The sequence below is a fragment of the Syngnathus leptorhynchus genome, chromosome 2 (genome assembly GCF_054491065.1).
Source record: "Syngnathus leptorhynchus isolate UIUO chromosome 2, UIUO_Slep, whole genome shotgun sequence".
Classification (NCBI taxonomy): Eukaryota; Metazoa; Chordata; class Actinopteri; order Syngnathiformes; family Syngnathidae; genus Syngnathus; species Syngnathus leptorhynchus.
Genome location: NC_141196.1, coordinates 10,086,176 through 10,374,533, shown reverse-complemented (window position 1 = coordinate 10,374,533; position 288,358 = coordinate 10,086,176). Strand labels below are relative to the sequence as shown.

General features: G+C 40.3%; 12 protein-coding genes and 2 long non-coding RNA genes across 20 annotated transcripts in view; 5 read left to right on the top strand and 9 right to left on the bottom strand.

Annotated features, from left to right (window-relative positions):
- LOC147060679 (uncharacterized) overlaps positions 1–17,855 on the top strand; it is a 64,382-nt gene extending 46,527 nt beyond the window's left edge. For both annotated transcript variants that reach the window (XR_015065484.1, XR_015065483.1), the window contains one exon: positions 17,442–17,855. This is a non-coding gene — a long non-coding RNA (uncharacterized LOC147060679). The remainder of the gene's footprint in view (positions 1–17,441) is intronic.
- Positions 17,856–67,629: 49,774 nt separating this feature from the next.
- Positions 67,630–82,259, top strand: LOC147060678 (uncharacterized). Its single transcript, XR_015065559.1, has 3 exons — positions 67,630–67,912; positions 80,728–80,772; positions 82,129–82,259. It is a non-coding gene; the product is annotated as an uncharacterized LOC147060678 (long non-coding RNA).
- Positions 82,260–107,868: 25,609 nt separating this feature from the next.
- Positions 107,869–111,019, bottom strand: slitrk4 (SLIT and NTRK-like family, member 4). The gene is made up of 2 exons (XM_085904860.1): positions 108,538–111,019; positions 107,869–108,293 (listed from the first exon to the last, which is right to left on the bottom strand). Exons 1-2 carry the CDS (start codon positions 111,017–111,019, stop codon positions 108,142–108,144), a joined length of 2,634 nt encoding a protein of 877 aa, XP_085760986.1. The 3' UTR covers positions 107,869–108,141.
- A 4,908-nt stretch (positions 111,020–115,927) lies between these two features.
- On the top strand, positions 115,928–195,741 carry LOC147060676 (gastrotropin-like). Its single transcript, XM_085902934.1, has 6 exons — positions 115,928–116,185; positions 120,443–120,491; positions 194,372–194,577; positions 194,668–194,828; positions 194,949–195,038; positions 195,126–195,741. Exons 3-6 carry the CDS (start codon positions 194,511–194,513, stop codon positions 195,207–195,209), a joined length of 402 nt encoding a protein of 133 aa, XP_085759060.1. The 5' UTR covers positions 115,928–116,185; positions 120,443–120,491; positions 194,372–194,510; the 3' UTR covers positions 195,210–195,741.
- A 7,309-nt stretch (positions 195,742–203,050) lies between these two features.
- Positions 203,051–203,797, bottom strand: LOC147060675 (gastrotropin-like). Its single transcript, XM_085906466.1, has 4 exons — positions 203,635–203,797; positions 203,403–203,563; positions 203,247–203,336; positions 203,051–203,163 (listed from the first exon to the last, which is right to left on the bottom strand). The coding sequence occupies exons 1-4, from the start codon at positions 203,699–203,701 to the stop codon at positions 203,104–203,106; spliced, it is 378 nt and encodes a 125-aa protein (XP_085762592.1). The 5' UTR covers positions 203,702–203,797; the 3' UTR covers positions 203,051–203,103.
- Positions 203,798–204,211: 414 nt separating this feature from the next.
- Positions 204,212–219,570, bottom strand: ccnjl (cyclin J-like). The gene is made up of 6 exons (XM_085936708.1): positions 219,273–219,570; positions 218,659–218,767; positions 214,013–214,223; positions 207,413–207,712; positions 207,185–207,344; positions 204,212–206,898 (listed from the first exon to the last, which is right to left on the bottom strand). Exons 2-6 carry the CDS (start codon positions 218,725–218,727, stop codon positions 206,382–206,384), a joined length of 1,257 nt encoding a protein of 418 aa, XP_085792834.1. The 5' UTR covers positions 218,728–218,767; positions 219,273–219,570; the 3' UTR covers positions 204,212–206,381.
- A 501-nt stretch (positions 219,571–220,071) lies between these two features.
- On the bottom strand, positions 220,072–222,449 carry c1qtnf2 (C1q and TNF related 2). The gene is made up of 3 exons (XM_085936718.1): positions 222,315–222,449; positions 221,926–222,183; positions 220,072–221,359 (listed from the first exon to the last, which is right to left on the bottom strand). Coding segments are annotated over exons 1-3 (885 nt in total). The 5' UTR covers positions 222,316–222,449; the 3' UTR covers positions 220,072–220,733.
- An 853-nt stretch (positions 222,450–223,302) lies between these two features.
- Positions 223,303–228,022, bottom strand: slu7 (SLU7 homolog, splicing factor). The gene is made up of 15 exons (XM_085906374.1): positions 227,880–228,022; positions 227,561–227,723; positions 227,166–227,319; positions 227,015–227,095; positions 226,761–226,925; positions 226,099–226,164; positions 225,889–226,020; positions 225,718–225,815; positions 225,545–225,612; positions 225,275–225,414; positions 224,756–224,917; positions 224,578–224,679; positions 224,409–224,486; positions 223,827–223,967; positions 223,303–223,757 (listed from the first exon to the last, which is right to left on the bottom strand). The coding sequence occupies exons 2-15, from the start codon at positions 227,713–227,715 to the stop codon at positions 223,578–223,580; spliced, it is 1,722 nt and encodes a 573-aa protein (XP_085762500.1). The 5' UTR covers positions 227,716–227,723; positions 227,880–228,022; the 3' UTR covers positions 223,303–223,577.
- A 231-nt stretch (positions 228,023–228,253) lies between these two features.
- LOC147060671 (histone-lysine N-methyltransferase, H3 lysine-36 specific-like) lies at positions 228,254–242,924 on the bottom strand. Of its 3 annotated transcripts, none has more exons than XM_085936676.1 (24): positions 242,495–242,924; positions 241,610–241,763; positions 239,786–240,543; positions 238,273–238,414; positions 238,016–238,188; positions 236,256–237,852; positions 236,054–236,178; positions 235,010–235,238; positions 234,844–234,935; positions 234,274–234,366; positions 234,045–234,203; positions 233,871–233,963; positions 233,555–233,678; positions 233,274–233,474; positions 232,757–232,936; positions 232,409–232,565; positions 232,004–232,209; positions 231,818–231,930; positions 231,480–231,749; positions 231,275–231,391; positions 230,580–230,721; positions 230,413–230,519; positions 229,926–230,124; positions 228,254–229,458 (listed from the first exon to the last, which is right to left on the bottom strand). In XM_085936676.1, the coding sequence occupies exons 3-24, from the start codon at positions 240,524–240,526 to the stop codon at positions 228,719–228,721; spliced, it is 6,000 nt and encodes a 1,999-aa protein (XP_085792802.1). In that variant the 5' UTR covers positions 240,527–240,543; positions 241,610–241,763; positions 242,495–242,924; the 3' UTR covers positions 228,254–228,718. The 3 variants fall into 3 exon arrangements, with proteins under 3 accessions (XP_085792802.1, XP_085792811.1, XP_085792821.1); XM_085936685.1 differs by lacking the exon at positions 242,495–242,924 and adding an exon at positions 242,325–242,472; XM_085936695.1 differs by lacking the exon at positions 242,495–242,924 and adding an exon at positions 242,382–242,450.
- A 150-nt stretch (positions 242,925–243,074) lies between these two features.
- LOC147060670 (uncharacterized) lies at positions 243,075–244,687 on the bottom strand. Its single transcript, XM_085936731.1, has 2 exons — positions 244,488–244,687; positions 243,075–244,312 (listed from the first exon to the last, which is right to left on the bottom strand). Exon 2 carries the CDS (start codon positions 244,307–244,309, stop codon positions 243,641–243,643), a length of 669 nt encoding a protein of 222 aa, XP_085792857.1. The 5' UTR covers positions 244,310–244,312; positions 244,488–244,687; the 3' UTR covers positions 243,075–243,640.
- Positions 244,688–245,100: 413 nt separating this feature from the next.
- atp5po (ATP synthase peripheral stalk subunit OSCP) lies at positions 245,101–247,479 on the bottom strand. Its single transcript, XM_085938245.1, has 7 exons — positions 247,388–247,479; positions 247,062–247,112; positions 246,852–246,962; positions 246,653–246,782; positions 246,425–246,537; positions 246,250–246,336; positions 245,101–245,368 (listed from the first exon to the last, which is right to left on the bottom strand). Exons 1-7 carry the CDS (start codon positions 247,454–247,456, stop codon positions 245,258–245,260), a joined length of 672 nt encoding a protein of 223 aa, XP_085794371.1. The 5' UTR covers positions 247,457–247,479; the 3' UTR covers positions 245,101–245,257.
- A 709-nt stretch (positions 247,480–248,188) lies between these two features.
- Positions 248,189–259,866, bottom strand: LOC147060668 (UDP-N-acetylglucosamine--peptide N-acetylglucosaminyltransferase 110 kDa subunit). 3 transcript variants are annotated; one of them, XM_085938218.1, is made up of 22 exons: positions 259,482–259,866; positions 258,567–258,747; positions 257,295–257,538; positions 257,109–257,177; positions 253,732–253,848; positions 253,570–253,649; positions 253,291–253,486; positions 253,052–253,192; positions 252,865–252,965; positions 252,588–252,741; positions 252,252–252,353; positions 251,969–252,148; positions 251,584–251,742; positions 251,361–251,450; positions 251,136–251,261; positions 250,855–251,025; positions 250,641–250,757; positions 250,297–250,467; positions 249,871–250,023; positions 249,529–249,781; positions 249,304–249,427; positions 248,189–249,204 (listed from the first exon to the last, which is right to left on the bottom strand). In XM_085938218.1, exons 1-22 carry the CDS (start codon positions 259,516–259,518, stop codon positions 249,024–249,026), a joined length of 3,147 nt encoding a protein of 1,048 aa, XP_085794344.1. In that variant the 5' UTR covers positions 259,519–259,866; the 3' UTR covers positions 248,189–249,023. The 3 variants fall into 3 exon arrangements, with proteins under 3 accessions (XP_085794344.1, XP_085794349.1, XP_085794357.1); XM_085938223.1 differs by having other exon boundaries at positions 258,567–258,717; XM_085938231.1 differs by lacking the exons at positions 257,109–257,177; positions 257,295–257,538; positions 258,567–258,747; positions 259,482–259,866 and adding an exon at positions 255,174–257,102.
- A 15,097-nt stretch (positions 259,867–274,963) lies between these two features.
- Positions 274,964–283,098, top strand: fhdc2 (FH2 domain containing 2). The gene is made up of 12 exons (XM_085905049.1): positions 274,964–275,077; positions 275,949–276,430; positions 276,871–276,932; positions 278,548–278,650; positions 278,848–278,933; positions 279,181–279,281; positions 279,498–279,568; positions 279,655–279,762; positions 280,075–280,145; positions 280,326–280,443; positions 280,519–280,683; positions 280,757–283,098. The coding sequence occupies exons 2-12, from the start codon at positions 275,993–275,995 to the stop codon at positions 282,626–282,628; spliced, it is 3,195 nt and encodes a 1,064-aa protein (XP_085761175.1). The 5' UTR covers positions 274,964–275,077; positions 275,949–275,992; the 3' UTR covers positions 282,629–283,098.
- A 1,181-nt stretch (positions 283,099–284,279) lies between these two features.
- Positions 284,280–288,028, top strand: rhogd (ras homolog gene family, member Gd). Of its 2 annotated transcripts, XM_085901979.1 has the most exons (3): positions 284,280–284,367; positions 284,938–285,154; positions 285,224–288,028. In XM_085901979.1, exons 2-3 carry the CDS (start codon positions 284,967–284,969, stop codon positions 285,540–285,542), a joined length of 507 nt encoding a protein of 168 aa, XP_085758105.1. In that variant the 5' UTR covers positions 284,280–284,367; positions 284,938–284,966; the 3' UTR covers positions 285,543–288,028. The 2 variants fall into 2 exon arrangements, with proteins under 2 accessions (XP_085758105.1, XP_085758101.1); XM_085901975.1 differs by having other exon boundaries at positions 284,938–288,028.
- Positions 288,029–288,358: the final 330 nt, after the last annotated feature.

The window sequence follows — 288,358 nt, the reverse complement described above, 5'->3', positions numbered from 1 at the left end:
CACTGGCTCATGTCCCTCTCTGTTTTCTTCATTTGCCCCTCTCTTTCTTTTTTTTTTGTCTCCATTGCTATTTTTGTCTTTTATTGCCGTTTCCCCTCAATTCCTAGTCTGTCTACTGCCTCCCTTACTTCTTTGCCCCCCGTGACTCATTTTCTTTTATTTTCTCCCAATGTTTATTTGATTGAAACCATGAGACTAATATTAGCACCACCCAATAACAGTTACGCTCAGCTGCACTTTGAAAGATACACACACATACACACCAACACAAAATACTAGAGGAAAAGGGACATACGTCTTTTCCCTCTGATCTTAGAGTCAGATCAGAATAAAACATCAGACAGAATTGCAGACCTTCCCAATTTAACTTATTCCCCACATTCATTCTTAATCAGCATTAGAATAAAATCCTTCATGTCATTCCGATTCATTTGCAAATATGGACCCCACTCACTGACTCAAAATGCAAACTGAAAACTTCAGTGCTTTTTTTTCTCATGTTAATTCCATTCTGCTTTTGCCCTTTTCTCTCAAACCGCAAATGCTTTCCTGAAGTATGTTCCTTTCATGTATTGTTTATTATTGTGTTGGCATATACACGCCTCGAGTGGCTAAGATAAATAGAATTCTTTTGTTCTTTCCAAGAAGTAAAACAATAATTTCTAGAATTGTGATACAAACAAGTAACACTTAAAAGCTTGAAAATGGGCAATTTAGCCTTCAGGAAAGATGTAGTACACAGGTTTACAAAGGAAGGTACCGATAACAGAAAGACCAGTTTCTTTATAATTGGCCAATTTGCTGTCTAAAAAACATGTGCTAATGAATTAAAATATAAACTGTTGACATCCAAAGGTTTGAGCTTCCTTCTCTACTTCAAAACACAATGTATCATCCATTTTGATATTGCTGGCGGAAGCACAAAACATTGACGGCAGACACTGTGCTAAACACAAATCAACATGATTTTTTTTAAAGAAAAAGAAGAGCCAATTTCATGACGCCTGCCCACAAAATTGGATGATCAGAGGCATGATGACCCACCGACCATTGACAAAAACCTTAACAGTTTTCAAAGCTCCATCATTATTATGGCAAGCGTGAGAAAATAGAAAAATAGAAAAATTCATGCAAAAATGGACATGACATCAAAAGCAATGTCTAAAATAACGTGTCAGATTCAAAAGCATGGTCACATACTTAGAAAAAAAAAGGAAAAAAAGCCTTCAACATAATGAAACATTTAGATATTCCCAACTAAAACCTGCTGCGCTGTTTAAATGACGAGGCAATATGTTTTAAGTCACATCGGCCTCTCCCCATCTGACAGGACGGATTTGTCTTTAAAAAGAATGAGGCTGACAAACCTCTCTTGCGTTGCAATTTGTTATCATCCAAGTCCGGATTGAAGGTTTCTCAGTAGTTAAAACCAGGACAGTGTTTTTTGCTGGATGCCTTGTTGCTTCCCTTTTATTTTGCTGACCTTTTGCTCTTATTGTTGCATTTTCCTCATTTTTAGAACAAATAACAGAGTAAAACTCATCCCCAGTTTGATAAATATGCAGAAAAGAACAGCGGGATAAACAAAGCATGATGAGTTGCCAGCTCAATTAATTAGTACACACTGCTGTACTGCAGTCTTGCTAAATTGCTGGATGTTAAAAGCATGATAAACCGTGAGGGTTGTCTTACACATGGGGCATAACCCGCACAACTATGGAAAACAACACGACACATTAGCAATTAATGCGTATCAGGTAATAGGAATTTAAATGAGCTGTGTTTCCCCATCAAGACGCTACCTGAGAACTGAGGTCACACACACACACACACCATAAACGGTATTTGTCTGTCTCTTTCCTCTCCTTTCCTCTCCATTTGTTTTACAACTCATGTTGTTACCGTGACTTGCAACGTCAAATCGAACATAATTAGGACTAACCTTGGCGTGAACCAAATCAAATGAATAAAAGCTGAACCCAATAGCCCAAATCCCACTAAGAAGCAGCACACGACTCAGCACTTTGACCCAAAGAGCAGCAGCACTTTGGGCATTCACACAATTTTATTTTCACGTTAACGTCTTGCCTATGAAGTGTTCCGCTTAATTGACCAAAGCTTATCTGCATGTGCAGCACTTGACGTCCTGAAGTCACGATAGACTTCAAAAATAAATCTCCCTCTTCAGCTCTAATGAGTTTATTTCCAGGAATCTCCTTTGACAATTTCTCTGGGACAAATATATCAAAGTGCAAGTGCAGAGCCGTTGTCTCCATATGAGCTAGGCGAGGATAAAGGCCAAACTTTTATTACTTTATAGTACATATACACTTTTTTTCTTTCATGCAAAGTTTTTGTTTGCAGCAAAATCCATTTTCCACCATTGGAAGAGAGCTTCTGTGCCTCACAAAACTACATGAAACGTTTCATTCCTGAAATATAAATATATAATGTAAATAAATAAAAAAATGGCATCCATCGATCCTTACCCAAGCACAAGCAAGCTATTTTTTTGTATCGAAAGTAAAACGCATCCCGCAAACTGACAACTCTACAGGCCTTTTCAAACTACTCCCTCAGTTGAAGCTGGTTTCAGATTTTCACTCAAGTTTGCCTTTACTTAGCTCAAGGGAGAAAAACAAATAATGTCCGTTACTACTGAAAATATAATAACAATAAGAAAAAAATCTTTACATATTTTGCAGGTTATCATTTGAAAACTTTTCACCATGACTCAGAATCAATACTTGAGATTGCTTGAATAAATTCTTTATGTGCTTTTAGCATACTGGGTCAATAAAGATATTACTGACAATTCCAAACTTGATTTTCTTCAATTTTGGCTTCCTATTTATTGACTTAATATAAAAAAAATAGTTTTTTTTCTAGATGTTGCTGTTGTAAACAGGCAGGCATAATGGCTAGCTAGCAAGCTCGCTAGCTCGAGAGACAGATACTATACTGTATACATACTATAAAAATATTCACAAAGCTATTTGTGAGCAAAATGGTTGCGCTGTATTTCAATAACCAGTATTAAAATACTGAATGATCTGCATTTTTCTTTCCTTGCCTTGACCTCAAATCCACTGGGAAAAAAGCAATTCTATTCCTCGCTGGTAACATGTACAATATTCATGTCAATGCTCGAAGCCCAGTTGCAGACAGGTTGAACCATCTGTTAAGTGAGACACGTGTCAAAGTGTTTATGTCTCTGACTTTGAAATTCACCCCCCCCCCCACCTCATAGATGACAAGCGACAAGCATTTCTTCAATATTTAAATCCAGGTTATTAAATATATTTGAATGCTCTTCGCTGGGTGGCGATTCGTATCGTTCGCTCACATTGTTCAACGATAGAAACAGTGGAGCGTTTCAAATATGAACAGGGAAGATAAAAGTCTTTTTTCAATTCGTCATGGCTGATAAGGCTGAGTGTGACGTACCGGGAACAGATCAGCTTTTCTTTATCAGCTCTCTCTCTTTTTTTCCTTTTCCTTCCTCACCACCTCCGCCATTCATCTCCCGTCATCTCCTATCTACTTGAGCTCACCTCCACCCACCCCTACGTGCACTGTGTGAGAATATACACACATTTGATGTGCTCCTTTTCCCTTAACCCTTACCCCAGTGAGATTATGTATCCTCTAGCCTACAAACCATGCGTGTGTGGAATTTGAACATTGAGTATCTGTTTCTACTTTTTGCTGTGTTTGTTTCTTTGGCTGCCGCAAGCATTTCCTTTTGACTATATATACCAAAAATTGTTTTGGCAGCTTCTTTCCCCTCGTCCTCTCTGCACCGTTTCCACTCTCGTCTACTTTTTCCTTTCATCCTTGTTTTTTTGCTCCTTGGTTTTCATTTCCTAACCTTTCTTTCCTTTTCCTTCTCGGGCGGTCGTTTCTCAATGGGTCTATCTTCAAGACCCGCCATCATGCCTAATAGACAAGCTGCGGCACAAATCAAAGAAGACGCTAACTACCAAGATCCTAAAGCACCCCCCCAGGAAACCATCATTGAAAACAGGTCACGACCCATTTTTTGGTCACGATCCACTATTTGAGAATCACTGCTCTCAGAGCTCTCTGCTCTCTTGGGGGTACTGGTTGAAAAATGTTCTTTTCTTGACTAGAGCATTTTGCTTGTTTGTCTTAGTCCCCGCTGTTTCCATTCAGCCAACATGTAAGTTGGAAAATATTTGGAAAGAGTCTCATTTTTGTTCAGCAAAGTTTTTGCCTCATTTTCCTTCTTTGTTTTCATGTCCTCTCCTTCCCCAGCGTCATACCTCTTTGATTTGCTTGCTCACGTCGTCGGTGTTGTGTAATAATTAAATTCTGTTGCCACTTCAAAGTGCCCTGTTAGCTTATTGAAGCTGGTCAAGGGGGGGAAAAAAACAAGCAGGGGGAATTCATAAATGGTTGCCACGTTCATTAGGAAGGAGTCATGAAGGATGGATTGGTGTGTGGGCAATCACAAATATGGAGGAACTGTTTCTTTGTGTTTATTTGGTCGCTGTTTATTTTGTCCTACTTTAACGCATGTCTGGATTCACATTGCATGCGTCCATGTGTTTTCATCCCTCAGATGTTGAACAGCTCGGACTAAAAAGGTCAATACACTCACAGAGTTCTTGAATTTCTTACAGCTTTCATCTTTCAATGCCAAGAGTCAATATCAAATCATTTTCGAATAAGAAGCAAGTTTGGGTACTATTGTTATTTCCATTTCGAGTGAGCCAATTCCACTTTGGGTTTAGGTGAGTTCATTCAGGTTTGCGCATAAAGGCTCAATCAAGCAGCTGTCCACATCTAGCACAGAGAGAACACTTCATACTTGAGGGCCGGAGATGACATTTGAACACACAGTTTCTTAGCTCTGAGACATGCGAACCACTATTCCAATGTGTTTTCTGAAACTGCCAAAGCATTTATCTCAAGAGATTTTTTTTAATTTTACACGAATATCTAACATCATAGAATTTTGAAAGAATGTTTAGTTATTTTTTCATGTAACAGTTCTATGTGGTGTGTTGAAAATATAATGGAAAACTTTGAAAGGACTGACTGAAATTGAGCAAGATCATTAAAAACAACAACAGTAAGACAGTAATCAGCCAAAATGCACATTATCATTTGTTTCCTAGGGCAAGCCCGGGTCTCACAACAAAGCATCCTTAAGTAATTTACCTTACAATCAATCAATAAAAAATGAAGACATTTACAGATAATGTACTGGTCCCAGAGGTACAGTAGTTCATAGACCAGAGGGGGCAGAAAAAACCCGGCTAAAAGGCGTGGTTTAAAAAACACTTGGTTGCCCTCGTAATCTTGAAATTCCAATTCAGTGAGCTGTACAAAATAGCCTCCTGGCCATAACTGTAGGAAAAAACAGTTGCAGGTACAGAAGCCTAGGTGGTGCACGACACAAAACTATGGACTTTTGGGCAAATGAGCATTTGAGAAAGATGCTGACCGACAGAAACACCAGTATGACCTCAGGGGCTCTTTAGCTTGCACAACAGCATAACAAGAAGCCAAAAGAAACATGACAATCCTATGGGAGAATGCTCCTAATTGATGGGGGATGGGACCACAAACTCTGGACAAGCACTTTAGTCAAATAACTAGAGCGATACAGACCCTGACTTGGACTTGTCGCAAGACAAAAAAATAAATAAATAAATAAATAAATAAATACATAAATAAATAAATAAATAAATAAATAAATAAATAAATAATATATATGTATATATAAATAAACATATAAATAAAGGCCTTTTTGTAAGCGTGGCCTGAGAGGTACCAAGAGGATGGAGGACTGAGCATGTAGGAGGTTGCAAATAAGGGCTGCCAACAGCTCTCCAAAGAGAAACAGATTGACAACTGGACGAGAGTGAGGTAAGATGAGGCAAACAATGGCGTCGAGCCTGCAACATAAAAGTCCAGCACCAATTTGAGAATTCATGACCTTGAATTAATTGTGCAGAAAATCTCTGTCCTGGAAGTGTCTTTACCACAATTCCTTTGCTGAAAGTAAAGGAAGATATTCACAGAATTATTCACCTCATTAATTTCCTTGATGAGGGCTTCTGCTTTTGTTGGATCCAATGCTAATCTTGGGATCACAGACTCAAATTCTCATAATCCTGAACCTTGCATTAGTCACTTCCTGTGGCACACAGTTTCTTTTAAAATAACACTCATTATGAGGCTTTGTAACAGGATACAACCTCTTACAGCAGGCTGACTTCAATCCCGAGACAGAAATGTAAGAAAAATCTTGAACTGACTTGACATGATAACAGTTGTATCTGTACGGGGGAGGCATTTGGTGTTTCACTGCGACATTGTGGACATCAGGCAACGTGAACAAACCAAAGGCTTTGGCTCTTAGATCTTCATTTGTGAAGAGCTATTAGGAGCAGTGCCACTGCTTTGATATGTTGCGTGGGGGGATTCAGATAATGGAAAGTTTGTACCCTTACACCAAAAAAAAAAAGAAACCTTTTAGAATGATATGGTCTGTGCATCACACATTCTAAAGCAAAATAGTGAAAACAAAAGCATCTTACCCATTTTGCTGAAAGAATGAAGCTTGAAAACATTTAAACACCTCATCAAAAGACATTACAAAAAATACTACAAGAATTACTAAAATGCCATACTTCAAAAAATGGTTTAGAAATGCTAAAAAAAACTTAATGGTATAAGAACTCCCCCCCGCCCCCCCCCCCCCCTACACACTTTTTTTTTTTTTTAAACTGGATTTAAAAGTGTTTACACTCATGGCTAACTTCAATTTTGTTTGTGTGCAGCATAGCAGCTCAATGCTACTCCACCATGTTTGCTTTGAACTTCACAATTGGAACAAGTCTGCTGACCTCAAAGCCCAACTAGGGTTATTGTCAATCAGCATTTATTAAGATATTACTGATATTATTCATCCACCCATCCATTTTCTGTCATGCCTGTGCCAGATTGCGCTCGGCTGACAATTACCCTCAGCCACACCCCTTCATCACCATAATGTCTGTCACCTCCTTGCTCGTTGTTGCATGTATTTAAACCCTGCCCGTGTGTTCCTTCTTGTCGCTTTCTACTGTTGTGTCCATTCCTGGCTGTGCCCAGTGGTCTTGTTCTTGTCGTCTGTGTTTCTCTCGGTCTGTCTGGAAGTTCACGGTCAGAATTTTAACCTTGTCATGTCGGTCGGTTGGTCTATCTGTTTGCTGGCCGTGAGTCTCTGTCCCGTCTGTGTCTTCGTTTCCCCACCTGACTCCCTTCCAACTCTCTTTCCCGTCAATAATTCCTGGTTCAAGCTACATTTGGTCGCCAACTCATTCCTGACATTTCTCTACCATCACTGCTGTTCATCTTTTCTGACAATATAGCCTGAATCTGATGCAAATTGTTCACAATGCACAAATCAATTCACAATCCCATTCACAACATCACTGTGTGGGAACTGAAGTCCAACTTTCATTATTATTACTTAAAGTCAACCCTGAAGAAAACACAATTATTTTGGATGGTTTGTCCAATATGTTGTTTACATTTCTGTAGCGTGTGTCTGCTTTTCCTTTTCATTAAAGGAAGTGGCAGTGGCGCAGCCCCAAAGGACTCCATCTGAGGAAGAACCGAGGTAGTTCTGTTGGAGGCTCAAAGCGACTAAACAGAATAAACAATTGATTGATCCATTTTCCACTTGCCGAACATTACACAGATGACACGGTTCATTTTTTGGGTGAGGGAACTCCGCTTTCTAAGAAGAAAAAAGTAGACAGTAATAATATCATGTATATTATTTTAGTTTCATAACAGATGGGGAAATTGGCATTTTTGCCTTTTGAAGTGTTGATTGCTTTTCCTTCTTAAGACTGATTAATTTTTTTTCTCCTATGCTTTCTCATCTGCTCGTGATTTTTATTTTTTTCTGTAATTCCCCCAAACACATCTCCTTCCTTAATCACTCATCCAAATAGGAAATGAGCAATGCAAAATGTGTTTCATATCCTCAGTTGGTTTATTTTTAATAGCCATGAATATGAATATATTTTTGCTCCCTACGGGTCCACACACAGTAGAAAATTAATTAAATTGTAATTATTCCCGTGTCTTTGCACAGGTAAAATATAAAAGATAAGGAAGCTAAATGACGAGATAAGAAATGCAAAGTGTTTTTTTCCCCCCATCTCTGTGACATTTGGAGGTTAGCCTTCAGTTGTTTACTTATTAAGTCATTATAAAAAAATGTCTTCATTTTTTTTTCAATTGCAAGAATATGCAGTCTATCAGTGGAAAATCCATCTGAGCTGTTTTAGTCCACGTTTTGCGCTGCCAAAAGCAGGCAGGTGCTGCATAGGCAGCATTGGTTGTGTGAAAGAAGAGCAAAGAACAGCACTATTCACTCTTTTCCAAACTGGCTTCAACCAAAAAGCAATTGTTCTTTACTCTTTGCTGGCTGATACATGTGGAACTCATTGGAACTTTGATAAATGTACTGTAGCAGCATTTTTTTTAAGTGCCTTTATTTTTCAAACAGTTTGTACCAGACTCTGGCTCAATCTAAATGTGAAACAAACCTTTTAATGTTATTATTATGGACATGTCTACATAAAGTGTGGCCACCCCTGCCCAAAGTTTTTCTTACAAGGGACGCTGACGAAAAAAAATAAAGGATGCAATGAACATTTTAATTTATTCAACATGGTAAAACTCATCCATTTGTATTTGGAAATAGTGCTATATCACAGCTTTCTGTTAACAGTGAGAAGGGAAATAAAGTAGGATTTTTTCTGGATTATGGGATGCCCCGTGGACCTGCATCCCACAAGAGATCTGTCCCTGCACTGAGCACAACCTGAATCACGTCTCCACATTCAGAGCCAAAAAGAATTATGATAATCTGTACTGCAATGTTATTTGAAAATTGATAATATACAGTCACTAAATAGATTTAATTATTTAAGAATGGTAAATAGAAATCCCAAATATGAAGGGTATGGTCCTACATCAGTGTGGCTTGATATTTGTTTTTTAGATTTGTAATAATATGCAGATCAAACAAAGTACCTCAAATATACTAACATTTTGAGTAAATTGATTTTTGGAGAAAAAAAAATGGACAATGTGAGTTCTTGCACTTTGAAACTACAACATGTTTGCTTTAAACTCGTTTTTGCCAGAGTGTATCTTTTATACCTGCATTGAAAATATACTAAATACATTAAGCAGATGTATGCACATATTTTGTCCATTCATTCAAGGTGGAAAGTTTGTCATACATCTGGATGCACGTTCTTCTATGTGCTCCCCCCCAGTAGCACGGATGAAAAATGATGACCCCCCTGCAGCATTTAAGTTTTCCGTCCCTTCTCTGGATGATGCAGTATCATACACCACAAACTCCACTATGCTGTAGCTGTTTGTTTTCTGACTGTCATTGGTCTCCTCAATGATAAAATGCATCCCCCTTATGGTGACCTTCAGCCATATTGAGAAATTAAAACAGGAGCCCTTGACTCAACTCCATTATTGAGTTCTGGCTGATGCCATCAACGAAGCGTACTCGCTTTCCAATGTCTGCTGAAGCAATACAGTTTTGAAAGCAGTGTAGGTAAAGAAGTGGAATGGCGGTGAAAGTGAATGAGGCTCAATATTTAATTCGAAGACCAGACAAACATGTTTAATTAAAGCTTTTAATGTCTTGCAATACACCGTACGTGAAGGACAGGAAGAAACCCCAAATTTTACATCCAATTTTTTATAGTTCTAAATCCATTCTGACACTCTCAGATGGTGTGTGTGTGTTTTTTCTTTGCAGATAACAACACCATGCTGCCCTTTGATTGTACGGTACCTCTCATTTAAAAATAACACAAAACGAACCCCCCCCCCCCCTCCAATGATGAACCACTGTACAATAGCAGAAAGTGTATTAACAATGACTTGGGATTGGAAATAGTGATATACAGAATGTGAGGCTGGTGCGGCGACTATGCATATTGCCGATTTGAATATTTCTAGGTAAATGCATTTGAATGGGTTAGCTTTGGTATATTGTGTATGTGACTAACAAGTATTGTGAATTGCACTTGTAAAGGATTCGGTTTGAGAATGATGCAGTACACAATGAGGCAGAGAAGCCTTTGAATATATGCATACACACATTTATAGAAATAATATCCAGACCTGCAGCAGACTCGAGTCAATTCACCTTCTATTTCCTCTTGTCCACTGTAAGTCAAAGAGGTTCTGCATTCAAGCAGTCTAATGCCACTTTATTTAAGAGGGGCCTATCTAAACACACAATTTCCAATGGTGTGAGTGTGTGTGTGTGCTGATGTGTGTCCAAGTTGGTATGTAGCGAGTTCCAAAGTCTGAGCTTGTTCTGGCACCATAAACTAGATTGTACTTATGGCATAAATGAATTATCTCAAGAAGCTCGGAATGCATGCAGAGTGGCGGCAGCGTTTCCATAGCAAGGAAGATTCCCAGAAACCCTCGGTGACCTTGGAATAAATAAAACAAGCTCTACCGCCCTTTAATAAGAAATACAGTCAACTCACCTGCATTAAAACGTTTCTAGCCTGTAGCTGGATTTAATTAGCTGTCAAAACATGGGGTTGACTCCACAGTCTGTCACCATGCAGTGCTTAATGTCATCTGACATGTAATTTGAGAGAACCGAGTCAGCTTAGACGTGACGTGCAGACTCAAAATCAATCTGCAGGATTAAATTGATGCAACGTTACACTGAGCAGAATTATATATGTTTTATTGACTTTATCACGGGCGCCCACACACCTGTGCCTGTAATTGGGAGCCTTTGGGAATTTACCATACATCTTGTGTCGGTTTGTTGCCATGAAGTCAACGTGAAGGGCTACTGAAATAAGATGGTTTCTGTTTATCACACCTGAGGATTTGAATATGCTCTCAGAATGTCGCTAGACTCCGCAAGAACAGTGCCACATACTGTACATCATGAATACATTTTTATTCTCAATTTAAATGATTTCAATGGGGATATGCTCGTCTGCTTTTTCTCATTTTATGCTTTTGATAGATACGTATGTTGCCTGCAAAAGTCATGTTAATGATGGATGCAATGAAAATAGCAAATAACTGTGGTTCATGATACAGGAGTTGTTTGGCAAAATCTCCAAAGTTTCCGACAGGAGAGTTCACCAAAGGGATGCAAGAATTTCAACCTGGTATCCACAGCTGTTTTTTTTTTTTTGTGGAGGTATTTTTAAAGATCAGTGTCTGTATACCTTCTTCCCAAGTGGCTTTTTTGACTACTGTACTATCTTGTCTGTGAGAAGGAAGTCTGGGCCTATCTTGTTGTCGCTGCTGCCCTAGTTGATTGATTTATTGATGGATTCATCATATACCACTCGTTGGGGAAACACCAATAGTTTTGTAATGCTGCCTGATGGATGGATGGATGGATGGATGAGAAGAGCCGCCACAGCCAGAATGTGCAAATCAATAAACAAGATTAAAAGAGCAGCAGTGAGGGTGTTTAAACCCCTAAAGAAAGTTATGATAATATATATTTTTGAAAACAATTTATGAAAGCACATCAAGCACTAGAATAGCCTTGGATAATGGATCTGCTCATGTTTAAACAAAGCCCTTTTGTCTGAGCGAGACGAAGGCGCTACTCTCTGAGCATACAGTATGTTTGTCTGCCCATCTGATTACATAAAGATCATGCTGTAGCTCATCTGTCTAATAATCTGTACAGAAGCCTACGATAATTAATTTTCATTTCTAATTTCCTTTTTCATTTTGTTCCGTGAACAAAATATTGCTCAGGTGATTGAAAGACCAAGAGTGGGAAGCGTTTGGAAAGGTCACTCTGCATGTATGAGCACACACACACACACACACACACACACACACACACACACACACACACACACACACACACACACACACACACACACACACACACACACACACACACACACACACACACACACACACACACACACACACACACACACACACACAAAATGGGGTACACACACACTCACACATGCACGCACAAGCGCACACACGCGGGTATTGTATTCTCTACTTACAGCAGCTCGGTCATTAGAGTAGGCATATATTCAATGTATGGGAGCGCAACAGCGTGTGCAAAACAAGAAAAGTCAATTGGACCAAAAGGGATTACAACAAAAGCAGTAAATAAGAGCACATATGGAAATAAACATAAGCAACAGAAAAAAATTGAGCAAGGGACAACAGATTATATCTTAAATTACAAAGGTTACATTTAAATAAAAGTACTGGTTTATTTTTAAAACAACATTCACTGCAGTAAATATGTATCGACAGTTTTTAACAAAACATTCAAATAATGAACGCCATTTTTACCTGGTGAATTTACCCTAGATGACAAAATGATGAGGTTTTTACAGTGTTTAGGATAAACATACAAAGCAACTCATTGGAATGTTTGGCCCCACCTTGGTCCTAGCTTTTGCACTCGAGAGGGGCAACGATGAAGTCAAACTTTTAACAAGAGTCAACAGATATCATCATCAATAACAATATTCTTATATCAAGTGAATCAAGCTTTCAACTTTTTTTGACTGTTCTAAGCCACACACATAATGTCTCGCATTAACTTTCAGCACTTTCCTTGCTCTCAAAAGCATTGCCCAAAAGTTTGAAGTCAATGCAGTTTAACTAAATACTTAGCCCCATGAGGGATGATACGTTTTAAATTAAAAATCTGTGCAAATATTATCTCCAATTTACCACAGGGGTTTACTATCTGTAATTGGTTGGCTGTTTCTGCCATCCAACAGTGTGTTATTCATTACAGATGTTTCTTCATGTCTCTGGATGTGTCTACAAGGGCCCAGTTCTCTGAGGTCACATCTCCGTGTGCCGTCTGACTGCAAATGTGTGTATTTGCAAGTATGTGTGTATGTTCCAAGCAAAGCTTAATTGAATAGGAGGTTAAGGCCATAGCGATCCCTTGTGGTACTGCCTCTAAATGGAGCGGTGCTGGTGAGCAACTGAGGGGAAATTGGGCTTAGAGACAGAGAGAGCAAAAAAAAAAAAGAGGGCAATGTGTCTATAAATTTGACATTCCTCTGAGATTTTCAATAGAAAGGAAGACGAAGAAAGAATAACTAAATGTGGGCTCACTAATGAGACACTACTTGTACATGCTATAGAGGAAAAAGAAACTGGGAGGAACACAAAGGGAGAAAGAGACTCTAAATGTGCCTCTCTCCAGAGAGCCACTGCGACCGAGGGAGCTGTCCTTGGTGCTGAATAAGCCCGCTGGCAGAAAACGAAGCTGAGCAGCAGGCATTGAGAACAGATAAATAATCACCTCGTCATGTCTGCTCACGTTCATCACGGTGTGTGATTGTCTTGAAGCCATACCAAGCTCTATCTTCATTTTTTTTATCCTGACATTTATTTTTGTTTACTACCTCCACCAAGTGTGAGTGCAGGAGTTGCTTTGATCACTCTTTATTAGTATTTATTTATTTTATTTGAGCATGATTGCACAAAAAACTTCCACATTCCGGTCTATTTTGTTTTCAGCACTGAATTCAGAACTTCTCTGCGGTACCACTCAGCCCTCCGTGCAGGAACCCACTCTGTTCTTCCTGTGGGGACCACACGGCATTCCCAGCAGATACATCAATAGCAGCTCTCACACAGATTTCATTCGCTCCTGTGGGGAGTGGACCGATGTTTAGCAGGAGCTACGTCTCCTCACATCCCCAAAGCACCTCTGACACGATAGCCGAAGGGATACAGTTGTGTCCCATGATATTAGCCGAGCCATTGTTTTCGGTACGGGATATATAATCATTCATCTGTCCCTGTCAAAAAAATATATCTACCTTTCCAGCATACAGTTCAGCATACAGGCCGTGTTTTTTTTTTTGCTACAATACACGTCAGCCCATTGTACAACTGTTTGGACCTGACCTTTTTCAAACCAGCAGTACATATTATACTAGCACAATAACGCAGCATGCCAATAGACTGCAAATGAGAAGAGCAGGGCACAAATAATTTGTATGTCTTTCATGGCCATTGCTCCCCCGCAAAAAAAAAAAAAAAAAAAAAAAAAAGCACCAACCTCCCTCTCCTCCTTGTCCGTGCCTCTCACCCAAAGCCAAATTCTAGTATAGTATAGTATAGGATAGGATAGGATAGGATAAAAAAACTTTGTTCATGGAAAGAAAAAAATTTCTTTCCATGAACTCTGGCAAGAACATACACATTTGTGTAGTCAAGGGTGATTCATGAACCAGTTATATTTTTGACTCATATAGAGGGCACTGTTAGTTTAAGAAATAGCAACTAGTGTGTGCTTTCAGCCATGTGGTAAACATCTAGTGAGCTGAATAAACACAACTGCTTCATAAATCATCTTGAAGTTTCATTTTACCATCACTAACATTCTCACTCATTTTTTTCCCAGCCATTCTTTTTTGGTTCAAAATTCTTTATTCCTTTCCTTTCCCTTTGTTTATAAACACACGTGCACAAACACAGTAGGATAGTGTATAACACGCCTCACATCTGAAAAGGTTCGGGTTTGAATCTCAGCTCAAGCTGAACCATCCGTAACCCTACTGAAGATTAGTTGAATTAAAAATGGATGGATGATGGTTTTTGAAACACATTTAAATATCTGACATTACTAAAAAAGGCATTTTCATTTTACTGTAATGAATTACTGTAATTATATAATTAATTCAACTGGCCACAGAACCGATGGCATTAATCAAGTCAGTACCCTATACGTGACAGAGTGGACTACAAAACTTTTTCATTATTTGTAGTTGTTCCATTTTTCTTAGGTGCACTGGGCCGGCTATCATGAATAGTTGGCAAAAAGAGCAATCACATTAATTACATGATAGTACATTGCATGCTCAGTCACGTACCTGTCGTTTTTTTCTATATCATATAAGGCTGTTATCATTAATAATAATCAAGGACCTATCGCGTTGCAGTAATATCGTGACTCCTACGTTGTCTGTGCTCACGTGCGTGTGCATGCCCCAACTTTAATTTGAAACCCCAACCCAACCCAAACCACTAGCCCCTGACCCTATCCCTTAACCTTAAACCCTAACCCATACTCCACATTCCTAACCCCCACCTCCTGGCCCCTAAATCTAACACTAACCCTACTTTGAAAGCCTAACCTTAATTTGAAACCTTAATCCTAGTTTTAAACCTTATTACAAACCCTAGTTTAAAATTGTATTTAGGGGTTAGGAATATTGGTTAAGTGTTATAGTATGGACAGGCATACGTGGTGGCCTGTAAATCCGTATGAAATGGAGTACCGAAATTCCGTGGTATATTAGGGCGCATTTTCCCCTGCAGAGCAGACCAAACGGTTTCATATTTTGCCGTGTACCGTTGCACCCCAAATCAATAGTGAGCATGTGCTAATCGTTTTCACGGTTTCTGACACATTTCAGCAGTTCTGTTGTTTTTAGTGATAGTACATAACAACAGCATTGCAATGTTGTGTTCAATCATTTGAGCACACATACAATGACAGTGTAAGCAGGCCAAGACATTTATTGGGTTGAGAAAGCCCCGCATCTTGTAGACAGTTTTGATAAGACACGCCATTACCTCGACTTTCCAAATGTCGTACGTTGTATTATTCCGCTGCTCTCTTATCAGACTTAACAAAATGTAGCCCACTTAGTAGAACAGTAATGGACTGTATGATAACATTTGCAGGGGTACTTGTGGGAAATGAGCTTCTGCATATAAACATATTCTTGGATGATCAATCAATACAACCAAGTTGAGTTCCACAGACGATTTGTGGTGCCGATTACAATTGATCTGATCTCAGCACAACCCGTTGACATCAGTTGCGGTTACCTTGAGCTGGAAAACAGAATAAACAGCTCCTTTTAATTGAGGAGGTATTTCAACCTGCCGGTCTAACTTCTTGCCATCTCGGAGAGCTTTTAACCTGATATCTAAAGTTTTTTTTAACCACTGTGACTGAGTGCTGGCTAGATGGGCTTTTGGTGCTAGTGGAAGTAGTCTCATGTAGACGTAAATTCCGCTGATGGTTCCATTAAAAAAGATTTGTTTAGTTTGTCCTTCAATTCATGATTTAGCACTGGGATTCGCTTTCACACACCTGTAATGATTAATTATGGAAGAACGATGGGTATGTTGAGCCTCCTTTTGTAGAGAAGCGACTAGTTTGGTGATCTGAATTCTGTACATACATACAATACATAAATTGAAAAGCAATTCTTGATTTTTACTTTCTCTTATTTGCTCACATCCATTGCTGTTCCTCGTGGCTAATCATTGCCACAAAAAGCCAAAGAAAAGGAACATACATGAACATGAATACTTTGAAGCTAGCGCTGTCAATAACTTTCGTAGCTATGTGGTTTGAACTCGAACATTTCCTGACACTTTTGGATTTAAATTTTTACCAGGGAACTTGGACAACTTCAAAATCGCAGCCGGGATCCGCCCATTTGACTGAGGGCTCAAAAAAGATCGTGTTGTAAATACTGCTTTTCTATTTTGTTGAGTACATTGAATTTGAAGATGAACACAAAAAACAACCCAAAACTTACAGTATGTGACCCCTCCAAATCGATCCACTACACAGCAGGTGGATTTCCTCCAGTAATGAGCACTCTCCCATGGCTGCAAAGTGACCGGACAGGACATCATCAAAATAAGCCACACAATCTCTACATCCGTTAATGGCGGCAAGTCAGAGAGAGGGCAGCCTGCATGACTCTTCAGAGCCTTGCAAATAGACCCAAAGGAAGCAAAAGACTGACTTTTGTTGTCATTATTTGTATGTATGAGGAGAACAAGGCCTGTTTTTCTACCATATTTACATAACAGATCGTACCATGCAAAGGTCTTCAGCAGTTTTATCTATGTTATGACAGTCAGATGTAACTAAAAATGGAGCATGAAACAATATATTTTTATTTGTCCATCTGTTTGATAGTTATTGTTTCACATATGCGTCATTTGCCTTTTAAACAAATAGAAAGTCAAATATGATGCCTTTCCGAGCACAGAAAAACTGCTGTCAATGTTGTTGAAATGGTTATGTGGCCCTAAGAGAGAGAAAACAAAACTGCATTTGCATGGAGTTTCCTATATATCCAGTTTAAAGACAAGATAAAACCTATTTTCTCAGAGCTGCACAAAAGTGTTCCATCTTGAACACTCGCCAAAACGTTAATGGATATGGCAAGGTGAATAGCAAGGCCAGCCCAAGTGAGGGATTCATGGTTATGGCCTAGTGAAGTGGTTGAAGCCAATCTTTTCAGCGCAAAGGCAAACAGGCACTAGGAGATAGTCTGAACTGTCATCCATCCAGTGGAGAATATCATTAATTAAAAAGACTCTTGTTTTTTTTTTTCCCCCAGAAACTTCAGGAAACGCTGGCAAACAAGATGTAGTGACCAAACAAAATGACCTTGAGGATTACCAGCTAAAAGAAAATGAGCAGCACTTTCAAAGTAAACACAATACAGCCAGACTACAGCATATGCAGGAACAACAATAAAAAGGAAAGACACAAGGAATACACTGAGATGGATTCATAGCAAGGAATATGAGGGTCAATCACGATCCCACGCAATAAAAGGAATTTGACACATTCACAGAGCAAAAAAGAACATTGGAAAGTGAATGCGGGCTAACTGACAGCCAACGGTAGCCAAAGTAATTGAGATTAAAAAAAATAAAAAAAAAGACAAAATTCACACATTTGTACATTTTATAGTCTGACACGGTCATAGTATGACGCACATTGTGAATATTCAAGAAAACTAGACATCTTTTATGCACTTTGTATCATGTGTCTATCAGGCAATTATATTATTGGTTGTATATTACATTTTAAAAGTCACACAAGATGCTGGCATTGATGGTGTCATTTATCTGAATATGTTGAATTACTAATAAAAAAATCGAAAAAAATCTGAATATTATTGAACTATTGCTTTCCTCTTTTCACCCCGTTACCTCCCTATCGGGTTCTCTTTCGATCTACCAAGAGGCAATATGCTTCCCACAGCAAAATCACCAGAGCAGCAGTCCCAAAGTGATTTAGGGCAGCCACCACAGCACTTAAAATCGAGGCTCCAGGCCTTCGTTGCCATCTGTGCTGTGGTACCTCCCTAACTATGTTCAAAGTGGTGACTCTACTTTTAGTATGCAGTCAATCAATATGTCTGCTTTGGTGTTGTCTTAGTCTGGTTAATATAAGAGAGGTTAAGCAAAGAATGACTGAACACGAGGATATTCTCCAGCTTCATGTTTGGCTTCATGATGGATCAATTTTCGACGAATCGGGATAAATATTATTTGTATGAATTATTGAACATTCTCTTCACAGCAGATAACGTTTGTATGTGTGGAAAGCTTGCTCTCATTTCTTGGTGTCATCGCTTCCTCAACCCTGACTCCATATCAGATGCCAATTATTAATGTAGGATCTTCACAAAATGGGCAGAGAGAGGTTTGTTTGCAAATATGTGGAATATGCTTTAATTTCAAATCTTTATACATGGCCGACTGACTTAATTGGAGTTGTATTATGAAATGACTATGCCTTGTGCAAATAGTAAACAACATGGAGTCATTGGTGTCATCTTGAAAAATGGATTGCCAAATTGGCTCATTAATGCTCTCTGAGCGGCACCAGCAAATTTGACAAATATTATTGTCGGCCTGTTCCCAAAATGACCAGATTTTTTCCTGCGAGCAAAACTGTCGGGCACACCTTCACCTCTCCCACTCTCCGGTGCAGTAAGTTTGTGTTCACGCAGCCAAGGCCATCTCCATGGCAACAGGACAATATGTGGCATGCATGGAAGAGGGGGGCATCGACACACAACTCACTACTCCTACACATCTCTGACAGTTCACTGTCTCGGTTGGCTTTATCACACCCCTCCCCGTGATGGCGCATGCGTCGCTCGGGATACGCTAGCCTAAAGTGGCTTTGACTGCTACACGGGGAGGGATCGTGCCAGCTTAATTTCGACCTAGACAGCAGCTGATCTCAAGAGAGTCACCGCCCATAGTATTGTTTATACTGTATAAAGTTAAGGAGCATAAATGTTAAGTTCCAATTTGGCATGACCTGTGTTCAGAATATCATCATCAAATAAGAAGGCCAACATGGCAGAAGAGACAGCCAATCCTGAACCTCCACCAAAGAGTAACAAACAGGACACGGGGTTATGGTAATGGGATGGCTGATTGAAATTTCAGTACAATAATTGGGCCTCGGGAGAGGGCCGAGCTAAGTAGATGCTTTAGAAAGTGAGCTCAGCAAGAGACAGGCGTGTGGGTTAGAAGCTGAGGGTGATGAGTGGGTCGCTGCACCAACTAAAAAACAAAGAGAGGCTAAAATGAGCAAGGATGTGCTGGGTATGGATGAGGGAGGGCTGGCGGGTTTGGTGAAAGGGTGAATATGTGAGGGCACAAAACAGCGACAACCAGGATTTGATGCGGAGAGTTCATCCGAGTGGAACGAAATCGAGCACGAGAAAAAGATTGAAGGAACTTTCATCCTACCGGGCAACAGCGACGGCGAACCAAAAGACGAGATATCCGTAAAGAATTAGAATTAGATCTCAGTTATATAGTAAAGTACATGACTTTAAAACCAAGGCCGAATGTGCCTTTTTTTTTTGTAATCCACGAACGAAAGCACGTCACTTTCGAGAGTCACTGCACGGAGAGGAGATGCAGACAGAAAGATAAGTGTGGGCGAAGTTCAAAAAGTGGGAAGACAGAAACTGCTCGGGTCTCTATGGAAATGTCATACTTTCACTTTCACATAATGACCTGTGAATCACCAACAAGTCAGTCCAGAGTATGAAAAACCGCCTGCTGACTAAATCATCCGTAGGCAGATTGGCCTGTGGCTCTAGCACAAAAAAGATTTGAGATCAAAAAGCGAGGCTGTCTGAAGGAGCAAACTCTGTGATGGGGTTGCCCTAGAGAAACAAGGACATGCTTCATTGTCTTAGAAAAGAACTAGGATGAAAATATAAGGACCAAAATGATCACAGTTTGGTCATTTATGAAGTCTCGATGCGATTGGCTGGCAACCGGTTAAGGGTGTCCCCCGCCTACTGCCCGATGACGGCTGGGATAGGCTCCAGCACGCCCGCGACCCCCGTGGGGACAAAGCGGTTCAGAAAATGGATGGATGGATGGATGGATGGAGGAAATAGACCTTGTGAGATTACAAAACACAACTCCATTAAGTAAAAAGACAGTTATGAAACTGCAGCTTGATAGGGCAAGAACACTTAAAAAAACTTAAAAAAAATAAATAAAAAATGAGACATTTATAAGAGCAGTGAATGGTTACTGAAACAAAAATAAGATGATTAAAAACAACACAATTATGGTATTCACTTTTTAACCACTGCAATGTCTATTCGACTTGTCGACCTATACAAGGTTTGCGACCCCCACAAATATTCCTTCGGCCTTGAGAAATATTGCATTTTCTTTTTTCTTAAATAATATAATAATATCGCTGCAAATGAAAGACTATTTACACTCATAAATGATCAATTTGTAGTCTTGCAGTGAAGGCTGTGTTTACAATATATTTCTGGCGGCCACAGAAATCACTTTTCTGACCACGGTGTACAAAGTGAGATGGATGTAGACATTAAAAAATAACTATCTATGTGATCGGCATCTTCAGTCATCATGTAGCTTTACATATTTCTAATATTCCTGCATGTTTGTTGATTTTTGTGTGTTTTTCTACTCTAATACACGTTAAACAGTTTGCAATCTTCAAAGTGTCTCAGGGCATCATTGTGATTTGATATTTTACTCAAACATTTATTACATTCATGCCTTGCAGTAAACACGAGCTCTATTATGTACGAGCCATTGATCAGCAAACCTTCTCCACGTCGGGGACTCACCAAGTGGAATTCAGGGAATGACTCAGAGCGAAACTCCCAAGTTGACTATGATAGGATCAATTGTGGAGGAAGCAGATGGAACATTATGATTATTACATTTGCTTTCATGGCACAGTATGGTCGCAATGCAATTAAAATAGCTCATTCTATGGAGATCAAAGATTCTTCAGAGTTCCTATTTTTGGATGTGAGATACTCATGAATATGAAGTGCTAAGATCAGACAAATGACACGTGTGGAATCTGTTTTAAGAAAATATGGTTTTCCCCGCAGTTAACGAAGCTTTGGCATGCGTCTCGTTGTGTAAATATTCCATATAGATGTTTATGAAGAAATCTCCCACTCAGTTGAAGTCAGCGATGGATGAGTTGTGGATCATTTCTACTGATGATGTGCCAACTGGAAATAAATAAATAATGAAATGAATGAGTTTTCATTTCATTATTGTAACGGCAAGCGGTTCCAAGAAACAGGCTTACTGGAAGCTCTAAATGACATACATTGTAATATAATTGAGTCATATGAGAGGTGCTGCAAAATGTTTAAGTAGGAAAAAAGACTGACTGATGAATGTTGGCATGAAGTTGGCTTTCAGGTAAAATGTAATCATGAACTATTAAGGTTGGGTAATACATCAAAACATATCATAGCATCCTTAATATGTGGCAAGTATTGATTAGCAATTTTATAGTTCAGTGAGGGGATATTTCTTAGATGTCATGAGCATTATCCTTTAATAGCCTTGATAGAAGAGAAAGTATATATAATAAAAGCTAAATCTCCATTCACCCCGTTGTGTCTTATAATCACAAACACAACAAACAATAGTTTTATGGATCACTACTTCAATTTTGGGGATTTACGAATCATTTTGAGTGGGATTAGACCATCTGGCCACTTGCTGATCTTGTGTCCTCTGAATGTTAAGTTGTCTCATGTCACGTATTTTAGTGTTAGCCTACCCCATGCAATTTCATCCAGATGAGAGGTGTGGCCAAATTGTGCAGATGTTTAGATACGGCTGCTGCTTGAGTGTCCATTCATTTTTGCTAGATTGCATACCAGAGCAGATAAATAGTCTCTACACAGTTAAAGTTCCTTCTGGCACCTTTACAGTGGCAGCCATTAATCGGCCATTGTCTGCTGACAGGCTCAGCAGAGTAGTATCACTATATTAATTAGGATGTACAATGCTTGCGTAGAATGCAAATTGACTCAATTAGTTCCCATATTCACTATAGCCTGAAGTTCAAATGCCCTTTTGAATAAAAGGAGTGGACATATTTGATTTCATACATCTCTCCATTAGCCCCCTTTCCCATACTCAGTTCTTTTTCCTCTGGTGATTGTTGAGAATAAAGATTCTGTTATAAGGATGTCAACTACACCTGTTGGAGCCAATTGAGTTTCCATGGCTTAAATTCTTTTTTTTTTTTTTTTAAGATTTGCTGGCCTTGGGCCATGGACTTGTATTTGACAAAGCCTTTGGTCACCTGGTTAGTCACCTGATCGGTCACCTGATCAGGTAAAGACGGCTGCTCACATTTAATAGTCAGTCTCAGCCAGTCGCAGTTGAAAAAAGAAAGAAGAGAGTAGTGATATAGTTATTTTACCGCTCAAAGGCTGCTTCAAACTACTTTAAGCCTGCTCCAAGCTTGTAATTTTTTGGAACTTGAAACTTTGAACTTAGAAAACAAACTTTAGTTTACTTCTTGGAACCCTTTATGTTGAAACCTTCGTTGGATTACAAACAATTTGGATTTTCATCTGTGTGCCACCAGTTTGCCTGCCTGCCTGCCTGCCTGCCTGCCTGCCATTCCCCCTGCTTGCCTCCATTTTGGACATTCTACCTCCATCTTCAAAAGGGTATGAGCAACAGCTGTACACAGTGTTTTAAGATAAGCGTGTGACAAGAACTATACAACATCTAACCTTCAAACTGAACTGAAAGTGACACAACACCATCTCCTCATCCGCACAATGAAAATGTACGTAAATGTTAAGGCTAACATTCACTTTACAAATGATTCAATTCATAAGTCTCTGAAATTCTTACAAAATAAATGTAAAAGTCTGTCATGAAATTGTCTTTTATGATTGCGGCCTGTTGAGTGACATCACTAGCTTGCTCGGACGATTTCATACATGTCGAGATGTGACTTTTGGTCAAATGTAGTGCTTTGCCGGGAGTCTCATTTTTTTCTAATCTTTTGTTTGACTACTTGACAATTTCAATAAAATGCCAAAAGTGCATGAGTGAAGTTTTTCAACAAACGTATTTCACATTTTAGCCTCACCTTCCAACCTTTATTCCCTTTTTAATTTTCCAACTTCAAACCTTTTTCCATTACGGTTTCTCTTTTGAACACCTCATCACCTCAGCTCAAGGATGCCCTGGATTTGTAGCTCCAGCATTGCCATGGGGACTGCTGCCAAGGAGATAATAAGCCAGAGTGATGGAAAGACAGACGAGTGAAACGGTGGTGGAGGCGGTCTCGTCTGGGGTTTCAGCTGGCCGTCTTTGGCTCGATAGGACAAGAGTGTGGGAAAGTGATGTAGACAAATAAGCTTGATAGATTGACCTGTTGGTAAAGAGCCGTAGACAGATGAAAGGGAATGATTGAGCGAGGAAACAGGCTATAGGGAAAGGAATGGACTGTTTTGACAAAAGAAAGAGTTAATTAAGAAAGAGAAGGGGTAGGCAGGTAATGAAGCCAGAGCTTTGTTTTGAAGCCTTGATGATATAAGAGGACTGAAAGACGCGATTATTGACTGATGAGAGAAACATATGAGAGGTGGATAAAAGGAAATAGAAGACGACTAAGATTCTATGATAAGGAGAGCAGACGTGGCAAATGATGAAAAGGAAATGAATGAATAATTAGGAGAGAAAAGAAGAGGAGAGGGTTTGCGTTTTCAGGGAGTTTGTATGCTCACACTTCTGAGGTGTTAATAACTATTCTTACAAAAGCTTCAGATGATTTGTAAGGCCTGATACTGATGAAACTAACATACCCAACTTATTTGCTAGAAAAAAAAATCAAATAGCCCATTTTCATATAAAAAAAAAAGGTGTACACTGGAGAATGGTAATAATTGAACAGACAAGGTAAATATTGCTCTGAGGAACACAAGCGTTAACTGGGTTTCCATAAAGGCAATGGGGAATCTTCCACATCGGGGACTATCATTGCAATAAAAATAAGACAAAGAGTGCACTAAATTCACTTGTGGAAGACATGATTGCCTGCACTTTACGACCGAGCTGTGAAGCAAAGCTCCGCAATGCCTGGACTTTTCTATTTTCACCCTCAACTGATATGACAAACAACCATGACATGGATATGGGCACAGGCTTGTTCAGCTCGCGACAGCTTTACGAGTACAGTGAGCTGGAAAGGTCAGGAATTATGTATGGTGCCCCACTGGTCCATGTTAACAGAAAAGAACCATTTTTAATTTTGGGGTTATTATTCTTTAGATTAATTTCAAATATTCAAGGACTTTTATAGTCACACCACATAAATATAGCATATCAGAGTTATGGAGCACTGTTCGAAATTCACAGTCTAACACAGCGCAATTTAATAAGCGCTCCGTGGGCCACATGCAGCCCAGAACCAACTCCCGAGTAGCCCAGTCTGTAGTCCACTGCGACTACATTTCTTGATTTGATAATGTGCCCTTTTGTTTTCAGTTCGTGGAAAGATGTATTTTGTGTGCAGTAACAGAAGTAGAGTCTTGAAAAGACAATGTTGAAATATAAATGTAATTTAACGTGCAAACTCCAATTTGAAATACGGCAAGGTGGACACTTTGATAAATATTTTAGCATTCAGGAAACTTGGCTGTCAACATTAATGCACTGAGAAGGAACATCTGGGTGGCTCTTGTGGGACCCAAGGGAGGCAGGTGTTTTGTTTTGATGCTGAGTATGAATATTAACAAATGTGACTCCGTCGCACAGACAGCATATGGCCACTTAAAAACGATTTTCTATCTTTACCATCAGAAAAGCATATTGCAAAGTTTTGCGTGTCAAAATGATGGTCTGGTGAATTTCTGATTAATATAAAGAATAATGAGATCCCCACAAAATTTATCAACAGTATTGTAAGTCATCTCATGTCACACACCATGATGATTATGTTTCTGATTAAGGAGTAAATGGATCTCAGGCTATGCTTCCGTCTTCATTGCTGTTTGATGAACTGTCAGTCACATACTCCTGCTCCAATATTTGATTTAAAATATGATCTAAAAATCACACCACAAATGAATATTATTAGTCAGTTTTAACACCAGGAAAATGATTATTTTTATAGCCATCACTGTGCGTCGTACATGTTTGCTAAATATGTTAAAAGGGACCTGTCCCTGACACTGCCTTGCCATGAGAAATTATGAGCGGTTTGTGTTCCTTTCTTCGTAATACAATGGTGTGGGGGGGGGGGAATATTAATGAAATGTTCTCACAGCGCTAAGTGTCATCCAAACATTTCACTATTGGATTTTGCAATCAAAATAAATTATAGTGTAATGAGGAGGTTTTCACCCATATTTGATTCAGTAAAAATATTACCTTTGTTTTAAAATGCCTAATTGCTTAAATTATTACGTTCGCTTGGATTAGCAAAAATTGACAGAATCTGAATCAGCTTTCAGGTCCACTCATCTTCAAAATAATAATTTGGGGATATGTGGGAGCAGTACATTTGAATGTTAGTTTTGGCTGTCATGCAAATATGGATTATCAGTTTAAGAATATTGTTTTTTTTTAGTTGCACATATTCAAGAGAACATCTGGGAGAACAATAATAAGAATAATATTGACAAAATCATGATTACCTAGAGATAAAAAAATCACTCTTATGATTTGATCTTTGAAAACTTATTTCAGCTGTGCACACCCAACACAGATTTATTAATGTGAATAATATTGAAAAAAAGATAACTTAAAAAAAAAAAGTGGAAAAGATTGTAACAACAAAACCAAATTTACACGTAAAACTGCAGCAATAGCTTTGTCTAGTTGATGTAGTTGAAAAAAGGCTACAGTTGAAAACTGAGCTCATCTGACCATCGAGTTGTAGATGAGTGGCCAACTTCACTCGCAGTTTGGTTGGTGTGGGCTTCAAGTATTGTGTTGGAGTGCGCAGGTGAACCATTATATGTGAGGATGACGATAAATATAAGAGTTTCAAGAATGGAACCTTGAGGCAGTGGAGTATTCAGAGGCCCCCCAACATGAACACTATTTGTTTTTTTTTCCAATATAGGACGGAATCCACTCTAAAGCACTCCCCTGAATCCCAACAGAGTTCTTCATCAGTGCTACCACGACAATTTGCCAAAAAGTCTTTGGTACCATACTATTTGCCAGACTTATAGTCTGAGGCATATTTCGATCAAGAGATGTAAAGACCTCTTCAAATTGGTGGGGTAGAAGTGGATCGTAACGAGATTCAGAAGGTTTAGTGTGAGCAAAAAGATTCTCACAGAATTGTCAACCTAACCAGACCAAACCGGTCGAATCAAAAGCACCAGAGCATGTAATTAAAATTGATGAGTCGAACATGGAGGGCCTAATTAGGACCCTGGTGGTCTCACCCTTACTAAAATAAATAAATAAATAAATAAATAAATAAATAAATAAATAAATAAACAAACAAACAAATCCCAACCAAAAACACACACTCATCGTCTACATCCTTCAGGCAAGCCAGTCATGGGTTATTAAGGACATGATATACTGAACACAACGCAGGGTTTGTCATCATTTTATCAAGAAACTGCTTCAATTTGGCAGCTTCCACTGTCTCCTGATAAAAACACCAACGGTCTTCCAGATATGTCATAAGACACTTGAAGTTTGTCAATTTTCACTCCCAACACTGGGAGAGAAGAATGTAGCGCAAACAAGTTTAATTCAAAGCTGCAATATTAAGGTGAGCAATGGAACAGCACTTATCCACTTTTTTATTTAATTTTTTTATAAAAGTGTGTTTCGTTAATCATATACAAGCAGAGGATTCACGTTAAGAGTGGCTGACTGAAACAGCACATAATCAAAGTTTGGTGATGCATATGCCCAGGCACACGCTATTACCATCAGTCTCAAGCTGTCTTGCAGAAGAAATGATTCAAATGGAATTGGATCTCTGATAAATAACACAAATGTGTCCTTACAGTTTGAAGATCAGTTTAGAGCGAGTAGAAAAACACAGGTAAAACAAAATCGGTTTCACAGGGCTTGCAATGTTCTTTTATGCAATGTCTGATTTGAAAGATGCAATGTTGTACGTGTTTTCACAATTTAAAACAGTTTCCACACATCTCAATAAAAATGGGGCCGGCCACTGTTTATTTATCCTCGTTTGACTGGTCCAGTGGGATTATGCTGGCAAGCAGTGGGGGTGGATCAGAAAAAGAAATCATTTAACAGTGGTCAATGTTGGATTTGAGCATTTTAACATTCAGCATTCCACCATCTTGTTCAGTCATTGAGCAGCAGGATTGATCAAATTCTGCTTTTTCCAACAGAAGAATTGAAGCCAACTTGAGGTAATACAGTGGTTGACTGAAGACAAGCACAGCAAGGGAACTGGGCAGCAATAAATCAAAGTAGAAACCCATTTCGACGCCAAACTAAATTGGGTTAGACATTTTTAGGATATCCTTCTCACGTGACCCGCATTGCAACACAAAATTATTTGCTCTAATTTCAAAGAGATTTTATGCACAGATTCAGGTTTATCCCCAATGTTTACCTGTGTGTGTGCGCGCGTGTGTGTGTGTGTGCGTGCGTGTTGTACTTCTGGGGTGACAGAATGAGGACAAATAGCAGATTGGGTTTCTTAGTGCACACACGCATGCACAAACACGCACACACACACACACACACAAAAGGTGCGAGTCTGACACCTTCTGAACGTGCTTTTGTGATATTTCAAAATCATTTAAATGCTGACATTTTTCTTTATAGTCAATTGTCAGGCTTTAAATATCAACACGGGCCAAATTTCACTCATTTGATCTCAACACGGTGAAGATTCTTTGAAGTTATGTGATCTGCAATACTAATCTGGCACTGAATTCAGTTCTTCTTACCTCCAAAATTATTAAGATTCATGAATAAAACATGTATTTCACTTTATATTTACAAAGCAACAAATGATTAAATTTGAGTATTTACTACATCAAAAAGCCGTAGTGTATTTTTCACAACAAAATTTTCTTTGAACGTAGGAACAAAGCAAAACAAAAAGACATTTTGGATCAAAGTCTACTTTTGTCATACAAATTAAATACAATGTGAATTTTTTAAATGCTGCCTGAAAGATTTAGATGCAGGTGCATGTATCTTAATAAGGTCACCAAAATAGTAGTATTAATATTTTCAGTAAATGCTGTGCTGTGTTACTGCAGATGCTGTCACTGCAAAAATGAAAAATGAAATAAAAAAATAATAAAATGAAAACACCACCGAGGCAGTGCAAGCTGAAATGCCAGTTATTTTGGATTCCATCACATGTAGGTTGATCTAAAATTCGAGATGTCTCCATACTTTCACTACACAAGTGTATACAGTGTTTTCCCAGGTGAAAAAGGTAAAGTATTAAAAAGTCAAGCCAACACTCCAACCAATCGCAAACAGTCAAGTAAAAACTAATAGTCGTTTTCATTGCTGAAATCCTTCGGACAGCTTTCTCAGGCTGTCCAGATGTTCCAATCCAAATAAGAAGTGCTGACTTGATCAAAATCACAATAGACTGTCCGAGATTGCCTTTAGTTATTACTGTGGGCTCAGAGCAATAACACATTTTATGAGCAACACTAAGTACTTTTGCTCTCTTCTTCACCTGCCAGGTTACATTCCACACTGCTTTATTGGTGAAGGTCACCGGTTCTCTGGGAAGGATGAGTCTGGAATAAAAATCCAACGTACTCAGTCTTTACAGTTGGAAGATGCACCAAGTATTTTACTATGGCAGTAGTTTAAAAAAACACCACCTTGCAGAAAAGATATTCAGTAAACCACTCTCTTGAATTTCCTACTTGTTGCTTTCAGTTGAACACAAACCATCAGAAGGACAGACATATTGATTTGCCATGATGTCTTTTTATTTCTAAAATGCCATATCTGATTCTCCAATAATGGATGGATAGATAAATGGATGAAAGTATGTGTGAGATCACACATTTGACAAACTTTAAGCATGTGTCTATTGGGACACTCTAAACTTCTGGGATGATGCCCAGTTGCTAATCCATCTTTTGCTCATAAAACCTGCCATTGTTCTCAAACGGAATCTTGTTTTAAATGCGAGTTTACGGCATCGACTCTAATTTAGTACGGGGGTCACGATAATTTGTCTCATCACATTGGAAAATTACGATAATGCTCAGTCATAAAACAGAACAGTCGGGTAGGTTACAGTTAAGATTGTAAAATGAACAAGGAATTTAAGGCTGCTCCCCAATGGCCTTGGCTTTATTTCAGAACTTCATTACTTGAGAATAAAGTGCCCTGAGGTCAACTACATTTTGAATTTGTCTCTGCTTGTCAGTGATAAGAAAGTTGAACTATCCCTAATGCTTCCAGTTTGCTGCCCATGCCAAAATGTTATTTTGTTTCATCTGAATACACTGCCACGAGGCTCACGCACTGTCAAAAACTTTTCTACTGCAATGACAACAACACACATTAATTATACCCACTATTTACTAAATAAATAAAAAACTATTTTGAATCAGTTAAGACAGAAAAGTCACTACTTACAGACGTCACTGATCATGACTGTTTTCTCAAGGCAGAAAATTATGATAAGAGCATTGCAGTCTGTGGAGGGCTTGATGACAAACTACATGACAATGCACTATGGCAACTGGACCGTGGCGGACAGCGGGAGTCTGCAGAGAGTTGTAAAGGCAGCTTAAGGGGATCATCATCGGCTGCCCCCTCCCATCCTTGAAGGACATTTTCACCACACGCTGCCTCAGCAGGGCAAACATGATCAAGGCTGTCCTCTTATCCTGGCAGTGACTTCTTTGGCCTGTTGCACTTAGGAAGGCCCAACAGGTATACTGGACAAGACAAAGACAAACAGACTCAAAAGCAGCGCCCCCCCTACCAAAAAAAAGCCATTACCACTTAACCTGTGCTGACTATCTTGCATTTGTGTGCACCCGAAAGCTCTTTGCTGAAAACACCAGAAAATTGTAATGCTTGCATTACAATTTATCTTCCATTGTTATTTATTTTTTGGCAGAATTTGATTTTCCACTTTACATTCATGTTTTCATTAGGTAAGGAGCTGCTTATCTTATTTTAAATGTATACGGCAACATTAAAGGCAATGTTTTCTGTTCAAGCACCTGCAAGACAGAGACAGTGGCAAGAAGTAATAAGAGTAGCTGGCACAAGGTGACAATTACTGACAAGGGATAAACGTAATAATTTTGTATCATAGACATAGGCGTCTCATCTGTTCCATTGCATAGATGACCCAGGGTTAAATGAACATAGAAGACCCCAGAAGTAAATGAACCAGAATATCAGGCAGGGCTGTGGTGTAGGGAGGGAGGGATTTGGCGATGAAATGAGATGTGTCTTTTGGGGGAATACTTGCTCATTTTGTTATTCCCATGAAGCAAACCGCAGAAGACGGTGCCTATCACGTCCCAGTGGTGGTGTACTGTGTAGTGGAGAAAAGTGGGTTAACCCCAATTCTGTGAGAGGTGTCAAGTGACAAAAGGCAAGTAAGCTTTGTGACATTTGTACCATGATTATTGTAGAAACTAATCTTAAACTACACACATTTGAAACGTCAGGGCTGTAAATATCACACGACCAACTTGAGTTGAGCTTTGTGGCTTTTTTTGGGGTGATACTTTAAATGTATGACCTTTAACATGGCAGCATTGTGTTTAGTGCTTAGAAAATCTAGATCACAATTCTAAAAGTGGCCTTTCTGTGCACACTTTGCATGTTCTCCTCATGCTTTTCTCAGATGAGGCTGAGAGATCTGCAAGAAGGAGTTCAGCACCATTGTGGGAGTGGTCACAGCCAACTTTTATGTATGAATTATGTTGTATTATGTATTTTTGTTTGACACACAACTATATCTCACTCACAGAATAGACACCAGGTGGTCCTCAATAATGACAACAACCAATACAGAAATTGGATGGACAGTCGGTCACCATTTTCAAATTTACAAGTACTTTGAACAAAACGGCGGGTTATAGGAAATGCCACCAAAAGCTGCACATACTCATACAGTCAGTGCCAGATCTCAAGTCATTCATTTTTAAGTGGACACTGACTGCTGGCAGCAACGTATGACCCAACTAATTTAACCCAGAGGATCACTCGCATTCTAAACATTCCCCTACAATGTTCGACACTTTCAGTGACACAGACACATTTTCTTCTGCCAAAAAACCATGACAAAAGTCTTTTTTTTTTTTTTTTTTTTGCAAAGACACCAAATAATGTGGACTTTCCTCGTAAGTAATCCTTTGCAAGTAATCCTTTTTATCAAAAACATTCTTCAAGGTGGCAACAGAAACAAAAAAAAAGACATAATATGATTCACAATATTATCCATAATGACAACATTTAAAAAATCTATTTGTAAGATAAGAATCGAAATACTAAATAAGACTATTGCCATGACATCACTAGACCTTTTCCTGCGATAATGAAGGCAATATCATGATGTCATCAATGACATCTTTGCACATTGGGCTTTTAAAATATGATAAGAGAAAAACTGATTCCAAAACTATTCACATAATCACACAATCATATTTATGGCATTCTCCGGTTGACTGATTCTCTCAATGGGGTAGAACTCATCATAACATCAAAAATACATAATTCATAGGATTCATAAATACACTCATAATTAGGGTAAAAGTCATCAATTTTATTTATCTTAGCAATAAGGGCCAGCCAGCTGTACTTTGTCTTTTAAGAACAGACTGGGAGGCTCACTGACACTAAACTAAATCACATGAATAAGGTACGTGATAATACAGTTGAACGCTTCACCCATAACTAACCCAGAGCTACTCAAAATATAGAGTAAACAAGGTGAATGTTTTTATAGCATCAATGGCTGAATATAATAAGTGGAATCCTTCAAAGGCAACCAAATATATCAGACAAAAACAAGTGTCAGGGCTTTGAAATGTTTGAGTGGCTGTTATTTTAAGTTTAAATAATGTCACCCTGTGGAGTGATTAAAACACTGTACATAATAAATGCAATTCTGTGGCCAGAAACCAAGCACTGTTGATTCAAGCACATGGGAATCGTCAGCACTTTCTCGGCATTATGGCGTCCCTGAATTTCCATGCACAAGACATTGGTAAGCGTGCAATGTCATGAAATTGACCACAGGCAATGATCTCAAATGACACTCATTCAAAAGGTCATGTGAAATGTCACTTGGTGCAAACATAGCCCAAGGCTATTATCCAATTGCTGCCATTGAAGAGAATTTTGGATTTGTCAAATGGACTACAAAATAAAGCAAAAAAAAATCACAATTGTTTACCTTAAATTAAAAAATAGGTACACTGGAAACACCAATAATCCTTTGAGTTGTTTGCAAAAAGGCTCGTGTTCAACCAACCTCCTTAAAAAAAAAATAATAATAATATCTCAGCAATTCATCACACTGCTGTCGCCACCATCGCACGCTATTATTGCTCTCACTGCTACTTCGTTCAGATTTGCTGGCTTCGACTCCAGTCAATTTAAAAATGAAACGACTGCACGTTTGCTTTGATAATTTAGAAAAGCTTGTGTTTCACGCCATCATGGCAAGGTAGCAGGGGACCCTAAATTCTTGCACATCCGTAGCGTATAATGGAAACAATGCTGTCAAAAAGGAATTGGAATTCATGGGCTCTTTGCCGTCTGATTTAACTGTTAGGCAACATTCGAAATGATGCTTTGTTCTTAGCTCATGTCATTAGGTCACCATCCAAAGTATGGACTGATGGGACAGTAAAAAGGAGAGTGGCTCTTTGTCAACAATGTCAATTCTGATGGTGGCGAATACAATTTGCCAATCGGAAGTAATAGAATAGGAAGGAATCTGTTCCAGAGTTAACCTAGTAACTTTAAAAATTTGAACCAACATTGTAACGCTAGTAACTGCTAATAGCCCTCAGGTAGTGGAGAAGATTTTGAGTGGATCTCATTTCTCCCAATTGCAAAAATTCCTGGCTCCTCAATACTTGGAGTGCCAAGACGCCGCTAAATTCTCTTAAATTCGCTTCGAGATAAGTCATCTTCTGTGCATCCCGTTGTAGCCCCCCCCCCCTCTTCACCCGCCTTTAAAACCTTGCGACGCCCGTGGGTGATCATAATAATTCAGCCATGGGAGGATTGATTATGACATGCGTCAATGACGTGACGTCATGGAATAACGATTGCCTCCTTCCTCCTTTGTTGTCCTCTAGGGGCTCGCTGATGGGATGAGACAATATGATGACATATGAGTGGGAATCAAAGACCTAGAAAGTTGCCAATAAAGAAATGAGATTTGGCCATAGAGGAGTGGTGAGAACACTCCCTCTATGTGCTACTCTTCAGTATATATGCCAAAAAAGGTGGCATGGGTGAACACAATAACATAAGGAGAGACTGGAAAACATGGCAAAACTAAAACAAACCAAAAAATGTCAATTGATATATACCCAATGACACTTGGACAGTTCACATTGCTCAAGCATGCTACAATCATTTTAAAATTGTAATAAAATATGTGGCCTTTGCTTTTATGATCTGTGTTTACAGGGAAAGGTCAGATAGCATCCATGGATTTTGATGAAGTCCAAAATCTGCTGTACTGAGAGATTACGAGTTGGTGCCTGAGGCATAGCAACAAAATCTTTTGTGAGTTAACTTATATCGAGTTTAGCGCTGAAAAGGAAATCCTATTTGATCGCTGGTGTCAGTCTAAAAATGGTACAGATTTTCACAACTTGCCTAAAGAAATACTTTTTGAAGAATTTAAAAGTTTTTGCTAAATAGACTTGCAATCCATACTAATGAGTTGAAGGTAACCACAGTGTACGGCAAAGCTGTTTTAACTGACAATTTGACTTTTACCTAACTTTCATTCCCATCAGTAAAGACATTGATGCGAAAGCTTAAACAGTTCGCTTTTTAGTGTAAAGCACCAACATAAAATCAACAACTGAGTAAAAAGAACAAGTCTTCCAAAGATTTTAACTTGCTGGCAACTGAAATCACCACTGATGGAGAAACAATGCCCATTCCAAAACGGAGACACATAGGCAAGGTTTTGTGTCCCTGGCAGATGAGAGATCCCAAAGTGCCTGTAAGATGTGCGCAAGGTTATTGCAACACAATCAAATGATCCCTCCGGATCCTCCTTACCTAATCTTCACTTTGAAGTCAATGTGGACTGTGTGAGAACGTTTCTCAAAACAAAGGCTGAAAATTAGTTCATTTTGATAATTTTATGATCTGCAACTCAGTTTCTGGACTGATTCACTTTCATAGCATTGAGGTCAAGGAAAATAACGGGTGTGTTAATGTCTTGGCCGATACGTTGTCGCTGCATTGACAGATTTTGAACAGCCGTGGCTCTCTCGATTCACACTCCAGTTGCTTGTGAACTGAATGAGGACAAGCAGTATAGAAAATGAATTGCAAACAATATGATTGTATGATTATTGCTTTATTTGATGCTTATTTGTTTTCAAAGTACTCAATGTGGATGGGACACTGATGGCAAAGATATTTCTCGTGTATCCTTCTTGGACAAACTCAAGCTTTTAATTCAATGGTACAAAAATTACTGAAGTTAAATCCAGATGGATTAAATCTGTGTTGATCAAATTAAAGGACACTGGCAGTTGCGCTTTACAGACTTTGTCTAAGAACTAAATTCCAATATTTGAGGTCCAGTATTAAGCTGGAGCGAAATATTGCTCCTTTGGAAAATAAATGAAGCAGAATGTGTTGGTGTGTTAGATAGGGCCAGATATTACTTTGAAATTGTCCTGGGACAATTGCAACTGCACAGTGATGAAAACTGGACTGAATCCATCAATGGTCCAGAATGTGTTGTTGTTGATGTCGGATGGTTGCATTTCAAAAGAGGCCCATATTGCTGAAAATACTGACAATAATCTTATACTTAACATTGTTAAAATATGTGTGTTATTAGAATTCACACCACTAATAAGCCCGTCTGTCTGGTAGGCTGTACATTTACCGAGTACACGTGTACACATTTGGCAGTTCATTTAATCTCGAAGTTCATCAAATCTTATTTTTCGAGGGAGGCTTTCAGATGGATGGACATCGCATGCTATGCAATTTCCGTAAAAGCTAATGAAGAGCACATAGCACACACTAGACTTTCATGTGAACTCTTCAGTTTTACAGCAAGACACTGTTATGCACCTTAAAATATCCATCATCCTTTTAAGATACCATCTGTCTGTATCTGGCAGTCAATATAAATTCAATAAATAAACAACTAGGTGGGTGAATGCACGTAACAATCAATCAATCAATCAATCAATCAATCAATCAATCAATCAATCAATATATATATATATATATATATATATATATATATATATATATATATATATATATATATATATATATATACATACACTATAAAGACAATGAATACATTCATGAATACCACCTTTTCTTTTAACTGTCAATTTATTTCTGCTTCCTATCTAGTCTACAGTTTCTACTCCAAGTTGGCATCCGAGCTCTGATTAGAAAACCTAATTATATTAAATTGTTTTTGTATCAACACCTTTGATTTCAGGATTCCTCTTATCAAAAAATCCATTACGAGTTGTTGGTTGATGTTGCTGAAAGGCCTTTTTTTCCCCCACCCCATTTTGAATAATTAGTGTTGATAACGTACGGTATAATTACAATTTGCTTGGTAATCTTTGAATAAACTCGAGATGAAATCTCTCAAAGTGAAAATTGTAAAATTACAATGTGGAGTTACTTGTTGCCTTACCAAAGCAAATCAATCTTCATTGTAGTGATACCAAGGCTTAATTTACACTGCAAATCCAAGTCCTTACATTCATTTTTTGGACTGTACACTTCAAGCAACGGAACTAATGACACAACCTGTTTGCTAATATGACCAGTTGAATCATTGCACAAGAACCAAAACTGGGCAGTGATAACAAAGAAGGGAACAAGAAAGAATAGATATCATTAAATGCTATATCATAATTAGTTGGCCTGGACTTACTGTATCATATTCAAACCATATTTATCAGCCTAACTTACTTACAGTGATTTAGTTAAGAGCCGGTTGGTTTTGTGTGTTTTGTGCAATTGACGACAACAACCTCACGTTGATGGCTAGATGAATGAATTCCCAAGATGACCGTATCACATCCCCCTGTGGCTTTCTTATGTTGTAATGGAACACAGGAAATTGTCTTCTCTTCAGACCAGAACTTAAGACTTGCGCCACTTGAACCATGCCGTGTAAATCCAACCCCATGAAACAAGTTCCTGTCACACCCCGTACACAATTTGTTTCAGTGGACTTTGTAATGAAGCTGTCATCACCTGGCTCGCCCTGCTGTGACTGCTGCAGTCACTCGCTGCGACACTCCACGATGTTTCATGAACCCCGCCACCGCCGCCACAACACGCACCTGTGGTTTTAAAGTCCCAAGGAGCACCCACCAGGGAGCAACTTGTATTATCACCGTACTTCAATCCTTGCTCCGCTGAGCTCAGTGCGTTCCAAGGTCAGAGCCTCCATGCTTTGAGATTCAGTGATTTTCTGAATGTAAAATGAAAAGCAGGATGCCAGAAAAGCTCCAGCTTATCCTGGTTCACTGACAAAAAGTGCAGCGTGCAGACGGTGGGGAAGATATTGTAAAATTCAAAGCCTTATTTGCAATGTTGTTATACTTTTATGTAAACCTTGATTTTGCCTTTGCTACTCTCATTTTTACCGGACATATGAAATTATCACACTTCGGTGCACCCATACAACAAAAAAGAAAAACACTATGCCTCTTGGTCTCATATTTCTATGCCAGGCTTCCTCTTGAGGTTTTTTCTTAAAATAGTATTTGGATGTATAGTCTTGTCAGATTCAAGATGAATTGGATTTCCTTGATGGAATTATTTGTGTCAATCTCATCTCACGTGATCAACACTCAATTTTTATCACTTTAATATTTGTCATTATTTGTCTTACATTTGACTTTCTTGTGCTGCTTTTTTATCGCTCTCTCAAGCATGCTCCTTGCATAGAATTCATTCGACCACTCCCAATGGATCAAAAAGGCCGTATAATTTGTTTGAAATAAGCTTTACTCGTCAACTTCATACCGTTTGCAATAATCTGTTCTTTGCTATAACTAAAGTGAGAGCAAGGAGGATGAGAAATTGTTTATTTGCTATAATTTGCTGGACTTCAGCATGCCGTGGTACAAAACAGATGTCCCCAACCCCCGGTCCATGGACCCATACCGGTCCGTAGGTCACTTGGTACCAGGCCGCCAAGCTGCACAGGAAAAGAAATAAATATTTTTTTTATCGACGATCAAATAATTTAGGTCAAGACGCTCGTCCGGGTCACGTGACATGTTCCCTCAGTCGAGCCCGCAAAGCTAGCAAAAGTGAGTAAAAATTAAATGGTTGAATTTTATACCAGTGGTCCTCAACCTTTATTTATATATATAAAGGTTGGGGACCACTGTTATAAAATTTAACCATTCTGCTATTTGTGGTCAATTGGATATAATTCTCAGGTCTTGAAGTGAATCATCAGGCTGCGTTAACATACGCTTCAATTTGTTCGGATTGGTCTGAAACCTGACTGCAGGTACTACACTTCCATTTTAGCAGCTCACTCCTGCTCTCCATCTCATCAACATATTTTCTTTTATTCTCCTTTCTCCACACATTAAAGTCTCTTTCAGACCGTTTCCCTGTACACCGAAGCCAGTCATAATAAATATATAATTCAAAATGACTTCCGACGGGCTATCTCAATATGCTTTGGGCCTCACACTTTACTGTCTCTGTTGGCTACTGATATGCAATTCACATGCAGATTGGAAGCACGGGGCTTATATGAGAAAGATGAGTGGCAAAGGCAGCGCGGAATTTGCCTACCCGACAAAATGAATCACCACTTTGAATTGCTACACAGACTTTTCTTTCGAGGTTTTCACAAAACTGGCTTCAAGGCTTGTGAATACTGTCATCGAGCCAATTCTCTGCTGCCATTATTATAAATCCCAAAATAACACTATAGAGTAGGGGTAACCATATTTAATCCCACAAGTTGGTGACATCTGAATCATAGTTGATAATAGATGGTATTAGCAACAGGAAAAGTGTGTTTACAGTGTGTGTGTGGATTTGTGTGCATACACTTTGAGTATCCCTTAATAAGGACTCATCCATTTTGCTTTTGATAAAGTTCATGATGGTGAATGATTGCGATAATGTCGGTAAATATAGCGTAATGTTATTAAAGTTGGCATTGAGGCTCCTGCTGTTAAAATTGAAAATTGATGATTTGCTCTAATGATTGCTCTGGTGGAACTGCTCATGATTGTAGTAAAAACAATTGTTAATGGATTGGGAAAATATCGTCAGGGTCTATTTTCCATTCTAATTGCTTTGAATTGTGTTCAATGAATTCAAAAGTTCTCTATTTCAGAGGCTCATGGACTGCTAGCCTCTCAGTTAAGTTCATAACATAGTTTCCAAATGAAGATGAATGTGCTCTGCCGTCTTGTTTGTGTGGGGATGTTTGTTACCTCGTAATCCAGTTCATTCATCCTCCTGATAATCAGAACCTCATCTTGTGGCCTTGTTTAACTTCATGAATATTTCATAGCTGGTCGTCAATGTGTTCATTCTTTCTCGGAAAGCATGTTTTTTTTTTTTGCGCGGCTGGTGCTGTCTCAACCTTGCAGTGAGTGAGATTGCTCATGAAGCCATTTGTTGGCTTTTAGTTTTCTCAATAGGGCAACTTTGTGCTTTCTACGAACAAACTTTATATTGATGGGTCGTTTCTGAGTGGCGCTTTTCCTGGCCTGAAGGTGACATTCATTGATGGTGTTGCAGTCCCGTTAGATCCATTTTGACTCCATGAAATCAGCTACTTTTTGCTTTGCCGTTTTGACATCAACAGTTCTGCTTGAGTGCTGCTAACGAGCATATATTGGGGATTTGACCGGGAACCTGGTGCCGATCACATCATGTATTCCCGTGTACTGCTGTGACCTTTCTCTCCACTTCTCAGCAACGTGGAAGCCAAGCATTTTCACTTCCCCGTCCGTCCGTGTGCTGCAGCCTGACACCAGTGATCACGTCCGCGAGGAACTTGAGTGACATTTTAATGTCATCGATCTCAGCCATCGAAGGCTTCTTTCCTCCCTTGTAGCCTACTTTTCATAAATGGGTTCTTTCCCATTTTCACCTCAAATCTATGTTAATTTGTTCAAATTCAAATTGGTGTGAGTTTGTGCTAAAGACTCAATAACTCAGCTACAGAGTCAATAACACATTTGGATTGATTGGATTTGTTAATGAACTCATCCCCAAAAGGACTTGCATTTAACCAAGAGTTTCACTGTGCCACAGGGACACGGTTTCATTTTTTTTCTTCTTTGTCTCAGCCACATATTGATGGAAACACAGGTCTAATCACTTAGTGGAAAAGGCTGGCCGCTAAATCACATCATTGACAAGTCATGAGAAGCCAGTTGTTTTTAAATTATATGAACCCTTGAGATTATCTTTGCCTGTTTTTATATGTCTGGGAAAATGTTGACAAGTAATAGTCGGTCGTGGAAAGAAAAAGAAAAAGAGGTTCACTGATCTCTTATAGAAAAGCATTGTAAGTGAACAAATCAGCTTCTTCTCCGACATCACTTTAAAAAAAATAAAAGTGAAAAATGGTTACATTTTCAAAATTATGTGTACGTGCTTGCGTGTTTGCTTCTAAACATTATTTCACTGTCAAAATAGAAGTAGCAGTAACTTTCTCATCATGTGTATGTCGTCATATGCATGTATTTAGTTTAATCTTAAAAATTGGCTGATTTGTATCCCATGGGTTGGCTTTTTCCATGTACAGTATTATTTACAGTACCCAAATGAACTCTTGAAATTCATCAAGTAATTCATCAATTCTCACAATATATATATAATTATATATATTTTTTCTATTGAAATACTTTCTGTTCTATACTTTGTTTATTTCAACAGTTACTTCCAATAGAAGATGTAATAAATGCTTATTTTTCAACAAATGGATGTAGCTTAGTTACCCTGTGGGCTTGTATGTGAGCATCTAAAACATTTGTAGTACAAGACATTATTGCACTGTTGTGGTCAGAGCCTGTGCAGTATATTGCTCAGTGTGTAATGATGCCAGCAGTCAAAAGCCTACAGAGGTTTGGACTTTTTTTTCCCCCCCATCGCTGCACTTGTAAGACCCTCTCAGTTATGTTGCTTATCAATTGCATCAGTATCCCTCCCACTCCTCTGTGCCATCCTTTTCCCTTGTGATCAGACTCTCCCCCCCCCCCCCCCCCCCCAACACACACACACACACATTGTCCTTCTAGTCAGTCAATGCTGATATGCTAACAGATGTGATGTGGTTGAATTGTTTTCAACAGATTCCAACGAATTCATTTGTGGCGTAGACACACCTCAAAAGGCTTATGCCTCAGTGTAATTAGTAGCACTAGCCAATTAGCAAATGTGCCCTGAAGATCACTGAGCAGCGAATGAAGGAGGAGGGGAACTTGCCAAGGCTGAGCTAGAAAACAAATATCTACCCAAAACAGGAAAAAAAAAAAGATATCCAATGTTTCTGGTTGCTTCTTTGCCAACATGACAAATGAATTAGAAAGTATTTTTGTAAGTAGTTGGCCAGTTTGGGAACTGTGGGGAGAGAAGATACATTTTTATGTAATCAACCTACCTGTATAAACAAATACCAAGGACCTTATTATCAAGGTCTAGCACCAAGGCCACTCTAAGTGTCTAAAAGTGCCCAAGCAAGCAAAAGCTTGAGCTTTATGCCCCATCAAAAACGGATGGACCAATATAAAAAGGCTTTGAAAATACTTGTTCAAATATACATCAACAAGCAATATTTCTCAAGGACATGCATGAATGCTCACAATCTCCAGCAATCTATGGAAAGGTCTCCAAGAGCCACTTTGAGACTTGAAAGACTCATCCAAGGCAAAAGGCAATACCCACCCCATAGTAGAATCTTCTGATTACCATACTAATTATCTTCAGTGCTGCTCAAACTATGTTCTTACGATTTTTCTCTGCAGCAGCCTATGTATCGACATTGTCAGGTAATCTATTTCAGTTACAGAGTACAGGTACTGTGTTTGAGTTGTCTGCACTGTTAATAGTAAAAGTAACCTAAAAAATGGATCCAATACCCATAATGATGTTTAACTCATTCATGGGTCTTTCATAATTATATAGTTGACCATTTGTACTCAAAAGACATCCATTAGCAGTTGATTACTATTTTTGGTTGATTGACTGATTGATTGAAACATTCAGTACTATTTGGTATTAGAGAACCATTAGCCTTTGGAGAAGGTACTGTTCACCTAATCCAGCTTTTCCTATCCTTGGCCTCACAAAATGCAGTCTTGTTGCCTAGCAACCTTAACTGCTGCAGTTTACAAGCAAAGCCGCAACAGATTCCCTGCTTTGCACATCCATCATTTCACATCTCACTTATTTTATTTACGGAAAAAGAGATACATATTAAATGTTATTTAGTCTGTATTGCAGTAACTATTCAAGTATGAAGAACTTAAATAAAAATTGAATTTAAATGGCTGGGGTTTTCAATGGCCGTGAATTCACATTGACTTAAAGTATGACATCAAGAAAGCCTTGAAAATGTGTTTTGTAGGAAAAAAGCATTATACTTAATATTTTGGATATTTGTGAACAATCTTAATTGACTGATGGTTGGTTTGACGCACAAAGCCATCACAGGGACTAGGTCAAAATGACCCGGGCCAGTTCAAATATCAAATAACATATACTTTATTGTCCAGCAATAATTTTAATAACCAGTACAAATATAATGGGGTGATAGAATAATAGTAAGGACAGCATTTTAGAAAAAGGGCTTTTTCACCAAGGTGGGTAGGGACTAGTAATGTGGAAATGAAACGTCCAATTTGCTTCATGAACCAGTTGTATTTTTTTTACTCCTCTAAATGGCACTGTTGGTTTTAAGAAGAGTTTAAGAAATGGCAATTCGGTATGATTTCAGCCGTATGCTAAACAGAGTCTCGTATTGAGGGCTCAATAAACACGTCACCGGGTTCATGTTGGAGCTTCATTTTTCCACCACTAATAGAACTTTTTAAGTTACAAGCAGAAGTTTAAAAATGATCCACATATTGATGGGGAGCCAAGGAATGTGTATAAGGAGCAGGGTGATATACTCCATAGACTCTGACCATTTAGGAACTCTAGCAGTTCTGAATTTACTGAAGCCTCTCCAAGACCTTGCTAGGCACTATGTGTGTACTGCAAAAAGTCGGTTGCAGTGGTACACATGAGAAGTTATTGGGGCATTGACATTGGTCTCGGAGAGAGTCAGTGAGTGATGGGCAAAGTCTGGAGACCTTTTTGAGAATTGAGTGCAGAGGTGGTTGCCTTTGCTTCAATGAGCAATTGCTGTCGCAGATGCCATCAATTTTCTATATGCTTGTCCTCATTAGGGTCGTGGGAAGCTTTTGTTTTATTTATTTCTGTTTTTCCTGACATTCACAAAACTGTGACTCATTGGGGTTTCAGCGATCTACTTTCTTTCTCTCTCTCTCTCAGTAAGAACACAAGGTCATGCTTTATATGTGGATTAGGAACACATAACAGGGATTGTGAATAGGACATTGGATGAATCACATCAAGATTTCTGGTTAACTATCTCCTAGCATCATTGTACATCCAAGTTAGTTCACATAATGGTCTATAAGAGAATATCTTGGTTGTATCATGAGTCATGACGCCTTGATTGTTTTCACCTCACAGATGTTTTTTTTTTTTCTTTTTTCCACCAATCCTTCCTTATTGCCTCTGAAAGCAACACTGACCACTTCAGCTGTAGATTGATTTGCAATATGCCTGTGGGACAGTAAAGGCAACAGAAGACAGATGATTCAATCTCCCTAATGGTTAGGCCTGGTTTAATTTGGTCTCAGTTCAATCAGTTTCTTCATTTCAGAATCAATGTTTTTCTTTTTTTTAAAAATCCAAAACACCTTTATGGCTGAAGAGATTACTTGGCAACGATGATTGACTGCTGTACTAAAAAAAAGGAATTTGAAAGTCAAATAAACTAATATTTCTTAATTTCATTTCTAAAAGTTCTTTCAAATGAAAAAAAAATACTGTGGTACATGGACATGAGTGACCCTTACCTGTAACGTTTTTCTTTTTATTGCCATTCTCAGCTAAAGATAATTATCAAGCACCCAGTACCCTCCATTACCCTAACGCTAACACACATACAATTGGAAACTCTATAGTGTCACAGGCTAAAAATTAGCATCAAAGTGTTGGTGTTGTCAACAAAAACTAAAATCATTACAAGAATGTTAGGTATCAATGATGGAGAACCGTATACTTCAGCACAACAGCAAAATATAAGAAAAGAGGGCAACCATCTTTCTGATTTGGCCTGGGTAATAATGACAGGCGTTGACCCATTTTTGTAGTAGTGCAGCGGAATTGGAGCCCCTTTCACATCTGAACATGGGAGGAGCCCAGACTACTGCTCAGGCGCTGATGTTGAGGAAAGCAATTGAAAATAGTTACATAATTACAATCGTTAAAATAAAAAAATAAAAATATATATATACGTTCACACTGAATAACTGGACTGGGAGATATCAGTGGCTCTTCTTCTTGCATTCTCTTTGGAGTAAGTGGATTCGAATATTGACTGAAGGACAAAGTCAGCATGGAACAAATTACCTGCATCGATCACAATGACCTTCAGGGTTGAACCACTGAACCCAGAAGAGAAGAACAGGCATCCCCATTTCTCATTTGGAGCTGGAAAGACTCCTGACTTTAGGTCCCAGGTCATACTACAGAAGTTAAGTGGGGCAAAGCAGACTGGCTGATCATGGCTGTTGCTTTCAAACCTCTGAACTATTGATTTTTTTTTTTTAAGCCTGAGGGAACAGAGGAGACTGTAATAAAAGACCTCAGAATAAATCATGTCTTTCTATCAGCTATCCCTGATCGGGCAAGGACAACAGCGTTTCAAACAAATACATTTACCCATGTGTTGGAGGGATTTTCTTTCAGTTTATTCAAACCAATGTTGAACTTTTTGGCCATAATTCCAAAAGGTTTGTTCAACGCAAACACTTGCGTATAAAGTTGGGTCGTCATGTTGTACGAGCATAACCCCATCATGTATTGTGTATACGAATTTGAAAGGAACTGAGAAAAAATTGCAGATTTCTGTAATTTTGAGCGTGACCTTACCAATTTTAAAATGAGAGCTTAGCCTTTGACCCCAGCTAACCAACATGATAGATTAAGTGGCCATTTAACAAGGACTCAGAAATATAGCAGAAGTTTAAAAACATCAGTATTGAACTTGTGTATTGATTTCGATATACAAACACTGCTCAGCAAACATTTCTCCTATGATACCCGATAAAGCTCCCAAATGCCTTTCCAGATTTTCTACATTAACCCCAGCCCAACCCTACTCTGCTTGCAATCACTTTCCACAACGGGAAGAAGACAGAGGCCAGCCAATAAGCTCTTCCTCTCTCTGCCTGTATTATGAAAGGATGGAGCCCCAGCGCTAATTGGTTTTCATTTTGATCTTAGGCAGCCTTTGAATATGTCTCGATCCCCGGGGTGTAATAGAATGGCCCTGACCACTATAATTACCGACCACTGTGGAGAGAGAGAGGGAGCTAGAGAGGTCGAGCGATGGACTGGAGAAAGAAGAGTGCTGAGTGATGAGAGAAAAAGTAGCTGGAGGCAGTGAGCAACAGAGAGAGACAGAGAATCCATGGGAATTGACACGACATGTCAAACTTTAAAAAACAGTGCTGATACGGGTATAATGTTTTGAATAATGTCAAGATTGGCAGAAAGGGACATTCAACCAATTTGTTCCAATCAAAATTATAGGCATTCTTCCAACGTCCTTATTTTGGAAGAAAGTTTCTCTATAGAACATGTCCATGTTGGATAAGCCAGACCAATAGGCCTAGGTATCAAGGTGACATGTGTGTGGTAAAAATATATTGTTATTAAGAACATAACTGAACAAACTGACTTGCAAATCTTGCAGTTCCCCTTATTGTAAATGTGCCTCTATCTGCGTTGAATTTAAAGTGAATAAGCTACAAGCCGCTTCGATTGCAATTTTTGAACTCCTTTGTAAAATTGATGCCAAGCTGCAGTGCACCCCTGTGAGAACTGACCACAAATTTGGCTACTTGGAATAAAGGCAGAGAGCAATTTTGATTCCGTCTGACCCCAAAAGTTATCTTCATTGGCACACGGCGAATCTCTTGGATTTTATACAGACAAGATTCTCAGCCCACGTCTTTCTCATCCCGTGTAGATTTGCTTCTGTATTAGAGTTGGCCATAGTCGTTTTCACAGCAACGTGTTTACGTCATCTGATGGCAGAGAAGATGGGTTAGAAGTGGAGTGAGAAACAAGGCCACTGGCTTACAAATAAAAGACTTATTTTCTCTCCAACGCAACACCTTCTTAGCCCCCGCTCCCCTCTGCTTACTTTGGTCACAGTGCGGTATGCTGGTGATGATGCAGGGCGCTTAAGTGTGGCTGCGGGCATGCATCCCCTCAAGCGTGTGCAAGTCTTTCAGTTTTGTTGGAATGTGTTTTATTATTAGCTTGAATAAGAGCTGATGTATTTTTTCCCAACTCCCATACAATAGATTGGGAGGGTTTTTTTTTCCTTCCTCCTCCTTTATTCTCATTTAAAGAATCAAGGTGACCTGTCAGTTCATGTCCCCCCCCCCCCCCCCCTGTTAGGTGTCACTGTTTTTTTGTGTTCCCTACGTGGGTTGAAAGTAAAAAAATATTTTGTTTACTTATGGCACACGCAATGATAATAAAATAAAATTTCTATTTCCATTATTTCACTTCCATAATACATGATTGTAAAACATTTAAGGTTTTGAAGTGCTTGTGAAAATGTAGCATCTGGGAAGGTTCTTCCTTAAATATCTTCCAATCACTAAGATCGTTTTACTTTCAAAGTCACATTTTTTTAAGCTATTCTCTCGCTACCTCTCCCCCTCTGGTGTGTCCTATTTGTAGAGGTCCGCTGGATTAAACTACCTCTGCGGCATCAATGTGTGTGCGCAAAGGAGTGTCTATAGCTTGAAGTGAAAGTAGGGAAAAATATCTGCAAGCCTCCTGACCTTAGAATCTCATTGTATTTGTACCAGGTACACACATACACACTCCCCCGCTCTGTCAAACCCAGTCACCGTCTTCTTTTCATACATATATGTGCATTTACTCTTCATACTACTTTTTATGTGTGCCGCGTTTGTTTATGCCATGAGCGTTTTCATAGTTTTGTGCGTCGATGCATGACTTTATAGTTTTTGTACATGTGATATTTTTGTTGGTGATTCGGGATTATTTTTTTCATTAAAGTATATTTTACAATGTGGACAGCTACACTAGCAGCATCCTTCCTTCTGAGGATTAAAAAAAAAAACACCATAGCGTCCTTTTCCATTTGATTCAACAACTGCCAATCAACAATGGTTTCATGTTGTGCAAAACATTTGGAGCTCACCCTGCTCAGGGTCATTGTGCCTATTCCAACTGACTTTGGGCAAGAGAAAGAGTTTGTTGTTTTTTTAATATGTGCCCTGACATTGGGTTGCGACTGCTCTGTTGTTTATCTATATGTGCCTTGACATTGGCCACAGAGGGGACCGATAAATCCGACGAGGCACAAAGTGCATTTTAAATTGAACTCTCTGGTCTCCACCAAAATACCGGCTACTGTTTTTGATCCACATGTGTTGGACATAGGTTTGAGCAAGTCTTGGATTTCCAGCGGTTTGCCTGAATAGTTGATCAAAACGTCACCATAGCCGGTTTTGGTGTCGGATAAATAATGCAGGAACCTCTTCATGGTCTACTGCCATGGAGTTGGCACATTTCATTAGCTTTGCTCTCTAATATTTGTTATAAAGTCAACTCTTTGTCAGCCTCCCTTGGAGAAATAATGTCTTTTCATTGCGTAATTCGTTCTCCCTCACAGGAGGGCTCGCTGTTTATTACAGCACAGGTCTGTTAAGGCAGGGTAAGGGGGGGGGGGGGACACTATTGTGTTAGTGTCTGGAACGGGAGCGGCTGGAAAAAAAAAAAAAAAAAGTGCACCACCTTTCTTAGTTCCAGTCAAGCAATACTTGATACCTTGAGCCCAAACCACCCCCCCAAAAAATCAAGTACACAATTACCATACCTTCTGGACTATAAGGCACACCAGGTTATAAAGCACATTACTGCACATTCAAGTAAAGAAGCCAGTGAAATTAAGTAGGATTAAGACTCTTTTATTCAACAGTTCTAGATTATTATTGAGATTGTAATTTTGCCAATATGTAATTATTCGAGGTGAAGAACAATATTTTTTGGACCATAACACGATAGTAAATAAAGTTAGTAATTAGAGATAATGAAAACCAACATTCATAGGCAAACCTGATTATAGTGCACTGTCGATTTTTGAGAAAATTAAAAGATTTCAGGTGTGTCTTTTAATTTGAAGAAGAAAAAAAAAACCCCAATTGTGACTCAATAGTTATTTATTCTTCTACAAAAAGTGAAAAGTCAATATTAGGCTGTTGAAAACAAAAGGCACTGTCTCCATTTTCTTTCCAAACCGTATGAACAAGCTACCATTTTGCTTTCCTGTGACTCAATGAACTAAAATTGTTATTTACTTGTATTGCAAGAGGAACTCAAAACAATAATTAGTTACCATTTATAAAGTAAAGTAGGCAACATTACTTTTCAATTCTTCTTCTCCTTTTCAATAGGTTACAAGTGAAAAGCCCAGACAAAAGCAACAGTCCTTCAACTTGATTAATCAATTGAATGATAATAGGCTACATAGAAATCCCATTGCACTTGCATTGGCAATAAGAATGAATGACCCAGCCGAACCCCACCGTCTCACATACCACCTTCATTAGTGAACACACAGGAGTATTGACTTGGTCTAGACAGCAACCATTCAATCACTATGAATGGCAGATACGCACTTTGACTTTGATTATTGTCAGCTTCAAGGAAAGGGCAGATGCTATCTTGATTTTGACCATGTCTGAAGTTAACAGGGAGCTGCCCATATCTCACTCAGCTTGAGTCCAGGACAGGCGGGATGAATGTCTTGGGCTGTTATTGTACAACGTCTTCAACAGGTGAAATTGATTAATGATTGAATCACTCCATGTTTCATCGTGACTATTCATTTCCTGCATCAGTGAGTTATTCTGTCTTCGCTCACATTGACAGCCTATGTTATTATGTTACCCATTAACTTTCCTATTTTTTCCAACAGCCTTGCCGCGTTGCCCCCCTCTCACCGACACTTCCACTGTTAATAAATGGAGATCTTTCTAGGACAATAAACCTGTCACATTATAAAGTAAATATATAGTGGCGCCTCGACTTTAATTCAGACCCTGACTATGGTTGTGTCGCAAAACCTTTTTAGTACAAGCATGTCTCACCATTGAACTAAATAGAAATGCCATTCCTGTATTTTCTGCACCATAGGGTGTACTAAAAAGCCTTTTATTTTCTCAAAAATCAGCAGGGCGCCTTATAATGGGTTGTGCAGACGCAATTCGTAAAATGACAGATTAGAGAACACTACGCAAGATGCAAAATACGTAAAATGACAGCGATGAACCAGAGAACATTACGTAATACGCAATACGCTGAACCCAGTTTTCTGAACATCGAGTTCCTGGGCAAATATCCAGGAATCCTTCATCTGCTATCATTTCGCCAGACGTTTTCAAATAATTCTGCGTAGATTTCATCTCTGCACTTCCTGCTTCACCATGCGGCGTAAAGGCCGGTCCTCCTTTTTAAAGCAACTTTTAAACAACTCGACTGGTACCTCCTCTGTTGAAGTGCCTGCGGTCTGCTGCAGCAAATCAGCGCAAATGGCTCGTGCCTTCTCACAGATTAGACTCTATGTCATCGTATCTCCCCCGAGCTGCTTCTTTGTCTTTTCATGGACCTGTCTACAGCTTAGAAATTATTTGAACACCCTTGGCTGGCGTTAGTCTTTATTGACTCATTCTGCTTCAGTATAGTACATATTGTAGAAGAGCTACTTTCACACTATTGTACCATTTTTACTATATGCACTCCTCATTCATATTTCAAAGACTGTAAAGTGAATTCAGAAATTAATTTTTCAAATGCATTTTTTTTACACAGTTCTGGCATTACTGTTAAACTGTTTTGCAACTGTTTTGTTTTTGTTGGTTTTCTTCAAATATAAAAACTGTTCATACATGGAGAGCTGTAATTGTGTTCTCTTAAAATAAATAAATTGGCCCCAAATGCACGTTGCTGTCAGCGTTGAGTAAACCCTAATATAATGATGCCACAATCTAATCTACTTTGTACAAAAAGACTCTTTTGTCTTCGTATATGGATCTAAAACTGTTTGATGGGAACATTTAAAAGAACTCAAACTCACCTAACAAAATACTCTTCTGAAATGCTTTTATGCTTTTATAGCCAAGGGCAATAGAAGGAAAGTTTGTGATTATGTTGAATCCTGATAAGCTTAAAATGGCTTGCTTGAAACATTAGTCCAATAAAAGCACAGCATTTTTATGCCGTGAGACAAAATTAAACTCACACTGTTTGTAAAAGACTTCACTTGTATTTACCACTGGTAATATAATGCATTCAAGTAGATATTCTACACCCTTGACCTAGTTGTTTCCTCACTAGAATTACCACTCGCCTTTGTTTACAACTGTTCCATGTTCTTAGAACATTAGTTTTTACCCATTTTGTGTACAAATCTCTTACAACTTGTATGCCCAAATTAGTCTCTTTCTCATTGCCTGTGCTGGCACATTAGTGAAGCCATCCATCTATCCATTTTCTGAACCGCTTATCCTCAAGGGTCCTGGGCGTGCTGGAGCTTATCCCAGCTGATTTTGGGCAGTAGCATTCTGAACCAGTTGCCAGCCAATCACAGACTACACAGAGCCAAACGACCATCCGCACTCAAACTCGCAGCTACAGGACATTTGGAGTGCTCAATCGGCCTACCATGCATGTTTTGGGAATGGGGCCACGGGGAGAACATGCAAACTCCACAGGGAGGGCCGGACGGGGAATCCAACCCATACCCTCCGAACTGTGAGGCGGACATGCTAACCAGTGCGCCACCTTGCCATTTTGCTAAAGTCATTGCAATAAATATTTGAATTAAAAACCCTTTCCAAGAAAGTAAAAGACTCACCGAATAAAGAGAAAAAAAAAAAATAATAATTTTCAAATAATGAAAAAGGTGCAAGCTAGTTCACTAAACAGCGTAGGTCGAAAACTCTACATGCTTGTGCACTACTAATACTCATGATGCCCACGTCCCCACTAGGATTCCATCTTGACCCATCTGTTCATTTATTGTCAACACCTCCCTTGTTTATGTCTCATCTATCACAGTTAGTGAACCTCTGCTCTCAAAAGACAGTTCAGTCAATTTGTAACCATTCTCTTCACTGCTAATAAGTCCTCTCGTGATTTTCCTTCTGCTTGTTCTTAAAATAATCTTTTCCAATTTGTTCATCATCTATTATCCATATTTCTACCCTTATCCATTCTCTTGCAACCTTGTATGTTTCTATACAGTGGTTTGAGAAGCTGCATTCTACTGTATAGTAGGCAGTCACGGGAACATCAAGCAGTGTAAATAGAGCTTCCGATAGGGCTTTTATCACAGGGGGGCGGGCCATCGCTTGTTCTAATAACTGTCCTTTTGTAGGCTCTCCAAGGTGAAGAACGTGTTTAGCTAAAAGCATCAAATTACCTAAATCACCCTTCTTGCTTTTACAATAAAGAGCACTACTCTTTATCACTTCATAAATATTTATATCTTGTATCACTGTAAATCTTTAGGTCGGTAACATTCCCGCGAGGGGCTGTTGTGCTCAAGAAGGAACTGCTCATTTCAACCAGTGATGGATATGCCCTGACACGAGGGAAGCTTAATGATTTAAAGTTGTTGCATATGAATAATGACTATCTCACAAAGCTCGACATTCTGCACTCCTCCGTATTCTCCTATAATGGATAATGATACTGACATGCTGCTCGATGTCTACTCGCTTGCATTCAAGCTTGCAGGATGGTTGCTGTTGTACACAAATAAATGATAGACACCGCTGTTCTCTGATTCGCAACATTCCCTAAGGCATTTATGCTTCTGATGGAAATGCTGCCCTGACAGCACTTTATTTGTTGTTGTTTAATAAAGACTTATAGTTGTGCATGGTTGCCTGGGTCCCTCTCCATCTTCAAACGTAGTCATTTACCATCCAAAGAGATACTGTGAGATAGGCTGTTATTTTAGAAACACTGAAGGCTCGAAAATGAATGTCTTGGCAGCGTCACATGATTCAATTTCGATGGCTGGTACCAAACCATCCATCCATCCATTTTCTGAACCGCTTTGTCCCCACATGCGTCGCGGGCGTGCTGGAGCCTATCCCAGCAGTCATCGGGCAGTCGGCGGGGGACACCCTGAACCGGTTGCCAGCCAATCGCAGGGCACACAGACACGAACAACCATCCGCACTCGCACTCATACCTAGAGTCTTCAATTGGCCTACCAAGCATGTTTTTTGGGATGTGGGAGGAAACCGGCGAAAACCCACGCGGACACGGGGAGAACATGCAAACATACTCAGGGCAAATTTATTGCATTTTTTTGTGTGCATAATATTCTACTTTAAGTAGCATTTTAGGCTAATGCTCTTAATTTAATTCTATTTATTTTCTCTTATTTAATTTGCTTTTTGCACCAAAGGGAGCAGCGCTCAAATTTTGATGTACTGTCTACAATGACAATAAAGGCGATTCTGATTCTAATTATGTTCTGTTTTAGTGTTATTACCGTGTGTATATGGTACTTTAAAATAACTTTTTTGGGGGGGGGGGGGGCTGACTGGAATGGATTAATTGTGTTTCAATTCATTTCAATGGGGAATGTTTTGAGATACGAGCTTGGTCACAAAACTCATTAAATCTTTGCCACAGTATGGGCATATTTTAGTAAAAAATAGGTCATTGTTATAACCCTTACTTTTGATGATGCCTGATAGAGACAGGATTAAGAATAAACTGTCTACTTACCCCTAACAATAAACATTCAATTTAATTCACTCATTAAGTTTTATCTTTTTCTAATTTATTTATAAATTATATTTACTTAAGAGCCAAAACAGGTAAGAGTTCTTATATGTACACATTGTTTATTCCCTTCCTGTTATCATCCGTGTAACACATAGCCCAAGAAAAGCATAAGACTCCAAGTTAAACCTCCGGAGATGTGCTATGGTCTCTTGTCACTTCAAATATGACGGTTGTTTGACATCTGTATGTACAATATCGGGGTTAACAAGTTCTAGCGCTATCAGCACCGACCAGTAAGGCCTATGTCCTCAGGTCAAAAGAGGAAAGGGCAGAGGATTACAAATGTTATAGATTTTCTTCAGCTGTCACCTTGCTCAGTGTCAGCAGGGGATGTTTCAGGCTAACCACGACCCTGTACAGGTCAAACGTCGCAGATGAATTGGGTCCATCGTCTCGGGAGCAAGGCTGTTGCTATTGACATATGGTTATAAGATGACCGGAGGGGTTCGTTCAAGAACAATTCATTTTATGGAATTTATCAGGGCCTTTACCTAAATGCTACTGTAATGTGTTCACTTTTTCAGCGCCAACAAGGTCATCTCTGTATATTAGACGGAACAAAGCATATGCAGAACATAAAACAAGGGGATGATGGGGGATGTATTCACTAAGTAAAAAAATCTTTTTTTTTTTTTCCCATCAGGACTCTTTATGTTTATCCCATTCTTTGGTAAGGTACTCTCACATTTCAAGACCATATGCGTTATCAAATGTGAGGGTGAATCTTGCCTCTTGCTCATAGTGAACTCTAGCTTATCTGTCCCCTTAAAAGGATGATCAGTCATAAATAGAAATGGAAAATAGTATTACAATAGCTTTGCATTAGCAGTCCAATGTCACACAACCTTTGCTAAATACACTCTAAGTGCTCTTGACAAGTAAATTATCATCCACATCTAACAGAAGCGGGAATGGCAATTAACAGATATAGGGCTGAATGAGGGAAAAGATCACAATTTGACTCCGTTTATCAAGCTCGAGGTCAAAACCAAGAATGCAGGAATCATTTCATAACATATCAGTAATAGTAGTGCATTATGTGCAGCGTAAATGCTTCATTGAGATGATTTGCATTCACGCTAGATCAAATGAAACAGTGGAATGACACCACTTTTAGTTTTAACCAAAACAAAAGGAAATGCAAAAGAGTCCGAAAGATATTTGAAAATATGCCTTCCCACCCAATGTCATTTGGGATAGGCTCAGCCTTGATCCTAATAAGGAAATGTGGATTACAATTTATTCCTTGAAAAATAAAATTCTACTCTGGTCAGAATCCAATGTGTTGGCTTGTGTTTTGATTTAACTCTTTTCATTTTAAGACAAATATGAAAAGTGTTTTGGGTGAGGTTAACCAAGCGATCACTAAGATTCATGTACGTTTTTACTTTAAATAAATTCCTGACTAAAATGGACGATAGGGAAAAGAACAAAACACTTTGAGGCAGGATGTGAATTTTAACTTGTAGATTTACACGTTTCAGCCAAATAAATACGCACAACTCCGGTGTGGCTCTACCTCTTTAGGGAAATGTTAGCACACAAGGTGGCTCTTCATAGACTATGTTTTTTTTTTTCCCCCATTCATTTTTCAACATAGGTCCTCATAAATTCAAACAGAGACGGTTGTAACTCTTTAAAACACGTTTTACTACTCACCTGAAGCAAGCCTCTAATGTTCACACGGTATTACAACACGCACTCACACTAAACAATGTCAGCACAAAATACTCATTCAAACAAAAGCAAAATTTACATTCCTCTAAACTGCACACACAAACTCTCCCTGACAGTATGTATTAAACATAGTCAAGCCACCAGAAGCAGATTTGTGAAGACACTTGACATCTGAATGTTCAGGTCATGTGGTACATTAGGAAGAAATGCCAGTAGAATACACACATTAACACTGCATCCACTATTTGTAAGAGGCACTGAAAAGTGGTGCTGATGCAATACATTGACAATACATCCCATTCCAAACACATGCTCACAGAAAGCTCCCAATTGCTAAAGCAGCACAAAAGCATAGTCACCCTCAGGCCAGCTGAAGAGCAGGATGCTATTTGGGCATTTTTTTCTCTTGTCCTTTCAGCTCCTGAATGAGAAAGTGCCAGGATGGAGTTTGCAGTGCGTGCTTCATGACGTTGTACATGTCATATGAGATAATAACCTCAGGGAGATCAATGTGGATCCATCATGACCATCTGAGAGGAAGTATGAGGGACAAATAATCACAGGCAACTTGTGTTCAATGTGACCAGACAGGGCATTGTAAAAATTGGAATATTGAAATCCTTTATTAAAACAACAATTATTAAATAATCACAATGACATTTGTATGATTTTTTTTCCCCAATGTATTTGCTTTAACCTTTATTTATACAGGTCGTGTAATTGAAAGCAGATTCCCATTTACAATGCCAATCGGACTGCAGACAGCATGTACAACGAAACAAATCTTTGAACATGTACACAGAACAAAATATTAAAGAATGCGAAATATTATATTGACCCTTTTTCTCAGAGCCCTCATCGTCTTATTCAAAGTAATTGAAGATTTTCCACGTCACTATTTTACTATCTGATAAATTAGAGTGGCCCTTCCCTCCCGAGGCAGGTGTGTAGCGTCATACTCCCTTCAGAAATGCAAGATAACCTTCACTTTTCAATTTCACATCACAGCGAGACGATGTTAGCTCAAAAAGATGATATTCATTGTGCCGCTGACATATTTTTTTTCAAACCATCATACTTCGCAAAAGTGTGTGAAGCCAGATTTAGGTTACGAGGTAGCCGATAGGTGCTTGAGCACGCTATTTTGTAATGCGCGCCCATACACCAGAATATTCGCAATTCACAATTCAAAGTTGGCAGAATTATGTTCCTCCTGAGAGCAACACGAGTTTAAAAAGAAGGAATTGGACAGCTCTTGCCCAAAACACAACACTCCATCATGAATAAGACATGTGACAGCATTTGCTTGTTTACCGTGCACATTCATTGCACGTCTTGTGCAATTTCACATTGTTGAGGGGGCGTGGCTTTGGCTCAAGAGAGGGAGGGAAGCGTGAAGAGGGTCTACACCCAAATCTTGCAAACTGTTTGAAAACTACAAACTCCCCCTTTAAGAGCCGCGTCGTGAACACGAAAAGGCGTAACTCGAGAACGCCGTAAACCGAAGACCCCCCCCCCCGTACACAGTAATGTGTTTATCAATATCCCCGGAAAGCAACCGTCCGTCATGGTTCATTTTGAGGATTCAGATAAAAGGGTGTGAAAACCTCTTTTCTTCGTGGGTGACATTGTTCTCGGTTTTCTTTTCGGTGCAGTGGTTCAGAGCAAGTCAGTCAGTGCGGCAAAGGGAAATCTTCAAAATAATCCCACTGTGTCGATGGGACACACCGTTTCCTCTGTGAGCTGCCGCGATGCTCAACACGCTTCAACAGAAACACCTGCCTGACTGATTCTGCCTCTGGGCCCTTTAATTATGCTCACAGCTATCGTATCACTGTGTGTTTGTGCACGTGTGTGTACGTGCATGTGTGCTTGTTGGGGGATTGATGGAGCGCAGGGGGATTCAGAATCACTGTTGGATTTCAAATCGTCCCTGTTGTCTTTTCTTGCCTCTCACACGTCACAATTGAGTAGGCAGTAATTAGAAAGCCCACACTTTGGAGCATCTTCTATTTTTGTCCTCCTCCTAGCCTTGAGCTACTAATTCCCATGCTTTGTACTAACATTTTTATTCCGTCGCCTAAAAGAAAGGAATGGTGTTTCTCTTGTGTGCTCCAGGGCACTCTGAACAGAGGTCAAATCAGGTTTACACAGAAGCCCCCATGGGAAATACAAATTGACAAGAGTACATTTGTGTGTTACCCAAAAGTGATGGTAAAAGAACACAGCATGTGCTAAACTGTTATATAAAGTCAAGAGTCAAAACGAAAGAACATTCAATGCCCATATTAGTCAAACTCTGACTCTGAGAGTGATGCTACACGTCAATGTTTTTGTTTATCCTGGTCTCTGTTTGTATTCTGTTGATTTCTATTTTCCATACTTGTCCATAGCGCTTTGTTGATTAGGCTTTTCTTTTCTACTTTGTATTTACTGTCATTATTTTCCCTTCTCATCAGTAGAACTTTATTGATTCCTTCATTTTGGTACATTAAATATGTGTGAGCATTTGTTTACCAGTTTTCTTATTTACCGCTTTTCGAAAAGTGTATTGGGCAGTTTCCACAATGTCAAGCATGCTTACTGCCTTGATTTGAACGTAAATGAGGGACTCGCCTACGATCTGTCCCACAACTGAGCACTCAAACGCCTGGTTACTTCCAATTCTAACTGTCCAAATCCCAGCAAAATATCAAAAGAAAGAAATATCCACTCAAGCGTATAGTTCACGTTGTGTGCTAGACTTGTGCTGCAAACAAAAATAGAGCCCTAGTTACTTCTATGCTCATTGCAAAGCCCATCATTTTCAAGCTGTTGTATGCTTCAACATGACAAAGCCCATCTCTATTACTGGTATTGTTCGTCTATCGTCTCCATTTGCTCACCTTCCTGCCCTCAATATTCCATTTTTTCTGCTTTTTCTCATTAGTGAGCAGCAGAGTGTTCAGCTTGTTGTGAGAGCTGTGTAATTTATCAACACATGGGAAATTACCACCTTTTGTTGTTTAGGAATGAACAGGGGTGGAGGTGTAAAATAGGTTTAAGCATGTAAATGAATCATCATGCCAAGCCTTCTAAATCTTCCTTTCCCCGGATTTCGATTTCCTTTTGTGTTTTGGTGCGTTGCTCTCCATGTGTGTCTCGTGTGCTAATGTTTATTCCTTTTCAAATCTGATCTCTGTGTGGAATGGGACAATTGAGGACTTGATTGGGAACTTTGACCTTCCTAGTCTCTTCTTTTGCTCTGTCACGTTGGACATACAGCACATAAAGATTTCTATTATTAAATACAAAGGGGGATTTATTTATTTTTTATTTTTTGGAGGATTCGTTGGAATTGATCACAGCCTCAGCAAAAAGTCAAAACTAGAATTAAACATGGTTCATTTATATTTATTTCACTCTGCCTTTGTGTCCCGGCCTCAAGGGGGTATTTACAATTCAATGTAAAATTTAAATGTGCCTGAATAATATGTGTGCTATATGCTGCAAGGGATGCTGAAATGGAGAAATAGCAGTTACATTAGCGGGACACTAAAATAGTCTCTTTTCAGAGGCATCATCGGGTTTTTTGCAGTTTTATATATTTGTAAAATGTCCTTTTGACTTTGAACACCCTGGTAAAAAAGTATCAAGCAAATACTACAGTGCCTATTTTAATCTCCATTTGAATCAGGATGTGCTAGAAACATTGAGACCATATTGTGACCAACATTTATGACCCATAAAAAACAACTTGGCTATTTATGGGTATCCCGGCTGCATAATACTTTTCAGTGTAAAAATGTCAGGATATGGAATGATATAACTCATCAGTACAGAAAAATATTTTAAAACATGAAGTAAATGAATATTTGTAATAATGCAGTTCATTAATATATTGTATTCTAAGCACAAAGCGCTTGTTCTATTCTGAACATCATAATCTGCCCGGGGGGTGCGGGGCCACCCAATGTCTGTGATGAGTAGCACGGGGCTGGGACCATGAGGGACGAGACCGTTGGAACAATATGTTACCCGTCTGCTTCTCAACACTTTGTCTTGCTTTGGTCTCTATCTGCCCCCCCCCACTCCCACACTCACTTCCAATAGCCCCACCGAACGATCTTTATCAGAGGAGACAGATTGAAGCTGCAAAGTGAAGGCCTATTTAATCTTCTCAAGCCTTTGACACGAAGTGTGGATGGGTGGGCATGGGTGTGACAGAGAGGAGCGGAGTATCTCTCTGCATAATAAAATGATACATTTGCCTTTTTTTTTTTTCTGGAATAAAACCGATAAAAACGTTTTGATTGTATACTTTCTATACATTATACGAATATAATATAAACTGTACATACATACTATGAGGTAGCTGACACACAAACAGCCGAAGCAGTGCAAACCCCAGTAGTGTAACAGCTTTTGAGCAATTATTAGCTTGGAAATACAAATCCCATCTGGTCTTATTGATGTTGTGGGCTCTTGCAAGATTTCAGCGTAATAGTAAACGCATGAGCTGGAGGGAGAGCAGGCAATCTACTGCACAGTAGTCAACCGCTCAAATATACTGTATGCTGGGATTACCACAAAAACAACAACCACACAGTAATTAGAAAAAAACTATTACAGTGGACCGTGTACTCCACTAATGTGCTTTTACTCTCACACACTTGCCACACTCAGTTCAGTTCACTGGAGACTCTAAATTACTTGAGTGCGAACTTGAGTTGCTGCCTCTCTTCATTAGGTATTTCCTACTCTTTGCTTTGGAGGAGTGATTTGCATTTCAATTTAACCATTGCTTTTCAAGGTGGGTAATACTATCATTAATATCTCATTTGCAGGTTTTAAAAAAAACTCTGTAAGATAAGGCAATGTTATCCAGCATTTCTATTTGCCGCCATGTTTTTACTATTTGCATGCAAAAGGAAATTCAGCAAAATCATTCCCTTGCAAACAAAGTAAGCTGAGGTCCAATTCAAGGGTGTCTAGAAAAGATTATGTTTGTGACAATTTAAAATGTGTTTAACAAAGTAGGATAGAATTTGCCCTTGTCTTTGGATGAGGGGATGAAGAATGAAAATATATTGCTGCCGCCAGTGGCGACTGGCTAGTGGGGGGGTGGGTGGGGGAATTAAAATGACTGCAGGTAAACAGTGTGCTCCTAACTGACTGCATTTGTGTGTGTGCTGGCTGAGGGGTGTAGGCGTGTGCTCGTGCCACAAGAGTCCCAGCCAACCCCCTCACTCACTCACTTAGTTTACCTTGCTTCTCCAGATTAAAAATAAACGCAAGTAATTAGTATTTTGGGTACCAGCACAATTATTTCACACTAAGCACACACATTCAAATGTCAATCTTTCCAATTTAGTAAAAGATTAAATCAGGATTGAGGATTAATCGGGGCAGAACTAAAAATACGGGCGTAAGAAAATGTGATCAAGACAGTATATTTTCTGTGTTCTTTGTTCCTTGTTAATCGCATTTTGCTGTGGTGTGTTCATTTGAGTGAAAGACTAGCAGAGCGCAAAAAAAAAGGTAGCGCTGCAGCACTAACGCTTTCTGCGTGGGTGGCACACAAGAGAGCTGCAACATGGCACCAGTCACGCTCTGGCGACGGGGATATCTGATAATAGGCAATCAGATGCAGTTAGCCCTTTGAGCCCAAACAGCCTCATTGCCATCTTAATACTCACTTCAGAGACACATTACACTGAGTGTGCAACTTTGAAAGGAAATGCATTCAACCAGCAGTTATGTTATCTGCACATTTGGAAATCAAAATCTTAAGAACATTTCACATACTGATGTGATATTACATTTCTAAACATTCTCAATGTTCATCATGGTAATCCATAGAAATTCATATATAACTTCAAAATTCAATGTTCACATCCTGCTAAATTCTTTCTGTACCTAAATCCATTTTATTTACTGCTTGTCCTCCATTGTTACTCACGGTGCAAGGAATTAAAGATTAAATTGTTTATTTGGGCTCAGTCTAGGTAGTGAGAAATCCTTCGACACGTAATTATCCAGATAAGAAGGACGACTGACAGATTTTCTAACACAAAGCAAATGTGTGAGTGTTACTTTTGATTTGGTTCAAAACCAAATAGAATGAAGGGACGCAACAGTCTGTATTGCGAGATGGTCAAAGCTTCTGTGTTACTGACAATATAAACATGTTTGGGTCAGGAAAGCAAAGCTAGTTGTTTCTTTTAGTATAAGTTACATACAAGTAGCAGATCATCTTTTAATATTGAAAATGAAAGGAGAAAAAGAGGCATTTAATTTAGACTTTTTCAAACCCTGTGGGAACGTTGGCATAATTCAGAGAACAGTGCGTAACAAGGCCAAATGGACTCTGCATCGTGAATCTACATAAAATATGCTCAATGATAGCAGCCATTTATCATTATAAAACACATTCATTTTTTTGGGTACAACACAAATATCTAAAATGTGCTAAAAAAAAAAGTTCTGTGTTTGTTCTCTATTTTAGTTCTTGCAGCAACAATCTTCATTTAAATTCAGGAAATGTGTCACCTATGGAGGTTTAATTAAACACTATCTCTTTTCTTTAGGGCCCACCCAAGACAATCTCAAAAGCACATGAGTAACTGCTTAAGATAGTAGGATCTTTTTAATTCAGTTATTTTCTTCAAAGGGGGAGAAATCGATTTAGTGTCTGTCCATGGGTCACAGGAAGCCCATCCAAACCGGCTTCTCGTAAAACTGAATTGTCGATCACTGACACCTGTTAAATTTTAGTTCACCATTAAATGTGCTTGTGAGTGAATGCATGCCCCAATCGAGTTTCCAATCAGGAAAATGGTTAAAACCCAATAGGAATTCAGGTTTGAGAAGAAAGCTTAAACCAATGCAACAAGTCTACTGCCAATACATAAATGATCAATGCTTCCATGACAATGAGAGTGTGACGCACAGAGCTTGAATAATCCTTATTTTTCCAGTTTGGTGTCACGTTGCCCCTCCTTTTTCCTGTTCTCATCTCTTCTTCTATTTATAATGTCTTTTCTTGGCCTGATTAATGAGTAGAGCCCCAAATGAGCCTATTAAAAATATGTAATAGCAGTCGGACTGTAAATAGCTTGCAGTGTCCAGACCTACTTCTCAAGGTAGCACTGACCTATTAGGCAAGTATTCTGACATATTATCTCTTGCCAGGTTGCCGTTTTTGTAACTTGCCCCTCTTTCCTTCTCTGTGCCTTGCTCGTCTTTCCACTATGCTGAAACATCAGTGCAAGCAATGGGCGGTGGTGGAAAAAATTTAATAAAATAGTCAGAAAGAAAGAGAGAGCGCAAAAAAAAATCAACATATTCTGTTACTTTTGATGGAGACAAGACCTTTTATCTAAGTCAGCTATTCATCGGTGTGCATTTTGATCATTACACACAGAATCAAGGATTTATGTACTAAACGACCCGCCCCGCCCCGTTTAACAAATTCTCATTGGTTAATGTTATACAGTCTTTTTTAGAACCAAATATGAAATAGAATTACAATTATTCAGCCATTTATTATTTATCTTCTCGTCTTGCAATGCTGAACATTGGCCTCTAAACATGTTTCTTTAAAAAAAAAAAAAAGGAATCTGTACTGTTGTTGGTTTTTTTTTTTTTTTCTTTTTCTTCTCCAGCTCACAGCCAAGAGGAGCAGTCAGGAACCGGTTTTAATGTTTCTTTACGCAAGCTGACACTTGCTCTTCCTCTGGCTGTGCAAACTCTATGGGAGACGAGAAACAGAGAGAAAAGCTTGTAGCAAAGAAAACAGGGCCAAAACAATAGGATGAAATAACTTCTTTGACTTTTAATATATGGTGCATATAATGGGAAAAACACATTGGACTCTGGCAGAAAAGGAAACAAATGAGGTGGAAGTCTGGAAAGCGGCAAAAGCAGCAAAAAGTTAACCAAAGCCTTTGAGATTACATGAAAATAAACAAACAAAGAATGTGATACTTTGTTTTGCATTGAATTATAATCTCACTTTTGAGATGGTCTGATCCGGGAAATTTGAGTTTTGGACAAAGTGACACTTTGACAGTAGCCTGGGGTGAGCCACACTTTGTCATAGTTTTTTTCCCCCACATCGAACAAAGGCAGACCTGAAGACCTGTCATATAGTCTAGTGGCACCCAATGAAAGTCAGACAAAGAATGCAGTGGCAAAAAAAGGAGACAAAATTGGACAGGAAAACTGTCTCGTAGCATTCATCTGCTCACTTCTCATCTTTGTAAGGCACTTCCACACAAGTCTGTTCAATGGAGTAAACTTGGATACGGTCAGCCCATTTGCTACATTTTGCACTTGATTATATGTGGAGATGTTACATAACATTTCAGTCTATCTTTACAGACATACAATGCCCATGAACATCACTCTGCTGTAACTTATAACTGTCATCGTTCCTATTTTCGTTCTTTTATATCTTTTGTAACATCGCTTTTAAAATTCTGCAGTATAGCAGTAACCTACTCTAACAGCAGCTTCTCAAATATGCCAAAATCATGTCCCTCTCGTATAGAGTTAAGCAAGCATGCTGCAGCAAAGCATTACAAAGTAAAACGGATGTGAAGGTATGTTTTATTAAGACAGACATGAAAGGACGCACAAGAAACAAAATCACTGTAATAATAATAATCGACTGGATAATTAAATACAACATACACTCTTGTTAGAGAAGATAGGAAGAACAATTGGACGGGCCAGGAATCGACTGGCTGAAATAGAAGAGGCAGTGTAGCATTAGGAACAAACAGACATGCCTACTGACAGAGAAAGTTAGCAAAGAAAGAGACGCAAATGAATGGACAGAGTTACTTAAACGTGTTTGTTTGGTCTCTTCTGCCTAATGAATGTTTATGCAGGCATCTGGAACCCAAACCCAGAACCTCAGTACATTTTTCTATTCTAATTAATTAATTCTAATCCCATTGAATTAGCAGGACACACTTGCATTCAGTCATTCAACCTCAGAGTGACATATTTGCATAGATGTCAGTGACTGCGCATATGAGGATGCAAACACTTGTAAGTCAGTGCATGCCTCTGTTGCTTGCTTGAAACTGTTCCATTAATTCTTTACATATTATAGGCAGCAGCCTTTGTGTTCAGGCTAGAGTCATTTGGTCAGATCGTGCTCACCAAAGTGAACCAATTAACGCTTGACATTTCAACACAGTAGATGGCTGACTGGATTATTCTTGTATGCGTTTCCATTTAGCTAAAGTGTTACCATTATTGTCATATCCGTGTGTCTCTGAATTTAGTAATTGATGTTTTTATTCTCAACATTTTAAATGTAACACATGGCAGAGGAACTCAGATTATATTTAAAATATGAATCATAGGCCCGACCCGATTTCATTTTCCATCAGTCTCCACAATTTTGCGTCATATTTGTCAAGACCTCGCAGAAAAAAGGAATTGTTCAGTTTGGTTTTCTGATATATGATATTAAAGCAACACTGGGGATGCTGATCTGTCGTTGAGAAGAGGAGAAAAAGTTCAATTTTATGTTGCGCACCGGCTCACGAGGGCTGCTGGCAACGCAGTATTTGACAATTACGCATTGCTAACTGGAGGACATGCTTGATTTGTTGAATTACTCGAGTTAAAAATAATTTAGATTTGACATAGCCCGACCGCATGTGTCCCAGTTACTGCATATTTTCTTTTCTTTCCTGTCATTTTAAGTTTTAATTGAAAATATGGAATTGGCCGACTTTCTAATTGTAGCTATTCAATTACCATCGGCGGCGTGCGGGTATGTGTGTCCTCGTCAAGACCTTTCATATAATCAGTAGGTTTACACTGAAATGAGCCTCATTTATCCATTTAATTCTGCATTAGATACTTGAACCATGCATAAACTGGATTAAACGTGAAATCCAAGTCAAAAATTCATGGATGGTGGAAATGGGGGACAGGGGGGGGGGGGCTCATATAACTAACGTGTACTGATTATCAAGCAACTACATTGAATCAAGGATTGCTCTCGAAGTGCCAAGTACGTGTGTGTGTGTGACATTTTGACAGGTGTATGCACCGAGGGTCTTCAGAAGACATTGCCTTATAATCAGACACATTCTCCCCAATGTAAACTTCATGCTGAAAGGTGATTGCAAAGTTTTTATCTGAAGACATTTTCAAACAGTTGAGTGAGAAAGAAAGACGACACTAAGAGAAATGATTACGAATCACTCAAGCAATGTTATGAATAGGCTATCTTACATGATCTTATTTTAGCTCAGTTTCTTTTATTTTAGCTGTGCTTAGGTTAAAATAGTTTAGCTTAACCCTAAAAAAAATTTGTGTTACTAATGACTCCCCAGTTTCCTCAGGCTACAAAATCTCCACCGCTTTGGCTTACACTTTGAAACCCGTCTGAAATATATTCCAGAGAGAGGTCAATTAAGGTCAGACTTCTCTGAATTGAGTCTGTAATTTTATCATCAAGAAAACTGACAAAAGTCGCAACATAGTACATGTCATATAGTTACACATATATAGATGTTGACGCTCTAGTTTTGACCCCTGCTGAGGGATTCAACACTCATCACACGGGGTTCAATGGTTCACTGACAACTCTCCACAGTTGAAAGAGGAGACAAAATGCTACACTGACCTTCACCGCCTCTCAACTATGATCAACACATCATCATCCGCAAGCTAAGAGCACATCCATTTCTGCTGTTTTCACATCAACAAAATAACACATTTACAACACCAACGCAACCTGCTGCATTAACTTGTTTTGGAAAATCTCCTAATGCTTCTTCTTAATGCCATTCTTCCATAAAGGCTAGATTTGTGGAGTGCATAACTACTAACTTCCTTCAATCTGCAAGCTGAACTCAAGTTATAATGAGCGCAGTGGATGCGGTCCTCGCTCTAGGTGCCAGTTGATGTACATGGCTTTTTTTTTTTTTTTTTTTTTTCGTACACTTGTAGCATTGCTATGCGAATCACAGATGAAAACTTATTCTATCATTCTCCTTCTCTTTTACCTTGACTTGTAGTGGCCTGCTATTTCCGTTTGACAATTCTACACAAGCGAGTGACCTGGCTGCCGAGTCACTTTGAAAGTTTGAAGCAGATAAGAGCAGAGAGACTGAAAGTGCAGGAAGAAGATTTGAGAGTGATAGAGCGGCATTGAAACAAACAGATAAGAGGCAAGTGGCAAAAGAAATGAGAAAGTTGAAGAGTTGCATGAGAGAAGATGAAAAGTGATTCCGCAGTTCAGAGGTTCTAGTGGCCTCTATGGCAGCGAGAAAACTGATTTATGTTGGTAATAGTGTGAGTGCGCGTGTGTGCGCACTATTTGAGAATGCAGATGTTTGTGTGTACCGATCCATATTTATGTGCTACTTGGTTTCTCTATTTGTGCTTACATATTTAGATGCAGCACTAATTAGGTCTGTGGTGACTTTAAAATGTTTAATATGGGTAAAACTTTACTATCTTTTTAAAAGTAAAAAGGAACCAATTCACAATTGGACTAAAATGATTCATGGGAATTCATCAGCCTCATTTATTTTTAGGAAATGTCGAGTGGTAGTCATTGCCTTGTGTGTCAAAGCCACTTTGTAAGGCAAAATAGCAATTTATAGGAACTATTGTCGAAAGCAGGGATTGGCAATTTAAATGCTGGAAGTGGCCACAACATTTTATCAATGCAACTGGGGGTTCACACAGGACCACACACTTTGTAACCCCAAACAAAAATTGAAATATGGCCAATATACATGCTTAATATAATTTTCTCAACATTTTCTGATGAATCACAGCAAGCCCTCTATTGTTAATCACTGCCCAAACATTGAACAACCTAATTACTGTGGACACACAACATGCCTTATCACTTGTTCTGCATTATCTCAGGTGGCCAGATTAACATTTTGTACAGAATTTGTGCACTGCATTTTTGCTAATCCCTTTTATTAAACTCATGTCTGCTTGTAAAGCAAAGCTGTTATGTAGTATATAGCTAATGATGGGTCAGACCATAACGGCTTAAAAGTGCAATCGTGAATAATTATACTTTGACATTGCGGTCTGGTAAAAGTTTGATGTGGCAGAATGTTGGATGGTGTTCTGGGTAATGTAACCATATAAAACTATTTTTTCCCTTCCCGATCATGAAGAGGGTAAAAATCACAAAACCATTGAAATTGCTTAAAATTGTGGACGAATTGATGAGAGGTAACAGTAACAATCTATGTTTTGATTTCATGCCTTGCAAGCAATGGTGGCCCTCCAATTAAATTGAAAACCTCACTCCAACCCTCGCCCTAACCCCAACCCTAGCCCTAACCCTATCTCCAACCCGAACCCTAACTCCAGCACTAAGCCTAACCCCTAACCCCAACCGTCGCCCTAACCCTAACCCCAACCCTATCCCCAACCCTAACCTTAGATCTAACGCTGGCCCTAACCCCAACCCTAGCTTTAACCCTAACCCTAACTCCAGCACTAACCCTAACCCCTAACCCCAATCCTAGCTCTAACCCTATCCCCAACCCTAAGCCTAGCTCTAACCCTAACTCAAGCACTAACCCTAACCCCAACCCTCGCTTCAACCCCAACCCTAGCCCTAACCCTACCTCCAGCACTAACCCTAACCCTAACCCTATCCCCAACCCTATCCCCAACCCTAGCTCTAACCCTAACCCTAACCCTATCCCCAACCCTATCCCCAACCCTAGCTCTAACCCAACCCTAACCCCAACCTTAGATCTAACCCTAGCCCTTACCCTGGCCCTAACCCCAACCCTAGCCCCAGCACTAACCCCAACCCTAGCCCAAGCCCTAACCCTAGCCTAACCTTAACTCCAGCACTAACCCAAACCCCTAATCCCAACCCTAGCTCTAACCCTAACCCTCACTCTAGCCCCAACCCTAGTTCTAACCCCAACCCTAGCCCTAACCATATCCCTAACCCTAGCTTCAAACCTAACCTCTAACCCTGTGTTGCAAATTTTCCCATGATAAAACATTTATTTGGTCCCACCGGGATTTGAACTCGGGGCGTTGGGGTGAGAGTCCAGAGCACTAACCACTATGAAAGCTTGGCTTGTATTACCTGGAAGGTACGTACTCTATATGGTTTAATGTCATGTCATTTCTGTTATGTCCTTTGTTGATTTGGTCTTGATTTTGACTTTGATTTGTTTTCCTTGTCCCTGTTGGTCAATGTCATGTTTTACGTATGTTCTTTTAACGTCTGTCGTGTCAGGTCATTGTTTCGACCTGGTTTTGTTTGCCCCGCCCCTTGTGTCTCCCAATCAGCTCCCTCGGCTACTTGTGTCTTGTCCAGGTGTTCCTTGTTGTCTCGGCAGGGTGTCTATTTATTTCCTGCTTTCTGGTCAGTTCTTATTGGGTCATTGTGCTCTGTGTTGTGTGGTGTGCTACGAATGACATGCCATGACAAGGTGGTGTCCTATTTTCTAGTGTTTATTTTGATCCTGAAGTCCTGTTTATTTAGTTTTTCATCTCCATTTGTGCCCTTTTCCCTCTTTGTTTCATATTATACCATTTTGAATGAGCCCCATCACCTCTACCTTGCTTCTCTACACTTGGGTCCTCTTTCCAAGCTTACCCTGACAGCTTCTAACAGCTAGCGCCTTCCTTGAGGATTCCAAGGAGTGACGTTTAACTATTTGAACAGCGTGACCAGGTAAACAAACATTGGCCTGTGCAATGGTCTGAGAAGTACGAGTGGAATGTGTCAATTTACCATTATTTCATCTGTCACATTGATATATTGTCTAACTACATCTTTAGGTAAGCACCAAACATTCAGTCTATGGAAGCTAACGTGCTGTCTGTTATACAGGCACGTGCACACACAGACTTTTAGGATTGCTCAAGCATCTGAACCTTTGCCACAAATAAGAAAATCCCCTTTATGTTGGAGCCCTTTTTTTTTTTATTCCTCAATATTTAACATTTTCTGTCATCAGTTGTCCCTTAAGTGTTTTTATATGTGATGGATATCCATGAGTTCTCCTCCTCCATTGAACTTTCATGCAATACCTTAGGCCAAATTGCTGCAGCTTGCTGCTGTTATCTGACAGGCAGCAGTTGACAGACAGGTAGATAATGATGGTGTTGGTGCGCCACTGGCATTGCTTAAGTGTTTAGCAATATCGCAGTGATGAAAATATTAGGTGACTACTGGCCTAGCTTGGTGTTCCCCGAGCACACTAAAAAACGTGGGGACAATAGAGTAAGCAATAAAACCCGTGGGCTACTGAGAAAGCAAATGCGAGTGTGAGTATGAGTGATTAAAGATGGAAGACGGCGCATTCCACACAGAAAAAAAAAAAAAATCAAGATTGAGGGAGAAAATGAGCAATGCTCTTTATGTGTCCCCACTGTGACATAGCAGAGTCCCTAGTCTTTCATTTATGTCGACCAGCATTTTAGCTACTGTCTTTTCCCTTCTCCTTGCCTTCCCTTTCCCAGCCTCCGCTGTCTCGTCACTCCACCGTTTGTTTGCCGTGTCTGTCAACCTGCCGTATCTCTCTTATCTCTTTACCTCCAACCACGTTATTCCTCCGCCACAGTCTGCTATCGGATCCATTCTTATCACTCTCTTTCTCTCTCTCTCTCGCTCTCTCTCGCTCTCTCAAACGGCATCCCTCTTCTGGAGCTCGCCAATAGAAGTGGCTAATCTAAGATTATGCTGATATCAAAACAAAGCAGATCGCCGCTGAGCTCCTTCATGCACATGAACACACAAACAACATTAAATGTTCCAAAACAAGTATTTCAGGGTGTTCATTGAATCTGCGTGGCCACCGTGGCACCTGTTTCATAAGACCTGCATTCCAGCGGTGGTTACTATTCAATAGAGTTGAATTGAATGGAGAGAAAGAAACCCGGAAAGCAAATAAACGCAAATGGGGAATCTAGCCACTTTACAGTATGCCTGTTGTCTCCCAAGCAAAATTGGCCAGAGCTCCATTACCACACTTGCTGGCTTGAATTATTGCCCTTGGAGAGAATGTTCAATATGTGCAAAATGAAGAGCAGATTGGTTGCACACGCTCCGACGGTCTCTCTCCTCTTCTGAACAATGTAGTGCAGATATTCTCATAATCAAACATTTTGAGTAATCTGAAAATCTGCTTACCATGCAACATGGTATCAGTTCCCCAGACTCTGGACATTTTAATATCTCATATTTATGATGAACAACCTTATAGGTGACATCAGAGCATCTTACAGCAAAACACGGATTTGCTTACCAATCTAACAGGAGAATCAATGTAATCTACATACATGAATGTGTTGCTAATCAACAATTGTTTTTTCATTGTTCTGCTGTCCTGTTTTATTCATGGGAAAAAAGAAAAAGCCAACAGTTTGTATTTGCCTCAAAATATATACTGTATAATGTGCTGTGCCGCCACTAACGTTTTAATTATCATGGCTAACAACCACTTGAATATCGCTAATGAATATTTGCTTTCAAAATTTGATTACATTTTAATTTGCTTCTTTTTGTTAGTTCAATATAATTATTGCTTTGTGTCTCGCCACATCCTCACCCTGGACACAAAGCATTGCAGTATGCATATGTGCATGTTTTAAAGAAGTCTGCACTTTTTTTTTTTTTTCATTGTTACAAATTAGCAAAGTAAATTTAGAACAAGTATCCCAAGGTTCCAGACCACTGAACTCCATTCATGAGATTCACAACTATATGAATGAAGTATAAGTTTTCAAGGTTGAATTCTCTCAAATAAAGGCCCTAGCTAATTCTCTCTTTTTTTTACTTCCAATATTTTTGACAAAATAGTAGCACAAAAGATAATGCATTTTTTTTTATCTATTTGAAATATTTCAGCATGGATTTAGGGCAGATTGCCAGAATTAAGTGGTATACAAATAAACAGAACTTATGAAGCATTGTCGGCCTCAGGCGCATCTGGCATTGCTCGTCGTAGTCTGAGAAATGTTCAGGGATATTGTGTGGATGCTCAGACACATGAAAAATTAGAAGGAACAAGCATGAACCCCACACAGGACTTGACACAGATTCTGACCTGGAACGTTATTGCTGTGAGGCAATAACGTTAATCGTGCTAGTGCTAAACTGAATTCATTGGCAACACTTACAGTTATTTCATCTTTGTTTCCTTAGGGCCTGCGTGTTGAAATCAAAGCCAGCAAATATAATCTGCATAATATAAGAACCAATTTCTATACCGCTTGCCCAAATTTGGTTGGTGAGCTGGATATGAACCGAATTGACTGTTGCATGGAAATGATGGAACACTGTTGTGACACACGTGTTGCTCAAGATTATCAAATGGGTATTGTTTCTCTGGAGAGCTTGTCCCAAATAATGTTCCATTAGACCTACCAGTTTCCTGTGAAAGTGGTAAAACAGACATAAAATGTCAGTCCTTGGAATGCTTTCAAGAGAGTCCATGTGTCATATCTTAAATGCTTGCGTCTTTAAGCATCTCTGTGGCCTTCTCTTCCCCCTCGGCTCCTTTAATAAAAACTCACACTCTAAACTTAACCTCCCAGACTTCTAATTCACAGTCCTTTTTGTCTCCCTGACTATTCCTGCCTTCACTTGACCTCCCTTCCTCCCTTGACTCTCGGTTTTTAAGTGATTCCCTCCTCTTGGGTCTCTCAATGTCATTATTCGAGTCCTGGATTCAAAATGTCATTAACGGCATTGCTTTAGTCAGAATTTATTTCAATTAGGCCCAGTCACACTGGGACTCCCAATCCCCCTTTCTGCTCCTCTCACTTTCCTTAGTTTGTCCTTGCCTTTCTAAAACCTTTATCACCCCGAGAGCGGTTTTAGAGGGACGGTGACATCGATGCTGGCACGAGATTGTCCCCTGTGCTGAAGTACTCCGTGCCCACTCAATACCACTTCTTATGCAATCTGTTTCTTTCAAAGCTGACATCATAGATATTAATCATAGTATCTATTCTCTCTTCACTTCTCGATATGTGATTCACTACTGAGAAGGCTATAGGGGACTGTCAGTCCTATAGTCAGTCGGGACAGGCTCCACAACACTGTTACCCTTAGCAGGATAAACATTATAGAAAATGAATAGTACCAGCACTACTAATAACTCATTTTAATAATGTTGGGGATTTTGACCTCCTAAAAATTATCCAACAGTGCAACAAAAATGACATTGTGGCAGTTAAGCAATAAATCAATTTTTTAAACAATGCTTTTTACTTTATTTAGTACTTACAAATACAATTTGAAATTAGAAAAAAAAAACTACAAATTTAATGATTTAATGCATGTCAAGATGTGCTCAGGATTAATTTGTAAAGACACATAAGATGTGTCCCATTTCTGCATCCGCTGAATGATTGAGAATACGTGGCCCACCGAGGCCACACTTTTAAAAGGCAACTCTAAAACCTGTCAAACCTTGAATGAGAGTTTAGCCTTCAGAAAACTTTCTCTTTGTGTTACATGATCACATACAAAAGCATAACTTGATGTCGCAATAGAGGAAAACAAACAACGGGAAGGAAACATACAGAACCAACTTGAAAATGTTCCAATGTCTGTTTACCTGGAAGAGGTCCATTGTGATTCATTCTCCATCCAGGCCATCACTGATATGACCTTTTTTTTTTTTAAACATTTTTTTTACCAAATACATTACTTTTTTAAGGGTTACCTAACACTTTATGAAATACTGTATGTTGTTTCTTAAGACTATAATGTGTTATTTTGTTTAAGTTGTGTTTCATTCTTATCACTTTGTTCTAACATCCTTATTTGCTTTCACAATTTGGAATAATGTGAACTCAGTACATGTTCAAAACAGAAAAGCAGTTAATACCATAGTCAATAAAAAAAACATTAATTTCACTGCATCTACATTAACTGTTCAATCAAACAGTCCCAAAGGGAGACTGAGCAATCCCATCTAAATCACTTTAATCTATTGCATTTTAATTAAATCTTCAGAATCAAAATATGTTGTCCTGTTAGAACATAAATATCACTTGCATATTGTTTGTGTTTATTTTTGTTATCTACATTTCATGTGGATGCATATGCAACTTAATTTTAAAGAAGTCCAGTCATTCTTACTAAATGGTGAAGCCTTGATTTGAAAAAAAAAAAAAAATAAATAAATAAATAAATAAAAAAAAAAAAATACAAATTTGAAGGAAGGGTCTCTTGGTTATCTTCTCTAGTGCGAGCAAGCGAAACTTGTACCATCAATACTGCCAATTAGCAACAAAGTTGCTATATTTATGTATATCATCACAACACCCTGCCCACCACCTAGCGGAGTTCTCTCCTTAACATAAAGACATGAAATAAATACTGAACACAATTGAGGGCGGCACGTTGGTGTGCCCCTTGACAACCATTCCGGTTTCTCACATGGACCTTTTGGAAAATTAACTGCCTACTCCTGGTCCAACCCCAAGACATCTTAATGTTATCCTGAGTCAGCCCGGTTGATAAGCTTAATCAAAGAGGAAGGTGATAAGTCTGCTCTGCAATGGGGTGAGTGTTTGCCTCCCATAACGATTCTGGCAAATGGTTTCAGAGGAGAGGAGACTGATAAGTGAAGGTCCTGCATCCCATTGTTCTTGTAAAGATTCTGGGACCCACAAGAAAAATGTACATTTGGGAGCACAGTGCTCTGGTAAGTTCATAATGCACAACACACTCTTCAAAGCGCAACGGGTCTTGACAGTTTATAGGTGAGGTGAAAGACGGATTCAAAATAGTAAATTTTACAGTGAGCCAATGCAGTGGACGTCACACTGGAGAAATATGATCTCTTCGCCTCAATATATTCACTACTTGGGCCATTTTGGACCAGCAGGTGATTTTTTTAGAAGCTTACTTCAGCAGCCTTCTGAAGTCACTAAGCCAATAAGTCACAATAGCCACAGTTTTTAGAAAGATTCAATTTTAATGTGAACCCAGTAGATTTAGTTCAATTCCCAAAAGATTTTACAAGTGTGCATGACTTAAGGGGAAGAACAAATTTATGAGCGCCAAATTGAGATGTTTGATGCATTCTGGTGTCAATGTCATTTTGAATGAAGAATTCTGGGAAAAAATGACAGGTAGCACAAAGAGAACATCCCTCTACAGTATTTACAGGCTAGCTGTCTTTGAATGGGTGCCGACTGAAGATGAGGCCCCCCATTGAGATGGTAATTGCTCACAATTAATCATTGGTACGTCCGTATCATGAGACTGTTCAGATTTGGCTTTGGGGGAAATTAGAGTGTGATTGTAAAACAGCGGTGTCACTGAAGTCACGCGTCAAATTAAAGATTAGATAAAGTAGTGTGGGGATTTTTATTGCACAGGATTCATTAGATTTCAGAGTTTGACACAGAAACCCAGACATCTGGGGAATACATTTTTTAAGATACTTGGTTGAAGGGGAATTCCATCTAATTTCTTTATTCCCACATGGTCAATAGCTTCCATTTCCCCTCCTTCCGCTATTTAATCGATATCAAATAATTTTACTGCATCTGAATGAAGATGACAAACATTTCGGTTGGGGATATCAGATGGTTATCATTATTCTAGTAAATCCATCATGTAACAGCACTGCATTTTTTAGCAAATTATTTTACATATATTTATTTATGTTTGGCCTAACATTTTTTTATTTTTTTTCACGTTTGCTGAAATGATGACTTTACCAATGCACTAGTGTAGATTGGAGATAGACGAGGCGGCTTTTGACTTCAAATTTGCTTAGATGAGAAACTACCAAGAACCTTTTTGCCATTACTCCATATTCATTTGCAGCTTGTCAGAGATGGCTTGTAGCTAACAAGCTAACCTTCAGGGACCCCTGTCCCAATGTTCACCAATTATAACCGGCTGCTGAAGAGGCGCATAACATCAAACACAGGTGGAAGGGTTACCTTAGTGATAAGTCACATCTTCCAAAATGTGTCTCCCGTAGAGGTTCTTGAATAATTAAGCTTTCAATGGTGCCTTGTTCAACTGATTCTTGTGATGTAGTTGCTGAATGTTGAGGTGATGGTTTTTCTTTGTTGAGGTCTCTGTACTAGTCTGCAAATGAATTTGTATTCTTGAGCAGAAAAATGGATGACCAGATAGTATTGTCGTCTTAAATAAATACGTTGTACATGTAAAAGAAGTGTAACTCTTCTGCTGGTCTTATGAGTTAGGATCTCGTCCTTGGCTGAACCATTTTTTTTTGTGATGTGTTGGTTTGACCGTCTCACATTTTTGTTTGTGACATTAGCGCTCTTTCTTTGGGTTGCTTTGGCTTTGGAGTTTTGAGAAACTTCTTTCCTCCTCCGTGAGCACAGTCACTCGGGTTCTGTTATTTCTGTGCATAAAAAGTTTTGGAGGTTGGGTTTTCTGATATTGACAAATGACACTTGCATTTTTGCATCAACTATGTCCAAATATCTGTTGTTGACATCTTTACAACTAAAGCAACCTCAATGTTTGTCTTGTTAGCCTGTCTGTGGCATTTTGAATTATATGTTGCGTTAGCCTTACGCTAAATGTTTTTTTTACGAGACAAAGTTTTGTGGTCTGATTGTATACATAACAAAACTGATTTGCTTGATATCTATTTTTGCTGAAAGATTCCACTTTATAATAAAAAAATCAACAGCTTTAAGCAAGCACAGTTGTTTCTTTTGTTTTAGAACTTTACATATCTGTACAATTGCTGCCCTAAGGTGTGAAGTTAAGAAGCGGAATGTCTGACGCACACATATACAGCAAATTATTGCACACAGCACAAAAAAAAAAAAAGTTTGACCACTCGAAAGTTGAGTTACCATTGTAATGATTGTGGAATGCAGAGGACACACACACACACACACACTCTCAAATTGACTGTTGTGCATTCAGGATTCCTAAAGGCCAAACCAAGACAACAGATAGAATACAAATACTATCACTATTTCAACACCGACTCGAGGAAGGAATAAGCGTTGTGGGTTCTCCACAGAATCTTCATTATAAAGTTGGTACAATACCTTAACAAACACACTGACCATGACAACCTTGTTTGTTGTCGCTGTGCAACCTGAGTATGCGTTCATGCTCGTAAGACTGTATACACACCCACATCACTAAGTTCCATTTTGATTTTCACCCGAGAGCCGCAGCATGAGTTATGAGTCATTCAAAGCTTTATATTCATTATTGTAGTTGCTATAGACCTGTTTTGCACCCTGGCATCAGATTGATCAACTTTGTGATAGGAAATTCCATACGCAGATCTTATATTTGATCAAATTAGATTGCACAGGTATTTCAAGCGTTTTGTCTTCTCAGTTTACCCATTTGTAGCGAAGGAAAAGCGTGTGCTGTGAAATTGGATGGGCTGTTTAATTTGTACATTCACTTTCACACTTAGACAACAGGTGTATGTTTTTACTTGGGTTGTTGTGACAGATGTAATAAATCTTGGATTCAGATGGTCAATGGACATCAACTGCTGCTGTTTTGTGCATAATTTAAAAAACAAAATGCATAGATAATACACAAATTAAAACATTCCCGCTCGGTGCACAGGAGAGAAATGAAAGATTTTCACAGATTTTGCCTCCCTGGTGGTGTGTTCATTTTGCAGGTCAGACCTCACAATGTTAAAGCCCATTCCACAGCTGTTTATGTAACCTTACCATCTGTGTGGCGTGTCTATTTGTTTTGTTTCAAATCACTTAAATATTTGCCATGTTGCTGTCTCCAGTGGCTGGGAAACAAGTCAGCTGTGTTCACTGCTACCACGGCGCAAACGCCCATTTCTCATTGATGACTCGGCTTCTTTGAATAAGCCCCCTTTAAACAGGCATTTAAACTATAAATATCAGGCAGAAAACACTTGACAAGAATAATATTCATACCCACTGTAGCAGTTTCATTCACTTTTTTCTAACATCTGAGCTTTAATGAGCCACTTGAGCTCACGCATAGCATAGCTTTTGTGATATTTTTGTCTCCCAGGGCAACATGTTTCTTGACAGGCTTATGAAATGACCGACTATACAATATAATATAAATGATTAAATATGTCCATGTACCCGCTTGCAATGTGCTCATACTCTAATGTATGAAGTTAAGTGGGGATCTGAGGTAAACATTTCACCTCGCCAAGGAATCTTTGGCTCGAAAATGATTTGCGAACCTATTGTATAGCTTCTATTGGGTTGAAATGTATTAAAAGTAGAATACATGCTTGATACTGTAAGTTTACACATTTAATATTTATGTTTGTTGAAATTGCACATAATGATGTGAAATATGTCAAATTTCTCCTTTACGGCATTTATTGCTTCATGACGCTAATGAGCAGAATGTTAAATTTCAGGTCAATGAGCCATAACTACTGTTGATAAGCATTAACTGATGCATCAGTGGCTTTTTTTTGCTCAACAGCCCTTGAAACACTTGCCTGTGGTCACTCCAGAGGGTAAAATGTGACTCCAAAGGTCAAATGTTAATCACAGACTCACCAAATTGACCTGAGTGATAAATCAGTCTTTGCCATCACATCCGTTGCTCTCGGCAGAGGTGAGGGAAAGTGCAGCTTGACCGTTAGATTTATCACTCTAGTAGAATTGAGGTAACGGTTGTAACATTGGGGAAACAGTTTCATTACTAATATATTCTCATCAAGACTTTCAGTTCCTTCTGTGTTTCCTTGAGCCAGAGCTATGTACCGCCACTTGCTTCCCATCTGAAGTCCGCCGGGTATTGGGATTATAATGTATCGATTGTACTCCAGGTCAGTCCGATGTTGTTGACCCTTTTGCCAGCCTAAAGTCTTTCACGTAAAGACAGATCACCTGACTCCATCTTGACATGTAGTATAAAGCTGCAGACTGAGCCAGATATGTGTTAATAATGCTAATTACACTAGGATTTTAATATAAAAAAATCACACCAAGGAAGGAAACAACTCAATTAAAAGAAACTAAAAGCTTACTGCGAAAGCACTGAGATAGATCCATGTAGAAACTATTTTAGCTAGGCAATGAAAAAAAGATTAAAAAAATTAGATAAACGATCAACCAACAACACAACCTAACATTGTTGGTTTGCTGTTGCTTCATTACTGTCATTATGGCAATGCATTTGTGTGACATAGCACACCTCACTAAATGTCTTCAAAACTTTCTTTTGTTTTTAATATCTTTCATGTTAAAAGCTTTGTGGTTTTAGTTTTGTTTACGAACATGTTGCCTTCACTGTGATTCCCTTCTTGGTGGGATTGAAACTCATTTACTTGTAATTATTTTGCAGTCAGTAAGCTGTCAATTTATTTCAGTTGCAATATCTCATGTTGTAAATTGCCTGTATGAATTGTCATTTTTAATGGGCTGCTGAGGTCCAGATTAAAAATGGCCGTAATATAGTTCTGAACTCATCACACATACACACACAGCATATCTATTTTTTATATATATATATATTTTTTATTTTATTTTTTTATTTTTTATTTTTTTTAAACCCCGTGTTGAGTAGCAGCATCATCGGCCAAATTCTATACACTTGCTACACACAATCTTCTTAAAGTATGTCTCTGTTACGGCAGGCTATCTAATTTGCATAAAATTAGATCTACATTCTATGGGGTATTTTATGCGCAACCGAGAACCAGATGGCTCCTGAATTGTCTGGCCTTTCCACTAAGGGTTTCATTAATTGATGGGAACTAATCTTGCAGCCATGCCTCGTGTGATGATCACTTTTCTTTTAAGGAGTAAAACGAGGTTTGGGCTGATTAGCCCACTGTAAGCTGTCTGCCTGAGACAATGACCTCATGTTACTTGGCTCACACTCAGCTTCATACTTCAGTGAAGTAATTGGCCCTGTAAATCTTTTCCGATTTCAACGGTGACAGTCAGCCTCCTTCCGGCTCATGAAGCAAGGCGTCATCATGAAAACAACAGCCATCGCTAACTTGTAACTGACTCACCATGTTATATCGAGATCATAAATAAATAAAGAAAAACTACGTTATCACAAGGTCTTAAAAAGTAATAACGTCACTAAATATATCATTTTAAGTCATTCATTTTTTAAACTGTGGATTTTACATGATTTCCCTGAGCATGACTGAGCTTAAAAAGAGAAGGGGAAACAATAGAAGCAACTTTCATAAATGTGTCTGCTTTTTATTGCATAAAATGCTTTTTTAAAATTTATTTTGTGTAATGGAATAGACTGTACTGTACTGTACTGTTCCCTAACAATAATTTTGGTCATCACTCCTTTGCTGTGACCATTAGAAGGTTAAACTTGTAACATACAGGCAGGACGCTCCATCAAAAATTGTATGTAGCATTCCAACAATCTCTGTGCAGCTCATAATTACGTAATCGTGCAGGTCCCCAGGAGTTTATGATCTTATTACAATGAAAGTTGACCGACTTCGAATGAAAAAAAGGGTTTACAGTGTCTACTTAGTTTCATTTTTTTTGTGAGATAATTTCACATTAATTAATGTTAGGTAGTACATTTCAATCAATAATTACACCAGATTGAATGCGACCAACAACCACATCATCATTTTTAACTAACAGTTTCACAATGTATATTCAGCAAATGGCTCTCAAAGACGAAGCAGAGAAGGAAATATTCATATGCAGAAAAAGAAATGGGAAATCAGACTGAAACTGAATGTTGGAACTTTGAAAATAAAGGCTAGAGAGACGGTTTACATGGTGATAGAAAAAAGCCGAGTGAATAATAATTATTTATTTATTTATGTATTTATTTATTTATTTATTTATTTATTTATCCATTTTCTATACAGCTTGTCCCCACGTACTGGAGCCCAGCAATATATTAAGAACACTTAATCACGTGCCTCACGTTAAATGCTCGAGAAGTGTTATATTTCAGGACCTCCTCGTAAATGCCTCTCGCTATAGCTGTGCTTTCAATGTATTTACATCTATATTCAAATTAGTATAATAAAATGTTAATATCTGTACAGGTCTGACGGCTACAGTAATGAGATACTTTTTGCATGGAAGGAGGTTAGGACTAGCAAGAAAACATTGCCTGTGCCAAAGAAAAGCAACGACACATTTATTTTGTTTGTTTGTATTCGCAAATGAATGTTCTAATGTTGAAGCTCACTAATGAAGCACCAGTGATGACCCGCGACCAGCAGTGGTGTACATCACACATATTGCATCGCTTCAACCACTTGGAACCTCAACTGACCAAATACTATAAATTATATTGAGAATTAAGCTTTCAAATAGTTTCACAGTTAAGTCATTCCAATGCACCAAAGTGTATTTTAAAACCTCACAAAATAATTGCCTTTACGACTGTGCCGACACTTGCCAGTCAATACGTAAGCACATTTAGTATTTCCTGTTCTCCTCTCTCCCGTCACCGTCGTCTCTTATGTGCACACCACTCATCAATATCCAAACCGTCACAAACTGCGCCTCCTCTCGGCTTTCCTCCCTGTCTCATTTGGCAAGATCTAGAAATCTTCCCCTCCATCTTTCCTCTTCTGTTAGCCACTAAGAAAAACTTTCAGTGGGGGCAACAAGCCCGTCTCTTTCCTCCTTATCCGTCATACATCTCCTGTCTTGCTTCCTTTAATGTTGCTAGTTCTTTCTGTCATTCTATCTGTAAGTCAGTGTAGTGTGTGTGTGTGGGTGGGTGGGGTGGAGGAATTATACAGACGGTAATTCATGTACCAGTTCCCATAGCGACTGCAGTGTTGCATTGAAGGAGAAGTCAAAATGGCTGACAAGCAAATGCGGTTCCCTAACTTAACAAGGAGGTGGGAAAAAAAAAAGGCTAGTTCCAATAGATGGATTCTAACAAGGCATGAGACTGCATGGTGCTTTTTATACTTGGTTTGCACTTTCATGATGTGAATTTGCTGGTTCACCTGTAAAGTTTTTTCGTGTTTCGCTTTATGAAGCATAACAGGAACATGAAAAGATACGGGCACAGCTTCAAAGCACAGATGCTAAATTGATACTTAGGCAAGGCTCGTCTTCACCAAAAGACTCAATGTGTTCAGGGGGCATCTTGAATTTTTATTTTTTTCAATTTATATTGATTTTTTTTACATAGAGTTTTCCGTCTTTATAGCTAATTAACTGAACTGCTACAATTACAGTAAGCCCCGCAGCATTGGCTAGTGAGCAGTTGATAATAGGCCTTTAGTAATGTAATCCTATAATGTGATATTTAAATACTAAACAGGAAAAATTCCATAATAGGCCCAAGTAAATCCAAATTTATTCATATAATAAACATACTCCACACAGTCAGTCATGGCATAAATTGGCATGCTCCTCTGCTTTGGCAAAAAAAAAAAAAATCTCTGGCATGAGAATACTGGATTACACCAGTCAGAAAATTTTGATTCCATTGACAGGTCTCTTAATATAGTATAATATAGTTGACTCTTACCATTGGAATGGAGCGCTTTCAATTATTGATACATCCATCCATGTTTGTTTCAGCTTATCCTGTTTGGAGTCACAGGGGAGGAGTGCACAACACTTCAGGTAAAAAAAAAAAAAAGGCAAAGTACACCTTAAACAGCTGTGTTTTCTGTCAGCCTTATTTCTGTTTGTAAGTTTGATAAAGCCTCTGCTCACAATTGCCGGGAGACCCCTTGCCCTATACCATACAGGATAACAGAAAAGTTGACAGTCGCTTGCTTGCAGTGTACAAACAAGAAAATGTTGTTTGATAAAAAAAAGAAAGAAAATAATAATACCTGGGTAGATTCTGTGAACAGTGAGACAAAGAAGCTGTCAATAGAACCAATGAAACAATTAAGAACCTGAAGCAGAGCTGACAAGCGCTCCATCAGAGAAAAATGTACGAGAATGACAAATCTGTTGGAGCAATAATGTTTTAGACAGCCATATGTCACACGCAATCACTTTCTTGCCCTTCAAATTCATATTTATTTTGGGTTCTATCATCTGTCAGTAAATATCTCGTTTAAAACTCTTGTGCAGACCTAAAGGCACTTCATGTCTTAGCGTTAACCATTCAGTCACAACAAGGGACTACCTTGAGGAAAATTTATTGCAAGGCTTGCCATGCATGATGTTATAAAAAAAAAAAAAAAAAAAAAAAACTAAAAGTCATAATGAACCCCATTGTGGTTTGTATTTTCACCTTGAAAAGCGATTTCAGAATTGGCATAGTGCTCATACATGCCATACGTTTTGACATTAAAATGCAAACAGCTGTTTGACAACCAGTCAACCAATCAAATTCAAAATTAAAGCATTCATAAAATCAACAGCTGTCTAACAAAGCAATGTACAAAATAAATTAAGATTTTTGCAAGTAAGATGGGAAATAAAATCCAAACAGCATTATGAACACATATTGTACAAGGACAGACAAGACAATAAATATCAACATCCCATTCTTGATGAAATACAAATTTTTCATTGAGACTTAAAAACATGAATTGCCAGGGCATTTCTGTTTTATTGAGGTAATTTATTCCACAATTTCAAAATGGCAATTAAGAAGGTGGCAGCATTTGGTCAGCTGACCAGAACAAAGGAAACAAAATGCATGAGTGGAGCACATCTGTGATATAAGCCGCAACACCAAGTAAAGGCTTCAAACCCATGAAACGATTGTCAAATTAACATGGGAATAAACAAGAAGCCAATTAAGGGAAGTCAGATATGGAGTAAAGTGCTCTCTTCTAAGGGGAGCAGTTGAAACTTGGGCAGTCTCATTTTGGATGAACTGAAATAGATAAAGGCAAGCCTGGCACACAAAGCAGCATTGCAGCAGCCAAACTGACTTGTGACAAAAAGCAAAGGATTACTGTTTCATAACATATTCATAACATACTGTATTTGTTTCCTTTTTGTGTGGATTGCAAGTCAGCGAATGATGAATTGCAAAGTCAAACTGCCTTCTGGAAAGGACAGTCATCATTCTGCAAGTTCACTCACACAGCGAGGTACTGACAACATTTCTATGGTAACCAGCCAGGTACAACACTTTTTAAAACACATTTTGATTCATACTGATACCTCTCCTCTTTCTCTACCTTGTTCTTTTCTTTCTCTGTGCTTTCCTGGATGGACTGACCATATTTATCCTTTGAGTTGATGCATTATTATACAAGGTTCAGTAGTTGACACGTTTCGTCATCCTTCAGCCTTATTTACGTCACTCTCCCTTCATGCTCTGTCCGATTCTGCCATGAACGTCAACAGAACATCACTGTCATGCTGTGCTGTGATATATTCAGTCATTAGGAAGGGTGTACTCTCCATTTTCTGTAGTGAAGCATGTTGACAAACATCATGTTCATTTCTGCCATTTCATTTTAACGCTTCGATCAAACGCTTTGTTGTCTTTGCTTTTCCCTCCTGTCGGATATTGAAAGTTGGGAGTCTCCTCTCGGGGCTGGGAATATGAGGGGGGCAATTAAATATTTATGGATCAACATCCATTCCAATGTTTGATGATGGAGAAAGCCCTTGACCGGAAACGTGATGTGACTTGTTTGTGCACAACACGCAGCAGGGGATTGTTCAGAGCTTGTCATCTGCCTGTGTGTGTGTGTGCATGTGTGTGTTTGTGTGTGTGCGGTGTGCATGTGTGTGTTGAAGCGGCAGACGTTATTCTGATGGACATATTTTTAGCTGGTGGGATTTTCTTACACAGTATTGACATACCGAGGGAAATATCACATATCTTTTGTGTCAGTGAAATAAGATACACAATAAAGACAAAATCTTATTGTGTATCTTCTTTTCTCTACCGTTCAGAAATATTTTTACTTTTTGTGTTTTTGAAATGCTTTTAATGATGTAAACGGAATGTGTTGTGTGTATGAAATACACTGTAGGCTATAAATAAAAGCTGCGCTACCTACATTTATATTTTTATCTTTCCGTGAAGCTCCTCCCCAAACCTGTGACTCATCAAACTACTCAGCCAGAGATAACCCAGCTACACATACAGTACACATGCCAAATCCGAATCGTTCCAGAGGCAGGTGTAGCCGAAAGGCACACAGATGGCTGGCATTTATTTGCAACCATCCAATGTTCCTTTGGGAATATATTAGCCGCAACTATTAGAGGTTGGGGAATGCAATTACTCGTCTGATGTTGTCTTCAGCGCTAACTAATGGGCCTCTCTTTTTACTCAAAGGACTCACAGCCTGACCTCAACTTCCTGAATACTGAACATCATTTCTACGTGCCCCAATGAGGCTGAAAGTGTTTTATGTTGTTTGTTTTTATTTCAGCCAAGCATGACAGCAGTTGGTCCCACTGTTTACCGTAACGGGCAAGTTGAGCGGCGACATAAGCCGCCACACTCATCCTGCAAATGTGCAGCCTGGATATCTTGTCATGATTGAGAAGGGCTCCAAATTTCAGTGGGGAAATGCAAACGCAAGAATTTATGCTTCAATCAAGGCAGACGTATTAACTATGTACCATTCAGCAAGATGCGCAGACGAACCTCCAAAATATATATATATATATATATATATATATATATATATATATATATATATATATATATATATATATATATATATATATAATTATTTTTGTCAGACTACAATTTGGAAACTAAACAGGTCATTTTTTTCAAATTTCAATGTGGGTATTCAATGAAAATAGCGATATAGTTTTATCTGAATCAAACACACTCGATGAAACTTAAAAAATATATCTTCTTATTATGTGTCAAAATTCAGTCACAGTCTGAATCACAGAGCCAGAGAGTCTCCTGTGGGGGAAAACAACATGACGGGTGGAGGCTGTCCTTGTTCCTTTTCCTTGTGACTCTTTGCACAGCAATTTGAAGGCCATTGTGACAAGTCCAACGTGAATTGGAAAACATTCGTCTCAGTGTTGCAAATCCTTTGAGCCTCTGAAAACACTCTAATTATCCTAGCAAGGAGAAACTGTGAATAAACCTGTTCATTGGATTCTTCCCGAGATTCCGAGACGCTTTGCGTTAGAACGCTGGTTGTCACATCAAGTGTTGTTCTTACAGGTGAATCTATAAATTAAGAAGGGCTGTCAGCACAAGAGACAGAACACTAAAGTGCAATTGGATAAGCGTTGCTCAAGGTTTAGTGACTCATGATAATGCATCAGATTGGGAACTACTTTGTCCTTCAGCCCACGTTAGGCTATTGCTCGTGACACAAGCCACTCTCTTCAGGCAGATGAGACTTCCATGTTGGCATGGGGAACATGGCAGTCATTATTATTATCACTGTCATCAGTCGCGTGAGAGGGCTCCGCTCTGTAAACTGTCTGTTCTAATGTTAGGTGACAGTCTTCCTGTCATGTTATGAATTCCGTTTTCCAATCAGACACAAAACCTTCTCCTCACTCCAGGGGTCGCAAAAGCAGGCTTTTCTTACCAGCATGAAAAGAGTTTGGTCAATTTAAAGTATGATGCGGTATGGATACATCAGTCAATATCATCAAAACAACAAAACATGGAGGCAAAAGGAATATACCAAATATTCTGTAAATGAAGACTTTTTGTTTGTAACAAAAACGAATTACACAAATGTGGTAATGTGATGCAAAGCATCAAGTAAATACTGTATATATCGCACAAATGAGTCATATAGGAGGCAACATTTTGATATAACTTTAAGCAGCATTTATCAATTAAATATATAATATAAAATGTAATATTTCACATTGAAATATGTGTATATAGATGACATGGGAGACATAAGGTCAGTATACCCACGGCTTCCAGGATTCCTGTGTGGAGTCCTTGTTCTTGTTCCCACATTGTCCTTTTTTGTTGCGGTTTTTAAATGTCTGAGTTATTTTGTTAGTTTTCCTACCTGCCATTAACCTGGTTTATACATGTACTGTCTGTGATAGTGGCATTTGCAACGCGCCATTTTCTGAACCCATCATCCAATATAGACAACAGTTAAGCTATGTGTTAAGTCAAAGTATATGGTATAAAGCATATGGTACTTTCATATAGTATAAGCTTTGTTGTGAGTGATACTTCTGCACGGCTGAACTGGAAGAAAATGACACATATGACAATAATTATAAACATGTGAAGCTCCACCATACTTTCAAGTGGAGCCCCACTAATGAAAATTACATGACCCATACATTACTTAGCAGCATGAATGAGATACCACATTCTTTTGCAAAAGAAAACTAATATTTAATGTCTTTCCTCAAGCTTGATCCCCAAGCTTCTGACACCGCAATATTGAATCACTGAATGCATTATATATATACTTTCAGTGTTTCAAGGGTAGAGTGGCTATACACATGACATGGTTCAGACAACATCATTATATTTTTCTTTTCCCACAAGGCCCAGTTTAAATATGACTGGCTGAAAGCCCCCTAGCTTTAAAAGCAGAAACATGCAAGTGATCAGATAGCTTGGAATATAATAACATATGAATTGGAAATATGATAATAATCAGGCCAGGTTTTACCCTGCCTCTCGCCCAAAGTCAGCTTGGATAGACTCCAGTACACCTGTGACTGAGATTGACTAGATGGGTGGATGAATGTCCTTGCTTCAAGTTGTTTATTTTCCAGTAGAAGTTTGTCAAACAAAACAAAGAGTATTACGCATTGTATATTATATTTAAAATGGCATACACTAAAGTCCACTAGACTAAAGCTAACACACAATACAAACACGACAGACAAGCTAACAAAATTAGCATCACCATTGCTGTGTTCTATCCGTTGCAGTATGTACCCTAAATTTTAATGAAACTTAATCAAATCAAGGTATTGTTAATTACTTTGGTGATGTAATGATTGGAATGAAAAATGGAATGAAAACATAATACTCATAAAATGCTACTGTCATTCTTCCTTGACAATAACATCATCTCTCCTCAATGTTTATTATCAAAATCCATAAAAAACCCTTATAATGACTCCACAAGGGGGTGCAAATCCCTTAGACAAATGTTAGTGATTTATATCTCATGATGCCAATGGAAAAACATTTCAAGAAGCTTTTTCTGCTTGGTATGGTCACATTCAGAGTGAAGCCTGCCTGTTACTTTTGTATGTGTGTATCTGATGGATTAGAATTACAATATTATACAGGGTGGTTATTTTCTTTTGCTGAGCACAGACATTTAAAAACCGCAACAAAAATTTATAGCACTGCTCATAAATCAAATGCATGGCTACAAAAACAATGGTATTCTATTATTAGGGGCTATTAGGAAAGGCATACAAATACAGCTGTAGTGTTGCTCAGCCATGCACTGTTTGTGTAAACACCACAGTCAAGCAAATCGCAGCAGTTAAGCGTCGGCGCCATTAGGCGTGCTCGCAGGTAGGCAGTATGGTCCAGACGTGGCTCCTACACACAGATGGCCCCCTTGCTGTGCTTGCTCTGTGTGACATGAATACTAATATGGATTTACAGTAAGCAAATCACTTGTGGTTGCTTTACACAGGTCTATGACATACGAGGGTGGGAAAAAGCAAAGGCTTTTTTTTATAGGCAGTGAAGACAGTAAGTTCCTATTACATTAAGTTACTAAACTAGTGTAGCACGATGCCAACTTGACAATAGTTTTTTTTTTTAATCAAACAAAAAATATACATTTATCTTGAAAAAACAAAGTACGTGGGGTGTGATGGGAGAATGAAGCTTCAAAAGGTTTCATGAACCAGTTGTATTTATTTAGACCTCCAGATGGCAGTCTGTTCACCAGAGGGCTGAAAGATCGCTGACTTGCCATTTCTTAAGTGCCTTTCTTTAAACCTATAGTGGCATCTTGAGGAGTCAAAAATACAGAAACTGGTTTATGAATCAGATTTGAAGCTTCATTTTCTCATCACCAGTACATGACACACAATGACACACTTTTCCTCATATACTCTATTTTAGATGTTATATTTTACTATTTCATAGCAGTATTACCTCTATGAACGAGGTAAAAGTATCTTTACCTTGACATAATTAAAGTGTTCTTCACAGTGCTACATGGATGGCACAGTGGATGAATGGTTAGCACAGCCGCCTCACAGTCCTAAGGATGTGGGCTTGAATCTGGGCCTTCCGGTGTGGTGTTTACATGTTCTGCAAGTTTGTTGAACACTCAAAAATCATCTTTAGATATAAACGTGAGTTGTCTAGTGACCTCTCCTGCGTGGAGAGTAGGCTACAGTTTTAATCACCATATTGGTCGTGATTGCAGTAATAGAACCAGACACGATAACTCCTGTCTATTGAGGATAGGACACGTCATATCACTCTTTATTTCATTTATTAATAAGTATTTCTGATGAGACAGAAAAGCAACACCATATCACCATTTTTCATTTATTAATAAGTCTTTCTGTCGAGCATCTTGAGCAAATAGTCCTTTTGATCTCAACAAAATATACTGACAAGGTACCAGTGTGTGTGTGAGTGTGTGCTGAGCTGTTTTATTGTGTGCACTGTGCCTCAAGATGCCTCCAAATAACATTAAATAGGGCAACCCACAAGACCCTAAAATACTTCCTCTTTTCAGCTCTTTCTGATTCCTTTCATCTCCCCTGACATATTTCTAGCTATCTCAACAACATCCATGGGGCATTTTGGTACATGCACACTCATGGACCAGCACATAATCAACACCCGATGCTTCGGGCTAACTAGCTTAGCACAGTTTACCTCAGTTAAGAAAAGGTGGCTATGTTGCAGACTATTGTAGGAATCATCAAAATGATCATCACTTCTATTCGTCGTCATTGCCAATGTCAGTGGTCCTGTTTTCAGTAAAGTATTATTTGTCCCAAGTAAGAGCGTCTATCCCGAAACGACTTTGTTGTCATATCCCCATTCCTCCTACCAGCACTTTGGTTGTGACCTATTTATCCAGGCCATGTTGGCTGGCTTCCGGTCGTTATCTGAAACGATGGTCCCGAGCTGGTAGCGCTGATGAGATGATCCGGTCACATTTACTGCAAAGCCAGATTTGGTCAAAGCTATCAGCAGGTTCCCATGTGAGGCTTGGATCCTGTTACATGATTAACCCACAATCCACATGATGAATACGAACGGTACCCAAAAGACACTCTGGGTACTAAAGATTTGGTACAGTTACTATTATGTGTAATATTCATTTTACGGTTGAGCTACAACATGAAGAGAATATGTTCTCCATTGCACGTGATGCCATTTTCCTTAAATCCTCATATTTGCCGAGATAAAATCAGATCGTTGGCTGCAGGATTTGAAACATTTGACAGCACTGCCAATGAGTCAAACGGAAAAGGAAAGACTAGCATACGCTTTCCTTCAATATTCTGCATGGCTCTTCAATCATATATTGAATTGGAAAAGAAGTCCTCAAAGGTTTGAGCCAAGGGACTACAAAACTGAGTTGTGGATGGTCTTTGAAATAAACCCAGATGAATGTGACACATTATATTCATATGGAAGTATTGAAAACTTACTGTAACCTCATTGATTTCAAACAAGAAACAAAGACATTAAAAACAGCACATCTCTTTGACGTGGTGGATAGGGAGTTAGACACTGGTGTTTTAAAGAAATACAAATATGTTGGGAATGGGCAACTTTAATGATGGAGGAGGCAACAATTTGTCAAAAGCTCTACTGGGGGGGGGGGGGCACATAGGACCACATGACTGCTCATAAAAAAAGACAATTTTTTCAGTCCTAATTAACATGCAAGGATTGTATAAAACTGGCATTGAGAGAAATATGTCATTTTGTGAATCTTTCAGTCCTTACATGCAAGGATGGTATAAAACAAGCATTGAGTGCAAGACGTCTTTTCCCGAATCTTTTGTCACGAATCAACTTACTCAAATTTTATTACTGAGGTGTTGCCTGTCCTGCATATAATTCCAAATCTACCCAAAATGATTAGGCCTACTCAAGTTATAGTAAAGAGGAGGACCATATCTGCCATCTAGTGGTGGATGGTGATATTACAGCTTAAAACTACGTGTGAGAGATAGGAAATGGAAAATATTGAAAATCCCAAAATAATTGTTGCCTACTGAAATGGATTACCTTTTTTTGGTACAAACCTTTGCACACGAGTAGTTTATAATCTTCAATAAACCAGCTGTGAACACTAGGAGGGCCTGAGCCACCTCATTCTGATTTGAACTCGGGACCTCTCAAGTCAGAGGCAGAAGTCCTAAACACTTTTCTTGTGCCGCCCTTACCAACAGTATAATGTCAAAAATACCCATGTTTAGAAGGCTGCATCTCCATTTTCAAACACATTCATCACTTCCACTTTTCATCCCTATACACTACGTTTTTTCCAATCCTGAATCCGCCAATGCCAAATATGTTATTACTTGATATTATGCTATTCATTTCACCTTTCAACCTGGACCATCTGTCTTCTTTATCTGTCTTCGTTTTGCATAATCTACTTTGCTTGGGTATATGTTTCCCCTTCGCTGCCTCTTGTACCACAAGTAGCATCTGACTACTCTTTTCTCATTAGCTTCCCCAGGGTTGCTCACCGATTGAATTCCTCTTTTCGTATTGCTCCTGATTGTCTCACATTTCACTTCCTCAATACTATGTTCTTGCACTTTCCCGCAGTGCCTTAGTCCCTCTTCATCAAACAAAAAGCTACATTATTCAGGAAGGGAATGACAGAGTCAAGCGGAGCAAAAGCATCATTTTATCTACCAATCAGAGCCCTGCCACAAGCGTACCTCTGTGACCCGGTTGGGCGGACAGGCCGTCAGTCAGATTAAATGGGGGTCTGTCTGATTGTGTATGCAGACGAGCACCCCTGCAACACCCTTTCCATCTCAATCACGCGGGCTTGCCAAGTGCATGCGCCCACTCGCAAAGGCAAACGCACACAGTCATACACACAAACTGGCATGTACGCACAGCCCTGACAAATGCATACACACACACTTGGAAAAGGATTTGGGAAGCTAACAAGTGTGTGACTTTGAGAAGGGTGAACATCCACACAAAAGCGCACACACACCGACTACATCTGTATGCATAAATCAATAGGTGTTCTGTGGCTGCATTTACTAAGGTCAAATGCAGCTCGGGTGGCTAGAAAACAGGGAGGACAGTGCGTGAGGCGTGGAGCCGGCCGGGGTGGGGCTGACGGCGTAGGGAAGCTTGAGGAGAGCAATGAAAACGCCTCTCAACGAGACTGAGGGGAAAGTAGAGAGGAGAAGAGGGATGGGGGACTGATGGATGAAGTGATAAAGAGGAGGAGACAAGGCAAAAACGTGACGCTGGAGGAGACGGGGGTGGGGGGGGGGTCGGAGCCAATGATGAGAGCAGTTAAAAGAAGGCTGCTTTGAGTTGAGGTCAAAGGGGGAGCTGACAGAAGGATGAGTAGGAGGATAGAAGGAAGGACACAAGAAGGCAAGAAAAGAGGCCACGAACCCATTTGCTGAGCTAGGTGTTTTTGCCGACACTCTTGTCTGTATAACAACTGACTTTTTGATTTCTCAGGTGCAGTGACAGGTCGGCTTGGGGCACACGGTGTGACTTGCATGGATATATTTTTCTCAGCTGTTTGCTGCAAAGAACAAACATGTAAAGACAAGCCAGAGCAGGTGCTCAAATCCCTTCAATAGAGCATCTTTTTGCCAAACGTATTCAAACCATTAAGAAACAAACGCTCTGTATTTGACTCAGGGATTTATTTCCATCAACGCCATCGACACAGTCAGCAAGGGATGCTAGCGTGGATATTTAAAGTCTACACACCCCGGTTCAAATGGTAGGGTTATGTACTAAACTGATACCAAGATAAATCATTACAAAAATAATGATCACTATTATTATATTGAAATAAATATATAAATTAACGAGGGGAATTACAATTAGATACGGATGAATGAAGAAACAAAGGGCCCTTTTTCAAACAGCTGGGTAAATGTGCAGGTGCTTGAGCACAAACTTGCAGTTATGTGTGTACGTGTAGAGATTCCAGTCAATACAATTAATTAAAATACAATTAAAATCTTGACTTTCACTCTGCAGTAGAGTCAATTATGCAGGTTGTGCATGATTATCCTAACAAACAAAAGTACGTCAAAAGATCAACTTTCCTGTTCATGAGTCCTCTCTAGTTCAATTGAGATGCCCGGAGATCGAAATATCGAAATATAGGCTGCAACTCACTGGCTGAACAGGAGAAGTGGTAGAAAATGGATCCATGGATGGATGTAATAACTTTCAATTATATTTCTTATGAGCCATAGCTGACATCAGCTGTTAGTGATTTGTTGTTGAAATCTTACAGCACATAATCTAAAGCCTATAAATAATTAACAAAGGCAGAAACATCAATGACATATAGGCGTCCAAACCAGCTTGTACTGATTCGAGCAAGATATGTCGCTTCATGTGAAAGGAATGAAGGGAAGCTGTGGTCGCATATCCTTCCAAGAAACTATTTGAAGATTCTCGGTGTTGGATTTTTTATTTAGTTATTGATTGGCTGAAAGACAACATAAGATAACATAAGTTCCCCGAAATGTCACACCAAAAATGCATTTATTGTTTTTGCTTAAAACTCAGCGTAAGAAAGACAACAAACAACAAATGGCATTGATTTTTAATAGGACTCCTCTTTGTTCCTGTTTTAAAACTTTTTTTTTTTCCTCCCATGATTATGATTTTGTCAACAGTCACTCAAGTGCAAAAGGAAATTTGGTTGTTTTTATCCACTAAAACAATATATTATGATGGCCATAGCTGCAACTTTGCCAGCTTCCTTGCCTAATGTAGTCTGGCAGCCTGACGGAAACCCAGTAGTTATTTTCCAAGCACTTTAAATAATGAAACTTTTTAACTGTGGCTGATGCGGTACCAGAGACTCCATGCACCAGTGACATAAAGATGGTTACAATATTTTCCTCTACAAAATGCACTGGTTATGGTTACTACCGGACCTTTATATATTGTGCAATTTATTCCATAGCCAATTTATTGGGTTGGCCTAGATGAGATTGCTGCACTTTTCTTTCAACAGGTTAGCTATGAAGCAACCTTTCATGAGGATTGTAATGTTTTATTGAAGATCTTTGAGCGAGATTTTGATATATTGAGGTCATAACGTAGGCTGCCGTAGTGTATTATGTTGTGATGTGTACCAAAAGGTAAACCAGAGATTCATGTTTCTAAGGCAACCATAGACTTCTTTTGACACTGCAATGCAGCACTCTGTAACTATGATGCATCTGCAAGATAGGAAAAGGCAAAGGGGGCATGTGCAGCTTTTCCACAATTATTGCTAGAGCATTTACACATGAGGGTTGTGAAATCTAAATGTATTTGGTCCACTTTGAGGGTTATAATTTCACATGTAGCACTGCTGCAAATGCGTGAACCAAAGGCGGGTGAGAGGCACTTGGCAGAGGAGAATTAGGATTTCAACATGGTCTACAATTATGGTCTCTACAATTTATTTATTTATTTATTTATGTGCTTTTGGAGTCCATTCGATACAAATGTTTGACTTCAATTGCCTGTGCACTTTCCCATTGCAAGGTCTGTTTTTACCTTTGGATTAAAACTGGAGCTTGCTGTTATCTTGTAGTTGTTAGTCTATTATAATGAGAACAGTCCTTGTACTAATTTGCAAAGAGATACACAGCGCAGATGGTGTCACAAAGACATTTCCCAAAAGCTTCTCCTACACGGTGAATAATATAATAACAGCTTGGAATTGGACTGCATTCGCTGAGGCTTTATTATAGGCATTGGAGGAATCAAGACGCCTTGACTTGAGAAAGATTGAAAGCACCTTGATGTTGGCAGCATGTACTTATCTGAAGGACTAATCAAACCAGAAAGAATAGACAAATGATAAGATCACTTACTGGCGAACCTTTACTCAATTTATCCCTGACTTCCATGGGCCCTCACTCACAGCTGATGGATGGGAGCAGAGGTGAGCGTTCTGTCCCAGGGATGGAACTGTCCATCTGTCTGGGACAATTTTGCGGATGAAGGATGAAAATATATATTTTTTAAGTGACAGATTGAGGACTGGGACAAGTGGGTTTTCGTTCGTCCCTCTCGCTTTTCAGGTCTAGTGCCAACTAAACTCTAAAGGCAGTGGAAGGCCGTCTCTAAGTGGCCACTTTAAAGAGGCCAACTTTACGTCATCTTGCAGTTCTATTTCAGTTATGCAAGTAAACACACTCTACGCGCACTGATCTCCTGCTTGGATTCTCTTCCACCATGTGAATCAAGTCAGCTGTGTTAACTCCCACAATGGCGCCAACACCCATTTCTACCAGAGCGCATCTGTGAATATACAAACAGAAAGAAAATTCCTTCCACACATACAGTTTTGCACAAGACTTGAGATGGGCTTAAAAACAGGGACCTACCCACGTCATTGATTTGTTATTCATGAGACTTGACCGGATTTTGACTCAAATTGCTTTGCATGTCTTGACAATGGTTGGTTATGTTTGCTTGGCTTGTTATTTCTAAAGTGGAACAGAAGAGAGTTTCTGTGTAAGTGATGACCAGATGTGCTCAACAGGTGTACTTTCCCAAAAGGGGTGGAATTAAGTGTCTAGAGGGTTTTTAGTGCAGATTGAGAAAAAAAACTAATTTAACTGGTTACTTGTTACAGATCTGTGGCCAGCCGGTAGTAGCACTGTAACAGTCAGCAGAAGATTATGCCTTTTCATTTCAATTTATTAAAACACATTTTTACATCCGATTTGAATACGTGTTGAAGGTTTTAAATTCAATTTTGTTGCCATGTGCTGAAACGGAGAGGAATTTTGTTAATCTCCTGGTCAGGATTATGACAGATTGGAGAGACCCTGCAGTGTTAACTGAAATTCCGTGGCTTCCAGATTTTTCCGCCAGGCAGATAAAGAAAATGCGATTATCAGGTTTTTGAAACGGCTGTGATGTTTGAGGCTTGTGCTGATAAACGGGAGGTCTGAAAGTTTGATTCTATTCGTCTGATATAAAGATGTATTGTCTATGATCATAGTCTTGAGGACATTTGAATGGTGGGGGTCCTTCGAACAGCAATCGCATTCTTCAGATCTCACATTCACAATATGCACTTATTCCATTCGAGATATCCACTTCACATGGGTAAAACATAAGAAAAGCATTCCTGGATGTTGCTGCAAAGAAATTGTTCTTTATTTGAAATAAGAAGGATTGCTTCTTCCCTAATCATAGCAATGCCGAGTTAGCACAATGTTGTTCATCCTTCTACTCAATATTTTAGTCTGAGCTAGCAATAATAGTAATGAAAAGTAATGAGAATTTGCTGAAGCACCTTTCTTTCTTTTTTGAATGGGTCAGCCCTTTTCCAGTCAGCTTTTATGGGCTCATTCCAAGACAGATTTGTGAAAGTATAAACATCTGGAGTGTGGGTGTTATCACTGACGAAGAGCGAAAGCTTTATTGTTCTTTGCATTTTTTTTTCCAGTAAGGGAAGATATCCTGTAAAATCTAGTTAGGAAATGTCGTCATTATTTTGTGAATTAAAAAAGTTAAATTCAGTGATGGAACAGAACAGTCAATGGCATACAGTCACTCATCTGCCTCGCAAAGAAAGCTTTGAGTTAAAAATTATAAAAGCTCAGTGTTAGGGTTGATCGATAAGTTAGAGTGAGCACCACTCTAATACTCAATATAACTAAACATCATGATGCTTTGAAAAGGCCTTATTATAAAATAATTAGCACATGTAAATAAATGTTAGTAGTGTATAATAGTATAATAGTGTGTAATCTATTTACAACAGCACCAAAAATGTCGGTACATTTAGCTACATTTATCAATGCAAGTAAAATATTTGAAGACATTTGAAGGCCAATTTGAATGATATTGTCTGTGAAAGACGACAGAAACCACATGCTGAGAGAAGTTAGCACCATACAAAGACTCAATAGTGGCACAATACATCACTGTGACTACTGACTTTCAGGCTGAGCACATAACAGTAATTTATATGGAAATTTGTCATTTACTGTTGATTGTTGTCTCGACTGTAGAGTGCACCTGAATGCAAACCATTATTTTTGCTATAAGTAATGCAAAGAAAACAAATGCAAATTCTTCCTCTCACTCGCCACTCGTGTCACATGTTGTCACCTGCACACTATACACATATTTTTGTAGGTAGGTAGGTAGGTAGGTAGGTAGGTAGGTAGGTAGGTAGGTAGGTAGGTAGGTTAGAACTACCCAAATGTTAAAACAACCAAACAACCTCAGTTGTCTTAATGGCGTGTCAGTGAGTTTTTAATCATTTGTTTGAATTTGCTTTTGTGCCGTTAGTCAAAATATGTCTGCGTGATAAAGTGACAGACCTGGTACAACAAGCTGTTTAAGCACTGCGGAACAGCAAGCGCACCACCTTTTTAGTACCCTCACAATTACCATCAAACATGCATTCAATCACAAGCTCTATTATTTTTCAATATTTTACTTTTATTAGATTTAGTTCCTACAGAAGTAAAAAGAAAATAATGAAAAAAAAGCATACTTTTCTTCAAAGGGTTAGTGTGTTAGCCCTGGCCAGCGACACATCCACTTTGTGCTGTAAGGTACTTTAATATTTAAAATGTGCTATTTTTTAACTCACGGATTTCAAATACATTCACGTCTTAGGGAAACTCCATGCGCCATGATTTACAGCCATCGTCAGACTTCAATGAATCACACTTCATTAGTATTTGCACACTCATTCTTAATTTACATGCGGCGGTAATTCTAGAAGGGAGAAGACCAGACGCCTACAAAAATGCCATGCAAACAAGAACATATAGACATTCTTAAATAATGAAATGATGACCAATAAACTGTCATAGCTTATGGACTTAAAGGAAGGAAAAAAACTTCACCCCTGATTGGGAACCCCTGACTTGAAAGAATGAAAAATGACTGACCGCTCCTGACGTCAGTGTGGACTATTTGCATTTGGCACACAAGATGAAGAATAGTCAACAACTCAATTAAGTTGAGGCAATAAAAGGGTTTTGGCTTGAACAGTAACAGCAAATGTAAAGCAGCCATAAAAAAAATATTCAGTGATGCCATTATGGCTTCTAGGCAATATAAACACACTGCAGTCATTAGTGGCTCCTTGCAAGTATAATGATCCAGACTTGTGTGTGAATGTATCAACACCCAGGCAGATAAGAGGCGGTAGGATGTATTGCACTCCCCTGAGTGTGTGTGAGCGTGTCGTAAAGCGACAATACATTAAAAGTCTTCATTATGCAACACATGGAGGATGATCCTGTGCAAGAGAACAACGGATGGGTAATACATTCACATGTAAGAAATCCTGATGAAGGATACCGAGGCTACTATGGTAAAGCTGTACTTTCTATATACACTGACAGAAACAAACAAAACAAAAAAATGCTCACGAGAGACCCTGCTTATCTGTGTTCATTGGTGCTATACGCACACGTAGATGAAATTTTTTTTGCAATTTGAGTGGAAGAGCATTTGGAAGCATGAATAATTCTCCCTGTGGGTGTCAATTAAATCTCTCTGTTCTGTCAACATGCAAACACACACACACACACACACACACACACACACTCACACACGTCTCCAGCTAATGCATCGTCAACACCGTCTGACTTGGCAAGGATCGCAGAGAGTGAGAGGGAGAGCGATGGAGGCATGAATACACTGCAGGTAAAGAGGCACTGCAGTTGTCACGATCTCGCCAACACGCAAACATTTCGTCTCAGTCCACGTTGTCGCTGAAGAGGTCAGCATTAGTATTGCAAAAATGCTTTGATGTAGCTCACCTTGTTTTATTTTCTGAACCGTCGATGCTAATTATTATCTATCGTGTATTAGTTGGTGGTATTAGGAATAATAAATTGTGTAACGACTAATACCAAGGATTCATCGCTGGTATATGACACAAAAATACAATACGTAAGAACGATGTGTCATTAACTGCAATCTAACGACTCGGTGACCAACTCAGCAGGTCGACAGAGGTCTCCTTGTCAGTATTCCAAAGTACATCAAGAAATGAGTGGAATCGCACACTGCAGCGCTCCGAGGCAGCTTGCACACGCTCCACACACACACACACACCCGCACGTTAAACTCGATCGACGAGTGACAGTTGACATTTCTGAGGCACACCACATGAAGCTCCAAAAATGCAAAACGGATCTTGTGACAGAAAAAGCAAACGCTGTGGCGGAACATTGCCTGTACTGGGCCAAATGCCTTGAGGGGAAGACCAAGTGCAGTACAAAATGGAACTTAAAGCTGCCAGTACGCTCCCTTGTGAAGTGTCTCGGTATGGACGGAACTCAGATTGACTTTATTTACCTGATTAGGACAAAATGGACTCTTTTAGGCTTTTAATGAGGCTTTACTGTGACTTGCATATATTTGCCAGAGTAGGTTTTGTTCTGTATACAAGAGATCTATCTTGGTAACGTTTTAACATTTTTTACCCATTATATGAGATGGGGGGGCATATTTATGTATAGAACATAAATATGAAGAATCAATGACACAATAGAAACAGACAGAAAAGGTGATTTATATTACAAGAACAGGAAAGGAGACAGAAAGTAGCCAGAGTTAGATTTTTTTTTTAGGATATCTCATATATTTTTCTTTACAAAACCCCATAATTCTTCAAAAGATGTTGACAAACATTAATTATTTGTTCACTACTAAGGATGAGGTCATGTGAAAAAGATATCAGAAAGAAATGGACAATACTAAATGATTTGGCCGAGGACCTGGGATGTCCAAACATATTTCCAGTGCCCCTGCGGCTCCACCTCTAGCACCGCCAGTGAAGACAGGGAAAAAAAAAATGTTTGAGGGATATTTTTTTTTTAATCGTTCTTAAATCACAATGTTCAACCCACTGCAATGAACAAAACAAACAAAACATCAAGAACATTTTTTATATAAGCTTTTCCAATTGGAAAGTCCATTGGTAGTTTCTTTTCTAAAACAACAAAGAACATTTGGCTACATTTGAAACAAAGCAATCATTTCAACATTTGAAGTAGGAAGACTCTGTGGTTGGAGTCCAGTTGATCACAATATAGTCCCTGTAGAATTTATATACGTACTATAAAAATACCACAGTAGTTTTTATCTGCTATTAGTGCTTCCTGTTTATTATTAGTGTAGCTGTTTATAAATCATTTATTAATGAAAGAGTGTAACACAGCCACACACCTGGCATCTTCCTATTTATGTCTTGCCAATCCATTAAGTTTTCATCACCACAAGTACTCGTCAACCCTGCTCCTTGTGTCAACCCATCAACTCCCTCCAGACATTTGTGTATTATCCAGGTGTGCCGCAGTGTCTCGGCTGTTTGCTTGCATTTACTTCCCTGGATTTAGTTTTTGCCTTTATTGTTTCTGAAAATAAACTCTTTGGAGATCTCCTTCCTTACTTTTCCTTTCCTGCATTTGAGTTCAAGTTTTGCCTTCACACCACAAGATTGTAAAATGAGTGAACAGCATTACAACACGTTCAATTTGTATTATAATTTTGTATTAATAACTGTAATGTAAGTTATATTTAATTAAGAGGTGCTGGCTTTGCTGTATTGTGTGATATGTTAAAATATTTGTTCTGCTCTATGAAGGAGTTCTGAAATTTATTTTGGTGGTACAATGCATAGTTGAGACCTAATAATGTGGCTTTGTGGGGGGAAAAAAGCTGTTTCAAACTATTCAATGAAAAGTTACAATTAGATTTTGAGACAAGAAAACATTGAGTGATTAAAGGATAAACTACAAATTCCTGGGTGTTCGCCTTAACAACAAACTGAACCGGAGTGATCACACTCACGCCCTGTACAAGAAGGGCCAGAGTTGCCACCACCTGCTGAGGAGACTGAGGTCCTTTGGTGTGTGCAGGGCTCTCCTCAGGACCTTCTATGACTCTGTGGTGGCCTCAGCCATCCTCTACGCTTTGGTCTGCTGAGGTGGGGGCAATACAGACCGGGGCAGGGAGAGACTAAATAAGATGGTCAGGAGAGCGAGCTCTGTCCTGGGCTGTCCCCTGGACTCAATAGAGGTTGTGGGTGAGAGGACGACGTTAATTAAGCTGAAATCCATCACGGACAACACCTCTCACCCCCTCCATGACACTGTGCGGTCCCTGAGCAGTTCCTTCAGCAGCAGATTATTACACCCACGGTGTAGGAGGCAAGATTCCGCAGGTCCTTCATTCCTCCTGCTGTCAGACTTTACAACATGCGTGGCACCTGATCATGTGGTTCGTCTCTACCGCTACTAGCGGCACTTGTTCTTGTCTTTGTCCATTTTTACTTTTTTACATTTGGCACTTGTCTCTATTCTGTTCTATTCTAGCACTCTTGTACGCTGCTGTGACAAGTAAATTTCCCCGCTGTGGGATGAATAAAGTTCTATCATCATCATCAAAATGGGTTCCAGTGATACTCAATGCAGTTATTTTTCATCAGTTTGCACTACTTTAGAAATAGATGATTTATGATAACCAATCAAAGTTAATCAAATTCTAAACAGTTTTGACCAGGATATTCAATATCCACCATCCACCTAATTGGTATAGTCTTTCCAACATCAGGTGAGATTGGGCATTCTTCTTTTCGTATTATCGCAGGCCAAACTTCATCTTGTCCCGCTCACTGTGCATTTGACCATTGTGCAGCTTTCAATGACCGGTGCCTACTGCGTGCTAGGGGTCCAATAAATGAAAAATGTTTGGCTTCACTTTGTGTTTTGCTTGGGTCAGCATTTGGATCAGCCTTTGCAGGATGTCGCTTCATCCTAATAATACAAAGAGAGCATGTAGATACAGGCCCATATTCATTCGTTGGTAGTTTTGTTTTTGTTTTTTAGGATTTGTATTTTACTACCCCTGGTATAGACAAACCATACACATCTATTGACAATTTAGGCTTTTCAAATAACATATGTGGGAACAAACCATGCAGAGCATCTCCTCAACTCTTCAAACTTCTCACAAAAAGGGCTTTTGTTCATGATCCTCCCCCACCAGCTTTAAGTCTAATTAACTTTTAATTATAATTCATTTTTGATGTATTAATTGAGAGCCATAAGCATAGAATAAGGAAGCCAACCAAGTAGTTTCCACAAGTGTGCCATCTAAATGATTATCTGATATTTTATTGAGTAAATTCCTTCAAATTCTTTTCTGCAAGCCCTTGAAATAAAAGATGATAATATAAGTGAAAAGTATCTGTGTGAGGAAAATCAATACAATAAAAAACACACTCACTGTTTCGAATGTTTTCTCCCTAAACTTGTCCAACTTTAATGCAAACGATCATTTCTTTGGAGCATTTTACCGTGAGATAAAGCCTGAAGCTATCTGTAATGGCTCCCACCAAATCCAAATAATCACGGTAAGCACAAAATCTGCGGTGTCAGTAGTCTATAAGCTGTCTTCATCCACATTACCACCAAAGCTGGTCCGCCCATGTCCTTCAGGGGCTTATTCATTAGTTAGCAAGAAAACTTAATCAATCACAATAAAACATCAGGGAAACTACAGTTTATAATTCAGTGCAGGGGGACCAAAAAGAAAAGACAACAGAAAGACAAGAAAAGGACGAGAAACATGGTGTTGCATGACAAACAAGGCCGCTAAGCAAAACGTGGTTCGTGGACTGTCTTATTGAATTTGTATCATTATGTGTATCATATCGACTATTATCCCTCAAGACAAGATTCTACTATGCTGCTTTCAGGCATTCATTGTGTACACCTAAGAAATATAATACTAACATATTCAACACAAAGGAATAGCATGGTGCAACTATATGCCCTTGGTTCATAATCAGCAAACCGTTTCAAATTCTAGTTTGCATTTAGAAAGCTATAATCTAGAAATTTAAATCCAATCCAGGCAGGAGATGAGTTGTATTTTCTGGATTAATGTTTCCTGTTGACAATAAATATATTGATTAGAGAGAGCAAAAAGGGAATTGCCTCACTGCTCAGGGATCATCACACTTACAACACGTGTTCATGTAAAAAAACATACATGCCCGAAGACATACAGTACGCAAAGACATAAAGCAAGTAACCTCTAAAGACACTCCCAGAGCTTTTACGTTGTCTCCTTGACTCATCTGCAAGTGTGTCCCTTGACTTTATTGATCCCTCCTAGATTAATGCAGCACCCAGAGGAAATACATACACGTTAATCAGCAGCCGTAATGAAAGCTGCTTTTAAGTTCAAATGAATGGTGTAACTGCCACAGTGACTTTCAAATCATCTGACGAATCATCTGACGTTTCAATCGCTTTCAAATATTCAGAAATGAAAATGACAATGACGATCCACACATTGATAGTCCAAGTTTTTTTTGTTTTCTGATTAAGATTATCACACTTGACAGGTCACCAATTGAAGAACTAAAAATGGATTCTTCCTTCTTTTTATATTCACACATCTGCACTAAATTTGTCTTCTGAATTTAAAGCAGACTCCGGAGCATTTTATGTTTTGATGCTTTGGTCCAGGACACTCAAGGTAATTGACAGAGCACAACATAAGTGAGTGGATGTCGTATATTGGCGCTGGTTTCGTGGAATAGAAACACATTGTAAAGTTGTCACTTTATTCCGCATCAAATTCACCTGTCCATCGATTTTCTATACCGTTAATGCTGGGAGTCAGGACAGAGGCTCTAGAATAGTCCACAATGATTTAGGAAGGGTTGCACGTTGATGAATGTGAAGAATGAATTGATTGGAAAGGGATCCCATGCCGGCTGCATGAGCCATTTTGTCAGCAAGGGTTGGTTTCATTTTTGCTTCACACATGCAAAAAGGTTGAGATGAATGGTTTGGCTTCCCTGTCCTTTGGTATTCGGCACCTGCACCACCACACATCAGAATGCATTTTTCAATAAAGGAATAATAATAATAATGGAGGTTTTTCAACAAATATGTTGGGATGATGTAACTACGACTGTTTTCAACCCTGTCCCAGGTTTTAACTTTTCCTTCAGCAACATTGAATGAATTCATTTTTAAACTATTTTGAATGAATAATTCATAGTCAGCCTTTCAACAAACCGAGGCATGTTATGTTAAAAAAAATGATATCGGGGAAAAAACAGAAGAGGAAAAAAAACTCTTTGCACAGTAATTCATGAGTCAGATGATGATACTGTTATGGAAAAACGAGTTTTACTCACCCAATTATCTTCTTTAAGAGGTTTTGGCACTTGATAATATGGATGTCAGGAGCTCATCCTTTCAGACCAAGCTGTTGCAATGTAGTGGAATATGAATCTGAACTTGTATTTTTTTTTTAATAATAATGAAATGGTCTCATCATAAAAGCCATAATACCCACTAAAGAGGATGTAAAAACCATTTGAAATGAAACGAGCATAGTGAATTTCAAAACAATGAGAGACTTCAAGTTATATTTGGGAAAAACAAGCAATTGAGGAAATTAGAATGACAAAAAAATATATTTTCTCCACATGAATTTTTAGAATATGTTGAAAAGGTTTACTTTTTGTGCCTTGAGGCTTGTACTCAGGGCTAACAACAGTAAATAACTGAGGCATAACACTTGCTTCACGGTCAGCCTTGTCTCTTTTGACACCACCAACTTTATCAAAAGTAAAGTTTTGAACGGCCATCATCTTTAAAAAATAACAGAAAATATCTGAAGGGCAAACTGTGTTTTTCACTTCTATCCACACACGCTTTCAATTTCAAACGGCAGATTTAAAAAGTATATCCAAGAGTCCAGTCAGCTCAAAAACTTTTTAGACAGTATCGGGGTTTGTATGATGCAAGCGAATCAGCTCAAGTGTCGACTTTCAGCTTTGTCATTTAGGAATTACAGTCATATGGCGTCCTGTTGGTCAACTTCAGTTTTTAGGGAGTATTTGGAGAGTCTCAAAGAGATCAGTTGGCCAGGTGAAATGTTTTCCCTTGTTAGTTGAGAGGAATGAATCATGTACAAGTCTGAAGTCGATAGCGGTTATCCGGTCGGAACTTGGAAATAAAATCTAGGCGAGGCAACTAAAACAGAATTGTTTCCTGGGTTGAGGGAGAAAAAATCTAAACCAAAGTCAAGAATAGTAAAGCAAAGGCATAGTGGTATTGCTTCCATAATTTACACTCAAGAACCAAAATAAAAGTACATATAAAGTAAAATGGTGGTAACGTTCAAAAATAGGAAAAGCCAGAAAGTGGCGTTGTCAGAAAATAATTTAAAAAAATTAAATATAAATGCTCTTGAGTCAGATTTATTAGACCAACTAAATTGAAGAGAATGATGGGGAGAGGGAAAACCAAAAGCAACAGCTGGTGTTGCGTGCAGCCTGGCTGGAAGTGGGACTGCGTCAGTGGTGTTAATTGATGATGTGGCTGCTGATGCAAAGTGAAGGCCTGGCAACATCTCCAGGGAGGAGATGGAAAATGAAACATGGGACTAGTATGTCTGCATCACAATTCAAAAAAAAAAAAAGGTTCAAATCCCGACTCGGGCCTCTTTGTATGATGTGACTTTCGCTCTTCCCCTATCAATTTGCCGCACCTCCCACCCCCCCGCTCTTTGCCCTCTTGCTCCCAAAGGTGCAGCCAATGATGCCATTACATCTGCAGTAATTATTATTAGTAGCAGTAATATCAATCTGAAATTACATCACACATTTTCATACATGCACCGCTGCTCTCCACAAAACCGGAGACACTGGAGTCGTACACGCACGCACCCTCTCCATGACTTACTGGGTCTCATTCGCTAATACAAATGCAAGCAGCATGCAAACTCCTCACTGAATGTCCACGAGCTAAAATTTAAACCATTAAGCAACACTGTGTGTGGCAGGTGCGTGCGCTAACCACATAAGCGACATTAGTAGCAAGGGACCTGGAGAATATGCCAACTGACTGTCTGGAAAGGGCAGAATGTTCCCTGAACTGCTCCACCCTCAATCACAGGGCAGAGATCGAAAGACACTCATTTACATTCATCTGACTCTGAATTCATATTTCATAGACAGAAATATTTTCGGCACAATAAAAAGAGTTGAAAGAACCGAAGAGTAACACATAAAACTTTGGTTCATTCAACTAGCAAATAATTTGGGGTTTTTTTCCTGCAATAACCAATTTTCATTTAAATAACGGGACTATAGGGCCTGAATAGCTTCCGTCTGAACCAAAAAGTTTCTATGATAAAACTTTATCTGCACAAAAGACCAAAGTCAGAAAAATCTTGAATCATCTCGCCTCTGGCTTGTGACATGTTCTCACCAAAGTTACATATTGTCGCCTCATGCTCAAGGGCTTCATAAACTAAGAATAACAGTCAACTGAAATAATACACGCTCACTTGACTCTTTAAGAAAAATTACAACTTATCAAGCAAGGTGATTTATTTTCATCAATGTCACAAAATACGCTGGCAAAATGTCAGCCTGGTATCTACAAGTGAGCAATGCCACCGCATTTAATGAGGCAGCTGGTGAGAAGGTGAGGTATTGTTTCCCTCTTTGGGGATACACTGAGTAATTAGCAATAACCGGGGAGATGCCAACCTCTTTCATCCCTCTTCAAACATCCACCTGACCACAACAGATGCCAAAAGCACGACTGTAACATTCCCCAGCACATTGCAGGCTGACAATAATGTACCATTGCTGTTACAATTGTTACCCCACAGCTTAACAAAGGGTTTAGGAGGAAATTAGCTCACAATTACACTAAATGCCACAGGAGAACACTGAAAAATATTGTGGAGACGTGACGCCAAAGAAAATACAATAGGAAATACGATTGAAAAAATACGTGTTGGTTACATTCAACAAAGCTGTCCAAAATTTCAGGCATTTCAAACATTAACACTGCCAACTTATTCACGCAGTCCAGATCTTCTTTTATTCATATTTTTGTCTCATCCGGAATTGTGTAGCTCACAGCGCCCCTTGTGGACAATGTCACAGCTCAAACGTGTGCCCTTCAGTCGCCAGTGATTTCCGACCAGAGCGTGGCATGGGAAATGATCCAATTTCAATTGGTCAGAAAATGATTTGTTAGTCATAAATATTTCTTCTTTCCATTTATTTCTTGTAGCGATGAAGTGATATGCTGAATGAATACATGCTTTTCCATCAGATGGAAGAAGGTACATTAAAACTGTTGCCCTTCATATAACAGAATAAGTCACAGCTCTCCTGCGAGTACATTAAGTTTTTGTTCAACTTGACAGGACCAAATTTCACATTAAAGAAGTCCATTTATTTTGTATTCTTACTTTCTTGTCACCTTTTTGCTCCATAATGTGCCGTGAGATTCTACTGTGACATGCGTGTATCGCCTCAATTAAATGTGAAAACTACTGCCATGCGGTTCCCTTGCAATTTGCCTGTAATTAGAAATAAATATCCCCAAGCATACCGGTTGAGAAGGCTCTCATCCAGAACAGGGATGACATTTACTTTTGGATTTAAGCAAATAATTGCACCATACTGTCAAAGTCACATCAAATATAACAACTGAAAAGCAGCTATCAGACAATCCGACTGCAATAAGATAAATATATTAGTTCAAGTCACTGCAGTAAAATGGCGACCTGAGACGACGCACATTTGCAGCAGATAAAGTTAACAATATGATCACAAAAAGGATCTATCGGGCAAAGGGGGACAGAACAGTAAGCATTATGTGGGGGAGAACTTATCTAAATTTTCTACCCTTTCCCACGTCCTTTTTTCGTGCATTGCTGCCAAAGTATTAATAATTAATGAGGAAAATTCTTTGCCGTCTGGATGAGTCATACTTTTAGCTACTTGGTTCCCCAAAAGCCCCATAGGTTGGATTAACACTGACGGAAATCCGGATTTTCTTTTTTTTTATATCCTGAAATGGAACAAGCATGAATGTTTGATTGGTGCCTAAAACAGGAGAAACCTTTATACCTGTTGGATAAAAGATTTGTGGCACATAAAGCATTAGTCAAAGAGGCATTGCTGTTAAAGCTTCCACAAAACACTCTCCAATTACCGCATTTGTAATCTCGCCAGGGGAAATATTGAACATTTTTGCACTTCCTTTAATTTCATTCACCATCAATAGGAGTGTGATCAAAATAAAATGTGGGGACACATTGCAAATGGGTGCTTCTGTTAATACGTTCATATTGACATGATCATACAAGAGAAAATTAACCTTTTATACAGGAGATTTATGACCGATAGAAAAAAATGTATTTATTATACTTTCCAAGTTACATTCTACTCATTTGCAATGGCAACAAACAGTTGAATGTCATCAGTTTAAATTAATAACACGTTTGAATAAAAAAACAAAACGCATAGTTAAATCAATTGTTTTTAAACTGCATCGTTTCTTTCAACACTATTCCCTCAAACATTAAGAAAAACAAACAGAATTTGAAGCCATTCCCTACTTGAGTATTCCCTAATATTGCACATTGTCTGAAGATATGACTCTGTCCTTATCTTAAGTGCGTACATTTTTAGAATATCACCACTGCGATATCAATCATCCAGAACCTTATTAAGTTTAATGCACATTTATTTTGGTTGCATAAGTTCATAAGAAACCTTTTACAAGATGCTGTGGTGGGAGGGGGGGGGGGGTGTAAGAATGAGGAACCCGACGGAGCTTTCACAGACTTCGCCGGGCTTGTCGTGCGTAACAACACAGATCACATTTCACCATAGTTCATCATGTTAACTTGTTAAGCAAACAGAAAACAAAAACATTGAACCAAATCAACAGTCACTTCTACCTGTGACTTGTATTAGCTCTGATGTAAGTTAGTTCCTCTCAGGGCACTATCCTTTGTTTGATAATACCATAATCTCTTTAAATAACCCCGCGTAGAAAAATAAACTAACTATGTTTTTAAATTCTTTTTTACTAGGAATTGAGAACTGACAAAAGGTGAGAGGCTCATCATTGATTGAGTCATATTAATGATCCATCCCTTTGACATTTCTGGGCCGCAGTCTCTTGATGATAATGTTCCGCCAAGCAGCATGTGTTTGTGTGTGTGTGTGTGTGTGTGTGTGCATATGCAGATGTTTTTCAGTGTATTTTACAAACCAGTCCCACAGATACAAATAATGTAAGACTTACAAAATAAATTCCAAGTTACGCTTACATGGCAAGCAGCTTTTTACTCTTTTATCCTTGGGTTTTCATTTTAGGAAACGTCTCTTGACAGTGGAATTGCCCATTCGTTTTCACCCAAAAACATACATTTGGAGAAATAGTAACTTGAAGGGGGTGGGGGACACAACTCCATTCAGAATACACCGATATAGATAAACATGGCTCTTTACACAAAGAAAACAAGTCATGAAATCAACGTCTTGAGAGTTTTGCAGTTGCCTTGGGATGAACGCAAAACCGGAGCCATTTTGAGGAGGTATCCTGCCATGAGTGTATAATCATGACAAAATGGCATTGAGTCTGCAAACAGCCCCAGAGAGTTTCCCTCATGAACAAACAAATAGCCTTACAAAATGGAAAAAAAAAAGCAAGGTACGTATAATCTGCTGAGTCATTCTTTGTAACTAATCCCAGAAATTAGTGTTGTCAGAAATCTGTACATTTAGGAGCCAAGAAGGATACGTCTGAGGTGCCCTCTTTTTTTTTCTTTTTTTTTCCTGTTTCCACCCTTCTGTTATAAAAAGAGAGAAAGGAGCCTCCGAGGTATTTTCTCAAGCACTGTTTCCACGGTCATTTGAGTTGATAGGGCCAAAAAAAAAATTCAAATGAAATAACACTAGAAATAAAAAGTCACCATTTCCATAGCAGCAAAAAATACTAAGACCGTCGGGTTGTTTGTAGGCTGTCTCGTGGTGTCTAAGTACGATTCATACATGTGGCCATGGATGATCCGAATGTCTTTCACTGTAACGTGTATCCCCGTCGATCCATGTAAAAGCTTTGTAGTACGGAGGAGCCATTTTGTCCATCTAAGCACTGGTCATTACCATTTTCCAGAAGGCACTTTTTTGTTGAATATGTGTGTGTGCGAGGGAGTGTATGCGCACAGCTGGCTGCAAAGAGAAAAGGGAAGACAGAAAAGAAAAGGGTTGGGGGTTACATGATGCGTGCAACTAGAGGGGGAGAAAGCAAAAACAAAAGCCGATCTGTGTAGCCGACTCTGCCGTGTTTGTACGTAATCACGGCACTGAATCAAACGTGACCGTTTCTACATTTGAGTCAGTGCGGTCTGCTCCTCAAGCACCTGAAGGTAATCAGGTGTTCCTTGGAGCTTGGCTTTCAGCTCGTAATACTCACTTTTTCTTTGCTCCACCACAATCTTACTGTGGTTCCCACCTATCAGCGACGATTTCTTCATCTTTCTATCAAGTGTTTTCTCTGGGTAGCGGATTTCGTAGGCGCCCATGCCTATGCTGTTGAAATCTCTCTTGCCGTCCAGGAAGTTCTGGATGAACATGCTGGGCTCTCGATTCGGGAGGAATTCCTCAAGCTCGTCGATTGTGCTGAGCCGCTTGTTGCGCTCCAAGGTGGATAGTGCGTCTTTATCCTTTTCGGCGCAACTTCGAAGGATAATTTTCTGCCTTTGGGAGTCGGCAAACTTGAACCCCGCGTCCATATCCGACGAACGGCCGATGCCGCACGTGTGGCTCTTGCCAATGTGTTCAATGGTTTGGGGGATAAAGGTTTCGCCTCCCAATTCGTCGCCCGGGACGGAGCCTTTTTTGCCTGACTTGTGGCCGTGGCGGTGGAGCTGCAGCGACATGGAGCCGCACTCCTGATTCCCCAGCTCCTGCCGACCGGCTGGTTTTCTATTCCTTCTGAGGACAAAGACGAGAAGGCAGAAGGCCACAAACACCGTCAGTATCAGCACGACGAGGATACTCAGGATCATGATCGAGAGAGGTACGGGACCTCCCGGCGGGGCTTTGCCAACTCCTGCGGGGGATACTGACGTCAAAACCGGGGTGGCGCTGGTGAAAATAAACGGAGGCCGAGCAATCAGTTTTGGGCACAGGATCTCGTTTTTTAGCAGGCGCAGTTCAATGTTGGAGAATTGCACGGGGGAGGCACATCTCACCTCTTTAGCTGCCACTCCGTCACTAAGCTTGTCTAGCCATAGTTTGAAAGCAACCAAATCGCAGGAGCACTCCCACGGGTTGCCCTCAAGGTCTATCTGGGTCAAAGAGCGCAGCTGGTCCAGGACACCGCTTACTGGCAGGGTCATGAAGTGGTTGTTTTTCAAATTAAGTTTGGCTAAAGAGACGCCTGCAAACACATAGGCGGGGAGACTCCGTAACACGTTATTGTTGAGATACAGCAATTGCAAGTTTGGCATGGAATCAAACGTGCCCGCCAGAACTTCTTTAATGGCATTGTACTCCAAATACAGGTACTGTAGATTGGTGAGACCCAAGAACATCTCGGGGTGTAACTGCTCAATCTGATTTCCATTCAGATACAGTCGTCTTAGATTAGTCAGGTTAGCAAACACACCTCTCTGGATGCTGACAATTTGGTTGCTGCCGAGGTGAAGCAGATCTAAACCTTCGAATCCTTGGAAATCAATTGGGTTTATGTCCCGAATGTAATTCCCGCTCAAGTGAAGTTTCTTGGCATTTGGCGGTTTCGGGAGGAGATCGGCTAGATTTTTGATATTTCTTTCCTGGCAACTGACGCTAATGCCAAAATCTGATGGGTGGGTTTTACAGCTACACGGCTGTGGGCATAACATCGGGGGGCTCCGTGTCTGAAAGGAAACAATCTGGCTATTTCTTCCAAAAGGGGGTAAACCGGCTACAATTCCATTTCCGTAAATTTTCGACGAGTCTGTGGTTTTTGGCGATTTTGTGGTAATGGCCACCGCAGAAGTGGGGGAGGATGCCTGACCCGTGTCGGGGAAAGCGGGCGGCATTCTAACGTCAAAGTCACTTCCCGTGCCCATGGGGCAAAGTTCTTGCTTATTTGTTTCTTTCAGCAGCCTCCCATACAAATCACTTGGCGTTTCACAGATGGCCTCTCCGATGAAAATATTGTAGGGCATGTTTTCAAGCCATGCCTTGAGAGGCGCTAAGTCACACGTACAATTCCAGGGGTTATCATCCAACTGCAGCTCGACAATCCGTCCGATGTGCTCCAGAACACCCAAATACGGAAGCTTCTGGATCCTGTTTCCTCTTATATCCAGGTGTGTGAGGGAGGCGAAGCGAAAGATATTGTCAGGAAGTGCCTGTATAAGATTGTCATTCAGAATCACCACTTTTAACTTGTGCAGTTTGTTGAACGCTCCTTTTTCGATGTACTTGATCAAGTTGTAGTCAGCTTGAAGGTACTCCAAATTTTCGATGCCGAGGAAAGTGTCGGCTTGCAGCACCTTCAACTCGTTGTTGTTGAGATGAAGCTGTTTCAAGGCGCTCATCCCCATGAACGCGCCACCTTCAATGTTCTGCAGTTGATTATTCCCCAGCTGCAGAGATACAGCATGGGTGAAGTTGAGGAACGAGTTTGGGTAAAGAATTATTAAGAGGTTATTTTGGAAGTTGAGGTGGTATAATGACGACACGGGCGGAATGAGTTGCGTCGGTCGATAGACGGTGATCTTTTCACAGTTGACGTACAGCACATTTTCCACCGACAAGCAGGAGCAGGCGCTGCAAGTCTCAGACATCAAGTCAGGAGCAGAAGGGTCTGCCATTGGGAGTCCATCTGACATGGAGGGGGGTGAAGGGGAGGAGCTTGAGATTGAAGAGCAAAAGGCTGCCAGCAGGAGAACGAGCATCATCTCGCCGATTAAAAATCCTCCCACAGAAAATCATTTAGTAGCCTTTGGAAAGAAAACAAAAAAAGTCAGGTGCATGCACAAGCCTACATGTACTGTCAAGGACATTTAAAATTTTACAGCCATATGCGCTCTTGATTGTAACATCCATTAATAAACGTTATTCCCCCAAAATATCAAATGAATAAAAATCGAATCAGATATTTATTTTTTCATTAATTTACCTTTTTATTTTTCAATTCAATTACCCACTGGCCACACAAATGCTTAACGCAAAAAAATTCAACATATGCTCAGGAAATGGAGAACACACCGGCTGTTGCACATAGGCACAGTTTTTTTATTTGTTTATTTTAAAAAAAGGAAAAAAAATTGGACGACAGACCTTAAACGTTGTTCCCTCCCTGCCTATCCATCATAATCAAAGTCAAACGACGCAGTTCTATAACGGTCTGGTTTAATGCCAGCCGCAGCTGCACATTGAGGTTATTTAGGAAACCATCTGACAGTATGCAGAAGAGTTAAGACGGTGTCTATTAATAATACTTTCCAAATGTTTTTAGAAATCTACGTTCCTTTTAAATCGTAGATTACCTGGGAATTGTTTCAGATGAACCGAATATTACAAAAAATGCATAAAAACAAATCAATACTCACCTAAAGCTGCTGTGGCAAACTCCTTTAGGAGACTCGGGCGGCATTGGTGGGACAAGGATGAAGCGCTCCCAGCCGCGAAGAAAAGACACATTTCAAGGAAGCAACAAGGCTTCCCCGCTCCTTCATTTCCATACAGACTGCTGCGCATCAACGGAAAGCCAAGCGCGCTGGCCTGGATGGAGGGGGGGCGGGGGGTCTGCTAAGGAGACAGGAAAGCAGGGTGGGCTTCTATTTCACCCGATGCGTCTCTTGCCGACGGGATGCGCGTGCTTGTAAAAAATCACCTTCTGCTTGCTTGAGTCCCAAGGTTGTCCCACCTCCATGAGAATGAAGGAACATTTACTCGGCTCAAAAGGATAGAGCCAAATGGATTGCAGTCAGGCTGGTGAAATGCAACGCAAGGGAGGTAGGCAGATTCTAGAGATCTTGATGGCGCGTCCAGCGACTCCTAGGCGTGGGAAGGTGCACAAGGTTGGTGATGCTATGCCACAAGTCAGCCATCCTTGTAATCGGATTATTTTGACAACTGGAAAGGTAATAACAGGACTGTCAATGTGGTGCGTCCGGTTCAGCCACCACCGATCATCCCCTTAATAAACAGTGGTATGTTTGACAGGATCCGGAGTGCTGAAGTTGCGCACAAGGATATTTTTTCACGACTCAAATGACAACGCACTGCCATTCTCATGAGTAGATAGTTCTCCTGTGTGTATTTGAAGATTCATTTTTCCATTCTCTGCAAAAATCCCAGTTGTACTCATCCTTGAATAATGTCAATTTGCCAGTTGCAGCAGGAAAAAAAAAAAGGTTTTGAGCCGCACAAAACGATGAATGTAAAAAGTGTTGAGTTTTAATGATGGCAACTCTGGAACCAAAAAATAGTGGGCAAACAAGAGCGACAGCACAACCAGCTGCGTAAAAAAATGAATAATGCAGTTATTCGACCGCTAGTCCAATGCGGTGCAGGTGGCCAGCAGCAAACTCTGCGCTTTCCATCATAAAAAAAAAAAGGTAAAAATCAACTCAGGGCAGAAAAGTTACGATCTATACAGCTAGTAGATGCAGAGATCGAAAAAAAAAAGGATTTTGCGTGTGTGTGGGAAAGAGGACAGAATCTTGTAGTTCCCCCTCCTGTAAAACAGCGCAGTATCCGTGTCAGGCGGGTGCTCGCTCCTTTCTCAGCCGCATTCACTGAGCCTCCGACACCACCGGAGGAGGATACAGAGACTGGATGGGGAGGGGAGGGGTGAGGGAAGGAAGGAGGGAGAGAGAGAGAGGGAGGGAGAGAGAGAGGGAGGGAGGGAGAGAGGGGGAGAGAGAGAGAGACAGAGAGGGAGGGAGAGAGAGAGACAGAGAGAGAGAGACAGAGAGAGAGAGAAAAAGAAAGAGAGAGAAAGAGAGAAAGAGAGAGAGAGAGACACAGAGAGAGAGACAGAGAGAGCACACTAATCTTTACTGTAATCATTTATTACAGTTTTAATCCAAAAATGTCTTATATAGGCTCACATGTCTCGTTTGTCCTTGTGTTTGAGTTAATCAACTGTCACCAAGCAGAAGGTGCAGGATTTGAAACAATTCGCCTGCCAAATTGCCCGCTTGGGTTTGAGTTGCGTAGTCCGGCCGCGCCGTATCATTTTTGGCATCCAATCGAAGGAGTGAGGGTGGAAAGGGAGGAGGGGGTACTGTTGGTGTGTGTGCAGGGGCGGGGAGGAAAAAAAAAAAAGGATACCAACGCGACTGTGAGCCGCATTTTAAATGGGAGAGTTGGGGAGGAGGAGAGAGCGCTATTGTTCAAGAGTGCTGCAGTCAGACGGACAGAGAGGAGGTGGGACATCAGTCAGTCAGAGGCCTGCTCTTCTCTTATTACAAGAGATCGAAGAGGAGCTGGATGGAGTGGTGCAAGAAGAGCCTGGAGCATCAAGACGTCTGCTTTAAATTTGCCCCAAAGTATGCAAATCTATTCATTTAATGATCATTGATTTTCAGCGGTACAGTACAAAAGTCGACGATACATTTGTTGTTTCGATTCTTACCAAGAACACTTCGATCCATCCATTTACATCCATCTGTTTCTTTTATTTTGCATATTTGGGTAGTTCTTAGAATGTGTGGTAGAATTTGGTCAAACACTGACTCACTTCAAGAGTGATTCTTTTCTCCCTTCCACAATGAATCGCAAATCTTTAACTGCAGGGATAAATTAAACAACTTGACTTACATTTATGCTGTTGTGTGTGAATGTGTCTTGAGTGGTGGAAAGATAGTCATGACAACCATTTTCACTTCATGACGTGACAACACACCCCATTCAATTGAGACATTTTTGACCCAGCTTCAGAATTAGTTGTTACCAATAAATTGGCAGAATATCAATGCAACACAAAACTTTTTAAATAAGCGCCACATCATTGATGATATTTGCATATGGTCAGAATTGCTCAGGCAGAAAATCCAGTGGTGCCTATCAACCTGAGCCGGTTCTGTTTACAACAGAACAGGTTGTCAAGTTACCACAACACCATGTTCACACCCCTGACACTCATGAGTGAAATAAAGAACCGATAAAGACATTCACCTAAAAAGCACCATTTTTCTTCAAGTTTTGTCGATTAGTGGGCCCATCAGAAATCGTGTGGTCATAATTTGACTTGACACGGTTTGTGAAGGATGATGAACAAACAGCTAATTCTGTTCTGTATTCTGTATCTGGCCATCAATTTATTGCTGTACAGTCTCAAATGACTACTATGAAAATGTCATGAAAACACAATATGAATTCAAAATGATGCCCGAATGCCTGAAGGCACAAAGGGCAAACAATATGTATTTTCACAATGCAGTTTGCAAGTTTTCATAGTTCTGTAAAGCACTAGGAAGCAAAGAAAACTTGGCTAATTAAAATTTTACATGCATTGTAGGTTTACTGTAATGAGGAATGTAAAAATAAAAATCACTTAATTGCATTAAATAATTCATTCGTTGACCAAGAGATGCTTATAGGAAGCAACCTCTGCGGCTAAAAGCAATAAAAAAATAAAAATAAAAGAGCCAACCGCCTTGTCTGTGTGCAAATTATAATGTAAGAGTCCATGAGAATGTTGAAATTTGAGAGTCTTGGACATGTTCCTGTTCTCTGGCTGTGAGTGGCCGGAGGGAAGCAGGCCTACTACAAAATGAGCCAGACATTTGGCAAAGACTCTGCTTCCATCTCAGTTGCCGTTGACAGTCTTGCCATGTGGCTGCGACACCACAGGAAACCCCAAAAAAATACCCCCCCCCAAAAAAAAAAATCAAATGTGTGCTAAATTGCATTCATTGAAATCTAACGAAGCATTCCACATGCATTACAAGGATTCTAGAGACTTGCTTTGTCATCAGTCACCTTAAATGTTGGGAATATTTGTTCCTTTGGTGAGAATTTGGATCCCATTTGTTGCCCCCATCTGGTGAGAAAACTAAATGCATCACTTTTGTAAAATAGCTTTGTATTTCTGCACAGGTCTGCAGAACCAACCATGAGTCTGCTGTTATATTAGTGTGCTTTGGTTACATCTTATTTGAATTGACATCCTTTGTTTTGCTTAGAATGTATATAATAACCACAAATGATATAAAATAATATAAATCATGTGCTTGCTAACAGATGTAAAAAAAAAAATCCAAACCTTTGTGTGTGCTTTAACTACACTTTACTTCAGTGAACTACATCCTTTGTTTTGCCTATGATGTATATAATGGTCACAAATTATATAAAATAATGTATTTGTTAACAGATGTAAAAAAAAATCAAAACCTTTGTGGAAAAAAATTGCATTACTCGTGAATGCCTCGGCAATAAATCCAATGTTTATAGACATGATGAGTCAAACCGCAACATCTCAGTTGGAATTTTGTGGGGTGTTTTTTTTTTTTGACTTGCCCACCTGAAAGTCTTCATATTGTCTTTTTTCATTATTCAGGTTGGTGGACTTGCTGGTGTGTTTCCAGATGTTGTCCTGCTGATTATGAGGACACAAACTGATGGCTTTTTACCTGTGGAATTTTCTGACAATCATTGTTGGATTAATCACAGCAAGTCATTCAAGTCCTGAAAGAGCAAAGAAGAAAAAGGGACCATCACACCATATTTTTCTGCTGGCATCAGAGGCGTGTTGGCCATTGGGAATTCCGGGGTGCTCCCCCCCCCCCTCTCGGTTATGACTGGATGCATGATTGAACAAGTTGGTAGGCGGAGCCATGACACAAAAGCAGCAAAAGGAATCCAACCAAAATACAAAATCAGACCTACTCATTGTAGAAATAACAAAACACAGATGTATTTACTCAAAACAGTACACAAACTTGAAGATAAAAAGGGGAAACATATTCCCAATACTTGTGACAACATCCAATAGTTGAAGCAAACAAAATTTCCTTTCTACCAGCTACACCAATGATTGACCAATGGAACGCAGGTGCAAAACAAGCAGACTCTGCACACCAATGCATACCTCAAGAGGAACATCACTAAAGGTAAATAACTGATTTCTTCCATGTAATAGTTTGTCCTTATTCTGCAAGGGATGCGTGTGATTTCAGTTTTCCATGCATGAATAATAGTTGTTAGCATGAGGTTCAATCTTAAATTGGTTCACAACACTGTCTGTGATACGGTAAAGCACTTATTTAAAATATTTGAACAACTAATTAACCTCACGCCCTGCCTGTCCTGATATCTTCATCATCCACAAACACCGCCATCCTTTCCGCATGACGAGCCACAGTTTCTCAGCTGACTAAAGATACTCCACATAATCCTGTTTTCATTCTAACATTCATAATGATGTGGAAAATGGTTTCAGCGAAAGCATGACCCAATTTTAGATTGCGCCGGTCCTGGCTGAATTATTGTTGTTATCAGCTCGCCGTGACAGCTTTAACCCTGATAGTGTCAACCTGTTTTTGGGCAGAGTGCGGCCCATTACGCTCTCAAATGGTGATGAAAGGAAAATAAATGCTTGCGATGCTGGGGTAGTTGTACATAAATCGGCACTGTTTGATAGCTCATTATTAATTTAACAGCATGCACCGCAGTGTGAGGTGCTCGCCTATTTATTACAGCCAAGTGTAAAGAGTCTGCGGGGTCTTGCGCATGGAGCCAGAGTGTGTTGCATGGAGACAGCAGATAAACATCTGGATGTATGACAGCATCATTTCCCTACTGCTTACCACTTTCGAGAATGTATCAGCAGTCTGGAGTAGCTCGTCGAGGTACGGTACCGCGATGTGGGCCAGGATTCAGGGCCAAGTTCATCGTATTCATCTGTAGGGACGTATTAAAAAAAAAAAACCAGACAGAGGTTAATTGGGCACAGGTACACCTCCCCGTCTCAAAGGGCTGGACCCGGCTGCTTAGCATTGACTCAAGAAAGAAGAGCTCAGTTGTTTTCGTGAGTGTGAACGCGCTTTTTTTGTATTGTGTATGTACTGGGCATATTTGTTAAAACCGTGGTCCGTGCAAATCCCATTCTTGAGAGACTTTGTTCAAATTAGATATCAATATTTGTGATAATTGATTAGTAATCATTGCGCTTTGACAGTTGACGAAATTTTACGTCACTAAAGGTAGTTTGGAGAGTTCACGAAATTGACTAAAAGTAGTGTTTGTAATTTGTCGACACCTGTTTTAGCTTTAGAAAATTTATTTGTTTACTGCTACTGCTGCCTAACTTTTTGAATTTTTGGATTTTCTTTTGAAACACGATTTGTATACGCAAGGCTCTCTGTGATAACTATTGTCGTCTTTCGCAATATGGCATCCAAAACAAAAGAATACTCTATGGACCTGCTTGAAAAAACTCAGTGTGAGCATGAAGTGAATATCAAAATTATAGCTTGTATACAAATTTTTAGCACATTTCTTAAATATGTAAAGTATCTCAAATACTGAGGCACTGTCATTCAAGATTGGGTGTCATCAAATTTCAACACCTGCTACTTTCTTGGCAACAAAAACTTTGTTGACCCCTGTTACACATTACAGCACAATTGAAGCCTGCCTCAAAGATGGAATTGCATTTCTGCCATTGCTAGGAGCGTATGGCCTTCTTGCAGGATGGCTATGATTCACCACACGGATGCATGAGTCAAAGCAAGAACCCTTGGCTTGCCAAAAGAAAATGTTCACTCTAACCAGAGCCAAAATTACAGCAACAACATGTAGGAGGAAGATTTGGCACATGGCAGACATGGACACCTTTGAACATCAAGGATCCCAACCTGGAATGCAGTCAGTGCCGTCGTACGCAATAGCTCAGTCCCAGGGCTGTGACGTATCATACATAATGTATAAGGATCTCCTGAGACTCCTGGAGAGACTCATTATGTGAAAAGGGAAGGTGGCCAAGAAAACATAAGGAGGATGCCTAGAGAGAAAATGTAAATGCAAGTGGCATCATGTGGTGCCATACAATTTCCCTGCCTCACATAGCAGCAAAGTCTACTCTAGAATTTATCTTAAGTTCAAAATTAGCGTCTGTTGGCAGAGTCAAAGAAACAGATGAAGCTCATGAAAAAGTAATTTTTTTTTTCATCTGCTTGTACTCCGAATCAGTGACATTGTCATATTTAAAAAAAGATGCAACTCAGGAAAACATCACTCTTGCATAATGTCTTACAGTTGTGCAGCCATCTGTAGTGTTGCATTAAATAAAACACACGAGACTAAGACTTGTCCAATACCAGGAAAAGACCAAGGCTACTAAAGATGACATCACGCCATTGCCGTGTTTCAGCAAGACAAGACATAAAGTGTGTAAAGTGTCCTGTATTTCTTCATTCTTGGTGACTTTGTATTGTTAGTAAAACACCTGAGAAGCATTTTTAAAAAGTTGCAATCCTGGCAAAAAAACACCTTCATTTAGACACCCAATAAGGAAAGAAACATCTTGGGAAATAAGGAAACTTTTTTTGAAGACCAAAAAAAAAAAAACCCCAGCAATCATGTTCAAGTGCCTTTTTCATTCTACAGTTGAGCACTTTGTCCTTTTTGGTTCACTGCATGTAGTCCACCCCAAGCATGTAGTTTATCTTTCATCATTATCAACATTCAAATTATGTTTGTTTAGAATCGTATTTATTTTCCTTATAATCTTGCTTTCCTGGTTAGCCACTACTGCAATAAATCCGAACCCCTCGCCCCCATAATCTTTTTAGCCATAGACTGATTATGCTGTGTGCAAGCAAGTGTACGGCATGAAATTTGCCGTAGGGAAAGATATATTACTATGACAACAGTGATATTAAGGATGCAGTAATTGATTTGATCTGGTGACTTTTTTTCCACCCCAACCTCAAAAGAAATGATGTCTTAACCCCACAATAAATAAATCTCTGTGGTCTTCTGCCAGCCAATCAGTCAGGTCATTTGTAGCAAAGGTCAAATTCTTTTAATTTGCTTTCCTTTAGCGTTGAACAAGGAAATGGCTCATGTTATACATAAAGCACAATAATATTCATCCTAATTATGTTGTCAAATTTGACTAAAGGCTGTTTGTTAATGAAAAATAATTAGGCATGTAGATTCAGATCCATTTTGAGTTTATCAAAATACTAATTGGCCGAAGGTGCGATTAAAACCGAAAGATTAACAAACGGTTTGCGTAGCAGTCCAAGGGCCAATGAACTGGTGCTAAATTGTAGTTCACCCTGTGAGTGGGCATGTCTACAAAAAAAATGCCTACTTTTAATGAGATCTCAGTCTCCTATTATAGAGCAAGAGACAAACCAACACACTGCTGAGTTCTCCTCCAGAACAGAATTCGGACAACTGTTGCATTCCATTGACGTAGACTGGATGAACGCCATAAAGAAAAGAGACAGGCATGATTAACCCGCTAGTCAGTCATGTGATTTTTAAAAAGAATGAACTAAACTCCGCCATGCTCCCGTTTCCATTTGATGTATTCTTCAGGGTGGCACTACTGAGTGGGAGAATTCACAACTGTGCCGTCACATTTTTTCCTCTTCTCATTCCCTCTTGTCAAACGCATGTCACTACTGTCTTTCATTCGTGTGTTCTGATCCCAATGGTGTTGACAACTGGTCCCAGTCATCAGTGGGCGTCTCCACATGCTGTCATTTCACTGGAACGCCATTTATTTCCCCCCTGTGACAAGTGTCTTTTCTTTAGACCACCCCCTCAAACCGAGCTCCTATTCGCTGAGTTGGTTTTTTCTTTTTTTTTTTTTTTAATGGTGGTGCTTACACTATGTTAACTGGGCACATAAATTTTTTCAAGGTTAAGTCTTAAACCAAAAAAGCCCCAAGACTATTAAGGCACTTGAAATCAATTAAAAGAACTACAAATAGTCAGGTGACAGTTAAAGTCAAAGTCCGTTGAATATTTTCTATATAATAATAATGATTATTATTAATACCAGTTTAAAAATGATTAATGGTATTAAAAAAGCATTATATTTTATTGAGTTATCTTTGTCTGGTACAATTATTTGATTATCTTCAAAAAGTGGGGGAACTATGTCAAAAAGTATTTGAGAAGATGGAAAATACTTTCCCACGACAGTTTATTTGTATCACAAAAGTTGTTTTGTTTAGATATGCATTGCCAAATCTGAAATAATCTCTCAATTTACTGATATTCAAACTCACTGATATTTTGTTTTTCCATCCAAGGACCTTTTGTTCTTGTGCTCATACATTCTATTTCACGCTCCTTAGGGAAATGTTTCTACTATGCTTCTATTTTGTTTGCTTATTTGTTTCTTTCAGGTATGCCCTTGACAAAGACGATGTGATTTTCTGAGGATTCATCTACAAGGTATCATCCAAACAAAGTCTCTTGTCAACAATTTGAAGGAACAAATTGCTTTTATTTGACATGCATCTGCTTGTTAGTATGAGTGAGAGTCAAAGTGATAGACAAGTAGCATAGTTTGAAAGAAAAAAGGGATGATGCCACTCTCGCTCCTTCCTCAACCGCCTCGACATTTAATGAATATATTTTGTCAGACTGCATCAATATGACGTATGACCAACCAATAATTTAACCAGATTTGAGAACACATTTTGGAGATTTACAGTAGCTGAGAAGCATTTTTTACGCTCATAAATCCAATTTAAAAACTTCTTCCCTCTGAGCTGCTGATGCCTTCTCAATTACTTTTGGTGGATTTTTTGAATGTGTTGTTAAGGAAGCACACAGTTTTTGACTTTAATTCAAGAATAACGTTAGAACTTTAAAAAAAAAAAGTATATATATATATATATATATATATATATATATATATATATATATATATAGAGAGAGAGAGAGAGAGAGAGAGAGAGTTTATGTTTTGATCTGTGGTTTTGTAGTTTTTGTTGTTTGGTCAAGTTTACAAAAATCAACTTCACGTCAGCCAAGCCAACCCTATTCGTAACTTATCAAAGTTTTGATTTCAAGAGAATATTTAATATAAATCACTTTTATGTGGTAAACCGCCAGCCTTATGTATTATTCCATTTTCATCTATTCAGCGCTGCTTTTATTCATCTGTATTTGGCAGGCTCATGTAAAACACTTGTCTGTGCACTATGTAATTTAGAGACTTCCTCGATAATGCTGGAAGATGAGTTGGATGTATCACGGGTTTAAACTAAAATAAGCAATTTTAAAAAATGTTTAGGACTTTTGCTTTTTATTTCACATTTTCATGGCCAAAACACATCAAAAAGCACTGGTGCACTGTTGTACTTTTTTTCTCATTGTTCTTTTCTGTCTATCCTAATGTTCATACTAGCATAGCATATTTATATTTAATGCCAAAGATGAAGAGGCGTGCGTCCAATGCTAAGGAGAGAACACTAAAACATTTGGCTTTCACAGATGAGATGCACAGCCTTATCCCAAATAAATGAATACATTTGCTGTTTTGATTCAGCTGCTCATTGATTTCACACAGAATATCATTGACACTTGCAAAAGCAATTGGCTTGTGCAACAATGATTCAACCAGAGAAACCTTTTTTTTTTTTTTTTTCTTTTTTTCCATTGCTGTGACACACAACCCAAAGTGGACATGCACACGCAGACACTAATATTTGCATATGTTATGGGCTTGTCACCTAAGTTGATGGATGGCTTCCTCGAGGCTCCCAATGGCTTTCAAAAGTATCATTGCTTCAATCAGACCCTTATTAGTGACTGTGTCAGCTTGAATGCATCTGCATGTACACGTGCAACAAGCCTCTCGAGTTTGTGCACGTGGTGACATTAAAGAATGATTGAAACTGTGTGCAATGTGGTGTAAATAAGTGTCTTTGAAGAGACTCCGTATTGTGCGCGCACTCCATATAGCTTGTTAACTGGCAAAGCTTTGAAGACGAGGTTATTTAACTTCCAAGCGAGTGCATACTTGCGCTCAAACATACATACTGCACAGTACGTGACTGAATTCATGATAACAACGACACACTCATAACTGATAGGCTGCTGGTATGTGAGTCGGATTTATCATATCGCCATTAAATTAGCAGCCTGACAGTAAAAATGCTGTTGAGTTGTATTTTCTGACCTCATATTAAAAGCTGATCGTCAATTTTTTTTTTTTTTTCATTTGTTCATACTTTCCACCTTTGTGTGACTTCAGGCTGTTCATTGTGGTGTGGGTGAAGCTAGAACTTTTTCAGTGGGGTGACGACTCGATAATTGGGTGAATATTGTTTTATTTCTTAAAGCAATGTGTAAGAAATGAGCAGTGTTCCAGCATTTCTCCTCAAGCCTCCCAAGAAAGGAAGGTGCTTTGTATCTGATCATTTCCAAACCTTTTACCTTATACTTGTTTACAAAATTTTAAAATCCAAGACATGAGTGAAACGAAAAGTAAAGTGTTTTTGATGTAAAAACGATCAAAGGAGCCTTTTTTCTTTACAACAGGGCTGATTAGGAAAACAAAACAACGATGATTTATGAGGCGCTCTATTAAAGTTTAATAGCTGTCTAAGCTGTCCAGTTTTATAAACAATGCGTTTATAAGTGACAGGTTGACAGATTCTTTTGTTCATGTCATTCATCATTGTTTGGTGCTCAAGACAAATGATAAAATGACAGTGGTCAGATCAACATGGCAGAAACAAAGCTACACTTGTTTGTATGTTCACACAAACATTATTCCCAAAACAAAAACCACACACGTTTAACCATCGGCATATAAAATACTTCTTTAATTTTCTAAATCAAAATATGACTCTTTTAACCTCTAGCATTCTTTCTTTGATGTGATTTACTCATATACTGTCTCGGCTCACTTCAATCAAATGTGGTTGGCAAAGAAACATTTCACCATCCTCTGTAGAAGATAAACATTTCATTCTTATCACGATACTTTCGCCAATATCTGAGTCATAGACATGCGAAGCAACCATTAGTCTAACTCTAATGCCGAGGAGGACCATGGAGGTCATAAAGTCTGTCAGCTGTCATCATCCCACTTTGCAGATACGACTGAGTGAGCAGCAACGCGTTGTTGATTTTCTTTTTAGATTGGTAAGAAGTCAACAGGTGAATGCTCACAGCGAAGGTTACGCTGCTCGTTTATACTCAACCTTTTGCTCATCTCAGCCTACGGCCCAGGCTTAATTAGAATGCGTTTTAAATATTGATGAGACTCCTTTTTCCCTAGCTGTAGACCACACATTGAAATTGGAGAAGAGGAGAGGAAATTTGATGACAGCAAACACACACACTCCGACAGCTCCGAATTGGCTTATTCATTAATTAAAGTCGGATGGATATCGGAAAAGAAACCAGAAATGCGCAAAGCTCGAGCTTCTTCGCTTTTCACAATTATTGGAACTGTAAATATGTCCATATAAATGTGTGCTTCAAATCATTTTGTCAATATTCCTGTCGATATCTTGTAGAAAGCAGCAGCACACTGCATATTCTGAAAGACACATTTAGGTTCACAACAATTTTGTTGTATGATTTCAAATAATATCAATTTAAAATATGTATATATTATATGTAAATGCTGACATTTGATGTATGCATCTATTAGGAAGCGTTTGGGAATTAGCCATTGGTCCTGAAGGGTTGCAGGCGAGTTTGCCCCAACCAATCTACTTGTGGACAGCAAAAGCACTCTCCCGTGTTCCTCAAGTTGTCCTGTCTTCTGGGAGTGTGGGGTACTGGACCCACTGACACGGGCTGTCTGGTCCCTGTAGTTTCGGGTTTTGCATTGACATCTGTCACTTATTGGGTTCGATACCTTCATGGACAAAATTTCTAGACTCAGCCAAGAGGGGCCATATTGGTGTCCTCAGCATTAAGTTTCTGTCCAAATTAGATTGTTCTGCTAGCTTCATCAAGGTATGACCTTCAGATCTGACCAGAGAGACTTGCAACCTATTGTGATGTGGTTGGAATAACAAAATGCACCTTCAAACATGAGAGGCCATCACAAATCTAAGTGGCCAAAATGGGTTTCCTATGCATAATGTCTTGAGGGTGAAATAGGGTGAGAAGCTCGGTCATCCAGGAGGGCCTACTAAAACCGCTTCACCTCTGCATCAAGAGTGGCCTGATAAGGAGTTAGGATGCCTTCTAAATGGTTGAAACCGTCTTTATATGTTTCACAAGGATGAGGCACCGAGGACGACCAGGTCTGGTTTGAGAGAGAATTTTCTCTGGCTGGCCTGTAAATGCCTACAGATTAACACCCCCCTTTCCCCAATAGCTGGATGTCGTTTAGTCGGAGATTCCACTATATCAGGGTTGTCAAACATTTTGTTGCAGGCCACATTGTAGTTTTCTTTGGAGGGCATCAATGACTGTCAAAGCCTAATACTATACGTAGGTATACAGTTAAAGCTACAAAAATCAACAAACTGATGAATAACTACTTTTGAAAGCAGAGTATAATAAAAACAAAATCAAACGTTTAAAAACAAGAATGTAATAGAAATCGCAAGCAATACCTCATTTTTAAAAATGAAGACAATTTTAAATTTTAGTATTGACACGTGAAGTCGATGCACAATTTGTCTTCGGGGGCCACATAAAATAATGCGTTGGGCCCTATCTGGCCCCCGGGCCTTGAGTTTAACACCTATGCACACTTGAAGGACAGATGGTGACCAAGTGGTTAGCACACCTCCTTTCCTCTTCTGAAGTCTGGAGTTTGATTCCTGGCTACAACCTTCCCGCGTGGTGTTTGATCTCTGTGTGCTTTGGTGGGTTTTCTCTCCTGGTTTCCAAAATGATGGCTGGATGAATGATTTTTTTTTTTTTTTCAAATATGCAACAACAATACAATGACCATACAACCTCATCTACTGCCTTTTTTTTTTTTTTAGGTTAAATGATAGATTTACATACATTGGTATCAAAGTGTGCTTGAAATTTCACTTGAAACAATCGCTGCAGTCAAGACCCTTTGAGTCTTATCGATTGAAGAGTGGAACAGGGAACGATGCACGTATCTTTCTGTGGCTTGTTTCTTTGCCACAAATCCCAAAAGAGCTCTAACAACATACACTACCAGCCCTTTGAACAATGTCATCCAGGAAGCTTCCTTTTTTCATTAGTCTGTGAAACAATGGGACAGAGAAAAGGGTTACCAATAAGCTACAAAAATAATATCCATCTGTGTTTTCTAGACAAATCTTATTTTTCTAGGTTCCATTTGAGTGACCGTTCAAACAAACCCATTTTCATCTTGTAAAATGTCTGCAGGTGCCAACAAATGTAAAAGCAACAGGCCACAGCGAAGCAAGTCGAGCACCACCTGCAATTGTCAACCAGTCAATCAAATCACGAAATAAGACAAATGGAAAGAGTACAAAGAAAAACGAGATATGTAAAATAGTGTGACTGAGTAATGATGAAGATAACATGACATAGATTGCCATTGCAAAATGACAAATACTATCAAAGGTATGGTCCAAAACAAAGCAGGGAATATGTAAGAGTAAACACTCACACGCAGTATTACTGGAGCTCGTATCCCAAGCTATCAGAAGGAAAAAAAAAAAGAGAGAAGTCAAATGTCAACTGTCAAAACAGAGATGGGTCGATTTTTGAATAATTACAGTACTGCTTTGAGCAAAGAATTTACAAATAATGTTAAATCTGTGTACATTGATTCCCATCAAACAATTTCAATTTGCTTTCCCTACTTTCTAACCTTCCAAATTTCAGTAATGCTGCATGAGATCCCTTTTTAAATCTCACCTCAGGGCCTTTCTATGAGAAATATCAATGTTGTCTCCATGCTCGCATTGGGTTTTCATCCAACAGGCTAAATGCAGAAAACCAATCACACTTAGGTGGTTATAAAATATAGTCTTTCTAAAAATGCCGTGATTATCTTCAAACAGACTACCCTCAATGAACTAAAGCACAGAAGAAGTAAGAATGGATTCGATTTTTTTTCTCTTTTGCAAAAAAAAACAGCGTAAAAAGGATTATGCAATGAATTTTTTTTGTCCCTGTATCCGGGTAAGGTCAGATACTGATGTTTGATGATGTATTTATCCTCATTCATTCCATGTCACATATGCGTGTCACACACTCATTCCAATCTTGTAATTGGATGACTGACATGAATCTGGGCCACCCTTTTTGTTATTATGCCAGTGTCATGCTCCTATTGATACAAAATTACACGATGTTAAGCCATAATTGAATGTAATGAAAATCCAGATGATGTTGAATTTGTCAGGCAGCATTCATTCCTGCATAGAGAAGATGGTTTGGCTTCATAACCGAGCACTAAAACCAAAGATTTTTGTTAATGTGACGCATCATCATTTGCATAAAACAACATGATAGAAGCCAGGTCATTTCTACAGGCCCAAGTAGTGCAGAGAGTGTAGTTTAGATGGAAAGGAAAAGTGTTGCCAAATCACTTCAATGTGCAGGTGCATGATTCAGACTCGCGTAGGTGTTTGAAATAAACAGAGCCAAACAAACACTAACTGGAGAAGCCAGAGCAATTTTAAAGAGGAACACTAAAATGTTTGATGCATATCTGCCATTTGCAAAACTGCTGTCTCGCGACTCTTTCGTGATCTGGCTTTAGCATAATATTTTCCAGCCCTGGCTGGGAAGAAAGTTGCTTTGGAGACTGATGAGACAGATCATGGAAGGACACACACATTTTAAGTGCAGAACGCTTTACAGCATGAGAAAAATCCAGAGGAGGAATAAACCTGCTGTACTTAGTCCAGGTGGGAGAAATGATATATTCTTAGGTAGTAATCAATTATTAAATATTGTAAATCTAGCAGGGGAAAAAAGTGTAAGCGCTCCTCGACAGCCAGTGTGGTGCACATAAGATGAAGTGAGAGATAGGCCTGTGCCATATCATCACCTCACATCACGGAGCAAGTGTCTCAGCTTTCTGCGATTAGACTAAGTGTGCGATCCCTTTGGTCTTGATGTAAGTGATCTGTGAATCGACTCTCATTGATACATTTACCCTGAAATTTAACACAGAAGAGAAAAAAAGACTTCAAATGTTGAACTTATACAGTCACTCTTCCATTTATTATAATTTTTGGATATATTATAAAATGTATCTGTTATAATTATTTTATCATTAAAATCATAGTCGAATAAAACCACACAGTCAACGATTTCTGATATGCAACAACGATATAGTATGTACGATGCATCATTCGTAGTGGTGGCAGCTGGTTATTCAACTGAGGGGAAGCTCAGTTCCACCTCAGACTGATCATCCTAGCCGAGCGAGCCCACTGCCAAGAGACGCTGAGGATACAGCCCAATTATCCAATGAGCATCCAGATCCGCGCAGTGCACCAACAAAGCAGTATCCATACTCTGTTATCAAATCAAATCGTAGTTCTCTGAACCTTTAGTGTATCCAATTGTGAGGTGGGTGAGAAAATTCCAACCCTAGTAGTGTAAAAAGTGAAAAAGGAGGAGAATTTGGTCATTTTAAAGTGACACTAAAAACAAAATAACAAAACTTTTAAAAAGGGCAACGGAAATTAATGCAAGGTGAAGGTTGTGGTCTTGACTAATCGGCCATAAGGCAAAGTGGCAGCAGAGCCACAGGGAGCCACTCATTGTAACTGTGTGTGCAAAAGAAAGAGAGAGAGAGAGAGAGAGAGAGAGAAAGAGATTCTGTAAATATGCATTATTTTGCTGTCAAATGCCAGGCTGCCAGCAGCTTGCCGGCTTTTCTCTTAATAGCCAGGGAACGCAAGGATCATGCATGCATGATTGCACAAAGTATAAGCATATTCATTCAGTTGTTGTTGTTTTTTTTTTGTACCCTTATCAGGGACTGTAAGCATATACATAGAATCCATCATTTCAAATAGCGTGAGCAGCAGCAACATAATCCAAATCTTGGAAGACAGCCATTGCAAATACTGTCCATAGAAATGATTTCTCTAAATTGGTTGGCCAGCGTCTCTTGTCCAAAATTAGCTGCCTCCTGACCATGGAAAGTATATAGTTACTATCATTCGATGCAAAATGTCTTTATTATAGACTGTACAGTAGGAGTTTCTACAGCAGGCCTGGCCCATAAGACTCGATGAATAACATGAACTCAGTTAGATGTGCTACGGTTACCATAAACAGAGCAGAGAATAAGTCAAGTTGACATAACCAAATCATTCACATCTAAAGGCTGATTTATTTATTTTATTTTTTTTAATCTGTGCTGAACATTTTCTGAAGGCCCCAAAATGTTAACCTAACTGGACACCGGCAAATGTATGCTCATTTTTCGCGAGGGGGCATTACGAAATGCAGTTACATTGAGCGAGCTGCCTGAAAACAACTCTGTGTCTTATTGCATTGCTGTTTGTAAACCTTAATGGACATTTTATGGATCTATCTGTCATGTATCCAATCTAAGAGAGGACCAAGGCTGCCTACTGAAAATAGACCACTTTGGTCTAATGTCTGCATAGCATTGAAATGATGGCATTTACCTTTGAAAGGCTGTCTTGTGCGATGCCGTGTTTGCCATCAGAGCTTTTTAGTCAGACCAAATAAAACGCTGGAGGTCTGTGTACATATGTTTTACAGTCAGGCCAGGCCAGGGCAGAATGAGCAATAATGTATCACTCGATCTCCTGCTCTTGTTCATTATGTATTCATTTATTCATCAATCCCGGTCTCCGAAATTTCAGCGACTCCTACAACGCAAAGACCTGCCAATAGAAACACGTCATAGCACCGACATATCCTAAACTGAAGAAAACTATCGGTCTATATGTCCATCAGTTTGTCATCCGTATATATATATATATATATATATATATATATATATATATATATATATATATATATATATATATATATATATGTATATATATATGTATACGTGTGTGTGTTTTTTATCTATCTATCTATCTATCTATCTATCTATCTATCTCTCTCTTTCTCTCTTTCTCTCTTTCTCTCTTTCTCTCTCTAGATCTCTAGATCTCTAGATATATATAAAACATACACACAGGTGGGGGAGAAAAAAAAAGACATGTATATGTTCGGCACAGTGGAACGCATCCACACCCAGTAGGCCTCTTGGAATGTCACTGTTTAATACGATTTGACTGCTGAAATCCATAAGAAAGAAAGAAACATAAAGAGAGTGAACGGGGAATTGAAGCAGGCAGTTTTTGTGCGAGGAGAATGGATAATCTATAGGCATGGATTTACACTCATCTACTCTTCTGTGGCGCTTACTTGGCACTGAAAACAGAAGACTTCATCAGTTATGCTGCTTTTATTCTGCTCAGAGTCGGAGCTTCCTCAGTGTGTGTCTTTAGAAAAGCAACAATACAAAGATATCATACATCCAAGCAAAGGAAACCATAGCAACTGATTTGAAATGAAAATGAGAATGTCCGAGGTTAAACAACCTGTTTCACTTGTATGAATTTTGTTTGATATTTTGTCATATTTTGTCAGTCAGGGAAGCAGACTATGACTGTTGAGTACAAGTCGTGCAATTCTCACATGGATTTCATATAACAGTGTTGATGGATTTGTAAATGAGCTTTGCATATTGATGACAATGAAATAGAGATTATGCTTGCTTAACTTTTGTGCCATAGATTAGAGAACAATTTCCATCTCAATCCCCCCCCTTTGCAGAGTCGAAAGCTTTTGAACTCTGCAGCTGTGAGCGGTCAGGTCTTTGTAATGCGCTTACACGTGTGCGGCTAATATTTCTCAAAATATGACTCGGTCAGAATCTTGTTTTAATGCCGCTCTGCTTTGGTTTTTGTTTTCTATCTGTTGCAGTCTCCATCGAGTTGTCGGGTTTTTGTTTTTTTTTAATCACTGTTGCTGTAGCATTTTGGTTGTAATTTGTAGCGATTGCCTTTCTTTAGTGGAATTTCGTCCACTTCCTTTTCACATCAACCTTCTGTCACACAGCATTTTCTTATTTCCCCTCATGCTCGGGTGCTCTTTTTTTTTTGTAGATAAATCAGGTGTGTCCTCAAGGGCCACTGCCATCTTTACATGTCTCTCATATCCCAGCAGACCTGATTCAAATGATCAAGATCATTCATCAGACTTCTTGAGCACTTGCTGATAAACTGACTGTTTGAATCAAGTGTGTTGAAGGAGGCAGTCATGTAAAACAGGCAAGACAGCAGTTGATTGTCAAAAGAAAAAGAAGCTATGGGCCTGTGACAAAAACACAAGTGCAGCCCAATGACGATAACTTTTAGGTGATACACAGTCAGAGAACAACATTACCCAAATGACCGTTTCAACATCTGCCAATGGCACCGTCATTCCCACTGGCCACTTGTATTTATATCATACATGACCCTTTGCACAAAAAGAGAAATTAATTCAATTTTACCTTACTCAGATTAGACTCAAGATGATGAGGATCTTATTGTACCACAGCTGCAGTGACCACACAGAGAAATATAAAAAAGTAGATGAACTCTTTCCTGGTTAGTTCCCACCCTCTCCTCTGGTTACAAATGACTCGTATTAACTGGTCACGTTTTGCTGGAAGATAAAAGGCTGAGTTACTCCATCCGTCTTGCATATCCCAATTACTGGAAATGTGCTAGTGAATAATAATGCCAACATTGCATCAATAAAGAGCCAGAGGCATGAATTTATCAAGCAGTGCATTCTGCTAGCCGTCATTTAGAGGTGCGATAAGTTCACCCCTGCTGCTCCTGTGATGTCAGTAGGGATTGGTTTCAGCTTCTAGCAATCTTGCATAGGATCAACTGTATGGGAATTAGATGGGTGGATGAATTTTATATATGTGTCAAGATTCTTCATGTTTTATATATTACTGTTCCACACGCATGCATTGGCAAGGAGTACAACTCTAAATAATGTATCATATTGATCTTGGTTCTGAACATTTGTTGCTCATGTTGTAAATGACAAAAACTGTTGTGACCCAATGTAACTGACAAAATGTTTTTCTTGATATTTAAAGTTTCACAATTTAACACATTCATTTGTGTACTTCTTAGCGTCAAGCCTGTCTGCCACATTCACTCGACGAAACCTCAACATTTATGAAAGTCCACATTTTATTCACACCTTCGAATGGCGCACTATAATGTTGAATTTTTTTGACAGCCTCACATGGCGCAGTCACACTGAATGTAGAACCAACTGCAAACGGTTCATTCCAGGGCTAACCAGTAAGTAGCCGAGTGCAAGGACATTAATCAGAGAGGACAATTGGACCTGCTGTAATCTCTTTGTTCAGGAGATAGACGCACAGTGACCCTACAGGGGGACAAGAGGATTACTATTTAGCCTGTGTGTGCATGTGTGTGTGCACGTGAGGGAGTGTCGGGGTTTTTTTTTTTTCCTGGAATGTCTATTATACTGAAATCCAGTTTAGGTCAACATAAATAATAAAACACGACAGGACTGGGGGGGGGGGGGGGGGGATTCTAGTTAGTGTTTGCTTAGTTGTGGCTGTGATTTTGGTAGTATTGGGCATTGACTGTCACTCCACAACAACCCTGTGATTGACACAAAACAGGCCGCACAGTCCAGAAAATTGATTTATAGACTTCATAATTACTATATGCATGTGTGTTCGAAGGATAAGGATGGATTCGATGTTGGGCTGACTGCATACTTGTATTATGTTTTGAATGTAAGCAACTCACGTACATTTGAAATACTGTTTAATTTAAAGTACAATAGGAGGGCCATGAAATTATAGACATCAACGTCATAAATTCCTAACTGGATGACCAACCAAAGTTCAAATCGTGATTCAGTAAATTATTTCTCCATAGTGGGAAAAGCAAGCTTTAATTAAGCGGGAGAGAATCAATATGAATTCATAATTAATCAGTCCCTACAGCAATCCATTTCAATGTGTCTGGGCTTGTGTCGCAGGGGCATCAGTCTAAGCAAATAAAGTGGGAGTCTCCTCTCCCCTTGTTGAGAGATTCTCAGTGTGGAGGAGTTATGGCTCCACACTGAACCACTGAACTGAAGACGACCAAGCTTATAAGCCTCTCTAAGCATGCTCCCAATCATCCCGTTGTGTAAACTCGGCCTGACTCGTGTCTCTGTGGCCTTGGCCTGTTGGTCGCCACACAGCATTCTTGAACATGGTGAACAAAGTATAATGGTGGCTCTCTCTTCAGCGCAACCACAGCTCCACTACAGATGTCAAATCAATCAAAGAAAACTTTACTAACTTGAGTACCAGTAGTGATGGGAAAATGAAGCTTCAAATTGCTTTATGAAAACATTCAAACTTCCACATTTGGTGGAAAATGGCTAACAAATTGACCATGAAGAAAGGAAGAATTCATCTGACGGGACCAAAAACTATTTTCATCTTTTGCACCATCCACCATTTAAATGGGGTAGCATTGAATCAGTCAAAAAATGTGATCAATTCATTTAGTTTGGATTTTTTTTTTTTTTTAGGAACCTATTCATATACTTTTGATTCTGGTTGTAAATCATCTTATGAGCTATATGTCACGGGTGTATAGTGTTGCTATGCTGTGCAAAGATTCATGTCTTTGTTGTCATTGTCCTAATTAAAAAGTCACGTTGCCGCATATTGAAGGTGCTTACTGCAAACAATGTCAATTTTCTTATTTGCATAAGTTATTAAATGAGGAAATTGAGTTGGGTGGTTCTTTTGACCTTGGGTTCCTTAAAATTAATTTTCAAGCGCAGACTTTTTTTTTTCTAAGTATGAAATGAGCAAAAACTTTTCTAACCTAAGAAAACTAATTCCACCTGTATTTGTGTTTGAATGTATCTAACACATTGAAATGAAATGCTAACTTCCGAGTTCCAAATAGTGTCTAATTAATTCATTTGACCTTAACTTTTCATTATCTGTGTAAATTGGTTCAATTTCAAGAAGAAAAAGTCACTGAAAGGAAATTGCAGTCATAGATTCGGCAACAATAGCTCTCACTGCTGTCACACCAAACCGCAACTCAAGCTTGAAATGTTTTGTTCGACTTTTATCTACTTTACTTACTAAATTTACAAAGGTGAAACCTTAGAACTATTTGAACTTCAGTCATGCTGATGCTTTCTTAGCCTGACAGCCCAAGAATTGAACCTCCTCTGTGTCAGCCCCCTCGAGAGGCCCATACTTTGAACACCTCCGCTTCAGAGATTCTGCTCAGTCCGTTCTTACTTCTTGTCTGACTTAAAAGCCTGGTTCCTCTTGTAGCAGAGTGACGATGTCTCCAAAATTCTGTTTTGATTCCCCATTATTGTCAGCGTTAACTACACGTCCAAATTAGAATTATAAATATTGCAATAAATGCTCAGTTAGTCTGTCACGTTTGATAACATTATTTGAAGTGTAAGATGCAGACAAGTAGCACTGTCAAATTGTCACTTTGCAAATGTCTACAGGCTTAGGCTTTAATACCAGTCAACATTTTGACATTTTCAACACATTTCAGAACATCTGTGGCAATGCAAACTTTCTGAATGGTAGCCGATGCATCCTATCCCTGTTTCATACCACTTAATATCCTGCTTAACCTGAAATTGTACATGTACGTAAAAAATACCTGTGACCCTCGTGAAGACAAGTGGTTCAGAAAATGGATGGATGTGAGAAACCACCAAATAGTCATTCCAAGAGTAGACGCTGACACTTCGGTGCTTGTGGATGCACAAACAGTACCTGTACATTCTCTCCCCGTGTCTCACACTCTGCTTGTATCCCCCCCCCCCCTCTCCCTTTAGTGCTATGCCCACCCATGGTAAACTAGTGTCTACCAAGTCCTTTGACTCTCTTTGTGTGGCACTCTAACTTGCTTCACTTCAGCTCTCTCAAAAACATCCTCTGGATCTGCCTCATTGTTATTCAATTTGATTGTTAAGAAATAATGCCCTATTTTCTCTTCAATTTGAAATATAGACAGAAAGAAATGCTGAAAAATACCCAGCAACCTATTCTATAAATAACATGTATAGTAATGTTGCAGGCGCGCTTGGTTTTGTGTTGTGGTCAGGGACATACAACCCTCTTGCTATGATGCTATTTAGCCTCACTGACAAAACCCCTGGCCGGATCCAGGTCACTTCAGTAAAACTAGTCAAGGATTCTAGAACTGCCACCGATTTAATTACTGTCGAGGGGCTGACACTACAGCACTTGGACAAAGTTGAAAAAAAATTCTCATAATAACTTGACAATTAAGATAGTTGTCAAATAATTTGATAATCGATTCCTTGTTGATTTATCAATTAATTTGACAGCTCTACCTGTAAGGAGTCCACGGACTCAAAATGCCACCACTTATTTCCTGAGATTATATAAAGTAAAATCCCAGTGTCCACATCATCATCATCATCATCATCATCATGATAAATATGACCACAATTCTCTATCCACAGTTAAAGTCTGAATTGCAGTGAAGCCACTTGTTATAGAGGCAATTGAACTGAGAGCATTCCACGCACCCATGCCTCAGCAGTGTTTTTTTTTTTTTTTTTTAATTCCAGAAGCAAAGGCGACAGGGTTCTGGTTGCACGGGACTATGAGTGAAGTGTGTGAGAGTGTGTTCATGCGCTATCCAATTGCTTCCTGCCAAGCCAGGGTCAGTGCATCAATAAACATGTTACAACACGAACAAACATTTGATGAGGGAATTTGAGTCTGTGAAAGGGACAACGCTTGCTGTATCAGATTGCAGCGCACTTGAGCTCAAGCTGTTTGTGGGTGTATGTAAATCTTTTACTGTGGTACATGTACAAGTGCTGTATTTTCATACCAAAATTAACACCAACTGATAATAATAAAATAGAGCTGCTTGTTTTTAAGAGTTTGTGCTTAAACACGCTGAACAGTAATTGAGAGTGAGTTTTAGTCATCAACATTTATATTGTTATTGAACAAAATCACCATGACTACATCATTTTGTTGTTATTTTTTGGGAAGGTTACTCAAAGTACAGGACTCTATATTTGCAATTGACAAGCTAAATCTTGTGACACCGTCAGCTAATCTGTGCAAACAATGCAGCCGTGCATACCTTTTGGCTTTGACGTAGTTGCGCTTTGACTCCGTCAGTGTTTTATTGCGTTCAAACCTCATCCTTGCTGTCGTTGTCTGAGAAATTTGTTGTAGGATCTGCAATTTTGTGTTTCAAAATTAGGTAAGCATTGGGCCAACATATTGATGAACAGATACAGTGTATCTAGAATAGTTTACCATTCCCTCCAAAGATGATGTAGTATTTGATAAAAAAAAGATCCCCATTTCATTAAGAGATCACCTTTATTGTTTATTTGAACAAATATGAGAATATAAATTTAAAATCACCAAAATGATCAAAAGGGACCAAAAGAAAAGTGTTTATAGAACAGTCTAAGACAGTCATTGGGAGACACATTTTTTGATAGTACAATAAATTCAGTTTTTGTTTTTAGACGCGTAGTGTTTTCATTCCTTTTGCAAGTTATTAGACAAGTCCCTGCTTTTCCTCAGAAGATTGGCATTTTTTTAACTCTCATTTATTTCGCCAACATGGGATACAAACATGCCCAAGATTTGTGTCAGTGATCTAAATAAACAGCAGACCCTCCATAAAAAATTGTCAAAATAAAACATAATAGTTTGGAACATTTGGTGTATGTGTATTATATACCTTATGTATATATGTATATACATTCATATTAATTGGAACACACATCATGTTTGCATCTCCAAATTACGTATATACTCTACATCTGGCATAAATAAGACATAGTTCACATTGTGATTTTAAGAACCAATTTGTCGAGTCTATCTCTAGTCCAATAATTGTAGGTAAAGGTAGAGATCATCATCATCAGTACAAAATTTAGATTGACACATCAGTCCTGGACATAATCACGTCTCACTCCTCGCTCAGCAGTTTCACAAGCTCACACAGGATAAAGTCGAGATAATAGGTGAATGGGTGGATTGATCTCAAAGCATGCGCTAAAACGCCGGTTAGGTTTCCGCTCCAATGAAGATAAAAATCTCATTATTCCATCTGAGTTCCCCAAGCATTTAATATATGAATGGTAATCCACTGATGGTTTCATGTTGCTATGGTGTCTAAATCAGAGAAGTGATACTGCGGGCTCACTTTTCATAGACATTGAACATGCACTTGGGCATAAAAACTGCCGATTTTGATAATCGTGCAGGTGCAAGCCTCATTTAGTGCTGAATTTAAAGTGAATGAGAGGAGCCGTTTTTATTGGTCGGTAAGCAAGTCGGCAATCCCACAACAGCGCAAGCACTCGTTTCTAATGTTTCTAAAACTCCACACGCATAGTTAGGCTGCGCTTTGCGCTACACTGGCACTGTGGAAGAAAATAAGGCCAGGGTTAGTTTGCAAAGTCTGATCACTACTATTGTCAGTATGTTCCCCATAGGGTCAAAGAAACTATCCCCCACTTCCAATTCTTGATCCTGCAAGTCAAAGTAGCGTTAAGTATCCACAACTGCACAAGAGGCTGTTTATGGCTCATACATGTTGAGTAATAGGATGTAATTAACTTTCCTTTTCTGTAGCTCTTTGCCCAGTGACAGAGTCACTGCAGCAATGAGGCCCAGACACCCTCGAGAAAACTTGTCATCTACTTGTGACTCTGATCATATTCATTCTGTCACCACCCACGGCTTATGATCATAGATTAGTGTTGAAATGTAAAATGAGTCATAAATTACATTTCAGCAGTTTGACTTTGCTGTTTGCCACATTGTCGGAAAATGCAGTCATGTATGTTGGCGTACTTTACAGATGAACATAATTGTGTTGTTCAGAAATACATGTAAACAACTATTTTGCACATTGTTTTTTTCTTTGCCTGTTTACTAAAATCCTTTGTCAAACAACCATGGTTGATTTAAACGGGTAATACTGTATGTATGGAAAGCATTGGACTGAGAAGAACTGCTCAATCTCCTTCAATTGCATGACAATCATGTAAAAATTACTCAAATGTCTTTTTATAACCGCATTAAAATAGTAATTCTACATGCTCTTTGCTCCATTTGTCCGTATGATACCCAAAGGAAGTCATTTGCCACACATGGTGAAATAATATTGCACACAGCATGAAAGTAATGTCATTGTACCATTTTGGGCAGTTGTAATAGCCTGCATATTTTTTTAAACTATTGCAAAAAATAAGAAAGAAGTAAAGAAAATGCTCTCTATTGTAACCAGAAGAACAACAAAGCCGATACCCCCCATCCCAATAAAATCAATGAGGTTGTATGTTGAAAAGACCACAATGTGTCTCAACATTGACATCATCATAGCGCCACAACCTAGAAAAATAAAAACTGTAATGGTAAAAAAAAAAAAAAAGAAATTGCACAATTGAGAATGTAGTTAGAAAGAATACTCTGAATTCACCCGAAAAAGTTTGTGACAAATTAAAACGGGATTTTAGGTCACATGTTATCTTTTAATTTGACCTTTGTTTCAAGACCTTGTTACTTCACGCTGACTAACATAATGAACCTCAGGAGGTTTGCAGCATGCTTTGCTGTGATAAAAAAAAATTGGCAAGTCTAAAAAAGATGTGCCCACCATAGAGAAAGCACAGCAGTGGCTCCATGCCATCAAACTGCTAATAAGAAGACCTATGGAGGGTCAATTGAAAGCCTTCGTCCCAGTGGCGTCATGCTACGGTTGGTTAACTCCACCCGGGTTTACAGTCATCCAAACTGCACAGACTCATGTACTCATCTTTGACCTCCCCAATGAATTTTGCAGGGTGAAGCACAGTATGACCGCAGGCACACAAGAAAAAAAACATGCAGCTCATGTTCTTTTCAGGTGGAGTGGATAATAAAAGCAATACATTACAGGACATAGAACATCTCTACTTGCATAGCATGTGTTGATAGTAGCTCTCTCAGACTGGAAAATGATATCATACCATATCCCCAGCCCTTATTACTTATTGTTGTTATTTTTCTATGCCACCCATCAGAAAGAAAGAAGCAATTTTAGAATGCAGTTTGAACATTTGGACATTTGAAATAGACATACACTTTTTAGTGTGGTCAGTAGAGAAATAAAATAATAAAAGGAGGAGCACAATTGCCCATTTGCTCAAATCCTTGCACGATATCCTTCACAAATTGATGTTGGGATTAAAACCTGTTCACATAACACTGTTGTCTGTGGAAAAAAAAATGATATGAAGCAACCAGGGACATGAGATTCTTCCGAGGATAAGAATATGTGATTATCATATGTAATATCCTGCCTGGATGCTCAACCACTGCATCCTCACCAGCATTAGTTCTTGTGGACCTGGATAAGGTTCCTATAGACTAGAGCGTCATAAATCAATTCCATGAATGATTTATATATTTATTTTTTCAACAGGAAAAAAACGATTTTCAATCGCCAGAAGCAAACACATTTGTTTAATTTATTGAGCAACCTAATTATTCTCTGGTATTAGGCTCCATGACACGTTCATTAAGAAAAGCATATCATGACTTCTGCTGATTTGCTCGAGCACGTACTTTAGGGTTGGAGAAAATAACAATAACAGTATACATTTGTAATTTAATGATTCAATATAGAGACAGAAAACCAGTTAAAACTGACAAAATATGGCAAATTCATCTGCTTTATTTCTTTGGACAAAAATGTATTCTTATAATAAATTTCCAATGGTACATTCACCTACAATAGTGCATTTTGTAACCCTTGCGTGTTGTAACTTCCCCTTTGTTGTCTCCTTGATACATGCATGCATTTTTCCCTTAGATCAGAGGTGTGAAACTCATTTTCATCGCTGGCCGCATCGTAGTCATTGTTTCCTTTGGAGGGCCATTATGACTGTCAGCATCTTCTATATATATATTATAGGCTACACAACAAACTGATGAATAACTAGTTTTTGAATAAGAGACGAGTAAAAACTCTTTTGATATTTTAGAAAGACAAATTCGTAAGACAAATCGTAATTTTAGTATTGACATGTGACGATGATGCACAATTTGTCTTTCCGGACCACTTAAAATGATGTGGTGGGCCTTATCTGGCCCCAGGGCCTTATGTTTGACACCTATGCCTTAGATGATCATTTTTGTTGCTGATCATCAAGATTTCTCTTCAATTGGTGTCTGTATATCTCCCTCATATATTGCTTCTCTAGCTCTTTTTGCTTGAGAGAGAATTGGCTGCACAAATCGAATTGGAGCATTTGTCTCCGATGTTTGTAAGATAACAAACAGGTCATGTTCTGGACATTCTTCCATTATCTTGATAAAAGCATTTGAATGATGTTGCATATTTCGCTGCAAGAAAGTGTGAGGTGGTGAATGACAAACAGTGAGTGAGAGAGATGGACAGGACTTTGTAAATGTTTTTATGGATGAACTTTCTGCCACCTCAAATAAGCATAAATGATTCGCCATGTTGGCTGACATTGAAGGAATCTTGGACAAAAGCTACTGTGAGTGCAAGAGACGAACAGGAAAAAAAGACTGGAGTGAACATAAAAGACTGAAAGTCAGAGAAATGTTGAAGGCAGCTGCAAGGAAGATAGATTGTTGATGCAAATGAAACCAATTTGATGTGCTGTATGCATCTAATAACAAATTATGAATAGGTGTCAGTCTAGAGGACATTTGAAGGTATGTTAGCCATAATTGTCTCTTTTTCTCGAGCCTAATGAAGCAGTCATCGGGAGGTAAACGCTAGATGACATTGCCTCCATTGTCATTTTGAATTCTTTTAAGGCATCAAATACTTGGCTCATCTCAAAAACTATGAGATTTTTTGTTTCTTTATTTTGACCTATAGAAGCTTGCGGAATACAGATTTTACCATGCCCCATAAATCCTCCATGTGGCTAAACCTAACACTTAACTTGTAAATAAATCTAAGGGAGGCTAAACAATTGTTTTACAATTGTAGTGCCTTTCTTTTATAGAAATGCTGTATTTTAAATGAAAAACTAAAGCTCCTATAAACCAAACAAAACTATGCATTAAAAAAAAAAAAAAATGTGCCATAAAAAAACAAATCCTATTATAACCCTGACTAAAATTTGACTGTAAATACAATTGTTGCTGTTTTTTTTTGTGCAGTCAGTGTTTTTGCACTTTAAAGCAAACACTGTGTTTGTTTTGACAGCTTGGGCAGTTTCTGGACCGCAGACTGTTAAGTTAAAAGCCGTAGTTTGGCTTGTTTATCTCTTAGGAATACTCAGCTAAACCTGCCTTCTACAGACAGATGCTACAATTTATGTATTTCATTGCTGTAGTGCGTAGTAGGGTGGCAGTTGTAAATCTCTCAGTTAGAAGGTTATATATTTTCCTTGCCAGTTTATACTGGACTTATAAATCCAGCTCAGTGAGGAGGATAAAATACAAGTGTGGATATTATTGTCTTTTGAATGAATCCTCATTTTAGTGATCACCTAAACATGCTGCATCATCCATGCATGTGTGTAGCGTGTGCATTTCTGTCATCTCATGGTTCTTTAGATTTTTACCATTTATCAGGTTTGTGACTCTCCTTTCTCATTCCAAATGGTGATGTCCGATCTACTTAGTGTCTATTTCATGTCTTCCTCTGAATAGTTCAGAGAGCTTCACGTCTCAGTAGAATGCATCCTGCTGGTGGACATAATCAGCATCACTCTGATCGTTCAGCTTTTTTCTGGCATTCCGTTTCATCTTTTTGGAATCCAAGTCCTCCCCTGCTGTCCATCTCTTCAATTTAACTCCTTTTCTTTTCCATTTTATGCCCCACGGAGGGCGCTGAATGCATGCCTTTGAAAAGCCATATCCCAGAATGCACTTCAATTCTCTTTAAATGAAATAAACCAGTAAATAACATGTCAGATCAACTGTTGTTTGGGGGAATGCTTGGAACTAATGGTGTGCAAAATATAAAAGATGCAGCAATGAAAAGCCCATAGACCAACGTGATTGATAGTCACAAAGGTATTGAGAGAAAGAGGCTGGAACACATGCTCATGTGTAGGAAAAGAGATAAGCATTCCCATGGTTAGAAACCATCTGGTTGTTGTGGCAAATGTACTGTTAATGTTATTTCCTCCACAGAGATTGTAGGAGTTGTTTTCATTTCTGTCACACCACTGGGCTTTCGATTCCTGTCACTCTGAATTCTTGTTCTATACCAAAATACTATCCCAAATAAAATCCGTGGCCTTGTCTGGTGAGCATTTGATCTGAAACGCACCTCGATTGAAGAGCGGATTAGCCCAGTGCAATGACATTCGGTAAGAAAGCTGGACATAAGATGACACACAAGATATGCAAATTCAAGTGCACAAAAGTGTAATCTCACGTCATGAACTGTGAAGTCTTCCTTGGCCACACAACTCAGGTGACCAGGAAGTCATTGTTTATTGTAACGTCCACAGTCGGGCTTTTAAGAAATGAACACGTATACACAACCCACACACATAAAAGCAGAGAGAATGTCTTAAAGCTACATTTTGCTGAGCATAATTAATAAAATAATTGCGTACGTGTGGGGAGTAGATAAAGGATCCCAAAGCAGATAAACCAACCGTAAGAATACAGTTTTTCGATAACAAAAAGGGCACAAACACGGATAAAAAAAAAAAAAAACAACACCAAAAGGAATATCATAATATAAAAAGTATACCACCCAAAAAACTGGCATCATAAGACCAAATGAGCATGGAAATCAACACAGTAAGCTCACTGAAGTTTATTTGACAGCTTAAAACACATCTCTACTAGCGTGTGTGAAAACATGCTGACAGAAAACAATAAACAAGACGACTGTACTGGAATAATCATCAGGAAGAACAATCCACGAGAGAAACGTGCAGGCCTGTAAAAGATAAAGAGAACATCTACATGAAGACAAGTTGGAACAAAGGCTGCAGGAAGCAAAGTATTGCACGCAACATAACAAATCATACGCAAAAAAACAAGAGAGAAAGCACAAGAAGTAGGTAGATGATTAGCTTTAGCTAGCTGTGATGATGCTTAACAAATTGCTTTACTGCATCCTGTCACTTTCAAGGGGATCATTTTCTCTCATGGGAGGATCTTAGGCATCTATAATAGCTACATGCATGACACACTTGTTCACTTGAAAGATTTAGTGACAGTACAAATAAGAGTAAACCACCCAAGTTGCATGTTATAAATAGCTAAGCTCCTATAAGTCACTTTGAAATTAGAGAGCATCCTGTTGTACAGTCGTGACAGGGCTTTGGTCGCCTCCCTCAGTTTAATATCCTAAGGTGATGAGCAGCTCCATTAAACATTGTCAAAGCATGATGTCTTTCAAATCAGCTTGCGCTTGACAGAGAGGCTAAAAACATGGCATGTCTCGCCTGCAATGCTATCAACCCCGGCTTGTGTTTGATTCTTTTCAGTCTCTTCAAAGTTAAGTAAACAACTTAATCGTCTGGCACGGCCATGCTCGTATTTTAACATCTGAGGATTCCTATGCGCCAATTCAGCCTTGGCATTGCTACACTGATGTATATGGATGAAAAACCTGAGGCAACAATTTGCTGTGGTACAAGCGGATTCAGTAAAGACTCTGCTGTATTCGGATGCCTCCTGTGTGGGATCGCAAATTCCGGGTTTTTCTCCAAATTGGCATAAATGGCTAGTCTTTAATTTATGATTATATAAAAGAACAATGACTTTAGAAAGTATGCAAAAGAATGTATCACGCTTCAAAATAGGGATGAGAGAATACTGAAACCAGCCGTATGTATCTGTACAGACACCAGTATCGGCCGCCGCCTTGTGACCATTTTACAATCAAGAACTAGAAATTAGAAGAATTGTAAATTGCCATTAAAATCATGTCATTTTAAAGGAAATTGTTGCATTGGCATATATGGGTCTTTCTTCAAAATACTACGTGTCCCTTTTTGGGGTGGGTGTTTTATGTATCGCTGTTTGGTGTCGGTGACTACACAAAATGGAGAACTCACATTAGTATCGTCTGAAAAATCGTGCAAATGAACATGCCTACTTAAAATTACTCAAATGCACCAAAATCATGTTGTTTTTGTTATCAGTAGCACCAAGTCTGCTCTTTCACTCTGGCAGTGGGAGTGTTGACTTCATATCAACTGTGGGAAAACACCAAATATCTACAACTCTCCAGTTTAGTTAGATTGTCAAGTAGAATTTACAGGAGACTAAACGGTGTTGACATGCAAAGCCATCACACAATGTTATAAAACAAGAATCCCTCCGTGGATGACACAATGTCAGCGTTATTTAGGTACTGCTGTCTTGACAGCTCGCCAGTGCGATAAAACTGACAGCATCTTCATAATTGCTTTGATAAACACAGCAGGGTTTTCTTGAGGAAAAAAAAAAGTAATCACTTTACACTATCAATCAACCGTTTTTAATTTTCATAATCACGGGACTCTAGGAGTTGGTGTTGAGTACAAGCTCTGGCAGAAAAGATTCAGTTGGGTTATTGTCAAGCTTTTGTCTTTATCCTGCCCAGATTCCAAGTTTAATGAGCATTATACTTTGTGGTCTAAAGACTCAAGCTCAATAATGTACATCATTTTCACAGATAGAAGAACAACCTCTTAAACGCAAAATGGTGTTAGATCAGTATGTGTTGAGGCTGCTGGCAGGAAGACATATTATGACTCATTTAGTACCTCACGTTAAGTTGCCCAGTTTAACAGTTCTTTTTTGGCATGAAAAGGATTTCTTGAGAAAAGCACAAGTGACCTTAAAATGACAGGAAAAGTTGTTTTATATCAGCAAGATATTAAATGACACATACTAATCTCATAATACATAGACTAGAGGAAGCAGATAATATATAATAAGCATCATATGCTAATTTAATTACGGTTTAATGTAGCACACCACAAGCTTGCAAATCATTTACACTATAACAGATTTCAAAGATTGTGCAAGTTGGGGGTTTTTTCTGCGCCGCTACATGATAAAGCCTCAAAGCAGTATCAATAAACAAATATAAATCTGTGTATGCTCATATCTACTGATTATCCCAACAACAAAATACCCAAAATAGTATGAAGACACTAGATTACCTGCACTAGCAATTTGTTGCGGGTCCTCTTCATTCTGTTTCAATCAAAATAATTGGGTGCAGTCTCACTTAGATACCACTTAGACGTTTGCAGCTGTTAACTGCAGTTTGCCCACCACCAAACACTGAAATTGTTGTAATGGATGTGACTCATCGGTTAGTGCGCTGCGCTCCCAAGCCGGCGGTACTCCAAGTTGGGTGCATTTCTTTTTCTGTAAGGCACAGTGCACTTGGGTGTGCCTGAGGATCGACCTGAGTTTGATGCAATTGAGGGATGCCACAATGAAAGTTTTACTTCCATCCCACAATGGCAGCGCAAATGCCCCATTGCGCTTAATTCTACTAGTGCAGAAAATTGTGCAAAGAAATAGAGAAAAAATGCGTGACAATTATTTATTTTATTTATTTTATTTGTTATATTTATTGTATTTATTTTTTTATTTCCCTCCCCAGCGCCGGTCACCAGACTATTTGGTATCAGACTGGTAGTTCGGGAGCCTATTGTCAGTCTTAAATGAGGCCAAATGTGTCTCATTGAGAAACTCTGAATCATAAGCATTGGAATCATAAGCATTGGTATTAGACCAAGCATTGAAGTCTTGATTTCTTTAGAAGGCTGTTGGAAAACACAGTATATTTTTTTTGTTTTAGTGGGAACATTGTTTCTAAAGTTTTTACTGCAACCCCATAACAACAAAAGTATGCTTGTCCACAGAGGAATTGAAAAAACAAACTGTTCCACAGTGCAAAACAATATTTGGGAGCCAAATGTACATTAAAACTCTACTGTTGTGCAGTTGCTTGAGTACGGATCTAAAATACACTAGAGAACAAAGGAAAATAGGGAGAGAGCATTTTGGAAACTGAAAATTGTTGCCATCAATTTATTTAAAGCAAATTATGATTCCATTACAATACTACCCTAAAGCCATCTCACTAAATTCACTATATTCATGAGACAAAACTTAATGAAACCTCTGCAAATTTTACCATGACCCTCCCCAAATTCCTTATCTTTATATAAAATTAGAGTTCAACAAGATGTCATGAACATTTTATGCACGCTCGCACGACTTTCAAGCTTTGGGTTTGAAAGATCAAAATTCTCCCCTGCTTCTAATGAACTCTGCGAAAAGTTGTAGAATTAAACCTCTCCAGACAGAAACAACAAGGATCAGACTTGCAGAGCTCTTTGAACGATTTCTATGAAACAACACCCCCTCCTCCATTTTGTGTTTTATCCTATTCCCTTAATGCTGTGGGTGGGAATAATTTCACATTGGCAGTTCCACATTCCTCAGTGCCCCGGGTTTTAATTGCTGTGATGTCTACACCGTTGCGGATGTATAATTAAAGTCCTAATTGCAAACATTTGTTTTGTGGATATTGTGTAAATGCTAAATGTATCAACACTGACATCTTTATGTTTTCTAGTATTTGCTTTATTATTTTGTATCGCTTGTCTTTCACATCTTGTTGCAGGCTGACTGGGTTATACTGTATATGGCACGCCTGTATTCATGAAGTCATTCCGTACCTGTTTCATTGTCACCTTGTTCTGTGCCCATGTCTTCATGCCGTTCCACATCTGCCTTGACACGCGTGCCTCTTGCTCACCTTGTGCCATGCCCGTCACTTCACCTCTCATGGTACAAAATCGTCCGTCCACCTGTTCCAGCTGGCTCCCAATGCCTACCCACTCTGCCTCCCTTGTTTCTCGTGTACCCGAACCTCCAGGGTAGCATGCTATCCAGGCCAAGGCAGCCCAAAGTACCATCTTTTCAGCAGCTCAATGCGCCAGTTCTGGCTGAGCAGCACCTCGAGGTCTCGGTTCTGGCTTTGTGGCTGCTCAAGGATCCATTACCGTTTGTGCTATTCATTTGTGCACCTTTTGGACAGAGCAGCCACAACTGCCATTTGTTTCTCAAAACCATTGCAATAATCTACCTTGCATTTAGTAGATACGATGATGGCATTGTCCTGTGATAATTAGCATTGTTGACAATGGCTATGTAGTGCTGTCATTACATTCAAGAACCACAAGAGTCAGCACTCGTATTCCAATTCCAATCAGCCATGTTTCATTTTCATAGCAGTGTGAGACTCTTGTATGTGACCTTGTGGTGGATGTGGGGGGAAAAAAAAATAGAACTGTAGTGAAAAATATGATATATCTTTGCTCTACCAGGTTGCACCCCTTGTCTGCATGATTTGCCCCACTCCCATCTCATGTTATCTCTCATTCTGTTTGCCGTGCCCTTTGCCTCGCTCTCCCTTGACTGAAATAAGTAAAATGCCTGAGAGGGTTACTTTAATCTGCCTCTTTGTCTTTCTAGTCTGTCTTGTGCGTCAAGCCTTGACTGGTAAGCGGCCGATGCATGTTTGCTCCTATGTTTTCTTGACTGGTTAATGTATTGCCGGTAGAGTGTGAGCTCAAAGTTGGATAGAAACACTCAAGTGCTGAATAGGCTAAAAGAGCAAGAAAGAAAACCCGATTCCCTCAAGGAGCACATGGTTCACACAAAGGCCAATGTTGTCATGTCTGAAAGTCATGTTTTGTTCTCATATTTAGGTATGAATGACATCAGGAACCAACCAGCCTATTTTTCTCTCTCTACATAGAAACTTTGTAGCTGTAGATGGCATTTACTACCACTCACCGTTATAGGAGTCACGTTTGTAAATGTGGGTGGAAAGTTGTACCTGTGAGTAATTGTGTGAATGTGTGGTGGAATATGTTAATTATAGAAATATCTTTCGAGTGTTTGCTTCAAGTACAGTGCAGATGATTCATTTGTTGCCACGGTGAAAGTCTGGCCAAATATTAAATATACAGTTGATGCAAAACAGCAATTTTATGATTTGAGTCTTCTCCTATTCATGTGATTGGAGCAGGATGAGCGCTCAGTTTGACTCTCGTGCCCCTTTTTTTATATTTAACGCCTACAGTACATTTTAAAGATCACCTCCTACCTACCTGTCACGTTAGCATGCTGCGAACACGTAAGAGACGGTCGAAAAAGAAGATGCTGTTGCACTCAGTTGTTGCCTCCTTTGATCCGCAGTGACATACTGCAGTCAGGAGCAAGAAAATGTTTTTACGATGCAAATTAGCATCAACTTCTGACATGGTTAGCCCAAAGCTAGAGACAGTTATGAAGGAAGTGTCATGACGTAACGCTGAAAAAGCAGAGTGACATCAAGCACCACTCACCAAAGCTGAAACTGTGAAGTTAATTTATGTCCAAATTTTTGGTTGTCAAAATTGCACAGTGCAAAATATTGAATGACGCTTTATGATAGATAGTTACGCCTATGCAGCAAAGGTCTTCTGATGAAAGTCATTAAACAAAAATATTCCGTTCAATTAAATTAAGTTGGGTTTTTTTCCAAGTATTTTCTTCTAAATTGAAATGCTATAGTATATAGGGCTCATCAAAATTTTGGTTTTAAAATTTGTTCTACATATTTGGACTGTAAAAAAAATGTAAGAATTGACATTCTGAAAAGTAGTTTGCAAATGTTTATTGTGAATTTCAGTTTAGTCACAATATGTTTTGCAAAGGCACCATTGAACTTCTGCGACTCACCTGCCCACCCCCCTCCCGTCTGTCACGAGTACCATGAGAGACCATGAGATAACATAACGTGACTTGAATACAGAGGGGGGAAAAAAAACAGCCAAAATCCTGCGACCCACTCTTTTGGGCACACACGGCTACCGTGACTGCCGGGAGCAGAATGTAAACGGAGGATATCATTACTTAGTGTTCCTTAGATATTTGTGTGCATGGCATGACTGGACATTAATTCTATCCTATAACCCTTTAAGCAGAGAGTCTGTTTGGGCACGAAACCTTCAAGATGTCTGTACGCATATGACAGATAAGACTGACAGCTGGGATGAGTGAGTCAGTGCGCTGCACGCAGCTCCACCATACGGCAATGTTTGTGCTTATTTTTCTTTTAAAGACGACAACAAGTAAGATGAAGCACAACAGCTACATGCCGTCATCCTGCCACCACATATTGTACATCACCAGCTGAATATATGGCCAACGCTTTGGCACCAGGAATAAGCCGCCAAGTTGTAGTTTGGTCAAGTGTGACAATGACTGACTAGCCCTCATGCAATAATGCATTTAATAATTACGTTAGTATCTTGTTTGCAGATCCTATTTTTTCTAAATTTCTTGAGATTTATTCAGTTCACATTTCCAGCCAAAACATTGCATATGATCATTTTGAGCTGACTGGACTTGACAGTAAAATTCCTTGTTGTTAGAGCTCATGGCCCATTGGGTTGTCCCTCCACAGTTAACCCGCCTTACTCCCTCTGTCAAGAAACTGGCATGTCAAGGAGCTGAAAAGGCATGATGGAGGATGCATACAGAGGGTGGAGTCATACGCGCACCGATTCAAAGAATGTCACACACAAATAAATCCGCAAATAGCAGCAAGGCTGAGTCCACGAGTCTCACGGTGCTGCCATCAACCTATTGAATTCCCCCCTTAAGAGACCATAATGTGCATTCAAAGGAAGAAAATATTCTTGAAATCGATGCTCAATGTCATCATGGCCTATTGTGTTTTTGCCTTGTAGGCTGTAGCTGTCGTGATGGGGTCAAACAAGATGGGAATAGTCAGTCCAATTCCCCCTCAAAGCGAGAGGGAGAGTGTTTGTGGATGGGAAGCTGGAAAGTGACCTCCATATCTCATCAGCCCTTGTCTTTTGGTGAGGACGAGTAGTGTGTGTAAATGATAGCAAATATAACCATAAATGAAAACTAGAAGAGCGGTTAATATCAATTTCTAGCTATAGAGTCGGAGAGGTGAAGATGGATTGAATGAGGTGAAAGACTTGAAGGACAAAAGGAAATAGTCTCCATGTTTGGATTGAATGAGTTTATAATTCCCTCAGCAGTGGGTATATGAACAGATGGGGGCTAAAAATCAAAAGAATAAGAGTTTAATAGTCATGTTTGGCCATGCTAGTGCATCGGTGAAAAGGTGCTGTACGGAAGATTGACGTTAATCTTAACAAGGTCATTGAGTAAAATGAGGCCACTTGGTGCGTGGTGTAGTACAGTAGCAAGATATTCAGAAGCGCCGGTTGCCTGGTTGAGAAGAATTACTAAGACATCAATGAGTAAAAAAATCCATCTATATAGTAGCATATAAAAGCATGCGGGAAAAAAAAGTTGAGGTCACGGTTATATACGCCAGCTCAATATTAAAGGGGAAAACGCATAGTGTGTAATTGTTTGTACATTTTATGACAAACCTCATTTATGTTCGTTGGGTTTGTAAGTCTTTTTGGATACTACTGTCAAGGTGTTACTGCATCAACATGCATGAATGGATTTAGGAGGCAAGTTGTAAAAACCTCTGGATGAAAAACTAAGGGAAGGGTACTCTCGACTTGTGAATAGACAACAATATGCATAAAATTATTTTATTCCAAAAGGAAAGGTAACACCATTTTTAAACAATTGCATCAGTAAGACTTTTCAATGTTTACACCAATTGCACCGTTGGCACCCCGACGATTGCCAAAGGCAGTAACAGACACCTACTGAGGGGTAAGACCCAGATCCAGCACGCCCTGCCCAGCAAGGCAGATCGGAACTTCTGTCAAAACAGCAGTGTGGCCACAAACCCCGAGCTCAGCTGGCCTTGTCTGAATAGCAACAAATGGCAGCTGAAGGTCAACTTGGAAAGGCTACTCCAATTCACAAAAAGCATCCACAGTCTTGAGTAATCCAAGGCCAGCAGTAAAGCCCTGATCAACAGGCGAGCCCTGTTGGCTGACTTCCCCCTAATCTGCTTCATCTTCCCATGCCAACAACTAATCCTTTTTATGTGTACTGTTGTGAAACAGAAACGGGATCATCCAGCTTTCTGTCAGCTACTTCGATCAATTGATTGCCTTGCTTAGTGTGGTTAACGTTGCACGCTTTTAACAACAATAGTTTCTTTCCTCACATTAGTTTAGTTAGCCTTAGTCTAAGCAAAAGGATAACAGTTTGCATTTCCTGCCCATACCTTGAGCTCACCAACACCAGTCCGACTCGAGCCACGCACGCTATCTGTCATCTGCACCATACAAACCGTGAAAACCGAAATTCAGCACCCAGAGAACAGCAAAAGTCTTGTCAGATCCAAACGACACCAATTTTTCCCCTAACACAAATGACTTTGCAATTGAATTGAAAACACACCAAGTTTGATTTTTTTCTCCCCTTTTTGTTGCAGTTTCATTGTCAATCTGCTTTCTCGATATCCTTTACAGCACTTCTTGATATTACTTTAGCAAAGCATGAATGGGGATGAGAGGTACACGTTACAAGGCCTAGATTCTCATCTTCCTCCCTGAATAGAGATGGAGAAAAGGATCCCTTAATCACTACTTAACAATTGATGCAGATTCAACAGAGGAATCTGCCGGAGGGGAAGGTGCCAGGGAGGTGCAATTTCATCCCCTCTCACAGGAATAGTCTTCAGATTAGTGATACATTTTCTGGGAAATCTTTGCTGATTCAAAAAAGTATAGCGAGCAGATGATGGAGGGAAAATATGGACTGATGTGTTCATACAACAATTTCCTTGCCTGCAGATGAAAATCAAAAAGTACTTTTTGGTTGGAAAGCATCAAAAATAGTTCAAAGTATCTAAAGGAAACGAAGCAGGAGAAGAACAATGTAAGATTTTGTACACATATTAAATCCATACGTTTGGTTTTCATACTCAACCCACCCTGGAGTTCTTGCTTTTTGTCATAATTTTCACACAAAAGTAATAGATGGATAGACAGACTGACAGAGGCTCCAATCAGATGGCAGAACTCAGTTAGATACCACATCATGGGAGAACTGATAGATCCTGACACTCTTAGATGAGAACTTCTGCAGTCTCTTCATTAGAAGGAAGCTTGAGCAACAGATTGGAGTGGGACATCCAGGAAAAAAGGCTGATCTGTGGTCAAGATAACAGTGTTACCCTCTGAAGGAGGCAGTCTCTTAAGAAATTTGAAAGATTTCCCACCAGAAGCAACAGGCTATTAGAAATGTCTCACCTGGTCAGCCAGTCTAGTGAGTGTTTTTATTTTTATTTTTTTGTTACGGCACTGGCTAGATGGAAAGCCATTAACTCCTTCATATCCTTGCCTCGCCACAAACTTGGTCCTTGTGCCCCCCTGGGTGGCATGTGTGAGCCCAGTGGATGACATAGCAGTGTTCTTTCTTTAATGCAGTCCTCTTTGAGAAACATTAGGAGCTGTGGACCATTCACTATAAACCACGCAATTTCAAACTGCCCTATCAAAAAGTGCACTGTGCAGCAGTGTATCACTTACAAGGCTGTAAATGTTTGATATGGTTCTTGTCAGGTTGTATTAATCGTCCCGGGTGCTGTAGATGGGCTCCCTTCGCAGACCATATGGCCAAGTGCAGAGTGCCCAATCGCAAGACTGATTTATTTATCATTGTCTTATGTCTTCAAGGCAGAGGAGCATGGCCTAAATCTGTTCTCGCAGCTCTGCAACCTATTAGCTCCAGTGGCGTGTTAAGAGCGACTCACATGTATGACATTGGATCAATATTAGTCAATCTGAGATTTATTTCCAATCATCAAAAAAGCTTTCATAAACCTGCAGTGCAGTACAGTTGCGGTTCAGGGAAGATGCAATTTAGCGCCAATCAATCAGGCCAGTGATTCTAAGAGGAATGATTTGATTGCATTATTTGAGTTGGAGTGAAAGAAGCTCACAATGAGTCCAAAATGTTTCTCAACAAGTCTGGAGTTCTTCACATTCAAGGAATGCCCTTCCCAGTCGCAAAAAAAAAAAAAACACTTTGGGCCTAATGCCTCCTTTGTGTGTTGTTGTTATTTGTGTCTAATTAGTGCCACAATCTAGTTTAACCGCCGTGGGAATTAACTGTTAACGATACTGTTCTCAATACGTGTTTTTACTGTTGTATAAATAGGCACAGATCTGTCACCTGTACAGATTCTAATCTTCGTGGACGAATCTCACTTAACGGGCAATATGTCCAAAAACCTCTGTAGTGTATAGTTATAATCTTATGACTCTCATTTTTATCGGCCCACTGAATCAGTGCAAGTCACTGCGAGTCCCGTTTGGATGACTCTTAACATGCTAATGCTGTTTCTGAAAGAGCTAAGTAGCCACCAGAGTGCAAGATACACTTCAAGGTTTATTGATTAGTGTAAGACAATTTATACTTCATTATCCCACTCAAATCTCAAAAGAATCATTGCTCATTTGCTTCTTTCAGTGCTGTCGGAACATCCTCCTGATTTTATTTTGTTTTCCTCCTCTTCACGTAATCAAAGCAATTGTTGCAGTCAGGCCCCCCTCACACTGAGTTTTGGATCTGCACAGAATTTCTTCCTCTGGCTTACTTTTTTTTTTTTTTCTTTACCACAGTTAGCAAAGCACGTGAGATCAATGAATTGGGAGCATGTTTCTCAACTATCTCATAAAACGTCATATTCCTATAATGTTCTATATCACTTAAATTGTCACAGATCATCAGGACCTGGAACAAATCCCAGCTGACTTCAGGCAAGAAATGGACTAAACTCTGAACTTGGTTGGCACTCAATTTAGGATAACAATCAGATAACAGTTCGCACCTTCATTCAAACTATTGATTGTGAGAATAATAGCCATGCTGCCATAAGGAAGTCAGGCGAGTGAACCACTTGGCTGTCAGTGACTTGGCTTTGTAATCTTTGTAAAATGGATCATATGGAATGGTAACAGCAGTTATTAATTCTCCCTCCTTGTTTGTAACATGACATCATCCATACAGCCAATGTCAATCTATTTGTAACATGATGATATTCCTGTCTTGCCAATATAAATGTTGCACCTAGAATAATACTAAAGAGCAGCCAGATCATTTCATGTATTCTGTGATTCTTGCAAGGTGTCCCACATTTCTAAACTTTTTTGTCCTATGAATTTTGGCATGGAAAATCCTCCAGGGATCTTCCGATGGAGATTAATTGATGTCTTCTCTTTTGTCCTTGCCCATAAATCACTAATTTTGTCAATCTCATGATGTGAATGGAATCACATAAGGGACACAGAGTAAGGGAACAGTTCCATAAATAGCCAAGTATGAAGCAAAAAACATCCTCTGCGATACGTGTAAAAGACATCGCCACTAAAACCCTATATCTCGATTTTTTTTTTTTCATGTCTGTTCATTTTGAAAGATTCATTAAGTAAATTGTCACATTTAAATGATGAAATTTTGAATTCAAACAATGCTTCATTGGCTGTACAGGCACTTTTTTGCTATTTTTTATAAGAGTTGCTAAGCCTGTGCTGTCATTTGTTACTTCTGCTGCTCAAGTATTGCAGTTAACCTAATGTAGCAGTGTCAGAAAGGCTCAAGCAAAAATAGAAACATTTTAGTTACAAAAGACCTCAAAGGATAAAGTGTATTTTTTCTTCCATATATATATTTATTTTTTTTATTCCTGAATGCAATTTTTTGGTGTGCGTGTGGATGTGTTCCTTAATTATCATGTCAACATTTGCTGTTCCTTTATGAGCCTGTGTGGGTGTTAAGTGTTGTTTATGTCTGATATAACCTCCTGTTTTTCCAGTGAGTTCCAGTAATAATACCATCAGTGCGGCTGACACATTAGGGCTCTTTTTTACTCCACTGTTCCATTTCTTTCCATCACCCACAGCGCTTCATTTAAAAACAGCAACACTGTTAATGTTGATTATGGTTTCTTTATGATAAGGCCAGCATTAGATAGAGATAGGATGAGTCATACAATGTAACTGAATATGATGTTTACAAGGGAAATATGACGATGTACACAACTAATTATATTTGGAATAGCATTTCTTTTCACACCCTAAACAGATTCACTCAACTCGGTTACAAAGCTGGCACATGAAGAAGGGCAATTCTTTTATTCGAATTTATTCATACCTACAAGTAATTCAAAGCTTTCAGAAATCTGACATCATGTTTTTGACCTTGCAAGGGAACAGTAGTACAGGCAAAGTCTTTGCAAACACTTGCAAAGTGCATAAAGGCCATGCTGAAATTTGAACCTGCCTGTTTTAAAAACTGACGCAGACATTTGCCAGTCAACTCTGCTAATTAGTGAATGTGGGTGAGGTTACAATTCAAATGTTGGATTCTATTGACCCTATTTGTTGCTCCCACAGTTTCAATCAACCACTGACCATAAGAAGTGTTTGGTCCTTGACATCAGTTCATCCTAACAAGTGGAACATACTGTGCAGTTCATATCTTTGCACTTTCTTTCCTTAGTGTGATTTCTCCCCTCCATAGTCCCGTACTTCATATTTTAGCCACAAACACAGTCATAAATTAAGATCTTTATTAAAGCCAGCAATGAAGTGATTTGTGTTGTCAGAAAGAGTCAGCTTCTTGTTGCTACAGATAAAAAGTGAAAGGGAACATATCCATGCGTATTTTCAACTAATTGTTAGCAGCAGGCTGTTGTCATGGTGACCTTGCAACATAAAATCAAACAACAACCCAAGCAAGTTTGACAGATTGATGGGAGACAAGTTGTTAATTTTCAAACTTTTATTTTTCAGGGATATTACACATACATCTGACGCACGACCAAAAAGAAAATCTTATTACAAAATACCAAAATTTGAATTGAAGAAATAAATGGGAAACAATTCGTATTCATTCATTTAGTTGCAGATCTTTTGCCAGTAATAACTGTATGAAGCCTGTGACTGACCCAATGAGATCACCAAGTTGTTTTGCTCTTCTTTTGTAAACCTTTTCCACGCATTTTTTTTTTACTCCTGTTTCCTCTTTGGCAGCTGACCTTCATGCTAAATGCATTAGTAAATTCTACTTGGCTGCTTGGCAGTGTAATTTGTGACATTATCTTGCTGCATGATGACAAGTCTTATTTAGTTTCATTTGTCGTTGAATTGTTAAAGCAAATGTTTATGTATATTTCTTCAATGTTATATCCATCCATCCATCTTCTTCCGCTTATCCGGGGTCGGGAATATTATAAGTTTATTGAAAACAAACTAATGACAAGCGAGCATGGTGGCCCAACTAAAAACTAAAACCCGAAAGAAACTTGCCCACATGCTTTTGATGGTGCACACGTTTGAGGCAATCACTGCAATCAAACCATTTCTTAGTTATAACTCATCAAGATGTCTGCAACTTATCTTCAGAACAGTCTCATGTTATGTCATTCGCTTTTCTTGGGTGCTTTAAGCTGTGTGTTGTACAACTTTATCATGTTGACGCATCATGACTAGCGGCTGACACCAATAAATCTCATAGCAGCTTTTCAAACTGTTGTATTGGCTAAAAGCAATGTTTTCTGTTTTGTTTATTCAACTCGTCCTGTTTAGCAGCTGAGTCATGCAGTATGATGGATTGCTATGCATTATCATGCTGGAACAGTTTTGCTGTGAAACACGAAAGTTTAATATACTCCCTATGTAGGAGTTTGTGAGATGTATTGGAAATCCAGTCGGACCGAACGAGTTTTGTGAGTGGACAGACAGACAGATAACTGAAAAGTCGAGCAAAAAAACAGTGAATGACATAAATAACAATACACAGGAGTTGGAAAGCTGCGCCACACACTGTGAGGGAGGGATGCGACGAGGAGTAAATAAGACAAGACTTGTGGTGGGAGTGGCTATATGATGCCAATCATCACTGTCACATAATCACGAGTACCTACTTTAATATGTCTTACAGTCAACATATCCCACTGGCAATAACATACGATTAAAATGACCTTTTCTAAGATATGGGGGGAGTCAGAGCAAAAAGTTTCCAGTCATGTTCTCACTGTTCCAGAGTTACAATTCCACTTTTCGGTATGCAAACTTCTTAATTAAATCCATAATCTTTTTTTCTGCTAAACTCATAACCCTCTGTGCATAATTCATACCAATTACAGGTATGGTGAAAAGATTTTGTACGGATGGATGGATGGATGGATGGATGGATGGATGGATGGATGGATGGATGGATGGATGGATGGATGGATGGATGGATGGATGGATGGATGGATGGATGGATGGATGGATGGATGGATGGATGGATGGACGGATGGATGGATGGATGGATGGACGGATGGACAGATGGATGCTTTCAATGATATAACTCTAGAGAGACAGCACTTATAAGCACTTAGAAATGTGTTCTGATTGAAGGGGTTACATAAAAAAGCATTTACAGGTACCTTTTAATGATATTCTTTACCATGATTATATATCAGATACTTTGAGCATGTGGCTTTCTGTCTAAAATAATGATGGCGCTTGGAACAGAAGTGTGGTTATGTCATTATGGCAAAACAGTATGAATGTGTCTCAGTCCGACTGGGCCTCCTGTCACGAGACAAATGTGCGGCTGTACAGCAACAAAAAAGAAAGTTTTCATCCATTGAAATATGAGATGTTTTTGGTTTGCTAACCTGTCATTCTATTGGCTGTAAATGGCCATTTAAATACTGTCAGCAATAACGGTGAAGCATATCTCCAAGCAGCTCACGAGTGTGGTTATGTTGGATATTTTTCAAGAACACTTACAATGAAACAGAAAATCGTTTGAAAAGTATGACAGACCAAGGTGAAAAGAAGATCGATTTGACCTTTGATCGGCGCAAATGAATAGGGTTTGTTCTTTTTATGGAGAACAATATTCCCTGAATAGCCCAAAAGCAGCATGTACCTACCAATCTTCCCCTTGAGCCCGGCAACAGCAGCAGGTTATTAATCCTTTGAAATCAGTGTGGCTCCTGCGTTCACACTTTTAGTGACCACAGACCAGGGACAATCTAATGCAGACTTTTTGTCCCCTTGTGAAACAAAAACCGTTGTAATTTGATAATTTTGTAAAGCAGAAAAAAAACCTTCAGATTTACATTCCTAAATCTGTTCATGTGTGGGATGGAAAATGAACAGACATCAAATGTAAGCGTGTGGGAGAGTGTGCACGTGTTTTATGTCACTCTGATGGGAACTGCAGATTTAAGTATAGTCTCATTCATCTTGAGGGATTAAAAATCAAAAGCTTCTTTGGCAAAAAGAATCAGTGTGTGTGTGAGCACCGATGTAATATTATCCGGATACTATAATTACGGTTGATTTGCTCTCAAGACGTCATTGCTAGGTGTCCGTGACAAATGTCCACTACATTTTTGATATTGCACTCTTTAAGTCTTGCAGTAGAAAAAAGAAGCTTCCTTAAAAATAATACTAACATGACTGCATTGTAATTCCACAGCAAATTCTTGTGGCATTTTAAACAAAGGTCACAGACAAACTATAAGCAATTTTAATCAACCTAATGTGCATTTGGGGGTAATTTGAAGGAGGAAGACGGACTTTTTAGAGGCTGTGAGGTGGATGCACTCACTACACGCATCACAGCGCTGTCCCATTATTTATTTGACAAACATGCATTTGGCCCAGTGGGACAAACAGCACCATGGTGAATAGGACAGCAGCGTAACTGGAGATTTACACCAGCGAGTGTGGAAGCTGTCACTTTGTCCCTTCACTGCTGCCAGTGTGAGCCTGTCAAAGAGGCCCCGGTGGTCCTGTCTGCCTCTTTACAAGGGATTTCACACAGTGTGCCACACTGTTTCTCACGTTGTCTCTTTGGCCTTTAAATGTGGAAGATGAAGGACACTTACACAAAACGGGGTTCTTCTATAACCCCCTTCTGAAGCACCAGGCACAGAAAATGGACACAAGCCTAATAAATGCGGAGAACTGCCAATTTTGATAGACCTGAATATTCCGTCGTGAGCCACATAATGGAGTGTTTTGGCCCATGTTTCAATGCAATGACCTTGGCTTTTCATTTCTGACCCGTGTCTGCTTCTTGGGTGTCCAAGGGCTCTCTGGGGGGGGGGGGGAAAACTAACAATGAAAAGAAGGCCTATCAACAATGACAAAGAGTTGCCCGTGCATACGCCATCTCAATTACGTAGTGACGCTGTAGTGGACATCCACATAGGAGAAAGGAATAAAGTTTGAGAACCGAGTAAACCATCTCCAAAACCCAAAGGTTTCACTTTTCATTTGTAGTGTTAGCACTTTTATCGTTCAGTTGTGCGCTAGCTAAGAATTTCAGAATAGGCCATGTCCCAGATAATACAGTGTAGACGTTGGTGACAGAAATTTTGCAACATTTCATTATATTAAGTAGTACTTTGTATCGACTTATTCTTATTTCTTTTGTTTATTTATTGTTTGCGATCATAATAAGTTGAGTGAAAGTTGTAGTCAAATTTTATCCCGTAACTTTTGGAAGCAATCACATTAGCAATAAACAACAGTCATGCACATATTTGTGTTGAAATTACCTTTTGGCATCCTGGAGGCATCCATTTTTTTTTTTTTCCATCTTGTCTATTGTCATTCCCAACTTTGAATTCCGACTTGGGACCTAAATTGAATATGACATTAATCTAGTATTTGATGCCTTGAAGTCACGAATCAGCTCCTTCTCGCCATTGCACTGTTAGCACGTAATACATATTTGCCTGTCGTGTTTCACTTCCATTCCTATTCCTCAAGGTGTACCCAGCAGTCCTCAATATTATTTTCCTTTCTCGCCACATGTCAGCTTGTTATCAAGTCCCTTGCGTGTGTGCAAGAGTTCCCGGCTGCAGATAAGTTGAAAGCACCGGGCCAAGGCTCATTAAGCGATGTCACAAACTTCTGGAAGTGTTTCTGTCAATGTGAAACAGCATCAATAATTTATCCCAAGTCAGTTTGAGAGCGTTCCAGAAGTTCTCAGAAATTGAATGTTGTGGAAGGACATACAGATGCAGCAAAGTAAAGAAAGCAATACAACATCAACATTTTTGAATACGTGGGTTGTTTTAGCGATTGGTTTTTTTATGATGGACAATGCTAAGTAAGTAACCTTGTTTTCGTACATACACGATGTTCAGCTCTAGCAACGGAGCCCCCATTTGAACACCAATTCCTTGAACTTTTGATAAATCATTGGTAATGCCCCTCGCTCCTCCGTGAGATTAAACGACATTATCAGACCACAAATTAGATTTATGCCACCGCCGCCCTCCTTTAACATCGTGGGTAGTTGATTATCAAACGCTTTATGTTTCTGTAGCGGTTAATAGACCAAAATAAAAAAAATGCTTAATTCTTAAATCAAATATATTAAAAACAACAGAAACAAAATGTTTTAGTGGTTGAATGGTTTTCTTTTTGTCACTCATAAAAGCCCAGTGAGTAGTCTCACATTTGGTTTACAGTATCCTGGAAGGAATCTCGTTTTGATGACAGGTGCTCTCATAAAATAAAGCAATAAAATAAATTAAGCACTATATTATTTTCTCTGTAATATTTTCTGGGGATCACAAAGCACTGTGAGTAAAATAAATGTATTTTAGTGCTTGCATTCCGTTTTACTAGGGATACAAATTTTGCCTAAATTACCATAAAAATAAGTTGAGGAACAAAAGATGTGCATTCATGAGCAGGAAAGGATCATTTGAAACTGATAAAGCTTCTGTTCCCTGGCTCCATGCTGTCTACCTTCTAGAGTTTTATTATTCAGTGCTGCCTATAAATCCATAAATCTGTATGACAGCATCTCCCAAAACTGGAAAATAGTAAAGAAAGATGACCTACCAAAATGCGGAATGCAGAAATGTGTCGCAGAAAGTTTCTCCAGTGATCTTGTTATGCTTGTTAAGTTTTATGCGTGTTAAGTTTTATGGATCGTTTTGTTACAGATCACATTAATCCACAATAAATTTGATTGTGTGGTATTTCTGGTATTTCTGTTTTACCCAGATAAGCTCATTAAGATCAGATTCTTATTTACAGTGCAAGCTTAGAGGCAAAAAGAAAAAAAATCTTCAGAGGTGCCAAATCCAGCTCCTTAACTAAATGTCCAACACGTTACAGGTTGATAAACTAACAAGGATCATTAATTTCAACATTACATGGCCAGTTATCCCATCAGTCATAATGACCATAGTTTTAAGAAAAAGAAGGAAAGCTGTCTCTAACGTAAATTGCCAGCTTTTGTATGGTTGTAAACACTATTCGTGTTGCTTGTCAATTTCAGTTTCAATCAGCTGTTCTTTTAATCTGGAAATTTTGTGCAGATAAGCAAATGAAGGCTTTTAAGAGCATTTCTATCCCTCCTTAAATTCCAGTCGCAATGATTGAAGTAAAACAAAAGCGAGTTGGCCCAGTAATAATTCTGTCTGGCCTGTCAAGTCGTGTCTCAAAGAGATAAGACCTTCTGATGGCATTTTGTCCGTGCTGTCTGTTGACGTGAAAGTTTCCAAGGTCGCAGCTTCCTGGAATTCAGTTTACTCCATCAGAGAAAAGTTGTAAATATTTCTGTCGCCATCACTTTTCATCTATCTCATATCGTTCTTCACTTCAACCTTTCCTCTCTTACAACCAGATCTGCTGTTGCTTCGCCACACACACACACACACACACACACACACACATCTTTGCAATCACTTCTTCTGTTTGTGTCTTTCTTTGAGGGTGCACAATTCAAGATGACTTCTTTGAAGATTTGTAGCAAATGCGGAGCAATGTGCAATTGACTGGAGCTTAACTTACTTTACATAATTGTTGCCTACCAATGCATTGGCAACGTCACAGGGTTTAAGCCCCTGATATGCTTAAGGGGAAGAGAAAGCAGTAAGAGGATGACAGAGATGAAGAGGCAATCACAGGTTTCTTGGGAAGACAGAGGAAGAGAAATTAGAGGGCAAGAGTCCGTTTGCATTAACGCCTTTGATGCTCGTAAATTATTACATTATAATTATTATTATCCATCATTTTAAAGCCTTGAAAATAAATTTTGTCTCTTTAACAATGTAATGGCAAGACATATTTTTTTTGTTTACTTCTTTGGAGATTCTAGGATTCTGACCTTCGCCATGAAGATATACAACAGTATATATCAGAAATACTAAGTGTGCTTTCTATAGCACAGGTGTCAAAGGGCGGCCAGATACAGTCCGCCACATCATTTTAGGTGGCCCACGAAGACAAATTGTGCATCGAATACATGTCAATTCCAAAATGTCTAATTGTTTTCACTTTTAAAAAACAGAGATATTGTTAACTATTTTTATTACCATTTTTTTAGATAATTCTTATTTGTAAATATTTGATTTGATTTCAGCATTTCATTTTAAATATTTGAACAGTTTTTATTCGTCTGTTTTGAAAACTAGTTATCAGTTTGTTGTGTAGCCTATACTATATATGTAAAATGAGACAATTTTAATGGCCCTTTGAAGCAAACTATGATGCGGTCTGCGACAAAAATAAGTTTGACACTCCTACACTATGGAAATGGATTAGCTAGAACTAAAACTTTTTCAAAAGCAATTTACCAGCGTTTTTTTCTATTCTTAGTTGATATCAGACTGTTCCCTGCAAAATAATCTCTTCCAAACCAAGAAGTGCATCAGCCATTAATTTAGTAAAATGACCCATTTTGGGTCTCAGCTACAGGTTTGGGAAAGGCTATTTCAAAGCGGTGTTGGAAAGGCTAAGCAGGTCCAATCATCTGTTGCTATTACCTCCTCTGTAGAAGATCCAGCCGTGAAGTGTAGGTATGCTTTAATAGATCCACTTTTGGCTCTCCATTGTAACACCATGACATTAGCACATAATTCGTGTCGACTAGCACAATTATGACATGACCCCTGGCTCCAAGGATCACAATAAAACACGTAGGGCTAATATAACAGATGGTTCACCGATCACATGGGAACCTGGATCCAGTGCCGATAGCAACAGTTTTAAACCCCAAGGTGCAACAGGCCAAGGTACCCCAAATGACCCCTTTAACCCCTGAATGGCCGAGGTCCATCACAGCCGTAAAAGCTGAACCACTTAGCATTCCCATGGTGCCTAATGCTGGTTGATTGGTGCGAAATGAGTCTCTCACATTGAGATGGATTCTGTTGCAGTGAGGCAAGTGAACTTATGTTGACCTTTGAGGAATGCCATGCGGACCAATATATGAGCAGACTTAATAGAGATGCCCGCCTGCTCCCCGCACCTCCCACAATGATCGGGTGTCAATTGTGAACGAGCTGTTTGCACAGCCCAAGCTTCTCAATGTGCCTCAATGCCTAAGCCGTTCCCGCACTTTGCATTCTCTCGGGTTGTTTCAGATCGCTGCTTGGTTCTCGTCCAGAGCTGACTGCTTTGTTGGCCAACTGTAAACTCATCAGTACAAGCAGCATTTCCTCCTCTGGCTGTTGGCCTTGTCCAAATCCCGACTGCTGCCTTGCTCCTGGCCTCGGTGCCGGCCAGATAAGAGGATTTTCTCAAAGCGCGTTTTTGTACCTCAGACGCCAGCTGCTGACATTGCTGAGCCGGTTAAACATAGTTTCTCCACAGTGTCATGTCTCATTAGGGGGTGTCACTTCTGCCGTGCAGTTTCTCCATTTTTATTTTATTTTGTGCCTTAAAATCTTTTTGATGTTGTCTAGTCAGACCAGAATCACTAAGCAACTTGCTGTTTTTATTCTTTCAAGAGCAAAAGATATGATGGAGATGAGTTTTGACGCTCGAAAACAATATGTTCCAATAAACTTCACACTTGGAAACTTAATCTATTGTTTTGAGCAAGTGATTGGCAATATATGCTGGATAGGTGGCAAAACTAGTCATTAAAGTATGAATCATGATTCCATGTAAACATGCTAATACAAATACAATGCTTGGATGACATTGTGTGCTGTGTGCAAAAATCTTTTTTTGCATTGCTATGCATTTATAACCTGACAAGAGCATGACAATTAAATGGAAAAGGAAAACATTGTTCATTTCCACATGCACCCTGAACCCAAGATTGTATGTGGATGTTTTGGAAAAGTTGTCAAACATTTCAAAATGTTAACATACAACATAAAGCTCAAGTGGCGATCAGCAACGAGCGGTAGGCTTCAAACAATCGCTGGCTTGCCTCAGCATTATGTCCAATTTTCTTTGTGCATCTGCCACCCTAAGTGTTTCTGCTTCTTTTCATGGATGCGGGCTTTTACTGTACCTCTTTTGTTACGCGTGGCTTTGTATTGTTTGGGTAGTAAACAACAAGCGTTTTGGGAACAATGCTGGTGACACAAAAATGTATGCACTCTGTCATAGGCTCTGTAGACTCATTTATTTCCAAGTGAACAAAGCTACTCCAGTCTACAGATGAGAAACAACCTCTCAACACTTGCCAAATTTTAAACATGCAGCAAATACTGTCAAGATTTTAATGTATAGGAGAATATGAAAATTCTGACCCAAGTGACGTTTGGAGATGTACAAAACAGATGAATTGCTTTCTACTAGTAATATGCTTGGCAAATTTAAAAAAATGGAAAGATACCAACAGTCTTAGCAGTACTGCAGTAAGTGAGAAAGTCCAAGCACAGCAGGAGTCATGACAGTTCATGAATTAGTGTGATTTCACAAAATGTTCCTCAGAGGCACATACTGTAGCCAAGTGAAAATGTTGCTCTCTTGCACTATACTTGGAGAGAACATGTTCAGCAGCCCACTACTAGTTGCTATACAGAATGGACAATTTATATATACTTGGAAATGTTGAATTGAAAATGCAAAGAATCATAGCCAAGGTTAATGTTTCTTTCTGTCTTGATTTAATTTTTCCAACCGTCCATTTATTCTAAGTATCACTTGTCCTAGTAAAAGTTGGAACCTATCTCTTTTAAAAAAAATATATATATATAATAATATAAAATATATATATATATATATATATATATTAATCAAACAAATAGCTCATCAAAATAAATATGCTAAAAATGGGCTTGGAAACAAATATTCAGAAATGCAGATGCCAGAGCTGTTCAAACACTGAATAGCACTGTGGCAAGCACTTCTACAGCAATGCTGGAAGGATTATCAGAGTTCGATGGATGATCGACACGTAATCGATAAGTAACTTGAAAAAAACTGAGGCCATAACCATGGGCGATGTGGTGAGTTGAAAATTAATGGTTTTATCATTGAACTATTATCTATCTATGATTATTTTATAGTGTTTGTGCCCGGTGGGCCGATGTCTTTTAATTCTTATTTTTCTTCATATCACCCCAATTTAGAGGACACAGCCCATTAACAATATCAATATCAGTCTCAGTGCTACATGATAGCCAGTCTAGCCTTAACTGCACTGTAAATATTTTTTATAACTACAATAAATATGGACAGTAAAACGGCTGCTTATGTACTTTTATTGTTTTGCCTGCATTCCAGTGTGGCTTAATATCATTTTTCACCAAACATGTTTGGTAACAATTCTTTTTTTCTTTACTACACAACTTTTGTATTCACGCCTTGGCAAAAAGACACACGCTAATCCACAAAGTAATTAAAAGACAATCAACACTCTATATAATCACCCACTTGATTTGAATCCCATTTGAAGCAGATGCTTTGAGGGCATTATGTTTTCCTGCGGTTCAAGACTATTACATTTTTCACACCCTACTTCTCGCGCATCTCACTCTGCCCAACACTTACCACAACTATGGTAAATTACAGCAAGTAGTGTTTTAAGTGTGGTTCTTATTTTTCGCCCAACAATGAATTATTATCCCTTCTGCTCTTCCATCCCTTACCACTTTGGAGTGTTGCAGCACTTTGCCAGCCATTATTTAGCATCGCAACTACTGTTTTACTGCAATCACGATTGGGCCGACATCCAAAATTAATGGTGTTACATTTGTGCAGACTGTGTGTGAAGGCAGCTAAAACATTCATCATTCCAACTTGTATGGTAAAACGTCTTTGCTGTGTTTAGCAAGTTGCATCACCGCAGAGTGCCTAAATCATTCACTGACCATCTCATCTATTATCTTTGAGGTGTCATTTCAATGCATATTTCCTTTCATTTTCATTTTGTTTGGTCCAAACTTACCTCCATGATGCTCTTCCCGTCCAGTCCTTACATCCTCCACTTTCTTTTCTTTTATCCAGCCATCATTGAATGATTCAGCGAGCCGTAGGGAGTCTGGCAGTCTGTCTACCCCTTCGTCACTGACCTTCCTCTTTCATTTTGCCGTCCTCCTACACTGTCTTCTTCCCTTCTGCATTGCTGTGCTCCGTTCGCTTATTTGCCAGCTCTCTCCTTTTAACCTCATGTCTTCTTTTCCTCCCCCTCTTTTTGTCATTTGTATTTATTTTTCTGTATCCGTTACCTCTCCATCTGCTTGATGGTAGTCTCTGTCCTCCTCCTCCCACTCTCTTTGTAGGATTGTGGATGAATATTGTTTATTTGCCAGCAAACGCTTGCGTACAAATGTGCTTAAGCTTGGAAAAAAAGAGTATTGGACGATTATGAACATTGTACAATTTTGATTGCAAATATCAGTAAAACCTCCAACATAGAAATCTGCTCTGTGCTACTGGCTAACACACTGACATAAATAAATCCACATTGATTTAAATTGTCATTTAAAAACTGAAAAGACAATGGTCTAAGTTACATTATCTGTCATGCAAGTCTTATAAGATGTTAAATGCTGTGATCATTTAAAAGGACATCAATTTACAGTGTGTCCAAGCTGGAGAGAAGTCTTGCTAAAGGAAGTTGGTTTCATACATTTTGCTTTCAGTGGTTATCTTACATACTTGTGGATTGGAGCCGAATCGGTGACAATAGGGAGCTTCGGTGAGCCAAACCTCACTTTACAAGAATTCGTATTATTGCGAGTAATGCAGAACACAGTCTGACAGCAGTCATACAGTGACTGAACATTCTGTATTAAGCATTCTGGTCCCTCATACTCCTGGAGCACCTCACATATACCCACAGGACAAGGTCAAACACCTTCTCCAAGTCCACAAAGCATGTCCAGAGCTTTTAGGAACTCCAGATGGATCTCATCCAAAACCAGGGTCTTGCCATCCAGGACCGTTCGAACCACCTGGGCGATGTTAAGCCCAGAAATAGGAGAGTTCTGCATACTTTCCCCTCTTGAGAATTTCCTCCAAGTTACCCGGTGGCCTTTATTAGTGACCTCACCAACTTCCTCCCACGTCGCTTTTTATTTTTTTTTGCTTCTGTAACTACCAGAGGCCAGGACAGATTAGTACAAATCTTAGTAATGATTGTGATGAGATTTCTTGCTCTCAGAAGAACATTTTCGAGTTGAGTCAAGCACTAAATTACATTTAAACTTCGCTATTTTCTGCAAACATGAGCATGACGGTGTGAGGTTTGTGAGCTCAAACCAAGTAGAAACACTGTGAGTCCCTTACGAAACGTGTGTTGAATTTATGCTTACTTCTAATTGTAGGGCATTTCTTGTTCAAAACAACTAGCTCAAGATGCAAATCGGCTGAGTCATCTTTGCTCAGTTTCATTCAAATTCCCCTCTTGTACAACTCTCAGCATACAAAGTAAAAAAAAAAAAAAAAGCACTAAAATGCAGAGAGCTGCCTGCGCCTTCCTATGAATCGCAGGCCTTATGGAGTGTAGAGGGAACGTCTGAAGATCTTTTAATGACATTGTAGAGGGATGAGTCATTCTTTGTGGAGTGGTCCACTCGAGTCACAATGACTTGTCAGCGAGCAGGAAAATCTTGAACGAAATGATTAAGGAGGACATTTCTGGGCTGGGGTGTGCCCTCAGACCTGTGAAAGTGGAGTGAGAATAGTGGTTGAAGAATCATCTCTGCTAAATGCCACACCAACTTCAGTGACACATCACATCCAATTTTGGGGAGAGAAATATTGCAGGTTCATCCTGACTTATGCGCTGCACCCAGTAGATCATAATGCACTTTTATAATGATCAGCTAAACGTTTACTTTAATTACACTTGTGCAGAATAAGTAGAGGACGTGTCCATATTAAACCACTTTGAATAATGTGTATACAGTATCATAAATATCGGGTGTTTATTGTCATCGTTACTTTGTAAACACAGCTCTTTTTTTTATATTTATTTTTACTTTTACCACCATCCCTTAAAAGTCAGATACAAATAAAATTCAACCCCTGAGAAAACAGTATTAAACGTGTCTGTTATTATTTTTTACTCTCTTAAATAGCTTGTGATTTAAGAATATAAACTTGAGTGGGTGACTTTTGTTCCCCTTTGTTGCGAAATGTTAGCAAAAAGTCCTTTTAAAACGTCATACTGCAATCATGTCACATCGACAAACACAAAAAGTTATTATAATCAAATCAGCTTTCGAAACCACTTTCTGAATGTCTGTGACCATTTAAGATTTGTGTTTTCACAGATTTGCATCTAACCATGGATGAAAATTTCTGAAGGACATTGATGCTATCCAATTTCTCAGTTTATTTCTCATTTATTTTTATTTTTTCCAATCATTTATTTGACAATAATAAATAATAATTATAATAATATAATAATGAGTCATGACCTATTTTAGGAATATATGAATTTTTACATCCTTTGTTCCAAACAATATCTTAATTATTAAGAAAACAGGTTCAGCATCAAGCCACGCTGCCAGATTCTGGTCAGAAAGGTGAAATGACAGTCGTGCGTGCATGCGTGCGTGCGTGCGTGCGCGCGCGCGCGCTTGCATCTGTGAGAGAGCGATAGGTTTTCTGAGTCCCGTAATCCTTTTCTATGGATTTTGGAGAAGTTCTCATATCTGACAGAAAAGTTCCAATGGGGGGGAGAGTATTAAACACTATAATCTTTCAGGCCACCCTCCTCATTGTTCTATCAGTGGTTTCAACTCAGCAAAAATCAAGATACTTAAATCTATGCTGAAAATACACACCCCGCCTGTCTTCTTTCTTACTCTCGTTTCTCATTTTAAAAAAAAAAAGAAGAAAGTGCATGCAGGGGTTATCTTTGCAGAAAGGGTGTATGGAGTGTGTGGTTATCTACTGAGTGGTATTTGTTTACCGCTACTCGAGCAAAAATGATGTCATCCCTCCTCCAGAAATGGGGTCTGAGTCCTCAGAAATGACAGGAACCAATTTATACAGGCAAATTCTGACTTTTCTGGAACACAGTTGCTAGTAACCTGCTGTAACACAAAGACCAATTGCATTTTGGGGGCTAAAAGTTGGAAAAGCTTTCAAATGTAATGATTTACATTTGTGGCAATAATGTTTGTTAGCACAACAACGCAAACTAGTTCTTTGAGATCACCAAGTTATTCTTGTTGTTTAGTTGTTTTTACTATACGTTTAAGTTGGGAACAATACATGAAAAAAAAACCACTGTAATTATCATTGAAAATACGAGAAAGCCAATTTTCACATGAATGTAAAAAATATTTTAAGACAATGTTCAACTGCCAAACTTTTATCTGTTTGTTCACTTTTTAAGTGGACTGAATACTGTAAACTTGAATTACAGTAACTTGCTGTAAAAAAATCCTTTTGAAATATCTAACATTATTATTCAATTATTGAGGTACATCCAAGGTGACCAAAATGCAAGCAGATTTCATCAAACATTGCAAAACAATCGACTCATCTAACTGTTATTGTATCATCTAACTCAGATTATTTTGTTATGTTATTGTGAACTCTATCAATAAATATCGTAGCCTGTTTTTCAGGATTTGAAATCACCACAGAATGCTTGAATTAAAAAAATAAATGAACAAACAAGGCTGGTTGATATTCTATAGTCCTGTGGCTAATGGTGGCTGGAAGAGGACTGTTTTGGATTGTTTTTATTGAAGCCGCAGGGATTCTGCAAGATGCCAGATCGCTACACTTGTCCAGATTATGGGGTTTTGTAAACAGAGGTTTGCTACTCTCAAGTGAAACCCAAAACATTTATGGACATGATGCTACTTTATCATGTCCTTGGCTATGCTGCCTCCCCACTGCAAAACTGACTGATGAAGCCTTTTCCCGGCAATGGATAAGTTTCACACGGGCAGCTTTTGCCCAAGCAGAAAACCAGCGAGGTTGTTGGCAATACAATTGGCAGACTAGAGGGCAGATGGAGGTCCATATTAAAATGTAATGACTCCGATATCGAGAGGTTCAAATCTCTGGTGATAATGTGCAGTGTTTTTGCACAACCTCTGTGAAATGAATGGTGATGGGTTCCGAGTGGAATGAAGTTCCATTCCTTTAACTCAGCCTGAGGGGCCGCCCGATGTGTTCATGTGATGTTGTCCCTCCATACGTATCTGCATAATGTGGTCTTAGAGCTTATGACTGGCGTGCTGTGCACATTTGTGTCTCGCGTCCATTTTCCCAAGAGAGTTGACAAAGTGATTTCTCTTTCCTTAAAAATAAGGCAAGGCGCCACAACAAATTTTATTTTATAGCATGCCATTTGTGGAGGATGGGCCGAGAATGTTTGTTCATGTACTGTCGCTAAACTCTTAAAAGTTAGCATTAGCATGTACATTAAAAATACTAGCACGGTGAATAGTAGACTTAACACAAATAAATTGTATTGTTACATTAAAAAAAAGTTGTAAGAACATGTATGTTTTAAATAATGGGTGGTTTGGAGTTTATTTTGACACAGTTTGTATATCTTTTCTCCAGTCCACGCTACAGCGGTGTCTCTCTCATCCTCCCTTTGTCCGTCTGCCCCCTTTCTCAACCACACTTGATTAGAGTAGCTTGGGAATGGCTCCCACATTCTTCCTCCGACGACTTTGATACTGCAATTCTTTCATCATAATATTGCGTCTTCTTTGTCTAATTAGAATATATGATTTCACTTTGTTTTGTCATTTACCTTTTATCCACAAAGAAAGGGCAAAAAGAGGGTAGTTTGTCAAATAATTGACAATGACAGTAAAAAGCTTCTTTCATTAATCATTAGCCCGACCTAAGCTACACTGTAACGAGGGGGACTGTGAAACCACAACTGATGTCTTGCATTTATTTCTTTTCAATTAATTGATGCAATTAAAAGCAGGTAGATGTCCAAATTGTTTTTACTTGCTCTCTTGTTGCATCTTTAAAAATCAAGATCTTTATTCCTGAGCGCCCATTAAGACAGTAAAGTCCAATACCACATTTACATACTTACATATAATTGTTAGATTATTTTATCTGTCTAAAAATATTCTTATCCTGAAAAATTCATGTTTTGTTGTCCCTTTGCAATAATTGTTGGAGATATTTGTTTTTTTTATTGCTTTTGTAATAATTGTCTCAGTCCGTCTTTCCAAAAATTTTACACATTCATTTCCAGTTGACTATGACCATTATGACAGCTGATGGCTTGTTTTTATTTGATTTGAGTCATATTTTAGGAGAGTGACGCATTTTCTCTTGGGCAGATAATAGTCACGCATTTTAAAGGCAAAACATAAACAGTGTCTCATTTAGATAAAATATCAAATTTCCCTTCAAAGAAGTATGACTAAGCCGAAACATGCACTTGTCATGCAACTTCAAATGTCCCTTATTTAGTCATTGTGTGCACGTCAAAGAGTGTTTAGATTACTTAACTGAAGAAATAAAAAATGCCACATTGCATGTAATGTCAAAGTCTGGAGTGTCAAAGCCATCTTTTTCCTGTGCCATTTCAGTAATACGGTTGCCCTGAGAAGGTTGTGTGCAAATGCATACATTAAGCCCTCTATTACACAAATGCAGCTGCCATCAATCATAAGATTATCATGAAATGAATGTTAAAACAAGAACAAAGAATAAAATGGAGATTAACTGAATATAAAATCTTGTAAAATTCCATTTCTAAATTTTGTAATCTGTGTTGAAATTGCATTGAGCCACAGGGGATAGGTTGCAAGGCCCAACCAACCAACTCATAGCTCATCCCTATTTTTGCAAAGAGGCGCACCTTTCAGCTGTGTTTCCTCCCACAACGGCGCAAACCCTCCTTTCTACCAGTCTGTCTATCAAAATACCAAAAGAAAGAAAACACTTTCCATGTCCACAGTTAGACTGAACTTTGTATTAGATTTGCACTGGGCATGAAAATAGGGCCAAAAGTGTGTAATTTGGGTTTCAAACATATTTTGTGACACCTTTTTGGGGACTCACCTTTGGGTATTTCCACACAAAAATATGTGTTTGGGAATACAGGCAAGCTGTGGCAGCAACTTAGGAGCTGCATTAGGGGCAAAGCAAAAATACATCAACCTATTTCACTTTGGCTTTGTACAAGGTGCATTCAAGGACCACTAAAATAAAAAGTCAGGTAGAGAGAAAAATAACACCGTCAATGAATTCAATCTTACAAAACCACAAAGAATCCACAACATGGTCCAAAAGAAATGTTATTAGTGCTTTTCCCTGAAAGCAAAAGGGAAAATACTGTAAAACAAGTTTGTGAGCAAATCGTGGTGGATAGATCTCCAACAAGAAAAATCGGCAAATATGTCTGCATACCAAACCACAAATATGTAATATCATACTCTAAAAACTGCCACTTTTTTTTTTAACAAATTAGACACCGTCCATACCACACACTTGATTCAAACTGACTGGCCCCAGTGGCTGAAAGCATCATTGCAAAGATAAACTTTATTGACTTGGGATATGCAGTTTAAGAACACTGTTGTCTGTAAAGTGGTAAATACTTTTTGTTCAAGCTATCACTGGCCATAATAGGGAATTGCTGACCTTGCATTTGAGTGGTCTGATTGGTTTAGCACTGAGCTTTTTCATTGACGATTGGATTCATGGTTGTCAGCTCGACTCATTTTCCATGTAAATGACATCATGCAGGTTTAAAATGTTCACTGTCAAGGAATACTGGAGTGAAGCAAGTATGAGCTACGGTCTGTTTGTGACCTATGAGAACAGAACATATCAGTCATCCAGTGTTGGGTTGCTTTGCCATCTGAGAGATCTTTCGCCTCATTGCCTCTCGGTGCAGAGGGGCAGCAGGCCAGTGGTTTGTCGGCACATCATCCCTCTCCTGTGACTTGCATTTATTTCTTCTGCTGTCCCACCCCCACCCAACACAGATTATCTCCAAGAAATAAACGCTTTGATTGTCTACTGGTACATGTTGAAGGTCAGCCTTTATTTCCGCTGGTTGAGGTTATATAATGGAGAGCTCTGCAAGTTGCCTGGTGACAAACAAGTGTGATTGACTAGGAGTGGATATGTGCATATAATAGAAAATAGTGACGAACAAGAATATCTTCCTATAGCTTTTGCCTTTTTCTTTGTGCAATCCGTTGCACATTTAATCAGTTATACAGAATTTGACGGTAAAATGTTTTTGTCTTTCCATCACTGTGGACTCGGATTCACCCGCTGTTTGACAAGTGTAAAGGGTTGTCATTCACAAGGGAAATAGTTTCTCCTCCTTATTGTGGGGTTAAAAGTAACTCCCAACTTTACACGAGTCTTTGCGATCGGCATCCTTGATTGTTATTTCGATTGTGACGTTGGAACATTGGTCAGAGTGAAATAGTACGTTGGAACAGAAAGACGCTTACTCTTTTGATTTCCTTACCATCTTCAAAATGAATGTCACAAAAAGCCAAAGGAAGAGCATAATACATGCACGGTTAGTGCTTGGATCCTGGTTGATTTTTTTTTTTTTCTAGCTCCCTTTATTGAAGGCAAAATATGCTGTCATCAATTTACACAGCCCGGATCGCCAGATCCAAATTTACAGTTTATGTGATTTGATATTTCAAATTTGTGGTCCATATTTGTGTATGTCATTTGCACAGTTATCTTTCAATAGATTGCACTTTGTTCCTATTTTTTAATGTAAATATAGTTTTTCTGAAATACACATATTGGGTTTGCTCGGCAGATCAATTTCTAGGTCCGTCAAAGTTCCACTCTCGCTTGCAGTCACAAGCACTGGGCTGTGAATAAACGTACAAGGTCACTAATCCAAGCAGTAGAAATAAGTTTCCTCCGCAGGGTATCTGGCCTGACACTTTGAGATAGGCTAAGGAGCACACTCATTCGGGAGGGATACTTCTTTTCCAGCCTAGTGGACTTAAGTGTGCGCGCCGGCCTAGTGCAGGAGTTGAGCTGAAGCCGCTCAAAGCCGGTTAGCCACAAACTTACTTTACAAAATCTTGTAGTCGATTATTCCTTGGAGGCGTTGCCAATTAGGAAGCAACACCAGGAGATGAGTCATTTTCTCCACACAAAAAAAAAAAAACCTGTCAGACTGGAATTATCAATACTGTTTTCCTTGCAGTTGATGCTTTTCATGCATCTTGATCTGTTTTTTTTTTTTTTAATACATAACAAGGAGGTTCATTATTTGGCTGCATGGGCACACCAACATGATTCATTCTGTTGCCTCCTTCACACCTCTCTTACTGAAGTCAAGCCTGTTTTCGTGTGTGTGTGTGTGTGTGTGTGTGTGTGTGTGTGTGTGTGTGTGTGTGTGTGTGTGTGTGTGTGTGTGTGTGTGTGTGTGTGTGTGTGTCTTTGCGCGTCATGATGATATATGGGTGTACAGAGTCAGCAATCCCTGTAATTTGTCTTAGTTGTCTGTATCTTGATTACCTGGCATGTTCACAACAAGTCTGATGTTGGAAAGCATCATAAAGGCTCTCTGATCCTTCTGCTTGTCACCTGTCCTCCGTGTCCTATGTCCACGTCCCTTCTGAGAAGCATCATTTTTCATGTCTGAGTCTGTACGCGTTTAAAAGACTGTATAAATGGACCTAAATGGGTATACATGCTTTGTTCCTAATGGGTGATGTCAGCAAAAAGGCAATACCGCAAATGTGACCATTCATCAATCCATTTTCTATATCGCTTGTCCTAGGTACAGCGGCTAGAATGCTTGCCAGCCATTCACAGAGCACACACAATAGTCTCTTGGGATACAAGTTTAATTATTTCCGTGACCATACTAATAACCCTGAACATTTGTACTTTGGATCAGCTTTGTTCAGTTACATGAATGGTAATGACATTTATCTGTTCTAGGCTTCCACATGAAAAAAAAATCGAATTGTTTATTGTGTTCAATAAAAAAAAAAAAAAATAGCACTCTATAATATGACTAGATAATAGTCATACAGATACTCTCTGGGATTTTGTCAGTTGCAATAAAAGGTGATTTTCACAGAGGATAATATATTTGTTAATATTGTGATCCTGTCTGTCTACATGTATTGCTCCATCCTTTGTGTTCAAATAGTTAAGTGTCGAGTGCTGCTGCAGCAAATGGGAAAGTTTAGACACAGAAGTTAGAATGAAGCTCAACTCCATGCATATTATTTTTCATAAAAATAAGATTGTCAATTAAGATGAATATGAATTTGCATGCATGGTCCTGGAGTGCCCAAGAAAGGTTGCGATCAAAAAAAAAATTCAGTTGGCCGCACTAGTGTCGCCAATGAAAAAGTCAATGTAAAGCCTCGTGCAATGTTTTGGATCTGTATCCATGGGAATTTTTTTTCATTCATCCATAAGAGACATTTTTGAAATTGGGAATTGATGTTGAGTGAGAGCTCCTGCCTCACAATCTATTCCAGAAGTGTTTCGTGTTTGAGAGGGAGGATCATGTATTCAGTCTGTGCACAATGTTGTCAAACCCTGCAATGGATTATACAGTTTGAAATTCTGACTCCAATGTAGTGCATACCGATGGACTGTCATTCAGAGCAATGAGTGCAGATGCAGGTCTGGTGAAGGACTGGTCACAGAGTGATACTGAATGACAACGTTGGGGAGATTGAGACAGAACTGCAACATTTGACAGCATACAAATGAGGCCAGCAACAGCGATATTGTGACTGGAAGAAATAAGCAGAAATCAGTGGAGCTGAAATTGTGCCGTTCAGCTGTGTTGGTAACTCAAAGCGCATAAAGCGAGACCCTTTTTGAGAGAATCTTTTCCAAGCTACAGTAGCTGCACATTCAAGGTGAACATTGAGAAAGCCATTATTAGTTAGCTATAATAATTGCTAAGCAAATATGCTGTGTATTGAGGACATTCTACTGAAAAGGAAAATACACCAAAAAAAAGTGAAAATGGTGGTCGCCAGAGGTGTGCGCCAAAAACGGATTTAATCTTCAGCGCTGTGATTATAATTGCATAACATCATGAGGTTCATATAAGTTAGTCAGATATTTGGTTATTCTTTTGTTTGATTTTCTTCCTGCACATCGGCCTTCTAAAATCAAGTCCAAAACAGTGTGAACTTGCAGACACCAACATTACACAATTCATTCTTGGTTATTGTGTAGAGCTAAAAGCTCTGAGCAAAGTGGCAAAATATAAATGCTTCTTATTTGTCTCGACTACCAATTACCATCATTGTTCCGACCTCTTAGTCTCCTTGGCTACGGAATGAAAATCCCAGTTACTGATGGCATTTACTTCTGGAGGTGACTTGCATGTCAAAGCAAAATACTGTTTTGCAATGTGTCAGAGGTTTTGCCGCTTTGAAATGGGTTCCAATTAGGAATTCTTTTTAAGACAAAATGTCAAACTGGGTTAAGTTTGCAGCAAACAAAAGCTTTCAAACACCCAACTGTACAATCTTTATATTTTATTGGACTTCATGTCTAGAATGTTTGGACATGACAGAGAACGTGAAATTCATTCCGAGAAATTAAGTCGAAAAGTATGTCGTCATATGCAATGAACGGAAATGCCAAACGTTTTTCTGCTACTTTAGGCTTCTGTTAAAGGAGCTTGCAAGACAATCAAGGAGGGTTTGACATCCGACTTTATAGTAACACCAATTGGTTGTGATTATACTTTGTATGCGTATATCAATTCTGTTGTAAGATGAACTTCCGCTCAAACCAAATCGATGACGTTGCTGGCACAGGAGTACTTAAGACTTTATGATTGCATTTTAATTTGTGGCTGTACAAAAATGGCTAGAGTTAGTCAAAACATACATAAGTATGCCTGTTAAGACATTGTTTTTTTTTTATGTATAATTTGTTGCTACCTTGTGGTGCTAATGGTTATGAGGCTCATTCATTTCGGAACAATATTGATTGTCAATTTCAGAGAATGTTCCTTTAAGTTCTCCTCCTTAGCGTTTAACTAATCACCACCCTCGAGTGGGGAAGCACATTTAACTAATTACTTCCAGCAAATGGGAAAGCGCAAAGGCAAGATGATTGTTTTCACCCCATTTAGTAGGTTTGTGTTCATTTGTTAGTTAGCTGGATTGTGCACAGCTGCTTGAAATGCTGTTTTCCTTCTCTATCTTCATAAACAACGGCGTGTCTGACGTTTGCATCCAGCACTTGGAGATGTATTACAGCAACGCCTCAGTGATATATTCATCTGCCCCAGATGACATTGCTTTGTAAATGGATTGAGGTAGCAAGTTTGCATCGTTGAGGGATGTTCTACTTTTAACTTTGGAGCTGTCAACCTTCTGTTACCTTGGTAACTGTGGTTGCACTGCATTTGTTTACAGTTGCACAACAGGCACAGTGATCGATGTAACCGATCCCATCAAAAGTACATGATAACCTTTCTCCGGGTGCATCTCACTGATGTGATTGAGAATTTTGTGATTGCGAAGAGTTGCGTTTGGAACAAGCACAGCTTCTCATCAAGCAATAACGCCATCTTATAATTAAAAAGATGCAAACATTCCTGTTCCAAAGAAAACAGATGATGTTTGGTAACGGCAATGGTGAGGACACCCAATGATACATAATGACGTTTATTCTTCCGAGCCTGTGTCTTTGTGTTATTGCACTGATGATGATTGTGTGCTGCATTGTTTAGTATGCAGCTGTGATTCCCCCCCTAATTTTGTTGCCAGGTTCTCACACCGCATTCAAAATTTGTGTAATGGACACGTTGGTGAATAATATGTCGGAGAATATTTGGGGATTGTTGTCTGCTCTCTGTTTGGATTTTACCTGTCATAAACCAGACTACTTATTTATCCACTTGATGATCAACTTTCTCAATAATTCTATGCAGATCTCCTCGTTGTCTTAAAAGGATTTCACCTCATATTTTACTGGTAATGGATGTGAAAAGAAGAAGTTATTCACCTACCAACTCTTTCATCATTATTATAGTTTCAGACTTTTTCCATTTATTGCTTTACTTAATAAGACATTGAGTATAAATGAACACGTTCAGAATAAAAATCAAACATAGTCCCCAACAAATGACATCACCCCCACTATAGTGTAAGTAACCATGATCCACTTTCAACATTAACTACCACTGTTTACCAGTTTAAAAAAAATAAAAATACCTACCAAAAATCTGTTAGAAAGCACATGTGCTTATATTATGACGTCAACATTGCCAGAATATGTTCTGCTGTTGTCAAAGATTATTTTGCCAGTAATTATGCCAAATTTAATTTTGTCAGCATCCAACTAAATTATAATGTACGTAAAAAGATAATAGTGTTCTATTTTAAGACTAATATTCAATGAACCGTTGATCAAACACATTTCATTTCCGATGTTCCAGGTAGGTTCACTGATTAGGTTTGTTCTGCCTCTGTTAATGCCATGAATTGTTGCAGAGTGAGATCAGTCTAAGACAGATGTTGATTATATGCATAAACAAAACAACTTCAAACCAATTACCTCTCCACACACCTGCCCAGAAAATCATTTTTATATATGGACACATAAAATATTATCCATATGCTGCTAACAAATTGTATATTTTGATTTGACTGCTCCAGGGCTGGGGTTTTCAACTGGTTTTGTTCAAGGGACCACCATTATAAGAAAGAAGTAACTTGGGGACCACTGCTTTGGCGGAATATTATTTCATTTTGCACCGAAAGAGGATAGACCTATACAGGCTATTTATTTGCATCTGTATATTTATTATGGGGATATAATTTGGATGGGTAAATGATTCACAATCTTAGCTGGAAAACTCGAAATGATAAATCAACTCTCTTTTTAAAAATGTTATAATTATTTTACTTTTTCAATTTCGGGGACCACCTGCAATTCCACCACGAACCACTGGAGGGCTGCGGCCCACCGGTTGACAATCCCTCCTCTCTGGGTATTTGCTAATAAAAACAATAATGTAAAGATAATAGTAAAATAAACAGACTGAAACAACTCTAAACACAAAACTACTGCAAAGGGAATTTAGATTAATAGTGCAATGCATTTGGCAGTTGGCACTTTTCAAAATCTCAAACATTGTGAGTCTGACACTGTGGAGCAATTATTTGATTTACAATCAAACAACATCTGCTGGATGGCTCTTGAGGGGCATTATGAAGAAGGAAAAATGATGGGTCAGACAGTAAAGGATTGAGTAATAAAACGAGAAGGGATGTCTAGTCTCTTCAAAAAATTCGGAATGGGTTCAGTCATCATCGCATTAGGGTGGGAGTTTTGAGAATAGTACAGAGGAAAAATGCACAGTCATTGCTCCAAAGTGTCTTGTTATCCTTTCAGGACTTCCTAGTGCAAGTCGTATTTTCAAACAACGGTTAGCGTGAGTGGCAAGATTGCATAAAAACAGACTCAAGAACGACTGCAGCTTCATTATTAATGAAGAATTGAAGAAATGTTTGTCATTGTCATACTGCGCACAACAAACTAGCAAGAGGCACAGTGAACTTAAATAATCTCACTTGCCAGTCTTTGTTTTGGAACAAGCCAATTATGAAAATAAGGAGCACAGTTATTGGAAAAAAGAACATGAACAAAAAAATAAGCAACTCTTGCACCAAACTTGCATGCTCCGAGACTAACATACTGTCCATTACCAGAACTCTTCTTCCGGGTCAAAAGACTGACACACAGAGCTGATCGTTAACACCTATAAATGTTTTTGGCCTACCAGATGAACCCCCATAACCACAGAGAGAATGTTTCCAAGTAATACCCTCCAACGAAGTTTCCCCCCCCCCTCCAAATGTGTTGTCAGACTCTTTTTCTCAAAATGGGCCCCCTGTTGGGCTCACCGGAAGGTTTGTCAGGCAGGTGAAAGCGTTAAGTCCCAGGGTCAAACAAACTATTTAACTAACAATGTGACCCCGGTTTGTTGACCATACGGTTTTCACGTCGGTTGGTTGTCACCTGTCAGGGAATGGCGCACCTGCTAAGGTAGCATCTGGCTCTGCGACACGCAAGCACGCACACCACAGCGGGATGCCATTACACTGCCACATGAATACATGACTAATTCATATTCTCAGTCCTTATAATGGGGCGGCTGTTTAAAAAAGGGGGATAACATACATCCCAACCTAAGAAAGGGAAGGAAAGAGACAGTTAAAACAAACTTTTAAAGAACTTCGTTCTTGTTATAACCTTGGAAAAAGGTACTTTCACACCTTTTTGAAAGACATTATGGTGTGCAAGTAACCATTTTCAGGAGCCAGTCTTGTAAGATAATGCATGATAATAACCATGAGAAACTGTGATGGTCAACAATACCCGGAACGAATCATATATAATATATCCTTGACCTTGCAAGGCCTTGGGGATGACTGATTTGCAAAAAAAAAAAAAAAAAAAACTGATGACGCCATTCAAGATAACCTCCAACCGATAGATGAATTAGGCCTCCTCTTATGCTGAAAAGACAACTACAAAGCACGGTCTAATTAGATAAGAAGGTAGTTAATGTCTGATACCTGCTAATCACTGTGGCAATACCGTCAATTCCTGAAATGCCCTCCTAAGACATAATGACCATCAAATTTGGCCATTTATTAAAATATATCACATCAAATTGAATTAATTCAATTTTATCAAGAGTTTTTTATCAAGAGTCATAGTCCAGTTTAGCCTCTAAATGTTCATTACAAAAACAATACTACCAATAATAATAATAGTAACTGGGGGCTCAAAGCCTCTATCATTGCAAACTAATATTGTTGTTATTATTATGATTATGATTATTATTATTATTATGATTATTATTATTAACGTGAATCCATAGTTGTTGTTTTTTTTTTACCAATATTGAATGACAGCCTATGCAATGCGGTTCGCCACCAAGTATGACACTCTTACATTTATCAACGAATCAGTTTTGAAGGCGTCATTGACTCATTGGAGAGCCGCTCGACGCAAATTGTGCAGAGAAGCTTTGCTCACCTGTGGGAATCACCTGTTGCCATAAATGCATATTTCAAGTCCTCAGTGCCATCTGTGGAGTTTCCTACTCATCTTCAGTAAAGTGCAGTTCTGTGATTCACTTTTTTCCCCTTCTATCAAAAGGGATTAAAAGACTGGCAACAAGGTGGGGGGGGGGAGAAGGTGAGTATATTCCTCAATTTAAATTCTGGTTTGGAACAGTACTCAGGTCAGAGTGATGACACCAGACATTTATTTGAATCTTAGTAGGTAGTGTGGTGACTGGAGGGATTTGAAGCCCTATCTTTGCAAACGCTGATGAAGACACAGCAGGATTGTGAATTGCGCGAAGAGGCATGCTGGCTCTACGAGAAAAGCAATTCTCCAGCTGAAATTATATGATCTGACAGCTTAAGTTTTGCCAAGTAATAGAGTGAACACAATAGGGTACCGAGTTAGGGAGACAAGTCAAATTGGGCCCATTTCACTCTGGGTGGGCTAGCAATAGAACTGAATGTCAATGTCAGAAAGTGTGAAGGAGTAAGAAAAAAAAAAAACATTTTTGTTGGGCTGTGACAGGGAAAGGGCACATTTTTGGGAGCGTTAAAAGCATCTTTTCACCACAGCCACAGTTATAGTTTGGTCCAAAGTCCGTTACAGTCATTCATGATGCCTAAACTGTTTCCAAAAATGCTTAAAGGTAAAACGACTTTCACACATATCTGATGAGAATATTTCATCCCTCGACTGGCTTCAGCATATCAAGACAACTGTATAAAGTTGACTCTTGTACTTATTAAACTTGAGTACCTGCCCATTCTTTGTCTTGACTCTTAAAGTTGATTATAGGGCACATTGAAATGCTACTTTCAAAATAATAGTTATTTTGATTTAAGGAGGAATAGTAGTCAAATTTTCAGAGGAAAAATATAAAATATTTATAATATATAAATATGAAAGCATACCTGGCGTTGAATACTGGATACTTAAAAGATCCCTTGGCATTGAATGATTTTTTTGAATTTTTCCTTGCCCTTTTGGGAGCTCAAGATCAGGGGATACTTTGAGAATAATTGTCAATTGTTTGTCTATGTGAAGCCCTTTGAGACTGCTTGTGATTTAGGGCTATACAAATAAACTTGACTTGACTTGACTTGACTTGAATGTTTTTTGAGATATCAGCACCTTATTCGCACTTACCTGTACCTATTTTCTCATTACACAATATATTGACAGAAAAATTGGAACAGCATGTTTTCTCAGACCTTGACCACATAGCACAACCATAACATAAAAAGAAAAGATAATGTACATCGCAAAGTGAAGGGCCAGTAGTCTACCACTATTATCTAAGACATTAAATCAGCACCTAATGCCTGAGCCGTCTCCGTGTTCACCAAAAGGACTCCCACAAAAGGAAGCTCCTTTTCATTCAACCAATCCATCTTTATGCCTTTCACATCTCGATGTACTTATTACCCACCATCATTTTATAAATCAGATGGAATTATGCTCACACACTTCCCTTCTGGATTCTAAGCCATTAAAACTATTAAAAGAAGCCAACTTCGTCAACTAGGTGCCTCTCCCCCTCCCATCTGTCACGCTCTTGTCTAGGTCTAAATCTTGTTCGAATTTCCCCTTTTTACAAAATCCCTCATCTGCCTCGTGCACTCGTGACTTGTCTGCACACCGAGCTGAATCTGACCTCTAACGCTGCGACTCACAGATAGAGAGAAGGATCTCCACTTTTGACAAAGACATCAGTGTTAGTTGAGAGGATATTGCCTTGAGCTTAGCCATGACAAGATATAGCTTCTCTTCCTCCAAGGTAAACTTATCCCTGTATACATCTCTGCTGACAAGACCCCAATCCTAACTTGTGAGGGTGCCAAGAGCCTTGACTCCAGCAAGCCATTTATCCTTTTCTGCACTGCTCACAATGTTCTCTGCAGCGGCTGTGAAACTTGGCCATTTTTCACAAGAGAAGCTGCCCATCTCATGTCACGCCTCCTTCATGACATCGTCCAACTTCTTTTGGCAAGCCTCTTTCGTCACAACTGTCACATCTTTCCGCCAAACGTATTTCTCTTTTGGCTTTGTTTTTTTATATTGATGACATTGGGGGCTTTTTTTTTTTGTGACAATGGTGGCACACAAATCCCCTTTTCTAAACAGTCATGGGCCTTATTTAGTGTTTTACACATTTTAATTACTGAGGTCCCTTGATTTATTATTCATTCATTTTCAACTTGCAAAACAAAGATTTCCACCGCTCCCAATACAAACATCGTTGCTATGAGTGCTAGCCAAAGGCATCGCCGTGCTGCCCGCATTCAAAGTCAAAGTAATTAAACTGAACCTGATTCGTAAAAGCAATGAATAAAAACATGAAGCATGAACGTGAAAAATGTCTCCACTGTGACCAATCTCCCGACCACAAAGCCTTTGAGAAAATGCAAAAAAAGCAAGTAGACCATGCAGGCAGGCAGTCAGCGTGCCAATAGTGAATCTATACAATCCATTGGCCAAATCCAAAGATGCTTATACACGGCTGAATGAGCAGAGGCTACGCCATGACCATGAAACTGTATTCATTCACTAAGCTAAGGCTGTGAGTCAGTGCCGTTAAGGGGTCACATAAAGCATGACAACGTTTCGGGGTTATCGGCAGTGATAAAAGGTTTTCTCCACAGTTTGTAAAATCTGAAGGGTGTAACCAGGGGGGCATTTTCTCTCTTGCTCTTTCTAAAACCCAACTAGAGAGCAATGAGAAATTTTTGCATGCTGGATATTGACAAATTTGAAAGCAAAACATTATAGGGTGTCGGGTGTCCACTTCTTGACTATGAAGACGTGCTAAACTGTTGAATAGCAATTATAGTCTGCTTGAATTCAAATTTACAGGAGCCCGTTTTAATTTCAGCATAGAAATTGCGGGATATACTTTTTCAACTCAATGCTTTGCATAAACACACAGTTGAAGCATTGCAGGTAGAAGCACTGATCTAAGTTGGTCCCAAAATGGAGCACTTAGAATGTAGCTCCACATCATTTAAAACATCACATTTTTCTAGATTCACCTTTGTGACTAAAACTAATGATTTGTACTTTTGTCTGCTGAACTCTTTTCAGCTCATTTTTAAGTGGAAAACCTTTTTGAAGGGCTCTGACTGAGAGGCAAGGCCTGAGCAAGACGTTTTATTTTTATTTTCGACCAATGCCGATTCCAATATTTGGCAGAATGAAATAAAAATACCTATTCAATCGTCCAATTAATTTTTAAACGATAGAAGGATTAAAAAACGTAATTTCCTGGTGAATGTCTGACTTTGAAAAGAAGGTCTCACATTCAGTTGAATATATTGTTACAGTTATCAAAACATAAACACAGACAGGTCAGAGGTCAACCTGTGGAAACTCCCAGAAGAATTCTTTTGAAAGTTGGTGATGGCAGAGAAAGTGGAACCCACTCCGGGGGATCGCTTGGAAGTTGGTGATGCAGAAGTCTTGGTATTTTCCTGACGCAATTCGTATTTTAATTGTGTGCATGGGCATCGGGGCACCTGCTAGGTCTCGAATATCGTTATCACATGAAGTATTGTTTAACAGGACCAAGATAAGATGACTCATGCAAGTTCTACGTGGCATGCATGTGATGACTGCAGGAATGAGGCAATATTGTAAAAACGCTTTCAGTACCTTAAAGGTAGTACGGAGCCAATTTAATCTTCTTAAAGCGCGATTAAAGCCTTACATTGTGTTCAGAAAATAGAGCTGGGTCAGAATAGTTAATGTAAGGTCATTCTCTCTCTATGCATATAAGCTCAGGGATTTGTCTTGGAAAAGATGACACAAGGTCAATGTTTTGTTTTTTACGCCCTCTGCAACTTTTAAACCAAATTTCGCCCAAATCATCCAGGATTGAATGACAACTCTTCAATGAGGTAGTCCTACCTGAAAACGCTCCCGTCCTTACAATTCAGTCGCTGCGGCTTTGCCAGAAGGAAAACAGATGGCATATCAAAAACAGAATGAAGTTAAGTATTAATTTTAAGCATGAACACACAGATGTTATCTACCAAGGACCACATCAATATAAATGAAACATGTTTGTTTGTGTGTGTGTGTGTGTGTGTGCGTTTGTGAATGTTTGTGTTTGTGTATATACAGCCCATCTATCTCTCTCTCTCAGGCTAATCTAATCCATACATCTTTCCCCTCTCTCCTTGTCAGCCATTTGATACGGACGCCAGCCGCTACGGTTCTCGCCAATCTCCGTGTCATTAAAACGTAGAAGTTTGAAAAGAAATTCCAATCGGTGGTACTTGTTTATTTCTAGATATACACAAGTAGAATAATATTTGAATGCAATTTTTATTTTTTGCGCTCTGATTTTTAATGGACTATTTATTAATGTCACACTTTAAAAATGCTGATATGATTTGACGCTGCTATGGTCTTGTTCACTCTGCTTTTTATCTGACCCATATCGTTCCTCATCTTGGTTGTTCGAGAGAATCCAATACCCCAATCAGTGATTATGCATTTCTCCTCTACATGTTCAAACTGGTATAAATCATTTTTATTCCCATCTTACATTCCAGCAACTCAGATTTTTTGTTTTGTTTTGTTTAAGATCCCAGCACTCATAGGGTGATTTCATCCTTCAGTGGTCCATGAAAGCTTTTTTTATACGTACATCGCCACCGCCAGCGCATTAATCGTCTCAGATATATTGATTTGGCTGTTCTGTTGTGCAAGGCGGCGTATGCAAGGGGAGACAGGAAGAGACAAAAGGACAGCTATACTGGGAAAGGGCAATCGAGTGTGGGGGGGGGGGGGGGGGGAGTAGAATCTGGTAATTAGACTTCTATAAAGAGGTAGTTTGAATCTCACTCATGCATAGCGTTGTCTTGGAATAAAGCAGGTAATATATAACAGATATGAATTAATCCAAGAAAGTGCTTTTTTTAATGCAAGACTGCAGCAAGAAAAGAAGTTCATGAATTGGACACCAAGCATTTATCACTGTCAGCTATCACAAGGTGCAGAGAAAAAACAGGTGGTGAAAATGAAATGTGCGCTAACAAATCCCGATTCATTTATACGGGGCCAGTGGGACTAAATGGTTCAACGCACCAACGACTGAAGAACACAGTTGATTGATGGAAAGCAAAGCTTACTTCCAACAAGGTTGAACAGCGGGGTACAGACATTACGATAATTTGGCCAGATTTAATCATCCCGGGAGTCGGTCGCTAGATAATGCGTACATTCTCGCGAACAAATGTAATTGGAAGTAGAGAAAAATGTTGTGTCCAGAAAGTCATTTCACGGCACCTCTTAAGTCTAAAAAAAACACAAAAATCAATTGGTTTTCAAATTGTTAGACTCGTGTACGATTTTATCAATAGTAGCATGGATTGTGTGTCTAATGGCTTTTTAACAGGTTCTCTCCAAGAAGACCATTAAACCATCATGGCTCATTTAGCTTCACCTGTTGTTAAGACCAATCACATTACCGCACACCGACTCCTTTTAAATACTTGAGAAAATTGCTGTTTCACCTGTAATTTTAGGAGTAGTTAGTAAACAATTCAAACGAGGCATATTCACAGAATTATTCAGAAGTCTGGACAATAAGATGCAGGATTTTTCTTTCATATTTATCGTTTTTAGCACGTCGTCCTTGTCTGACCTCAATTACCTGTCCTGACTCTAGCATTTGACTAAGAGGGGTAACCCACCTCTCACAAAGACTTCAGCTTGCCCTGTGACCCTGAAAAAAAAAAAAGACGTACAATACAGAAAATGAACGGATGGTCTTTCTAGTTTTGTTTTATCCTGTCATCATTCAACTACACTTTCGGATGTTTAGAAATGCATTTACTGGCCTCAAAAACCTTGGGAGTATACGTTTGACTCGGTGGGAAAAGGAATGGGCAAACGGATCGATTCAAATGATGTAACCCTTACTGCATATTTCAAGGCGTTGCAGCAGAGTGGAAATTAGAGTTCACGTACTTCGCAAGAACAAATCTTCTTGACGTAAAGGTGCCTGCCTTTACAATGCAGTATTGGGGATCTGACGAGTGAATTTAACAGCAGCTGTCAAAAAAAAAATCGATATATCAGAAAGCAAGTCGACTGTGAGGTTTAGCTGTTTTTTGTTGTTGTTTGTTTGTTTGTTTGTTTGTTTGTTTGTTTGTTTGTTTGTTTGTTTGTTTGTTTGTCAGTTTTGCTCACGGGGCAGGAAAAACAATGAATTATCCATAAAGGAAAATTTAATGAAATGGATTTATGGTTATTTACAAGTATGATGTCCCTTTATCGGCTTCTGCACTGTCCTTCACAGAGTCAGATGGTAGCTTTTGAACTAGCAACCTTTTATGGCAGCAGAAAAGAAAATGGGGAGGCCAAGCAATCCTGGCTTCAATCAGGGATTTCAGCAGCAATTCAAATGCAATGTGATATGAGGTGATGGAGGTCTAAGACGAGGCAGGTTTAATATCTTTGACTAAAGTCCTCCAGGAAGCTTCGCAGTCAACACTGTCTCAACAACCGTGGCGCTGCTTGAGGAGGTGAAGTTCAATAATGTTGCATCAATTCTGCATCAGCAAATCTATACTGTCCCACACGACATCACTTATACGTATGTGACAGTGCACCGCATGGCAGAGCTGATAAAAAGAAGATTGTTGGAGCATTGCCCTGGTGGCAAGTCAGGATGAAACACGTCTAACTCGCGCAAACATAATTCATGATTTTGTTATGAAAGAAATTCATCAGCAAATAAAACTGCCATGCCCAGAGTCTTTTACAATTGTTTTAGAGGAGGTGCTTGGAATTCTAAAGAGAACAGGAGGTTTAAAAAAAACGTTTTTAACTTTCATTTTTCTTCAGCTAAACATAAAATGAAATCAAACTTTATTTTTAATGCATCTTTCAGACATAAAATACATAAATAAAGCATGGGCATCGATCATATGCGGGCCGGCCCGGTCCTTATCCCCACAAATAATGGTTCAACTCGACCCTACTTTTTTAAACCACGGAAAAAAAGGTGAACCCTTTGGAACTTCATAGATTTCTGCATAAAATGGTCATAAAATGTGATCAATGACAATATTTTGAATTTGATTTGATTACTTCTTTTTCTACTTGCTGTAGACTTAAAGGGTTCAGGTAACGACAAATCACAGCCCACATGTTTCCTTGGTGTGGTCATGTGACATTTGCAAGCTGAACCATGATAGTTGTTACCTAAGCCCTCAACATGTAATAATGCTTATCAAATGAATTATTTTAATAATAAATAATATATAATATAAATTATATATATATATATATATATATATATATATATATATATATATATATATATATATATATATATATATATATATATATATATATATAAAAAATAAAAATAATTAATTTACTGCAGAAATTGGCTAAATAAGTGTGCTATTCCTTTAACTACTGAAAATGTGCTAAAGTACACACATGCGTATACACACACACACACACACCTCCTAAAGTTTCAATCGATGTTACCTTCTTTTTAACTTTTACAATGATTTCTGGTCAATTCAACCACAGGTGTCCGGCTAATAACGCAAAACAGTGAGGAGCCCAACCTTTCCTTGACAAGTGTATGTACCGGAAACACTAATTAATGAAGAATATATTATCACAGGTTCGGTTTAGTGGGTTCATTTGAATATTTGTAACGGCAACGTAAGGTAATTGCATGCTAATGTAGGCAAAGGTGCCTGGAGGCTAAATGAGTACACGGGAGTGTCAGGAGGTGAGTTGAGGAGTCAGCTCCCATCTGTGCATCACTTCAGGCCGTTGGACTTTACTGTTGTGGACAAGAAAGGACAGGTGCTGGAGGTTAGACTGGAGGGGGGGACAAAGCATCAGTTTTGTCTCGATAGAATATCTGTGTATGTGTGTACGTGTGTGTCAAATAGACAGATGCTCGCCCGGCAGGTGCACCATCCCCATGACAGGTGACCGCTTAAACTGCTTGGAAAGCCTTATGGCCAACAGACCAGGGTCACATTGTTGGCTAAGTACTTTTTGATTCTTCCGGGGCGCCCTGCTTTGACCTGTCTGACATGAGGACACAGTTAATTAGGTTCTTTGGAAAATACTGGCCGCATTTGGGCTCCTTCTGTGATGAGCACACACAATTTTAAGGCTTAATTGCAGTTAGCAGCTAAATAAGTATGTCAAATGTCTTCAAATCAAAGCTTTTCTTCTTTTATCTGATATAAGCGGTTTTAAAACCCAGCAGGTCAAACAATGAGCTAACTGATTTCTGGTCTCACATACAGATTTTCTTTTTTTTTTTTTTATTTTAATGTGCGTTTGTCTTTGACCTAAGCAAACGGTTGTTTGTTGCTCTTAAAGGGGCTGTCCAGAGATACAATAGGAACTGATGGTAAGTGCACACAATCAAATGAAAAGTAATTATACAACACAAAGTGCTGAACGCTTAGTTTAGTTTGCGGTTTGAATAATGTTTGAAAATAAGAGAAACATTTGCATTAAATGACTACTTCACAGTGTTTTTCAAGGTTTGTCTTTCACAGGAGTAAATTGTGTTGGAGCTTATTTCACAGACGGATGAGCAGGACAGACTAACATTATTGGCTTTTAATCATTCTGTAAGATTTGGTGCAAGTCAAGAAGTCGTCTCAAAATAAATTCCTTACCATATTTCTTTTAAAGGTCTTGTGGTGCTTCCTTGCTTGCTCTGTCAGCACACGATAATTTTTTCATGGAACTCAAAATTCTTCTTTTTGCGCTAAATTCTAGGATTTTTGTCATAAAAATACAAAATAGTGCCACAGTAATCTGTTATCATTTGTAATGAAAATAATTGATAAATGATAGACATCTGTAGAATCTCTAATGCCCTGCTTTTCATACCATTACTTTGGCTGAAACTATTTCTTAGCAAAAACCGCAAAGAAATTGTGCTGGGTCAGAGATGACCGGCCCTTATTTTTTTCCCTTTCCTGACAAGAGTTTGAGGTTAGTTCAAATCTGGAATTTCAGACCACTTTGCTGTGTGGGTTAGATGTCAAGTGTCTGGTGTGAAAGGCTGAACCATAACTTTAGATTGCATTCTTTGCCATATGATTGGTCTGAGAAAGAACATTCATTTCTAATATAGTCCCACAATTTAAATGTAGTGAAACTTTGGCAAAATGGACTAATGGGGCCAAGAGTTGCCTGTTATAAATAAATGAATGAATAAATAAATAAACAAATAAATAAATAAATAATGCCTGTTATAAATAAATGAATGAATAAATAAACAAATAAATAAATAAATAAATAAATAAATAAATAAATAAATAAATAAATAAATAAATGTGTCCTTTTTTCAAACTTTGAAGTCTATGTAAAAGCTATTTTAAAAGTATACTTAATACCATTAAAAAGAGACTGGTTTGAAAATGATACTGGGCAGCAGTCAATTTACACTCACATTCAGGCACCTATGGGCAATTATCACAACAGTTGTAACTATAATCTTGGCAATCCGATTTACATAAAATGCAAAACTGTATACATTGGTCAAAAAAATGTTCTAAACAATCATGGATTTAACATAAAACAAGCTATTTTGACAGTAGCAGTTTTATTAGAATCTTACTGAGATCAGTTATTTCTGAAGTCACCAGAAAATAATTTGCTTTAGTTTAAGGCTTGAAACAAAACAGATGGGGGCAATAAGTGTCATTACAAAGATAAAAATGATGTATTTCTTGAATATTCTTTCAGTACCAATCTGGTTGCATTTGAAAAGGTTCATGCATCTCAGATTTGTGTTAATTTCCCAGCTGGCTGTCAGACTTCATGTGGGGATGGCTTCCTTTCCTTACAACAACACACCACTTGACCATTAGCCTTTTTTTACAACAAAGAGCGGCACCTCAAAGTGAACCAATTTAAGAGCAAATCTTTTTTTTTTTGACAGGATAGACACAAAAGTCACCATAAATAGTGAGCACAAATGAATCCCAAAATAAAAATGCTCGAGAATGATCTTGTTTTTATTATTGCCAATGATGGGAAGAAAAAAACTATTACATGCAATGTTTCTTATGCAATTGCACAACAACCAAATTCAGATTGGATCTTCAGGAAACCATTATCTATTTTCTATCCTGCTTATTATCTTGATCAGGGTCACAGAGAAGCTGGTTTTGATCTCAGCTATCTCAAGGCGAGTGGCAGGCTACATCTCACACTGATTAATCGCAACGCTGACACAGAGTGCAATCACAATTACCCTTTGCGGCAATTCCGTCTAACACCTTCAGTTATATCCAGTACATGTGGGGAGTGGAAGATTCTGAGTTAGAGGAGAGAGCCCACACAAGCCAGGGAAAATAAAGGCCTCATAAGATACTCAAATCTTTATGGTAACCTTCCTAGTGTAAGGCGCCACACAGTTTATTTTCCCTCAGTTTACAAACAAAAAACAACAAATTTTCCGAGCTACATATCTTCCTTTGTAACCACAAAGTGCTTGAACAACATCGCTCAGCAACTCTAGTTACATTCTGTTCTCTGTTCGTGAGCTCACATTAAAGTCAGATAAAAGTCCAAATAAATAGCCTTTAGTTTATCTGTTTGCATAACTTACCCCAAGGGTACATGTTTCTGTATTTTGTGCATGGATTGCTTGAAATTGTGCGGAAGGAACGGAAAATGATTTCTATTGGGTTACACTTAGAACATAAATGCAATATTGAAATTAAAAATGATGTGCTAAATTAGTCATAATTAACCAACCACTAGGGCACCGTGCTGTCCGTTTTACCAAATAATTCTGGAAAAAAAAAAAAAAGCGAGGATGGAAGGCTGAAGTCCATAAACAGTGTATAATTTGGGTGGAAAAGGTCAAAGCAGCTGATGGCTCCATCCATCTAAGATAGCAGCTGACCTAATAGTGGACTGGACTGGCTGCCAGGCTTGATTAAACAGAGCTAGAGATGCATGACAGCTTTGAAACAAGATGCATAAAGTCCAACCAACAAGTGGAGCTAGTGGTCACAGTTGCTTCCAATGTTCTATTTCTGCCAGTAACAAGAACAAAAAACGAAAAATAGTTTTTACAAGGACAAAGTAGGGATGAAAGTCTGTCGTTTGACGTGTTGATTTCACATTTTCTTGTTGTGAACCTTCATCATAAGTAACACCAGTGTCAACCACAGCCTGTCTGCTGATGGCCTCATCCATCTAATGTGACAAGCAGCCTCTGAGAACTGCTTTGGGAGCATGATGGGTCAAAGCTAGAGAGACAATGCACAGAGAAAGTCAAAAAAAAAAAAGAATGTTACAGTATCAATCTGTTCCTTTTTGACCCAGTTCTGGTGAACAATGTAATAATATCATGATTGACAAGATGTCCTAATAAAATGGTAAAAGGTACTATTCATTTTTGACTATGGATTTTCATTTCCTTAGCAAAATAAAGAATAAGAATAAAAATGGGCCACTCATTTTTTTTTTTTTTTTTTAATTCACCACAACCAAACAGCCAACTGTTTTTTAGGACTACTGACAGGTGTCACTCATCGAGATGTCAGCCGACTTGAGGTCACCGTAGTGCGGGCACCGTTTGCTCATCTCTTTGCCTGTCTCACATCTCAGAGATTGTAGGTCCGTCCTCCTCTGTCAGACGAGACCTTTCGTGTCATACCTCTTCTTGCTTCGTTTGGTGCCGTCTTGACAAGGAGATAAATCTTGGAAAGCACTTGCAGGTCATTTTTACACATCCAAATATTTCCAGCTGAGTGGGGCTGATTGAATCAACTTATGGATCGTGGAGATGATCACATTTCAGAGCATCAGTTCTGGTAGCGGTTTGGTGTATGTCAATGACTGAACTGGTTCATGTATTCATATTTAGTACGTGTAACATATTGAGTTCCCACACCAAACACAGCATAGGAATAAGAGAACGGTGTCAAGATATGTTATACAACATGAATTTGTTTATTTGAGGAATCGGGAAATTTTATTTGTAGCAATAAGTCTTTTTGTTGTTTTCCATTTCTCTTGCTCTCTGTGATGGCGGCAGGTCAGGTGGTGCATCTGTTCAAGTCATTTTCAAAATGTCTCATTATTTTTTCCAAGTTTCTTCCACTCTTTAATAAATGAACTTTTTGACACTGTAACTTAACAAGAATGCTGATGTATAAGTTGCAATGATAAATGCCCTGAACCTTAAAATCACCTCCAGGGCATGTGAGGTCTCACACTGTGAAAGAAAATTAGTTTTGTTTTTTTTTTTCTTCAATTAGCATATGAGTACAATAATCACGTTACCCTTTATCCCTCTATTAGGGAAGTTTTATGAAAAAAGGCTAATCAAAGGTAATCTGCCTTTTAATAAAAACAACCTAATAAAAACAACCAAGAAACAAAAAAGACACATTTTAAAATTTCTCATTCCATTCAATGAATCAAGGACAAAGCATTTCAAGACAGAAGAAATATCACAGAAAAGGTCATCAGGTTAAGCCCACATCCCACATTAGAATAAGAATTATAAAATTGGTCCATGTAAAAGCTGAAACAGTTTCTGGTTATTTATGAACTGATTCAATTAGCTTTCAAATGATCTAGAATGTCGTCTAAGCTCCAATATCTGTTATGAAGCCGCAATACATCTTGTATAAGTATTTAGATTGAAATTGTGATGTTGAGATGCACAGTACTATGCAAAATATTTCTTTGCACCACAAAAAAAGACACAATTGGAGGCTCGTAGGCTGGCAACTTTGAACATGAAATATGATTGTTAGGAGTGCTGCCTAAATTATGGGAATACTTGACGACGTTATGGGTTGGTCGGTCTGTCTGACTGTCTGTCGCATCAGGGATCATTATGGCAGCCTATAGGATTTCTCACATTGTAAAGCGCTTTGGCAACCACATGGTGTAGATAAAGCACAATATAAATCCAGTCTATTCACCATTTAGCATTTTGGGGTTTTTGTGTGGTCTGGTATACGCATAGGATGAGTGGAGAATGCTGCTAAAGCCGCTTGCCATCTCAAAGAAAAGCCAACAGCGCCTTCCTGTGTATCAACTGGGCAAGACAGCTTTTAGATACGTACACTTGAGCGCAATGCTGTTCTGGCCTGTAGATTCAAAATACAATGAAGTGAAAATGACGCTCATGTGTTTGTGAGAGAAATTGTACATGCATTGCAATGGGTCAATTTCAGCTCTACTTTCGTTCTCAGAATCACTCGAAGATCGAGGCGCTGATAGGCGTTTGACCGAAGACAGCCCCAACTGCTGGTGAAGGTGTTGCTCCCTGATGATCATCTATGATCATCAGTCGAGAAGCCAGCTGTCCTTTCTTCCTTATCTGGTCGATCAGTACACGTGCTCTTTGGGTGGATGTCATCTGCACCTCTTTGATATCTTCGTACTCACCCTGATTCAAGATTTCTGATTCGAGAAGATCATCCAACAACTGATTTATAACTTCCGCACTGACCCTCTTCACAAAGTTACGCCTCACTCTGAGAAGCTCATCAGACAATGATATTAAAGAACTTAAAAGCAGATTATCCACCACTTTAGTATTGTATTGATAATGTTTTTAACAACCTTTCTAAAAAGATCACCTTCTCGAATTTCGCATGTCCACACTAGGCCGGTTTCATTTTTAAGTTCAAGAGTGAATTTTTCTCCTGGTTGTCAGATGAACACCTCAAAGACGTTCGGGTCCCACTCTTCATATGTGAGCGTAAAATTCTGTGAAAGAAATACAAATGCGCATGGTGGTATGCGTTTTGAGCAGGGAGTGAAGATATGGGGGGGGGGGCTTGACAAAGGGAATTTCATAGACAAACATACATCAGTGAATTTATCTATGGAAATGAAAAGTCCCCCCCCCCCCCAAAAAAAAAAAAACAGGAAGTACAGTTCACAGTGACAAAATGGAGTTTTGGTTAAGAGACCAACTAATTGTGTCAGCCATACTTTTGGGTTTATTTTCGCATGGTCAGCATCCATTCTGAGGTTGAAATGGTCATTTATCTGCAAGGCACCCTGCGGATAATCCTTTTGGATCCTTTCGTAACCTGACTTATTGCTCTCTTTTTTAGGCGCTGCGATTGGGAAACATTACAGTCACATGTCATGTCTTGTGAGAGCGAGAGAGAACATGAGCATTTCTCTAGAAGGCCACTCCTGTTTTGATTTGTCTCGTGGACTTCCTCGTGACACCTCTTTTCTTTCACCATCATGTCTTTCACTGGCAAATACGAGCTGGAGAGTCAAGAAAACTACGAAGAATTCCTCAAAGCGATCGGTATTTGTTTTTTTGTTTTCTCACTCATCTACAGATGTTCGTGACGTCAGACAGTCATTTCTAGTAAATGTCCGTATTTTTCTGCCAAAGGACTTCTCAGTGCAAAGACTGACAGCAAAGTCCTTACAGAAGTTCTTCAGAATGGGAATGACTTCACGTGGACTCAAACCACCCCCAACTGGACTTGGTCTAACAAGTTCACCATTGGTCAGGAATGTGAGCTACAGACGATGACAAGGTCCACTTTCAAGGTGAGTCCAGATCCTTTGTGGGAGGTGGAAGGGTGAGTGAGAGAGAGGGAGTCAGGAAAATCTCTTTTCTTCTTTAAGGACTTTATATTTGTATGGTAACAGCTTCAGTGGTTATTACAGGCCCTTGTCAGTATGGAAGGTGGGAAGATTTCGGTACATTTTCCACAATACCTCTTCACAGCTGAGATGGTGAACGATAAGTTGGTCATGGTGAGTGTGTCATTCACTTTCTGCCTTCAGGCAGCAAAATCTATCCCAATCCTGAAACTAATATTGCTCACCCAATGTGCTTTATAGAATTGCATCACCCCGGGAGAGAAGGGTGTGACTTTCACAAGAGTGAGTAAGAAGACATCCGACTGCAAGACCCTGCATGCTTGACTGGACGGTGCACAAATGTAGTTTGACATTTCAGGACAACGCAAGACTGTAACATCAGCTTTTGTTTCAATTAAAAATACTTCACTCCTTTTGACTTTCAATGGAGAAAAATGATGTCATCTTTGTTTACACGCACATGATGAAGCCGTTAACTGCTGTCTACAAGCCTACTGCTAGCATTTTTATACTCCACCGTCATGAGGTTCATGAACCTTCATGCAAACCACCGGGTTGGTCCTAACTGCTACACCCAAATACATGAAAATCTTCCAATTGCCTGTTGGCAGTTTTTGATCTTCCAAAGCAAATTCTGGATGTTCCAAAGTCCTTTGCATTCTCTGTGATGTCATTGCGGTCTCTCCACGCATACATTGCATTTGTCTCTCAGAGTTATCAAATGTAATGAAACGTGGGTCTTCTGTGAAACCCATTCGTTTTATGCATGTCATTCCTTAAAGGAGCACTTGACAGGATTTGGACCTTCATTAAATGTTTTCATAACTCTTATGATGAAACATCGATTTACAACTAATGGTACCGTTGTGATGCCTTGGTGCTGTTTGTATTCCTTTTACTGACACATAAAATCGTTGAGGAGGGTGGCAAGGAACCAAAAATAAAAGTACAAATATTGCATGTCACTTTCCCCTTCCCTTGCAAAGACAAAAGTCGATGCAATCGCCTATGTGCGATTACTGATGGCATAAACTCCAAAACAGCCAATGAAACAGCTGCAAGATGTTATAAACATAATAAAATTAACATTAACAATAAAGTTGGAGAGCGAGAAGGTTAAATAGAGGCAGGCCGCACATGCGTTTGTTGCAGAATTTGTCACTCAAGCGATTCACGGCAACGCAAGGTGGGGGGGGTTACTGCTCACTCTCCTCAGGAGACAGTGATACAGGAGAGTCTGTCACTGTCTTTCGAATGCTTCACGGCAAAATAAGGTGAGGAGTATTACACTGTCACTCCCACAATCTGTCAAAATATCCACAAGGTTTAAAGTTTACTAACCATGATCCGACTATTATTATGACAGCGTGCATGTGACTGACTGCTGATGAGTTAATGCGCAATGTAGTGATGTGCATTACAGTTCTTTTAAGTGAACTGAATCTTTAGAATCAGTTCTCTCAAAAGATTCGTTCAAATGAATCGTTCAACATACACACAGCACAGAGCAGTGGGACACCATGGAAAAATATTTAACGGGGTTGAAAAGAACGACGGAGAGAGACAGATAAGAGAATTGAGAGTTACACGAAAGCTAAGACAAGGAAATATGACGAAACGTACGTAGCGCTCGGCTTTAGTGTGACTACGATGGGAGACGAGAAAAGGCCGGTCGGTGTGTTTACTGACCCTTACAATGTTGGCAGTGGACAGTATGAAGCCCAAAAAATTAAGGCGGCACTTATAAAGTCATTGTACCCCAATCACGACTATAAAATGCCAAAGGTTTTTCAGCGAAAACGGGCAGAATATTGTGTCTTGTTGCCTCATTTTGATAAAAAAAAAAAAAAAACTGCACAAATTGTTTTATTCATTTTTTGTTTTGTAAGTTAAAAAGTTTTATGTATTGTGCTCCTGAGTTAATGTTGCTGATTACTTTGAATTTGATATTATTTATTGCTGTTATTTAATGTAATATTGTGTATGTTTATTATTGTTTTATTGTATTTTTTCAGCATATAATTTTTATAGAATAAATTATGATTTATTTTTTTATTTCAAGCAAAGTGATGCACTTTGAATCTGTTCTGTTACAGAATAAACAATGTTATTAACAAAGTTGTTCTTTATTTACTTATACTCAGGTGACTTGTGAAAGGTCAAAACTGCCATATAGTGTACACGTTTTCCTTTCTTTACAAGTGAGGGTTCTGTAGTGTAGTGGTTAGTGCTCTGCACTCTCACCCCAGCAATCCGAGTTCAAATCACGGTGACACCAAACATTTAATGAAGATTTAATTTAAGTTAAGGTTAGGGGTTGGGGTGAGAGTTAGAAGTAGTGTACCTAATAACAGGCCACTCTATTAGGGAAAAATCATGGCCAAAGCTTAAATGAAAGTGAAAAGTGCCACACCCGCCCTCACCCCGACTTTCTCATTGGCTCTTTGATCTGTGACGTCAAACGGTCACTCCATTAGGTACACCGCCATTTTCAGGTGTACCTCATAACAGGCCACATCATTAGGGAAAAATCATGGTCAAAGCTTAACGGAAAGTGAAAAGTGCCACACCCGCCCTCACCCCCACTTTCTGATTGGCTGTTTAATCTGTGACGTCACATGGACACTCCATTAGGTACACCGCCATTTTCAGGTGTACCTAAACAGGCCACTTCATTAGGGAAAAATCAGGGCCAAAGCTTAAATGAAAGTGAAAAGTGCCACACCCGCCCTCACCCCCACTTTCTGATTGGCTGTTTGATCTGTGACGTCACACGGACATTCCATTAGGTACACCGCCATTTTCAGGTGTACCTAATAACAGGCCACTTCATTAGGGAAAAATCATGGCCAAAGCTTAAATGAAAGTGAAAAGTGCCACACCCGCCCTCACCCCCACTTTCTGATTGGCTGGTTGGTCTGTGACGTCACACGGTCATTCCATTAGGTACACCGCCATTTTCAGGTGTACCTAATAACAGGCCACATCATTAGGGAAAAATCATGGTCAAAGCTTAACGGAAAGTGAAAAGTGCCACACCCGCCCTCACCCCCACGTTCTGATTGGCTGTTTAATCTGTGACGTCACATGGACACTTCATTAGGTACACCGCCATTTTCAGGTGTACCTAATAAGAGGCCACTTCATTAGGGAAAAATTATGGACAAAGCGTAACAGAAAGTGAAAAGTGCCACACCCGCCCTCACCCCCACTTTCTGATTGGCTGTTTAATCTGTGACGTCACATGGACACTCCATTAGGTACACCACCATTTTCAGGTGTACCTAAACAGGCCACTTCATTAGGGAAAAATCGGGGCCAAAGCTTAAATGAAAGTGAAAAGTGCCACACCCGCCCTTACCCCCACTTTCTGATTGGCTGTTTGATCTGTGACGTCACACGGACATTCCATTAGGTACACCGCCATTTTCAGGTGTACCTAATAACAGGCCACTTCATTAGGGAAAAATCATGGCCAAAGCTTAAATGAAAGTGAAAAGTGCCACACCCGCCCTCACCCCCACTTTCTCATTGGCTGTGTGATCTGTGACGTCACACGGTCACTCCATTAGGTACACCGCCATTTTCAGGTGTACCTCATAACAGGCCACATCATTAGGGAAAAATCATGGTCAAAGCTTAACGGAAAGTGAAAAGTGCCACACCCGCCCTCACCCCCACTTTCTGATTGGCTGTTTAATCTGTGACGTCACACGGACACTCCATTAGGTACACCGCCATTTTTAGGTGTACCTAATAAGAGGCCACTTCATTAGGGAAAAATCATGGACAAAGCGTAACGGAAAGTGAAAAGTGCCACACCCGCCCTCACCCCCACTTTCTGATTGGCTGTTTGATCTGTGACGTCAAACGGTCACTCCATTAGGTACACCGCCATTTTCAGGTGTACCTCATAACAGGCCACATCATTAGGGAAAAATCATGGTCAAAGCTTAACGGAAAGTGAAAAGTGCCACACCCGCCCTCACCCCCACTTTCTGATTGGCTGGTTGGTCTGTGACGTCACACGGTCACTCCATTAGGTACACCGCCATTTTCAGGTGTACTTAATAACAGGCCACATCATTAGGGAAAAATCATGGTCAAAGCTTAACGGAAAGTGAAAAGTGCCACACCCGCCCTCACCCCCACTTTCTGATTGGCTGTTTAATCTGTGACGTCACATGGACACTCCATTAGGTACACCGCCATTTTCAGGTGTACCTAATAAGAGGCCACTTCATTAGGGAAAAATTATGGACAAAGCGTAACAGAAAGTGAAAAGTGCCACACCCGCCCTCACCCCCACTTTCTGATTGGCTGTTTAATCTGTGACGTCACATGGACACTCCATTAGGTACACCGCCATTTTCAGGTGTACCTAAACAGGCCACTTCATTAGGGAAAAATCGGGGCCAAAGCTTAAATGAAAGTGAAAAGTGCCACACCCGCCCTCACCCCCACTTTCTGATTGGCTGTTTGATCTGTGACGTCACACGGACATTCCATTAGGTACACCGCCATTTTCAGGTGTACCTAATAACAGGCCACTTCATTAGGGAAAAATCATGGCCAAAGCTTAAATGAAAGTGAAAAGTGCCACACCCGCCCTGACCCCCACTTTCTGATTGGCTGGTTGGTCTGTGACGTCACACGGTCACTCCATTAGGTACACCGCCATTTTCAGGTGTACCTAATAACAGGCCACATCATCAGGGAAAAATCATGGTCAAAGCTTAACGGAAAGTGACAAGTGCCACACCCGCCCTCACCCCCACTTTCTGATTGGCTGTTTAATCTGTGACGTCACATGGACACTCCATTAGGTACACCGCCATTTTCAGGTGTACCTAAACAGGCCACTTCATTAGGGAAAAATCAGGGCCAAAGCTTAAATGAAAGTGAAAAGTGCCACACCCGCCCTCACCCCCACTTTCTGATTGGCTGTTTGATCTGTGACGTCACACGGACATTCCATTAGGTACACCGCCATTTTCAGGTGTACCTAATAACAGGCCACTTCATTAGGGAAAAATCATGGCCAAAGCTTAAATGAAAGTGAAAAGTGCCACACCCGCCCTGACCCCCACTTTCTGATTGGCTGGTTGGTCTGTGACGTCACACGGTCACTCCATTAGGTACACCGCCATTTTCAGGTGTACCTAATAACAGGCCACATCATCAGGGAAAAATCATGGTCAAAGCTTAACGGAAAGTGACAAGTGCCACACCCGCCCTCACCCCCACTTTCTGATTGGCTGTTTAATCTGTGACGTCACATGGACACTCCATTAGGTACACCGCCATTTTCAGGTGTACCTAAACAGGCCACTTCATTAGGGAAAAATCAGGGCCAAAGCTTAAATGAAAGTGAAAAGTGCCACACCCGCCCTCACCCCCACTTTCTGATTGGCTGTTTGATCTGTGACGTCACACGGACATTCCATTAGGTACACCGCCATTTTCAGGTGTACCTAATAACAGGCCACTTCATTAGGGAAAAATCATGGCCAAAGCTTAAATGAAAGTGAAAAGTGCCACACCCGCCCTGACCCCCACTTTCTGATTGGCTGGTTGGTCTGTGACGTCACACGGTCACTCCATTAGGTACACCGCCATTTTCAGGTGTACCTAATAACAGGCCACATCATCAGGGAAAAATCATGGTCAAAGCTTAACGGAAAGTGACAAGTGCCACACCCGCCCTCACCCCCACTTTCTGATTGGCTGTTTAATCTGTGACGTCACATGGACACTCCATTAGGTACACCGCCATTTTCAGGTGTACCTAAACAGGCCACTTCATTAGGGAAAAATCGGGGCCAAAGCTTAAATGAAAGTGAAAAGTGCCACACCCGCCCTCACCCCCACTTTCTGATTGGCTGTTTGATCTGTGACGTCACACGGACATTCCATTAGGTACACCGCCATTTTCAGGTGTACCTAATAACAGGCCACTTCATTAGGGAAAAATCATGGCCAAAGCTTAAATGAAAGTGAAAAGTGCCACACCCGCCCTCACCCCCACTTTCTCATTGGCTGTTTGATCTGTGACGTCACACGGTCACTCCATTAGGTACACCGCTATTTTCAGGTGTACCTAATAACAGGCCACATCATTAGGGAAAAATCATGAACAAAGCGTAACGGTTAAGTGAAAAGTGCCACACCCGCCCTCACCCCCACTTTCTGATTGGCTGTTTGATCTGTGACGTCACATGGACACTCCATTAGGTACACCACCATTTTCAGGTGTACCTAATACAGTGGAGCCTTGGTTTTCGAACGTCCCGGTTCTCGAACAATTCGGTATTCGAACAAAAAATTTGAGATTTTTTTTGCTTCGGACGTCGGACGAAATTCGGTTGTCGAACCTCGCGAGATGAGCCGAGAGGACCCGCATGGCAATTGGTCGTTATTACATTCTCGTTACTCTGAGGATTGCATCAACTCTAATCATGCCTCCAAAAGAAGCAAATGGGACCAGTAAAGCCATCCTAAAACACAAAGAAGCTCCTCAAGCAATGCGACAGTGAATAATTTCAAAATTTCAGCGACGGCTCTGTCATAATAATGCGACCAGCGCGGTGCAGTTGAGCGGTCAGTGGCGCGCTACGGTTGCGCGTTCGGCGCTGGGCTGCTGATGGACAGAAATGCGCAAATGAAAAAATGCTTTAAAAAGGCGGGGGGGTTTTCTTGGAACGGATAAATTTTTTCCCATTATTTGTAATGGGAAAACACGATTCGGAGTTCGAACGATTCAACCAAATGTCAGATTTTTGTTTTCATGCCCAAAAAAATTAAAACAAGGACACCAGACAAGTTTTAACATAAATGTTTATTAAAATAATAATATTAAAAGTACATTTCAAACCAGCAATCTAATGTAAAATTGCAGTAGCTATATTGGATAAGAATTCACGTTATTTAAAAACTACTGTAAGTGTTATAAAATAAAGATGACCCAAAGAGAAGCATAATCTCCCGGCTGTTGCATAACGGCACATTCTTTCATGGAATATAGTTAGCCGTTAGCTTGGAAAAAAACGTGCATAAAAGAAGTGGTGTTTCAGTGAGTGGTTCTTTCTTTCCTTGGCAAATCGTAAATCTACATTCTACCTTACATAGTTCACGCCAGGAGACGCAACACGTTCACTGACTGATCCGTTGATGCACGAGAAGGAAGGCAGTTCAACAATTGACTCGTTCGCGAACAAGAAAGTCAGGATTCGTTCCCTCACTGATCCGTTCTCGCGATGAACTGGAAATGCAAATCACTGAGTCGTTCGCTCACACATCTGTTCGGTTAGTGAACAGGAAATGCAATTCACGACTTGTTCGTGAACCGGAAGTTACGTCATTTTCGTCCTCGTTTTGTTTTACAGCGAGGTGGCACAAGCTTCAATGTGCATTACCGACACCTACTGGTTGAAGTCATATGAACTGAAAAAAATAAAGTGATTCGTTCACTCTCGTTCACTGAAAAGATTCGGTCTTTTGAACGAATCGTTCACTCACGAGCCAACACTAGCGCATGCGTGAGGAGTTTGCTTGAGGAAGATTGTTGGACCGGACGACCGAGGGGCAATTATATTCCTCCATTGAGTCCTATTGGATGCATCCCTCACAGTCACTGGAGGAAACAGAAAAATGTTGGGGTTTTTACACACACACGCGTACACACGCAACACACGCTTCATGGCACTGCGCCCTGGCACTCATGGGAAATGTGGTCGTCTTCATGCAAAACACTACCGCTTCTGTCCAAAGGCGCCGCCATAATCAATAAAAACTGAATCCTGTCTGGTGATCCTGTTTGTACTTTCTACGACTTTAGTCAATAATGTGTATGTGTGTATCGTGTATGTGTGTATTTTTAGTAGTCTGTCTCTCTGTCTGTCTGTCTGTCTGTCTGTCTGTCTGTCTGTCTGCCTGTCTGTCTTTTAAAATTTCATGTTTTATGTTTATGAAAGAAAGATTAATGATTGTGTGAAGAAACAAAGTTTCATTCATCAATGGAGCTACATTACCCGGTCAATACCACTAAGAGGCGCTCTTGCTTTCTGCTGATTCACAACGGGATCTACGCGATCTACGCGCCTCGATATACATTGAGGCAAGGAGGAGGGGGGAGAGAGAGAGAGAGACACACAGCAGAGAAATATGTTGAATGCTTGTTTATTAGGTTTAAAGGCAGTTTGCAAGACCTCTTTCCAGATTACTCTGGTAGCCTCTTGCTAACCATCTTGTTGGTAATCCCACCCGGAATGGAATTGACCTGGAGGAAAGAACAGACATTAAGGTCCGGTCTGCAATAAAAAAAAAATAAAAAAATACTGTCATGTAACCGTGCATGCTCACCTCGATGAGTTGGTCACCAGATATCTCAGCAGTGTACACATATTTGGGGAACTGGATCTTGATTTTATTTCCCTCCTTACTAACGGTAGTCTAACAATGACAGAGAACAAGTTAGGGTGTAGAAGGCAAAGGAAATAATAGGTGATGAAATCTTACCATGAAGGTTGTGCCATCCAGATCTTCCAGTTCGCCCTCCCTGCTGAGCAAGAATGTGTTGCTCAGAGTTTCACTCCCAAAATACTTGGTAATCCTGTAGTAAGCACCCTCATAGAAGTCTGTTATCATGTCTTCATTGGGTATCTCCATCTGGGACACCCCTGCACAGAAAGATACATGAGGATTCAGCTTTTTTTTCTTTTCTTTAAGTCTGCATTCGCTTGCTCCTTACCAATAGCCTGCAGGAACTCTTTGTAGTTCTCCTGACTCGCCAGCACATATTTGCCTGTGAAAGACATGATGAAGACTAGCGCACCGTTGACTGCTGTTCACAAGCCTACTGCTAGCATTTTTATACTCCACCGTCGTGAGATTCATCAACCTTCATGCAAACAATTGGGTTGGTCCTAACTGCTACACCCAAATACATGAAAATCATCCAAGTACGGTTATGTTAATCACTTGTGTTCAGTTAGTGCTTCATTAGGCAAATAAATCGCAAGCTGGTTTTCTCACTATCACATGAAACATCAAAAGAATAAAGGCAAATTTTGTGCCAGCTTTCTGTAGAACTTTAACTTTGGGATGGAATATTCCAACATAGCTACCAAGCAAGAGTATGAAAAAAATCATTATCTGAGAGGCAGATTTCTATTTACACGCCACAGTAATAGATACAACTGCACAATCTAATGCATATTTATATTTTCTCCTATTGGTTTTCTGCCGTTAAATGTAATTGTGACAAATCATTAACATGATCAATGTCTTCTTTTAGATGAATAATTACTCACAAATAGCTCAAGATATTTTGAGCAAACTTTATTTCAGACGTGTGTATCAAACGGGAAGACCTCATTCTTCAGTACATACAGTAAGAGGCTCTTTTCAAAATGGTTACTGACCCCTGTTCTAATGTAATCAAATAAAAGGGAAATAAAAAGAGAAGAAAAGAGAAAAAAAAATCAGTTAACATGTTTATTTTTTTCATGGTGCATGACAAAAAAAAATTCACCATTTTACCATTCAGTGTAACAAAGCAAAACTATTAGTTGGAACTTGGTAAATAAAAATAAAACGTAAAAAAATCAACTTGGAAATTTGTGGTTTGTCAGTGTACTCCCGCGTGAGTCAAATCAGCATGGGAGGAAAATAAAACGCGTGGTAAAGCGCTAATCTAAAGACAAATGCTTCCAGTAGCACCTCTCACTCAAAGGTGGTGGCTGCAATATGCTACATAGTCAGTTCGTAGCGACCACTGCCCTCTAGAGGAAATGAGGCGAACTGCAAGTCAGGTCGCGGTTGACCAACAACACAGTACTGGCGGTATTCGGGTCAGACGAGGAAAAACAAATATATTGCACCTTTGTGGGAAGTTGATCAAGAAGTCATGAGGAATGAGCAAGTTAACATCTCCATGGCAGGAGATTTTCAAAAAGTTCAAACCACAAAAAAAAAAACACTGTAAAACTATACATAAGTAAATGAAAACAATAAGGTCAACAGCTGGGTCGAAAGTAGAACACGAGCTGGAGGCCGAGTGGCCGACGACCCATTTGAGGTATTCCCTCTGAGACTGGCACACACAATCTGGATGCGTTTAAATGAACAGGAAGTGGAAAATTGGGCGCTTTACAAAGGTGGAACACAATTACACGCGACTGGATGCAGATGTTTGTGTGGCAAACGACGACTGCCAGCTCGTTTTTTGTTTTTTTATGCAGATTTAACAAACACCCTCTTTAAAAGGGAGTACAGTACACTTTCTGCCCCCCCCCCCAACATTGCTACGTTGGGTTTTAGTATGAAACAGAATGATTCAGCAGATGGTTAGTAGTACTTGTGTAAGATGAGGGCATTTTATAGCCGCCACTCTGGAATTTTGTTTTACAGAAACGCATGACTGGCAGGTTTGCCAACCCTGACCTAAAGAATGAAGTATAAAGGCTAGTTTTAGCCTGTAACCTGAGCCTGGATGACAACAAGGGTGACCTTCTAGGTTGGTATTGAAAAAAGAAAAAAAACAATATATCAAACCAAAGTTTATAAATAAAAGCTATGGCATGTTCCGATGTAATATTCAAGTAATCTTGTTTAAGTCCCTGATACTTAAGTGGTTCACGTAAACATCATTAACACAGACAGAACCAGCAGTTCACTACAAGGCAGCAACAGCAGCAACAGCAGCTTTTCCTAATGTACAGTCAACCACTTCTGGGTCTGCTTCCCCATGCTGGTCCAGTCACATGAAATCTTTGACGCCGCATTTAAAACTTGCTTGACCCTACTTGCTGCAAGGCTCGACTTTGGAAGCTGGGAGGAGCGGCGGGGGGAGTAAAGCGGGCCAGTGCAGGCTTTTTTTTTTTTTCCCCCCCCCCCTAAACCTCACCTGCTGTGCACTAAGCAAGGAATTCTTCCGCCCCTCGAGGACTAATGCAGTGTGGAATTCCCAAAGGGGCCGCTTCAGGCTTGACGCGGCCTACACTTGTTTCATCAATGCTTGCAGACATAAGACGCGCAGGCATTTCCTTTACACGGCACTGAGTGAAAACAGAAACAGCTTCCCAAAGGTGGCTCCTATGCAAAATGTGTTTTCCCTCACAAAAAAACAAATGTGATTTTGGTAGAAATAGTCATTTAAAAAAATATATCATATAATCCAAACGGCAAAATATCCTTTTCACAGCTTTGTTGTTTTTGTTGCACTTTTACAAATTTGGCACTGGTTTCAGCTCAGCCGCAGCGGTGACAAGCGGTTTACGGAGACATTGGTCACGTCAGAGTGATGACTTCCACGGGGTCTCTTTTGTCTTTGGACCTCTGCTTGCGTTTGAGATGTCTCTGTGAGAGGGGAGGGTGGGCGGGACGCGCCGAAGGTGTCGCCGTGCCGACGGAGAGAGAGGACAGATCTGCGAAAGGCAGCGGGGACCGGAGCGTCGCGGCGCTCTCCCGCCGCCGTTCTCTCTCCGTCTCCTGGCGTCACCTGTCGAAGCAGCCGGCTGCAAAAGTGTGATGGGCCCCCAGGTAGCCCCCGGTGTAGGCCACACTTAGGCAGTGGTGCGCCTCTCCGGCGAGGGCCATCTGAACAGATATAGGACCCTGGAGCGGCAGCGCGCGAGCCCCCGCCTGGAGGCCTGAGGCCAGACTTGAGTAGGAAGGGAAGCCGGTCCCAGCGCTCAGGCAAGACGCCGCCCCGCTCAGGAGCCCCATTCTGTGGCTCTGAAAAAAGTCCTGAGACACGTTGACCACAGGCACCAGAGCCTGAGCGTCGGCGAGCGTTTGCAGCTGAGACAGGGAGGGGGAATGTTGGGAGAGGTTTGGGAAGTGGTCTGCTTGAAAGAGCAGTTGTGGCGTGGCGGACGATGAAGACGGCGATCTCTGAATGGCAGACACCGGAGAGAGCTGAGAAGTTTGGCCCTGAGATTGCAGAGGGGAAGCTCGGTGCGGAGGGGCGCACTTTGTTTTGTTGGCCTCTCTCACGTCGTTGTCATGAGCACTGCGGAGGGGAGAGGCACACCTGTGTCAATTTCTAGAGTCAGGAAAAACAAAACAAACTGGTCCTGGAGCGGCACCTTGATTCATTAAAACTTTTTTGAACTAACCAAAACAATTATTGTAAAAAAAAAATAATAATAAAAATAAAAAAACGGATCAACATTCAATACTGGTTTCTCATGACGCACGAAAAGTAAACCGGGAAGAAAGTATGAAGGAAAAAACTCCCCACAGAAATGTTAGAAAAACAAAATCTGCAAATTTGACTATATTGGTGTGTGTCTTACAGCAGCATGAGTTCAATACACTGGGTCAGGTGGTCCCACGTGTAGCCGGTCAGTAGATGCAGCGCAGTAGTCCAGCTCGGGGAAATCTGCAGACAAATGCGCGACGCTGCCACGCACGCGGCGGCAACCTGGGACGCTCGGAAACTAAGGAACGTGTGATCTGAAACAATACAAACACCAAGTTTGGTCAGCTGCCAGTCCAAAAGAGCCCGTTACAATCGGACCCACCTTGCAGTGAGACTTCCAGGAAGTAGTGAGTGTATTTGTCCATGAAAGCCTTGGTTTTAGAGAGGGAGGACAGGGGCCAGCCATTGTACAGATCTCCCTCTTGCACCGAGGCGTTGAGGTAGTAGTCGATGAAGTGGGCCGGTGTGGGCATGCACAGATTCCAGCCAAAGGTCTCCATCAGCAGAAGTTCCATTTTGATCAGATCCTTCTTGTTGAGAACCATGTTTAAATTACACATGAATCCCAATGAGTTCAGTTGCTCCAGTTTGGGTACTCTGTCCTCCTTCTCTTCAAATTTACCTGACAAGAAACACATCGCTACATCACAATCACGGAAAGAAAGCATTCTGGTGCCAACTTGGCAATTCTGGCAGATGCTTTTATGTATTGTCGTCGTATGAATCGGCTCCATAGTAACAAGACTTGAAGCATGTAAAATCAATCTAAAGATGATTCACTCATCTCTTTAACTCCATTATGACATGAAATTCAAGATGGGGAAAAAAAAAATCTTTAATTTACCATTGTTGACACATTTTCAAGCCTCTCAAGGACTTTGCACACTGCACGCACTTAGCACAGCGCGTCATCAACCAAGCTATTGTATAGGCGCAGTGTCACTGTGACAAAAGACGGCCCATCCAATAGGAAAGTTGGTGCCGAAATAATTTCAGCGTGTCAACAGCAACCGATTTTGGCAGAGTTGTCAGTAAATCATCAAGAAAATCCATCTTGCATCACAAATTACACATGCACATTACAAAATTTGTCGGCGTCACCGAGTTTACACAACAACTTCACTGTAAAAAGCTATGTAAGTAAGCTAAGTAAGCTTAAATAAGCTATACTTTCTTAAATTCAATTTTACTGTGTTGTTATTTTTACTTGAGATAAAATTGTCAGGCAAGACCATTCTGCTTGTTTCAAGATACTTATTACTGGATTATCTTACTTGATTTTATAGTCTTGTCAATGAGTATTAAAAGCTACTTTCAAGTACTATATAAAACAAACACTTTCAACATTTAAAGATGACTGCCCAACAACAAAAAGAACCTGAAGTGTGGTTTCACATGTGGATTTGCTTATTCTAAGATTTTAATTATATGATACTACTTGCTTTAAGTTTAAAAATACTCATTTCAAGACTGCCGTAGATATGGGCCAAGTATTATTTTCTTATTTTTCAAAATCTTGTCAAGTAAAACTTAATAATTTTGCTTATTTTAAGTATTATTTTTCTCATTTTAACATTTTTTTTCTTAGAATTTCCAGTGGAATTTTTGCAGTGTTAAAACCAGAGTGCACAGTATATATCTGGACCCACTGCAATTAAACAACATGCTAACTAAAGGGATGTTGTCAGGAATTACACTTTTTAAACACGTTTTAGTTTAGTCACTATTGTGCTATTTCAGGAATAAACCAGGTTCATTGCTATACTAGCTGAATCAGATCAAGGTTGAGTCGCTTTACCTGGACAACAGAGCTTCACCAGGATCTTTTGTTGTTGCAAAAGGGCTTAAATAAATAAGCCAAATGAAAAATAACCATTAAGTAATGATGGGAAAATGAAGCTTCATATTTCCTTCATGGACCAGTTGTGTTTTTTCAGTCCTCTAGATGGCCTCGTTTTCCTATCGCTACAATGAGCAAATGAACCAAGTAGCTTACTGAGTACATGCATCATTGACATAGCATTCTGGTATAAGCGACATTAAAAGAGCAATTAACAGCTACGATACCGGACCTCATTTGCAACAGGCTTTGGATCATCCCCCCTAAAAAAGCCAAAAGCCAGCTATCACAAAGCAGGCGCCTACTTAACATGAGCGGGGATAAGATGACCGGCATCGAACATTTATCTGGGAAGCAAAGCCATTAAGCTATCAAGCCAAGGAAGCCTAACGATGATGCTCACGATGGATTACACAAACTTGAATGAGTCAACTTCAGCTTCTCCCGCATTGTTCTCGGCCTCCTCGCTGACTATAAAGCCTTGCAGACATTACAGCAGTGCCATCGTGAGGAGCACCCAGCCCAACCAGAGACACCCCCCATGTCCCATTTCCATAGCAACTGCCCAAAGCCTCAGGGGTCTGAGTGGCCAATGAGGACGGACGACTCAGTCAAAGTGAAATGAGCATGCTTTAAGGTCAAACTTTACAATGAGCGTGCGTAGACATTGTGGCGATGAGAGGTACGACAGAGAAGCAATAGAAACCTGAGATCCACTGCCTTGCTTAAAACATTACAAAAACATGTTTGATGGACCTCATTTACCATCAACCAAAGGGAGTACTGCTCCTTCCTACCAAGTGTGAATTTTAGCACGGAGCTACTGTTAAGTGGGGGTAGGGTATGGGGTGCGAGAGCCAGCCAGCCGGAGCAGACTGGGTGAGGGAGGGACGGCAGCTCAACTGGCCATGGGGGTAATTAGCGGCGAGGCAGTAATGGCGTCTCTCCGGCAGAACAGGAAGCGCGGCAAAACCAGGCTGTTTACACTCGCCGGCGCTCGTTCCACTCGCCGCATTCTGTCACCCTCGCAGGGAAGCAAGCCGTCTGCTGTCGGACTGCTATGTCCACACAGACGGAGCCATAAAAAGGCATCAATACCCCCCAATCTCCACATGGCCGCAGCCTCTTTGATCTTAAGAGACAGCGCCAAGTGCATCTTTCTATTGTGCTCTTTGTCTCCTGGTCTCCTGTTTTGGGGAAGCGACAAGATAAAGAAAGCCTGAAAGCAACTTGACTGTGCAACATTATTGATGGTTTCCCCACTCAAAAATCTTTTTCTACCAATCGAAAGAGGCATTTTATATATTTTTTGTATTGCGCAGATTCTTGGCAATACTCGGTTGATAAAGTCTTGCGCAACCAAATGTGATTATGCATACTTTGAGGTGGCAGGGCCTCAGTCAATAAGGGTTCAGTATCAAAATGCCAAATGGCTTCAAGGCAAGATTGTTGTGCTGGCATCCAAATAAAGATATGTTAAATACAATTTTGAGCCACTGGAAAATCTATCTTGACCATCTCTTGCTGCTCAGTCCATCAACTAAAACCAGACATGAACTCAAGATATATTGAAGTGTACAGGCTACAATAATAGCTCATTCTTTCGACATTATAAAAAAAAGCTACGCACAGCTTGTAAAGCAGATGGTTTAGCAAGACAAAGGCCAGCTTTGTTTTGCTGCGATAGGGCTGTTGCATTCCTCGCCAGTTAGTTCAGCCAACCTGGAACGCAGGCGACAAGATGATCCTATCTGAAGTCAGCGGCTAGGGGAGGTCCTCTGATTTCGAAATGTTCAACCACTTGAAGGAGAGGACACCTCTCTTTTATCATTCTCATGACATCCACAGGTGATGGCGAAGATGAGAACAGGCCAAGTAAACAGAGTGGGGTTAAAGGTCAGGGGTTTGGATATGGCAAGACCAGGATACGGGGCCCCATCCCAGGTGTGCGGTTCGGAGAAGAGGTGGGATTAGAAACCCGAGTGCTGCTCTGCAGGAGGGAGCGGGTACTCTGAAGAAGATACAGTGCTCTTCAACGAGCGCAATTCTTATGAGATGTCGCAAACATTTTTTCCTCAATTCTAATGAGACTATTGACTCAACTGTGAATTCTTGTGGAATACTAATGTGTTCATTTTAAAGTAGTTTTGCTATACTTTCACTTATTTTGTCAGAATTAAATGACTATTACACTATTTTTTGTGTGTCTGCACACTAACACATATTTCTAAACAAATATGTTGGTGTATAGTACACACTTATTGACAGCAGTGTAGATTAACCAAAACTGCAAAGGTACTCTTGGTGCATTGATAACAACAATGACATTAATAAAAACAAAATTAATCAAGTTTCCAAGAATGTCCAATCAATCTATTGTTCATGCGCTACATGAATGACGGCTTCATGAGAACATTGAATTTAAAACGCAAATGTTTGGGGGGGGGGGGAATTATCATTCAGTTCTTCATTCCCCTTCCTTTTTTTTTTCTCTGTGCCGACATCCATGGAGGAATTTCCTTTGCCCGCTCCAATCCTTTCATTTGTGGCCTCATCTTTCATCAAGAGTGTGAAATTGCTCACAGCTCCATCATAGAATCTCCTTGTTGCCACCCCTGGCTGTGGCAGCTCTCACAAAGCAGGTCCAAGTCGACCCTTGACCTTTGATGCTAATGGCTAGTGAAGTGGCCACCAAAAAGCTAAGAAGCTGTGTGTGTGTGTGTGTGTGTGTGTGTGTGTGTGTGTGTGTGTGTGTGTGTGTGTGTGTGTGTGTGTGTGTGTGTGTGTGTGTGTGTGTGTGTGTGTGTGTGCTGGGGGGGCTCTGGATCAGCTACAAAGCATGTAAAACCCGACGTGCATTACTCAACCCCTTCCACCTCACAAATTATTCTCAAATGGCACTTGGCGAAATTAAACTAACACGTTCAAATGATACATGGAACTATGAGCACAGTTGCACTGTGAGCATTGTCAAAAGGGATACAGAACCGTGGAGGTGGGTTCCTTTTGATATACATTTTGGGAGTCTCCACGGGGTGGTTGAGTTCCGAAAAATCCCACTTTGCAGGCCGCCCTGTTTAACATCAGCCGCTGACTTGCCTTTGAAGTAGCACTCCGCTCATTTCCCAAGCGCCCCAAGGATGGTGGGCTGCTTTTACTAGCTGCTGCCCCTTGTCCCAGGGCTGGCTTGCTATGCCGGTCCGAGGCAAGGTGAGGGAATCGAGTGGAAACAGACGCAGTGGTCAAAAGGTAAAAGGACACCACGAGGGACCAGCCAGCCCAATTACGTGGCAGCAATTTTAACACCAACATTACTGGAATGGCAATCCGCATTCTAAATCCATACGAGCTGCTCACGAGGTTGCCTTAGCAACCAACATGTCATTTAGCAATGTTAGCTTTAAGTCTCTGCCACACAGGCAGGCAGGCAGGCAGGCAGGCAGGCAGGCAGGCAGGCAGGCACTCATTCTCTCTCCCCTGCTCTCAGTCTGCGTTCCCCTCCCCCTCTCAGAGAAGGGTCTGGCTGCATGTCCTGCTTGCATTGACAGGCTTTTGTTTGAGGCCTGACTCGGAGAGCATATGGCAGGTGCCCCTCAGCCCCTCGGTTGCTCCCCGCCCCGGGGCTCAGAGGCCTGTGGAGGTGCAATGTGTAGAGTCAATACCCCAGAGTTTCACAGGATGCTCTTTTTTTTGTTTTGTTTGCTGTTCAGGAATCGGGTTCAGTGGAAAAGAAACGTAAAGAGCAGCAATCTAACAATGTAAATGGTTCTGTTTCTAACGTTACTTAGTACTTATAGTACTTGAAATTCAACAAAGTACTATATCATCTTAGTTCTGACTACTTTCAAGCGGTAGTATGTCTGAAAGCGCTCAACCGAATGTCAACTAACATGGCAAAAACAAATCTCCTTCATCGGTCATTTATAAATATCAGCGCTTTACTTGTTTTTTTTCTTTTAATGGAATTTCTTTGGAAATGGAATTTATTAGATTACGAAAGTGGTGTCGCCAGTCTGTGTAGTCTGCAAGACGCAAACATACAAATAAGGATGCGTAATCATTCCAGGACATCGCAGCCTCTAACATAAGAAGTAATATGACATGCCTCTGGGATGTTTGAGGAAAACAGCAAGGTCCCTAAATAAATATTTCCAACAGCCAAAAACAATTATTCCTAGAAGGAGGGGGGGGGGGGGGCGGTTCTGAAAATCTGCCTATAATCTTAATACAGCACAAGAAACTCCTCCATTAACAAACATCCACCCAGAAAAACACAATGGAGTAACAGGATTAAGCTGGGACTACTGGGAGGCACAAAGGAGATAGCGATTAATTAACCCCAACATTTTTAAGAATGAACGTGGCTGTCTGAGGCAGTTTGATAATGAGGCCAGATTCCAACGCAACGCAGAGGCAGATAAAAAGTAAAGACAACTCTGAATCAAATACCCGTTCAAGCCTTTATCAATCAACGCGGAGACAACCTGGAGAAAGACAGTGGAGCACAGGACACTGACTGCAATGCATCAAAAGATTCTGTTTAAAAAAAAAAAAAAAAAAAAAAAAAAAAAAAATGGCTCATCCATTACAGAATGCACTAATCAACGCTGTTCAGATTGGATTGACATTATCTATAATCACGCTCATTTTTTTTCAACTGTCTCTCGTCTCATTCTAATCCATCCTAGCAAATAGAAGACTAATTGCAAAACCTGGCCTGAGCATCATTACTCGCTCGCACACAAACATAGGCTGCACCCTCATGAGCGAGTGGCCCTCGTTCCAGACACCATCATTAGTCTAATTACCCATCATGCCAGAGGTTGCATTCTGCTATCTCTCTCACACACACACACACACACACACACACACGCACACGCACACGCACGCACGCGCGCACGCACGCACGCACGCGCGCACAGGGTGCTTATTCTGTTCTCTCGCATTGTTAAACGACTGAAAAGTGCATCAAAATCCGTGTCTCTCCTTATCTGTGGGCATCGAATTAATGATGCAACGGTGAATTGTGATATCGAGGGAGAACACTGTACATCGATTACAGGGGGCTACGGTTGGACTTACTGGCTAAGAGCAGACAGGACAGGGCAATGACATAGAGCTGCTTGACGGCCACGTCGTAGCGGTCCATGAAGAGGTCCAGCAGGTAGACGGCCAGGTGGCGTGCCGTGGGACATAACTGGTAGCGATTACTCAGGATGGCCAACAAGTCTGCGAAGTAGCGACGCATGCCAATCTGTGGCGAATGGGCTCGGTAGACGGGTAACTTCAGCTCCTGGAGATTGAGAGGGGAAGAACACGTCAATGTTAGAGGCGGGGGTGACAGGGGTGGACAGGAAGCAATGGCGGAGAGCTATGGGGAGTAGTAAACGGCACGGTGGCGTGGGGTTAAAATAATCGTAAAACGCTGCTTCCATCACATCTTGACGACGGTGTCAATTCATTTGAATTTCATTTCTTTCTCCTTCGTTGCAGACAGGAGGAGCTAATTTAGGTCACTGAGGAAGTCCCTGAGTATTGGGCATGGGTGTGTGCATGCATGCATTTGTGTGTGGTTGGGTGGGTTTTAGGAGAGAGGGTGGGGGTTTGCGCTTCTCAGAGATGGAGGAGTGCATAGGATTAGGTTTCGCCCCTAGCACATCTCCTATTCATGTCCAATTAGCTGCATGTGTTTCAAAGTGGAAGGAAGATCCTCTCACCATTAGCATTGAATCAGCCTCGGGGTCTCCTCACTCAGGCACAGGAAAAAAAAAAAATATCAACTAAGAAAGCACAAGCCTCTGGTTTCTGTCGCTGCCCCAAAGTATTAAAGGCCTATTTTGCAAACTCACGGAGGAGCTACATTTGCCCTGCTTAAGCTTCTTATGGCAGAAAATATTTGTGCTTGTTTTGCTCTCTGCGAACTACAGTCAAAACAAAGGCTTGTGATTTGGATTTATTCGGAGATCGGGGATTGCCCGAGAAATCCTATTTGAAAATTGTGAAGGGTCTTGAGAAAAATCGCATCAGGCCAGTTGCTTACGAGCGAGCCTGCATTAAGCTGAACGCAACACATAAATTGCTATGAAGGCAAAATGCACATTGGTAGGATTACGCATCATGTGACCTGCAGTATTTATCTCGAAAGCCATTAAAAAACGGATCTTCAGTGACTCTTCAACGGAATCCAAAAATAAACAGCTCCCACCCCCCTAATCCACATAAAGCAACTCCACCCCCAGCGCCAGAATCTACGATCCCATCCAGTTTGCCCCAAACTCTCCTCCCACTGCTTCAGCTCCTGTCCATCTGTCTGTCTGGGGGTACAAGGGGTGCCGGAGATCTGGGATGTGTTTTCAGGGAGTGGGGCCTCTTAAGAGTTGTGTGTGTGTGTGTGTGTGTGTGGGGGGGGGGGGTTAGAGTGGCGAAGTGCCTTTGTGGAGGACCTGCACCATAATTAAGGATTCCACAGCTGCCTCTGGTGCATTTGCATGTCTGATCATTTGCCACATGCTCCGCAGTGCCGCTATCTCCCACATCAGGGCATTAACACCGCAGCAAACGTCATTAAGCCGGGAACAGACTGTGGGGGAGCCGGCCGGGCACCAGGCAGGAAACTACAATACGGCACGATGGCGTTTTAATTCTTCAAATTCCAATATGGTTCATTTGTTTTCATTGGTCCTCCTCATGAAATCACACATGTGCAATCAACAACTTACAAAGTTGCCATCATTAATGAAATAAGAAGTGAAATGGTCATTGTATATCACAATATGTTCTCTGAGTGAGCAACAAATCCAATGTATGATTTTCAACAATTACATAGACATGTATTTGATTTGTAAATAAAGCATCTGAAGACCAATGGACACAGCATGAACATATCGATACACCTTGCTAGAGAAAGCTTATGGGCATATAAATGCAAATCAGATTTTGCGGGGAAAATGTATCTTACAAAAAACTGCTTTGCAAAAACCGAGCACGTTTCTGTATTTGTGAGCAGAATAAAAAGACAAACCGAAAATACTAGCTGATTTGGATGTACTATATGTTGGTGGGAAGACCATTTTAAATTAGCATGAAGGCTCCAGGTTGAGGTTCTTTTCCAGAAGTATACAGCAAATCTCAAATGAATTACAACCTTTTGGATTTTGAAATCTCTTTGTATGAACTGAATAGGTTTCTTTCAACTGGAAGTAACAAGCAAGCTTGACGATATGAATTAAAAATCTGACTGGATATTTTTAAAATATATATTTGAAAAAAATGCATACCCATGACCTCATTAGACTTTTTTCAATTAAAATAATGTAATCAATTCACAATCATATGTATCATTCTGATGGACAATGTCTCACAATCTAGCGTGTTTTAATGAAACATACATTAACAGCAGCAAATATGCCTGTTTTGTCTACTTTTGGACTCTTGAGGTTTTTGTCAAATTGTAAAAAAAAAAAAAAAAAGTACCAGCATATATCTATAATATAGTATTTTGCTACTTTGTTACCTCAAGTTGCTATAAAGATGCTGCACAAAGTTAAACTACACAAACGTTTTAATAATGCGTCCAGTTAATTCAAGAAATAAAAAGACAAAGGGCAAAAAGAAGGTTGTCGGCTTAACTGCCAAGCTAAAAGATGTTTTCAGATTTTCAGAAGGCGCTGGATAACTCTGCCACGACATTATTTTAGTTTTGTGTAACAAGTCTGCTCTTTCAAAATAGCTGCATGGAACCTGTGTCTCAGACATGAGCTGAAGGGAATTTTGTGTTTTGGGTGTGATGCGTCTCTGAAGCCACAGTGGCCTAACACCACATCACGATGGGGCCATCTCGGACATAAGGCTTTATTTGCAGCTCAGTCTGCATATGGACATACAGGCCCGCTGACAGCTCACTCTGAATCACACGCTGTTTCTGAATAGAGGATTGTGCAAGAAAATGTCGACTTTTGTGTCCACAGACAATACAACCAAAATCCGATGCCATCACCTCACTCGACACAAGCAGGATATGTGAAATATGCCTCTATAATTTTCTGTCTCAGTATGAGGTTGGCATTTACTTGAAACTGCCAGTCGAGTGACAGACGTCACCATTAAAGTGGCATGGGGGAAGAAATATACGCATAAGACAAAGTGCTTAATGTTAATTAAGACATTCCCAATTAATGAGTCTCAACTCATCCATGTAATCCTATTTAGATCATTTTAAACAGGCAACTGAGCCGTGTAATTATATTTTCCCTCCAACGTTTACCAACGTGGAACATCCTAAGACACGTGAAGTGACGATTTTTAAATTTGATTTGATTATTTTTAAAAAGGTCGATGAATTTGTCGGGCTTTCTGTAAAGGTGGACTTTACAATGATTTTATAAAAAAAAAAAAAAAAAATAGTTTGTCATATGTTAAAACTGGCTGTATCACCCAACAGTAGAATATTATACAAAGGTTTTTCTGGGGGAATGAAAATCATCCTTCTTTGGCCCTATCTTATGCCTTTAATTTAAGTTTCAATTATTTGATCTTTATCCTGGAGGAAATTAAACAAGTCAAGCAAGGTCGATGAATTGGTCGGGCTTTATCTAAAGGTGGACTTTACAATGATTTTATTAAAAAAAAAGAAAAGTTTGTCATATGCTAAAACTGGCTGTATCACCCAACAGTAGAATATCATACAAAGGTTTTTCTGGGGGAACGCAAATCATCCTTCTTTGGCCCTATCTTATGCCTTTAATTTAAGTTTCAATTATTTGATCTTTATCCTGGCGGAAATTAAACAAGTCAAGCAAAGATTGGAGGAACAGAAGGCATGACTGAGGGATGTGTCAATCAATGCGCACGTGCATCGCCACTCACAGAGGCCCATAGGAACACACAGAGCCTCTCACAAAGGAGACGATTATAGTTTCTTGGCCAATCATTCAAATCACATTGATCACATTATTTTTTATTGATAACTAATATGTTTGAACAGTTGATGAAATGCACGTTGATCCTTGCTAAATAAATTGCTTTTCTAATCGTTTACAGTTAAGATAGCTAGGTGTCAGAATTTCTGCTTGATTTTCACATGAAAGATGATTTGCATATAGAAGACTTTGATAACAATTGCCGCCTCTCATGTCATCAAAGATGAAAGGATACAGCAGAGATGTTGAAAATTCAGATAACACCATCAACATTGTAGCATAAAGCAAATACCCAAATCATAGCAAATACTATTAGCACTATAAAAAAAAGAAAAAAAAATGATGGAATATACCAAAATATTAGAGCCAATTCAAACTAAACTGATTTGCGAAAACCATTTAAACTTTCTTGATACCAAAATGTATGAAAAACTGTGTTATTCATATTTGCATTACTGGTCTGGGAAAACTATATACAAAATATTCAATATACAATACATTTTAAAATGGTCAAACTCATTCAAGAAGCAATTAAGTTTGCGAATCGCGGTTCCACGATACATTAGCGCTGCCATTAATGAGATATAAGAGAACAGACGGTTGGGAACGGAAATAGCAATACAGTTTCATTGATGAAATATTAGAATTTTGCTTATAAATGTAGGTCAGTGCTTCTGATCATCTGTAGGCCACAAGGAAACACTTTACCGGCCTCTGGCAGTTTACCAGCGGTAAAAGCATGGCTATCTGTTGCTCCATCAGTGTTATTGCTGTCAACAACATAAAAGCTGCTTAGCAAGGTGAACTCACCTTGATGCGGAGGGACTGATGGATGTCTGCAGCGAGCTGTCCTTTCCACCATTGCAACTCCCTTTCCATTTTTTCCCATCCAGAGGAGACTTACAGGATCTGCTTGGACCTAGAGTCACACACGTGTTCCAAAACATCAAACGTCCACCTGACTTAGATTATGATAACCACTTTTTGCTCAATGCATCGACTCAAGTAAGGGATTCTTAAGATACTTTTATAGTGAGAAACTAGAAGCCTTTTCAATTATTTCAAAACATCCGATTCGAATGAGTTCATATTTGATGAGCCCCATTTCCGCTGATGGAGAATTTAAATGTCCGATCAAAGAGTTCAAAGACGCTTTCTGACAAGCCTTTTTTAGTAGTCATGAAATAAATTACAAGTCGCATCCACATTCAGGTTTTCTTTTCCAACACGTTAGCAACACCACACGCTACTCACAAGTTAAAGAGCCCCCCCAAATACTCGTGTAAAAAAAAAAATAAAAAAAAAGAAGTGATAAGCAGCGCGTCGTGATATCATTTCGCCTCTCGACTTGAACATGTTTAATTTCATCTCGACTACGAAAGGTGAAACTTTGCATATCGGACATTGTTCAACGTGCAACTCACCGCTCCGACGGGAATGCCCCCCAGACCAGACCCCTTTGTCTCAGTCCGACATCCTGAATGAAACAACTCCAATTCGGCTCAAGTTTGAAGAAAGCCCTCTTTAACGGGCGAGTACTCGGAACAGGTTCGCTCAGAAGCCACTGACTTCGAATCCCGACACGGAGCGTTTTGCGTGCTGTGTTTACACTTTGCCGAGCGATTTTCTCGGGTAAGCCTCCGTTGTAACAAAGTCGCCTGCTCGGCTGCACCAGCTGCCGCCGTTGCGGCGTGAGGCTCGTGCGCTTGACTAGGGAGTCCCTTCCTGCGGACCGGGAAATGTAGTCCTTTACAATACGTTTCTGTTAAAGGACTACAAAACGTTGGTGAACTGACCAGCCCCCCCCCCCCCCCCCCCCTCCACGCTTTTCGTAATACCCACAATACAGACATTATCGTTGTTCGGTGAATTTTATTTACACTAAATAATGCTCGGGTTTTATGGACTATATCAGAGAATTACATATTTAACAAATATGCAATAAAATTATTATTGCGACTTGGTAGCAGCAGAACTATATCATGTTAAGTTGGATAGTTATGGATCATAATGAAAATAATATCTTTATTTATTTCCTTTGTATGATGAAGTATTGAAGTAAGGATCGTGAGGAGGCCAACTGGGTGAGAATCAACTTGTGGGAAGAGGCATCCATAGGGACGTTTCATATACATCCTGATTCCTGAATGAGACAAAGTTTAAATTTGGAATGGTGTGAATCGGTCATGTCATATGGAATGAAGAGGTAGACCTATATAAACCTTAAAATTTACAAAAGTTTTATTGTGAAAATATCAGAGCTGCGAGTACTGGGGACAGGTTCAGTGTGGTAACAATCGTGAAATTTTATCATAGATGATGTGGAAATTTGGGGAACGTGAATAGTTTGATGTGTGCTAAATGAGTTTATTTTTTTTTTAAGTTGGAATGGTTTGGATCGCTAAAATCTTATGTAAAAATGTATAGAATAAAAACAAAAATTAAGAATGTTGGCTTCGAAATTTGGAAAAGTGCATGCAAACCATTCCAAAGGCTACTTCACTTTTATTCAGTTTAGTGTTTGTTTGTTTGTTTGTTTGTTTGTTTGTTTGTTTGTTTGTAGCGCCATCTGGTGTCAGTATTTGATCATTTAACCAGGGATGTTCACCCCCCCACACACAAAGGCCACAAACTAAACTGGAAAACCTAAGGCAGAGAGCCTCACATCATCTTCAAACAATCCATTACAATAGTACAAGAGGAGGTAGGCTCATTTAGATTTATCAGGAAGGGGCATTATTATTCTTAAAATGACTTAGACAAGTGAGGGCACACAAAATATATTTCTTTCCTAAAAAAAAAAAAAGTGTTGCCTTACAGGGAGATATATATATAAAAAAAAAAAAGATTGAGAAACTATCAGACTATCAACTATCAAAAAAATATCAAGCATCACCCTGTAAATTAACTTTTGTATCTGCCTGATCAGCGTAGATAAGGAAACCTGTGAAGGTGCTGTCAGTCCAGAAGGGATCAAAGAAGAGTCCATTCTGCTCCGAGTAAAAGATCTGCAACCAGACCTGGTCTAGATGCTGGAGGTGGAGGACAGTGGAACCGGACGCCACATCGTGATTTCCTGTATTTGCATCAAACGTCTTAATCTTGTACTGTCCGTTGTGCACCAGCCCGATAGCGAGATGCTTATTGGCCACAGTGATGTCGTAGGCAAAATAATAAACTCCGGGGATGGCGCAGACAAACTTGCCACTGGTCACGTTGTAGTGATTGCCCTCATTGAGCAAGATGCGGCCAAAGCGAATGGGCGTGCGTTCTTTGGGGTAACTCTTTGACACGGCCACCGAGAAAGCGGAGCGGGCGGCGGCGCCGCAATCGCAGCCTCCCGCTTCTCCTCTCTGACCGACGTCACCCTCGTCTCCTTTTTGCCCCCTTTGTCCAGACGGCCCCGGTGACCCCCGTTGGCCCTTGAGCCCCCGAGGTCCGGCCTTGCCAATGAAGCCCGCACGGCCTTTTAAGCCCGGCTTGCCTGGATTGCCGGCTCTGCTGTGATCACCTGAGGGAGAAATGAGACTGTTTTATAAATGCACACCGGGGTGAACAAGTTTATAGTTGTAAGATATTTAACTGTTAATGTTTGTAAACAACGAGCGCTGATGTGAACTGAAATGACAAAAACCTATAGGCTGTCCCGAAAGATTTAGCTAGATCTTTTTTCAATTTCCTCACTAAAAAAAAAAGAGGCTAAATCGAGATTTTGTTTGACATTTTCTAACAGGAACGGATAAAGAGTTCGGTTGGGTTGTCTTCTTTGAGTAGTTCAACAAAACATGATGGTTAGCCTGCTAGCTATAGCACACTCTTCATTTTTGCTTCGAAGGACCATTAAGTATCCTCAACCATCTTGTTAACTGTCGCCATTTTTTAAACCAACTTAATTTGTCTTGACATTAAGCATCTTCTTTTGACTGACGATTCATCACGATGTTGCAAAGAAGGCTCAAATCAAAAGTCATTTTGGATGTTTGTTTTTCCCCAGTCACACTGGCTGGTAGCTCCTTGAGCTGCATATGTGACCAAGGGCCATGCTAAATGGAAACTGGCTTCCCAATTATCAAGTACCTTCATCTCCTTTTTCTCCTTTCTCTCCATCCTGCCCATCTGGACCATCCTTCCCAGGCGCTCCTATTGGCCCCATTGCCCCAGGTGACCCAGGGGCTCCTGGATTCCCCGCAGGCCCCACCGGGCCTGGAAGGCTACAAACCAGATTAGACGAGTGGATAGTGATGTTGCGTCCTTTCTTTGCTGAGGAATAAATGGACTGGCAGAGGACCGCCGAGAGCAGACAGGTCGTCACACACACATGAAGAACAGCGGCCACTGTGGAGTCAGGAAAAGATTGAGGAAAATGTCATTTAAGACCACGCAGCTGTCCGATGCAGCTTCTAGAAACATGCTCAGACAAAGAGGAACTGAGGCCAGTTATTCTCTACAGTCGACAAGAAACTCACTAGTTGAAAATGATGATGGACTCAGTGGCTGTCTTCTGCATCAGGTAGCAATCGGTCTTTCATGCTGTTTGTCAATAGTCAAATCAGTGTATTCTTCTGGAGAAGCTCTGCAAGGAAATGTGCAACTCAGTGACTCGCACTCCATAACATCCGCCCAGCTACTCAGCGCCCCCCCCCCCAAAAAAAAACAACAAATGTTTTCACCATGATGTCATTAAATTCAAGTCAGAGAAACCGTTTTGCACGGCTGAATTATGATTTACGAGCAAGGGCTGCCTGAATGTCAAATTTATAAACCTAAAAAGTGTAGTTGAAGTTTCTTGATGTCGGAAAAACGATTCCGGATGCTTTTGTCACTGAGATATGGTCCGGCTGTTGGGGGAATGGGTGTGTTCGGTTACTACTGCATTCCCATTCAACTTAAACCATATGAACAGAAATTGTGACAGCATGTTCAGAACAAATTTTTTGAAAAATAATCAAGAATTCAAAACAAAATCTGAATATAAAACCAAACATTGAATCAAAATATTGATCACCTTTATCTTAAAAAAAAAACAGAGCCAGTTTAAAAAAATATATACATATATATTTTTTTGCTAATGGAGTATTCACTGCTGGCCCTGACGCTTTACAACAGAATGTAAACAAGACCCGAAAACGGACAAATAAAGAAATCAATAATCATTTTTGATAACCAATTAATCATTGCAATCTTAATTTGCAATTGACTAAATCTTCAGAATGTTGGTTTCTCAACAGTAAATATTTGCAGATTTATGCAAGGAGACTATCTCTGTGTCGGATCAACATAAAACATTTTGAATTTTTTATTTTAAATTAATTTGGAAAAAAAATGTATCAACGCTTTTGCTCCTTTTTCACATGACGAACCAAACCCGTAACTGAATCTGAATTCACTTATACTTGTGCATTTTGTGCACCGTCAGCATCGCATGTGAGGTTAGCTTTACAAAAAAGTAAAATATTGACCACAAAGCAATTTTATTGAGAAAAAAAATGCATGAACAAATAATTAATTTGTCTTTGTAGGCAGTCTTGTGTGACTGCAATGTATTTAAAAGGGCGGGAAAAATGTGAATTTGTCACTAATTCTCCCGTCGTACTGGAAATGTCTCATCGACTGTGGTCCTTTGTGAGACTCAACTCGAGGACATAGTGAGAGACATTGTTTCACCGAGCAACAGCTCTGGGAGAGTCCTTGGCTAAAGTTTTACGGGGGCAACAGGGACGAGGGAGAGATCACTGTCCAAGAAAGGAAGCCATGGGATCGTCGGGCCGGCAGCGTTTCATCCGGAAGGCCTCGATCTCCTCCTCGGTGGGGGCCTTCACTTCCTGCAGGCTGTGATAAGGCCTCTTCCTCTCGTCCAGCTGCATCATTGCTTCCACATTTTTCACGCGCTTGTCTTCCGCTTCCAGAGCCTGCGAGAACGAAATGGGTCAGCAAACAGTGGGAAGTGACGGGCAGTACGGCACAAGGAGGCGCTTTACCATCTTCAGCTTCTCTTTCTTTTGCTCTTCATCCTCTGAATCACTGTCGTCACTGCTGATGTGCTCCTTTTTGTTCTTGTTCTTGTTCCTGTTGTACTTCTTCTTTTTCTTTTTCTTCTCTTTCATCTTTTCTTGGTGCATCTGACGGTTGCGAGCGGTGACAAAAAGACGGATAGATTAAGAATTTGTTTCTAGGATATTGATTGCTGATCAAGGCAAAACTAAGTGCAGTACTTGCTTCACACCGTTAGAGGTGCTGTTGAGTTTGTCTGAACTACAAGTCATTTGTAAAGTAAAGAAAAATATGGCAGCTTCAAGAGAACAGTCATGGCAGGTTTTCCTGTCTCTAGTATCTCCCATTAAGTTAGCCACAAACTAACATATGTTAGTTTGGTATGTCTCTTTATCCCTCATAATTGACATTTACTGCAAAACTGACGGTGTTTAAATGTAAAATGATCTTGTTTCATGTCAGTTTTGCAGTAAATGTCAATTATGAGGGATAAAGAGACATACAAAAAGTGAAATCAATGTTACATTTCAATTAATAGCCCAGCCCTACAATGCATTAATATCTCTTACCTCCAGCAGAGTCTTGGGCTGCTCTTCCTCTTGTAGCTCATTGACACCGTCTTCAAACGGAACACACTGAGAGTTGCTCTTCAAGATTTATAAAAAAAAAAAAAAAGATGATGTGAGTTACAAGGTCAATGTGCACCGCAAAAAACCTCAAAGTGCCATAAGCGCTCACAATTCCAATGCCAGCATCTCCAGTGCAATAACTTTGTTTAACCATGGAGTGGCAGCACTTGTATCCCCAGAAGCCATCCTTCCAGTAGGAGCCCCAAATACCCTGAGGAGCAGAACAATTTGGTCAGGACAATCAGAAGCCACTCACAACCGGTTGAAGCACGCTCGGCTGTCCTTACGGTGTGATTGTTGATGAGTACGTCTTCCTCATACTTGGAGCGAGCGACGGCTTTCTCGAGTCCTTTTAGGACGGCGCCGTGACGGGAGTACTCCAAGTAATCCTCAGTTTGAGCCAACAGGAGCTCCCGAGGGGGTGCGTCCAAGTGCTCCTGGCCTCCATACTATTAAAAACACAAAGAGTTATGCGACAACATCTTCTCAAGCCATACTCTCCAAAATTTGAAACACGTGACGCAAGATGGGTGGGGAGTCATGTAATTGCGTGACAAGTTAGATCAAACAAAAAATGGCTTTTGTGTGTTTTCTGCACCCCTGCCAAAATTATCACAGCGATCAATTTCTGTAACTCAGTTGGATGCTTGTTTTCCTATTTAACTCACGCTTCTCATCCCCACCACTTCATTTTGCGCTTGTGGCTCTCTCGCAAATGTTCCATGGTGAAAACGAAGGACGCAGCAATCAATACCACTTTTATAGACTGAAAGAATCGTCGCGCTCGAAAAATACAGGCAGTGTACCTTCTCCAGAATGCTCTCCCTCTGTTGCTCTTTGAAGTCTTCTTTCTTGACCTTAAAGGAACGATGAAGCAGCTCCAACTTGGTGGGGTCAGCCTGCAGATGCACTTCCGAGCCCCTCTCGTAGGCCTCCCAGGCAAACACTAACAGGAAAATGTGTTAAATACTTCGCAGATATGCGTGCTATCGATCAATTTAACGCTCACTCTTGCAGCTTTGAATACAAATATCGCTCACGTTCTCCTGATTGTTAGCGGTTTCTTAGTGCCTTACTTTGTGTTTGAGCCATGGTGATGGTGTCACCACTATAGCGGGCAAAGTTGTCTCCAGCATATCCCACTCTGTAGGCAAAACCCAAACGGAATGTGAAGGCAAATCGACTTGAGGCAATTCAAACACACACAAACATTTTGCGGCGGGCGGGCCTTTTACTTCCAGGAACTTACTCGTCGGGGTTCATGCCAGTACTGGAGTATGGGTTTTCTCTCATTGCTCGAGTCTTTGGATCGTAGTAGGCAGAGTTTGGATCCAGGTTCCTCAAGTACTGTAGGAAACAGACATTTATATTACTGGACATGTACACGCACTATCGCACACTTTGGTCAGGCGCCTCTTACTTTAGCTGTGTCTTCCCTAATACGCAAATTCCTGACGGTGATTCGTCTCTTGGAGTCGAAATTCTGTCCGGGCATGTCGATGTCATCTGCGTATTTATCTTCATCCTCATCCTCGCTGTCATGTTCCCGTTCCTGCAGAGAAATGATGCCACATTGCTTTCCATAGTTTCGAGGTGAAGGACAAGCTCATTCAGTGTCCAAAAAGCTCACCGATTGGTCCAGCTTCCCTGATGCCAACTCATCCTGGAGCTTGTGAGCCTTCAGTGTCCTTTTGGCCTGAGAAGTGAACAGATAAGACATCATCAGATAATCATTTGGATCAAAGGTGAGTAAGTTTGTAGCCGGATGATAAAATGTGCCCACCTAATTTGACTCAAACACAGTCGCCAGGCATGGGCTGATAACACACGTTTGACGGTTTACTGCAGTTTTACAATGTCAAGGTTTTAATGACTGCTAAATCTGTCCCTCACAGGTAACAAATATTTCTTTTTTGTCTAAAGTTCTAATAAGGCAACGTCCCACTGCAATATGATCGACTCCTTGCAAAGATGATAAAATGACCTGCCTCTTTGAATTTAATGACGAGAGCCCAGGCACTTTTTGTTTTCTTCTTCTCATCTGAGCATAGAGATGCGTAGTAGTAGAAGAAGCACAACGTACACAAAGGTAGTATATTTCATTCTATTTGATCTTTTTGCTGCCTTAATTAAGGAGCTGTTAGGCCTCAAGAACAACATATGGGTCTGTTTTAAAAATAGCTCACCAGTGATGGGAGATTGTGACAGTCAGAATATAATCCCGGTTTATGCCTACATGTAGCACGCAACTGTGCTGAACTTGATTCACAGTCAATTGATAAAACTGCTTACCAGATCCACTTTGGCGTACTCCTCCACTATGCGCTGGTGTTCCTCAGGGTCGTAGCCATTCCAACGATCTCTCTTTCCGTCATAATCCAGTTTGAGTTGCACCTGCGAATGTTCATCTGGCGCAATGCCGGTGCCAGTAAACTTTGCCCCGACTTTTCTGGGTCGCTGAGAGCAGAAAGGTAATCAATGAAAAGGTCACAGTGCAACAATTTACACTCTTCTTCTTTGACTGATGGGCTGGTCAGTCATTTTACCTCCAAACAGTCTTTCTTCTTGTGTGTCATTGCACCACAGTTCTCACAGGCACCCTTGCGGAATTTAGTAGTAACATTGTTCTGTTGAAAACGTTGACATGAGTTAAGTCATTTCAAAGTCCTTTTTGTTCAGTGGTTTATTTCTTCTCACCTCTTGCACACCTCTCCTGTACCATTCTCCAATAGCAGAATAATTCTCTTGAATTTCCGTCTGTGGTCTCTGATGTTTAAGTGTGGGCCTTTTGGATGGGTCAATATACCATGGCACAGAGGAAATGTACTGCGGGATATGCGGGTTGATGTCCCTAGAAAAGTTGTGAAATAAGAAACAAGTGATGAAAATCTGGAGCAAAGGATAGTTGTAAGACTAGAAACAAAGGACACAAGCGAGTGTGTGGTTCATCGATTGCGCCCCAGGCCTCCTACATAAACAACTAACAAAACCTGAAATTACACGTGTGTGCTGTACAATTGAAAATTACTTTGAGTAAACAAACACTGCTGATAAACACACTACATGTGCAGATTTTTCTTGAGTTTACGTACTTGCCCTCCTCGTCCACCTCAGCTGGAGCGTTTCCCAGCTTTCTCTGTTCCTCGAGTTCCTTCTTTTTCCTCCAGTCCTCCCGGGTCATCTTCTTGGGCTCATCCAGGTCCACAACGCCCTCGACACCGGCCTTCCCGTCGTCTTGCTCAGCCATGATTCAACCTGCAACGCGGATGAGCCATTAAAAACATCCAGAAGTGGAGCAGAGATGTCTGCACATTGCAGTCTAAATAACGCGTGAATACGTTTGTTCATAGCTGTGTTGCAGTTGCCGAAACATTTGATATCTCTTTTATGTTTGAAAATCAAATTGATTACCTTGGCTTTATCCAGTAATTATGTCCGAATTAGATTCGTCTTTCCAAAATTCCAACACAAACGAAGCATTAGTTTACAATGTTCGCCATTTTGGGCTAAGGAAATTACGTCATAGTTTCTTCATCTGTGGTGTCCAAACGTAGTAAAAAGGAAAAGAGCGACATCTATCGGAGGCAAATTTAGATAAATTGGTAATGGCTCGTCAGTGTGTAGAATTTTGAATATTTTTCCCCATTTGTGAATAGAATTAGAAACTGTCTCGATATAACACTCATATATGGCCTTGGTCACCAATCTATTTAATATGAGTGTAAACTGAAGAAAAAAAAGTATTTAGATATTTATTTACTTATAAAATATGCTTGTCTCAGGCTTCAGTGACTACAGTGTGTTTATTTTTGCATTTGGGTCAAAACATAACATGGGAAAAAATGGCGCAAGAGCATTCCAATGACCACTCTTGTTTTTTTTTTTTCACTGAGACATTGACAAAAACAGTGACAACAAAATGCCCTTGTGATTACAGTTTTGTCAAATAAAAAAAAAAAAAAAAATCTTGTCTTTTATTTTCAAAAAATATGTCCTTAAAAAAGTCCAATGTAAACAATGTAATAGAGTGCACAACTGGAGCCAAATGCACCAGACATAAACAAACAAATATCATCAGAAGAAACTGAGTGAACGTGCCCGTTGGGTCTTAGCACCAAAACGCATCCCATCTGTCAGTGTAGCTGTTTGGGATAACAAGGCAATATTGTACCAGGGAGAAGGGAATGTTGCAGTTCTTTACAGTAGGTGACTTTAAGGGTCACTTGTCATTCATGGTCTTCCCTTCTTCCCTAGTCATCATCCTCGACGTCTTCATCGCCAGAATCTTCAACGTAATCACCCCAACTGCCATAAAAGTTTGGCTCCTCCTCCTCCTCCTCAAGGGTGCCTCCTTCGTATAGTGGCTCATCTTCCACTAACTCTATCGCTCCCATGTCATCATCTTCTTCATCCTCCTCCTCCTCCTCCTCTTCCTCGAGATCATCGTTGTCGTCATCATCATCGTCGTCATCATCATTGTCATTGTCGTCGTCCAGGTCTACCTCGACACCACACACCTCTCCTTCCTCAATTTCACCATCATCGCTCTGACCCTTGGAGGACGTCGGGCTGGAGAAAGCTTTTTCTTCAAGCTCGTCTGTGAGGCAAGACCCGCTGGAGGGGATGAAGCTTGAGGTAGACGTCTTTGTGTTTATGTACAGACGAGGAGGAAGAGGAGGAGCAGGCTTGAGAGTGCCCGGGCCAGCCCGACCGCCGTGCCAGGTGGCGGGGGAAGAATCTTCAGATCCCGAAGCTTCACGGGAAGCAGGTGGCGCAGCCGCGTTGGGCACGTATTCGCGGATCTCGCCTGGTTCCAGAGGGTCGGGCCCACAGGGGTCGTGGTCACTGCAAGACAGCTTGCCGTCCAGCTTGGAGATGAAGAGCATGCCGTCGAGATGTGCTTTGCAGAATGAGCTGGGGCACATCTCACAAAAAGAAGCTGCCTCTATACCGCAGATGTCACACTGGTGCCACGGACACTCCCATCGCCCTGGAAATTATAGGATGGTCATTTATACTTTATTTTGTAACTGAATAGATCAATATCTTCATGGAACGATATTTTGGTTTGTATTGTGGGCCCAACATTTAGGGTAAAGGATGGGCGAGTACCGATATAGATAGCAAATTCTCATGAAGGCTGCCGATATCAGTCAGTGATACTGAAGCCCCCCCCCTCCAAAGGAACTTGCCTTTATTTTAAGGTAAGCCCAACTATTAGACCAAAACATGTACAATAAATCTGATATTGTTTATCGTTATATGGATTAATTAATTATTTGTGTGGAGGATGGAAAATATACACGTTATGTGCATATAGTGCACAATTGTCTTTTGTGGTTTTATACTTTTTGACAATACAAGGCTATTTTTATTTCTCAAACCCTGGTTGATGTGAATAGCAGGAATAGTTGACGACAGCCAAGATGTTTGACGGGGTAAGAAGACCCTACTTGCCTGCAGGTCTTTTGGCCAAGTTGAGGCAATCAGCGTGGTAAACCTTAGGGCAACCGGGCTTCTTACAAGACACGATCTGGCCGCCGTCACCACAGTTGAAACATTCATCCTCCCTCTCTTTGGTCACCTCTTGCTTGGTCTTTTTCTTCATGCCCCCTCGCCTCTTCCCTTCCTTCATTTTTTCAGCTGGCGGCTGGTTCTGAACAAGAAAGATGGCAGAAAGTAGATCATGGACCTTGATGTGACATAGGGCTGTGGTTCTTTTTATATTGACACAAATGTTCAATTTTAGTTTGTTATTTTGTTTGTTTTCATGAACTATAATAACCTTGGTGTAGAGACATGATGGTTTGTGGAACACGATATTATAGTGAAGTCTTCCTTCAAGGGAGGAGTAAAGATGGCAAAAATAGTGTTGCAGCGTTAAGTCTGCAGCTACGTGTTCCTAAATCAAGGACAAGTGGTATCAGAGAATACGAATTTTTACCTTGGGTCGAACGCCAAGGAAGCCGCTGCAGTTGGGTGCTCCGCATTTACAGGCGGTTTTGCCATTGCCAAGACATTCGAGGTTGTAGTTAAAAGTCAGCTCCACACCTAAAAGGCATACCTTCTATCAGTACAGTATCGTGGAAACTCCAACAATGCAACTCAAACCTTTTGGGATGTCTTGCAGAGCAAAAAGTCCCACGCGGGTGTCGCCATTCACAGTCCATTTCTGAGTTTCACAATTTGGCTGGCAGCTGTGATTCATGAAGCGAGCCTGGTTCCCTTTGGGTCCTGCGTCGATGATTCGGTCCTGGAATTAAAAGAACAATTCAGCAATATCACACTAGAGGGATTCATGTTGTACACTGCAACTCTGTTGAAACGGATTCAATTACTGGTGCGGTTATTGTTTTTGGGAATAAAAAGCTGATGCTTTCAAATGTCTTGTTTTGATTGAACGATAAAGATAATGAGTCGTGAATGAAAACATATTGTCAACCCAAATAAATGTTTGAGCACCTCAGATTATATACAGTAAAAGCTACAAAACAAACGGACAAATAACTCGTTTTCAAATCAGACGAGTAATAACTGGTCGAATATTTAAAAAGAAAACGATATTAAAAGTGAAGACAATTTGCAATTCTAGTAATGACACGCGAATTTGATGCACAATTTGTCTTCGCGGGCCAAATAAAATGATGTGGCGGGCCGTATCTGGCCCCCGGGCCTCGAGTTTGATACCCGTGCTCTAAATGATTACTCGATTATTAAAACAGTCATCAATTAATTTGATGATCCATTCATTTGAACAACTCTAAACTGAGAAAATGGTCTTTTTATTTTCTTCTTCAGAACTTTACCTTGTCTAGTGTCAGCATGTAGAAGTTAAAGATGCCTTTTTCCTGAGCATATTTGATTCGGGCCCGACATTCTTCTTCATCTATCACCTCCCCTACATATTCACTAACAAAAGCTCCCTGTGAAGAGTCACGACATGGCATTGGTGGCAAGCGTGCCCAGAACAAACATCAACTTGTGAACTGTGGCACGACATTTTGGACCCACCTTCTTGATGTCGGACACGCTGCGTAAACCCCAGCCACGCGACAGTGTCCTAAATATCTCAACAATGGTGTACTGGCGTTTTGTGAAGGACTGGTTCTGACATCGTTCGCCCGCAGCGCAAACTTGAGGATGGCACTCATACAACAGCATACGGTTAATGCACTCGGAATCCACGCCGCACGGGTTCTCGTCCGACGCCTTGCAGTTGCAGCGCGGGATCTCCGATAGGTCAGCAGTGATGATCTGCACCTTCCCGATTGGCTTGTTAGCCTAAGAAGATTTCACTTTCATTTCAAGATTTCGTTTGCGATGAACTGCTGGCGAGAAAGAAAACCCACCTTAATATGTTTGTATGGCGGAGGTTTCTTATGAATCTTTCTGTCCTCCTGCAGCTGCCTCATTTCCTTTTCAGCCTGAAGTTCTTTGAATCGCTCTGCTGCTTCAATCAGGGCTTCAAACAAAGAAATCATTTGACAAAAAAACATCGGAGATGAATATTCAAAATGCGCAAGGGCGCAGCTTACCCTTTTTGTACACGGCGTCTGCCCCCTTGCCCATTTTCTCAATGTTGTGGGTGTCACCCTCCATGTAAGGGAACACGCGGGCTTTATAGGTCCATACAAAATCCTTGGAGCCAAAAAACTGCACCGGGAACTCCCCGACCTCGTGTTTCATCCTCAAGATGTTATTTGGGACATCTTTGGCCAGACACACTTCGGCAGGCCACCACCTACAGAGTTAGATATACATTCGAATCAGTTTAAGATAATTAAGCAAATTACACTGTCAGATACATAATACACAATTCGTTGCCCTACAGCTCATTCAAACTTGGTCGAGATGGAGTGAGCCCATTTTCCAAACGGATGCATTAACACCTGTGTATGTATATAACGTTTGAAACCTTGCATCCAAATACAGAACTTTACCTGAAGCGCCCCCATTTGACCCAGAGTATGTCCTTGATCCGTGGCCTCTTTCCCGCCTTGCAATCATTGCAGAACCAGCTGCCTTGAGGCATCTCCATATTGAGACATTCCTGATGAAAAGCAGCAGGACAGGCTTCACAGCAAAGCAGGCTGCCTCCTGAAAAATTAGAGCAAAAGCATTCAAAGCACTGAAGAACTGTTTTTTTTATCACGACTGCTTTTGATGACTTTGGTCTTTTCGCTTCTATATTTGAGGAATATTAAAAGACGAACTGCATGGACATATCCCGCTGGGCAAATCTAAGTCAATCCATAAACACTAGAGGAGACTTCAAAAAATGAAATTACCTTCCGAGCACACAAAGCACCAGCTAACATTGATGTGCTCATGGTTCTTGCAGCCTTTTCGAGGAGTGAAGTGGTTTGGACAGAGAAAGCCGTTGTTGGCCAGCACCACGCTGCCGGCTGCCACGCAGTTGTCATTAGCGTGATAAGCCACGGGGCAGCGCACACAGCGAGCCAAACGTCCTGCGCAGCCAGAACAAAAAGCCACACTTTCATGAATGGATCATCTGATTAAGGTTGGCTGGCTCCAACAACATTCATTTTATTTCACTACAAAACTCATTGCAGCTATTTTTTTTTTTTAACAATTTCACATACGAATTCAAAATACTAATATTTCACAGGATGTCTGTTTAAACTAAACACTTCAATTATTATACTTGCACACAATAGTCACATTTTATTATTGCAAGTTATTAATCCAATTCAAATCCCTCACAAAACCTCCCACGCAAAATTTGCAAACGATGGTACAGATGAATGAAATTGTCTAGTCGACACAATATATGAAGCGTCTTACCTTTGGAGCTGCAAGCATTGAGAGGATCGGCGATGTGGCACGACAGACAAACGTGTAAAGGGCAGCGGAAGCTTTTGTTATGTCGCTGCGTGGCCGAGAAGGCCATGATGCAGTCGGTGTGATAGAACTTTCCACACAGTGGGATTATGCATCGCTTCACGCCATTGCCAGACTTCTTACACACAAAGCACGTATGAATGCCTGAAATAGCCGCAAAGGAATAATTTGCATTTAGTTTATTGATGGCAACACAAGCCATCGTAGACGGCAGTGTCACTCACCGGAGGTGCATTGCTGGCAGTGAAACTTTCCTTTGGGTGGCGCGGACAAACCAATACACTGAGGGTGAAAGGCTCCATAACAGTGGCCGTCACAAACCAGGACGTCTCCTGTTCTCTCACAAATCTACATCCAAACATCATAAAACCCACACTTGTAAGATGCTAAGAATGTTACAAAAAAAAAAAACATTTCAATCCACATCCTGTTTTTTTTTTTTTATTCTATCATAATCGTGTCCGGGGGGAGCACAATTCTGTTTCTGAAGACAAACAAATTGTGAGGTGGACAAGAGGTTAATAGAGTTTTCCATCTTACCTGGCAGATGTTCTCCTTCAAGGAAGTAGCACCTATTTTCACTTTAACATCCATTTGGGAAGATGGGCTGTCCAACAAATTGGCATCAAGCACCTGCAAAAATCAAGAAAGAACATTCATCTTTGCTACATAACTCTCAAACTGAAACTGAGGAAAGGCCATAATGTGATCCACCTCAGATTTTGGAGTGTCAGCATCTTCCATGCTGCAGGGCATCAACGTGGCCTTTTGCTCAGGGGACTTGGTCGGAGTGACAAACTTGACATCTTCAGCCTCAAAGGGGGGAGTGGTAGCAACAGGGACGAAAGATTTCTCTCTCTTTACTGGTGCGAGCTGGAAAGAATTTTTTCAAGATGAATTTATCATCACAACAATCTTGGTAGTTGTTGAACCGAACACTAACCATATGTTCCTTATGTTTGAGCTTCTGAGGTATCACAGTTTGCTTAACCAACACTTTTGCTTCGGGGATAACGTTTAGAGGATTTTTTGGCTCCTGTGTGAAAATAGAGCAACATTTAAAAAGGATTGCACAATCAGAACAGAAATTCCAAGAAAGGTCCTGGCCATAAAAAAAGTAATCGATTCAATATTGTTTTCCTCTGTGTATGACACGACTTATTGTTCAAGAGTTAGTTAGGCTTGTCGGCTTCTGTTGATTTAATGACTAGATTTTATGTTGTACTGGTTGTTCCCAAGTCTGAACTTGGTCATTTACGTGTGGCCTCAAAATACAGTAAACTCCCTGTAAGAGATCCAATGCCAGCCACGTGCAAAAAAAAAAAAAGAAAAAAAAAGTACACATACAAAATACATACAGCACTTGGGATTCAATGTCTGGATTCTTAAAAGACATAAAAATACATCTCTGGGAATGAAAGAGTTCAAAATGATCAATCTCAACAGAAAAATACTGTGACAAAAAAATGTTCAGTCCAGTAGTGGCTTAGTAGTAGTAGTAGTAGCCACTTACCTCTTTCTTTGGAAGGGCCGACAATTCATCAAAGTTACAATCCAAAACTTTATATGACAGTTTTCGAGGCCTTTTTCTTTCCGCTGTGGGATCTGTAACCAGGAGCAAAATGATCATCATGTAATATCCAGGAAGGACACACGGGATTATTCAGACATTAAAATACCAGATTTTAAAGGTTGATCATCATCTTCTGTGACCATGCCTTGAGGGGGCTGAGTTGGTGCTGGGGAGGTGGGGGGCTGTTCACGGGGGTATAGATCCTGAGAGTGACTATGCGCCTCTGAAACCAGCGACGTAGGGGGTGCTACGGAGACCGACGGTGACCCAAGTGTTTCCGATGGGATGCTGAGATCCAGGACCGGCGACACAGTTTCACTGGTGTCACTAAGAGTCTGAGAGGTACAAATAGCATCAAGATCAAAATGCTCTTTGATATTTAACTACCTCAAACAACACAGAGAAAACAAGACCACATCCTTGGAAATGCGACCATTGCAAGTACCTTGTGTGATTGATGGAAGTGATTGTCAAGTTAAATCTACTACAGTGTCGAGAGGATTTGCACAATATTAGTTTAAACAATGGCTCAAAACAATTACTCGATTATTATAACGGGTGTTGATTCAATAATCGATTACGTGGTTAATTTTTGATTTTATACAATTCCTTCATTGATGTTGATGAATTTTGGACAAATGCTTGCATTAAAGTAGGATGCTTGAGTTTAGACCAAGGGTGTCAAATTTACACTTACACAACAAACTGATGGACAACTAGTTTTCAAAACAGAGACTAATCAAAACTGTTTAAATATTGAAAAAAATATGAATGGCAATAAAAATCGCTAGCAATATCTCTTTTTTTTTTTTTTAAATTAAAACAATTTGTTATTTTAGTATTGACATGAATTCGATGCACAATTTGTCTTTACGGGCCTCATACAATGATGTGGCGGGCATTGTCTGGCCCCTGGGCCTTGGGTTTGACACCGGTGCTTTAGCCTGTAGACCTGGAATATTCTAAGCAGAGCAGCAACTGTTCTGGCTGTTTTACGCTTTAGAATTAGTTTCTTTTTTTTTCCAGAGAGATTTACAAATCAATCCATTGATAGTTCTAGAAAATGCCTTCAGAATAAAAATGAATGCACCTGAGGAAGGTGAGTGAGTTGATTGTGATGTACTGTATGCAAGTGCAATGAGTATATTACCGTATCGGCTGAGTCTAAGATGTGTTTGGTGTATTTCCTTTTTGGGGCGAATATTTGTTCATATTCCTCTATCGATTCCAGGAGTCTTTTAGTTGGTTTCCGGAGACGTTTGTTTTCTGAATGACCTGCGTGAACACACAAAAAGCCTCTTGGAGTCATTTTGAACAAACCAAGCAGTAGCGACCGACGGGGCTCGTCTTACGGGCTGCACTGCTTTCCTCGGAGAACGAGTTATTGTCATCTGGAGACGCTCTCATTGGGTAAGAGCCGTTGGTCTCGCTCTCCTCGATCATTTGCCAGCGCTTTTTTGGGGCAATGGGAGATTCGGAACGCTTGTCGAGATAGTTGGCAGCAGGTTCGCAGGGAATGGGATGATCAGATTGGGCTAAATCGCCGTGGCCAGTGACAAATTCCCTGCCGAAAGCCAAATCGGCCATGTTGGAGGAAAGGCCAGGTAAGGAAGGTTTCAGTTTGGCTGGAAGTCGTTGTTTTCGCCGTTGTTTGTCAGAGTGCTCAATCAAACAGTGGTCGGTGTCTTCTGACACGATAGCTTTAGTCCTCCACTTGGTTTTCACTCTGGAGAACGTTCTCGATGGTTCAACCTCTGTTTGAATTTCTTGAGACCCTCTCAATGGATCGCCAAAGGAAGGAGAAGGAATGACTAAGGGCTCCTCCTTGATCAGCAGCGGTGACGGTGGGATAAGCAGAGGCGTCCCCTCCTTGGCTCTCGTGTCATGAATGTCTTTGAGGAGCATGAGGAAGGTACTGAATTTATAATTAGAGTCAGGCCGAAACGTGGCCACCTGGGAGTCGCTATTCTCGCCAACAAGAGACTTAAACGTGACTTCCTTCACATCCAGGAAAGCATCCATGGGACACAGTGATGAAGAGGGGCAGTGGGAGGAAGATGATGAGCTAACAGGGCTAACATTCTCCGTCTTGATTTGAACAGGATCCGCAAAGGAATCCTTTTGGTCCACACGAGGAGAATTTATGAAGGTGCCAACACTGTTTGTTTTCTTGGCAGGCTTCCTCGCACGCTTCTTTGGAGTGCTGTGATCTACACGGGATGACGCATCGGTGATTGATTCCCAACAAGGAGACGTTTCGGTTTTTAATGGAACGTTGTTATCACTTGATTCATCCGGACGATAATCATCAGAGTGGGTCGAGATTTGGCTTGCGGCCATCGGACTGTGAGAACTTTCCTCATCGTCCCTTGATCTCTGATTGGTACAGTCCAAAAAGGTGCTGGCAGAATGATGTGAATCAGCAGAATGCTGGACTGTTTCAGTGAATACTGTTTTTACTTGTGTGAAGGGCTTTTCAAGTTCTCGTACTGGAGACATTGTTAACTCTTCTGAACAATGTAATATAGGAAGTGTTTGCAGATCCACATATAGTGAGTCTTCTGGTTCTTTTTTCAGTGCCTGGCTCGTTGCACGAAGGTCCGGCGTGTCGGTGGTGACCGATGATCCCGCCGAACCACTGATAATGTGCCCAAATATGTCTGACAGACATTTCTTTTTCTTTTTGTACGTTTTGCTGTGATTGGACAGAGATCCTGCTGGGTTTTTGATTACGTGTTGCTCGATCCTACCGGTAAGAGTATCAGGCGTTGCGAGTTGACAAGCATCTTCGTAAAAAGTGGGGGTCTCCTGATCGGGGACGTGTTGTACGGACTCCTCTCCGTTGAGAGACGCTGCGGGCAAACACTTGGCATTCTGTTGCCGTGCAGAGAACATATGTTCGGCTTCCCTTACACTGACCGCCCATGCAGACTGCAAACTTTTGGGTACCTGCAGAAAAAAAGCGACTCAAGATGAAAATTGCCACACACAAAAAAAAAAGAAAAACAGGAAAGGGAAAGAGAGGCCTCAAGTTTTCTTTTTCCCAAATAGGCAGCTTGGATATATTGAATTCTCATATTTGTTGTTACACAAACTGTAAACTGTAATTTACCGTGTACTTGTAATCTTTCTCCTTCTGCTTCCCTCTAGGTCTGAGCATGGGCAGGTCATCAAACTGATAGCCGCCTTTGAAAGGAAAAATGGCGTTCCCCGGGACCCAGGCGCACTCCACCATCTCGCCAATCGTCTTCAGGAAGTACATGCGACAAGGGCGCGGACTGGGCACTTGAACATAACAAATCAAACGACGATCACGTTAAAGATTACCGTCAGGTTAATCGCTGTCGGGTAGTGTGACAGAAAGCTTACGTTTCATCTTGGTGTGGAGGCCCAACTGAGGGTCGCAGAGAACTCGGCAGGGCCACCAGGGCCGCCTGTTGAACTTTGCCCACACCAACTCGCCTTCCACATGTTGCACTGATGGAGGAGCCCTTGTTTTTGGACACTTGGACTGAGAGAGAGAGAGAGAGAATGAAACCTTTTCAAATACATTTATCAAACATGTCGATTGTCCGGAACACGTTTAAAGGGAAATCTCATACTTTGTCTTTTAGAATTGAAATATATCTTTTGTAAATCCAGTTTGAGAACTTTTTGTACTCGTGACTAAAAGCTCTTTTTAGTCTTTAGGCTTCCATATTCATCCAAGCTTATTTCTATCTAAATCACTACAGTTGTCTTTATTTAGAAAGACTTTGTGTGTTGTCTGTTTACCTGCTATTGCTTTGGATTGATGTTGCTAAGTCATCACAAAGATGCACAGTTGAACAAGCTTATGTCGTGGATATGTCTGTGTAAGACGTTAGTAAAAATAGACCACGTAAGTTGGGAGGCCTGATTAAATTAGACGGGTCAGAGGCCAGGAACCACTGAGAGGCCTGCACTGGTGCCAAAACGGACACCGGCACAATTGGCAGAGTACCATTGTCTGAGTTGCCTGGACTTGGTCTTAATTTTCCCACCTAAGACAGTTTCCTCAAACGAATGAGATCCAAAATTAGATGTATCCTTGAGGTGACCAAAATATGTTCAATAATATGATGGAATGCAGTTCCACACCACTGTATATTAATTTCTATGTCTGAAAACTAAACAGTCAGTATTAGTTATGATTCTGTGTTGAGGTTTAAACGGGATAGGCCCCATTAGCTTGGGATAAAAATGCAGTTAAAACTTTTTCCATCCATACAATTCCTGCTCAGGCTCAGAGAAAATATTGACAAATTATCTGTCAATCACAAAACTGACAAAGAGGCAAACAACCACAAACAACTGTCATAATTCGAAACCCACCATGCCACCTACCGATATATTTTCCAAATGACAGAAATACTTGGAATTTGTATAAAACGACAACCCCAATGTACTGCCCAGTTTCAATTTAACACCAAGTATTTTTTTGGGCAGCTGTAAATTTCAAGTGACACATACGGCTGTTTACATTGACAGGACAAATAAAATAACCTGCATGCATAGAAGGCCAAATTGCATTGACCACAAATATTGAGGTTTTAAAAAAAGGTTTATAGTTGGCCAGGGCTGACTCCTGCCCTCAAAGTTTGAAATATGGCTAACCTCCATATCACTCTACTGTCTGTGTCTGCAATCACTTTACTATGTCAAGATTTAACACACACCTAATGTACCATAGACCCATCTCTACTTCTAAAATCAAACTCCTTTTTGTTTATCACGTGTGCCATACAGACTTAGAGACAGAGTGCCTAAAAAATATCTGGCGTTGTACAATCCCAAAACACCGAGACAAAGCTTTGGTTTTCCTGATGTGCCAAACAAAGAATCTGCAGTGTTTGCAACTCACATCAGAGTTGCCGCCGGATGGTGAAATTAGCCTAGGCTCAGTAGCGGCAAGTTCTTCATCACTTTCCAGTTCCTCGTCCACGCTCCACCCGTCCCTCATGGTGATGTCTGGCAGTGCGCTGGGGCTCAGCATGGGGTTGAGTTCCGAGATAGTTTTAGACATCAGGTTAAAAACGGTAGGTTTGTATGTCCTCTGGTCTGAGCCTGAAATGTTTGAGGCTGGAGAGCCGGTAACAGCGTGCTCCCAAGTCTGGTGATAAGGGTCGAAGGCCTCGTTCCGTTTGTACACAACATGATCGTGTTGTTTCTGCTTTGTGTCACCGCTGTCAAACAATGAAGTGCCAAAATGCAGGTAGCCGTTTGAGATGGGAGAACAACAGTCTTGGCTGTCCGGACTGTGTGGAGGGAAGCCATTCCTGTTGAAGGGCGGCAGAGATTCAAATGATGTGTTGCACGGCGAGGGAGGCAAAAGGACAGACGGTGGCTCAAACTCCTCATCGTTCCCGACTGGGCTTGAAGGGTGCAGGCGATTCCTCGCGTGGAGGTCAACCTTCTTGACCACAGCGCTGAAGTCATGCAGCGGGCCGTAACAGTCGGACGCTGAAGGCTGCTCCGACCCGCGCTTCGCCGTGCCGCACTGGCTTCTATAGGAGGCGTCCAAGAAGCCATTGCGGGGTCTCGGCTCCGGCTGGCTGCTGGAGCCAAACGCTGAGCGGAAAGCCGGTCTGTATGACTGACTCATGTTGTCATGGCTCGCCCCTGTCAAGGAAAGGAAAGATGCTGAGCAACAGTAAGAGCAGTAAGAGTAAAATCATCTGAATTATTATGCTAGAAAAATATCATTTGGCATTAATTATGGTTTGGGCTGCATCCGAAGAACCTGGTAAAAGCCGTTTTGTTTCAATTGGATCACCCCCCGCCTATAGTAATGGTATATTTGATCTAGAACCCTAATTGCACTGTAAACGTGTCATTTTAGAGCCTAAGCATGTGTTTAGCATGCAAAATAAACACAGTCCTGGTACATTAAGTTACCATTTGGAGGTTCATTTTTGAGAAATGTGCATAATGTAATACAAAAATCACACTAGGTATCAAATTGGATCATGTATGGATCATCAGGTACTTGGTGTGGGGGGGGGGGGGGGTGCTGATACTTAATTTTGAAATATCAAAAGTAGTAGTGGTTTCTGTACACAGTATCAGTAAGTAATCAAAGCGTGAGCACTCATACGGGTATCGCCTGAAACAGTAGCATCAAATATCCTTACCCAAAAGCATTCATGTTAGGTTGATTCAAATTGTACATAAGTATTGAGCTATTGGTGCCCTGCGATTGGTTGGCAACCAGTTTGGGGGTGTACCCGCCTCCTGTCCAAAATCATCTAGTATAGGTTCCACTCACACATGTGCCACCCTAATAAGAAAGAGCAAAGTACTAAAATGTATATTGTTAAATAATAATGAATGTGTTTATCCATAGCTGCCAGAGGACTTGCTATTGAATTGGAAAGTATGATTTGGAGAAAACTTGTCATCGCATGGCTTCGATACAGGAGGTGGGTCACAACAAAACCTAACTTGAGCGTGACAAATTTCATTCATAAAAAAAAAAAAATCCAACACAACAAAGCTACTTGGACTGACTGCTGGGGGCCATTGCTATGGCGGAGGAGTCAATGGAGGAGGCTGTGCAGGAAGAGGAGGTGGTGACACTGAACCAGCACACAAACACATAGACAGGAAGACAGACAAGGCAAGCTACAAACAACCCAGAAAAAAAAGAAAAAAAATCAAGCACGCGTGGAAGGCGAGAAAAACTCACCATGTGCTGGTCGGTCACTGTGAAACCAACAGCGGATGCGTGATTATGAGGCAAAAAAGCAAGTGTTAATGCGCAGATGTGCACAATCCCAGCAGCGGCTCCTCGAGTAGGCCGAGGCAAGGCGCTCATTCTCTGCGCCGGCCCTCTCCGCGAACTGCCACAGTAGAAACACAAAGTAGCACTTCTGAGAAACACAAAGCGAGCTCCATAACGACCGGCTCGTCTCAGCGAGCCAACGGCGGTCTCCCCTCTGGCACTCCTGCTAGCTTATTGACTACATGATCGCGCCTGGTTGGCCTCCGGTTTGTGTTAAAACAAGCCCAGAGAGCGAGCGAGTGTGTTGGTGAGCTGCAGCCAATCGGCACCGCCACCCAACCCCCCAGTCAGTCAGTCAGTCTGCCTGCTTGCTTGCAGCACAGGCCGTGACACCCAATTCTCCCGAAGCGCGCACGCCCGCATACGGTTGCCTCGCGCACGCGCAACAAGGTTAACTATTCAGACAAAATCCGTACGAGTCAATAAATCCTCCAATGGCCATTTAACTCAACGCGTGTTCGCAAAGCGGAGGGGCCCGTGCGAGTGGAATAAAGTACAATAGTGCAAAAAACAGCGGCGGCCATGTTGCTTGCTCTGCCCATCGGTATAAGGAGCGAGGCCGCTTGGGCAAAACAAAACAAAAAAACAAAGCGACAAAGAAACGACAGGAAACACTCACAAAGTAAAAATGTTTAGGCCGATAAAAGTATTCGCTTTTCAGCTTGTCTTCACGCACCGGCCGGTGGACGACGCTTCCAACTTTGCAGTACAAAAGGCTGCGGGCCACAGGATGAGACAAAAGACAGCCTCGGCTGCTGTTCACGCAGTGTTGGCAGCTAATGTACTTACCTCGTATTACAATTGAGCTTTTACACCCCAAAGCGGGCAATTTTAGTCAAGTTTTAGTTGAAAGATCATCTGGGGAACACAAGAACTTGTTCCCTCTCCTTGCTGTAGCACCGTTTAAAAACACGCAGTTTCACCCTTTATTAAATTCTTTTTCACCTCAAGCCAAGCGCAGCGTGCTACTACAATTGTTTCGCCAATTAATTTAACGTAACGTTAACATTTGCGTCATTTTACAGGTTAATCGTTCTATTAAAAGACGGGGGGCCTCTGGTGTACGCAGACGGAATCACACCTTTTATTTAACAATAAGCCATGAGCAAAAAAACATTTTATTTGGATTTTTTTTCCCCCAACAAACTGGAACAACATGCAGTGGATTTGTAAGTAATATGGTTACAAGACATAGTGAAAAGTACGTGGGGGTGTTTTAACACCGTCAGTCAGACAAACATGGTAACAATGGCGTTCCCAACACAATGTATTAAAACCAATCAGAAATATCCAACTTTACTTGGTCCCAAAATTATTTACTACTAACGATGTCACTAATGTCACTATCTATGACATCGACATCTAATGATAGCGAAAGCAATTAAATGCTCTTTGACAAAATAGCAGTAGTTTAATAAAAAAAAAAAAAAAAAAAAAAACAATCAACCATTGTGCCATTTTTGTTTGGTGGTTTTCAGGGATATTTTTTCCCATGTAAAACAAAAGCTTTGGTTCAACAAAGGTTGGGAATGCTGGTTTATGATACTGTACATGCATCATAAACAACACTATTTAACACTTGAACCGGCTGTACCAAAAATCTGGAATTGACCAGAAAACAAGCAAGAATATTTCAAGAAGTGGATAACACATTTACAGAAGTTCAGATGGTGTTGTTGTGATTGGCTGTTTATCACAAAATACTTATCTAGAAAATTGTACAAGATACTGGTTCTATGTGTTCAAGGAGGGATCACATTATGACAAAAGACTCAATTTCTTACCACCGAAATGATAACATGCAAACTTCCCTGCCAAGTGCATCTTGGTAAAAGGGAAGTTGTTGATGTAGCTAAGCCTATACATTGAAATAGAGTCAAGAAGTTGAGTGCTTGGCTGTCATCTTTTTTTTTTTTTTTCTTCTGCGCTCTGATGTTATGAACCGGTTTCATCGACTTTCACGAGAGGCTCGCACAAGTTTCTCTTCTCCATCATGGCATAGGCAAGCAATGGAAGATCACAGGTGGTGAAGTCCAATTTGCTCGGACTAAAGTCGAGTTTCTTGGGAGCATCACTACCACTTTGCTGCTCCTTGAGCCTCGCCGGACTCTTGACACTACCGGGGGGCCTGCCGGGGCTCACCTTATAGCCGGCTGCTTTGGTGGTACCGAGGGGTCTCCCGGGACTGGTTTTAAAACCAGCAGCTCTTGTGGTCCCACGTGGACGTCCAGTACTTGTGCGGTAACCAGCTAACTTGGTGGTCCCCAGTGGTCTGCCTCTCCTTCCAGACTTCACTTTGCCTGTATTTTTTTTGGTGCTATCAGGCCCTGCAACCGCTCCACTATTGACTGTTGTTAGTGGCAGAGGCTGAAAAATATTCTGGGTCTGCTGTGTCGGACCCGCCATCACCTTGTGCATGTTCTGTGGCAAAGGAGCCAGGCCTGTGAATGACAGGTGCAAGCCGGAGTTTGTGGGGGAGCATGGGTAGAACTTGTGAGATTGGAGGCTGCATAAATCAAAACGGCTTGACGGATGGCAGTCTTCTGCAGGTCCACTCATACAGAAATCACTGTTGCTGCTGCTACAGGTCACTTGATGCATCATTTTCTGTTGGGGGGGGGGCACACCAAAATAACACTAACTCATGTTAATCACGCAACCATATAAGTAAAATGAATTTGATCGCTGCGCACATTTAATCTCGACTAGTCAATGAAGCGTAGCATGCAAGTAACGAAGTTGAAAAAAAACGCTAACCTAGATTGGGGGGGGCCTCACTTACCTCAGACTTGGGATGACAGACGACCAAATGTTAATATTGTGTCGTTAACAATGGTCATGTCTGTAAAGTACGACTTGGTGTCCGAAAATAAAATGGAGTGGTTTCATCTTTTGATTAATCCTTCAGACAGTAGGCGAGATGAGACAGGAAGCCATTTTTTCCTGAAAAAAAAACATGTAGCAAGATGGAATCACTGCGCATGCGTGGATTTAACGATGTCGTACTTCCGGGAAAAACGTCATATGTTGGAGAATGAAACGTCGACATGAACAAGTAGAATGCCAATCCAAGCAGTAATATTTTTGTTTCTTTTAAATTAAACAGGGCTAACATTTTGAAGTCAAAATTTATGCCGCGTTTAAATGAGTTTGCTGAGCTGAAAACTGAACAAGACAAAGAAAACGTGGTCAAGTGGCCTTCAATAAGATTGAGTCATCCCCCCCAACACAACCACGATCAAATACGACAGTAAATAATTTTGTTCATACACCACCAATGCCTATGTCTAGTAATGTCTGAATTAGTACTAGTTCTACTGGATCTCATATGATTTGCGTCATGTCACCAGTCTGTGGACTAAGAATTGAAACATACACACACACACACAGAAATATATTATTGGGAAGTTTTATTGACATCCAAATGAATTTCAGTACAGACACTGATTTCTGGCGCAACTGCAATGCCAAACAGTTCACAATTTACATGTATCAGCACTCGTTCACTTGATGGTTATTTCTAAAACAGATGCAAGGTGAAGTCCACGGGACTTAGGAGTCTCTCATGATCTTGGTCAGTTTCTGAATCTTTGTCTTTGTGGACATGTCCACGTACTTGTCCCCGATACTGACGATCATGCCGCCCAAGATTGAAGGATCGGACTGGAAAGAAGAGAACATTTTAAGTCACATTTTCTTATTCTCACTGCACAATCCTGGTGGTACAGTTCGATTATACTGCACACAGTTACAATAAATGGAGAGTTAAAAGGTTTTAATGGAAATATATATATATTTTTTAAATGGTAGATGACATTGTTATGTATTCGTAGTAAGTAGAGAATACAGTAGACCCTCATATTCTCAGTTCAGAATTTGCAAATTCACACATTCCTTGGTTATTCGCAGGAAAAAACACCTATTAATGGGTTCCTGAATTGTGGCCTGCACAAAAGTCTGGTCAAAAAACTGGTTGTCACTATCCTTTCTGAAATTAAGTTACTTCTTCTTAAGGACTGATTAATGCTGATAAATAGGGATACCACTTTTATATGCAGTTCTGAAATAAACGTCTGAAAATTGCCTTCAATTATATGTTAATACATGAAGACACTGGTTATGTGAATGATTTCCCACAATAAACAATAATGATTTAACATGGTGGGGAAATTAAGTGTGAATGTGGTACATTTTTATCTATAAATCTTAGCAAATATCAGTTTTCAAATGATCATTTCACTATTTTTAGCACAGGTCCATGGCTCCTCTTGTAGTCTACCCATGTTAGTTTACTGTATTGTAGAGTATCTTTAATTGAGACAACAAATTGTTACTGTCAGACAAACAGCCTTTTATGTTGTCTTCATTCTTTTTACTGTACAAGCTACTAGAACCAGAATTTCCCTAAAGAAGTAATCCCAAGGGATGAATAAAGTTGGGTCTCAAAACCCATGTCTGCTTTGGCCCGGATAGTTTATGATACAGTACCATTGATCACAAAACAGGATGGAAGGAAAATGAATTGTTGATTAAAATTGTAGTACCTTGGTTTCCAGCTTGATCGTTTCACCCTTCTGGAGAAATCCATTAAGTGCGGTTTTCAGTTCGGTGAGATTGGTTGGATCCAAAGGCTGAAATGATTATATATTAATGAGGTATGTTTGGCTACAATAAATACTTGTTGACAACATGATAAGCAAAAGCATTTGTGCAACCTACCTGAGCAGTAGTTACTGAGCAGATCACCTCTCCACGATGTGCACTCATCATCTTCCCAAAAGCAGTGATGACATCACCGGTTAGAGTAAGACGACCATTGTCAGACAGAACATCTGCAGAAACAAGTACATTTTAGTCAAAGCTATAGAGACAAAAAAAAAAAAGGCCTGAATGCTACACTGTACTTTGATGTTGTATTTCTCACAAAAGATTCAAGTGGCAACTCACTGATGAGGTTTGTTGTGATAGGGGAGACTTTTGCCTTTGCAAGGGCATCATGGAAGGTCTTCTGCTTGAGGCTGCGCTTCACGTGAGGGTTCATGACAATACTTGAAATTTTGGGGTCCTTGATGAGGGCCTGTTGGGAAAAGCAGCCTTTAAGCAGATCAATCTTTCAAATATGCTTGGATTTATAAAACCCTCTTACGTTCAGTTTGCCCAGCTCCTGCTCCACTTGGTCCAGTTTTTTCTGCTTACTGGCAGCAGAAAACAGAGCAGTGGCATAGCGACCTTCCACTCCATAAACCTGGATGGGTGGCTTAAGGAGGAGAATTCAAGAGGAGATTAAAAAAAAAAAAAATGAAATACCACAAAGTTCTTTCATATAAGCGGTCGGCATGTTGTCATTAATATTTACCTTCATCAGTTTGGCTGCAGGCCTAATGGCTGATGTGCTAAACTGGCGAGCCTGCGCGAAAACAAGTAGCAAAATTCTAACATCAACGATGCCACGAACATGAGTGTATACAGAGTATCACACATACTGTCTAGTGCAGCTAACGCGTAGGCTAGCACTTTAGCAGTCATTCAAGTGCAAAGCGTCGGCTAAATTATTTGACACTTAAAATCAACAGTGCGTCTCCACTAAATTTATAGTGCATTAGAATAACATATAAATACACGAATACCGAGTTTGAGCTATTGTAAACTCAATCAATTGTGTAAAATCATTGAACGTCTTACCTGCTGTCCTAGCACGAGTGCTGCCATTTTCTCCTCCAGCTGTCCGAACTGGAAGCAAGGACTGCGCATGTGCAGTGAAGACGTCGTGTTTATCCATGGGGGTTGTAGTCCTTTAAATCGAGTGTGGGCATTAATACAAATACGTAAACACAATTACTATTCCTCATTTTACCGCATGTAATTATAAATCGTTTATGTTGTTAATGTTAGATAGAAAATCGTTTGCCTTTTTTGAGCTAGGATATGTTTCAGGTAGTCGGAGGCTGAGCCGGAGGCTACCACTCTTTTCGAAATGGAACGAAAGAACCTACCCGCTGTGTCATGTATGCGTTTATTTATATTACATAAGCGAAGTTTACAGTAATTTACAAACCTCAAATGTTGTGTTGGATTTGTTGGTTTGTGCATTGCTTATAGTATAAAAGTCCAGTGTTTTTACGATACTGAGGTGGGCATGCCAGTAGAAGTACATAGGCTTTTAATGTCACCTCGTCAAAATGAATTATCCCGATAGGATTGCATTACGGTATCATAAATGTAATGTATAAACCGAATCCATGCCCCTGTGGCTCAACATTAAAATAATCCAAAGAATGAGTGTTTAAGCCAGGTTTCTTTCATAAATGTGCGGATCAAACCACATGACAATGACCTAACTGAAATGTATCTTGCTTGGCCGGAAGCTCAGCATAGTTGCATTGTGTTAGTGCATACTTTCATCAATCCTCCCGTAGCCAAACTAACTGTGCTCTATATGAATGCCCCACCGAGTCACCAAATCCACAGAGAGAAACTTTAGACTTTTTTTTTTCCCCAAATTGCCATCTTTATTTTCCCCATATCTAGAGCAAAGCATAACTGACAGCATAAACAAAGACTATACAAAAACAAAACGGCTAAGAAAATACTTACCTAGGCTGTTCCTTCAGTGTGATTTAAAACAAGTTCAATTTGTTCTTTCAGCTATTCTGCAATTTAGAACTTGAACATCTTTCGCCAAATTACCATTAATGTTAGTTATAGGTGTAACATCAAGATGAGAACGAGTAGATTGCAGATTTGGTAAGGAGTGCATCCAAATTTACCCAAACAATTTTGCACATCAACTCCTTTTTTGTCATAAAATAACATCTTGCAATCTCTGCTAAAACGACGTGTTTAAAGCTGAAAGAACTTGTGTAAGAATTACAATTTCCTTGGAGCGGCCTTCTCAAACAACAAAACAAACCATGGATCCTTTTATAAATACAACATCTATAAGGGTGGTATTTGCACCACAAGCTTCAATTAGTCCTGTACATCCACACGCACATACACACGCAAACAGCAGAGTACAACTACTGATCCAAGTACTTCAGTGTGTTCAGTGGTCACTCAATTGTCTCAGTTTCCTCTACTGTAGTGTCCCTCCAAAGATACAAAACGTGATTAGGAGAGGGGGGGGGGGATAGATGTGTCTGTGCTCATGACACTGGGCCCCACTTAGAAGAGAGCGTGCAACACAATCATTCACAGGGGAAAAGGGCTGGCTGCGAGTAAACCATCCAAACTAGGATGCTCATCATGGTTTGGAATAAAGATGTTGGGGAAGAAAACACTGGTATTTTTATCATTTGTCTCCAGGAGGGCTTCCAGTTCAGGCGCTGTCACCAGTTTCTACTGCGTGGACTTGAAACATGTGATCCGGCTTGCTGCCCTTGCTGTGGTGCTCCCACATCTGTAAGTAGAGCCTCTCCAGGTCTATTGTGTACTGCTTGGTGTTGAAGAGAGGACTACAGATGCGCTGCTTCCAAACGCGCGCCCGAATCATCTTCAGGCTGAGAGGAAGGGAAAAAAAAAAAAAAAAAAGAATCAATCAGCTACAAGCTTGTCAAACATGTCAATGGTCTTTCAAGGTAATATGAATTTCTTCCTACTATTCCATGTCAGAGCCCAGTTTGACCGCGATGTCCTCATACTCCTGTCGACTATGGGCGATGAGTTCCGGACAGCCAAGGCAGCTGAGTTGTGAAGCCGCTACTCGTGAGGCAAGGGTTTCACCTTTTGTGAGAATGATGTTCACGGGGAACAATTAAGTCCATTGATAGTTCACATCGTCTTTAAAAATAGTGTGTTCTATTGTAAAATAACCAAAACCTCACCTGGCATCGTAACCATGGGAGTACCAGCCCACAGAACATCCATGCCTGTGGTGTGACCGTTGCATAGAGGCGTGTCTAAACACACGTCAGCCAGCTGACCCCTCCTAACATGTTCTTCTTTGGGGGCCACAGGTGAGAAGATGATGCGGGAGGCTGGCAGTCCCATGTTTTGAGCGTACTGCTGGATGTTGGGCTCACCCACAGCGGGGAACCGAAGGAGCCACAAGACACTGTTCTGCACACGTTTTAGGATCTGTAGGGAAGAAGAGTTGCAAAAGTTTCAAATACAAGTGTAAAAAGAACAACAAACTATTTAGGTGGAGTCAAGAGGCTCTGACTTACATTGGCCCACATTTGAAGAGTTGGGGGGTCAATTTTGTAGAGCTGGTTGAAATTGCAGTAAACAATGGAGTCCTCTGGAAGACCATACTGAGAACGGGTTGTCACAACAATTGTGCGTGGCACCTCCTCCCCTGTGGCAGCTTTGTTGTTGATCTGAAAAGGGGTTGAAAATAATCACATGTATAAACAGAGCACACCAACACAAGCCAAGTAGGGTTTCTCCACATCAACACACAGCACTAATGTAAGTATTCACACTAACCCAAAGGTAAGCCGCTAGTTAATTGGGTGTATATATATATAAGTTTTATCTCCATGAATCATCAAACAAACTTAACATCTATCTTGGGAGCAGAGCTATCACTTGAGTGTCAATTAGCTAATTGGAAACGTGTGGAAAATAAATCATCTTTGTGTACTGCCTACCTGTGTGGTGGCAAGACCGTTGCTGACGGTGAAGCTGTTGATGGTGACCTGTATTTGGCCTTGGTTGACCATATTGATGATTGCTTCTGCAGCCGTGTTCATGGGGATCACAGGCATTGACAATGCTCCATTGGTGTCGGCGGCAGGTTCCTGATTGTTGTCACATTTCATCTGGCCAACAAAATAGATTTCACCCAAGTTTGAGTTGTATGCTCAACAAATCGGATCAAATTGCCAAATAAATGAAAATAAAAGTCATCCTTAGTCAGCTGGACTTGTGCTCATTTAAGCATTGTTTAAATCACTCATACCACTTTTATTCAACCTTCAAAAATGTTACCTACCTTTATCACTTTGACATCTGGCAGACTGTCCAAGAAGGCCTTCAAATCTATACCATTGAGAACGATGCGGTTGTCAAAGATGTGTCCATTTGATTTGAAATCAATCACGGCCTTTTTCTGTGGGTACAAGACAATATTGACACCATTTTGAAACTCTACAAAGAAAAATAACTCAATCTGAAAATTAATGACAGCACATTGAGAGAGAACAAACCTTGAGATGAGGAAACATGTTGGCATGATCTCCAATGAAAAAGGTATGTGGCATGAAGGCAACCTTCTCTGAATATTGCTCAACCACTTCGGCAGGCGATGTCTCTTTGTCAGTGATGATGTAGTCCATGAAAGGAGCGCCGCTGGTTCCAGGGTAACCTAGCCACATAGCCTAACGTGGGGAAAGGAAAAAGGTTGTGTGAACAAGCCATACAAGATTGACTCTGAGACAAGGCCAAAGATAAAGCTTGAAATAAATAAGAGTCAATATTTTCATCTTACCTGTATAGGAGCAGGTCGGAGGGCAAACAGCTCATTCCGAGCCCCTTTGGTGTAGCCATTCATGTTGACCAGAATGTGAACCCCATCTTGGTGAATGCGATCGGCTGCCTTGCCATTACAAGGAATCTAAAAGTAATGGTACTAGTATCAGTCAAATCCTTTTTCATAGAAAACTGACACATATACTCGGAGCTTCAATTTTCAGTAGAAAACACAATAGGTTACCTGTGAGAGGTCTGTGAAATTATGAGCCTCTGCCACGACTTTCACTCTGAAGTTTGTACTGTCGTCGGGGCTTAGTGCGTAGCAAAACACCTTGGGGGAAAAAGAGAAAGTTTAAGCAATGAATATAAATGATTAGATACTTCTATACAAACCCTCCCTCTGCTGTGGCGAGCCCTGACGGAAGCAGTCAAAAGAAGAAAGGTTTACAGTGAAGGTGACTCACCTCAAATTTCTCAGGATTATGCATCCCAGGAATGGATTGCATCAAGTGGGAAGTCGGGTGGTTGCCAAAGTCTGAGCTGACATAACCAACACGCAGACGTCCACCGCTGGCCGTCAGATCTTTTGGATGCTCGTAGGCAGGTTTGTGCAATGCATTAATCTGCTCAATAAACAAATGTGTGCACGTGACAGCGTCAGAGGGACTCATTTGACAGTAGGAGAGTTGCATAGCTGAACTTTGAACATCAATCTAAAACAACGTCACTATTGAGGGTACCCTCACATCCACTAGCCAAACTTCTGACAACAACCCAGTGGCCCCTATCACTTCCACCAGAGCCCACCATCCCAAAACCAACTCAAATGTTACTTTGAAGAGAGCGTACCTTGTCCAGGCAAAGGTTTCCGTGGCGCTCAGCAATGGCTTTTCGAAAGCCGTGAGAGAGCGGATATAACATGCTGTGGTGAGGGTGCACTGACGGTAAGCGGTTCTTCTCCAGTTGGTCAGCAACAATGCTCACTAGTTTTTTCATGCGCTCATCATAATCCGTCCAGTCGCACACAATCTGAAAAACAGGGAAAAATTCCATGACTTAAAAATAAAAAAAAAACTGTCATTCGTATAAACAAATATGTAAATGGGGAGAATCCAATATAAAAACCACAAACCTGCAAGCAATGTGCCAGGTTACAGTAAGCGTCAGGGAAATCAGGCTTGAGTTTCAAGGCAGTGCGGTAAGATGCAATGGCCTCTGGGATATTTCCAGAATCCTAACAAACCAACATCCCCATACATTAGTGACATAATACATTCCTCTTATGAATAATAGTCAACCATGGCATTATTGTACAAACATTTTGTCCTTTTCGATTCTCATAACGGTAACAAGGGTAATCCTACAGTTATAGGTACTAACAATTTTTGTAATAACAGAGTTAGATTGATAGAATAAAATGTAAAAAAAAAAGTGCTGCTAGAACCAGAAGAAAAGTCACAAGACATACTTTGTGTATTGAAGCCAAATTGCTATGAGCGTCAGCAAAAGCAGGATTGATGTGGATGGCACGAGTGTAGCACTGGAGCGCTCCTTGCACATCTTGCATTTCCTTCAGCGTGTTGCCCATGTTTGAGTAGGCGTCCGCAAATGTGGGGCTGATTCTGTAAATCACGGACAATGTGTTGGCTCCTTGTGTGATCAGTGAACAGCATAATTCTTGTTTACACTTCAAACGTTATGTTCTGCTGCACGTCCAAACGGTATATTATTGTACGAATGCAAACCTGATGGCTTCCTTGTAGTGCATGAGGGCCTCCTGGAGTTTCCCCTGCTGCTGCAGGACACTGGCCAGGTTGGAGTGAGCTGCGGCAAACTCAGGGAACACCTGGAAACATATCATTAATAGAAGGCATTTTGATCATTCTCTTGAACTGACATTTTGCCCAATTGTAAATGCTTTTCAAGTTGTACCTCAAGTGCTTTCCTGTAAAGCTGAACCGCCTCCTCAATGTTGCCCTGTTCACGTTTGATGTTCGCCAAGTTGTTAAGGGAATCTGCATGCGTCGGGCACAAACGCAAAGCTGTGTTGTAGCACTCTTCTGCCTCAGACACCTGGAAAGACATTGGCCAAGATAAGTGTCAAATGAAGTGAAAGACCTTCCAAACTCCTGGCTGATTGTGCAAATCCTTGCTCTTAGTAGTTGCCTTACATTGCCTTTCTCCTTCAGTGCATTTGCCAAATTGCAGTAGGCATCTGGAAAGTGAGGCTGCAGCTCAATGGCTCGGCGGTATGTGTCGATAGCCAGGTCAATGAGGCCTTGCTCGTAGTAGACACAGGCCAGGTTTCCATGAACAACTGCATGGTTTGGACTTAGACTCAGGGCTCGCAAATATCCCGCCACAGCTCTGGAAACACAACCAACAACACTGAATTGAGTCATTCTAAACAGGACATGCATGGCATACATGTCAGGATTGAGGTAACTGACCTGTCAAAGATTCGGGCTTCCTTCAAAACGTTTCCTAAATTAATGTAGGCATCAAGGAAATTTGGGTCCAGAGTCACCGCCTTCATTACACACAGATATGGGATTAAGAGATGATACTTCAATTTTTTTTCTACCAGGTGTTTGGAAAATATAGCAACAGACCTTTTCAAAATGGTGTATGGCCAACCATATCTCCCCCTGGGCATTGAACACACAGCCCAGGTTGCTCCACGCCACAGCAAAGTTGGGCTGAGTCTCAATGGCTTTCAGGTAGCAAGCCTTGAGTTTCCAATGGAAAACGAGACAGGAAAGGAAATAGATAGAAAGGGAAAAGTGTGGAGGAGGGAGGACAAGGGGTTGTAAAAAAACAAACAAACAAAAAAAAAAAAGGTTGAGAATAAAAAGCAAGAAAAAAACCAAACAAACAAACAAACAAACAAACAAAAAAAGGGCAGAGAATGCAAAATTAGTGACTGGTCTCCAGGAAAACAAAAAGTGAGTCTACAGCATGGGCTCGCGTGCGCCAAAGTCTGCTGCGCGAAGCTGCACTGCTTCTTCCTACGCTGCGCTGATCCAACCAACACCTACACATCGACCACCATCGCGCAGTTATGGCCACCGTTTTAAAAACCCGGTGGCAAAATGAATCTAAATCTTACATTGCACTTGAATAAAAGCTACAAGCCCAAACTGCTACACTATTATCTAGCTAAACAAAAAAATAGGTATTGGAACTTCTGACATCTCACAACCTGCGATGGTGAACTGATTGTGCAGGTGATGGTCCCTGAAATGCTTGCGCGACAAAATCACGCAGGTGCGCGGGGTGGACGCCTTGCCGCCGCCACCACCACCACAATGCGCGACGCTTGCGCAGCCTTGCTCGTTCGTGGCAGAGGCCATCGCTTTGCTGCTTCGCTTGCCGACCATCTTGGTGCAACAGCCACACACCACCCCCTCAGGCAGAGAACATGCCACACCAGACTGGCACAGACTCACAGCCACCATTCTCTCTTGCCATTGAGAAAACACTAGCAGAGCAAGGTCATATTGCAATGCTATGATTTGAAAATGATTTGAAGTCCGCGGGGACTGTTGGAGGCGAACTATAGGTATTTCCAAACTTCAGAGAAATTGGGGCATTTGGGGGCGAGGCTGGTTTCAAGGGTGGAGTGGTCTGCAACCAAGAGGCCACAGGGATTGGGGTAGGGGGTCGCATGCTGGCGCGCTGTGCCTTTTTAGTTGCCTGGAGGGCATCGCTGCGCAGCCCCTGCGCTACTGTAGACTCACAGCGCAATATCGGTATCATCACAGCGCTGCAACTCAACAAAGAAGGGAAACATAAAACAAAACTGGAAAGTAATAAAGAGTTATGTAGGAGTTAGAGCCTTCTTAGTTGTTTTTCACCATTACTGCTTCCAAATCCAAGTTTCTTTATATACTTAATCTAAAACTCAGTCATTAGTATAAGCATATCTTAAAAATGCTTACTGTCATTTCTTTTGCTACTCTTTTTCATTTGCTCTTCAAGAGATGCCACAAGAGAGGAGCTCAAGCATGAAGTGAGGTGGTTTTTCTTTTGCTGGCTGTTACAAACCCGTTACCATATTTTTGGACTTTGTCAGAGTGGTGGCCGCGGCTGGCTGGAAGAAGAGAAGACTGAGGCTGCCCCTAGTGTTCCTTTCCGCCGGGCACCTACGCAGGTATAGTGTCACCCACCTGAAACCTTCTATACAACAATTTCAGTTGAGGAAAAAACCAAAAGAGACAGAATCAGAAACAACATTGTTAGTAAATTGGATCAACAATGCATTTGTCTTTCAATATGGAAATGTAGCAGGTTCTTCTAAAACACAAATAAAAACATAAACCGACTATATTTAGTATTCACTCATGCAAAAAATGTTGCGTTCAACAGAAAACCCCAAAAATGCTTGGGGGAAGAGAGGGGGGAAGAAAGGCTTTGCGTGTTCATCGTTTCAAGTTCTATCAGTTGTATGAATTTAGTTTCGTTGCCATGACAGGAGGGCAGTTACTGGCTTGACCTTAAACATAATGAACTGATCCCATTGCTTGGGGGATATTACATACTGAAGCAAAATGGAAGAAGAATTAAATTGTTGATTTTCTGCCTTATAGCATTTCCAGGAAATATTTTAATGCTTAAAATGCTTTGTCCTGGCCTGCTCTCTTGAATCCTGGCCAATAGGGTAGGGAGAAAAGTCTGTGGTTTATTTGGATCTAGAAGCCTCCACAGCTCTGAAATGAAGAAGACATCGCCGTTGCTGCGCACGCCTGTCCTTTTGGAGCCGCATCTGACGCAGGAGGCGGAGCATAGATTGTGAGCTGTCTGCCTGACACCAATGGAAGGCACCACTGAAAGGAACCTGACTTTACGGTAATTCAGCTTTTGCAACCACATGGTTGACCATTTCATGGTACAACAGAGTACATGGCTTAGTGAGACAGAGTTAACTAAAAACAAGATTGGGCGCACGAAAAGCACTATTGGAAGAGCTCTCCGGCACTTTTGGGGGAAGGGTGATAGGTCAGGAAGGCAGCTCTAGGCGCGCACACTCCACCAATCCTTAAGCAAGCGCGCGGGGGTGGAGCGACAGAGCAGAGGAGCTTGACACTCCCTCATACTCCATCCCCACTCCTGGAACACACCACCCCCATCTAGCATAAAATAAGAGGGCCTGTAACCACTGGGACAACTGCACACCTCCAGATTTGACCCAACCCAGGGAAGGGAGCCCCATGTAATCGGGAAAGAATTAAAGTGGCAAATAGAAGCAGTAAAGAACTGAAGTGGCAAATAGGAGCCTAAAAAAAGGGCAGTGTGGATGGGGGAGAGGGGGGTGGAGGTAACAAGTGTAATGTCCATTAACTGGAGATAATACTAACGTACAGTGGCTAGGTTACAAACCATCTTATCTTTAGCACTGCAAATATAAACTAATGACTTATCAGTTCATATATTCTTCACAGACCGAGCCAGTATTTTCCCCCCACAGTCACACTATCAAATGCATGGAAAACAATATTGAGTGTCAAGTGTTCTCACTTATTAGAGCCTTTCTTCCTAAAGGGGGAGAGAGAGAAAGAGAGAGAGGGGGGGGTTGACCTCTTGTATTAGGCCAAGGTAAACCAAAAGGAATTGAGACAAATGATAATTTATGAGGTTGAAGGTATATATGAAGTCTACAATATTGGAGGGGGGAAACTATAATCGTTTTTGTAAAATTTGATCAAAAACATTTTAGCATAAAAAAAAAAAAGTGTTTTTATTGAGGTTTACTCACATGGGCTTTAGACAATTTATGGTCCAAAATTCCAAGTATGCAAGGCACAATTCTACTGGGAGGAACTAGGCCTGTTTTCTGAGATATTGTATAATGGGCAAAATGTGGCCAAGATGAGGGTCTTTTTGTAAAAAAAATAAAAAAAGTCAGTTGACAAAGGATGGCTTCAGTAAGACACTAAAAGCACACATCAAAACACCACATCATTTCAAACACCAGACCAGGATAACGTACCTTGGCCTCTTCCAAGCGCCCAAGTGCTTTAAGTAAGTTGCCCAAGTCACTGCGCACACAGTAAAGATCCTAGCAAAGACAAACAACTCACTTTAATATTCTTCAAACAACTGTTTTGAAGCTTACTTTTTCTTGCTCTGGCTACTGGTGGCTCGGTCTGAGTTCAGCACGCAGCATTCGACTTACGGGGTTATACTGTAATGCAGACACATAAGCCTGCACCGCTCCTTCCATGTCCCCTGCAGCGACCAGAGCAGCCGCCAAGTTGATGTAGCCGTCGATGAAGTCGGGCTTCAGTCGCAAAGCATGCCGGTAATGTTCAATGGCTTCCTGCAGTTGCCCTCGCTCCTTGTACACGTTCCCTAGGTTGGAGTAGGCCTCGGCCAGCATCGGGTTCTGTTTAATGGCCAGCGTACTGAAGTGAGCTGACCTGTTGGGTCAGAAACAGGACAAATGAATCAAAGTTGGTAAGTGACGATTTAGCACCAAGGCGCATGGTGAAAAGGAGCAATAGCAGTCAGTATATGACAGGAAATCTGCAGCATATATTTATCCACACATTGCCATGGAAACTTTTTTACTCAACTTTGTATGGAGAAAAGCAAAAAGTAAAGCAGACTGGACAGAACTAATCTGACTACACATGCTTCAATGTAATGCAAATGATGCATTTTACAGTTGCGGAGTGCGGACATAGGCCTCCAAGAATCCTCATCATCATTAAAACTACGTAGAAAACAAAGCAAGTCTCAACAATTAATGTGAGCCAGTTTATGTACTTCTGAATGTTTAGAGCTGAAAGAACAGCACGTTATTTCCTTAGAAGATGGTGGCATGTCTAAGCTGAAGAAACAACACTTACTGTTTTGATTTCCTGAGGAGGAAAAAAAATAAGCCACCTGCTTAACTTGATGGCACATCCTGTAATGTATCAACTTCAAGTATGTTCTAGAACAAAACTCTTCTCCAGCTCTCCCGACAAAACACACTATGGAACCTAAAGTCATATTGACGCTTTAATTGCATGTAATCTTGTATTTAGAGTGACGCAGCAGAAACAGACTGCAGTGGTTCATTGCAAAAACAAATTACGATTGGTAACTTTTCACCCAACACTAAGTGGTGACACGTCTACCAGCATGTTACACCAGAAGAACTGTATGTAGATACAATCAACTTTTGCAAACCACCATTTGGTCCACAAATATCTGATCTCAAACTGAAAATCGACACGAGTACACTGACCACATTACAGTCAAATAAACTTACATCCTCAAAGTTCAAAAATTCACCCTGCAACATGTTGGACAATTATTTCATGATGAAACCTATTTCAATGTAAGCTACCAACAACTGCTATTTAATTGATGAGCAAGCAAGTATCCCAGAATATGATTTTGTGACAACAGAAGAAATTGTGACTGGTGATGCATCGGACCGTTGACGAGCCCACCTCACCTGTCAAGCCTTCGGCACTGGAAGTGAATGGAGGACAGAAGCAGCAGCACGCCTGTGTTATCAGGCTCTTGGCGCCACAGCTGCATGCAGTGGCGCTCTGCTGCTTCAAAGTCCCCCGACTGATATTCGCGATGTGCCAGCTCAGCCAACCCTTGGAAGGAAAGAATAAGTTTTGTCGGTTCTGGAGCACCAACACAGTCCAAGGAGCAGGGGGGAGGGGTGGGGGAAACAAGACATTAGATGTGATGGATGGAAAATGGCAGACAAATGAAAAATAAATCATAAAGATTCATAACATAATAATTACATCAACTAAACTGAAAAGATGGAAATTGTCATTCAACATAAGTAGGTGGATAAAAAGTTCTTCTTGAGTTACAGTAACATATTTTATACAAGTGGGTAAAACTGAAATCAAAAACCACTTTTTAAATGAGCCATTCTGGAAAAAAGGGACATTTTTTCATGCATGAGAAACTTCAACATTAAGCAGTAGAAGAAGTTAAGGTAACGTTTTTACTTAAAATGTGCATGCTGCCAACTGCTTCACTTCGATATGACGACGAAATACATGCATGGGGTGAAAAACAAATATGGGAGAGGAGCAGCATAACATCGTTTAATTACAAAAAGGGTAAGCACCAATGCCAAAGTATTGCTTTTGTATTGATCCCCCAGACATCTAATTCACACCAACAACAGCAAGCTTGCTTATGATAAAAATGTATATTACATAGATAATCTAAAATCTGACGACACGGTGTTGTCTGTTTGAACCGACTACGATAAATGACGTAGAATTTAATATTGACTGTGTAGCACCTCGTTCACATCAACAATCAAAAATGATGGCCCGTTTCTCGTGCGTCCTCCACGCACTTCTTACGCCATTTTATCTTTTAAAACGAAACCAACCTGTGCTGTCAGCCACGTTCCCCACGGAGCTCGTCATCTCCTCGGTCTTCGAGTCTTGCACGTTGGACGTCAATGTGTCAGCCGTCAGGTTTACAGTTTAAAAAGAAAAGAGTTCCGACCCGGCAGTCGTCTTTGTCCCACAACGAGCAGCAAGCACGTTGCCAGCCAAACGGCGAACCGTTACACCTTTAATTTTCGTCACGTCACGCGCTGCTACCTTAACGTTATAGCTCGTACCAGGTTGAAAAATAGCCAAACAATTAAAGCCGTAACACGATAGGTATTCGGAGTGACATTAGATTCGTTTTTTTTCGCCTCAAGCTAAAGCTAGCTATGGCTTCGTGACAATGCACTCAACGAGTAGAAAATGGCGAAGTGGGTGTAACCAAATTTTAGGCAGAAAGTAGTTCCGCTTCTTGACAATTCGATGAAAAAGCGCTTATAACCTCGAAAAATATTTTATTCACTTAACATTTATTACTTATATGTAGAATTCTTACATTATTTATAAACTAGTCACACATCTAACGTGCTTCTCTCTCTAAAAAAAAAAATCAAAAACCAGTGGCGCACTATTATGCGCGGAAGTATATATTTGCGCAGTGATGATAAGGACAGCCATGGTGACTAAAACCGTTGCGCAAAGTGATCACGTGACAGCCTAAAATACTGTATGATCTGTGCAGATATTACGAGTTGGCGACTGTATTATTTATTTCCCACCAACCACAGTACATGTGAAATTCATAACTTATCTATGTAAACCTTAGAATACACCGTTCTTTCTGTAACACTACATTTCATGGACATAATTGTCCACACTTGACAATATATTATTGTGATTGAACATATCGGCTCGAATCATACTGATGGTCTCTTGTATTCTGGTTAATTTATTAATCCATGGGAGTTATTCAACGACAAAAGATCACCGCCATAGTTATTATCGAAACGAATGAATAAAAGCTTTAAAGTTGTTTGGTTGGCGTGAAGTACAACATTATGGTCAATAGAGGGCAACCTCTGTGAACTAATTGGAAGAAAACCTTCCCGGAGACCTGGGAATTGATTCCTCGCTTTATGAAGTTCCTTCCTTACGGCTAGTACGAATTTGTCCATAAATCAGAAGTAAATATTTGTATGAAAAACACGCCTATACCACAAATTTAAAACACTAAAACAAAAACCAGTAAATATGATGATAATAAATGAGTGGCCTGCCACCTAAGTCATGAAATTCCTGAATCATCTGAAACTACTTTATTGTGCACGGTTCAGGAAATAATTAATGTCGCAATGACAGTAAGCATTTAGACGAAAAACACGTTATGCCATAAAACAAAACCACAAAAGTGTCCCTTCTTGAGAAGATCGTATTTACCTTCTAACCTGTCTATGTCGGGACAGAAGACCCATTGTACAAATCGTGTATTGCTTCAAATCAATGAATATTAATATGATCCAATGTGAGTTTTGCCATTAGCCTCCTTGTTTTCTCTATGAATGGACCAATAACTGGTTAAACAAGAATTAGGTATGTAGTTTTCTTCATCCTGCATTTTGCCACAATGAGACCAAAGGGAAACTGAAGAAATTGTCAACAGTAACTCACCATGACAAGATTTCTAAAAGGAGGGACACTGATCTGAGTCAGCAGGTTGCAAAAGATACTGGAAGAGACAAGAAGACATCCTTTGGAATTGTCATGGATTGGGCACCTGTGCAGAGTGTGAAAAATTACAAATGTGCAAATGTTCGGATATTACGAGGTCAAACAAGTTCACATGTAAAGATCACCCCAAAGACAAACTCTAAAGACTCCTGCATTTACGTCAACTACAACCCTAAATGCTGACATTTATTTGATCCTTGCTTCACTTCAGTTTTTCTTCAACTCACATGTAAGTGTCTAACATAAGACTAACATTTTTCCTTGTATATTTTCAAAAAGGGTTTCTGCTTTCTGCACCCCATTTTTCCCACATTGTTCCCCAGTGGGAAAGTAGCTGACATCATTATACTCATTGAATTTGCTGTGAGCTCAAAGCATGCAAAGGCTTCGGGGGGGGGGGATTGTGTACTCTTTCCACACGTTGCTCTCTTTTGCTCTCGCCCGATGATGTCATGTGGAGTGTATGTGACGATTGCATCTGACGTGCTTTATCTTTGTGCAAGGAATCGAGGGGGTGAGCACATCTAAAGGATCGGTGAGAGCTCTCCGCAACAAACCCCACTTTCTTTCACACGGGCTATTTTTGGAAACACGTGAGAGCAAGTAGTTCAGTAGCTCACTGCTCACTTTAAAGTGGTTGTTATTAAAATAACATCGTTCATAACATTGTCTGAAAATCTCCAGCGCTTAATTGTACTTAATTAAGGGTGGCCTTAATTTCAACTCATTAGATAGAGACCAAAAACAGCATGATGACCCACATTATTTAAAACTGCTTTAATTGATATGTGAATACAGTTGATTGAGAGTTGAGAGAGTTCATTCCTTGGATATATTACACCATGCAGACTCATGACATAAAATTGGGTCTATTCACTAATTTGTCTTGATTTACAAAGATGTGTGGGGGTCAGGTATTCATGACTGATGAACCTGTTCCCAAAAGTTTTTTTTTTTTTTGCTTGTGGTAGCATATGGCGACCAGTCCAGTACGTCTCATCTCAAGTCAACTCAGAAAGGCTCCAAATCATGCTCTAGAAGTGATACATAAAATACTTGAATTGTACAGTACATTTTATATAAAGCTAGGTATCGAATCTTTTTTTTTTTTTTTTTTTTAACAGAATCATCTTTATTGCCCAAGTATGTCAAAATACACCAGGAATGTGTCTCCAGAAGTATGAGCCATACCAGTTTTGCAGTAACAAGGAAATTATAACAAAAATAACATTTGGAACGTAACATAAGTACAGACAGTCTTTACACAATGTAAGGGTACTCTTAGTACTGTTGTGTGACAGCAGTGTAAAAGATGCAGACTCATCAAGTAAAATTCTAAAAAAAAAAAAAAATCTATCTGCCTGGCTGTTTTGAACTGTTTCAATGCTGGTGTGAGGTCTGCTCAACTTTGTGTTGCACAATAGAGACTAAATCAACAGAGCTTCTAATAGTGGTGCACGTTGCGGTACATGCAGCACATCAGCATGCAGTTCATAGTGCTTATGTTTATTTGCAGTTCAGACTTATTTTGGCAAGACTTGCTTACAGAATAATTTGATGTCTCCCAGACATGTTAATCATCTGTAGCGGTTTGATTCATGTTCTGGGCCTTTATTTAAAACATTTGTCAGCTGCACTGATGTTTTACAGCAGCAAATTTTGTCCTTAGAAGTCGTGTCAGAATGTACAAACTATGCACCCCTGTAAACAGCTTGACTATTTGAAGTTTGGGTAAAAAAAAGAAGAACACAGATTTGTGTTGAAATTTGTGGGACTTTCCCATTATTTATGCTTTATGAAATATGTTCCTTTATAGTACTTGATTTGTAATGAGAAAGTGTGGCACTCGTGCTGGTGGTGACGTGCCTGCAGTGTGCTCAAGTACGAGTTGTTGCTATACAGTGCATAAAATTATTTTTTTTTAAAACAGATGTGTGAAATGTCCTACTTTGTGAGCATCATTGAATGCACCTTGATTCTATTGACAAACCGTCAGTAGTCTGCAGGAGAGGTTTTAGTGAACAAGGCGTTTTACTGCTTGGTAAGAAAAATAGTCACCCAAATAAATCAAAAAAATTGTAAGAAATTGCCATTGTGCCAAACGTAATATACAAGCATATGTATCTATATGCTCCTTTAAGCTTCCATGGGCCAGTTTAACTCAGTGTCCGTCAACAAGAGCAGAATAGGTCAAATTTCAGTTCAGAGGTGTCGAGGTCTGTCTGCTGTTTCTGTAAATCTCAACATTCCATCTCGTGTCATTCATCATGCCTTCATGAACCTTGTGGCCTCGCTTTTCTCCCTCTCTTCTGTTTTGGAAGATAGTGGAGGACCCAGTGACACCAATGGTGACAGCAGCTCTTAAGCCTCTGCTATCAATTACAGCGAATGATTGACATGACTCTCCAAACCTGCTCTTTTCACTCTTACGGTAGAATGTCTTCCGGTTATGATGTCTGACTTTGCCTTTTTTGCAGCTTCCGGCTTCCTGGAAAGCAGTGCGTCACACACACGCACACACACACACACACACACACACACACACACACACACACACACACACACACACACACACACACACACACACACACACACACACACACACACACACACACACACACACACACACACCCTGTTTTGGAATAATATCCTAACCACAGACATGCTTACTTACGACAGCGTTTTAATGGAAACAGTGGCCTCCCCCAACGGGGTTAAGATTCTATCTCACATGTCGAATATTTTCTTCAGGTAGAAAAGTCAACTTATCCGCACTTTGCCAGATCTCATTTAGATCCACCCGAGGGAGCATTTAGGTGGCGTACAATCTCGGAGACGGTATGTCTGGGGTAAGGGGGATTAAAGTAGATCAAGTCCCCCAGGCAGGATGGAGTATTCCTCGTGTTCCTTTACGGGGGAACGTTGTACACTCGTCAAAATACAAGAATCATTTGATGAGACTTTTTTCCTGATTATTGGTTGCTTATGCTTTTTCATCAACTTGTAGTTTAATCTATTCATCAATCTTTCATTCTGTTGCACAATAGACTTGCTTTATAAAGGACATTGTGGAAGTTGATTCCATGTCAATTTCATTTGCTTATTGTATTTTGAAGTCTGTTTTCATTTGTAGCCCTAATTCCATGTTGTTTAAATTTTTTTGTTCATACCAGCACAGTCCGTCACACCCCAGGACAATCTTTGGGTTTATGTTGGTTATTTAAAAAAAAAAAATTGACCTTATTTCTAGTAGGACTAAATGACAATGGCACAGGGGAAAATGACTTTAGTTGTTTGAAGCAATAATAATGACAAAATGCTCAAGATTATGTTTGAGTCAATCAGAATGTTGTTTCCTCAAAATTGACTGATACTCAAATACATGTTATTAGATGTTTTAAAATTGCAAGAGCAAACGTATGATGTCATATCATAATGGAAGTGGAATAATCCTTGAAATAAAAACACTTATGAAATGTTCAGTTTTACGTGAATAATTATACTATAAACAGTACGTTCAGGGGAACATGCTGTCCGTCATAGTGTACACTAGGAGTTAAAAAGATGTTTCCTTGTGGGGCTCGGCCCTCTTCCACCAAAACAATCAGTCGCACTTTGCAGTGCTCGCCTTCTGCCCATCACGCTTAACTTTTCAAGTGGCCTTCCCCACCAGCCTACAGTAATTGAACCATGGCCAGCCCTGAGCAAATAGGACTAGTGTTGTGTGAGGGGGAAAACACTTTATGGAGCCGTTTATCCAGAAAAATGGATCATCCGTCACTGACCCCACTCCCCTCCTGGTGCCCCTCTCCGCCCACGGGTTACATAATAGGCCCTACCTTGTGAGTCAGTCATGGTGAGGGGAACTTTTTGTCTGGAAAGAAGGTCACCACCAGAGAGTAGAAACTCAACAGGATCTTATTGGACTGTGACTACAGTACACTGCTGTATCATCATCATCCTAAAAACCACTTCCAAAGAACAAGGTGTGGTTGAACTACGTTAATGGGCAACCAATCTCAGTAAGCTACAGGTTGACAGTTCTTACATCAAAAGTAATTAGTTACGGTCTTCGTGTTCGTGTGAGAACTATTCTCTTCCTGTCTTATTGATGCAGGCTCAAGTTATATAACAGCACACTATGTCACACTAAAGGATTAGGACTTCTTTGAAAAGATAAGCTTTATGGATCATAAGTGACCCAGAGTTGTTTTTCTATCTTTGGTGTTTTATAACTAACTTCATTCTGTCATTCGCTATCATCGGTTGTAGCAACTGAAGCGGACATCAACAGGCTTACAAAATCATTTGCTTGTTCCTCTAGACAATTGTTATACTGTACAATTATTTACTCATGCAGTTGTTTGAACAGTTTAAATCATATCTGTCTTTTCCCACCCAGTTCTTTTCCTTTCCAGGTATCCTGTTTATATAATTCACACAGTCACAGAAATACAGCGGAAATTGGAACTCGCCTTGAGTCCATTTGCACAACTAGTTTTTATCATATTTTAAATGTCGATAAAAGAATGTGAAACCGATTGAAAACTTTTACCCCCCCCCCCAAATTTGACCCGAGGTCATATCAGGGCAAATGGAGTTGTTCGTTATCTGCGCATAAGCGGCCAAATCGGAAATGGGCCGGACCACAGTGACTGTGAAAGGAACAGGGAAGGAATTGGGAGGAAAAGGTGTGACTGCAGCCAGTTGACCACTACATCCCCTCCCCTCGGCAGTGGGGGCAATAAAACAAGAGGCAATAGACGCAACACACTCATAATGGAGTGTATAGCAAAGTGCAGCAATAATTCATGCGCTGGCAGCACATACGACGCCAAATAGAAATTTCGGATTCATTTATAACTTTGGCTGATACTTTTTCTTTGTGAGACGGAGTAAGGCAAGATTGACTTTTAGTGTGCATTATGCTTTTGTCTGTCCTCTGGACTCAAATAGTGATTACACAAACGGGCGTGGTGGTGGTGTTGGTGGGTGGGGGGGGGGGGGGAAGAGCGCCGGATTGCATTCAAGCACAGCTGTCCGGTGCTTAGGTCATTGGGGTCATAGGAAGCCATCAGAGGTTATTGCCACTTAAGTCCTCTCTTATGTTACTGTGTGTTAAAGGCCATTTGACGGTTCTATCCATGTTGCAACATCTAGAAAGTTACCTTGCAGATTTTTGTTTGGATTCCTGCAATCTTGCAGATTCACACGATTACATCCCTTCTGCGCTATCTCTGGGAAAAACAATTACAGGAACCGAGGACACTTTTGTCTTGCTGACTGTATGAATGAAAAGTGAAAACAATGTGAACTCAAAACTGTGTCCAAGTTCAGGAACTTCCCTTGGCTCAGCTATGCTTAGATAAGATTCCGTATAATTACTGCATGATTGAAGTCAACATGCATTTGCAATAAATAAATGTTGTAACAAGTTGCGAGGAGACAATAAACACCGTGATGGGCTCCAGCTTCCCCTCGAAAGCACTGGCAGGTCCACACATAAGAATTATTCCCTCCAGGGTCCATCCAGGAAGCAGACAAGGCAATAAAAGGTTCGAGATTGAAAAGTGAGGGTCATTGAGGGAGTGGACAAGGACCTGACCTTTGACATTGTCATCCCACAATTGCATATTTAAATACAACCCAATTTAAAAATCTATATTATATGTCAGTAAATGATAAATTCCAGGAAAATCCCGAGTGTGCTGGGTCCATGGCCCAGGACCACCCAGCTCTGTTGTGCCACTTAGTAGCTTCCCAGTCTACTTTGATGCCAATATTGGCACTATTCAAGTCATAAAATGTGTTTTGTTTATGCTTGACCACATCCCTGTCTGTTTTTGAGGCCTGAGTTCTGATTTTGACTTTTGAGGATTACACAACAAATATTCTCAAAATTATGTTGCAGTAGATCTTGTGTTTTTTGTTGTTGTTGTTTTTTTTAGTCATTTAGCTTTTAGATTGTCATTGCCCCACCAAAAATGTTCCTACACAAAGGTTATGTACAATATGAATTTAAGAAATAAAACTGTTGATTGCACCATATAAAAATAAATTCTTAATGTCACAACTTATATTGTTTACTAAAACGCTTGCTTCCGTTTTTGAAAAATTGCTTCTCAAAATTGCTTCTCAAATGAATTCATTGACGAGTAAAAATTGCTTTGCAAAGAAAAGTTATTTTGAGTCTCGTAAGATCAAGACAACCATTAAGACTGTCACTGAGAGACGATAGAAACCATGCTGCCTGCACAAAAATAAGGCGAGTATACCAGGCAAACACTTTTTAGGAAATGTGCCAGAGAGGGATGAAAGTTTTCTTTTAAACACAGACCCCCGCATCCCCTCCTCCTCCATGTCTTGCTCAGGTCACAGTTGGAAGAACATTTAGAATGTGCCATAGTCCACCCCCAGCATGCTCAATGAGGGAGGCGTCAAACACGAGTTTTCCCATTCATATGAGTGTGTGTGTGTGTGTGTGTGTGTGTGTGTGTGTGTGTGTGTGTGTGTGTGTGTTTGAGGGGGGGGGGGTGGCTGTAGTATCTGCTCTCGCTTCATCAGGGTCTGTCAGATATGACTCATTTCCATTTTTTAGTCTGGTCAGTATGTGATTAACTGGCCCCGTTAGACTCAATAAACACATAAACATCAACATGTTCCAGTTAACTCTTTACACTCGGCTGTCAACAGCAGACAGGTGTGAGTGGTGACAACAGGATGACGGACTTCAACACCTCTGCTCCCCGCTGATTTCCTCTCGCACGCCCCGGCTCCACTGCGAGCCCCACCCTGCAGCAACAAGAGATACGAGTGAAGTTGTACACGGCACACAAAAAATGCTCATGTTTGTTTTTGGAGGGTTCAACTGGTCAACAGTTTGAATACCTTCACTGGGTTAATCCATCTGACTGAAGAAGTGCCCATCTACTCAGACTTAAGTTAACCTCAAACCAATGCTGATAACCTCCAAGTCTAACCTGAGACCTTTGACCTCAACAATCGGGGCTTTTCAAACAACATATTGGCCTCTAGGGATTCAATGTGCATATTTTAAAGCATTTCTCTTTACTTAATCTAGTTTGCTTTCTTTCCGTGTCCCTGTCTTGTCCTGGATCTGGTTCTCCTCTCTCTGGTTGTGTTTCAGGGGCAATGCAAGATAATCCATTTAGTCTGTTTTCTTTCAAGCTCATCCAGAGTTTTTACAACGCTTTGCCAGAGGCTGCTGTGGCATACATGTGAGGAATAAACATCAATATCTTGTTTTGTTTAACCTCGAGGTTCTCAGGTCGAGTATGTACCCGAGTCTCCCATACACAGAATAAACATCAATGGGTGGCAATGACAATATAAGGCACATTCAAAGACTTTACAGATTGAAAATATCTCAGGATGTAAAAAGATGGATTGGGAGGAGTTAATATCTGGAATAACTATTAACATCAAAAGCAAGCTTTGTGGATATGATAGGAAACATTCATTTGAACTTTTCATTTGTGTTTTCATCTTGATAAACATGCTTTGAATTACAGTCGCACATGATGAAGAGCCTTTTTTTTGCTTTGCATTTGTCAACATCACTCAACTATTATTGAAGCTTTCCTTGAGCCTCTTGTTGAGTTCTTTAGATCCTCTCAAGGTTGAGTGCTTCATAATGGCTCAGAGAGCGTGATGGGAAGTCATGGTGGATAATAATGCTAAATTGAAGGCGATTGCAAAGCTTCTAAAGTGGTAAAGTGGTATAACTGCGTGAGACCTGCTTCGTTTCAATAAGCTTGACTATGGAGCGCTGTCTTTACCTTTACCCCCCCCGCACACACACTCTAGCAACAACTCGTGGGACGATCAAAATTTTGTAATTGTCACTCATTCTTTTGTTTTTTTTTCCCCCTTTGCTTCCTCTGCCAAACATGTCATTGCCCTGTGTGTAAGGGACAGAGAATGGCCTTGCGCGTCAGTTCCAAACAGAAAGAGAGAGAGAGAGAGAAAAGCTTGTGTTGTCCTCCCATTTATCTGACCTACATTTACTTATTATTTTGCTCTCCAAAATATGTCAGTGAAACACGAGCCCATTAAGTTTGGAAAGTGCACTCTCCTGCCAAGAAGAGAAGGCTGACACTAACGTCTCAGAATATCAGCAGGAAACAGCTAGGAAAGTTATCTTATTGAAGAATAGAAAAAGGGTACAGCCGGATATGTGCACAAAGATATTAGTGAGTTTCATAGATTGTTCTGTTTCAATAACCATATATCTACTAAATACACCATCACAATGGATCAGGAAAAAAAAATCAGTCTATCATTAAAATATGTATAGCATTGACGATTTATAGCCATCAATGCATATTACCTTGATTTCCTAGAGCTCAAAAGTATTTGGAGAAATAACATCTTTGGAAATATATGCATCGTTTTAATATAGATTTGTCCATTTATTATGAAATTTGTCCTCATTAGAGTTGCAGGTGTACTCGAGCCTATCTCAAATGACTTTGGGTGAAAAGTTTGTACGCCCTGCACTGGTCGCTGGAGCCAGAGCACATATATTAAAAAGAAACACCTATTCAGCACTCACATTCAGTCCATATTCTGGAGTCTTTGGTTTGGGGGACGCAAGGGTGCCATGTTTCGTTAGCACCCCCCAAGCTCTAGCAAAGGACAGGCAGCATTGTTATGCAACATTTGGTATGAATGAATAGGTTTGAGTGCGAGCCCAGTGAATGCATGTGGAAATGAGCGACTGAGTGGAGTGGCAAGGGGGATCCCGGAGGGAGTCCTTGGCCCTCACGTCTTCTGTGTTTGTCTGCTATTAGCCTAAATGTAGTCTAAAAGCTGTCAAGCTGGCCAGGTGGGCAGTGAGGAGGTTACAAAATGATCAGTTGAGCGGTTAGGTTAATTTTCCAAGACCAAATGCTTCATTTTTGTTTTACTTTGTGGGTCTAAACTTGATCTTTTTTTCTACTTAATACAGATTTGTTTTTTTTTTTTGTATTAACTCAGTATATGTTGTTTAACCCTCTTGGAGATATGTTTTTAAAACCCCAAATGTGACTTCCAGGACACATAAAGTGCTTGTTGAGAGGTTAAAAACAAAAAGGTCCCCTCTCCTCTGCGAGCAAAGCCGACCTCGGGCATGCAGCCAGTATTCCCACTGTCTCTTTCTGTGGATGACATCACTGGTTGGCATCAATAAGCGTGGGGGAATAATTCGGTTTTAGATGGTTGAAGTAACTATGACTGTGTGCTATGCATCACGGAATATGCACCGATATACTCAACATGAAGCACGTACATTTCGATCATTGTGGAGGTCAATACACTGGGACCTTAACTCTGGTTTCATTTCAGGTCAACAAACCTTTTTTGAAACTACAAACATGTAATGGGACTGTGGGCTGGTTTTACAAACGGGTGAGAAAAGAGGCGAACCTGTTTTAAGAACTCACAATAGACTTCATACATGACCACCCTAGCAAAGCCTTGCAGTTCACTATACGCTTTGCACTACATACACAGCCTACTCGGGAAAAGCCTTTATTTGCACGATGCGCTTTGTCAACCTCTATTTAGTCGCTTCTTTACAACCCACCCGGGTCCTTTGAATATTAACTGTGTGATCACTCTTGCCACACATGCAGCCTCTCTGGACCCCCAATCAACTCAGCCCGGCTCCCCTGCCGCTTGCTTCTAGGCTTTGTGCCCAACCACGGCTCAGTATACACACAATTGTCATTCACTGTGATGGAAATGTAGTAGAAGCGATGCTTCACTGACGTCGTTGAAACATTTCGATTCACACATCAAACAAATTGTTAAAAGTGAGGAAAAAGTGGTTGATTTGCTGCTGGGTGTCTTCGTCTCATTGTAAGCTGCTAGTGAAGTGCAACTGTTTTCCTCTTTGCTGTAATGAGCGTAGCAGCCGGAGCAGGAAGGTGGCAGAGGGTGGGAGAGTCTGAGCTGGTGTTTTTGCAGACCAATAATCTCCTTTATTGAGTCTCAGGAAATCCTAATTGGAGTCGGAAGTGGCCCTTGTGGCCAGATGTGCAAAGACAAACACTCAAAAGCAACCCCCAAGGACAATTGACCGCAAGCACCTGTGTGTCCTTGTCACCCGCTGAGTTTAATTTCAACTCGCAAACAACACACAATAACCAAGAACAACTGACCAAAAGTACCCCGGCAATCTTTGGGTAACCCCATTTTGAAGCAAAACAAAAAGGAAGACAAGAGCAGCTCCCTCACATCCAATGCTAAAATGCTATGCTACACTTGGGTAATATTGCAAAGCATCAAATAGTCACTCGGACAGGCGATAAAACCACAAAAGAAACCTTATCCTGGTTTCTCAATTCAATTTAGAATCACATTTAGGCAAATTAATTGTGACACACATAATCTAATCTAATTCCTCAGTTTGTCATCACAGCAAAAATAATGAGAAAAGATTGCACTTCCTTGTAGTTACAAAATAAGCTAACACTTAGCTAACACTTGTATTTGTTTTCGGCAGCATGGATGTACTGCGGCACGATACCCACTTGGTATCTACTACAATCTATTACAGTTAAAGAATATTCAGCAAATAACTCAAACCAAAATGTTAAAATATTTGTGTTAATGAAATAAAATCCAACTCTTAGGAAAAGTCTTAAACTATGACAAGCCCGATGCGGTGTGCTGCGTTGACCTTTGCACATTCCAAGAAGTTTCCATTTCATCTGCGGTATCTCTCACATCTTGAAAATCACTTATGATTACAAATGGGTAGGTTATGTACCCCCTTTAGTAAAATATCAAGTGATTAAGAGCAGAATAGGGATGACATCAGCACAGTAAGATTTGATGATGAGTAAGTGCCAAGATGTTCTCGAAATCATCGTTGCTTTTCCGGCCTTCTCCCGGAACACTGGGGCTGAGACAAACTACCTCACATTAAACACCAAGGGTTGAGACAAATATGTAGCAGGGAAGCTTTTTATGATGTCTCAAATCCTGACTCATGGTCTCTAATCTCGGCGTCTCCATGATGTTTATATCATCGTCTGTGAACCCCCGCACAGCAGCAAACAGTGTGAGAAGTCCCCTTGAGGTTTTCATGTATAGTTAGCAGCATGGGGGTTGATTCATGTAAATTCTGGAGATTTACAGACATTTATTGTGTGGGAGTGCAGAATTAAAGGGAAAAAAAAAACGGACCCGTTTCAATGTCTATGTATGTCTTGCTTGCCTTTTTTTCAGGCTTGTGGTCAGACCAAGTCCAGAGATTGTTGTCAGACCACAACTGCACGTGAGTGCACATCTAAGGAATCTGGATTTGATTAAGAAGACCCCCCCACCACCACCACCACCAGACTCACCGTCCCAGTTCCAGATCAGACCCAGGTGGTTGTGTGTTTTCCCATACAAGCTGTTTAAAAATATACCACAGCCCACAAACATAGTTACACTGACCTATTTACGCTACCACAAAACCTAGAAGGCGTGATAATCACATATTGCGATATCAATACTTTTGGTTTTACAGTCTCGTTTACACCGCATGTAAATGGGGCACCAGGGTTGATGATCAATGATTTCTTCACATCCTGGTTGTTTCCAGCATTGGTTTTGTGTGACATCACAATAGAAAAGTGAATTTTGTATTGTGATAATGTGTGTGTGCAGTCACTGGCGGAGCTAGGCTTTTTTTCCCTTGTGTGGGTCATGGGGGGCAAAGGTATATCAGGAGGTCCGCACAAACATATTTTTTCTTTTACAAATTCCAGAAATTATTCAGAAAATGCTGATAAACATACTTTATGTGCGCCATATGAAGAACAGGGGGAAAAAATCCCTAAAAATGCTCCAAAGTCAATTATCTGATCTGGCACCTGGGGGGGGGGTGTTGAAGGATATTCCAGGGGGGCAGTGCCCCCAGGCCCCCCCCTCAAGCTCCGCCAGTGTGTACAGTACAGTCATGGACAAGGGCAATAGTTTCCCTTTTGTGCAACACTTCAGGAGTTTCGAGAGATGGGCCTCCACAATACTCCCAAAGTTTAATGACTTGGAATTGGTCAAAAAACGTGAGACTCCCATCGAAATGTTACACGTGAACACCTTCATGCACATCCATTCGCTAAATAATGGAAGCACACGCAGTGAAGCTGACTGTTACGCAAAGAGGGCCTGTAAACACATTGCAGATTGTTTCGTCTTCCTGCAGTTTGGACGGTCCTGGTGAGACAAGTGATGGATGCCAAGTTAGTCCTTCAATATCTGCTGATCTCTGCCACCATGTCAATTAAATGAGTGCTGGCATGAAAAGTAAAAATTCACAGGCTTGTTTCGGCCCTGCATGAAACTCTCTCAAGAGCGGCATTTCCTTGTATGCTGAGAAACTCACTGTACGCTGGGATGTGAGCGAATGAATAGAAAATGAAGTTTCCTGAGAGAGGTTTGTTCTGGCATGGGTACGCTACAACCATGCCCTGGCGCACAGCGACAACAATGGGCAGTTCTGCGGGGTCATAACCTCCTAATTACCGCCGACCATGAGGCGATGACAGCGACTTGTCAGTACGTGCCTGTGAACGAGGCTACCTATGATGTCGCACCTCCGACGAAAGGTCATTGTGGGAACAGGTCTGCCAGCACCTGAGCCATTTCAGCACCACAGTACTACTTCTAACCTCTTGGCTTTCACCTGGGATATCTTTTTTTTTCCCCCAATTGACGGATGTATGGAAATCACTTGTCTCGTCTGAGAGCCATCCGTTGCTGCTCTCAGGTTCTCAATAGGATACGTTTCGTAGCTTGATCAAGGCCTTCGGCACTGGGTGGAGATCACAGTCCTGCTTCATAGACAGCGGAGGCTTAAGTGTCAACATAATGTACATTATACAGTAGTCTGTTAACCCTGCGCTTACATTTTAAAATTTTAGGTAGAGTGAACATAAACCTCAAAGTAGACACATAGATTTGGTGACAATTAATGAATCAAGTCTTTTCACTGCAATTGACATGTATCATTACATTTTCGATAGTGCTTGTCCTCGATTGCAGGTACGTATCCCAGCTGACTTCCGTAAGTGGTGTGACATTTTCTGGTTTTCTTATTAGCAGTGCCATTTTTGAAAAGTGTTTTTTTAAGGGGAAAAAGGATGTTGATGCTACATGTCTTCTGCACAGTTGCAAAGTTCTGGATTTTTAGTGGGTTTGCATGCTGTCCCTGTGTTTTGTGAGTTTTCTCCTGCAACCCCGAAGGCTTCTTACCATATTCCAAATGTGTGCATTATAGGTTAAATGATGTAAATGTGAATGCTTGCTTGCCTATATGTGCCCTGCCACTGACTGGTGCCAAGTCCAGGATGTGCTCAGTCAGTTGGGATGGGCTCCACTTATGACCACAGGATAAGCAGCAGAACAGGATGGATGGCTGGTAACAACTCAAATATGATTGGGTCCTTAATGCTCAACGGATTTCCCCTGCACATTGGGAGTGATCTCAAACCTGCCATAATTTCAGAATGAATACTGTTCTAGGATAGCCCTGTTTTTTTTTTAAAGGGGGGGGGGGGGGTAAGTAAAACCTATGGACTTTTAGTTTAATTTTGACCAGGTCCTCAAAGGTTAGATCACTGCCAAACTCAAAAACAAAACAGTTGATGTGGACCAAAGTTGAGTGAATCTGACTCCCACCTTGACAACCCTAAATCCGCCTCCCATGGGAAAGAATGGGAGGACACAATCAAGGCATCAGCTTCAGAGCGTGAGCGCGCCTGCGCGTCCACGACAACTTTTCGGTTCTCCTACTTATCGAGTTGACTACAGCGGGTGGAACTATTGTCTGATCACCGGGACGAAGAAGAAACAAAAACGGGAGTAAAATGTTGAATTGAAGTGTTTATTCATCTTTTGGAGTCGTTTGCTCGCTAGATCATACCAGGTAAGTGAGCGCTTGACTGGGCTCGCAGTAACGCATCCTAATATCGGAATATTTTCATCGCTGCATTTCATCCTAGAATAAACTTGGGGGGGGTTTAAATAGCATAAATTTACAATGCGCTTTCAAATGACTCACAAATGTGTCATTACACCATTTGGAGTGTGCGTGCGTTATCAATTGTGTTGATGTATAAATTAAATTACAGAGCGTGAATCTTCGCACACTGAGCTCAGGCGGTGGAAGACTTAAAAAGTTTCCCATAAGTTCTCATTTTCTTTCAAATGAAAATATCACGCAGTATTTATGTCCAAACTCCGCGTTGTGATTAAGACGTCGTTTTTGAACCAGCTTGCTGAGACTTCTGAGTCATACCTTAATTGCATTACTAATCCTGCTTAAACCTGCCGGTACAAGTGTGTGCAGTCAGTTTTGCGCCGTTAACCTCTCATAACGAGGCGGAAAAAAAATAATAATGTCAAGTCTACACCCTGTGCTTTTTTTTTTTTTTGTGTGTGTGGTTAGAATTACATCACTCTCCATCCCTGTAGTGTCTCCATCTATTCTAATTAGAAGGGATCGGTGCACGCTGGGGGTGTGTTAGCATGATGCATGTGAGTTGAACAGGACGGGACAAGCAGTTCAAACAGCTTACTGTGCAGAAGTCATATCAGGATAAACTTTCCCTGCCTTAAAAAAAAAGTTACAAATTTGCATTGAAAGTTGAAGCTGAGTAATTCAAGTTCAAAGTGCTAATGGAAGGGAAGATGGGTTCGTAGTGAGGTGAGGTCATTTGTGGCTTCTGATGGCTTTCCTCTATCATTTTGCACTCAATATTGCCTGAGATGTCATTTTTTTGTTTGTTTTTGCATAGACTGGTGGACCTTCGAACTTGGAAAGACATCGCCAACCAATTAGATGCTTATCAACCTGACTCTCACCGTCAAGGAATCTCGTGCCTTTCATGGAACACTGCCTCCTATCCTCGACGATCCAGTGAAAGTCATGGATTCATGCACGGTGGCGGTGCCTGTCCCGGCACCTCCACCGCCACCTCCCCCTCCGCCTCCTCCACCTCCTCCACCCGCCTCTTCATCGCATTTCAGCCGGACGGACAGCGCTCGTCGAAGCCGGCTGAGGAAGCTCAACTGGGAGCGTATCCCCAAAGAGAAGGTAGAGGGGAGGAAGAGCGTGTGGAGCGGTGCAGGCCCGGGAGAGGACGAGTTCCCCATAGATCTGCATTCTCTGGACGAGCTCTTTGGCCAGAAGGACAGTAAGCCCGAGGATAGGAGCAACACTTTGAGACGACGGTCTGGTCTATTTCGCTGTAAAACTCCTCAGGACAGCCCGGAGGAGGTCAGTGCATTTACTCTTAAAAGCTGGGTCAAAAGTAACCCAAAGTCATCCAAAACTCAAATGTTGGGTTGAGGATTTGACCCAGCATGTTGGGGAAAGATTTAGATCAAACAGGGGGTAACTTATACCAATACAATGTTGTCGGTACAGCTGTGGTGGAAAAAAAATATTACCAACATTTGAACCCTGTATCAGAATGTCACATTAAATGTACTTAAATTCAATGTCAGAAAGGGCAACCAGCTTCAGATTTTTAACATGCCCAAATTCAATCTTTAAGCCAATCAGCTCAACCCAACCTTGGGTAAAAGTAACCCAATCTGCTCAAAATCCACTGCTGACCCACCCAGTGAATTAGCAAGACAACCCAACATGTGTTCCAGCAACTAATATTTTTATTGTATGATTGTGTTTATTTTACCACGACTTTCAATTTACAGATCTTCCTACTGGACTCTAAACGCAGTATGAACATTGGAATATTTCTTCGACAGTTCAAAATGTAAGCCCATTTCTTCTTACCTAGAACCAGAACTATCAAACACATGTATAATTTCTTCTATGTCTGCAGTATGCAACTAAAACAACTAAAAATATTTATATTATGTTATATATAATATGTATACTACGTATATTAGTACATTACATATATACTATATTATGAATTTCATCCTTTGCTTAAGGTCTAGTCCAATCCAGTCACGAGAAAGTAGTGCAGGAAACAGACATGTTCAATTGCGCCCGAGGGGAACAACACTTGACTTGCACGGTCATAAATCAAGCAGTATGGCGTTGGTGTCAGAAGATTGAAGGGAGAGGGGGTGGTGCGAGTGTCATGGGTGTGTTCCTGTCGATAGATATTGCAGGGGCACAGGTGCTCCCATCCTAACAGATGGACTGGATGTCCTTAAGTGTCCATGTTTAACGCTTGGGAGTTAGAGTTGACACCTGCTCAGGCCCCTCCAGAGGGTCTCCTGTTAAGATGACCCCAATCTATGAGGGATCTAACCAGTGACCATAAGACATCTATGCTCCTTATGTTTTTTTGCGTGAGGGGGTTATTATAATAGCGTTTTTGTACAAAAGTTGACTTTCTGTACAGTAGACAGAGCAACGTGTCTATTCGAACCTGGATTTGTCGAGGCACGTTGATGATCCCAAATGAGAAAAGAGCTTCTTTATGTTAACTCATTTGTGTGATCCAGATCTTTCTTGACTTGTAATTGAAGATGAAGCTTCTGTTGAAATACGGCATCGCCTAGGTTTTGCCAGTTTGTTTGTTTTTGAGTGCCTGGGAGCAAACGTCACCCAATTGCACCTAAGGCAGTATCTAATGAGATCAGCAAGAGCTATAAATAATGATTCTTGACAAAGAACAACTTTTGATATTTTATTCTCATTGGCACATGTAATAAAGTTAGATATAAAAAAAAAAAATCCCATTAGATAAGAAGACTATGAGCCAAGTCCTGAGGCGTTTTTCGAAATCAGCAAATGTTATGCATACTAAAAGCGTCTGTACCACAAATGGAAAAGAACTGGAACAGATGTGAAGGGCTCTCAATAAGTTGGCCTACATGAGAAAGTGGCAATTTCGGGTCATGTGCAAACAGACCCATAAGTCTGTTTGCACATGATTGAGGTAGCCTCGCTTTCTCCAAATCCCCACTAAAATATAGTTGTGATCTTTGTAAAGTATGTGAAGTTGTGTGGTGAACTGTGTTATAAAATGTCGTGCTTATATGGCAAATATTTGAAATCAAACCAGTGCTGACTGTTGCAGTACGTGATTGGCTGTGAAATGAGGGTAAGCGGAAAACTTTGAGAGGAAAAGATGAGCTGTGCCACTTGGGTGAGACAGCCACAAGTCAAGCAGATCAATTTCTTCAGAAACTCCAGACACGTTATGCACACAAACGTTTGCAGTGTGGCGTCACCCGACGGCCTCCCTCCCCCAAACGTTGACTGATAAGAAAAGGCAAAAGCCTCATTATCTCGTGATGATGTGAAAAACAAATAGGAGGGTGTTAGAGAATGAAACTGTTGCAAGTCTGGTAGGCCCATTGCCTGCATGATGTCATACTCATAGCGCGTTTGCTGTGTTATTTTTTCCACAGGCCGGCAAAGGAGATAGTTGAGGATATCAGGCACGGAACTGGGGACCGTTACGGAGCAGAGAAACTGACGGAGCTCAGCAAGCTGCTCCCCGACAATGAGGAGGTATTGTGACCCCCCCCCCACCCCCACCCCACCCCCTCCACACACTACTCATCATCTGGCTCTGGTTAGGATGATCAAAAAGTTTACTGTTACACTGAATCGTATGATGTGGGCTAATGATGGTGAAAGAAATTGGAATCGACCGTTAAACAGCAATCTGGTTCGCTGGATTCTTCTCAACATCTGTTCTCTTTCAGGAATCTCGCCTGAGGAGCTTCAGCGGGGAACGTCGCTGGCTTGGAGAGCCTGATCTTTTCATGCTCCTGCTGGTGGAAGTCCCCAGGTACGATCCCTCCACCTGAGCCCTGCTTTGGATTCTAAAACCCAGCATGCGCCCCTATGTGCTTTTTTTGGTTGTTTTTCATAGCTTGAGTAGCCGATGACTCACGTGCTTCCTCTTAAAATGACGTGTGTTTATTTAAATGATGACCAGGAGTGCCTTTTTGTCTTCATCATCACTCATCCGTGCCTATTCACTCATCCCCCCCCCCCCCCCCCCCCCTCCCACTGTTTTGCTCCCCTTCTATTAGTTTTCGCCTTCGTTTGGATGCCATGATCCTACAGCAAGAGTTTGACCCGGCTCTGACCTCTCTGTGTGTGGCAGCCAGATGTCTGAGGGAGGCAGCCAGAGGTAAAGAAACAGCGGGGAGTTATGTACTCGAGCCTAGCGCTATAAAGTTCTTTGTTTCGGTCCCTTTTTGAATGCTCCCATATAGAATTAGTTCAGGGTTTTAAGTAGAGAACGTACAATGCAAGATGATCTTGTTTTAAGAGAATATTCAAGAATATTGTAAAGACTCATTTGCTTATTAAAAGAAGTTTGCTTTTTTTTTTATGTCTCCCTTAGAACTGCTGAGCTGTCCTGAGTTACACTCCATCCTCCGTTTGGTCCTTAAAGCAGGAAACTACATGAATGCTGTGGGTGGCCCTCTTTTGATTTAAAATTTCAATTGACACGAGTTGTGCGTTTGCATCTTTATCTGAGCTTGTGTGTGATTCCTCAGGGTGGATACTCCGGGAATGCAGCAGGATTCCGAATTTCATCACTGCTCAAACTAGCTGACACCAAAGCAAACAAACCAGGCATGAATCTGCTTCATTTTGTAGCGATGGTAAGAGTTTGTCTCTTCATATAAACAGGATCCATCCAGCCATTTTCCAAACTCCTCGTCCTCATGTCATATTTTTACGGAGACGGAGTGTGATGCGTGTGGTGTTTACATGGTATAGATTTATATGCACACCATATAGAGTGTGCCTGCGACCCTTGTGAGGAGAAGCGGGTCAGAAAATGGATGGGTGGATGAATGAACGTATACGTACATATGTAGATGTAGTTTGCAGCATGTATGGCTTTGGGAGCATTTTAGCATTTGCTAATTACATTTAATTTCATTTGAAACAATATTTTTTTGTCTCCACAGGAAGCTGTGAAGAAGGATCAGAGTTTACTGTCATTTCCTAGCCAACTGGGCCACGTTGGCTCCGCCTCTAGGTCAGTCGCTTCTTGAATCGAGGATCCAACGGAATGAATATGAATATTATAAGATTTGAGTAATACGGAGGATCGATTTAGATGTTCTTCAAATTTTTCTGAAAAATGGACCCTGCCGGTTAAGATAACCAGAGTGTCAATCGTGATAGTCTGGTTTAATGTTGTTTGTTGAAAATGCAGGTTATGCGAGGAGTCTGTGTTGGAGGATTTATCCAAGTTAAAAAGTCGAGTCCTGGCGCTGAAAGCAAATGTCCTGACGGAGAGAGAGATTTTGCAGCATGCACAATCTTTCTTAGAGGTAAAACTCACTGATTGATGCCCTCATTGCGGAGCACCCAATAGTTTTCCCCAAATTGATTATTTGTGCTTGCAGGTGACAGAGGAACGTCTAAAAGAGGCAGAGGATGAGGTTGAGGGTATGAAGATGTCAAGTCGAGCATTGGTGGATTTTTTCTGTGAGGATGACAGCACATTTAAACTAGAGGAGGCCTGCAAGGTCTTTGACTTATTTTGCCAGCGCTTCCAAAAAGCTGTCAAGGTTAGATCCACAAATGTGTTATCCTATGGAAGTAGTCCCAAAGCTAACCACACACTTCCCTCTTTTGTTATAGGAGAATGCAGAGCGCGAGTTGAAGGAGCAGAAACATCTGGAACGTCAGAGGGAGATGGTGGAAAAGCGTCGCTCAGTGGCTGTCTGCACTGGTCTGGACCTGGGCCACAGCCTGGCAAGAGACCGTCACAGTCAGGAGAACCAAGATGAGCTTGAGAGACTCCTCGAAAAGAACTTGAGCTACACCTGGAGCCGTCGCAGTCTGAGAAGTTCTGATACGCGCAGGCACTCTCACTACCTGCAGAGCGACAAGAGCTTTCCAGAGTTGGGCAGCAGCCCGACGGCCGTCAGCTGTTACTCAAACAGCTCGTCCGACCACGAGACATCCACTGTGCTTTGTAGCTCTCCAGAAACGGATGGCTTTTGTTCTCCAGTTGGTCAAGAAAGTTTTTTGGACAAGAGTCAGTCATGCCAATACCAGGCAATCAGTCGGTGTATGGAGGTCGTTCAAGAATCTCTGGTTGGATCGTATTCGCAACATGGACCCGAGTTCACGGTTGGGCGACACGGGTCCGAGAGCATTTCTCTTCAAATGCAGGCATCGGAAACGAGTGGACTCACAAAAGAAGATGCGATGTCGTGTAAGCAGAAGGCCAGCAAGAACAACGAGTTCTCTCGGAATTCTGCTGCTATAAACGCAGATGCCCCTTCCCTCTGTACTAAAAGCCAGAACTCCGGTCAGACACATAGTTTTGGAATGCGCCAAGCTGAGAGGAATAATTTGCTTCAAAATAAATTAAACAGTTGTCGGGTCGGTGGCTCTGAACCTCAGTCTGCGCCTATGAGTGGAATACTTCATAGCGACAACCGCGCCACATCATTGAGAAATCGGAGAACTGAGAAAGAATCGCCTTTATCTGTAAATGCTACAGGTAAAGTGGAGTTGCAGTCATTAAACGGAGGGATCAAATCAAGTGCTGCTACGTCCAAGCCTGAGGAGTCTTTGAGGAAGCAGTTAAACACAGAAGGGTTGCTGACACCTGTCGGGGAGAACTGGATGCCGCCCAGCTTGCCGGAGTTCAGCCAGTCACACCCTGAGGAAAGTTCGGATGTGCAGAGTCCCGAGCGGGAGCTGGCGAGGTCGTACTCCCGTGTGGGGGAAACTCTAGAGTGCCACACTCTTGTGAAAGGCCTCCGATCCTACGACGCACTTTCACCGCCAACATCTCCCAGCCCGCGACCAGGGCCGAGCCTTTGCTCCAAGTGGAGAAAAGAGAGGGAGGTTGAGCCGCCAACTTCGGCTTCTCCGTCGTTAAAGGAAGAGAGGCGCGCCTTGAAGGTTCCTGTACGTGGTGGCATCAGGGTTAAGAGAGGACCCGGGTCACGTGCAGAAACCTCCAATGGCGCAGGTGTTCCGAGAGTACGGCCCAAAACTGAGGCTTCGAATAGGCCCCCAATAGCCTCCCCAAGCCCCCCAGAGACCTCACGTTTGTCCATGCGTTCATCTCCTATCACGCAGCCTGCCTCACTTCATTCAGATGTCAAAAGAAGTGGCAGTGCCCGAGAAAGACCGCAGACTGCTAATGAGCCACGGACTCCTGCAAAGTCTCCCCTGACCCGTAGGACCTCGGAAAGACCGACAACAGAGAAGGTCTCGGGCAAAACCCAGTCGGCATTCGTTCGAGGAAGTCCTCTCCGCGTGTCAAAACGAGTCGCCCCGAACTCTGAGACTCAGACTACCGCCAAGGCTCTCCCGGCCCACAGTCCATCTTCTGCCACAGCTAAGACCATACGTACAGCCGTCATGTCCGTAGCCCGGAATAAAAACACTAAAACCACAAACACAGGCACCTGTCCTACCTCGAAAACCCCTTCACGAATTCCTGGTCCCAAAATGCTTCGAGCAACTACAACTCAGCCACTGTGGAAGTGAAAAGAATATATTTGATGCTTTTGTCTCAGTCTATGCAGAGCTGGTTATCTCTGTACGCGATCGGTTCCATGACCTTCGACTTGTGTTTGTAGCTGATCTATTTTGATATCAATTGCAACACATGAAGTAGAAGAGTAAATCCTCTTAAGCCCTACCTCGTCTTGCAAGGTGTATCCTTTGCAGGCAATAGGATACAACTCAATTACCACAATGTGCCCAATCAGACCAGTTTGTGCTCTTGTTAAAGTGTATTACATTTTCTATTTTGAATACTGAGAGCTAGGCCTCTGCTGGAAGAAAATACATTGTTCTCATCCCATTTTGGTACAAACTTTGTATCCTTCTATTGTGCACAAACTGAAGAGGCAGGATGGAGACAACCCCCCTCCCCCTATTTTGTATCAAAAGAATACGTAACTTTATTTCACAGCATTTGCTGTTCACTGTATTATGTGAATAAAGAAGGCGATATGGACAAATGTGTTTCTCATTGCTGTTGGTTGGCGTTAACTCTCAAACCAGACATTACTGAAACCAGTTCCTCCAGAAATTGAGTTAGCATACAGCCAGTGGTGGTCAAGGCCTTCTTTGTTGGCGATCTGAAACAGTAAGCTACATTTACCATCAAAATTCAAATATTTGTCTTGTGAATTTGTATCCATTAATTGTCCAAAATCTATTCCTTGGATGCTACCACCACCGTTTGGGAATCCTGAACTATATGTTCCTACACCCTTGCCATCATCCTCTTGACATTTTGCCATGATTATTTCTTCTAAATTACACTTCATTGTTGCATCTCAACACAATTCAGTAGCCTCAATTATGTAGACGGCTGTCGTCATGGCGATGCCTTAGACGTTACGGGATTCTTCTGCCAAACAAGGGGGCAAAAGGGTTGAGGCAGAGCATGACTGCGGGTGTTGAAGTCCCAGTGGGAACTCTCTCTTCACAGGCCGCAGTGACGCCAAAGCCTTTTGGGAAGAGCGATAAAGTGGTGCCACTTTTTGTTCTTGAGTGTCCGGTGTGTCGCAAAGGACTAGCCTCTTAACCTCAGTGCGTAAAGGTGACATCATCAGTCGGTGTCCAGTGGTGCAAGACAGAGTGATCCCTCTTTTAGTTGCTTTTGTTTATTGTTCCTGGGTTTGAACAGAACCTGATGCCTCATGTTCCTTTTGTTGTCAAACCCATAAAAATCGAGTATGGCATTTGAATACATTCTATCTATCTATCTATCTATCTATCTATCTATCTATCTATCTATCTATCTATCTATCTATCTATCTATCTATCTATCTATCTATCTATCTATCTATCTATCTATCTATATATATATATATATATATATATATATATATATATATATATATATATATATATATATATATATATATATATATATATGATTATAAAATTGATGATGAATTATTATGTGACGCCTGTGTTGGCCTTTGCATCATGACAAATTACAAATATTAAATATGATTCATTGAGATACGATTTTTTTTCCGCTAGAGGACTGCTGTTTGTGAGCGAAAAAATGATTTTTGGCCGTACAAACCTAAACGTTCAACTAACTACACTACCATCTAGCGTCAAGCAAAACAAGTATCAAAAAGCTTAAACTACATTTCCCAGCTTGCACCATTCTGTTACGTCACCTATTACGTTTTGGGCAGCTCCCCGGATGCGGCTGTGATTGACTGTACCAGGCAAAAGAGAACGCTAGCTAAGTGGCGGTAAGTGACAAAATCCTTAAAATGTCATCGTTGAAGCCCAAGTTGGCGTCGAAAACAAGTGTTAGGATACGGAAAATATTATACTACGGCCATGAGGGGGATTTCAGCTAATAAAAAGACGTTTTGAATCAGTAGCGTGATATAAATTCATTCAAGTTGTTTGCTAAGTGGATAGCTTGGCTGCTATCGTACGCGCTAGTTCCTTAGCCAGATGCTACCCGCCAGTGGGGAACGCCTAGCCCGTACTTAACGACATCCCCGAGCGAGAATAACTACAAGTTCACAGTCAGACTTTCGCCTCAGTGCTTTTCCATTCCTGCTTTTTTTTTTTTTTCCCTTCAGAGGTCATTAATTGCTGGATGTGTGAATCTGTCCTCCATTTTCACTGCTCAACCCAAATTACGACATTAGCAAATTTAGCCCTTGCTAGCCCGTTTGTGTTCTGGATTATTAATGCTTGACTGAAATACACGTTGGGCGGTGTCAGCGTTCCGGTTTAGGGGTTTCGAGCATTGTTTAATAAAATTAAAAATAGCAATTTTGACTTACCCGGGTGTCCTTTGCCTTTAGGTGCTGCAGCCCCAGTGGTCGTTGGCAGGATGCAGACCATAAAATGTGTGGTGGTTGGCGATGGGGCAGTGGGGAAAACTTGCCTTCTTATCTCATACACCACTAATGCCTTCCCTGAAGAATACATTCCAACGGTGTTTGACAATTATAGCGCCCAGATGAGCGTGGACGGCCGCACCGTCAGCCTCAACCTGTGGGACACGGCCGGCCAGGAGGAGTACGACCGCCTGCGTACTCTTTCCTATCCTCAGACCAACGTCTTCATCATCTGCTTCTCCATCGGCAGCCCCTCCTCCCACGCCAACGTCAGGCACAAGTGGCACCCCGAGGTGTCTCACCACTGCCCCAATGTGCCCATCCTGCTGGTGGGCACCAAGAGGGACCTGAGGGGTGACGTGGAAACGGTGAAGAAGCTGAAGGAGCAGGGTTTGGCTCCCACCACCCATCAGCAGGGGAACGCCCTCGCCAAGCAAATCGGGGCCGTCAAGTACATGGAATGCTCGGCGCTGCTGCAGGAAGGCGTCAGGGAGGTGTTTGCGGAGGCCGTCAGAGCAGTGTTGTATCCCGTCACGAAAAAGAACGCCAAGAAATGTGTGCTCTTGTAATAACGCTTCCTGGATTTGGATTGTGGAGATCCACAGATGCGAACGATGGCTGCTTCCATGCCACCTCGAGCAGTTTGCTCACTTCTTTTTCAGCTCCTTTTTCCATCTTCAGGAGGGCTTCATCCTTACGACGCCATCATCACCAAAGTGACTTTGACGAAACGGGGGCAAAAAAGTGGATCTTGTATTTTTCTTACATTTAAAATTTTGATATTTACCCGTTCTTCACGTTACACTTGTTCTAGATTTATAGCGTCCCTGCTTTGCCTTTCTAAACAAATGCTGATCATGGTTGTCACAAGCCATCTAAACCAAGCTGCCCTATTTGACTGGAGAGAAGAGATCTACTGTTGTTTCGGTGGAGAACTAGTGACTACCTCATACTCTAAACTTAGGTTGCATCTCGTGAGTCTCAAGCAACTGCATTTTGACCCGGGCTATTAATTAGTCGACGCGGCTGAGCAGCCTTTTTTTCCAATTTAAACAACTTGAGTCCAGAAAAGGGCAGAATGAAGTCTAGATGGGAGCCAATTCCCAGTATGCTCAGATGTGCTGAGTCCGGGGTATTGGAAAGAGAACTTCAGGTCGTAGCACAGCCCTCTTGGGTCTCTTCTCCTTCAGAAATGTGCCTAAGAATGACCCTTGACACTTGGAATAAGATGGGCCTTTGACCCCATTTCCTTGATCAGTTTTCTCAGAATTTTCTGAACTCCTGTTTGTTTGGCAGCGCTGGGAGGTGGTGGCCAAGTGCAGATGTAGCTAGCTAGCTTCACATAGTCAACGGCATTGCAGTCTTTTAGACAGCAACAGCGCCTCTGCTGGTTGCAGCCAAGTAATGCACTCCATATTGCCTCTTTTGCTAGCCAATGGATTTTGTATGCCCTTCTCTATTCATATTTACAGAAACTCTATTTTCTGAACATGTTGAATTTCCTCCTCAAATGTTTTTAAGTGGCCAAAGTGGAATATATATTTTTGTAATCACTTATGTTTATTGGATCTTAAAGGTGGTAAAACCCACACTTGCATCATGACTGCCTCCATGCATGAAATGCTAGCAGATGACTATGAATTACCCCGCACATACTGAAATACAATGGAACTTGCAACGTTGAACAATTTCTGTTCAAGTTGTTCCAATTTAGAAAAAAAAAAATCTCCCTTTGGAACTAAAGTAAGTTGAGTTCATGTGTTCCAGAGTCAAGCTGTCGCTGTCAGTAATTCTTTATCTGCTCTGCAGCAATTGTTTCAAGTAACATTTTAACATTCCTACCAGTATCGTGCTGCTACCAGCCCTATTTTTTTTTGCTGCTGATCTCAACCACCTAAGGCAAAGCAAAATCAAACATTAAGTCCTCTTCACCAGTAGTCGTTGCTATACTGTGGCAATTTAACACATTGCAGGATCGTCTGGGTCAGGCAATAAGGTCGCAAATGAAATTTCATAAATCTAAACTGCTAGAAGTATCGTTACTGTGAGTACTCAAGACTGAATATGCGCACTAGTATTAATCTGAAAACGTGTGCTATCAAACATCCCTAATTCCTACTAGTCATAAACTCCTTGATTGTTGAAGATGCCAGCTAGATCGGTAATGGAGACGAGTTATTGGTGAGCCTTTTATCATTTTCCTGCTAGTCCTTAGCTGTCTTTTTTTTTCCTTCCAGCCACATGCTGCTCATAATTCTCATGCTGAACAGCGTCCAAAAACTTGTTCCCAAAGTTGCACTTCTGGTTTTGGTGATTATCATATTAACCCCCTTTTCCGCCATTTCCGCCACCCTCGTGTTAATTATACCTCTTTTGGGCTATTTGACTTTGTAGGTTCCATTGTATTTGAGCAGTATTGCAATATATACTTCTTATATTAAAATAATTTCATAACTGAAAAAGGGCTATTACTTCTGCGGTGTGCATTTTTTGCAGCATGTTGAAGCACCCAAACTGTCATGATTGATGGTAGCGGCCAGGATGCCTTATCCAAACCAAAAGCCACAGTGGGGCTCCTTTGACAAAGTTTGTCATTTTAATGCCACAAAGAGCTCCAAGCCGTCATGCTATGACTTTCATATTTGGTCATTGAAGCCTTACTTTCTTCCTGCCAGTAAACATACTGCAGTGCTCTATAAAACAGCTGCAGAAGTGACATCTCAGTGCGCCGCAACCACCCCTTTTTTTTTTTTTTTTAACTCACTGTGGTTTATATGCCTGCATTGGTGGATGTGGTGCAGCAATAACTGCATTGGTGGAAGGTGCCTTGTCAATTTAAAGATTTGTGTTTCTTGTGAGAATAAGCGGTGGCTTTCTTTTAGCATCAATAACTGTTTCAACTGTGGAGTTAATTGTATTAAATTGGTTTGTTGTGCTCTGTAACAACCTAAGCGCAATAACAGCAAAAGGGCTGAAATTTGAGGAAAAACATTGTGTTGAATGTAAGTGCACAATTAGAAAAACTGTGGTCAGCTTTTTTTTTTTTTTTTTTTTTTAAATCTATATTTTGTATTCCCCTTTAACCGGATGTCCAGATTTCATTCAAATAATATGATGCAAGTGGAACATGCACCTGTGGGCTCTCTGTCGTCTGCGTCCCAGAGCTGTTTGCTACGGCGCGCGTGGTACTACGCTTTTACACTGGGAACTTGATTTGTAGAGATCTGTAATTGTTTTATATATAACAAAGCATATTTGTATAAATGAACTAACAGTGAGATGATTTTAAATTATGCTAAATAAAATGGTCGTTCAAACCAGTTCGGGTGTTGTCAGTGTTATATATTGATTATATTGGCAGTGTAATTCTATTGATTTTAAATGA

What these genes read in the sequence shown, in the direction of transcription:
- slitrk4 (XM_085904860.1), bottom strand. Translation starts at nt 111,019, where the DNA reads ATGATGCTCGTTCTCCTGCTGGCAGCCTTTTGCTCTTCAATCTCAAGC. An exon ending in TGTGGTGGAGCAAAGAAAAA is followed by an intron (nt 108,294 to 108,537) that starts GTGAGTATTACG and finishes TTCTCTTTGCAG; the next exon opens with CCAGCTGTGCGCATACACTC.
- LOC147060676 (XM_085902934.1), top strand. Translation starts at nt 194,511, where the DNA reads ATGTCTTTCACTGGCAAATACGAGCTGGAGAGTCAAGAAAACTACGAA. An exon ending in TGACAAGGTCCACTTTCAAG is followed by an intron (nt 194,829 to 194,948) that starts GTGAGTCCAGAT and finishes TGGTTATTACAG; the next exon opens with GCCCTTGTCAGTATGGAAGG. An exon ending in TGAACGATAAGTTGGTCATG is followed by an intron (nt 195,039 to 195,125) that starts GTGAGTGTGTCA and finishes TGTGCTTTATAG; the next exon opens with AATTGCATCACCCCGGGAGA.
- LOC147060675 (XM_085906466.1), bottom strand. Translation starts at nt 203,701, where the DNA reads ATGTCTTTCACAGGCAAATATGTGCTGGCGAGTCAGGAGAACTACAAA. An exon ending in TGGATGGCACAACCTTCATG is followed by an intron (nt 203,337 to 203,402) that starts GTAAGATTTCAT and finishes TGTCATTGTTAG; the next exon opens with ACTACCGTTAGTAAGGAGGG. An exon ending in CTGGTGACCAACTCATCGAG is followed by an intron (nt 203,164 to 203,246) that starts GTGAGCATGCAC and finishes TCTTTCCTCCAG; the next exon opens with GTCAATTCCATTCCGGGTGG.
- ccnjl (XM_085936708.1), bottom strand. Translation starts at nt 218,727, where the DNA reads ATGGAAAGGGAGTTGCAATGGTGGAAAGGACAGCTCGCTGCAGACATC. An exon ending in GTCCTGTCTGCTCTTAGCCA is followed by an intron (nt 207,713 to 214,012) that starts GTAAGTCCAACC and finishes GTTTCTTGTCAG; the next exon opens with GTAAATTTGAAGAGAAGGAG. An exon ending in CCTGGAAGTCTCACTGCAAG is followed by an intron (nt 207,345 to 207,412) that starts GTGGGTCCGATT and finishes GTATTGTTTCAG; the next exon opens with ATCACACGTTCCTTAGTTTC.
- c1qtnf2 (XM_085936718.1), bottom strand. An exon ending in AGGAGAAAAAGGAGATGAAG is followed by an intron (nt 221,360 to 221,925) that starts GTACTTGATAAT and finishes TTTCTCCCTCAG; the next exon opens with GTGATCACAGCAGAGCCGGC.
- slu7 (XM_085906374.1), bottom strand. Translation starts at nt 227,715, where the DNA reads ATGGCTGAGCAAGACGACGGGAAGGCCGGTGTCGAGGGCGTTGTGGAC. An exon ending in GAGGTGGACGAGGAGGGCAA is followed by an intron (nt 227,320 to 227,560) that starts GTACGTAAACTC and finishes CAACTTTTCTAG; the next exon opens with GGACATCAACCCGCATATCC. An exon ending in AGAAAGAGAAGCTGAAGATG is followed by an intron (nt 223,758 to 223,826) that starts GTAAAGCGCCTC and finishes TCGTTCTCGCAG; the next exon opens with GCTCTGGAAGCGGAAGACAA.
- LOC147060671 (XM_085936676.1), bottom strand. Translation starts at nt 240,526, where the DNA reads ATGAGTCAGTCATACAGACCGGCTTTCCGCTCAGCGTTTGGCTCCAGC. An exon ending in AGACGCCGTGTACAAAAAGG is followed by an intron (nt 231,931 to 232,003) that starts GTAAGCTGCGCC and finishes CTTTGTTTGAAG; the next exon opens with CCCTGATTGAAGCAGCAGAG. An exon ending in ACATGCTGACACTAGACAAG is followed by an intron (nt 230,722 to 231,274) that starts GTAAAGTTCTGA and finishes TTTTAATTCCAG; the next exon opens with GACCGAATCATCGACGCAGG.
- LOC147060670 (XM_085936731.1), bottom strand. Translation starts at nt 244,309, where the DNA reads ATGATGCATCAAGTGACCTGTAGCAGCAGCAACAGTGATTTCTGTATG.
- atp5po (XM_085938245.1), bottom strand. Translation starts at nt 247,456, where the DNA reads ATGCGCAGTCCTTGCTTCCAGTTCGGACAGCTGGAGGAGAAAATGGCA. An exon ending in GCTCAGTAACTACTGCTCAG is followed by an intron (nt 246,337 to 246,424) that starts GTAGGTTGCACA and finishes TAATCATTTCAG; the next exon opens with CCTTTGGATCCAACCAATCT. An exon ending in CGATCAAGCTGGAAACCAAG is followed by an intron (nt 245,369 to 246,249) that starts GTACTACAATTT and finishes TCTTCTTTCCAG; the next exon opens with TCCGATCCTTCAATCTTGGG.
- LOC147060668 (XM_085938218.1), bottom strand. Translation starts at nt 259,518, where the DNA reads ATGACGAGCTCCGTGGGGAACGTGGCTGACAGCACAG. An exon ending in CAGATGTCAAAGTGATAAAG is followed by an intron (nt 250,468 to 250,640) that starts GTAGGTAACATT and finishes TTTGTTGGCCAG; the next exon opens with ATGAAATGTGACAACAATCA. An exon ending in CTGGGCTCTGACATGGAATA is followed by an intron (nt 249,205 to 249,303) that starts GTAGGAAGAAAT and finishes CCTTCCTCTCAG; the next exon opens with CCTGAAGATGATTCGGGCGC.
- fhdc2 (XM_085905049.1), top strand. Translation starts at nt 275,993, where the DNA reads ATGCTTATCAACCTGACTCTCACCGTCAAGGAATCTCGTGCCTTTCAT. An exon ending in ATGCACAATCTTTCTTAGAG is followed by an intron (nt 280,444 to 280,518) that starts GTAAAACTCACT and finishes TTGTGCTTGCAG; the next exon opens with GTGACAGAGGAACGTCTAAA. An exon ending in GCTTCCAAAAAGCTGTCAAG is followed by an intron (nt 280,684 to 280,756) that starts GTTAGATCCACA and finishes CTTTTGTTATAG; the next exon opens with GAGAATGCAGAGCGCGAGTT.
- rhogd (XM_085901975.1), top strand. Translation starts at nt 284,967, where the DNA reads ATGCAGACCATAAAATGTGTGGTGGTTGGCGATGGGGCAGTGGGGAAA.